This window comes from Diplotaxodon limnothrissa, linkage group LG3 (assembly GCF_057381915.1).
Source record: "Diplotaxodon limnothrissa isolate DT_005_m linkage group LG3, D_limnothrissa_male_GT1.1, whole genome shotgun sequence".
NCBI lineage: Eukaryota > Metazoa > Chordata > Actinopteri > Cichliformes > Cichlidae > Diplotaxodon > Diplotaxodon limnothrissa.
This window is the reverse complement of record NC_140598.1, coordinates 14,314,352-14,542,898: the sequence shown is the minus strand read 5'-3', so window position 1 is coordinate 14,542,898 and position 228,547 is coordinate 14,314,352. Positions and strand designations below refer to the sequence as shown.

Genomic DNA, 228,547 nt, shown 5'->3' with positions numbered 1-228,547 from the left:
ATCTTTTGACAAAAAACATTTAGATTTGTAAAAATAAAGAAACCATAGAGGAACAAACAATGTTGTTTGCTACGTTCTAACATGGCAATCTAAATAACAGTAATGCAAACATATATATTTATCAATAAAAACAGATCGCCTTTTCACTGTTACAAAAGTCAAGTATATCAGTGTTTGTTCAGCTTTCATAAATGTAAGTTTATAAGTACATAGTACATTTTTTGGTCCAACTTCTTTTAATACATGCAACACATTTCAGAACATTTGGGACAGAGACAACAAAAGACTGGAAATACTTCGTAAAAATCTGGTGAAACACTTTAAAGCCAGTGGGATTAAATGGGAAACATAAAATTTAATACTAGACAAAGACCGATTGAATCATGAAGCAAAGAATTAATAACTAAATCACAAGTAGAAAATGTTAAGCAGATATTATTGGATAGATTTTGGTGTAGAAAAAAATGACAGGAAATGAAAAATGAAAGTTATCTGGTCTTTTTCTTTAAAGAGTAGCCTACTGCAGAGCAGCAACACTGACAAACACCATCATCACCAATACTGCAGCTAATACTATGATCCAGGAGGAAACTTGAAAAAGCAGGAAAAATGTGACACTGATCAAAATGAATACATCAATTATTGATCAAAGAGAAAATGCATACTACCACAATGCATTGTTATTGCATCTCAGTTTCTCACCATCACTGATAATCTGACGTCTGCTGGACCTCAGGAATCGTCTCCATCACCTCTCTGTGAGGAGCAGAGAGCACTCGTGCTGCACATCCCACCTGTGTGCTGTGTTTACGTGAACCTGAGAGCACAGCTGTAGTGGTGACACTGAATGTAGCGTTGGTGTTGGACACACTGACAGTGTTGTACTGTGAGAAGCTGAGGTCTTGTTGTGAGAGTGTTACAGTGGGAGCAGGTCGACCAGTGGCTGAACAGGAAACAACCCACTCTTCAGCAGAGTTTGACTCTCTGACATCAACAACAGGTTCATGCAGCTCTGTGAAGGATCAGGAGATATAAAATAAGGAGTATATTGTTAAAGATACATTGACTTCTAACACATGTAACACATTAAGGTCAAATTTCTTACCATAAGGATGTGTTACACGATTTATAAACCCCAGTTTGTTAATTATTTGTTCATTATTCATAACTATATACTTAATGTTTTAAAAATTAAGTGTTTTTGGTCAAATGGAATTTCTTTTTGGGTAATTTTAGCCCCTTTTAGCCCTCTGCCAAAATGTTTTAACCTTTCTGTCTCTAACAGTAAAACATCGTTCCTTTATCTTCTGTGTCTGGTGTGTTGGTCAGGATTAGCTAGCTTGGCAAAAAGTTCACATTAAACAAAGTGTGTTACTGTGAGGTGTGTGTTCGTACTATGAGTCACAGCTCGAGTTTTCTTGCGGGTGAAGGTTTTTCACCTCGCTGTCATTCTTGCATAAAAGTGTTTGACCCCTTCAGGAAAAAAAACGAAATTTGGGATTATTTTTGGTTTTGTTCATTGTGTGTATTTGTTTCTACTTTTTACTTTTTCTTTTACTGTGTACAGCACTTTGGTCAACCTGTGTTGTTTTTAGACATGGTTATTGATTGATTGATTGATTGATTGATTGATTGATTGATTGATTGATTGATTGATTGATATGTCTTTGATTAAAATACAGCCTACTCCACATCCTCCAAGTTACAGAGAAGAGGAACCATCTGGGGTGAACTTGTGCACTTGGTATTGGCTGTCATGGTCCCTGTGCCTCTCCGGCTCGCTCATGTTGGCCACAGGTTTGTTTTGTTTTCTCTCCTGCTTCCCTGGGTGGAGCTCATTGTGGGCTCTCACCCTTGGCCCACGTATCTGCGGTGATTTCTACACCTGTTGCTGATCAGGCGGCGTCCCCCTTGCCTATTTAACGCTGCGGCACGGAGTATTCGGCACTGGAACGTTGAACCTCCCATGTTCGTGCTCTCAGCTCTCCTAAGACAAACTCTCTCAGTGTTGTGTGGCGTATTGATCTAATTGGACTCTTTGTGTTTAGATCTCCCCGGAACTGGTGGCGGACCCTGACCTGTGATCCCTGTGTGTGTCAACATAAGTGGAAATTGGAGCGAGAGTGGCTGTGGAGAAGCGAGTGTGCGTAAGAAGAGGAGTGGCGGAGTTTGGGCCGAGTGGGGAGCGAGTGTGGATTCCTTCCCCTGGAGCCCTGAAGCCCTGCCCCATTCACTGTATATACACATCACTGTGGTTTCCCTTCTGTGTTAATAAATTGTCAACCCTTTGCTTGCCAGAACGCTGCCTGCGTCTGAATCCATCTGTTAGCCCTGACATTGGATACCTGGAAATCAGTGAAGGGACCATTAATGCTTCAACTTGTACACAGGTTTGAGAGCAACCACCCAAAAGCTTCTGCTAATAAACACTAGTCTGTGTTTGTGATGCAAATGTTTCTGGCTGTGTTCACAAACATTTAGTAAGGTGAGTGAGGAATATTAATACTTATTATTAGATCATTAGCAGACTGTAGAACTTGACTGCACGCCAAGGTGGCAGTTCAGCCATTTGATTCATGTTGCAGCAGCTCATGAGTGAATGAACATCGTGCAATAAAAGTACTTCTAGAAGTACATTTTTGCAAAAACGCACATTGTGGAGGAATGTAGGGAAGACACGAGGGAGCCCAATATTTGACTCAAACGTTAATCGCTGCATCACACAACTGAACATTCAAAGCGCCAAAACCTAACCCTCTCACTTCCCGTTACACTGGGTACGAGTGGAGCTACCTGGTGGTATGTACTTACATTTATTTAAATTTACTTGAGTAGGGTAGAGTCATGCTAATGACCTAATAATTTTATTCAGGTGTGTTGCAGCAGAGATACATTTCAAAGCTTCAGGACGCTGGCTCTCAAGGCCTGGAGTTTGACACCCCTGCTTTACACAAAGATGGGTTAAATCACAGTGCAAAGAATGAATGAATAAATGAAATATAAACAATAAATAATTATTAAATAGTCTTACACATCAATGTCATTGGTTGACTTTTGAAGTATTTGAATCCTTATTGGGTTCCCTGAGTGACAGAAGGATTAAAACACTTTAAAATCAGTACTGAAAATATGTGCAGACATTACTGGATAGATTTAGGGTTAGAATCAATAAATCACTATCATGTTAAACACTCTTAGAGTTCAAACCTTCGTAGAAACATAAGTCCAGTATCATGGAATGAAACCTAAAGGTGCATTTGAGGGTGCAAAACATTTCGTCGGCATTGTTGTGTTTGTTTGGGAGAAAACGTACAAACACACAGTGCAGCACTTCAGAGTTACACTGCTAGCGATCGAAGATTTATGTAAATTCAACAGCTAAACGCATTCTGTACTGTACAGCAGGAGTCCCCAACCTTTTTGCACCACAGACCACTTTAATGTCAGACAATATTTTCAGGGAACGACCTTTAAGGTGTCGCGGATAAATACAACAAAAGAATAAAAAAAGAAACTGTGGTATTTTGTAAATATAATAATAAACGTGACTTGAGCTGTGCGCCAACAACAATGACAGTGACATCCTCCTCTCTGCTTTTTAATGCTCTCTGGTCGCTATGGTAACGCGTAAATAGTTCTTTCAAAATAAGACACACAACTACAACCATACATTTCACACCGGAGGATCAACTCTCGCGGAACGGTACCAAAAGACTCACGGACCGGTCCGTGGGCCTATTAGGGACCGCTCCTGTACAGGAGACACTGGACTAGATTGATTGACAATGGTCTACAGCAATCAGAACGCACAACACGATGTACTGTAAAAAAAATAAATGAATCAGCGAAACAGCAAGTGTCACTTTTGGCCACGAACAATTTAGGGGAATTTTTCTGAACAAACCCAGAGCGTTAAAAAAAACTTAAAACCATTTTTATTTCTCAGCAGCATCAATAGTAACAAAAACGCAATTTAGTTTCGCTGTCAAAGTCGATTTAACTGAAGTTACGTGTTTCCGGTTACTGTGGAGCTCCACAGCAGCTGCAGCCAGAAGCTGTTTCTACAGGATCCTGATGGACACTCAAAGCTTTTAGAAAATGTCCTCATTAGTTGTTTGCAGCAGAATATCAACCGATGTGAACCAAAACAACAAAAGTGCTCTGCACATGTGTGTGAGACTACAAATTCTAGAACCAGAACTGCTGATTTCATTACTCTGAACTTTTAAAGGCAGGTTTTGTATCTGAGAGCAGGGACACTTGCTGTGTTCAGTGTGACTCGTCTCTGCAGAAGGTCAGGGCTCTGATAGTTGCAGTTAGCGGGTGACTTACTGGGCAGGTGGCTCCTGAGTGTCTGTGGGAGTCAGGGTTCATTATGATCCTGGTTGCTACTGGAAATAAAGAAACAAAAGGAGGGTGTGTTGTTCAGGAAGTACAGACTGTAGCTCAGCAGGTAGAATTACTAACTGGAAGGTTGGAGGTTTGATCCCTGGCTGCTCCAGTCTGCACGCCACGGTATCCTTGGGCAAGATGTGGAATCCCGACTTGCTCTCCGATGCATCCATCATAGTGTCATTGTTAGAAAAAGAAGTGCTTGTGTGAATGAAGCACGCTGTATAAAATGCTGTGACTGCTCATACAGAAAAGCAGCTCATAAGAACTGGTTCATTTTCCAGATAATTCCACTATTAAGACAACAGACATTTGGGAGGCTTTCTCTGAGAGTAACACTGAAAGTCTTGCTGCTCCTCCACAAAATGAACTTCAGATTAAAGACACAGCTCAGATAAACACAACTCAAACTAATCTACACTATTTTTCTTTATTACGCAGCGTTTTTATAACTATTTCCAGATGTTTCTAAAGATGAAAACAGAATTAAACTCCAGCCTGATGCGTTTCTGAGGTTCCTGACTCTGACCGTCCCTCAAACGCCTCTCTGGGCGTTTCCTTCCGTCGCTTTTACTTTCGCTTTCGTGAATGTTGTGGCGCAGTTGATCGTCTCGAAGTTAAGGTAACGTTAGCAGTCTGTACTGTTTTCCTGGCTGACATCAGCTGTGTGCAGCTTAGTTTCAGCATAAATCTGCTTCGTTTTATGTGAGATCAGAGTCTGGGAACGAGACAGAAACAGTTGATGATCAGCAGCTGAACTCAGAGTCGATGTTACTGTGGATCCACTGACTGATGTCTGTAGGCAGCTTCTCCTGCCTCCGTCAGTCTGTTATGGAAGCCCGTTTCCGCCACAAAAAAGGATCCATTCTCGAAATTTCGACTTATAACTCGAAAATGTTGAGAAAAGTAGCTCGAAATGTGGAGTTAGTTCTGCCAATCAGTAATCTAGCTACAATGCGCACTCAAACCCGCATCGCAACAAACCGGCGCTTTCGAGAGTACGTTAGCTGATGTTAACGCCATGTGGTTCAGCTAATAACAGAAGGATTTCATCATTTGTGAAGCCACACAGACAATAATCAGCGACTTGTGCATTTATGACTGGCTGTAATTCTGGTGTCTTAGCTGTAGCATTTGTAGCTGAGGGCTTCAGCTTCCGGGTAACAAGGAAATTACGTCATTCACGTAAATGACTGATTGACAGCACTAACTCTTAATTTTGAGTTAGTTTTTTCAAAATTCCAAGTTAATAAGTCGAAATTACGATAAAATAAGTCGAAATTTCGAGTTCTGGATCCTTCTTCTTTTTAGTGACGCAAACGGGCTTCCAGTGTGTGGATGTTGTTTAACTGCTGACAGTGAGACAGGGCTGTCCTAAGAGTCGCTGCCAACACTTCATCTATAAAATGCATTTCTCTGCTCGTTCGCTATAGTCTGCTGTCGTATTTGTATGCAGGTTATTTTCAGTTTAACTGCTGATGTTCATTCGTGTATTGTAGGTGAATGCGTTGATGATTGATCATAAATGAGTAAACTGGCCGTTTTTGCTCAATAATTCCTGTTTCATGTTCAAACCGTCAGACAGAAACTCTGCGTTTGTTTTTATGTTCTTCAGCCTGTTGTTCTTGAGGTAATCTGTGATGCGTTCAATGACCCTCCACATGCTCTGAGGCTCATTTGAAGAGAAACAGAACTTCATCTTTAGAGCATAAGTGGGTTTTTGCCCTCTTTATGCCCGCGGTCAGGCTCTGTTTATTGTAGTATAACACTCATAGGACACAGTGACCCGCTGCACACACACTGCACACACACTGCACACACACTGCACACACACTGCACACACACTGCACACAATGACAGCTGCAGAGTTTGTGTCTGATGTATTAAGTATGAAACACTGTTGAGCTAAAATCTGGTCAGAATGAATCCAGGTGCAGGTGTGTCAGTTTAGGACCACTGGACTAACATCCAAGTGCTCACAATATAAAGTGTATTCTGTAGTAACATCCTGGTGTTGCAGCAACAAAATCTCTTTTTGTCAACAATAAAATGACAGCAGACCAATTTGAACAAAGTTGGTAAAAAGCTTCAGAAATTAGTAAAATATTAAAAAGTGTCTGGATGCTCAATCATCCAGGTAAGGGTTAGGTTAGTAATGCTGTGATTGCAGACATTCCCCAACTCTCTGTGAATGGGACTCATGGCCATTGATCAGTGGTTGTTGATCAATGGTCATGACCTCCCAGCCATTGTGCAAATGTCCTGTTTATAAGGTTGGAAACCTGCAGTCAGCTGAGACTGAAGGAGTCACCTGGATGAGTCATGAAACGTTTCTCCCACTGAAAACATCCAGATGAACAGAATCAACTTTTGGGGATTAAAACGTGTCTGAATCAATCAGTGGGTGCTGAGTGGGTCAGTCAGTGTGTCGCTGGGCTGATTTGTGTTTCCTCTGCAGGTGAAGGTAGAAAGTGTGTGTGAGCTGATGTGAATTGAGCAGCATGGATCAGTGTGAGGACAGAGAGGAGGGAGTCCCTCCCTCTAAAAGCACTCTGTGTGGGGAACATGAGAGCCAGACCAAAGCTCAGAGGTGAGATGACCATCTCTAACTGTCCATGACTCTTCTCCATGTCACAGCTCAGCACTCACATCACTGCTCCATCATTATTCACAGGAACCAGCCTGGACCTCCACCCAGCTCTGTGTCCTGTAAGAGTGACGCGTCTAATGGTCACATCGTTAATTTTAAAGTCCAGCCTGTGTCCGCTGCAGAGAGGTGAGCCGTTAGTAACAAGAACTCTCTGATTTAAATGATTTTGATGTTTCCTGGTTTCTAAAATGCATCTCTGTAGCAGAGCAGTGTCTCCAAGGACACACAGGCTCAGCTGTAACTGTCAGTTTATCTGGTTTAAGACACATTTGGACTCAATTGGCTGTTTTTAACTATGTATTTTAATCAGAGGTGTAAATTTAGACCTCACACATCTGGATCCTAAACTATGATAGAAACAGCTGCTAGCAGTGGGTAGTTTGACTTTGATACGCTGCTCTAGAAAGCAAACAAAGGTTTGTGCAGCTCCTCTTCAGAAAAGTGTTCAGAGAGCAGCTGCTGTATTAGACAAAGGCTCGTCGTGTGAGCCCAGATGTGTGTAACAGCTGGATGAAGGAGAACCATCACAGTCGCGTCTCCATCCCGCCTTTATTAATGAACTTCCTGTTGCTTGCAGATGACAGGAACACAAAGTGTTTGTGCCACGTGATGCTGCAGGATTTGTTAACATGTCCATGATGGTAACATCTCCTCGTCTAACTGCAAACACATGAGCGCTCCTAACGGCAGCTATCACAGCCACACAGGCAGACTGTGTCTCACTGTTGCATTCAGGGACATTTGTTTTCCTGTAAAAAGCTGAACTCTAATCTAAGAGGACTGTTACTGACAGGAAACAGCTGCATTATCTGCAGTCTGTGTGATCACAGCTGCTTCAATCACTTCATCAGAGAATTGATCATTGAATAAAACATGTTTGTGTCTGCAGAGGTCAGAGGTCACAGTCTGCAGGATCCAGCTGTCCATCTGTGAGGAGTGATGGGTCCAAACATCAACCTCCAGACTTCAGTGCTGAACCTGGACCAACGAGGTCAGAGACCTGTGATGACTCCTTTACATGTTTGTGTTTTCCTGGATAAATATGACCAAAGATTCATTAAAAAGGTAAAAATCTTAGACTTTGTCCTGTAGCGCTGTGTGGCAGGCAGGATTGGACCCAAACACAACAGGATGAAGTCAAAGAGGCAGCTTTATTTCAGCTGTGAACATGCAAACAGCAGAAATAAGGAAACATAACTGTAGGTTTGCAGTGAATGAAGCCTCAGCTCAACGCTCCACTTTGTCCCTCTTTTCCTTCTCCAAACAGCCACATCAGGAGTCTTTGATGGAGTTTTAAAATATTTAATTACAAATGTCCAAAGATGGGTTCAGGATACCTGAATCCACAGTTATTAAAGCTCAAATAGTTCACAGGGTTTGGACTTTGTTAGGTGACGAGAGAACATCAAAGTGTTTTTTATCTTTAAACAGTATTTTTATCACTTCAGTTGCTCTCACAGCCCTGTTTGTTATTTTACCAGAGCTCTTATGTTTCACTCAGTGCTCCCACCAAACACCTTGGAGGACACATTACAGGGAGTGCAGAATTATTAGGCAAGTTGTATTTTTGAGGAATAATGTTATTATTGAACAACAACCATGTTCTCAATGAACCCTCAATGAACTCATTAATGTCAAAGCTGAATGTTTTTGGAAGTAGTTTTTAGTTTGTTTTTAGTTTTAGCTATTTTAGGGGGATATCTGTGTGTGCAGGTGACTATTACTGTGCATAATTATTAGGCAACTTAACAAAAAACAAATATATACCCATTTCAATTATTTATTTTTACCAGTGAAACCAATATAACATCTCCACATTCACAAATATACATTTCTGACATTCAAAAACAAAACAAAAACAAATCAGCGACCAATATAGCCACCTTTCTTTGCAAGGACACTCAAAAGCCTGCCATCCATGGATTCTGTCAGTGTTTTGATCTGTTCACCATCAACATTGCGTGCAGCAGCAACCACAGCCTCCCAGACACTGTTCAGAGAGGTGTACTGTTTTCCCTCCTTGTAAATCTCACATTTGATGATGGACCACAGGTTCTCAATGGGGTTCAGATCAGGTGAACAAGGAGGCCATGTCATTAGTTTTTCTTCTTTTATACCCTTTCTTGCCAGCCACGCTGTGGAGTACTTGGACGCGTGTGATGGAGCATTGTCCTGCATGAAAATCATGTTTTTCTTGAAGGATGCAGACTTCTTCCTGTACCACTGCTTGAAGAAGGTGTCTTCCAGAAACTGGCAGTAGGACTGGGAGTTGAGCTTGACTCCATCCTCAACCCGAAAAGGCCCCACAAGCTCATCTTTGATGATACCAGCCCAAACCAGTACTCCACCTCCACCTTGCTGGCGTCTGAGTCGGACTGGAGCTCTCTGCCCTTTACCAATCCAGCCACGGGCCCATCCATCTGGCCCATCAAGACTCACTCTCATTTCATCAGTCCATAAAACCTTAGAAAAACCAGTCTTGAGATATTTCTTGGCCCAGTCTTGACGTTTCAGCTTGTGTGTCTTGTTCAGTGGTGGTCGTCTTTCAGCCTTTCTTACCTTGGCCATGTCTCTGAGTATTGCACACCTTGTGCTTTTGGGCACTCCAGTGATGTTGCAGCTCTGAAATATGGCCAAACTGGTGGCAAGTGGCATCTTGGCAGCTGCACGCTTGACTTTTCTCAGTTCATGGGCAGTTATTTTGCGCCTTGGTTTTTCCACACCCTTCTTGCGACCCTGTTGACTATTTTGAATGAAACACTTGATTGTTCGATGATCACGCTTCAGAAGCTTTGCAATTTTGAGACTGCTGCATCCCTCTGCAAGATATCTCACTATTTTTGACTTTTCTGAGCCTGTCAAGTCCTTCTTTTGACCCATTTTGCCAAAGGAAAGGACGTTGCCTAATAATTATGCACACCTGATATAGGGTGTTGATGTCATTAGACCACACCCCTTCTCATTACAGAGATGCACATCGCCTAATATGCTTAATTGGTAGTAGGCTTTCGAGCCTATACAGCTTGGAGTAAGACAACATGCATGAAGAGGATGATGTGGACAAAATACTCATTTGCCTAATAATTCTGCTCTCCCTGTAGTGTGATTTAGATTTCATTGATGTAAACACCAGTCACACAAGCTAACCCATGGAGGCAGCAGCAGGCTTTGTGTTTGGTCTGTTGGCTTAAACTAAGAGAGTTTAGTTTGTTAGCACAAAGAGCTGTCAGCTAAAGCCCCGAATGCACTTTGAATACAGACGAACTGAGAAAAAGACTTTAAATACAGCAAACAGTCAAACTGACCACATGTTTTTCTGCTGATCATCCACAGCAGTACGTTTAGCATTCATGCTAGCAGCAGGCTATGACTGTCCACTCAGCACCAACACAGGTAGGAGTGAGCAGGGAGGAAGCAGGACTGTGGGCAAGTTTGAGCTACAATCCTATTGGCTTCTCAGTTTCTCCAAAGAAAAGGGGAAAAATTCTTGGTGTTGTGAAGATGTGAGTTGGTCTTGTTGTCGTGGGGCTGGAAGGATGCTGGCAGTGAGAGGCTTTTCATACAGTGTTCAGTAACAGAATGAGAAGAAAGCCACTGCACATGAAACAAGGTGCTCGTAGTGTTTGTTTACTGTGTTTGTGCCACAATGTCAGATCAGTTGTAGATTCACATGCAGACTTGTCCAGTGAAACCAGTGCAAGTACTGCAGTACAGAGCAAAGACTAAGCAAGGGTGTTATTGTAAACTTTAACAAAAGACTGTTATGTGACAAAGAGTAAGTACATTATTTTTATGAGATTGTTCATCATGTCTTTAATTTAATATTTCCAGTTTTTCCTTCCTGTCTCATGAAGCTGTTACATTTATTGTTTTTCTCTTAGGATCAATAAGAGGCCAGAATCTCCTGGACCTGAACCCAGCTGTGTTTCCTTAAAGAGCAACGAGTCGAAGGATGCTTTTATAAACTTTAAAGGCTGTTCTTCTGCTGCTGAGAGGTAATGTGTGTCTAGATGTTGTTCCTGACTCTGTATTTCTGAATAAATCCTCATGTTTAATATCAGCTCAGCTCTTTTTCACACACATTTCTATGTTGGTATGTGAAGCGGTGTGTGTTGGAGTGTTTCCACAAACACAGCAGTCAGAGTGGAAAGAGTGGATGTTGTAGGAGGTGTTTGTGTAGTGAAGAGGCTGAGTGTCTGTAGGACTCCAGCTGCTCCAGCAGGTGTCTCCTTTGTGCTTTGCTTCAAACACAGTGTAGGGAGGAGCTTCCACTCAGGTGTTTCAGGTGTTGCTGGATGGAGGAGGACAAATAGTTTTTCCCTTCAGTGACACTTCAGCAGCTCAATGTTCTGGGAGATGTTTGTCTTTATGAAGGTTTATGGATTCTTGTTCTTACTTTGGTTAAACTGAGCAACACATTTTCCATCTAACATTTAAAGTAAATTTCCAGGTGAATAAAAGATCTGCAGCTGCAGCCTCTGTGATGTTTCACAGTCTGAAAGTAACAAATTCAACCAGAGTTCAAACAAAGGCTTAATATACGTGTGTGTTTGATATAATGCCAACAAGTACAAATAGGTGTTCTTACAGGTCTTAATCACAGAGGTCTGATAAGTCTGGTGACTTTCACACTCAGCAGTTTTGCTGCCTTTTATTTTATATTGGCCTTTTTAAAGCCCTTCAAAGTCTCCCACATTCATACAGAGCTTTTAACACCAAACTCCTTTACAGTCCTTCTCCTCTCACACACGATCACACGACTGATTTGTCTGCAGCAGCTGTGTTACTGCTAGTATTTTATTATGTGTGTAATCTCCTCATATTGTTCCTGTGGTTTAGTTTGACTTCCTTCTGCAAACTCAGCTGCTCTGTTGCTGATACACGTCTCCATGAATATGATTGATCAGATGCTGCCAACACCATGTGTTTCATGTGAGCGCTCAGCTGAAACCCTGGGTTGACTTATCGAGTTAATAACAAGCTTCACGTGACTGTGAATGCTAAAGTGAATCCAGATAAAGGAAAGAGACCCTGCTAATGTTGGACTCACTTCTTAGTGTAGATCCCAGGAGGAAGTTCAACATAGCCATTCTTTGTGCTAGCTCGACCAAACCTGAGACCACAGTGCAGGATAATGATCATCATCTGTCTCTGTCAAGGACATTTAAACTCCACAAATAACAAACATAATTATATTTGATCATTAAAAATATGTTTTCACTTAAAAAAGCATGAGCACACTGGTGGATTACAGAAACATGAAAACTCGTTAACAGTAAAGTTAATTTAGGTGTAAACAAAGTGTCAAACATACTTAAGTAGAAGGACTGATGTTTGTGTTAAAATACCCTCTTAAAGCTGAAATACTGATTCAACTTCTTTCTCCAAAAGTTGATTCAGTTCATCTGGACGTAGCGTTTAGTGGGAGAAACATTTCGTCTCTCATCCAGGTGACTCCTTCAGTCTCAGCTGACTGCAGGATTCAATCTTATAAACAGGACATTTGCATGATGACTGAAACCAGCCCACTGAAGGAACAATGGGCTGGGAGGTCAGTTCCTTAATCTTAATTATGCAATTCTCATGACCATTGATCAACAACCACTGATCAATGGTCATGAGTACCATTCACAGAGAGTTGGGGAACGGCTGCAATCACAGCATGTAAGATGGTGACAGATGTACCCTTAGGCCCCCTCCTCGATTCAGAGATGGTCTTTCCCTTTTCACGTAAATGGCGTCCTTGACTCCGCCCTCAAACCAGCGTTCCTCCCTGTCCAGGATGTTACATCCTCATCATTGAAAGAGTGTCCACTGGCCTGTAGGTGTAAATAGACTGCAGAGTCCTGGCCTGACGAGGTGGCTCTTCTGTGTTGTAGCCAGAGGTTGTTTGGTTTCCCCGATGTATAAATCCTGCCAATCGTCCTGCACTTAACAGCGTACACTATGTTACTCTGTTTGTGTCGGGGGACCCGATCCTTGGGGTGGACCAGTTTTTGGCGCAGCGTGTTTTGGGGTTTAAAAGCCACAGAGACCCGGTGTTTAGAAAAAATGCGACTCAGCTGCTCCGACACTCCTGACACATATGGGATAGCTACAGGTTTTCTCTTAGGCAGCGGTTGTCCTTCTCTCCTGGATCGACTGGAACTTTCTTTAGGAGCCTTTCCAGCTTTGACAAAAGTCCAGCTGGGACACATTTACGCTACGTCCAGATGAAGAGAATCAACTTTTGGAGATTTACTTTCCTGGATGATTGAGAATGCATCAAGACGTTCCTCCTAAAGTGTTATTCAGAAAAATGACAAAAACAGTTTTAAAAATAAGGATTAAAATATTAAAAACTATGTTTTTGAGTTTCCTGATGTAGCACAAAAATATATGAACATAACTGTATATAGGACAGATATTTTACGGTTCTTTTAGGCAGCACCAAAAAACAAAAAGACTATTTTAAGCTGTCTGAGGTAGTGAGTCAACATGTCACACTGGGTCAAAGGTCAGGGAGTAAAAGTGTGTTTTAAAGGAGGTTTAAAAGCAGCGAGTGAAGGGGCCTGTCGAGGTAAATCGTTCCATAACTGATCAAATTCAGTTGGTGGACCTCTGTGTGAAATCAAGCATCTGGTTCGCAGAGAGGATAACCCTCACATGGGCTGTACAACATTATATAGGGAGACATTGTATTTTTATTTTATTTTTTATTCCTATTTATTCTATTTATCCCCTTTGTATATTTTATTTATATTTGTTCCTGTATTTATATATGTGTGTGTGTGTGTGTGTGTGTGTATGTATGTGTGTGTGTGTATATATATATATATATATATATATATATATATATATATATAACAATTCTGTAACTGTAACTTCGGTCGTTGCTGTGCTTTTTGGAAGTCGAATTTCCCAGAGGAACCCACCCGAGGGATTAATAAAGTTCTATCTTATCTCTTATCTTATCTTAAAAACAGAGATTATCGTAGCCATCGCTCTCTCGCATGGACGTGGCAGTCTTGCTGTCTGCTGCGACTCCTCCCCGTACCTCCGTGACCTCGTCTGGTATCTGCTCCCTCCTCTGTAAGAGACAGTAAAGGAAAACACGTCTCATGCCTAGTCTTGAAAATCTAATCTTATCATCCATTGTTCTTCTAGGGCCTCTTCTTCTTGTGGCCTCAGCTAACTGCTAATATTTAAATGGCTAACATTAACATGTGTGCCAGCCAGGTTCACATTTATGATTAACTATGATTAATTAACTGATGTTGAAACTGGAGCTTTACTGACCTCTGAAATTCCTCCTAAAGTGTTATTCAGTGTTGTGACAGTCAGCTGCTTCAGCTGCTGCTGGGATGGGCTGTGGCAAAGAGAACAGAGAAAATCCAAATCAGAGTTTTTCTCTGAATTAAAAGCAAGGAAACAACAATATATTCTACATGGTGAAACTGATGGTTTATGGTGTTTGGGTATGTTTTTCTGTATTTATGCAGATAAAGTGTAAACTCTGATGAATTATACCATCAAATGTTAAAGGAAAATATCAGGATGAGTGTCTGTGAGCTGAGAAGGACGTGAAGCGAGCAGTTTATCCCAGAGCTGAAGCTGCTCTGTGTGCAGAGATGAGCTCAGATTCCTGCTGTGATTGATCAACAGTCACAGAAATGTAGACTTGTAGTTATTACTGCAGTATGGTCACAGCAGATACTGATAAACATGTATTATGAGGATGGATGATCAAGTTTCTCACTCTCTCCTTTAAATCTCAGTTTTTTCTTCTTCACAGTTTATCTGTTAATTTATTAATGAATAACACTGAAAGAGTTTCTGTTATATTTCCCCTTGAACATCAGCTTATTAGGGCGGCATTAGGAAATAGCCCCCCTCCAAAGAATGAATAAATGAATGATGATAATAATAAAACGATTCAAAAGCAGAGCTCAGAGTGGTAGAATGGTCAAACATGGATCCACGGGTGGTTCAACTGCATTTGGTGACGTGACTAAAGCAAATCTTTCAAATAATCCCACCATCAACGGGATGTTGTCTCCTTTACTACGGTTACTTTACTTGGTCACCGTGTGAATTTCTTTGAAATGAACCAAATTCTTTTATTTGTTGGTTGTTGCATATTTAACCTCTACAGTCAGGAAAGGAGGAGATGAGGCCTCAACAATGTTGGGTTGTAGCTGTGGTTCAGGTTAGAGTGAGTGTCCATGGAATAAATGTAAGTCAGTGAACTGGAAACATGACTGTGTTCAAACTTTGTTTTCCTTTTTATAATGAGTCTAATCAAAGGTGGACAGAAGTATCTCCACTGTGACTTTTCTGTGTCACCATCAGAGCTTCTGCACAGTGTGGAGAAAGATCCAGAAGCAGAGCTGGACTGCAGACAGCCAGTCAGAGCAGCTGTGTACAAAGTAAGACTGAACATCTGTCTGCTGATGGACTCATTTCTGAAAACTGGACTTCTTGTGTTGTTCAGACATTGAAGAGTTTTCTTTCTCTTTAGTCTCATTGTTTTTCTTTCTTTCAGCAGATGTTGGTCTGCAGGAGGTTTTAGATGAACATAAGATCAGTCTGAGGAGGAGATGTGAACGTGTGACTGAAGGAAGTGATGAAACAGGAAGTAGAACCCTCCTCAACACCATCTACACTGAGCTCTACATCACAGAGGGACAGAGTGAAGAGGTTCATACCCAACATGAGGTGAGGCAGCTGGAGACAGCTTCCAAGATGGACGCCCTCCATGACGCTCCAATCAGGTGCCAGGACATCTTTAAAGCCTTACCTGACCAACAGAGACCCATCAGAGTGGTTCTGACCAACGGCGTGGCTGGTGTTGGAAAAACCTTCTCAGTGCAGAAGTTCACTCTGGACTGGGCAGAGGGCTTGGAGAACCAACATGTCAGTGTGGTGGTTCTGCTTTCATTCAGGGAGCTGAACCTGATCAGAGATGAGCAGTACAGTCTTCTGGAGCTGCTCCATGTTTTCCATCCAACATTACAGAAGGTCACAGCAGAGAAGCTGGCTGTCTCTCAGCTTTTGTTCATCTTTGACGGCCTGGATGAAAGCAGACTTTCATTGGATTTCACCAACAGGAAGCTGCTGTCTGATGTCACACAGAAGTCATCAGTCAGCCAGCTGCTGACAAACCTCATCCAGGGGAATCTGCTTCCCTCGGCTCTCGTCTGGATAACTTCCCGACCCGCAGCAGCCAATCAGATCCCTCCTACATGTGTTGACAGGCTAACAGAAGTACGAGGCTTCACTGACGCCCAGAAGGAGGAGTACTTCAGGAGGAGATTCAGTGATGAAGAGCTGTCCAGCAGAATCATCTCCCACATGAAGACATCCAGGAGCCTCCACATCATGTGTAGTATCCCAGTCTTCTGCTGGATCACTGCTACAGTTCTGGAGCACATGTTGACTACAGAGCAGAGAGGAGAGCTGCCCAAGACCCTGACTGACATGTACTCACACTTCCTGCTGGTTCAGACAAAGAGGAAGAAGAACAAGTACCATGAGGGACGTGAGACGAGTCCACAGGAGCTGACGGAGGCTGACAGGGAAGTTCTTCTGAAGCTGGGGAGGCTGGCATTTGAACATCTGGAGAAAGGAAACATCATGTTCTACCAAGAAGACCTGGAGCAGTGTGGTCTGGATGTGACAGAGGCCTCGGTGTACTCAGGAGTTTGTACAGAGATCTTCAAAAGAGAGTGTGTGATCTTCCAGAAACCAGTCTACTGCTTTGTTCATCTGAGCATTCAGGAGTTTCTGGCTGCTGTCTACATGTTCCACTGTCACACCAACAGGAAGACAAAGGTGCTGAAGAACTTTTTGGGAGATTTTTGTTATGATTCTGACTTTGATTTTGACTATCATGATTATACTAATTTGCTTCGGTTTCCCCACATTAAACCATCTCTGGATGATTTCCTGAGCAGAGCCATTAAGAAATCCGTCCAGAGTAAAAATGGCCACCTGGACCTGTTTGTTCGCTTCCTTCATGGCCTCTGTCTGGAGTCCAACCAGAGACTCTTAGTAGGTCTGCTGGGTCAGACAGAGATCAGTCCAGGAACCATCCAGAGAGTCATCAACAACCTGAAGGAGATGAACAGTGATGAAATCTCTCCTGACAGAAGCATCAACATCTTCCACTGTCTGATGGAGATGAACCACCTCTCATTATTTCAGGAGATCCAAGAGTTCCTGAAGTCAGAGAACAGATCAGAGAAGAAACTCTCTGAGATCCAGTGCTCAGCTCTGGCCTTCATGCTGCAGATGTCAGAGGAGGTTCTGGATGAGTTGGACCTGCAGAAGTACAAAACATCAGAGCGGGGACGACAGAGACTGATTCCAGCTGTGAGGAACTGCAGAAAGGCTGGGTGAGTCCAGATGTGATCATTAACATCATTGATCAGTGTAGGTTAGTAGTTTAATTTTGAAAATAAAATCAGATTGTAACCACAAAGTGTTTGTGTCCGTACGCTGCAACCTTCCACACCATTCCTTTATTGTACAGACTCAGCAGCAGCTCCATGGATCCCAAATCCAAGAGTGGAGAACAGATTTGAAGTGTGTCACATCCATGCAGTCACAGCTGTTTCCACCATGTTTCCACTGATATTAATCCTGTTCAATGACACGTTTCATATCAGTGAATATGTTCTTTAGGACGTCCACTGACATGTTTAAGTGTCCTGCTGGAAATCACTCAAATCATCCATGAAATCCATGAAAAATCCTTTTAGTGTTTCTAACTTCACCCTGTGTCCTCTCTCTCTCTCCATCCTCCTCACTGCTTCTTTCACTGATAATCACACAAACATCGTATTCAGCTACAAAATAACACAATAATATCATCTGATGATCATTATTATAAGAGCAGGATCCATATTTGATATCAGAGTAACACACTGCTTGGTTATGTGCAGTCATCATCAGTGACTGTGGGTCAAACAGAAGCTCTCTGATTGGTTGCTGACCTTGGTCACCTGTCCACTCTCACCTGTTTGTGTTTGCTCTCTCTTTGCTGTCTCCATCCTCTCTCTCCTTTCTCTCCCTCTCTGTCTTTGTACGTCACTCAGGTCCAATGAAAACAGTGACATTTACAAACCAATCAAAGACAAACTGATCCATGTCAGGTTATAACAATATTCAAAGTGAATACAGGCTGCTGCTGGACACAGACAGGTAACATCATTTTGACTTGCTGTCACCTGGATCTGGACTCATAAACACTGAAGCCCTGAACAGGAATACAAATCATTTTCTGCCAACTAGCGACACACCAGCAGATAATGGCTCAGAAAGCTCAAATGAGCCAATCATTTCTGTGTTTAGTTCCCCTGAAATCAGATCTGATATCAGCAGCTCTGAGTTCATTCATCATTATTGTCCAGTGATGAGATTTCTGCTCCGTTTGGTAACAGTCAGCAGGTTTTTCCTGCGTGTGGACGTGAACAGTCGTACCTGACAGCAGGTAGCAAACAGAGATCATCTTTCCAGCTGGAACTCTTCACTGAGCTGAACTCATTCAAAATGTTCTGGAGTCAAAACAGGAAACAGTCCAAATGTGTGTCTTCACTCTGACTCTGGATCAGATCTCAGTGACAGACTGTGGACATTATGGAAGCCTAAATGTGACACCATCTTCCTCCTTCATCTGCAGATTAAAGCCAAACAAAGATTCTCATTAAAAGTCTGCAGGTCTGAGAGAGACTCAATCGTTGTGTCATGTCAAACACAGTAAGAGGAGCTGAAGCACAGATGTGAAGAGCAGATTCATCAGATTATGACCTCACTCTGTTTTGTCTTCATATACATTCAGTCTGTGTTTATAATGCAGATTTTCTGCTTTTATAATAACACATTTTATATTTTCTATCATCACAGACTGACTGAGTGTCGACTCTCAGAGTCTCACTGTGAAGTTGTGGCCTCAGCTCTGAAGTCCAACCCCTCCCATCTGACACAGCTGGACATGAGTTACAACTTCAACCTGCAGGATTCAGGTGTGAAGCTTCTGTGTGCTGGACTGGAGAGTCCAAACTGTGGACTGGAGACTCTGAGGTGAGTTCACTGACTGCGGCTGTTGTAGTTTTTCTATATTTCAGGTCTTTGATGTTTGAAACTTTCTTTAGTTCCTAAATGTTCAGGATGTGTCTGAAGACAAATGTGAAGAAGTTTGAGTGCTTTCAGAAATGTTGTCTTTCCAAACGACTGAACAACAGTTTTTCCTTTTGGCTCCAAACAGAAGTGACAGACTTGAGCAGGGTTCATTTAAAGGCTGACAGAAGTGGAGTGGTGACGGGGAGATGTTTGACAGGACAGTGTTTCAGCCTCCACAGGTTCATGTTGTGCTCCATCAGTCAGTGAAGATGAAGTCAGTGCTGATGAGGCTGTAGAGTGTGTGAGGGATGTGAATGAGGATGATGAAGATTTGATGATAGCAGATAAAAACAGGCTGCAGAGACTTTGAGCCATACAGGGCACACAGTGTGTGTACAGAACAGCTGAAATCATTATGGAGGCCTCACTGGGATATGGAAGCATCACAGTACAGCTTCAGTGAAGCATTAAAGTCTCTGATATGAGATGAGAAATGAAGCAGCCAGAGCTTTTTCATGAGTGGAAACCCACTGTGACTGTGAACTGCTGCTACAGCCTCCAGATTAGCCAGCAGCTCATCCTGCTCAACATTTCCTCACCAACTTTAATGGAAGTGTGATGTTTTCAGCTGGAGTGATGGTCAGGGTGGCCTCCCTCTCCTCTTCTTCTCCTCTTCCTCTTTCATTTGTAAAGCCACTTCTGCTGCTTTCATTCATTTGGAAGTCCTGTAGCTGAGTTTGGGAGAGACTAACAGCCTCGGCAGCAGAGGGAGAAAGGCTGTAACACCACCACTTTACTCTGTTCTACCTGTCACATCATTTTATCAGGAAACAAATATGCTCATGTTTTTCCTATGTTTGTCTTGAAGATGTAAGAAGATCACATGGTGCTTTTTATTATTGTGTTGGTTTGTTTGCTGTCTCTTGGATGGAGCCCAGCTGTGCGTGGCCCCTGGGCCTGTGGTCAGAGTGTGTGCTGGATAATCCGGCCCAGGATGAGGCCAAACTGACATGGGATGAAATGTCTGTCACATAATTGAGCTTTGTGAGAAATGTACGACTTTAATGTGAAACATTCAGAGTTTTTTCTCTTGTTGTGTTTGTTTGAAGCTGCTTCCTGTTGGCTTCAGCTGTTTGGAGTTTCCATTTTCTAAACTTCTACATTCTGAACCTTCTTCAGCTCTGAACAGATGATGAAACACTGAATGATTTCAAGCTCACACTTTGTCTAATAAACTTACATCTTTCATTCTTTATACAGATTGAGTGACTGTGGTTTGTCAGAGATCAGCTGTGATTATCTGGCAGCAGCACTGAAGTCCAACCCCTCCCATCTGAGACAGCTGAACCTGAGCCTGAACAACAAGCTGCAGGATTCAGGAGTGAAGCATCTGTGTGGTTTCCTGGAGAGTCCAGGATGTGGACTTGAAACTCTGAGGTCAGTCAGCATGTTTTAGTTGTGCTGAGATGAATATGATGTGAAAGTTGTGCTGACACTAAACTGCAGACATCAGGCTGATATTATACTGATCCACACTGAGGATCTTCATGGTAAAGTCTGTTTTCTTCTTCTCTGGTTTAGTCCATTGACTGCAGCAGAACAATGTTCACATTTCAAACAGTGAGACTCAACGTATGGCCCGCGGCCCACACGCGGCCTGCCCACCTTTCCTGATTCAGAGAGAGGGGACCCTGATTAACTGTGTAGTGTTCTTCCTCACAGTTCTAAGTATCAGACACAACAATGAATAATCCACAGCTGACTGTCTTTAGCAGGTCAAAGGTCACGGCACACAGCAGACAGTGGGAAATATTATAACTCTGATCATTTATCAGCACATATCCATATGTATAAAAACAAAGCTGACACTGTGAGACTTGATCAGAGGTGTGATCATCACAGCAGAGGCCTTTGTGTCAAAGTCACTGAGGATCAAACAGAAACACATGAAGCAGATTTTCCTGTTCTGGCTTTTTATAGCAGATAACCTTCAAAATATTCTGCAGTCCATCAAAAACTGAAGCAAACCATGAATCAACATGTGAACATGAGCTGATGCTGCTGAAGTGAAGCAAAGTTACAGAGGTTTGATTACAGACACAGCTGAGAGTTTGTAATCTGTCATCATTTTAAAAGGTTTACATTTCTTCAGTATATCCACATTTGCAGCTGCTACCTCAACCTCCACTTGTCCAACACAACTGCTGTCCACTGCCTCCATGACATTGTGATTTTGCTGTTGGTCTTCTGTCAGATCTTCATCAATCACTTCTGCACGGGGCACACCTTCAGACTCTGCAGCTGCATAACGAAAGCCTGTAAGATAAAATTAGACATAAGGTAAATGTACACCAATATTCCAATGACAGGTGTGTGATTCATCTGGAAGTTATGTGCGGATTAGTGTACAGTGATAGCAATTTAGTATGTTTTTAGAGGGGGGGGGGGGGGTTGTTTACCTCCGATGGGTGCTCTTTTTCGCTTCCGTTGCGTACGCCTTGAGTGCCGGTCCGAGTCTGATACAGGTATGTCGTCATGCCCCATGTGCAGTGTTGGTGCCCAGTCTGGATTTGTTACATCCATTTCATATGCTGGTTTGCCTGCAATAATGCCAAATCATAAGCTACTCAGTCGACATGATGTGGTTCTGCAGCATCACACATTAGCATGTTTTATCTCATTATCTATGACCTCAGCACATTGAAAATAACACTAAAAGCCTTTCAAGAGTGATATGAATTAATTTAGAACTCACCGGAAAGAAAATGCCGTGAGCAAACCAACAAAAAGCTGGGGATTGCAGAGAACTCGATATCCGCTCGTCTCACCGCTGCAATCCAAGCCTGACGTCTTTGTTTAGTAATATCGGATACATGGGATCCCTCACGTTGCCTCCAGGATGGAAAACGATGAAAAGAGAGCCCGTTATCCAGCTTCTTGCCTTCACGATCGTGTGATCTAACGTTGCAACCGACAACACAACACGTACGATCCATAGCTGAAATGGTATCCTTTGGCTGGCCTACTGTCATGGCGGAAGGGGGCATGGCCCATCTCCCGTGACATCACGCTCCAAAGCCCTATAGGTGGGAAAATGTACCATGTCGACCAATCAAAAATGATATGGAAACATGACATTTGGTTGTTTAGCAAAAGGGGGAAGTTTTAGGAGTGACCGGCAAGAGTGAGCGAAAGAGAGAGAGAGTTTTGATACGTGAGAGATTTGTGACGTTTACCGTGTTTGGTCTCAAGTTAGTTTGTTGTCTTGTGTATTTAGTGTGTAGCTGTTGTTTTGTTTTGTGTGTCAGTTCTACTAGTGATCGTCACAGTTGCTGCCTTAAAGCCAACAAAGGCAGATTGCAGTGTAAACGCTGAGTGACACACCTGCTGTCAGACCTGCAGGTTTATCCCTGTGCTGTTCTCATATGTGTTAGAGTGACACAAACTATTGTTTGACACCTGATTGTTCTGTAAATAGTTTGAAATGATTATATGAAAAACGTCTGAGCCTTGGCTGCATTTTTTGGTAAATAGTACCATATAACTTTGTTGTTTGCAAAACGTGTGCGTATTTTTAAAAATGTACAATCTCTATTTGCATTTCAAGTTATGAAGATGATTCGTTAAACATGTGTGTGGTTTTTACAGTCAAAATATCACTTTCTACTTGTATTTTAAATTTTGTCTGAATTTAGATAAATTGTGCTGATACAGTTGGTCAAAATGAGAAAATAACAGATAAACTGTTTTTAAAGGTAAAATATAGAGGCCACATCAAAAGTAGTCAAGAAGGGTTAAAGGCTAAAAGCAAAGTTGTCACCAAGTACTGTTTATATTTGTGTGTATTGCTGCAGCTTTTTTGAGTATTAATTTGGTGCCTTTGTGTGAAATAATGGTATTGTGAGTGATCCATATAGTCACAAAGAATAGCCACTTGTTTCTGTGCTACCAAAGTTCCCCGGCTTTCATTCAAAATGTGTTTATCGTCAGCACCTGCACATTAAACTACTTAAACATTATAAATGTCTTCAAGCTCACACTGAGGCCTGTGGGGTACTATCAGCCACTGAGACAGTACACACATTTATATGTGTTTGTATATGAATATTTCATACTTTAAGACTGCCTGTTTATTTAAGGGAGATGAACAAAATACATTGGAATTGTACAAAATAATATCATGGATGATAAATTAAATAGATTTTAAGTAGATGCTTGTGCATTCTTAAAGTCTTATATGTTGAACTGAACTATGTGATCTGTTCAAAGCCTTAATCTTAATTTGAAGTGAAATGTGCATTTTGAGTTTATACACTATGTATATAAGGCGACCGTTTCGTTTTGCAGTATTTTTGTGTGGTGTACTTTTCTATGTCTTAACAAAAGGGGAACAAAGGTGTTTAAGTTCACCTAGGATGATGTGTTTTAATTTTCACATGGTCTTGCTTGAATTTGACCCTGACAAAGGCGTATGAACTCTGTCAGCTGTTTGGAGTTTCCATTTTCTAAACTTCTACATTCTGAACCTTCTTCAGCTCTGAACAGATGATGAAACACTGAATGATTTCAAGCTCACACTTTGTCTAATAAACTTACATCTTTCATTCTTTATACAGATTGATGGACTGTGGTTTGTCAGAGATCAGCTGTGATTATCTGGCAGCAGCACTGAAGTCCAACCCCTCCCATCTGAGACAGCTGGAGCTGAGCTGCAACAACAAGCTGCAGGATTCAGGAGTGAAGCATCTGTGTGGTTTCCTGGAGAGTCCAGGATGTGGACTTGAAACTCTGAGGTCAGTCAGCATGTTTTAGTTGTGCTGAGATGAATATGATGTGAAAGTTGTGCTGACACTAAACTGCAGACATCAGGCTGATATTATACTGATCCACACTGAGGATCTTCATGGTAAAGTCTGTTTTCTTCTTCTCTGGTTTAGTCCATTGACTGCAGCAGAACAATGTTCACATTTCAAACAGTGAGACTCAACGTATGGCCCGCGGCCCACACGCGGCCTGCCCACCTTTCCTGATTCAGAGAGAGGGGACCCTGATTAACTGTGTAGTGTTCTTCCTCACAGTTCTAAGTATCAGACACAACAATGAATAATCCACAGCTGACTGTCTTTAGCAGGTCAAAGGTCACGGCACACAGCAGACAGTGGGAAATATTATAACTCTGATCATTTATCAGCACATATCCATATGTATAAAAACAAAGCTGACACTGTGAGACTTGATCAGAGGTGTGATCATCACAGCAGAGGCCTTTGTGTCAAAGTCACTGAGGATCAAACAGAAACACATGAAGCAGATTTTCCTGTTCTGGCTTTTTATAGCAGATAACCTTCAAAATATTCTGCAGTCCATCAAAAACTGAAGCAAACCATGAATCAACATGTGAACATGAGCTGATGCTGCTGAAGTGAAGCAAAGTTACAGAGGTTTGATTACAGACACAGCTGAGAGTTTGTAATCTGTCATCATTTTAAAAGGTTTACATTTCTTCAGTATATCCACATTTGCAGCTGCTACCTCAACCTCCACTTGTCCAACACAACTGCTGTCCACTGCCTCCATGACATTGTGATTTTGCTGTTGGTCTTCTGTCAGATCTTCATCAATCACTTCTGCACGGGGCACACCTTCAGACTCTGCAGCTGCATAACGAAAGCCTGTAAGATAAAATTAGACATAAGGTAAATGTACACCAATATTCCAATGACAGGTGTGTGATTCATCTGGAAGTTATGTGCGGATTAGTGTACAGTGATAGCAATTTAGTATGTTTTTAGAGGGGGGGGGGGGGGGTTGTTTACCTCCGATGGGTGCTCTTTTTCGCTTCCGTTGCGTACGCCTTGAGTGCCGGTCCGAGTCTGATACAGGTATGTCGTCATGCCCCATGTGCAGTGTTGGTGCCCAGTCTGGATTTGTTACATCCATTTCATATGCTGGTTTGCCTGCAATAATGCCAAATCATAAGCTACTCAGTCGACATGATGTGGTTCTGCAGCATCACACATTAGCATGTTTTATCTCATTATCTATGACCGCAGCACGTTGAAAATAACACTAAAAGCCTTTCAAGAGTGATATGAATTAATTTAGAACTCACCGGAAAGAAAATGCCGTGAGCAAACCAACAAAAAGCTGGGGATTGCAGAGAACTCGATATCCGCTCGTCTCACCGCTGCAATCCAAGCCTGACGTCTTTGTTTAGTAATATCGGATACATGGGATCCCTCACGTTGCCTCCAGGATGGAAAACGATGAAAAGAGAGCCCGTTATCCAGCTTCTTGCCTTCACGATCGTGTGATCTAACGTTGCAACCGACAACACAACACGTACGATCCATAGCTGAAATGGTATCCTTTGGCTGGCCTACTGTCATGGCGGAAGGGGGCGTGGCCCATCTCCCGTGACATCACGCTCCAAAGCCCTATAGGTGGGAAAATGTACCATGTCGACCAATCAAAAATGATATGGAAACATGACATTTGGTTGTTTAGCAAAAGGGGGAAGTTTTAGGAGTGACCGGCAAGAGAGAGCGAGTGAGCGAAAGAGAGAGAGAGTTTTGATACGTGAGAGATTTGTGACGTTTACCGTGTTTGGTCTCAAGTTAGTTTGTTGTCTTGTGTATTTAGTGTGTAGCTGTTGTTTTGTTTTGTGTGTCAGTTCTACTAGTGATCGTCACAGTTGCTGCCTTAAAGCCAACAAAGGCAGATTGCAGTGTAAACGCTGAGTGACACACCTGCTGTCAGACCTGCAGGTTTATCCCTGTGCTGTTCTCATATGTGTTAGAGTGACACAAACTATTGTTTGACACCTGATTGTTCTGTAAATAGTTTGAAATGATTATATGAAAAACGTCTGAGCCTTGGCTGCATTTTTTGGTAAATAGTACCATATAACTTTGTTGTTTGCAAAACGTGTGCGTATTTTTAAAAGTGTACAATCTCTATTTGCATTTCAAGTTATGAAGATGATTCGTTAAACATGTGTGTGGTTTTTACAGTCAAAATATCACTTTCTACTTGTATTTTAAATTTTGTCTGAATTTAGATAAATTGTGCTGATACAGTTGGTCAAAATGAGAAAATAACAGATAAACTGTTTTTAAAGGTAAAATATAGAGGCCACATCAAAAGTAGTCAAGAAGGGTTAAAGGCTAAAAGCAAAGTTGTCACCAAGTACTGTTTATATTTGTGTGTATTGCTGCAGCTTTTTTGAGTATTAATTTGGTGCCTTTGTGTGAAATAATGGTATTGTGAGTGATCCATATAGTCACAAAGAATAGCCACTTGTTTCTGTGCTACCAAAGTTCCCCGGCTTTCATTCAAAATGTGTTTATCGTCAGCACCTGGACATTAAACTACTTAAACATTATAAATGTCTTCAAGCTCACACTGAGGCCTGTGGGGTACTATCAGCCACTGAGACAGTACACACATTTATATGTGTTTGTATATGAATATTTCATACTTTAAGACTGCCTGTTTATTTAAGGGAGATGAACAAAATACATTGGAATTGTACAAAATAATATCATGGATGATAAATTAAATAGATTTTAAGTAGATGCTTGTGCATTCTTAAAGTCTTATATGTTGAACTGAACTATGTGATCTGTTCAAAGCCTTAATCTTAATTTGAAGTGAAATGTGCATTTTGAGTTTATACACTATGTATATAAGGCGACCGTTTCCTTTTGCAGTATTTTTGTGTGGTGTACTTTTCTATGTCTTAACAAAAGGGGAACAAAGGTGTTTAAGTTCACCTAGGATGATGTGTTTTAATTTTCACATGGTCTTGCTTGAATTTGACCCTGACAAAGGCGTATGAACTCTGTCAGCTGTTTGGAGTTTCCATTTTCTAAACTTCTACATTCTGAACCTTCTTCAGCTCTGAACAGATGATGAAACACTGAATGATTTCAAGCTCACACTTTGTCTAATAAACTTACATCTTTCATTCTTTATACAGATTGTGGAGCTGTGGTTTGTCAGAGATCAGCTGTGATTATCTGGCAGCAGCACTGAAGTCCAACCCCTCCCATCTGAGACAGCTGGAGCTGAGCTCCAACAACAAGCTGCAGGATTCAGGAGTGAAGCATCTGTGTGGTTTCCTGGAGAGTCCAGGATGTGGACTTGAAACTCTGAGGTCAGTCAGCATGTTTTAGTTGTGCTGAGATGAATATGATGTGAAAGTTGTGCTGACACTAAACTGCAGACATCAGGCTGATATTATACTGATCCACACTGAGGATCTTCATGGTAAAGTCTGTTTTCTTCTTCTCTGGTTTAGTCCATTGACTGCAGCAGAACAATGTTCACATTTCAAACAGTGAGACTCAACGTATGGCCCGCGGCCCACACGCGGCCTGCCCACCTTCCCTGATTCAGAGAGAGGGGACCCTGATTAACTGTGTAGTGTTCTTCCTCACAGTTCTAAGTATCAGACACAACAATGAATAATCCACAGCTGACTGTCTTTAGCAGGTCAAAGGTCACGGCACACAGCAGACAGTGGGAAATATTATAACTCTGATCATTTATCAGCACATATCCATATGTATAAAAACAAAGCTGACACTGTGAGACTTGATCAGAGGTGTGATCATCACAGCAGAGGCCTTTGTGTCAAAGTCACTGAGGATCAAACAGAAACACATGAAGCAGATTTTCCTGTTCTGGCTTTTTATAGCAGATAACCTTCAAAATATTCTGCAGTCCATCAAAAACTGAAGCAAACCATGAATCAACATGTGAACATGAGCTGATGCTGCTGAAGTGAAGCAAAGTTACAGAGGTTTGATTACAGACACAGCTGAGAGTTTGTAATCTGTCATCATTTTAAAAGGTTTACATTTCTTCAGTATATCCACATTTGCAGCTGCTACCTCAACCTCCACTTGTCCAACACAACTGCTGTCCACTGCCTCCATGACATTGTGATTTGGCTGTTGGTCTTCTGTCAGATCTTCATCAATCACTTCTGCACGGGGCACACCTTCAGACTCTGCAGCTGCATAACGAAAGCCTGTAAGATAAAATTAGACATAAGGTAAATGTACACCAATATTCCAATGACAGGTGTGTGATTCATCTGGAAGTTATGTGCGGATTAGTGTACAGTGATAGCAATTTAGTATGTTTTTAGAGGGGGGGGGGTTGTTTACCTCCGATGGGTGCTCTTTTTCGCTTCCGTTGCGTACGCCTTGAGTGCCGGTCCGAGTCTGATACAGGTATGTCGTCATGCCCCATGTGCAGTGTTGGTGCCCAGTCTGGATTTGTTACATCCATTTCATATGCTGGTTTGCCTGCAATAATGCCAAATCATAAGCTACTCAGTCGACATGATGTGGTTCTGCAGCATCACACATTAGCATGTTTTATCTCATTATCTATGACCTCAGCACATTGAAAATCACACTAAAAGCCTTTCAAGAGTGATATGAATTAATTTAGAACTCACCGGAAAGAAAATGCCGTGAGCAAACCAACAAAAAGCTGGGGATTGCAGAGAACTCGATATCCGCTCGTCTCACCGCTGCAATCCAAGCCTGACGTCTTTGTTTAGTAATATCGGATACATGGGATCCCTCACGTTGCCTCCAGGATGGAAAACGATGAAAAGAGAGCCCGTTATCCAGCTTCTTGCCTTCACGATCGTGTGATCTAACGTTGCAACCGACAACACAACACGTACGATCCATAGCTGAAATGGTATCCTTTGGCTGGCCTACTGTCATGGCGGAAGGGGGCGTGGCCCATCTCCCGTGACATCACGCTCCAAAGCCCTATAGGTGGGAAAATGTACCATGTCGACCAATCAAAAATGATATGGAAACATGACATTTGGTTGTTTAGCAAAAGGGGGAAGTTTTAGGAGTGACCGGCAAGAGAGAGCGAGTGAGCGAAAGAGAGAGAGAGTTTTGATACGTGAGAGATTTGTGACGTTTACCGTGTTTGGTCTCAAGTTAGTTTGTTGTCTTGTGTATTTAGTGTGTAGCTGTTGTTTTGTTTTGTGTGTCAGTTCTACTAGTGATCGTCACAGTTGCTGCCTTAAAGCCAACAAAGGCAGATTGCAGTGTAAACGCTGAGTGACACACCTGCTGTCAGACCTGCAGGTTTATCCCTGTGCTGTTCTCATATGTGTTAGAGTGACACAAACTATTGTTTGACACCTGATTGTTCTGTAAATAGTTTGAAATGATTATATGAAAAACGTCTGAGCCTTGGCTGCATTTTTTGGTAAATAGTACCATATAACTTTGTTGTTTGCAAAACGTGTGCGTATTTTTAAAAGTGTACAATCTCTATTTGCATTTCAAGTTATGAAGATGATTCGTTAAACATGTGTGTGGTTTTTACAGTCAAAATATCACTTTCTACTTGTATTTTAAATTTTGTCTGAATTTAGATAAATTGTGCTGATACAGTTGGTCAAAATGAGAAAATAACAGATTGGCAAGATGAACTGTTTTTAAAGGTAAAATATAGAGGCCACATCAAAAGTAGTCAAGAAGGGTTAAAGGCTAAAAGCAAAGTTGTCACCAAGTACTGTTTATATTTGTGTGTATTGCTGCAGCTTTTTTGAGTATTAATTTGGTGCCTTTGTGTGAAATAATGGTATTGTGAGTGATCCATATAGTCACAAAGAATAGCCACTTGTTTCTGTGCTACCAAAGTTCCCCGGCTTTCATTCAAAATGTGTTTATCGTCAGCACCTGCACATTAAACTACTTAAACATTATAAATGTCTTCAAGCTCACACTGAGGCCTGTGGGGTACTATCAGCCACTGAGACAGTACACACATTTATATGTGTTTGTATATGAATATTTCATACTTTAAGACTGCCTGTTTATTTAAGGGAGATGAACAAAATACATTGGAATTGTACAAAATAATATCATGGATGATAAATTAAATAGATTTTAAGTAGATGCTTGTGCATTCTTAAAGTCTTATATGTTGAACTGAACTATGTGATCTGTTCAAAGCCTTAATCTTAATTTGAAGTGAAATGTGCATTTTGAGTTTATACACTATGTATATAAGGCGACCGTTTCCTTTTGCAGTATTTTTGTGTGGTGTACTTTTCTATGTCTTAACAAAAGGGGAACAAAGGTGTTTAAGTTCACCTAGGATGATGTGTTTTAATTTTCACATGGTCTTGCTTGAATTTGACCCTGCCAAAGGCGTATGAACTCTGTCAGCTGTTTGGAGTTTCCATTTTCTAAACTTCTACATTCTGAACCTTCTTCAGCTCTGAACAGATGATGAAACACTGAATGATTTCAAGCTCACACTTTGTCTAATAAACTTACATCTTTCATTCTTTATACAGATTGATGGACTGTGGTTTGTCAGAGATCAGCTGTGATTATCTGGCAGCAGCACTGAAGTCCAACCCCTCCCATCTGAGACAGCTGGAGCTGAGCTGCAACAACAAGCTGCAGGATTCAGGAGTGAAGCATCTGTGTGGTTTCCTGGAGAGTCCAGGATGTGGACTTGAAACTCTGGGGTCAGTCAGCATGTTTTAGTTGTGCTGAGATGAATATGATGTGAAAGTTGTGCTGACACTAAACTGCAGACATCAGGCTGATATTATACTGATCCACACTGAGGATCTTCATGGTAAAGTCTGTTTTCTTCTTCTCTGGTTTAGTCCATTGACTGCAGCAGAACAATGTTCACATTTCAAACCTTCAAAGAAGAAGAAAAATCCTCCACTGGATAATTCACTGTGAAACTCTCCAACTTTTCATTCCACCTTAAAGTCTGTCTGACACTGAAATCCAAAGCAAAATGTGCGTTTGCTTTACAGACAGCAGTCCAACACAAACATACACACATCATCAAAACACAGTCCAACATCCAAATCTCCTCCACTGCCAGCATGAATGATGGGAAAGAGAAGGAGGAACACTCTGACATTCAGGGTTAGAATGAGTTTCATGAAGCAGACTGTGAAGATCAAAGCTGCATTAGAAAGCTTACATGAATGAATGAGTGGACAGAAGTGGACAGAGATCATCTGAAGCAGAGGTGTGGACTCGAGTCACATGACTTGGACTCGAGTCAGACTCGAGTCATTAATTTTATGACTTTAGACTTGACTTGAAAAAATGTTCTAAGACTTGTGACTTGACTTGGACTTTTACACCAATGACTTGGGACTTGAATTGGACTTGAACCGGTTTACTTGAAAAGACTTGATATTTTACCCCAAATACAAAATTTAACATGCATATTATATAGAGATTGAAAATGTGACGTCATTCACGGGTAGAACCGCAAAGGATTCTGGGAACTCGTGGCAAGCGGTACTAGCGCACGCAGGCTTTCAATTAAAATCAGTCCCACAGCGATAAAAAGAAACACAAAAATGTCAAGAAGCCGTTGTATTATTAACTGCAATAGCCGGTCGCATGACAGCCACGGGAAGCCGACGGGTAAAGAGATCGGTTGTTATCGGATTACCTCGTTGAAGAGAAATTGTTCGAGCCATGTTTCCGAAGTAACAAAGACGCGACGGATGGCCTGGATTGCAGCCATTCAAAGGTCAAATATAACGTCCCAGAACCCTCCAGCTCACAGGTTAGTCTGCTCCAAGCATTTACACGAAGGTCAGTGTTTTTTAGTAGTTAATACGTCACTTTCATAACATAACTGGTGATATAGGTTACAAGCAAGTCTGGCGCTGAACAGAAATTGTCGCGCTATGCTCCTTTATTTATTGTGCATAAATAGTGAATTGTCCTGACACAATATTGCGTTTCGCTTCTGTTATTATGGTACATTGACAAAAACATATACTTTTATTCACAGTTTAAAACAGGTTTTTTGTATCACTAATTGCCCAGTGCGATTACAGCATACAGTATTATTGTCACTGCTACATTTCTGTGATGCTACCAGAAATGATTTCCACTACTAATTAATTACCGTTGAGCTCAAAGGTCCTATTAATAAACGGTTAACGAATGTGTATTTATGACGACGATTTGTGAGACTGGTAAACTTATGATACGTGCGATGGTCTTTACTTTCTACACGGTGCATTTCAAGGTCCTGCACCCATCCGTCGTAAACTGTACCTGGGCTTGTTGCAGTGACCTGAAGTTACTAAACTTCATGAGTGTATGCACTCACTCCAAGAACCGTATGATTATAAATATGCATATAAATATGCTACGATGAGATAGCTGACTTCATCTAACTAGCAAATGTTGTCCAGGCTACGTTGGTGATACAGTTTTTTTAATGTGTATGATATTTTTGTCATGCGATTTTAAAGCCGGTCCTACAACCGCATCCAAGAATGACATGCAGCTTATCTCAGAACTGTCGGTGAAAATTATTATTGGAGCTAGGTTTAATTGAGCTGCATTTTAAAGAGGTGCAATTTCACAATTTGTGTATATTTTCTAAGTTAACTATTTTGTCATGTGTTGAGAAAAACACAGATTTTAAAATTACATGGTCTAATATTTACATTTAGCATAACTGCAACATTATTTTTTCGTTGTTTTTTTTTTTTAAAGACTCGAAAGGACTTGAAATTCAAAGTTTCAGACTTGTGACTTGACTCGGACTTTTACACCAGTGACTTGAGACTCGACTCTGACTTGCCTGACATTACTTGAGACTTGACTTGAGACTTGAGGATAAAGACTTGAGACTTACTTGAGACTTGCAAAACAATGACTTGGTCCCACCTCTGATCTGAAGCACTTCAAAGGCTTTAAATCAGCACATTTCTCTTTATTCTTTATCAACTCTGTTAGTTTCTCTCAGTTTTCTGTGGAATGAAGCTAACAGCAGGCTAATAAGATTCTGACCAATAGGTTTCTATTAAAGGTTGTAATTTGTATATGAAAAAGTGCTTTGGCTCAGCAGGGATCATCTTACAGGTAGAATACAGCTGCTGGATGGGATTAGCATGTCATAGCTATCTACCAGGAGGATCTAAACGTATTCTACGCTAGATTCGACACAGCGAACACCATGAGACCGGACAGTGTGCGCACCGCGGATGACGTCAGTGCGCACACTGTGTCTGAGGAGGATGTGCGGAAGTGCTTCAGGAAGGTGAACGCACGCAAAGCTACTGGTCCGGACGGGATTCCCGGCCGCGTCCTCAGGTCATGCGCGGCTCAGCTGGCTGGAGTGTTCATGCACATCTTCAACCTTTCCCTCTCTCTGTCTGTAGTCCCAGCCTACTTCAAAATGGCCACCATCGTCCCTGTACCCAAATCCTCCACCATCTCCTCATTGAACGACTGGCGACCTGTAGCCCTGACCCCCATCGTAAGCAAATGCTTCGAGAAGCTGGTCAGGGACTTCATCTGCTCTGCACTACCCGACTCACTGGACCCTCTACAGTTTGCATACCGCCACAACAGGTCCACTGATGATGCCATAGCCCTGACACTACACACTGCCCTGTCACACCTGGAGAAGAGAGACACGTATGTGAGGATGCTGTTTGTAGATTACAGCTCAGCATTCAATACCATCGTTCCCTCGAAGCTGGACAGGAAACTGCAGGATCTAGGACTGAGCAGCTCCCTCTGCGGCTGGATCCTTAGCTTCTTGTCTGACAGACGCCAGGTGGTCAGACTGGGCAGCATCACCTCATCCCCCATCACACTGAACACTGGTGCTCCACAGGGGTGTGTACTGAGCCCTCTCCTGTACTCACTCTACACCTACGACTGCACAGCCACTAACAGCTCCAACATCATTGTGAAGTTTGCGGACGACACTACAGTGGTGGGTCTTATCACCAACGGTGATGAGACGGCCTACAGGGAGGAGGTCAGCGCCCTGACCCACTGGTGTCAAGACAACCATCTCACCCTCAACGTCGCAAAGACAAAGGAGTTGATAGTGGACTTCCGGAGGTGCAGAGAAGTACACACCCCCATCACCATCAACGGCGCTGCTGTGGAGAGAGTGAGCAGCTTCCGGTTCCTTGGAGTACATCTGGCTGAGGATCTTACGTGGTCAGTACACACAAACAAAACAGTGAAGAAGGCGCAGCAGCGCCTCTTCTTTCTCAGGAGACTGAAAAGATTCGGCATGAGCCCCCGCATCCTCAGGACCTTCTATCACTGTGCCATTGAGAGCATCCTCACTGGATGCATCACCACCTGGTATGGCAACAGCACCGCCTACAACTGCAAAGCTCTCCAGCGAGTAGTGCGGTGCTCTGAACGGATAATTGGAGGTGAGCTTCCCTCCCTCCAAGACATCTACAGGAAGCGGTGCCTGAGGAAAGCGGGGAGGATCATCAAGGACTCCAGTCACCCCAGCCATAAACTGTTCAGACTGCTTCCATCAGGAAGGAGGTTCTGCAGCATCCGGTCCCGTACCAGCAGACTGAGAGACAGCTTCTTCCATCAGGCCATCAGACTGCTGAACACGTCATAGACACCTCAGCTTCACTACTGGAACTTCAACATTATGCACTCCACACTGTATATAAATGCCACTTGTTTTGCACATATTCAACTCTGTATATTTTATATATTTTATTATTATTATTATTATTATTATTATTTTATTTTATTTTTTTACTATTTAATTTGTAAAAATGTGTATACACACACACACACACACACACACACACACACACACACACACACGTAGGAAAATATTTAGTATACACATCCAGAAGTGCATACACTATTATATATTGTACATATATTTATTAGTTTCAGGTTGGCCATTCTTGTATTTTGCTCGTTTGTGTTGTTGTGTTTGCACATCTCTGTTGCTTGTGGGGCTCGCACACAAGAATTTCACTCGCATGTGCTGTGCCAGTGTGCCTGCACATGTGATGTGACAATAAAAAGTGATTTGATTTGATTTGATTTGATTTGATACCAAACTGCTAACTGGGGGATTTCAGGCCATCTATGGATCATTTTTGCTAACTGTTTATTCAGCTTAGGCTCACAGGGCTGCAGCCTGTGCCCTAGCTGTCATAGGGCAAGAGGCGTGGTCCACCTGCACAGGTGAGCAGTCCATCACAGGGCCAACAGAGAGACACAGAGAAGCACTCTCTCACATCCACACCTACAGCCAATTTAGAAGCACCAATGAACCTAAGCAGCATTTCATTGGACTGTGGGAGAACATCCAACCTCCACAGAAAGGCCAACAAGCTTCAACTTACAACCTTCTTGCTTTAAGGCACTAGTGCGAACCACTTTTCCCCATTTCAGCCCAAATCCTGCATCTTCCTGTTTCTGACTCCAGGCCAGCTCCACTAACACTTTCTCATCAGACACTGCCACCTAGTGGAGGAAGTCTTAGTTCCACTTGAAGCTTCAGATGACAGTTAGTTCCTTTACAAAGAGGTGGAGGTGGTGGGGCCACAGCAGCATCATCACTGAGTGCCATAGGACACTTAACCTTTGTTTCCATATGCTGGGAACTTCCTGTTGTTCCAAGGAGGACTGGAAAATGTGTGAAAATCTCCCAGTCAGTTCCTCACAGCACACTTCAATCATTTCCCTCCCACAGCATCAGGACCAGGGCTTTTTCTCTCTTTGGTCCCACTAAGAGATTTCCACACAAACACCTCATCAGTGGGACTCTCAGAGCTACCAGCCCTTTGCTACAATCACAAAGCTCTTCATTGAAATCAATGATATCAAAGCTGGAATCAAATGAGTCCAAGTCTTCTGCTGATTCAGCATCACATTCATCTTTGCTCCTTGTTCTGCATCCCCACCATGGACTTCATTCCTTTCCAAGCCAGCCTTGAGTGTCCTTTATTCAGCTCATCCTCTGCTTTACTTTTACACCTGATTTTAGCTGCTTTATCTCTCTTTCAACAAGTTTCTGTGCCTCAATCTTTTTCTTCTCTCCCTCATAACAAGACAGCTTCTTCTGCCTGAGAACATGTTGGAGTGATTTACTCCAACAAATACTTCCTGTTTCCAAAGTAATCCCCATTTTTCCCAGAAAGAGATGTAAGTAGAAATCGATGATCTAAGTGAGAACATGAGCCTTTAAAAAGTCCCAGTGGGTGCAGTCAAAGCAGTCCCCCAGTCCCAGTATAGAGTCTTTGGTCCAGACTGGAACAACTGTGTGCCCAGTTTGAGCTCTCTTCAGTGCTGTGACCTGACAGACCCAGAGGGGCCATCACATCACATTTAGAAGCTCCCCTAATGGAGCCACAACACATGTCCAACACTTAGTCTGTCTTGTTGGACCAACTGGAAGAAATGATTCAAGGACTTAGTCACAGAACAGAGATTCAAATCTCCAAAATCCAACTGGCTGCATCAGGACATATAGTCTGAAACTCTGCACAGTTTCCTGTTTGAAGCTGCTTCCTGTTGGCTTCAGCTGTTTGGAGTTTCCATTTTCTAAACTTCTACATTCTGAACCTTCTTCAGCTCTGAACAGATGATGAAACACTGAATGATTTCAAGCTCACACTTTGTCTAATAAACTTACATCTTTCATTCTTTATACAGATTGATGAGCTGTGGTTTGTCAAAGATCAGCTGTGATTATCTGGCAGCAGCTCTGAAGTCCAACCCCTCCCATCTGAGACAGCTGGAGCTACAACTTAACAACCTGAAGTATCCAGATGTGAAGCAGCTGTCTGATCTTCAGCAGAGTCCAGACTACAGACTGGAGACTCTGAGGTCAGTAGAGTGATGGAGTGAGTGGGTGGTGCTGTCAGCAGTATTGTACTAAACACAGTCAGTATGAAACAAAGATCCAGTGTTTCCTGTAAAGCTGCAGCTTCTCAGTGAAGCTGTGAGAGGAGAATGGTGACAGGCTTCAGGATTGGACACAAACACTTCCTGTTTCTGACCTTTATGGTCACCATGGTAACAGCTGACACGCTCTGATCAAACGCTGTCAACAGCCAATCAGCTCTCTGAACAAAGCAGCACGCAGACCAATGACTGCATTCATTTCCAAGTTTAAAGCAGTGAAGAACACAGTCTGTAGGTGAGGAAGAATTTAGTGAGAGCAGATGTTTGGATGGAATTCCTCCAGTTAACAGCTGGAACCGTCCGTCGGGATTGTTGGGCTTGTTGTTGGGGTTCCTACAGAGCTCAGAGTGGACACACCAAGGTTCTTCTAATGAATGAAAGTCCAAACTCAAACTAGGAGGGAAAAACATTTTCATCAACTTCAATAAAAATCCAAAGATTAGAAAAAGTGAAGCAACAATGAGTCCTAGTACAGTCCCAGCACTGAAGTCCCTGCTGCTCTTTATACTGGATGTGCTGCATCACTGACTGACAGCTGATGAAGAGTCTCTGGAAACACTCGTTTATCTCCTCTGCTCTTCCTTCTTCTCTCTGCAGGTGGAGCTGATGATGGTAAACAGGACGGTGTGTGTGCTGAGAGAGGAGGAGCTGTGTCCTGATGATCCAGAGAGGTTGAAGCAGCAGCAGCTTGTGTGTAGAGACGCTCTGACTGGGCCATGTTACTGGGAGGTGGAGAGGAGAGCTTCATCCAGCAGTGACTGACAGAGGAATGAGAAGAAGTGCAGATGACTGTCAGTGCTGCAGAGTGAACTGCTCTGAGAACAGCTCCACTGTCAGACACAATGTAGAGTCCAGCATCATCCCTGTGTGTCCCTCTGGATCTGACAGAGGATCATCAGTGTATCTGGACTGCTCTGCTGCTGCTCTGTCCTTCTACAGTCTCTGCACAGTCTCTGTCTGACTCTGGCTACATTTTTGGCATTTATATTCTTGGTTGCTCTCTTTATATTTTTCACATGCAAAATGTGCCCATCTTTGGCAAGATTCACACTGCACCTGGAAAGGAAAAATAAATGGCTCATATTCTGTTTGGTGAATACTATTACTCAACATTTTAATTATGATTGGCAAGTAATGATACTAAGACTTATGTGGTTCTTTTCTTTTGTTTTACCATTTCAATCATGCTGCGGTCAGCTTTAGCATCTAACATGGAGCAAACAATGCAGTAGTCCTCAGCGTTCCCTGAAACACAATCATAGTTAGGTTTTAATCAAACATTGTTTATTGAATAATTAAAAAATAATAGTACATTTTTTCCAAATATACTTCCTGGAAAATTAGTCTAAATCAGACTTTGAGAAGGGTCTTATCTGAAAGTGTTTGAAGAGCACTATTTGTACTGTGCTGTTTGAAAAGCACTATTTAAATTGGAAGTACGCACTAACGTGATAAGGACTTTACTGGACTTACCTCGATTTTCAAGTAGGGTGCAAGCTATCTGCATTCGCTCCAGCACAACTGGCTCTGTAGTGGTTGACACCTCACCGACCTCTCCAAAATCAAGGTAGTGTTCTGCAAACTGTGAGATTGATCATAATTAGAATGTAAAGTCTTAATTAGGTAAAGGATAGGATAATTATAAGCCACAAGGCTTCAGCCTTTTCCTTTTTCAGTTACTGTATGATTAAGTACTTCTATGTAAAATGATCATCTTTGTTGTTGTTGACCGAAATAACTTTCACTTCACTTAAATTCACTTAAAGTCTTAATTCTAGCTAACAAGAAATGGAATCATTTGAATAAGGGTTACCTTTAACAGTAAAACTCCACAACTGCAGGAATCCTGTTGCTTGTTGTGTTGCATAGTCTGTAACTGCCACTCCATGGTGTCTTCATGCCCTCTCATCCTCAGAAAATTCCTAGTTGAACAAAAGTGTTTGTAATGAAACAAGATTTTTTTTTTTAATCTAAGAATAACACCTCAGTATCATACATACCTCCAGTTGTGCAGAATTTTCCTGTCATAAATGCCTTCATTCCCATGGGGTCTATGAGCAGTATTTTCTGTGCAGAAATGTTGACAATCTAAAGAAAAAGTTAAATTAAAAATTACAATTGTTTGTGCCACTGAAAACTTATTTAAAAATAACACTTTGTGCAAGAAACTGCTTCACAACATAGAATATAATTGCTGATAAAGGTTCTTTCTGCATATACTGAAACTGGGTATTATGATGTCACAGATGTCACAACATCTGTGTTGTGGTTGATAACATTTTTTCCTGTTGAAGTGAATGGGTGAAACCTTATCAGAGTTTTGCAATATAAACCCCCCGACCTACCCGCACATTTTAAACTATTAATGGTCTCTGCACTGCAAATGCTTCAGAAGGAGCAGAACCTCGAAATCAGAATCAACAATGATAAGTTCTCTTACCTCATCAGAAACCACCGTGACCCCTGCAGTGTTCGAAAAGAGGAATCCAATAACTTGTATGGTCCAACAGCTGCCTCCAAACGCCCAGTATCCTTTGCACTCCATAGCCTCTTTACTAAAAGAAAAATATGATAAGTTAGCTCAGGCATGCATGAGATTTCTAGTGGATACGCTTGGTAAAGGCCGACGGGCCACAACAGGAAAAAAGTCAATACAATAGGCATGCATTTACACGCAGAGAAATAGGAAAGGTACAGCGGGTGGGCAAAAGAGAAAATTACTGACAGGCAGATCCATTTCCAGACTTCCACAAGCTCAGTGCACGTTTCTTTACATCCAATATGAGTTGAAGACTGCAAAATGCAAACAAAGTCATGCAACAGTCAATTAAGTTGCAACGCCAAACTGGCAACAAATGACCAACTGGTCAAAAAGAGTTGTTCACTATGTCACCTTCATTTTCTAAGCTTTGTTTCCGGGAGGGAAGTTCTTGTTCACGCGTTTCTGGTCCTGGAACACAATTAAACTCCTTGTGTCAGCCGTTTTGGGTGCATAATGAATCCTCTGGACTTTGCTGGCACTGAGGGTTAGCAGTAGGATGGCAGGGAGGCATCTTCAGGTCTGTGCTGCTTTTCCCTGTCTGACTGCGAGTTGGGTATTTTTACTTGTCACTGATATTTACATGGTGGCTTCTTCTGTATGGCTTGATATGGTCAATGCTGTAGTGATTTCTTAAAGTTGCTCCTTCCGTGTTTTTTTAATCTCACACATTTGCCAGCGATGTCTTGAATGGTGTAGGGTCCTGAAAAATCTGGATCAAGTCTTCCTCCCTTCCTTCCATGTTTCGTGTTCAAGAGAAGAACTTCATCTCCAACGCTGTACACAAGGTTTCTGTACTTCTGGACTCGTCTAGCATAAGCTTCCTTTTGTAAGTCTTGGGACTTTGCCATATTTTCCTCTACAGTTTTTTTTTTAAACTTGCTCTTGTGCGTCTCTTGTAGAAGTTACAAAGTCACCGTAACTCGACTCCTCAGGGAGAATGATGGAGGACAGCTAAAATTTTCACATTTTAAATTACAATTAGTCCACCACCAGCACCTTTGTTTTGGCCACATTCAGTTTCAGGTGATTCTCCTCACGAACCGACCAATCAGTCCTCTGTACTCCTCTTCCCTTCCCATTCCCTCTTTAATCCAGGATCTCAACCAGTTTGTTATGTTCTCTCTTATAACTTAACTGGTAAAGTAACAACACATTTTTGGTTGTTAGTAACTTACTTTATTAACCATGTTGTGGAACGGCACAGGCATATCAATGCGCACATACACCACGCTTGGTGTTCTCTACTTTACCACAAAATATAGACTGATTTTACTAAATACATCACAGTTCCTCCCATCCAGCTTTGATGAACACATTAAGTATCAAACAATCGAGATATTTTCAGGTAAATGCCGTAACCCAATAATTGTACTTAAACTGAAATATGACACCTACTCAGTGATTTACAACATAGAGGTAGGTTGTTTCCTCTTAAACATTTTAACTGCTTTCCTTACAAAATGAACTGGAAACCTATAAGTTCAGTCTCTGAGGTGCTCTGCGATTTCTCTCAGGGTAATGTCTGCCTGTTTGGTCAGAGTCCATAGTGCTCTGTGTGGAAAGTTCAGGTGTTTGAACATTGGTGGTTTCACGTAAACCCTGAACCTCAGGTGGTGAAGCGAGGGCAAACTCTTCTGAATCTTGAGGTGTAGATGTGTCCTCTCAGGTTGCTCTGGAACTACGTGACATTCTGCATCTAGAATCTGATCAACATGTCTACACCAGACTAAGTTGGCTCCAACATTTATGGTGTATATCAGCGGTCCGGTCCGTGAACGAATCGTGCCAGAATGCCATTTCTGACTTGGGTCTCTGTAGTCTCTGGCGAGAACTCTTTGTCCAACATTGAAGAACCTGGTTTTGTTTCTTGTTGCTTCCACCATGGAAGACTGTTTATCTTGGACATCCTTGCGAATGTCTGGTTTCAGCAAATCTAGATGTGATCTCAGATCTCATCCCATGAAGAGCATTGCAGGTGTGTGTCCAGTTGTTGCATGAGTGGTAAGACAGTAAAAAAATTGTCAATTTTCTGTTGTAGCGGTTTCCCCTCTGTGCGACTGGCTGGTTCAGCTTTGTTGCAGGATGATGGGGAGCTGAAGTGATATGTCGTATGCCGTTACTCCCAAGGAAACACTGGAACTCCTCTCCAGTAAACTGATGACCATTGTCACTTACGAGCTGTTGTGGCGGACCTGTGCGTGCAAACGGTGACCAAAGACTATTGATCGTGCTGGCAGCTGTTGCTTGCTTTACGGGGAAGATTTCTGGCCACTTTGAGTGGGCATCAACCACAACCTGGAACATTTAGTCCATAAATGGGCCAGCATAGTCTATATGAATGCGTTGCCATGGAGCGGATGGCCACTCCCACGCGTGTACAGGTGCTGTTTGAGGCTGGCGCAGCGTCTGCTGGCAAACAATGCAGGATTTAGCCATATTCTCCATTTCACAATCAGTGCCTGGCCACCAAACATAGCTTCTAGCAAGACCTTTCATCTTAACACCCAAATGTCCATCGTGCAGTGAGTCCAGTACCTTTGTACGTAGTTTGGGTGGCAGGATGACACGAGTTCCCCACATGACACATCCTTGGCAAACGGATAGTTGGTCTTTGCGGGTGGAGTACGCAGAGAACTGAGTGTCACTACAGGACGGCCAACCATTCACAGTAAGATCGTTTGACAAGATTGTGTTTTGGCTCGTTTCTCTTTTCACCTGAGCACTTGTGACAGGTAGGGGTTCCATTTGTGTAACATGAAACACAGTAGCTGGATCAGTCATTTCTTCGGTGGGTTGCATGTGTGGAAGACGTGAAAGTCCATCTGCATTTCCATGTAGCTTTGTCCCTTTGAACTCAATGGTGTAGGTGTGTGCACCCAGGAACAAAGCCCAAGCAAGCGTACGCAAGCCATGGTTGGAATACCTTTCTGAGGGTTAAAGATGGACACCAGCGGTCGGTGGTCTGTGATCAGGGTGAAGTGTCGTCCATATAAATACTGATTAAACTTCTTCACTCCCCACACTAGACTGAGTGTTTCTCTGTCTATCTGCGTATAGTTGTGCTCGGCTGCATTTAGGGACCTTGAGGCAAAGGCAAGTAGTCGTTCGGATCGATCAGGCATTTTGTGAGATAGCACGGCACCAATGCCATATGGTGAGGCATCACAGGCGAGGCGAAGTGGTAGCTTGGGGTCAAAGTGTGTCAGAACCTCCTCTGATGTAATGAGCTGTTTAACTTAACTAAATTAAATGCCTCTTCATAGTTTGTCCATTTCCATTTGACATTTTGTTGCAGCAGAGAGTTCAGCGGGTGCAGGACTGTTGAAAGGTTTGGTAGAAACTTGTGGTAATAATTAATTAAGCCCAAGAATGAACGTAGCTGACTCACATTTTTAGTGTCTGGTGCCTTCAGGACTGCTTCAACTTTGTCCTCGGTTTTGTGGAGCCCATGTCTGTCGATCTTGTGTCCACAATACTCAATGGCATCCTTGAAGAACTCACATTTGTTTTTGTTTGCTCTCAATCCATATTTTTCTAGCCTGGCCAGGACTGCTGTTAGGTTAGCCAGATGAGTCTCCTCATCAACACCAGTGACTATTATGTCATCCAGAAAACACTGTTCCTGGAATGCCTTGTAGGACCTGATCCATGGCACGTTGCCATACTGCTGGGACACTGGCGATACCAAATACCAGCCTGTTGTACTGATATAGGCCTTTGTGAGTGTTTATCACCACATATTTCCTGGATGTCTCTTCTGCTTCCAACTGGAGATAAGCCTGGGCAAGGTCAGTTTTTGAAAAGTGTTTGCCACCTGCGACTGCTGTGAATATGTCTTCTATCCGCGGAAGTGGGTACTGATCTATGTGGAGAACTGGGTTCACTGAAACCTTAAAATCACCACAGATCTGCACTCTGTCACTTGCTTTCTTGCTTACTGACACTATTGGTGTAGCCCAATCTGACCATTCCACCTTGGTGAGTATTCCTTGCTCTTCCAAGCGCTGGAGCTCTGCTTCGACTTTGGGGCATAAAGCATAAGGTACAGGACGTGCCTTGTGAAATCTTGGTTTTGCATTGTCCTCCAGTATGATCTGTGCTTTAATATTTTTCAGGGTGCTGATTCCATCTTTGATCACCTGGGCACGGTTATTAAGTTTCTGTTTCAGTCTTTCCTCATTCCAGTCTCATTGACATAAAGTTCCAGGTTGCGTTTCTTTTTCTCATATTCCACTTTCACTTTTCCCAGAGGAGTTATTCTTTCACCTGTGTATGTTTTCAGTTTCACCGAGGTGTGTTTCAGTTTCAGATTGGGGAATTTGTCTCTGTAATCTTCATATAAGATCAGTGAGAGGGCAGACCCAGTGTCCAGTTCCATCTGTAACTCAACCTCTTGTATTTTTGGTGTGAGCCATATTGCATCATTGTCTTTCTCTTGCATTGTGTACAGCTCCAGGCATGCCAAATCCTCCTGAGAATCATTTGAGTCTTTCTCAGTTACTTCATGCAGCTTTCGGTCTCTTTTGCACATTTAGTTTTTGTTTGATGCTGCGCAGCAAGTTGTATGTTTTTCCTCCCATGACACTCAGGAACACAGCAACTTTCCTCTCATCCTCTATTTTGTTAGCCAGACAATATTGTTCATCTCTCACCACATATGTTGTTCAATCCTCTTTGCCATTATCAAAAATGTCCATTTGTCCAACGCCTCCTGACATTTTCTCAGTATTTTCAAAAACATCCTTCACTTAAAATAACTGATGTTACTCACGTCCTCTCTGCAGCGCACTAGCCAGGCGAGTGAGTTAGTATCCACACGGATGATTAGTTGTTTTTGCCGTAACCTTTTTCGTGTCTTTTGGCCACTTTCACAAGGATTTCCCCCTCCTGTCGTCCAGTGCACATTGGAGATCCGTTTTAATGCCATTTTTCGGCTAAATTATCCACACCCACTGCCGCGCTATGCATTCTGGGATATGTTGGGCCACGAAGTCTACACTGCCACAGCCTTAAAATTCAGGGAAATGAAGGACGCATTTCACGGCCGCATTTGGAGCAGCCTTTGAATTGGGACAGCCTTCGGCGCGCCGCTGTGACGTAATCGGCCTTGAAATGCGTACTTTAAGGCTGCAGACCCTGAATTGGGATACAGCCACTGACATGAGACAACCCTTCACAATAAAACAGGAAACAAGAAACAGACGCAGACTTGACACTGAACCTATACTAAACACGAGACACAACCTAAGAACTAATCCCTCACTAAGAATAACAGAAACATGGAATACCAATAAACAAAAGCATCGGGATACAAACCATAATACAAAGTAATATAAGAACTGAAAATGCTGGGTCAAAATGACCCAGAACCGTGACAAAAGCCCAGAGTTCAGTTTGGTCTTGAATTCTTTTAGTTTCTTCTCCACGTTCAACGACCGATTTACTTTTTGGTCCTTTGTGAGATGAATTTCCAAATATCTTATTTCTGATTTAACAGGAATCTTACAGTTTATCATTTATGGCAAAGAGTTCACAGTTATTAGGATTTAACGTTAATCCAGATGTCTTGGAGAGTTTTTACATTTTTCACTAGTTATTGGAGCTTGATTTGTTTTATCTTGAAGATGGCTGTTAGAAAGTGTGTGTGTGTGTGTGTGTGTGTGTGTGTGTGTGTGTGTGTGTGTGTGTGTGTGTGTGTGTGAGAGAGCGCGAGAGGTTGCGTCTTGATTTAAATCGAGTAGTTAATAGTCAGTAAGTGTCCGGCTGCTCCTGTATGCGATTAGAATGATGCCACCTTATCCCATAGTCCAGCCAATGATGCGATTCACATTCGTGTATATACGCAGCTAATCAACATGGTTGACAGGCTATGACAGCGTCCTTATGTGTTTTAGCTAGCAAAGCGGCGTGGCTGATGTGGAGTGATACATCTGCTGTTGTCAGGCCTGCAGGTATCAGGCTGTTGTTCTCCTTTATCTCATAGTGGACAGAAATTATTTTTTGCAGTGGCACAAATAATTTGTGTGGCATCAGATTTGATGCCGAACAGCTGATTGTTCTGTAAATAGTTTGAAATGTTTATTTTAAAAACGTCTTGGCTGCATTTTTAGGTAAACAGCTGCAAAAAACTTTGTTGTTTGCATAACTCACATAACTCATAACTCAAACATTACAAAATCCAAACGCTGAACTGCACCTATGCCACAGAGCTTCATTCCAACACATCAAATTAATGACGTTCCTTTCAATAAACCTTGGACACACACAATTAACAGGAGTAACATCCCCACTAATCTGCCTGTTAAACCTAGCTAACCCAGCCTAGTCTTCCGTACATACTGGCGATGGGTATTTATGTACCTCCATACCGTCAGCTGTGAGGAAGACAAACTGTCTTAAACACAAACTGCGGCGGTACTCCCAAGCCAATGGCTTCAGCCGCCTGATGCACAATAGAAAGCAAATCAGTACAACGCCTAATGCAGGTGAAACTGCTGAAACCTAACAGGGGAACAAGACTCCTGATTGAAACCAGCTGTGTGAAGCCACAGGCTTACTCTAAAAGGCAACAGCGAACCATAAAACTCTCACCAATCAAACTATATATAAATAATCTAATAAAACCTACAAACTCTTCTGTTGACAAGTTGTTGTGGCTCCTCCAGCAAATGGCCGCAGCAGGCTAAACATGAGGACGCTGATGACGACAACAACAAACACATGAGATGCACTTCTGCACTATTTGCTCCTTTAATTCCACATGTTACTGTCCACTATACAAATCAGCACATCGAACTATTAAACAAATGCACAGACTGCACAAACACAATGACTGCAACTCACAAAGAATTACACCAATTACTACACCAAACTACAACATCGGCCTATGGCATCAATTAGTGCATAAAACATACATCAAGTTACAGCCAAAAATGCATCAAAATGACTCAAGCTGGGGTCAACAGGTTCCCCTCATGCTCACCCGACCTTTCTGCTCATCGGGTGCGGTGAACAGTAGTGATGGGACGTTCTGTATCGAGGCTTCGAAGCTTGTGTCGAGTAATGGAGGGGGCGTTTCCGCGAAGCGCGTATCGAGGCTTGCTTCATTTATGGGAGGAGCTGAAAATGATGACGTCCGAAGCCTCGCTGCCCGGCTGTACCACGTGACTGGTTCATGAAGTGGTTCGAACTTTGCCGCGAGATATGACAGCGATATAAACCCCTCAGACTTCATTCAAAATGTGGGTGTTTGATGGAGAGTTGCGGTTAGAGAGAGTTTGGAGACCGTATGGAGGTTTATGAGAGTGAGGAAAGTCAGGAGAGAATGGAGCCAGCTAAGAAGAGGAGGATGTCCTCCCCTGTGTGGGAACATTTTGATTTTATTCCTCCCAACAAGGTATGTAAATTTCTACAGAAGATGTATTTTAATGATACTGATGGTGCAATACAATTTATGTTGAGCTGTCTTGACTTTTGTACAAGGTGAAGTGTTTGCTATGTGCCAGGGAGCTGGGATATAACAACAACACCTCATCCATGCTTAGGCACTACAGAGCTTTGCATGAGAATAAGAGGAACACCGATTGTGGAGCAAGACCAGGTGAGCCATCAAATGCCATGATAATATAGCATGCAGTAATGTTACTAAATGATATAACAATATTATACAACTGTAATAAGTTACGTGTGTGATATTTATATTTGTGCTTTGTCTTTATTGTCTTTCCTCAGGAGAACAATCTCCAATAGATGAAGACCTGGTCAGCATGGTGATTGAGGACTCCCAGCCATTTAGCATTGTGGAGGACAAAGGATTCAAAAGATTTGTTAAATCATTAAATCCTAGCTATGTTCTCCCCACTAAAAAGGACGTAAAAGCAGTGAAAATTTAGTTTTTACAGAATAAAATGTGAACAGGCAGGACTGAGGCTCAAAGCCTCAGTGTGTAGCTGTCCATACCTCAACGTTACAAAAGCACAACTACTGTCCACACCCCAACCACACCTCACCTCACAGTAAATGATCATTTCCATTTCAAGCATTTCCAAATAATCATTTCCCATACTGCCACTATAAATATACACAGTATACTGCCATCACTACAATATACATGTTTTACACACTCCTTTTGTTGTTGACATTTACAGGCTGTGTGCAAAATGCCACACTCTTCAAATTCATGCCAGCTATTATTTTTACGTCCAGTAGGTGTCCTGCTAGAGCAAATGAAGCTTCATGAAGCTTCGCGTTGGGGTGAACCAATTGGATGAAAAGCTTCAGTGTTTCATGGGGCTTCATCTGCCCATCACTAGTGAACAGGTGAGTACAACCACATTTATCACCTAACACGCCCACGAGTCACGCCCCACACCCGTGCACCAATACAAGGTGTGCATTTAAACCAACCCTCTTAATCCAAAACAAAAAGGAACAACTCATATGGCTCCTACACTTGTGCTCAAGAACTCAGTCCTATATTTTAGGTTATTCTGAATAAATCGTTCATGCCCTCTCTTGGGAAAGAAGCTGTCGTGGTTCCTGGTCCTAAATCTAGTCGTCCAAAAGTTCTAAACGACTTCAGGCCTGCTGCCCTCACCTCAGTCTTTGAACAAATCATCAGAAATGTGATTATGGAAGACACTGAACTTCAGCTTGATTCAATGCAGATTGCACATAAGCCCAACAGAGGAGTGGAGGACGCGCTTTTGATTCTACTTCACCTGATTGTCAAACATGTAGAGAGTAAAGGACTTCAGTTCATCGATTTCTCTGCTGCTTTCAATAACACAGCCCCAGATTTGAATCAAAAGACTTTTAGAACAGTTTGAAATCCGGACAAACCTGAGCAAGTGCAGTCATATAAATATCTTGGGGCCATTGAGTCTGTTTTATCATGAGAATGATGCAGGACAAAGTCTTATAAAAGCAGCTTTGTCCCTGCTGCCGTCACTAAACTTAATAACTAATAACTGTTTTTCTGATTTGATTCATCGCGTCTACTTTCCAAATATGTGTCTGTCAGGTTTAAATCGATGTGTGTGTTTGTGAAGGGATGACAAACGCTATTATTTTTCTGTAAAGCAAATTTACCTAAAAGTAAAGTAACCTTGATATGTCAGGATGTAGATGTCCCACCCAAAAACGTCATCAGCCCTGAAACATCGGTACTGTTCCAGGCAGCATTGCTGTCCACACGTCCATCAGAGTGATAGAGGTGGCTGTCACAGATGCTGCAGTCTGCTCTCTGTTTCCATGAAACAACCACACTTGAAATGATCATTAAAGCTACCTGTACTAAAGGAAGCTGAGAACATGGCAGACGTGGGACTGACTGTGATCAGACTGTGACGATTGTTCTTGAGCAGATCTACAGGTCAGCTGTTCCACATCATGTTTCTAGGATGGAGCCGTTTGGAATAATGCCGCCCTCTGCTGGACAGATATCGAGTTGTCCCTGAGTCCTTCTGATCCTCAGCACTTTCTATCAGGAGACAACGCACTCAGGTCCCATCTGACGTTGTTCACTTGATGTTCTGAAGCCCAGTACGGACCTTAACACGGGCTCCATGTGGACATATTAGATTAACTGTTTTTAAGACCAGTTTCTTGAATTACATGACGGTGTGATTTTTATTTTGTGCTTTTAGTGCAGAGAGAGTCTCTGTGGAGGTCGGATGTTCTCCCCGTGTTTGTGTGGGTCCTCTCAGGGGACTCTGGCTTCCTCCCACAGTTCACACACATTCAGGTAGTGGGGTTAGGTTAACTGGTGAATAAGTGTGAGCGTGAACGGTCGTCTGTCTCCTCACCCTGTGTTAGCTGGGATCCACTCCAGCTCGTACATGCCCGTCAGGCACCGTCCTCATACCTGTTCTGGTAAATCCAGTCCTGGAAGACACAGCTCACCTGGAATCTGTGTTCATGTTATAAAATGTTACATTTCATTAGAAGTTGGTTGTATTCCAGTTTTATGTTGCAGTTTTCACTTTTGAAAGGGAAGGTTAGTCCAGCTCAGTCAGATGCTGAATGCTCTCTTTCAGTACGTTGTTGTATTAAACGATGACTCAGCAGACGACACATTGTAGCCATGTTAAAAATCATGCAACAGACCCTTGGTCACGATGTCGTTGTGGGGATGTCTAAAGGCTGGCTTCCTTCTAATAACCGTAACAAGTGTTTATGGCGCTCCTTGTGATGCTGGGTCAAAGTTCAGCCTCTGAAGACCTCGACGTGTTTGAAGTTATCCACAGGCTGCGAGGTCCACTTCAAAGGTGTTCTATGTTAGATGTTGGTCAGGTTAATCAAAATGGAAACTGTTGAGTTTACACATTAACCAACATGGTCCAGCACTAAACATCGTAAAGCCTTTAGTTTATGGAGAGAGGATGCTGCCATCAAATTCAAAATGGGCTAATATTTTTCTTTAAATGTTTCATTTTCTCACTTTGTTTAAAATACTGGTTTATAGGATTTGCAAATGATTGCATTCTGTTCTTAATCATATTTAACACAGCGGATCAAACGTGGGGAAGTGGGTGTTATATTCAGATTGTGGGATACATTTAGGAAATGTAAAACTTTTGATGTTAATGTTGTTTATTTGCAGGGTTTAAAAATAAATGTGTTTACTGTTTGAAACTCATACTTGGCCTTCTACTCTTCATGGCTGCTTAACGAAGCTAACAGGGTGGACAGTCTGAGGAGCTGGGAAAGAAAAGCGTCTGAACTGCTTTAAATTTCTTGAAGACATTTTATCCAAGAAGTTTCTTCAGTTCTGAGAGAACGGCGCGGCGGTGGGTGTGGATAATGTTGCCGAAAGAAAACGGCGGAAGAGGGGCGGCTGAAGAGTAAACTTTCAGAAGTAAGTACTGAATATTATGTCACTTATTTATGTGCAGATGTTTAATAATGAAGAACATTAAAACATTCCTGTTGGCCACATGTTGGCAAAGTTATGTGACATTAGTGATGTTTGTACTTTCAGTGTTTACTTGGTTTTAAAGCCTTTACTTTAAAATATACGCTATTCAATAGTCGACCTTAATCCTACAGAGAATGTGATGATTTTGTGGATAATTAAAGTCAGTCATATATCCACAAACACAACAAGCTGAAAGTCAGTGATGCTGTTTGCAGTCCTGAATATCACGGCACAAGCAGGATTCACTGCACTGTTAATGTTAGCTATGTTATATTGCTGCCTCTGTTCGGTGGTGTCGAGCCAAACGGACTTTAACGTGTGTTTGAACGAGCTGACGGTTCACTCGTTAAGCTGAAAGAAAGATGCTTTAATCACAGCAGTCACACATGTGTCCACTGCACCATCTGGGAACTCTTCTTGTTTAGCACTCGTAATAACACAAACACTAAATCCTCCTTCTCTGGTGCTGTTGTGTAGCAGTGTATACACCTGAGACTGTCACCTGTCTGTCTGTCCTGCACAGGGCTGAACTGGGACAAAAAATCGGCCCGGGCATTTTGACTAGAGACCGGCCCACCAAAAATGTGACGTCATTCAGGGGTAAAAACCGCAAAGGATTCTGGGAACTTGTGGCAAGAGGTACTAGCGCATGCAGGCTTTCAATTGAACTCAGCTACAGAGCGATAAAAAGAAACACAAAAAATAGCCGGTGTTGTGCCAAAAAGTGATTGTCTGCCAAAAAGTGATTGCTCGTATTTAAATTGCTATAAGTAACTTGTTGGGCTATAATATGTGAAACATATGTCAAATGCATCCCTCATGGATGACATAAAGTCATCTCTCCATCTCCATCTCCTGCTCTTTTATTTCTCTCTCTTGCTCCATCTCTCTCTGCTGCTCTTCTGTCTCCTCTGTCACAGACTTCTCCACTTTTGATGATAAATCAGCCTGGTGCCACATGTAAGGATTGGCACAATTTGTTAAGATTTTGAGGAGTTTGAGAAACTAACCTTAAGCATAAAATAAAATTTACTATCAGTAACTTCATAGCACCCGCCCAGCAGTATATAAACTCCGTCATGCTAGCTAGTACCAGTTATTCTAAGCGACTGTAAAAAGTCAGCACAACGAAAACAAACTACAACTAAACTTGGTTTATATCTGACACAGATAGACAGCAGGTCATAACTTCTTACCTGAAGTTCAGTTCCTCTGCCACTATGACCGGTGGCCGCCTCGGGTCTCTCCTCCTCTTGCCTCCCCTTTCCCTTATCCACCTGCTGGCCTCCACCACTTGCTGATGTTGCTAAATCTGTGGAAGCTATGCCACAGCTACCGCCAAACAATTCAGTTATTTTTGCACATTTGGCAGCGTCTGCCTGAAGGGCTTGTTTCTTTTTGGCCCTAATTTTTTCTGCACCTCCTTTCCTTTTTTTGTTCTCCATTTTCTTTAGTTCATCTATAAGATTGCTAAACAAGGGGGAGGGTGCATCCGACCTCCTCGGCTGTAATTGGTCCAGCCCAGAGTCGATCATGACCAATTGGCCAATCCAACACCTTTCATTATTTATACCCTTCCAAAAAAAATCGATCGGCCCATAAAAGCAAAAAATCGCCAGCGGCCCACCGGGCAAATGCCCGATGGCGAGTCCAGCTATGGTCCTGCACTCTCTCTCTGTTTCTTTCTCTCTGATTGTGGAATAAAAGTATGAACATGTGTTTATAAGTCACACTTGTGTTTGAATCCTGCAGCTTATCACACATTTGATTTCCATGTGTGACGACTGCAAGTGTCCAGAGTGAGGACAGACTGAGGGACCCACTGCTGCACATCATCTGTGAGGCTTTGCACCCCTGATGATCCACCAGGACAAACTCAGCAGTGTGTGAGGAAGAGGAGGAGGAAGAGCCAGCAGCAGCTGACAGATGGAGAGAATAGACAGACTGTTCCCTGTTTGTGAAGGACTGCTAGGAAAGTTTAACATAACTGTCTGTGCTGAATCAGTCTTATTAGGTAATGTTCAAATAATGTTATCCTCCCAGTGTTTTCAGTGTGGGAGAAAGTACTCAGGGCCTTCAAGTTACACACTATGAAAGGCAGCAACAAGTTTAATGTTCAGAAACCTAAAGTCTGTATCAGCAGCAGAATGGAGCTAAAAATAAATGTTTGTTTCAGTTCTATGAAGCTTTGAGTATTTTGGATCAGTAGCACTGCTGTGTTTGTTGCATCATATTGCTGTAATTGTTTATTTGCTTTATATATTCTGAGCTAAGTTGATCTATAGTGTTACATCATTTTCTATAAGGATGTTATGTGTTTGTAGACTTTCTGCCCAGTTTGACCCATTTAGCAGACGTCAGCCTGTTTAAGGCTCTGATGTCTATTCTGTATGACTTAAAGCAGTTATGACATGGTCTGATTTTCTCACCCAATAAAGGAATATTTCATTTATCAGTCTACTCTTCATTCTATCAGACACAGTTATCACAGCTCGTACATTTGCTTTTTACACATATATGTAAGCACTGAGCCACATTTAGTAATGCCAACATATTAAAAGAACAATATTTCTCTCTTATATATGATACATCTATATACACACTGTCACAGATACTTGAGTGTCTTTGAGTGAAGATTTAAGGTGATAGGAAATATAAATAACTGCAACTTGAATCTTTGACACAGAGTTCATGCTTCAGAGTTCAGATGTTCAGAGTTCATGGACCGTTGAGGCTGCGAACTTTAAGGCTGCAGACCCTGAATTGGGATACAGCCATCGACTGTGGAAACCTTGCAAGTGGATCGTAAAGGTTGTTACAGAGTCTTTCATGTCTAAATTTGCCGTTAATAATTATATAATTGTAGGAATCATCTAGTTTGCTTACACTGATTACGTTGGCACTTTGTTAGCGCTACAACAACGGTCAGACCCCCGAGGCATCTAAACTTTAGTAAGAATGTGCACTTTTGACACCTCTGGTTAGCATTTAGTGGTCAGTTTCAAACGTATTTGATTTTTGCTTGTTATGAACAAATTCACTTCACTACTTTTCACGATCTGTAACATCAATGCACATTGTTCCATTTACTGCATATTGCACTTTATTCATATCTCTCATTCCACCTGCAAAAACATTGTAAAGGTCGTCACAGAGAGTTTTATATATGTATAAATACTAATATTCTCTATTTATTCTGCTTTATTGCCAAGATGTTAGTTAGCCTTTGTTCAGTTGTCTTTTATATGTCAATAGATACGTATGTCACAAATAAAAGTTTCTTGTAAATTATGTTTTTGTAAAGAATTTTCTCCCAAATCTCTTACATGCTAACTGTAACGTGTTATTTCTGCTAAAACCTGAACTTAAATGTGTATATGGTGTTTATCTGTTTTTCTCTCTGTTTTAGATGCAAATATCAAATTGGAGTTCTGCCTCCAGGCCAGAGTTGCAGGAATGCACCACGTGTTGGCTGTTTCACTGCCCTCTGTGCCCCACTCTCAGCCCTGCTGTCAGGGCAAAGATTGAGCAGCATATAAATGGACACATTCAAAGTGCTTTGCCTTTCAAAGGTATGTTGGTATTAAATATACCTCATAGTTAAAGTCATAAATATGCACTTCTTTTCAGCACCTCTGCAGGTCTTTGTTGACTTAAAAGTTATTTTTCACATTGTACAGTTCAGTTCATTCATCAGCGAGAGAAAAAAGTGTTTTCATTAAATATTTTTCCTGTTCACCACATTTCCTGACAGCTCTTGTGATCCACACCATTTTGCTTTCATTATTGAGGACGGCTTGGATATTTTTGTTAATATGTACAATCTGATTGTTAGATAAACTGACTGCATTCTATACAACTACATTTAAATTACATGTTTTTTCTTTTTTTTCTCTCTTACAGACAAAATGATGTGCCGGTGCACTTTCACTGCCCTTCTGTAACATGACAGTCATACAGCGTGGGGATATGGCAAGGCAATTATTGTCATGTCAGCATTCAGGACCGCTCCCCACTGAACTCTCCGTGGAGCCTCGTCTCCCTCTCCATGTCTCGTCTCCAGCATCTAAACCATTTCCTGAATCTTGGGTAGAACATTCATGTGCTCCACCCTCTGTGCTAAATGAAACTGGGGCTTGTGGAAAGTCCATGAAAATGAAACGTCCTCACTGTGGTCTTAGTCTTCTTACAAAAAAACTTCAAGGCTCACATGATGAGGAGGCATTCAAACAGGTCAATAGATGTTTGCCTGGCCTGTCATCCACAGTGTTTTTGTGTAGAGGGACTTCTTCCTCTTTGTTTTTCAGTTTGCAGAGGACATGGAGCTCTTTTTAAAAGCATGTGCTGACGAGCAGAGACTACAGGTCAAAGCGATGTTTGACATTTAATGGACAGATGAAGGCACTGGCTGTTTGTTTGTGTTTTTTATCTGTTTGTTTTTCAGTGTACAGAATTCCAGTTAAACTTATTATAAAATGCTGTTCACTTGTTTCCATACTTATAGTAAAAAATGTAAGTGTAAATGTTACAGCATTGTTTATACTTGTAACTTCAGAGTAAAAAGCTTATTGTTGATATTAACATTAATGTATTATCCTGTAATCAATAATATTTTTATGCATTTTACGCATTAACCCTCTGATCTCTATCCTGGCCATTTGGGGCCACTTCACTTCTCCTTGTTTGACTGCTACACTGCAGTGGACCAAAAGAATGACGCAGGTTTGATCTTAAGGCTCTAATAGTTGTGTGTGTTGTGCATGACATTGCAACGCAAACATGTATTTGCAAGATAGACTGGAATAAATTATGATGCATCAAATATTACACAGGCTGCAGTGAATTGTTGTTGATACAGGTTATTGAGCTTTGAGTTTCCCAGTCAAACGTAGCTTTGACACACATGCTAACACTCTTACTCTTGTACATTTCATAACAAGACACCAAAGCCAAAATATTAGCTCTCAAAAAAATTCAAAGCTGCAGCTGCAGCACACACAGCAACAAACACTGTTAGTAAATGTGTCCTGGAGTTTCTGCAGGTGCAGAAAGTGCTGCTGCTGTAAGTCAGCCTAACAGCTTCCAGATCACTGATATTTCTGGAAAGATGGCAAGAAGGGCATCACTGCTCATTTCTACAATCTCCCAGATCTTGGAATACAAGCCCCTGTCCCATGAAAACCACTTCACAGTAGTAGGAGTCCACTAAAACCTACAAATGAAGAGTGATCCTGGAAGAAATAGGGCGCACACTAGTGACCTCAACAGTTGCAAGACAGCCTTGTCCCCGATGCTTATATGAAAAAAAAATATGAAGATTTATGAAACCATTAGGACTTTATTACTGTTTTATCTGAAAAGCTACTGGTAATATTTAACCTAACTGGGATTTAAAGTGTAAAAAACAGAATGTAGATAAAATTTTGGTTTTGATGAAAAGGAGTGGAGCTTGTGAGCCACAATGTAAGCAGTGTTGCTTTGCTGACATGCACTCGATGCTGGCAGTACAAGCATTGTAGTGGTTCTTATATTTTTGTAAACTAACTGTATAATATATTGAGCCATTCAACAGTACACAAATGTTTGTAGGCTCCTTTTTGTATGCAACCTGCATGTCTTTCTGAATTAATTGTTTGTTTATATCATGTTTTTCAGGAAAAAGAAGAAGTTAAAGTCAAGTGGAAGCCCTGCTCAACATGGTATGTAGTAACAACTTTGTTGGACGGGAACAGACATTCATACTGTTGATAAATAGTTATCACCTCAATTTGAATTCATGTATTTGGACTAAAGTAAATTGGGAGCTGTTAGCTGTCAAGCTGCTCCTCTGTGAGGAGCTTGATAGCTGTCCACCTCCAAAGTCCATTATGAGTTTTGGAGGTGGACATGGTCAAGACTTTTAAGAGTTGGCATAAGACTTCACTTCTTTATAGAGCTTATAGTTGGGGCTGGTTCAGGTCAGCCCTTAGTTATGCTGTCATAGCACCAGACTGCTGGGGGTTAGTGTCTACTCGTGTCATTGTATATATCCAGGAATATGTGCCTGAGGATAGTTGTCATGAAATCAATATTAAATCAAAGTTTTCCTTAATGACCACAGCTGGCATGAGTTCTCCAAAGCTGCCTGCTGTCTCAGGATCTGTCTCCAAAAAGAACCAGGGAGCGCTAACATGTTATGTTCTAGACTGATGAAGAAAATGCACATTAAACATAGTATAAACTCACTATGTTAAGTAATGTGAAGAGGATGCCTTTAGCTCCTATTGGGTTGGTTCCTTGATCAGTGCAATACAGAATCATTCATCTGGTTTGATGTAATGTCCTTCAAACACGTCAAAATGAGGCTCTGTAGTCTGTGTGGCCTCCACATGCCTGTATGACCTCACTACAACACCTGGGCATGCTCCTGATGAAGGGGCAGATGGTCTCCTGATGGATCTCCTCCCAGACTCCAGGACTAAAGCATCTGCCAACTCCTGGACAGTCTGTGGTGCAGTTGGTGGATGGAGTGAGACGTGATGTCCCAGATGTCCTCAAATGGATTCAGATCTGGGGAATGGGCGGGCCAGTCCACAGCATCAATGCCTTCGTCTTGCAGGAACTGCTGACACACTCCAGCCACGAGGTCTAGCGCTGTCTTGCATTAGGAGGAACCCGGGGCCACCCGCACCAGCATTTAGTCTCACAAGGGGTCTGAGGATCTAATTTCAGCACCTAATGGCAGTCAGGCTACCTCTGCCGAGCACACGGGGGGCTGTGCGGTCCCCCAAAGAAATGCCACCCACACCATTAGTCACCCACTGCCCAACCATCATGCTGGTGGATGTTTCAGGCAGCAGAAGGTTCTCCAATATGTCTCCAGACTCTGTCACAAGTACTTAGTGTGAACTTGCTTTCATCTGTGAAGAGCACAGGGCGCCAGTGGCAAAGTTGCCAAGCTTGGTGTTCTCTGGCAAATGCCAAACATCCTGCACGATGTTGGGCTGTAAGCACAACCCCCACCTGTGGACGTCGAGCCCTCATACCACCTTCATGGAGTCAGTATCTGACCGTTTGAGCAGACGTGCATATTTGTGGCCTGCTGGAGGTCATTTTGCACAGCTCTGGCCTTTCTTTCCTACCCCACAGTACCTTTCCTTATCTTTTGTTTCCTACTCTTTTACTTAGTCTTTGATCACGGTTGTCTTTCTAGATAATTAATGTCATTTGTTCTGGGGCGAGTCACTGGCTCGGGTGCATTCTGGGACTGTCAGTTCACCAGTGTGCTGGCATGCTTCTTAACAAACACACCACTACAGCAAACATCTCAGTTGTACTTGTTGATTTCTTCAACAAAACACTGAACAAAACATGTCCTTGTGAGTGTGCTGCCTGGTGCTTTTACATTTTGTGGTAATTTGAGCAGCCCAGAAAGCATCCCATGAATTAAATTATGTTATTGTATCTGAACATGTACACGAGTCATTAAATTAGATGGGAAAGAATGATTCAGGGTAAACAACTGCACCAAGGGAATTACATTTTTCTTCTCAACATGTAAAATGTCTGTTGATAAGCAATTTCTGAAACAGACATTATAAAAATCACATTAAACAGATGTGATTAACTTTTTATTCTAGCAAACATAACATCAATGATGACACAATCAGTCTTCATCAGAAGTGCTCAAATCACTCTCATCGTCTGAAACGTCCTCCTCCTCCTCCGAGTCCATTTCCAGGAGTGGTTGGTGGCTGAGGATTCTCTTGTACACGTCCTTTACTTTGAGCGTTTCAGCTTTCAGTTCACTTTGTTTTTAAACCAGGCTATGGAGTCCTTTCTGTGCATCCTCCGACATGCCAACAAGGGAGGCTGTAAAAACAACAAAACTATTAAATATAAGTAAAACAAACAAACAAACAAACCTCACCTCATAAACACAAGGAGTTAGGATCATGTGATTAAACTTTTTTTAAGGGAGAAGGCAGTGTTAGCTAGCAACCCAAATATAGGTAAAAGATCCAGTAAGACTTTAGCATCTGCTATTATTTTCAATCAATTCATCACCAAATGTATAAATAAATAAAAGATGTGCTTACAGTCTGAGGAGATTGTCCCCAACACCACAGATCGCATTCGCAACACTGTCCAGTGATGCTGCATCTCCCTGCAAAGGATCATCTCCTCCTCTCTCAGGCGCCTCACAGCCATCACCTTCTCAAAGACCTTTCTCTTTGTCCGGAGGTCAGCAGCAGCTGCAGTTTAACAACATCAGATGGGAAAACATAGCAGCATATTATGATTCAAGAACAAAACATTCAACTGCTGCTCAGATACTGGGAGTTTGTTTAAAAAGGATATTTAGAAATCAAGAGCTTACGTTCACTTGTGCTCTGCCAGGGCCAAACGTCGCTCTGCATGAGGGCATCACTGGATACGATTTGCTTTGTTGCTTGTTTCCTTGTTGTAGTCGTCAACAGCAGCCGCCAAGCGTTTCTTCTCATCTAAGATGACCTTGCGAATTCTGTGTCGCCTCTTGTTGCTATCTGTAAATAATCATAAAAAGGAACACCTTCACATAATGCATATATTTACATTTTAATCTACACTCATCAATTCGTTTGCTAGAACAAATCACATCCAGCTCAAACAAACCTGGATCTGATTTTATTCTGTTTACAAAGTAGCTGTACAAGCTGTACAAACTGAGCATCAAACGGTCCGTTTCAAAGAAACTGTGACACCATTTTGTCTGTAAAGACTTTGTGTTCGCACTCTGATGATGACGACAAGCTGCTCTACTCGTGCCTGCAACGCTCCAAGGCTGCCATCAGTTTGATCCGTTTCTAAGTGAGAGGAATATTAATCAGAACACAGGATGAGTAACAGTCACCAAACTACAGTGGACTCTGTAATCACTGACTTGATGATATTCATTATAAGACATCTGGAGCCTTCATGTGCTGCATTATCATGAGATAACAAGTATGTTGGTGTTCAGCTTTATAAAACCAACTAGTACGACATCACTTCAACCCAGGTCCAATCCAATTTGATCAAACGCAACAACTCTGCCATCAATTCTGCTTTTACAAGCTTATTTTTCATTGTTTGTTGACACTGTCAGAAAGATCTTAACTCTAAGTTCTTTAATGAGGCCATGGTGGGTCCTGTTGTTATACACGAGTGCATTATATTGAGACTCACCTTCAGCCCATTGCTGCAGTGTGTCGTCATCCACACCCAGCTCATTTCTGCTCGCATTCAGGCTCTCCACTTGTTCTCTAAAGATCCTTATGATCTAAGAATACATTAATAAATGTCATTCATATGGACATTTTTAGAGTACTGGTGTTTCCCCCCCATTACCACACACATTAAAATGGGTGTTGAAAAAATGACCTTTAGATATCTCTGGCTCAAAGTGCGGCCCAGTTGTTCCACTTTCCTTTTGTTCCAGCCCAAAGCCAGGAGGCTCAGCATGTCTGTTCGCCCTGCATTTCAGTTAGTATACAAATAAGAATGAATGAGCAGGAGACTGAGTGGAATCTCACACACAGACACACACCTGCTTTAGACATGTACTTCGTTGTGATGGCCGCCCTAGACAGGAAACTGTTTACTTGTTCCACCTCTTCTCCAACTGTAGAACCGGCCCCATCCTGAAACGCACCTCCCCATTTGATCTATAGAAAGGAGGTCACAATACATGACTGCTGAATTCATTCAACCTTATAACAAAATGTCTTAAACGTATCCAAGACTACAAGCTGCAGTATACCTCGCACATCCAAGTGTGAGCTACTCAAAATGAAGTACACATTAAGATAAAGTCAAGTAAATAGTATTACGACAACACCAAGAGAAAAACAAAATAAATATCCACCCATCCAAATATGTATCCACACACACACACGTATGAGTATATGGTTATGGCGTTAACGTCATTTTAACAAGATTAACGCTGACAGCACTGATATATATGTGTATCTTACATCATTTGTGTGTCTCTGGATGTATTTCACAAACTCAGCAACTTCCTCATCTTTCTCAATGAAGACACCTTCAAAGTTCCCCTGCTCTGAAGTGCTGAACGAACACGGTGACAGTTGTTTGAAAAGAAACATCAAAATACAATTTTTGTACAAATCCATATTTGATTTATGTACACAATGCATAATGTACCTTGCATTAGACTGAAAGCGATAAAGCTTGCAGTTTCCATCAACTGAGACGGCGAGCATGTCTGGAGTGCAGGCAGGGCAGCTAAAGCATGGCTCCTTGCACATCCTGTCCACCTCACACTTTACAGCACTCCACTCCAAGAAACTTTTACTGAAGGCATCAGCTGATATTCGGCCAGTCTTTTAAGTAGAGGACAAACAACAGAATATTCACGGACAGTCATCATAAACATTGATTTGCACAATTTCCTTAAACTTGACAAATTTAGAAACTCACCCTTCCAAAATGGGCTGTTCGTTCATCCAGCACTTTGACAAAGGCCTTAAGTGACATCCCTGCTGCAGCTTCTTAATGTCATAGAAAGACTGAAAGACATCCATTGAAAACAGGGTGCAGAAATTTAAGGTGCCAGGCCAATATCCACCACCCTGGAAGTCCTTAACTGAGGGGGACCACATTAGGCCACAGCTGGTGCAGCTCACCACTGGCAGTGCAAGGTTATAACGGCCTTTAGGAAGGATAAGGAGAAATCCAGTCATGGCTCAACAAAGACATTCATTTTTTCCCATGTTGTTTTCAAAGCGGTCTGGTAAATCCAAATGACCTTTGACAGGTGCCCACATATACTGCGGGCCGAGGGTAATTCAAAACAATGTAGCAATGTACAATTTGCAATAAAACCTGCAAACACATCTATTGTGTATGTACTGTGTGACAAAAGAGCAACTTACCATTTATGGTTACAAGAGCCACAATTGCACCGGGTGAAACCTCAACGTTACCTGCTGGGCAGTCACACACAGTCTGGTCTTTGCACAGGCAACAGCCGAACTAACATTAAAAACACACAATATATATAAAAAGAATTGGAAATTAAATGATACACAATAAATATACAATAACAGCACACACTCATAGTACATAGCAATAAATGCATAAGACTTAAAAACCGTACCTATTGGATTGTGAAACTCTGATGAAGGCTGCAAAAACCCTCCTGTTACTGCCTCTCTGCTGTGCAGGACAAAGCGTGTGTGAACTGCAATATCACAGTCAGCACAAAGGAATGGAAGAGGCAGGCAGTCCAGACACCTCACAACTACTTGTTTGCCACACTGACACACACGGTGTGACTGTGGATCCAGAGTAGCTAACATATTGTCTATAAGACAAGGCCTGGCCTCTTTCCACTTTAGCAAGGACACCATGTTTCTGATCGCCCAGTGAGTAGCAGCTGACTCAGACAACGTCTCACAAGTCATGGCTGCGTCCTCTTCTCCATCCTCCAACAACTGAAGGAGCTCCTGACGAAGCACCTCAGTTCCACACACTAACAGAAAAAAAATAAAGAAACTCTTCCACAAAGTGAAAACCACTCTAGGCAGTATGTTTCTTAGGACTGCACAAAAGCCCTGCATAACTCAACTATAACAACAAATATAAAAGTAAAGGAATCACAATATATACAAGAAGGTAAAGTACCTTTTGTTGGGTTGACACTGGCAACATAACTAGGTTCTTCACGTGGACACTGATGCTGATCTGCAGACACTGGGGGGAAAAAGAGATTGAAGAATATTTACTTACTGAAATTCTTTGGTGAAAACAAGTTGTGAGATAAAATCAATGGTTGTGAGAACACTGACCACGTGGCAACTAGTACTTCGACTGGATGATGGTCTTTGAGGAATAAAATCTCCCTGTCTGTCAAGGGCAGCATCACTTACATTTTGATTAGATACCTTGAGTTTGTAAATGATCAGATTACATAATTGGAATACAATGTATCCAATTCAGGGTTGCAGGAGGATGAAGCCTATCCCAGCTGATACAGGACAAAGACAGGCTGCCAGTTTATTGCAGGGCTAACACGATATGTGTAACAGAAAATCCACTTAAATGTTTGATATTTCTTATAATAATCATAATTATGACTATTATTTAAAGGTTTATTTAAATAATACATTTTGATTTTTTATAACCTCTAAAATATAAACCTGAGCTGTTTCAGATTCTGACCTCTGACCTCACTGCAGCTCCCTCTTGGAAGTACGTCTGCTTCTTGTCTACCCCCAGTGATGACCGCCTGCCCTTGATATCACGTACTGTACCTGAGGAACAAAAAAGGACAAACACTTGCCTTCATTTAAGAAGTACATTCATACAGAGGTAATCTATGGAAACACACTAGTTCACCCTTTGGGAGAAATCAGTTCCTGTGAAACATTTCTGTAAATGAACATCATGTGGAGAATGAATGAAATGAGTTCTTCAGGTGACTCAGCAGTCCCACACTGACAAATGAAATCTAGTTAAACTATTAAGCATATTTGCTCTTCTGAAATCTGTGTTAAACAACAACAAACATAAATTAGTAACAAAAATACAGCTGAGTAGAGGCTTTACAAACCACCAGCAGCCATAATGCTAAATTTTAATCTTCAAATGTTTCTGAGCCGTCTTCAACCTGCTTTTAACACATTAAAGTCCCACAGTCAATGCAGCCTGACTCAATCCTAGATGTTCAGCACACAGAGACACAGAGGTGCCGTTTAAAGTTTAGTGATAACCTGAGTCACTGATCATTTGCAGTATTACAGAGTCTGGCAGTCTTTGCATGATGTCCACGTCACTGTGAGTTTCTAGCTGACTCTCAGGTGTGACAGGTGTGCCAGCAGGAAAGAGTAATAATAACCTGCATCCTGAGGTTTGTCATGCAGGATTAAAGCAGCCAGGCTTTGTTCACACAGCTAGGATTGTATTTTACACTGACCCTGGGTCAGTATAAGTATCATACAGTTTAAACGAAGCACTGAAACTTGCACATATTTATTACAGATGCACTGAAGCTAATCGAGATATTTGCTGTCAGTCTGTGGCTGCGATTAAACACTTTACTGGAAACTTTATTAACTAGTAACTTCATCAGTCATGACAGAAGCTAATATTTCTGTGCTAACATCGTTTAAACAGTAACAGCTTTCCTCCAATATAAGCTAACGTTTACACCGTAACTTTAAGCTAGCACCATAAAGACGGTAAAACACGTAATAACATCTACAAATGCATCTTAAAGCTGTTATATTAGCACTCGGTGTATTACTAACATAACCACATTAACATTACTGACACTCGCAGACTTTTAATAGTCATTCTATAAATGCTGTCCGTTTAAATGGTCTTACCTGGTGGTCCATATGGTCCATAAGTGAAGCAGAGGGAGCCTGACCATGCCTCACACGTTTGACGAGTTGGGAGTGAGAACGTGTTGGGCTATAAGGAACACACTCACTTCCTGAGCCCTGGGCAATAAGAGACGTTTTGTGTTTTATGATTTATTGATATGTTTGATCCTTTCTGACCTGCGTTAATGAAGCAGTCATTAGAGCACCATGTCCGCTAGAATAGTTCTGTAGTTTGATGCTTGAGTCGTTGCAGACTTGTTGAAACTCCCTCACCCGTCAAAGCAGCGTCTTTGTTATTCGCGTCCAGCAGATGGCAGTGTTTCACTGTCTGACGGCTGTCTGAAGCTTCAGCTGGATTATCCGTTTAAATGAGATCGTTTTATAAAACTTACAACAACAGGCCTGAACCTGCTCAGCTCCAAAGAGCTGGCTAAACGATGGGGCATGTTCAGAATCTTCCTGAAGTTTAACAATTTCCCAAAAAGCTCCACAAAGTGAATTTTCATATAAGACAAGAAGGAAAGAACAGGGTGTGACGTGGAAGGGGCCCTCTGGCAAACAAATTACTGCTTTTATTAAGTTACAAAACTCGCAGTCCTGTTCACGAGTGATCAGAGAAGGGAACAGGAGATGGACAGATGGATCGGTGCTGCGGCTGCAGACTCTTCACCAGTCCCTCTTTACCAGTCGATTTACGTCCTTACCCTCTGTCACAACGGGACTGAACGGACTCACGCGTAGGCTCTGAGTAGGGAACAATAAAGTTTTTTATTTACAGAAGCACCAGGTGATCTATTTACACAGTGGGGAAAAGACGGGTTCCGGGAATCCACACACGAACAGGAGGGGGGAAAGACACTTGCAGTCCACACACGCTCCAAAGTCCTCACTCCATCCACGCTCCACGCTCCTCTTCACACTCCACAAGAAACACAAAAGCTCGCTCCAATCCTCACACACTTGATCGCTCAGGTAACACAGGGGCAGGTCCAGGGAAATCTATTCACAGAGATGCAAAAGGTTACTGTAAGAAGATCGCTAGGGAAACACGAGAACGAACTGAGCTGGGGTTAACACTGACGAGAGTCGGCAACGGTCCAGCGACGAGAAATACAGGGCTGCCATCTTATAAGGGGACTGGAACACTGTTGGGTGATGAGCCACAGGTGTCACCAGGTGCGTGGGCCAAGGGCAGGAGCCCACAGATGAGCTCCGCCCAGGCAGTGAGAGAAGGAGGGAGGGAGAGAGCGGGGACAAAATCAAAACAAAAAAACACATGTAGCCACACTGAGGCGAGCGGGTAGACACAGGGACCCTGACACCCTCGCCTTTTTCACAAATGTCATGTATGAAAATCTATAATAACTCCAGTTATACGGATATCAATATCCTCATAAGTGAGGATATTGATAAACTGATTTGAACTTTTACTGATTTCTGTTTAGATATAAATTGATTCAAAGTGGTCAGATATGCAGATTCTGACCTTTCCTCTGGCAAATATATAAACTCACTGAAAACAGTTTGACTTTTCAGAGAGTTTCCTATCTATCTGTATTTTTACTTTAATAGTTAAGCACGATTAACATTTAGGAAACAAAAATAAACAAGTTAATAAATGAAATGAAATAATACTGATTTATATATTCACTCTGTTTACTTTTTTGATATAGAAATACAATGAAGACTTCCATGTTCCTGCTGGTGGCGCTCTCTGGCACTGTGCTCTGCATGACTAACGGACGTGTTCAGAAAACCAGCATATCATCAACATGATCCCACAAGGGGGATGTGATGATCTGATAGCAAACAGAGATAATAATGGTAACTGTAAGCGCAAGAATACCTTTATCATTGGTGACTTTAATCAAGTTAGAACAATTTGTGATCCAAGCAATTGTATCAATGCAAATAGAAATCTTTATAAAAGCCCCACAGACGTGCACATTCTGTATTGTAAACTGCTGGGACAAACAACCGACACCCATTGTACATCCAGATACAGATGAAAAGGCGTATTGTAATTGCATGTGATAAAATCAATCATTTCCTTCAGCCTGTGCACTTTGAATGTTGCTCTTGAGTTGAGAGATGCTGTGAGCTTGCTGCCATCTTTAAACATCACTTCATGATGCTGGTTTAGATGCTTTATAAGACTTTGTTACGTTTCTTAAACAGTGATGAAAATAATAAAGAGGAAATATGAGAGAAGTGATTTTCAGTGAATGTTGAAAAAAATCCCACAATAACAAAAATGATGGCAACATTGCTACACTTTGCTTTCTTAGCTTGCATATTGTACATTTTCACAGTTGTTTCTGATTGGCTCCATCTTCTCTCGTTGTCACAGCTGTTGCTCAACTTTCAGCACTCATTCAATTAAAAAAACAACAAACAAAAAAACCAAGCTGCTGCTGGTAAGGTTGGCATTCTTGCAAGACTCAGTAACACAAAACAAATAAAAAAATGCACATCCCATGTTTATCCCATGTGATTCCAGGCTGAGTTTATGCATTTATGCTTATTTGTTTATAAAATATTAGAAGCTGGTCTGAGGTCATTTGTTACTAAAGAAAAACAAACAAACACTGTGTCATTATTTAATCCACTAAAACTAAGACACAATGCAGAAGCAGTGTGTGAAAACTAAGTGCACCTTCACTGGTGTAGCATCTGCCTTAGAAACAATGAAGTCAAATGAAACTGTTGAATCATCTCTATGTGCTAAAGGCTCATTTTAATGCAGCATTAATCACGTTGCTTTAACAGTGCTGCATTTTAATAATGTTTATCACGTTCTTTGTAGATTTTAATTATCACCATCGTCGCTGTGAGAACATGTCTGGTTGGAGCAGGCGGCACTCAGGGATCATGTTGTGTGGAAGAAGAGTCATGTGATTGTTTTTTTAAAGCTTTTTTTCTATGAGTGCACAGAGTGTGAAACAGAAAGATAGGATCGACAGAGAAAGCTGATCATGTCTGTTGTGACACCTGCAATCTCTGACTAGAGTTTTAGGTTCTGTCAGGCAGCTAACACAAAGAAAGCCTGGCTTCATTGTACAAATACAACTTACATATACAACACATGACATATTACACAGAGTCATTATTTATTCAACAAAAACTAAGCCAGATGCAGTTTTTGGATTTTATTTCAAAATGTTCTTATTCTGATTGTTTACTTAATATATTTAGACACATTTGGTTTATTTCTATAAAAATGATATTTTACACAAAACTTCAAACAGCTGCCTGCAAACATGGCTCTTTATTGTAAAGCCAGGTATGAACAACAACCTGCAGCTGCATGCTGTTGTGCTCATTGGTGTCACATTAGGTTCTGAACCACAAACAGAGAAGTTTCTTAGAACTGCTGGGCTAGTGATGTAGGTATTGATGCAAATGATGGCTTAGGGTGGTGCTACGACAGTGTATAAAAACTGAAGCTCCCAGAGCCAAGTGTTATTTGTTCTTCCGTAACTGAGGTGAACTATAACCTGCTCAGGTAGAATTTAATAACAGCGTGTCTGAACTGCTCGTCTCCAGGCTTCACGTCTCATTCTGTAAGAACTTGTTGTTTGTTTATGAACTTTTTATAAACAACAGACTTTTGTATACTTCCAAGAAAGAGGGAGAACTGACTCTTCTGCCACACTCACGTTCATCTTTATCTGTCATCAGTTCAGATAAAAGCATCACTGATTATTCTGAACACTGTTTTAAAGCTTCTGCGTCACTCTGATTTCTTCTTAAAGTTGGCAGACAGGATTGTGAAGAAGGACATAGTGGATCCCCCCTTTTAATGAGCATATTATCTGTGAACACTGAATACAAACAACTTAAATGCTCATTAAAGAAGCAGGTTGGCTCATAAAGTGCTCTGTACTTGTTTTATGCAAGTGCTGTTTCTGGAAACAACCACCATCTGTAATCAACACAGGACTTATTGAGCTGTCAGGTGTGCAGACAACATGGCACATTTTGGGAACACCTATAGTTGATGTCTTAATTATGAAAATAGCTACTATGTAGTTGATGCTTCCTGTTCTGCCAGAGCAGGTGCAGCCTTTGTGGAAGTGGGTTCCACTGGACCAGCGTCTGTGAACGATCCATTGTGGGTGATTTTTTTTTTGACCTTACATCTGTGTGTAAGGACCAACCACAACCATCTAAAATCTTTGCATGTTATTTTATCTTCTGTGTAAGAAGTACACAGCATACCCTGATGATCAGCTTCAAGGGTTCTCAGTGTAGGATGCATACAGTATGTCATGCTGAAATATAGAGCACTTACAATAGAACCCACTAGAAACCAACTATTTTAGCCTGGTTCCTTAAATCTATGGCATTTTTCCCATGCTGACTGATATGCTGCTCAGTGTCTTTTGCTGTCTGTCATGATCCTGGGCCATGTTGGCCCAGCATTCTTAGTTTTCATATGTTTTGTGTGTTGTTCTTTATTTATGCCATGGTTTCTGTTAAGATGTTCCTTATTTGATTACCTCCTGTGTGCCCCTCTGTTTATCTGTGAGCCCTCGTTTCCCCTCCTTGAGTTTTATTCCATGTTTTCCCAGCCCGTTATGTCCGTGCTCTCCCCGTGCTGTCTCTCCTCCTCTCTGAACCTCCGTGTACTTCCTGTTTTACTTTGACAGTCTCCCGTCAGTGTTGCGTTCACTCCTGCCGTGTCTTGTTATGATTATCAGTGTCACCTGTGTTCCCCGTGTGCTCCCACTTCCCTCGTTAACCCTCTGTGTATTTATGTCTGCGTCTCCCTCAGTTCTGTGTCGCGTTCTCCCTCATTCATGGCCGTGTGTTTCTCTGTGTATTACGTTATAGTTTCCTCGTTTAGGTTGTATGGTTTCTCTCTCCAGCAATAAAGCTGTGTTTTGAGTTCATTCCTGCCTCCGTGAGCTTGCGTTTGGGTCCTCATCCTGCCTGCACACAGCCGCAACCATGACAGTCTGCTTTTAAATCAGATGTCACTGTGAACATAAACACAAGCCACAGCAGCCCAGCTGTCTTAGCTGAGTACAAGGATACATTTACTCTCTTTGTGTAAAATATTGTGATGATTTTACATTATATTAGGCAGGCAGCTGCCCAAATTAAACCGTGACTATCAGCAGTTTGGTTATTTTGAACGCCTCGGCTGGAAAAAATTCAAAATGGTTTGTAAGGTTGGCCACAGCTTTGTATGTAAAGGGGAGTTAGAAGATTGCTTCATATTTTAAGATTGATTAAGATTAATTAATATTTTTAATTGTTTTATTTTACATCTCACCTTTTACACTGCATTGAGTTGCTGCCATGTGATTGGCTGAGTGTACATCGTTCTTTGTTTCAAAATGGACTTAATGCTTGGTTGAACAGTTGTGATGTTTATCTCCTTTAGATTTATTTTTTATTGTCATGATGAAAAATGGTTTGTTGGTTCATACCTATGAAGTTACAGTGTTTCTGAAAAGCCTAAAAAGATGCATTGTTACCATAGTAAACTTCAAAACAGACTTTATTATATGATATAGTTATAAAATTGGATAAAAACTGACTTCAGCATAATATAAAATAATGTGTTGTCACTATGTATGCATTGGTCAACTTTCAGATCTATGAAGTTCAGCTCCCCCAGCTGTGTCTCCCTTCTGTGGCCCATTCCCTCATTACTACCCTGTGTATTTAAGCCCTGTGTTTTCCCACGCTTGGTGTCGCGTCGTACCCTCAGACCCTGCCTGTATGTTCCTGCTTGGTTTCATGGTTTGGTTTCTGTTTTTGTTTCATGCCAGCAATAAAAGCTGTGGTTTTAGTTACATTTCGTCTCGGAGTCCTGCATTTGGATCCACATTTCCACCTGCCCGCACTCAGAGCCCTGACATCAGCATAATATAAAATAATGTGTTTTCCCGATACCTGATTTTTAGCACTATGTATGCATTGGTCAACTTTCAGATCTATGAAGTTCAGCTCAGTTATCTATGTTTTCATTTTTAGTTTCCATTTGCATTTAGATGCACGGCCGATTCTCTGATGTGTGATCTGTTTCTACCTGTGCTGATGCTAGCAGGACTAAAGCTGATCAAGCAGCAGTAAATATGTGAAGCAAGGCTGAAGGATACACTCATAAAATGAACAGAATCATAAGAATATAACAGCACGAGCACTGCAAATGCAACTAAAACATGTTGACATCAAATGGTATGTTATTTGAAATCTATATGAAATAATGACACATCTATGTTTTCCAATTTATTTATTTTTTTTGTATTTATTTATTTTTTCCACAGTTGTGTAAATCAGTCTGTCTGTGGACTGGTACAGCTGAAAAGCCGACGCAGCCAGTTCCTCTTCTTCTTCTTGGGTTTTTTCTCTGGCACAGTCTTAGCTTCAGTTTCGAGTTCAGCTGGATTGGTAGTTATCGTTTTCTCTCTGTCTTCTGTTTGTTGTAGAGAGTCATGCAGAGACATCTCAGTTGATGTCAGGGAGTCTTCTTCTTCTTCCTTGTCCTGTTCTTTGGTGTCTTTTTCCACCAGAAGCTCAGATTTTCCATTTGCTGTGTTGGAATTTTGTTCATTTTGCTCCTGTGTGATTTTAATGTAGGACGCTTTGACTTCTTTCAACTCTTGATAAAGAGTCTCTACTTTCATGTCATGAAGCTCCTTGTTGGAGCAGAGCTGGGATTTAAGCTCACTGATTTCCATGTTCAGTGTCTCCTGGTCCTGCCTATGTTTGTCTTCCTGTTCCTTGAGTTGGTGTTGAGCTTCTAGGAGCTGTTGTTGGAGTGTTCCTATTTGCTCTTGTTGAGTCTTGTATTGGACTTCAAATTGAGCCTCCTTCAGACCTACACAGTCCGTGTGTGAAGCCTCTGTGGTTTGTGTAGAAGAATCCACACACTGCTCTGTGGTAGGGTCGCTGACGTCTTCGTGCAGGACACGGATCATGTCATCCAGCATGACAACTGCTTGGTTGTCCTTTGCTTGAACCTCTGTTTTGCTCTTATCAGGCTTATTATTATCATTAGCCTCCTCCAGTTGCTCTATGAGCTCTTTAATTGTTTCTTCATGCTGTTTTTTGTCGGCGATCATCTGTGCATGAAGTTTGGTCACCTTAGACTGGTAATAAGAAGCCCTCTTATTAGCAGCTACCAGTTTCCAGTAAAGCTCGTTCTGGTGGTTTTGGGAAGCTTGTAGTTGATGCCTGAGAGCAGCAATCTCACAACATGAATCATACTGGACTCTGCCATGATGGGGTATAAATCTGGGATTTGGCTGATGTTGCCACGTCCCTCCATTTGGCCCAGGGTTTTGTCCACTGGCGTTATTCATGTTTGCCTCTGTCTCCATATTCACGTCGTCCTTTGGTTCTGACATAGGGAGGGATTCAGGGTTTTCCCTTTCAGAGGTTCCTTCAGGGTTTCCTGACACTTCTTCATTTCTCAGGTTGCTTCCATCAGCCACGTTGTTTTGGGCTTCTAGAAGAGCCCGAGCATACGCCCGAGTAATCGGTCGTCTGGGTTCTTCAGCCACTCTTTTCTGTTTTTGCCCCCTTTTTTTCTTGCCTTTCACGACCACTTCTGTTTGAACTTGTGCCAGAGGACGTGTTTCAGGATTTGGTGTTTGGGCTTTTTTGAGGTCATTTTCCGATCTTTGCAAAACTGTTATATTTGGGCTCACGACCACTTCCATCTGTGCTTCTGCCATTTTATATGCGTCTGCGTCTGCTTCTGCGTCAGCGTCTGCTTCTGCGTCTCTGTGTCTTCCTTATCTTGGTTTTAACAAACAGGTTGTTTTGTAGTTCTGCCACCAAAGAGTTGCTACAGTTGACTGAATTTCTCCTTCCAATGACAGAATGTGATGACATCACAAGCTTTGTGAGGACAAAGTTATAGTGATGCTGTGCTGGAGTGTTCAAAAGAAGACAGAGACATGAAGTATAAATATTGTATAATATTAAATATAAGAAAGAACAAAGTTATAAAAACATTAATAATTGAAATCTGCAACAATATTCACATAAAGTGTAAAATACAGAGTTAACTGTTTAATAGGTGAAGTTTAGGTCTTGCAGTCAAACAATGATCCCAAACACAGCAGCAAATCTACAGCAGAATAGCTGAAAAGCAAAGTCCAGACCTCAACCTGGGACATTCAGAGAGCTGTGCTTAAATAAATGCCCACAAAGCTCAAAGAACTGAAGCAACGTTGTAATGAAGAGTGGGCCAACATTCCTCCACAACAATATGAGAGACTGATAAAGTCAAGCAGAAAACAATTAGCTCACATTTGTGCTGCTAGAAGTGTTTCTAGTTATTCACAGGACTGTAGTTTGAATTTAAAGAAATGTGAAAGTGCACTGAAATTAACATAAAGTTATTGCAATTTTTTAAAAAAATCAAGAAATCTAAGAGGAAGAAACAATGTAAACCACACAATTGTTTTCCTTATATTCTCCACACGGCAATGCACATAACAGACATAAAATATTTGCATTTATCAATAGAAAATATACAATTTTTCCATAGTCATAGCCAGGCCCGATTACTGCCAAACCTGTGCTGAATCAATCACTTAAACAGGACCTGTCTGACAAAGTAGAGTAGACCAAAAGATCCTCAAAAACTACACATCATGGCGCAATCCAAGGAAATTCAGAAGCAAATAAGAAACAAAGTAATTGAGATCTCTCAGTCTGGAGATGCAACGTCAAGATGAACAGAATCCAGTTTCTGGGATCCTGAAGGAGAATGTCTGGCCATCTGTTCACGACCACAAGCTGAAGTGCACTTGATCCAAAGCACACCAACAAGTCCACCTCTAAGCAGCTTAAGTAAAACAAAATAAAGACTTTGGAATGGCTTAGCCAAAGTTCATACGTGAATCTGATTGAGGTGCTGTGACCTTGGAAAGGTGGTTCATACTCAAAAACCCTCCAGTGTGGCTGAATTACAACAATTTTGCAAAGATGAGTGGGCAGAAATTCTTCCAGCACCTCGTAAAGGACTCATTGCCAGTTATCCCAAACGCTTTATTGCAGATGTTTCTACTCAGGGTGGCCCAACCAGTTATTAGGTTTAGGGGGCAATCACTTTTTCCACACAGGGCCATAATAATGGCCGCCTTAATAATAAATGCCTTGATTTAGGAACTACTTTTAATGTTTACTTGTGCTATTTTGCAAAAAATAAAATCTCTGCAAAAACATCAAAACTGCTGACCATCTGACCTCAATATGAAATTATTAATCTTTTGACAAAAAACATTTAGATTTGTAAAAATAAAGAAACCATAGAGGAACAAACAATGTTGTTTGCTACGTTCTAACATGGCAATCTAAATAACAGTAATGCAAACATATATATTTATCAATAAAAACAGATCGCCTTTTCACTGTTACAAAAGTCAAGTACATCAATGTTTGTTCAGCTTTCATAAATGTAAGTTTATAAGTACATAGTACATTTTTTGGTCCAACTTCTTTTAATACATGCAACACATTTCAGAACATTTGGGACAGAGACAACAAAAGACTGGAAATACTTCGTAAAAATCTGGTGAAACACTTTAAAGCCAGTGGGATTAAATGGGAAACATAAAATTTAATACTAGACAAAGACCGATTGAATCATGAAGCAAAGAATTAATAACTAAATCACAAGTAGAAAATGTTATGCAGATATTATTGGATAGATTTTGGTGTAGAAAAAAATGACAAGAAATGAAAAATGAAAGTTATCTGGTCTTTTTCTTTAAAGAGTAGCCTACTGCAGAGCAGCAACACTGACAAAGACCATCATCACCAATACTGCAGCTAATACAATGATCCAGGAGGAAACTTGAAAAAGCAGGAAAAATGTGACACTGATCAAAATGAATACATCAATTATTGATCAAAGAGAAAATGCATACTACCACAATGCATTGTTATTGCATCTCAGTTTCTCACCATCACTGATAATCTGACGTCTGCTGGACCTCAGGAATCGTCTCCATCACCTCTCTGTGAGGAGCAGAGAGCACTCGTGCTGCACATCCCACCTGTGTGCTGTGTTTACGTGAACCTGAGAGCACAGCTGTAGTGGTGACAGTGAATGTAGCGTTGGTGTTGGACACACTGACAGTGTTGTACTGTGAGAAGCTGAGGTGTTGTTGTGAGAGTGTTACAGTGGGAGCAGGTCGACCAGTGGCTGAACAGGAAACAACCCACTCTTCAGCAGAGTTTGACTCTCTGACATCAACAACAGGTTCATGCAGCTCTGTGAAGGATCAGGAGATATAAAATAAGGAGTATATTGTTAAAGATACATTGACTTCTAACACATGTAACGCATTAAGGTAAAATTTCTTACCATGAGGATGTGTTACACGATTTATAAACCCCAGTTTGTTAATTATTTGTTCATTATTCATAACTATATACTTAATTTTTTAAAAATTAAGTGTTTTTGGTCAAATGGAATTTGTTTTTGGGTAATTTTAGCCCCTTTTAGCCCTCTGCCAAAATGTTTTAACCTTTCTGTCTCTAACAGTAAAACATCGTTCCTTTATCTTCTGTGTCTGGTGTGTTGGTCAGGATTAGCTAGCTTGGCAAAAAGTTCACATTAAACAAAGTGTGTTACTGTGAGGTGTGTGTTCGTACTATGAGTCACAGCTCGAGTTTTCTTGCGGGTGAAGGTTTTTCACCTCGCTGTCATTCTTGCATAAAAGTGTTTGACCCCTTCAGGAAAAAAAACGAAATTTGGGATTATTTTTGGTTTTGTTCATTGTGTGTATTTGTTTCTACTTTTTACTTTTTCTTTTACTGTGTACAGCACTTTGGTCAACCTGTGTTGTTTTTAGACATGGTTATTGATTGATTGATTGATTGATTGATTGATTGATTGATTGATTGATTGATTGATTGATTGATATGTCTTTGATTAAAATACAGCCTACTCCACATCCTCCAAGTTACAGAGAAGAGGAACCATCTGGGGTGAACTTGTGCACTTGGTATTGGCTGTCATGGTCCCTGTGCCTCTCCGGCTCGCTCATGTTGGCCACAGGTTTGTTTTGTTTTCTCTCCTGCTTCCCTGGGTGGAGCTCATTGTGGGCTCTCACCCTTGGCCCATGTATCTGCGGTGATTTCTACACCTGTTGCTGATCAGGCGGCGTCCCCCTTGCCTATTTAACGCTGCGGCACGGAGTATTCGGCACTGGAACGTTGAACCTCCCATGTTCGTGCTCTCAGCTCTCCTAAGACAAACTCTCTCAGTGTTGTGTGGCGTATTGATCTAATTGGACTCTTTGTGTTTAGATCTCCCCGGAACTGGTGGCGGACCCTGACCTGTGATCCCTGTGTGTGTCAACATAAGTGGAAATTGGAGCGAGAGTGGCTGTGGAGAAGCGAGTGTGCGTAAGAAGAGGAGTGGCGGAGTTTGGGCCGAGTGGAGAGCGAGTGTGGATTCCTTCCCCTGGAGCCCTGAAGCCCTGCCCCATGCACTGTATATACACATCACTGTGGTTTCCCTTCTGTGTTAATAAATTGTCAACCCTTTGCTTGCCAGAACGCTGCCTGCGTCTGAATCCATCTGTTAGCCCTGACATTGGATACCTGGAAATCAGTGAAGGGACCATTAATGCTTCAACTTGTACACAGGTTTGAGAGCAACCACCCAAAAGCTTCTGCTAATAAACACTAGTCTGTGTTTGTGATGCAAATGTTTCTGGCTGTGTTCACAAACATTTAGTAAGGTGAGTGAGGAATATTAATACTTATTATTAGATCATTAGCAGACTGTAGAACTTGACTGCACGCCAAGGTGGCAGTTCAGCCATTTGATTCATGTTGCAGCAGCTCATGAGTGAATGAACATCGTGCAATAAAAGTACTTCTAGAAGTACATTTTTGCAAAAACGGACATTGTGGAGGAATGTAGGGAAGACACGAGGGAGCCCAATATTTTACTCAAACGTTAATCGCTGCATCACACAACTGAACATTCAAAGCGACAAAACCTAACCCTCTCACTTCCCGTTACACTGGGTACGAGTGGAGCTACCTGGTGGTATGTATTTACATTTATTTAAATTTACTTGAGTAGGGTAGAGTCATGCTAATGACCTAATAATTTTATTCAGGTGTGTTGCAGCAGAGATACATTTAAAAGCTTCAGGACGCTGGCTCTCAAGGCCTGGAGTTTGACACCCCTGCTTTACACAAAGATGGGTTAAATCACAGTGCAAAGAATGAATGAATAAATGAAATATAAACAATAAATAATTATTAAATAGTCTTACACATCAATGTCATTGGTTGACTTTTGAAGTATTTGAATCCTTATTGGGTTCCCTGAGTGACAGAAGGATTAAAACACTTTAAAATCAGTACTGAAAAGATGTGCAGACATTACTAGATAGATTTAGGGTTAGAATCAATAAATCACTATCATGTTAATAAGATAAGACACATTACAAAACGACATACTAGAAAGTGAAAAGGTAACTTTTCTTCAAGCAGCATAGTGGAGCAACAGAAAAAGACAAACCCCAACACCAGCACTGCTGCAGCTATTACAGTGATTGAGGGAAAATCTGTGAAAAAAACAGTAAAACGTGACGCTGACCAACAATAATACATCACTCATGAAGTACTGAAGTCATTGTTATTAGATCCCAGTCAAATTTACCCAAGTATCATCCGTCTCTAGTCTAGTCTGTGGTATACAGAAAGAGTTTCTCACCACCAACAGATGTTTTTTGGACCTCAGGAATCGTCTCCATCACCTCTCTGTGAGGAGCAGAGAGCACTCGTGCTGCACATCCCACCTGTGTGCTGTGTTTACGTGAACCTGAGAGCACAGCTGTAGTGGTGACAGTGAATGTAGCGTTGGTGTTGGACACACTGACAGTGTTGTACTGTGAGAAGCTGAGGTGTTGTTGTGAGAGTGTTACAGTGGGAGCAGGTCGACCAGTGGCTGAACAGGAAACAACCCACTCTTCAGCAGAGTTTGACTCTCTGACATCAACAACAGGTTCATGCAGCTCTGTGAAGGATCAGGAGATATTGCAAGGAATATGTTGTTGAAAGGAAATCAGTTTCTAGCACATTTAAACACATTAATGCAAAAGTTCTTACCATAGACTTGGAAGCAGGAGAGTTTATGAGACGAGGTCAAGTTCAGAGACACACGTTTAGCAGAGGTGAAGCCTCGAGGACAGCTGGCAGCTACACCCATGTATGACAGCACCCACCTGTCACAAAGAGCAGCCTTTCCATGCCTGACTCTGCATAATTGTCAGCATCCAAGCATTTTCAATGAGTCATCATCCTCAGAAATCATCCTTTGCACAGTTGTTATGAAGAGAAAAATAAACTTTAGAGCTGAAAATCAGATATGAACCGTGATCTGGGAGGGGAAGGGCACCTGCTGCCAGACAATGTTCACCTTGGAAAAAGTCAAAAGTGGTTTATAAATTTTGCCACAGGTCTGTTTGTCAGAGGGAGTTAGGCCATTGCTTCATAATTAAAGACTGATTAAGATGATTCATATTTTCTTAAAGGTTCTTTTTAGACCTCACCTTTTACACCTGCATTGAGTTGCTGCCATGTGATTGGCTGATCAGATATTTGCATTAATGAGTATTTGAACAGATCTACCTAATGAAGTTTTATATTCATGATGAAAATGCTTTGATGGTTCATACCTATGAAGTTACAGTATATCTGAAGAGCCTTAAAATATTTTTTTTACCATAGTAAACTTCAAAACAGACTTTATTATATGATATAGTTTTAAAAAAGGATAACAATTGACTTCAGCATAATATAAAATAATGTGTTTTCCCGATACCTGATTTTTAGCACTATGTATGCATTGGTCAACTTTCAGATCTATGAAGTTCAGCTCAGTTATCTATGTTTTCATTTTTAGTTTCCATTTGCATTTAGATGCACGGCCGATTCTCTGATGTGTGATCTGTTTCTACCTGTGCTGATGCTAGCAGGACTAAAGCTGATCAAGCAGCAGTAAATATGTGAAGCAAGGCTGAAGGATACACTCATAAAATGAACAGAATCATAAGAATATAACAGCACGAGCACTGCAAATGCAACTAAAACATGTTGACATCAAATGGTATGTTATTTGAAATCTATATGAAATAATGACACATCTATGTTTTCCAATTTATTTTATTTATTAATTTAATTTTTTCCACAGTTGTGTAAATCAGTCTGTCTGTGGACTGCCAGCCAACACATCCACAACACCAACAACTCAGACAGCACAAAGCCTTTTAAGTTGGCGAGGCGTGATAGCAAATGCAGCGCAGGTACATCCATCTCACCTGCAGCAGCATCGCAGACCACGCCCCCCTCCACACCACTCTTTCCTCATAGTTGCTCGCCATCGTTGCGCTCAGAGGGTAGAAGGTCCCGATTGAAGTGCACAGGTAACTTCCCTTCACATTTCACCACAATGATCCTGTTAGTGAGAAGCCTGCCTTCATACTGGCAGCTGGGTTTCCTGGCTCCCTGATGCTTTAGCTTACATTTAATTATGCGAAACGTTGCGGTACTATACGTCATGCCGCTATTTTCATCGTAGCTCCCATCACCTCTACAAATGGATTTGACCTTTGCTGGAATGCTGAGGATGAATGTGTTGGTTTCCTTACAACTGTTGTCAAGTTTGTAGATATTCCTATTTGATATTTCTGTGTTACACAGCTTTTCAGTCATCTTAGCATCTACATGCTGTCTTCTAAACTTTTCATAAGGTGTTTCTTCAGGTCGGTGCTCGCTTGGTTGAAAATTGTTCACTTTGGAAAATCCGGAAGCAAAGAGCAGCACGAGCATCGTGCAGACAAACAGTGTCTTCATCGTCTCCTGGAGAAGAAAACACATGGACATTTTTCCACATTAAGAATTTGGCAGATACATCCTTTTGGATCCTGAAGCTCAGTAAGTCGTCTTTGTGAGCTGCAAACATACACGACAAGAGGACTGATAGACCTTTTTCTTTAAATGAAAGAAGTCGTTTTATTTATAGTTTTCTTTTTTATTTATTTCTAATCATATATATTACTTTGTTCTCTGTTTATTTTTTATTTTTCAACTGTTAGGACGATTTCTAAATATCCTGAACAAGCCTGATCTGGACGGCTCCTGGAAGCAGATTCAGGCGTGATGATGTCATTTTCAACTGGAAAAAGAAGCTTTGAAAAGCTGAAGTAGTTTAAATGTTTAGATATTTAACCTTGTTGTATTACTTTATATTTTATATTCATCGTATTAAGACATCAAGATATTTGTTTTTGCCTTAAAATTTTGTGTTTTCATTTATACTTTTTGTTATTCTTTTTTTTAATTTTGTCATTTTGCCTTTTTTACTTGATGTGATTTGGATAAATATATATTTATATCTACAGATATATTGAGAGAGTTTTCCTCTGGGTTTCACAAGCCCATTTTATAGATAAAAGTCCAGGTCATAATAGATCCGGTTCATTAAGAACAAAGTTTAAATCCGATTTAATATAAAAGCCTTTCTGCACTCAGTTATTCTTTCCTGTCACATGTTTCAGTGTGCTCTGTAGTAACAATGACACACTGCAAAATAAAAATAATAAGACACTCACCTTTTTTTTCCTTTACTAATGATGATGATTAACCTGCAGTGGTTCAGGTATAAGTTGGTTGTCTGGAACAGCAGGTGATGAAGATGTGGTGAAGGGTCTGTGGTTCATGTATATAGTGGGTTCATTACATAACTGGATAGGCAACATCTGACAGTCAGTTTAAATAAGATCTTGTTGTATTTGAACACAAATCAGCAAAAACAGGTCTCTCACCGTGCAAATATACAGCTTACGTAAGTTTAGTGTGCTCACCGAATGCAGTGTTTAGTGTAGCAGCAGAATTATGACAGTTTATGGAGATGTTCAACGTGAGCCTGCTGCCCAGCTTTAAAAGGAAAATCATTTTAAATGATACATAATAAGTTCTTACCAAAAGAGGAATGCAGACGGAGATGAGCAGAGATCTCTTCTGCAGTTCAGATGCTGCTGTGAGTTCTAGTTCACTTCTGTCACAGAGGAACAAAGTGTGTTTGGATCTGGACACTTTGATTTTTATACTTCTGATCAGCACCACCTCAAATAATCCTTTGCATCCACACCTACATCACTGGCCCACCACTTCTAGGAAACTTTAACACTTCCCTGCTTGTGACTCAGAAAGATAATGCAAATATGATGACCACTGACCACAAGAACCTGCATGTAGATGCAGCCTGTTTTTCCACATCTGGCTTTAGAAAAAAAATTAATGCACAAACAAATAGATTTAAAATAAAAAGATGTGTTGGTATATTTTGACCTTTCAAATAAACTATTAACACTTCTTTTTTCCCCTTTTTAAGTATAATTTTTGGCAAATAAAGTGAGTGTTTTGACCATTTGCAGTTAAAATGTTGAACAATCTTTTTATTTTTGTTTTACTACCAGTTGGTTGTAATAATTTCATATGAGGGTTTAAATGGATGTATAACAAAACAAAGGATAAAAGTATATATAAAAGTATATTTAATGAAGCTGATCGAACAACAGTGCAATATGGCATGATGACAGTGTTTACAATTTTGGCAGGAGAACAAAAGATAAATATTATAAAATACAAGACATGAAAATCTCAGAGGTCAGGGGTCGGGGGCCCAGGAAGTCTGACCCGCAGATTCCAGGTCTGACTTCGAGTACATAAAATATCATCTTTCTTGTGGGGAAGGAGCCTGAGTTAGAGCAGGAAGTTACACCATATTGATATTGTTGGGGTAGCCTCAATGCCAGTGTTGGACTCTCCAGTTTCCTTGAAGGAGGTTTGACTTTGTGCCATCGTTGGCTGGACTCTGTGCTCATTGATATCCCAGTATCAGTGAGTTAAGACACCATGCATTTATTTTCTGTGTGGCACACAACAAGAAAACAAGCCAAGAGAGAACACATCAGCCTCCAATGACAGTTTATTAAAAGGTTTATTGGAGGTTATTTGTTGTGTTATTGAACCTGTGTGCTAATGAAAGAGTGTCCTTAATAAACGTACTCCATAAGGAAGTGTGTTCACAAGTGCACAGAACACATTAGGGCACAGGTCAGTGATCGATTTTACAATTGTATTGTCAGATCGATGGACACTTTCGGATACTTGGATATTCAGGTGATTAGAGGAGCAGAGATGATCAGCTGATCAGGATTTGGTGGTGTGTTGGATCAGGTGGTGGAGAGATACAGGACAGGCCTGACATACACAAACGTATAGTGAAGGTGCAGAGGCTCAGATCTGTGACATCGTCCCAGCTCAGTGTCCATATTTAGATGTAACAGTGCTATAGACTTTACCTGACAACTTGTATGAGTAATGTTTTCATCTCAGGCATGTCAATTTCATTTGTGAATATATTTTTAATACTTGTACAACAGATTTTTTTGAGTGTTAAATAGAAATTATATGCTGAAACTGAAGTGATGGGTCGCACTCTTTAGTTCACCCCTGCTCTCGAAACAATGTAGGTGGTCCAGTTAACATATTTACATTTTTTCATTTGCTGTTTCACTTGCAAAATATTTCCAGTGTGACATTTGATCAGGTCTTGTAAACCTTGTCGTTAACCAAGCAGTCACTCCCAGGCTGCTGTGCTGATCACCGGATCTTAACTTCATTGTCACAGTGCACTCAGAACAAAACAGCCATGCAGAGATATGAGTCACAGTGACATTAAAACTGATGAAGACCGTCGTCGTTAGAACCAGCAAACTGAATGAACTAAAAAAGATCATCTAAATTCAACTGGTCTAAAATATCAGGATCTCAGTGTTAAGTCCATATTTTTGAAGTAGAAGCTTTTACTGGTTTTACTTAAGAAAAAGAAATAATAAGGAATTGTTTTGGAATTTGTCCAGGTTAACAGATGAAATCATGTTCAGTGCTTTGTCCTGTCAGTAAACACAGATTCTTTATTTGCACTGAATGGGACAGCATATAATTTCACTGCTTTTGGCGTAATGACAATAAAAGATAGTTTCAAAGTCTGACCTGCAAAGCCCGTCCACCCAGTGTCCTCCTCAGTCATGCTGGTTGCATGATTGCTGTAGAAGTGCTAAACTACTGTGACCTGATTAATTGAACTGAGCTCACACTGCAATAACTAATCAGTGAGGTGGTAGTTTAAGTACTTCATTACCAAAATGTATAAATGAAGTACATCAGAAGATGTTGGGGAAGAAGGACTTCACCAGGTGGGCCTGGACCCCCGAGGCCTGTCCCTGTGCCGACCTCGTCTGAGTCTAAAAGATTTATAAGATAGAGCTCATCAAAAGACTAAGATATGAATATAAACATGATATTTGTCAGTTTAATTTAATGTTAAGTTGAACTGGAGTTAACCAGAATCCTTTACTCTTCCAACTCCTCTACTTTGTCTAACAGTTAGCTTAGCTTAGCCTAGCCAAGTTTTCTTTGCAAAATTGCTAATTGCAGGGTTTCAAATTGCAGTTTTGATTTTAAGTGGACTAATTGTTCAGACCTGCTCTGGGGCCTGTCTGAAGTATTAAATTGACATATATTTGTCTCAACACCTACGCAGGAGAACTTTTTTGTAAGTGTGAAATGGAAAATAGAAGAAGAAGTAGAGATGTGGGTGTTCCTATTTACATGTTTTTATTTTCTGTTTCTTTAGCCAAACATGTTATTTGATCAGAGCACCTGCCTGTACACCTGCTGTTAACCAAGCAGTTATTTTCAAGCTGCTACACTGATCACAAAGTCAGGACATATGAATGACAGGAAGTGTCCAGTATCACGTAGCGATATTAATGACAACAATGATGGGTCAAAGCAACATATGATGAACATTTATTACGATATCCTGATAAATGTAATGCAGCGGGATAACTTCTACAGTTATTATGTTAGTGATGATGCCTCTTTGCTTTTCATTTATTCACAGCTTTGTGGCGTACGATGGAGTGTCAGGGCCACATTAAGATGATAACCTGCCACGGCTGCAGTACCCTCTACAACACGGCTTGTGTCGATGATTTAGTGAAGCAAACTGATCAGCTGTCTCATTGTGTCTTTTGTGTGTTTGGTTTTGTGTTTTCAATGAACTGAAAGCCCTCTTTAATGCACGAGGGTGTGACCATCCACATTCTCTCATCTGTCCAGTGTCAGCCATTCATTTTGTGCAAATGGTCAAGTCTTCCAAGTGTGCGTGCTTTTCCTTCTGAGTGCTTTTCCTTCAGCGTCTGTGTTACTCGCGTCCAGCAGATGGCAGTGTTTCACTGTCTGACGGCTGTCTGAAGCTTCAGCTGGATTATGCGTTTGCTATGTTTGCCATGTTACAGTGGGGAGGAAAAACTCCTTTTTAACAGGAATATCTAGACATGAGTGATTACTGCAGTGGGGCACTATCTGTGCTATCTATAAGAAATGTTAGCAACAATAAAACTCTGAGGATCAGGGCTCCATTTCACTCCAGTGTTCAGTGGCATTTTAAAAGAGTGAATACCGACGCTGAATGTCTTTGTAAAGCAAAAGCACTTTGTTAGCCTTTACAGAGCAAAGCTATGGATCAATGTGCAGTGAAGAAAAATCGAGGTGGCCAGTCTGTCCTTTCCTAACCAATCACAGAGCTCCTTACATTGCACCATGTGGCTAATTTGTGTTTTACTGATATTGCTGGGCTGCTGTCAATCATTTTGTCTTTATATTACAACAGAGCATTGACCTTTAACCTGTTTAATTCATACTGAGTATTTTTTTAAAAATGTATTGTCATAATAAATTCTGCCTCACTGAAACACCATTTTGCATTAGCCTCTATCACCTGACTTGTCACTGATGATATCACTGCATGAGCAGGCGAGCGGTAGTGGCGGGGGGGTGTAGGTGAAGCTCGTGAAGAACAAAATTCTGTACGAGCGGACGCAGTGAGTCCAATAACCAGGGGTAACTGGAAATAAGGTGTTGTAGGTTGGCTTCCACAGTGTAAAGAGACACTTCTCCCTCATGCTCTAACAGCTGGTAAATCAATTTAGAAGCAGAGTCGATAACGGCCTCCTGAAGCTCCCTAGGTGGGGTGACTGCCGCTGGATCCATATCTGGCTGGTCCGTACTGTCACGGCGGGTGAGGAGAGCCGTGTGAAAATAATAAATGAGGATCCAATCGCAGGCAGTAGTGGAGAAGTGAAGGTGGTTTATTGAACACAAAAATAAATATGGACAAACAGCAAATGGAGCACGAACTAAACTAGACTGGAAACAACTAAACTACAGAGCACAAACACACGGGTGAGACATGATGGACACACAGACGGACCAGCAACTACAATGACAGAGGACACGACTTAAATACACAGAGAAACACAGGGGAATTACACACAGGTGGTGGACACAGCTGGGAATAATCACCAAGACGAGACAGAGGTCAAACTGAACACACTCACATGAGACGCAGACCTTCACAATAAAACAGGAACAAGAAACCATCACACTAAGACGCAGACTCGACATAGAGAGAGAGACAGAAAATGACACATGGAACTAAACTAAACCTGCAAAAACATGACAACTCAAAATACTGGGTCAAACTGACCCAGAACCGTGACAGACTTTCTATAATGTTTTGCTTGAGCATGTCCTGCTTTTCTGTAATGTTATTTCTACAGCCTCTTATTTCTAACCTCTTGTGTACCTCTTTTCAACCACTGGGAGGCGCTACAGCTTCATTCCTTTCACACTAAGGCAGCGGTAGGGAACTCCAGGCCTCGAGGGCCGGTGTCCCTGCAGGTTTTAGACGTTCCCTACCCCTGCACTAAGGCCTTTGAAATCTTCATTAACACTGAGCTTGAAATTTCTATCAGTCGAATGCAAAGGAGTCCTGTGGTTGTAGGACAGAGGTAGGGAACGTTAATCTGCCATCATTTAGATTATATGACAACAACCTTCAAATCTGAAGTCTCAGAAATCTGCTTCATGTACAAGTTCCTCCAATAATCAGGGCTAATATCACCAAATTGTACATAAACAGACTTTTACATGTTAAATATTTCTCAAATATGGGGAAAAAAACAATTTAAAATACTATATTATTAACAAAATATCTTAAGATACAGCTACAAATTGCTTGAAACATTTGCAATGAAATATATAAAACAGCTTTATTGTCAGTGAGGACAAAGTTATAGTGATGCTGTGCTGGAGTGTTCAAAAGAAGACAGAGACATGAAGTATAAATATTGTATAATATTAAATATAAGAAAGAACAAAGTTATAAAAACATTAATAATTGAAATCTGCAACAATATTCACATAAAGTGTAAAATACAGAGTTAACTGTTTAATAGGTGAAGTTTAGGTCTTGCAGTCAAACAATGATCCCAAACACAGCAGCAAATCTACAGCAGAATAGCTGAAAAGCAAAGTCCAGACCTCAACCTGGGACATTCAGAGAGCTGTGCTTAAATAAATGCCCACAAAGCTCAAAGAACTGAAGCAACGTTGTAATGAAGAGTGGGCCAACATTCCTCCACAACAATATGAGAGACTGATAAAGTCAAGCAGAAAACAATTAGCTCACATTTGTGCTGCTAGAAGTGTTTCTAGTTATTCACAGGACTGTAGTTTGAATTTAAAGAAATGTGAAAGTGCACTGAAATTAACATAAAGTTATTGCAATTTTTTAAAAAAATCAAGAAATCTAAGAGGAAGAAACAATGTAAACCACACAATTGTTTTCCTTATATTCTCCACACGGCAATGCACATAACAGACATAAAATATTTGCATTTATCAATAGAAAATATACAATTTTTCCATAGTCATAGCCAGGCCCGATTACTGCCAAACCTGTGCTGAATCAATCACTTAAACAGGACCTGTCTGACAAAGTAGAGTAGACCAAAAGATCCTCAAAAACTACACATCATGGCGCAATCCAAGGAAATTCAGAAGCAAATAAGAAACAAAGTAATTGAGATCTCTCAGTCTGGAGATGCAACGTCAAGATGAACAGAATCCAGTTTCTGGGATCCTGAAGGAGAATGTCTGGCCATCTGTTCACGACCACAAGCTGAAGTGCACTTGATCCAAAGCACACCAACAAGTCCACCTCTAAGCAGCTTAAGTAAAACAAAATAAAGACTTTGGAATGGCTTAGCCAAAGTTCATACGTGAATCTGATTGAGGTGCTGTGACCTTGGAAAGGTGGTTCATACTCAAAAACCCTCCAGTGTGGCTGAATTACAACAATTTTGCAAAGATGAGTGGGCAGAAATTCTTCCAGCACCTCGTAAAGGACTCATTGCCAGTTATCCCAAACGCTTTATTGCAGATGTTTCTACTCAGGGTGGCCCAACCAGTTATTAGGTTTAGGGGGCAATCACTTTTTCCACACAGGGCCATAATAATGGCCGCCTTAATAATAAATGCCTTGATTTAGGAACTACTTTTAATGTTTACTTGTGCTATTTTGCAAAAAATAAAATCTCTGCAAAAACATCAAAACTGCTGACCATCTGACCTCAATATGAAATTATTAATCTTTTGACAAAAAACATTTAGATTTGTAAAAATAAAGAAACCATAGAGGAACAAACAATGTTGTTTGCTACGTTCTAACATGGCAATCTAAATAACAGTAATGCAAACATATATATTTATCAATAAAAACAGATCGCCTTTTCACTGTTACAAAAGTCAAGTACATCAATGTTTGTTCAGCTTTCATAAATGTAAGTTTATAAGTACATAGTACATTTTTTGGTCCAACTTCTTTTAATACATGCAACACATTTCAGAACATTTGGGACAGAGACAACAAAAGACTGGAAATACTTCGTAAAAATCTGGTGAAACACTTTAAAGCCAGTGGGATTAAATGGGAAACATAAAATTTAATACTAGACAAAGACCGATTGAATCATGAAGCAAAGAATTAATAACTAAATCACAAGTAGAAAATGTTATGCAGATATTATTGGATAGATTTTGGTGTAGAAAAAAATGACAAGAAATGAAAAATGAAAGTTATCTGGTCTTTTTCTTTAAAGAGTAGCCTACTGCAGAGCAGCAACACTGACAAAGACCATCATCACCAATACTGCAGCTAATACAATGATCCAGGAGGAAACTTGAAAAAGCAGGAAAAATGTGACACTGATCAAAATGAATACATCAATTATTGATCAAAGAGAAAATGCATACTACCACAATGCATTGTTATTGCATCTCAGTTTCTCACCATCACTGATAATCTGACGTCTGCTGGACCTCAGGAATCGTCTCCATCACCTCTCTGTGAGGAGCAGAGAGCACTCGTGCTGCACATCCCACCTGTGTGCTGTGTTTACGTGAACCTGAGAGCACAGCTGTAGTGGTGACAGTGAATGTAGCGTTGGTGTTGGACACACTGACAGTGTTGTACTGTGAGAAGCTGAGGTCTTGTTGTGAGAGTGTTACAGTGGGAGCAGGTCGACCAGTGGCTGAACAGGAAACAACCCACTCTTCAGCAGAGTTTGACTCTCTGACATCAACAACAGGTTCATGCAGCTCTGTGAAGGATCAGGAGATATAAAATAAGGAGTATATTGTTAAAGATACATTGACTTCTAACACATGTAACGCATTAAGGTAAAATTTCTTACCATGAGGATGTGTTACACGATTTATAAACCCCAGTTTGTTAATTATTTGTTCATTATTCATAACTATATACTTAATTTTTTAAAAATTAAGTGTTTTTGGTCAAATGGAATTTGTTTTTGGGTAATTTTAGCCCCTTTTAGCCCTCTGCCAAAATGTTTTAACCTTTCTGTCTCTAACAGTAAAACATCGTTCCTTTATCTTCTGTGTCTGGTGTGTTGGTCAGGATTAGCTAGCTTGGCAAAAAGTTCACATTAAACAAAGTGTGTTACTGTGAGGTGTGTGTTCGTACTATGAGTCACAGCTCGAGTTTTCTTGCGGGTGAAGGTTTTTCACCTCGCTGTCATTCTTGCATAAAAGTGTTTGACCCCTTCAGGAAAAAAAACGAAATTTGGGATTATTTTTGGTTTTGTTCATTGTGTGTATTTGTTTCTACTTTTTACTTTTTCTTTTACTGTGTACAGCACTTTGGTCAACCTGTGTTGTTTTTAGACATGGTTATTGATTGATTGATTGATTGATTGATTGATTGATTGATTGATTGATTGATTGATTGATTGATTGATTGATATGTCTTTGATTAAAATACAGCCTACTCCACATCCTCCAAGTTACAGAGAAGAGGAACCATCTGGGGTGAACTTGTGCACTTGGTATTGGCTGTCATGGTCCCTGTGCCTCTCCGGCTCGCTCATGTTGGCCACAGGTTTGTTTTGTTTTCTCTCCTGCTTCCCTGGGTGGAGCTCATTGTGGGCTCTCACCCTTGGCCCACGTATCTGCGGTGATTTCTACACCTGTTGCTGATCAGGCGGCGTCCCCCTTGCCTATTTAACGCTGCGGCACGGAGTATTCGGCACTGGAACGTTGAACCTCCCATGTTCGTGCTCTCAGCTCTCCTAAGACAAACTCTCTCAGTGTTGTGTGGCGTATTGATCTAATTGGACTCTTTGTGTTTAGATCTCCCCGGAACTGGTGGCGGACCCTGACCTGTGATCCCTGTGTGTGTCAACATAAGTGGAAATTGGAGCGAGAGTGGCTGTGGAGAAGCGAGTGTGCGTAAGAAGAGGAGTGGCGGAGTTTGGGCCGAGTGGAGAGCGAGTGTGGATTCCTTCCCCTGGAGCCCTGAAGCCCTGCCCCATGCACTGTATATACACATCACTGTGGTTTCCCTTCTGTGTTAATAAATTGTCAACCCTTTGCTTGCCAGAACGCTGCCTGCGTCTGAATCCATCTGTTAGCCCTGACATTGGATACCTGGAAATCAGTGAAGGGACCATTAATGCTTCAACTTGTACACAGGTTTGAGAGCAACCACCCAAAAGCTTCTGCTAATAAACACTAGTCTGTGTTTGTGATGCAAATGTTTCTGGCTGTGTTCACAAACATTTAGTAAGGTGAGTGAGGAATATTAATACTTATTATTAGATCATTAGCAGACTGTAGAACTTGACTGCACGCCAAGGTGGCAGTTCAGCCATTTGATTCATGTTGCAGCAGCTCATGAGTGAATGAACATCGTGCAATAAAAGTACTTCTAGAAGTACATTTTTGCAAAAACGGACATTGTGGAGGAATGTAGGGAAGACACGAGGGAGCCCAATATTTTACTCAAACGTTAATCGCTGCATCACACAACTGAACATTCAAAGCGACAAAACCTAACCCTCTCACTTCCCGTTACACTGGGTACGAGTGGAGCTACCTGGTGGTATGTACTTACATTTATTTAAATTTACTTGAGTAGGGTAGAGTCATGCTAATGACCTAATAATTTTATTCAGGTGTGTTGCAGCAGAGATACATTTAAAAGCTTCAGGACGCTGGCTCTCAAGGCCTGGAGTTTGACACCCCTGCTTTACACAAAGATGGGTTAAATCACAGTGCAAAGAATGAATGAATAAATGAAATATAAACAATAAATAATTATTAAATAGTCTTACACATCAATGTCATTGGTTGACTTTTGAAGTATTTGAATCCTTATTGGGTTCCCTGAGTGACAGAAGGATTAAAACACTTTAAAATCAGTACTGAAAAGATGTGCAGACATTACTAGATAGATTTAGGGTTAGAATCAATAAATCACTATCATGTTAATAAGATAAGACACATTACAAAACGACATACTAGAAAGTGAAAAGGTAACTTTTCTTCAAGCAGCATAGTGGAGCAACAGAAAAAGACAAACCCCAACACCAGCACTGCTGCAGCTATTACAGTGATTGAGGGAAAATCTGTGAAAAAAACAGTAAAACGTGACGCTGACCAACAATAATACATCACTCATGAAGTACTGAAGTCATTGTTATTAGATCCCAGTCAAATTTACCCAAGTATCATCCGTCTCTAGTCTAGTCTGTGGTATACAGAAAGAGTTTCTCACCACCAACAGATGTTTTTTGGACCTCAGGAATCGTCTCCATCACCTCTCTGTGAGGAGCAGAGAGCACTCGTGCTGCACATCCCACCTGTGTGCTGTGTTTACGTGAACCTGAGAGCACAGCTGTAGTGGTGACAGTGAATGTAGCGTTGGTGTTGGACACACTGACAGTGTTGTACTGTGAGAAGCTGAGGTGTTGTTGTGAGAGTGTTACAGTGGGAGCAGGTCGACCAGTGGCTGAACAGGAAACAACCCACTCTTCAGCAGAGTTTGACTCTCTGACATCAACAACAGGTTCATGCAGCTCTGTGAAGGATCAGGAGATATTGCAAGGAATATGTTGTTGAAAGGAAATCAGTTTCTAGCACATTTAAACACATTAATGCAAAAGTTCTTACCATAGACTTGGAAGCAGGTTCTACCAGTGAAGGAGCCTTCAGGATAAGTGTTAAACAGACAGTGATAGCATCCTTCATCCTGCTCCGTCACATTCCTGATGACTATGGAGCAGTTCTGTAGTCCAGTGTATTTAAACTTGACTTTATCGTTAAAGCCATCATTCACTCTCTGACCATAGTACTTGCTGTAGGTGGCAACATTTGTCTCCACATCACGTGAGATTTTCTGCCATGTGACCTGAAGGACGTCTTCAGTGTCCAAGAGCTGACAGCTGAATTCAGCATCTTCTCCCACTGCTGCCAGCACAGTCTGCTGTGTTTGGACCACTGCTGTTAGAGCTGCATGGAGAATAACATGAGTTAGAGATGTGGAACTGAGAGGTATTGATGGGAAGGATTAAACAATCATTCGGGTCATGGAGTAGTCTGTGTTTTAGGCTCAAACAAATTGACATATGGGTACCACTTAAATGTGATGTAGACTATAAATATAAACCTGACACTCATTGTTTCATACTGTATGTTTCAGGGACATTTTCTTTCATCTATAAAAAAAAAGTAAGACAATTCAGTTAGCTACCAACTAAACAAAGAAAGTCAGATAGATGTACAGATCGTGTCTATATTGGTTCTGTTGGTCCATGACCAATTCTGGAGGTCTGTACTGCATTTGAACTTTTTCAACAATTTGGAGGTCCAACCATGATTTAAGCTGGACATCAATATGGCGTTCAACATTAGAACCTTGGACTTGATGTATATTTGTTGGACATCATGTAGATATCTATGACAAGTGCAGGGAATTTAAAGGTTTAATTGAGGTCATATTTTTTATTTACAAAATATCAATATTGGGGTTACAAAACAATCCCTTCAGTGGACCAAAAATGAATTATAAAACCCATCACTTCAACATAACCAATACCAGGACTGGTATTGACTGGTAACTCGTGCTACTGTAGAAATTCCCATTGATTTTCTACATTTTCCCAGAGGCCTCCCCTTCTGTGGATTACTAGTATGTTATTTATTAATTTGTGCCTCAGTTATTTCAGATCAGTTATTTCACTGGGGAAGCCCTATATTGCCCACTTCCTAATTTCAGCACTGTTTGATCTTTCTCTTTAGCATGTATGTAACTTTGGCTTGTTGAGATTTTGGCATTACTTCTGTCATAAACATTCTCTCTCAGACATAACTGACTAAGATTTCTGTGGTTACCCAGAACATTTTAGACTTTTTGTAATCAATCAGGTCTTCAACCCCTTCTTTTTAAAATAGTGTATAAACTGTATGTATGTGTGAAAGACTGTTAATGTTTTGATAAATTGTTTATTTTAGAACAATTGGTGAGTGTGTTTAGCCACTTCACACTACTACACTTTGCTCTAAACTACATTCCTTCTCTGAACAGTATATATGTGAATGGACTGACGGATCTTTTCATTTCAAATGTTAAATAATTGTCAGTAAACTACTTATGACCTGAACTCCGTCTCTGTCTAATGGAAATGAGTGCCTTCTTGTTTTTAACTACATTGGGGTTGTGAAACGTCTTTTAGATTGTAGGCCACATACAACCCAATTTTTGTTAATTTACCAACCATACATACATAACACACAAACATGTGGTTTATCTATTGCTTTCATCGTAATATGAATAGGCATGGGGCAACCTTTAACAAAACAGTCTAAAGCTGTTTTCACACAGCTCTCAAAACAGTCTCATTAATCTGAATGATGAACAACTCATGACACAGAAAGTTGATTTTGTTCTTTTTTATTAGGCTGAGTGTTCAGTGGGAGAAACGTTTTGTCACTCATTCAAACAAAATCTAAACTCTTCAGTAATTGTATCTCCCTCTAATTCTGTCTAAAGACAATCTCTTTGTCACTTCAGAGAAAAGTTCTCACATTTTAGGATCAATTTTTAATTATTACGAGTGAAGGTTCTTGTTTTCTTTTTTTTTCTCTTGTCACAATAAATAACTTTAAAAAACAAAAACAACAATACGGAATAAAACTTACCTTTTGAAAAGGCCATAAAAAGAAAAAACAAACACAGAATCCCACAGTCTGACATGGTGCACGTCTCTGTGTCCCCACTGGCTATTGTACCACGTATTGAAACAACGTCGTACAATAGCCAAATTATTGAAAACTCAAATGTCCCCGAAGGAAGGAAGAATCTCCCTTCCTTGTGGGACATTCCAAGGCATGTTAGAATGATCAACTGTACCAAGTAAAGTACAAAAACTTCCCAGTGCAGAGTTTCATCAGTGTTTTAATCAGCAAACTCAATCATTTTTTTCTGCATTTTGAAAATTCAGTAAAGCTGTAGGTGTCAACATTTGTCTCCACATCTTGTAAGATTTTCTGTCATGTGACCTGAAGGATGTATTTAGTCTCCGAGAGCTGACAGCTGAATTCAGTCTGCTGTGCTTGTATCACTGTTGTTAGAGCTGCACAAACAAAATAAGAGGCTTTCATAGTCCGTGTTTTATGTTTCATTTAAAAAAACAACAACAACTACATAACAGAATTCACTGAGGTACATACTGAACTTACAGGACAGAAACAAAGTACCAATCCTATTGCAGTAGTATATCTCCAGTAACAATACCAGCATTGGTATCAATACTATTGATAACTGCATCAATCTGCCCACATCTAACTCGTGCTATTGTAGAAATTCCCTGTGAACTTATACATTTTCTCAGAAGCCTTCCCTCCGCGCATTACTGGTATGTTATTTATTATTTTGTGCTCCAAGTTCAGTTATTTCACTGGGGAAGCCCCGTAATGCCCACTTCTTCATTTCAGTACTGTTTGATCTTTCTCTTTAGCATGTATGTAACTTTGGCTTGTTGAGATTTTAGCATTACTTCTGTCACCAACATTTTAATGCTATCTTTACTCTGTTATAATTATCTCTCTATCTCAGGCATAACTGACTGAGATTTCTTTGGAAAAGTTCTCACATTTATGACCTTTTTAGGAGCTTCTTGTTTTGTTTTGTTTTCCTGTCACAATAAATAACTTAAAAAACCAAAAATGACAATATGGAATAAAACTTACCTTTTGAAGAAGCCATTAGAAAAACTAACAAATGTATAATCCCACAGTCTGACATGTTGCACCATTTGCCATGTCTGTCCCCTCACTGGCTATTATACAATGCATAGTGTTAGATTATAATATTATTTTATGCCATGTTATACCCCTAAGTAAAGATTGTGACTTATTAGGTAGTTTTAGTTGGCATTATTTTCCTGAATTAGAAGAAGCTGATAACTATTGCATTAGTTAAACTGATTTGCATTACATTAGACTGCTGATTTATTGTGGATGAATGATATTGTTTTATGATGTTATAAGAAATACTGTTCGCAGAAAGTCATCGCCTTATTTGTCTGATTAGAAGAGAACATGCTGGAGTTTTCTGCCCCATCTCAGCAGGAGCAGATAAACAGGGAGCCAAGGTCGTAGCTTAGGCGCTGTGTGAGAGAAAAGCATGTGAATGTTTAGGCTTTTATGATAAGGTGGGGGCACCAGAGGCTATAAAAGTTTGATCAATGCTCCACCATTTTGAGATCTGAGGCTGTCTGCATCAGTGTCCATCTCCCACGCGTGTGATCATTAAAATCATCGTTTGACTCAACCCGGCCGGACCAGTGTTGTTATTGTGGTTTTTTCTCTTGTCTCCATCCCCAATTTTGAACTCGTAACACTCTGTAACTGTTAGCTAGGAAATTTCACATTTTTGTCTTTTTGTGGAATCAGTGTGTTTGAACAGCACAAATTCTGCCTTTTCTAATTTTGAAAGACTGAACATGATATAAACAAAATAAATCTGATCTGTTCCTCTATAAATCTGGACAAATCTCAGATTCTGAAGTTCTCAGCGCTTACATTTTGTCCTCTCTACACTTCTGCTGAAAACTGACATGTGATGTGTTTGTACAGCTTCCTCTGTCGGTTTTTAACAAACCAACAAATTATCCAACAGAAGAGTATACCTTTGAGACAATGGTGTAGGTCTACTTTCCAAACTGAGAGGATGGATGAGATGATGGTGCAGGTTTCCAGTCTTAATTCAGTCTTGTTGCCACATTGTGGTTGTCACGGCCGGGCGGATCACACACAGTAATTCGGCGTGCCCGTGTGGCGTGCTGGCTAGACCCAAGCGCGGCGAAGGCTAGCGGTGGGTTTGGAGCAGACACGCAGTTATTCTAGTAATGACCAGTGCACGAAGCGTGGCTTCGGAACTGTCGTTACAGACAGAGAGCGAGCGGAGCCGGGAAGAGAAAAAGGATTGAAAGGGATTGTCACTCACAGTTGCTGAATCAGGCGGAGACTGACGTCGGCAGAGTTTCGGAGCTCCTGACAAGAAGATACTGATGTCTGAGCGGCGAACAGGTGGGTGGCGTCTCTCTTTTAACCCCGGCCCCGTGATCAGCTGATCACAGCCGATCACCGGCTGACAGGACCCCCCCCCCCCCCCCCCCCCCCCCCCGAGGACCGGCACCCGACGGGCCAGGACGGCGGCGACGGAAATCCGAGATGAGGGAAGGATCCAAGATGAAGCGGGACGGCACCCAGGAGCGCTCATCAGGGCCGTAGCCAGCCCAGTCCACCAAATACTGGACCCCCCGGCCCCGGGGACGGGAGTCCAAGATCCGACGGACAGTGTAGACAGGACCCCCATCGACGATCCTGGGCGGGGGCGGGGCCCGGGAGGGGGGCGCCAGTGGGGAAGCGACGTGCCGCTTAAGCTGCGAGATGTGGAAAACCGGATGGACCTTCATGGCGGGCGGAAGCCGGAGACGGTAAGCCACGGGGTTGAGCCGGGCAGTGACTTCGTACGGGCCGACGAACCGGGGAGCGAGCTTCTTGGACTCACCGCGCAGCCGTAGGTGCTTTGTGGAGAGCCAGACGCGGTCCCCCGGCCGGAAGGGGTGACCCGGGCGGTGGCGGCGACGATGCTGCCGGGTGTACAGAGCGTTGGCCCGGGAAATGGCAGCCCGCGCCTTGATCCAGGCCTGGCGACAGCGGCGGACCATCCGTTCAGCAGCCGGCACGTCGACCTCCGCTTCCTGATGGCTGAAGATAGGAGGTTGAAATCCATGACAGACCTCAAAGGGCGAGAGACCGGTGGCGGAAGAGATGTGAAGGTTATGAGACAACTCAGCCCACACCAGGTAACGAGGCCATAGCGACGGTTGGGCGGAGACGAAGCACCGTAAGAAGCGCCCCAACTGTTGATTGGTCCGTTCAACCTGCCCATTGGTCTGAGGGTGATAGCCGGACGAGAGGCTGGGAGACGCTCCAATCAGGCGGCAGAAGGCCTTCCAGAACCTGGCGGTGAACTGTGGCCCCCGATCGGAGACTATGTCCTTGGGGAATCCGTGAAGCCGGACGACATGGTCCAGGAGGAGCTCGGCCGTCCGTTTGGCGGAGGGGAGGCCGGCCAGGGCGACCAGGTGCACCGCCTTAGAAAACCGGTCCACAAAGGTGAGGATGGTGTCAAGACCGTCCACAGATGGAAGGCCGGTAACAAAGTCAAGGCCGACATGGGACCAGGGACGTCTCGGCACCGGGAGAGGGTGAAGGTCGCCAGCGGGCGGCTGGGTGGAGGACTTGGCCCGAGCACAGGTGTCACAGGCGGAAACGAAGTCACGGACGTCCCGAGTCATGGAGGGCCACCAGAAGGCACGACGGAGGAGCTGGAGGGTTCTGTCGGGCCCAGGGTGACCAGAGAGCGGGGAGGAGTGAGCCCAGAGCAAGGCCTCCTGACGGCACCGGGATGGCACATAGAGCCGCCCAGCTGGGGTCTCCGGCGGAGGCGGTTCGGCGGTCAGGGCATCCCGGATAGAGTCCTCCAAGGGCCACCGAAGGGGGGCAGCGAAACAATGAGACGGTAGGATAGGTCCAGGGTCTGACGTGAAGTCGTCCTGGGCGAACTGCCTGGAGAGGGCGTCTGCCTTGGTGTTCTTGGAGCCAGGGCGGTAGGCGAGGTGGAAGTTGTACGGTTCGAAGAATAAGGCCCAACGGGCCTGCCTTGGGTTGAGCTGCTTGGCAGAACGAATATGGATCAGGTTCTGGTGATCAGTCCAGATCAGAAATGGTTCTTTCGCTCCCAGGAGCCAATGCCGCCATTCTTCCAAGGCCCACTTGATGGCCAGGAGTTCCCGGTCGCCGACACCATACCGTCGCTGCGTGTCAGAGAATTTCCTTGAAAAATAGCAGCACGGGTGAAGTTTTCCATCCGGGCCATGTTGAGAGAGGACGGCGCCAGCGCCAACATCGGAGGCATCCACCTCCACCACAAAATCTCCGGCAGGATCAGGGTGGAGCAGGACGGGAGCTGTAGCAAACCGACGGATAAGGTCTCGGAATGCCAGTTTCGCACCAGGGGGGAGGCAGAAGGGCCTGGGCAGGTTAGCTGGTTTAGTGAGGGATGTCAGTGGCGCGACAATGGTGCTGAAATTGCGGATAAAGCGCCGATAAAAATTGGCAAAGCCCAGGAAGCTCTGCAGCTGCTTAAGGCTGGAAGGCTGAGGCCACTGGGTCACGGCTTGGAGCTTTTGCGGGTCCATGGTCAGGCCATTGGAGGAGATGGTGAAGCCCAGGAAGGTAGTGGACCGTTGATGGAAGGCACACTTTTCCAGTTTGCAGAACAGCTGGTACTCGAGCAGCCTGCTTAGCACGGCCCGCACATGGCGAATATGGTCCACTTCGGTGCGGGAGTAGATCAGGATGTCATCCAGATAGGCAAACACCCACCGGCCCAGCATGTCCCGCAAGACATCGTTGATCAGGTGTTGGAAGACAGCAGGGCTGTTGCAGAGGCCGAAGGGCATCACCAGATACTCCCAGTGCCCGTTAGGGGTGATGAAGGCCGTCTTCCATTCGTCCCCTTCTCTAATCCGCACCAAATTGTAAGCGCTGCGTAGGTCTAGTTTGGTGAAGATGCAGGCCTGGGAGAGGGAATCGAGCGCGGTGGATAGCAGAGGAAGAGGATGGCGGTTCTTAACAGTGATTTTATTCAAGCCTCGGTAGTCTATACAGGGGCGAAGCCCGCCGTCTTTCTTCTTTACAAAGAAGAACCCCGCAGCTGCAGGGGAGGTAGAAGGGCGAATGAAGCCCTGTTGGAGAGCCTCAGCGACGTACTCCTCCATGGCTTTGTTCTCTGCGGTTGACAGCGAGAACAGGCGACCACGAGGAGGGACTGCTCCCGGGAGGAGCTCGATGGCCATGTCGTAGGAGCGATGAGGAGGGAGAGCGGAGGCTCGCCTCTTACTGAAGACCTCGGACAGGTCATGGTAAGCCGGAGGGATCCTATCCAGATCGATGGGCTCCGGGGGTGACGCCTCTTCTGACTTTGAGTCCTGTCCAGTCCGGAGGAGAAGGCAGCGGCGTGAACACCGGGGACCCCAGTCCAGGATCTGGCAGGAAGACCAGGAGACGTGGGGGTCATGTCGACGGAACCAGGGGTATCCGAGGATGAGAGGAGAGGAAGAGGCCGAGACTACTAGAAACCGGATCTCCTCCTGATGATCCCCGACAGACATGCGGACTGGCTGGGTCTGGAACTGGACCGGGTAGGGTTGGAGTGGTCGCCCGTCTACTGAGGTCACCGGGAGAAATCGGTCGACGGAGGTCAATGGGATGCGAAGCCGAGAGGCTAGTTTTTGGTCGATGAAGTTCTCGGCAGCTCCGGTGTCCAGGAGGGCTTCGGATGAGAGCTGTTGGTGTTTCAGGTGAAATGTGACCGGTAACAGAAAACGAGAGGGATCGGAGGAGTGGGAAGGGCCAGGTGGGACACCCCCGCAGTCTACCTGGCGTCGTCGTTTCCCGGCCGTAGCGGGCACTGGGGACGACGGTGTCGAGCTGATCCACAGTAGGCGCAGAGGCCCTCACGCCAGCGTCTCTCTTTCTCCTCCTTGGGGAGTCCACCCAGCTGCATGGGCTCCTCGCTGGATGTGCTGCTTGGGCTAGCCGTGGCTCCATCAGAGGGGGGAGGAGGTCGCGACGACGTGGTCCGCTGAGGCTGGAAGGGTTTTAAGGCCCGAGGGGCATGGCGAGGCCGCGACATCACACGTTGGTCGATCTTCAGGGCAAGGTCCACGGCCTCATCCAAGGTCTTTGGGGCCTCACGGCCGGCCATCTCGTCTCTGATGTAATCAGCCAGTCCCTCTAGAAAGATGGAGCGCAGAGAAGCATCTCCCCATTGAAGCTTAGCAGCCAGGGTGCGGAATTGGGAGGCGAAGTAACAGACTGGTCGGCTGCCCTGGCGTAGATGAAGCAGCTGTGACTCCACTTCCACTTCACTGCTGGGGGGAACGAAAGTCTTTTTTAACTCCTCCACAAACAGAGCATAGTCATTACACGCTGCAGATTTATTGTTGTAGAGAGCCGCGGCCCATTCCTGAGCCTGGCCAGACAAGAGAGAGGTGAGCATCGCCACTTTTGCACGGGCAGTGGCGTATTTAGTGGGTTGACATTCAAACATCATGTCTAAGGTGGCGAGCAACCCATCAGGCCGGCCGTCTACTCCGTTCCACTTATCTGGTAGTCCGATCCGGGGTTCAGCGCTCACCGGCGCTGGCTGACGTTGCAGCGAGGTGACGGAAGAGGAAAGCTGGAGGACAGTTTCGGTGAGAGACTCCATCTTTGTGCTCATCCGATCCACCACACCGCGAAGATATAACACTTCGGCTTTCAGCCGTTCGAATTCCGCTGGGTCTATATGCGGCTCAGACATCCTGTCACGGCCGGGCGGATCACACACAGTAATTCGGCGTGCCCGTGTGGCGTGCTGGCTAGACCCAAGCGCGGCGAAGGCTAGCGGTGGGTTTGGAGCAGACACGCAGTTATTCTAGTAATGACCAGTGCACGAAGCGTGGCTTCGGAACTGTCGTTACAGACAGAGAGCGAGCGGAGCCGGGAAGAGAAAAAGGATTGAAAGGGATTGTCACTCACAGTTGCTGAATCAGGCGGAGACTGACGTCGGCAGAGTTTCGGAGCTCCTGACAAGAAGATACTGATGTCTGAGCGGCGAACAGGTGGGTGGCGTCTCTCTTTTAACCCCGGCCCCGTGATCAGCTGATCACAGCCGATCACCGGCTGACAGGGGTCACCTGTCACCTTACTTTTGCTGTGGGAATTATGAAATGATAGCTAGACTTTAGCTTGCCTGTAGTGGCATTAAATGATCCTTTAGAAAATAGTTATAAATGTATTAGTTCCCAACATTGTACATTGCTGAATCATTATTTTTACTGAAAGTCTGTTCAGTTTCCAAACTAAAAGTAAAATTGAGTGTGACTCGCCGGCACATTACAGTGAGACTCTCCAGTTTGATCAGCAGAGAAAAAAGATATCTCAAACAAAATATGACGGAATTTCAAAAACCTTAGTGGATCCCAAAGAGCTTACTAAAATTTAATGTTTGCTTTGATTCCTGCTTTGCTCACTCTTGGCGTTCTCTCCATGAGCTTCATGAGGTCATCACCTGAAATGGTTTCCAACAGTCTTGAAGGAGTTCCCAGAGATGCTGAGCACTTGTTGGTCCTTTGCCTTCACTCTGAGCTCCATCTCAACCCAAACCATCTCCACTGGGTTTAGGTCAGGTGACTGTGGAGGCCAGACCATCTGGTCAGCACTCCATCACGCTCCTTCTTGGTCAAACAGCCCTCACACAGCCTGGAGGTGTGTTTGGTGTCATTGTCTTGCAGCAGGAGGAGCAACCACTGCACCAGCGTAGAGTTTGGTAATCAGTCCAGAGGTCCAGAAACTTCATCCTGATGCCTAATTGCAGTCAGGGTGATGCTGCCAGCCCATAGATGTCTGTGCCTCCCTCCACTGATATGCCTCTTGGGTCATTACTGGCCCACTATCAAACTGGCCACGCAGAACGATGTTACAACTTCTCTGGACCCTTTCATATCTGTCATATGTGTTCAGGGTGAAAAACACAGTCTGCCAGTGGTGGCCTGATAATTCTGGTATTCTATGGCAAATGTCAATCATGCATGGTTCCAGTCAGTGAGTACAGGGCCTGCTAGAGGACATCAGGCCCTCAGGCCACCCTTATAAAATCTGTTTCTGATTGTTTTGTCAGATACAAGTACAGGTTACTGGTCTCTTCTCATACCAGTAGTGACACTGGTATGAGGAGGAAAAATATCAGTGTCCCCCACCTGTAAAACCATCCCATAATGACTGTAAAGAGTCTGTAGGATCTGGTCATGAAACAATCACAAATTAATATTTTTTAGAATAATTTCCAGAGTCATAACACACAGCCAGCAAAACGTGGGAAGTAAATTCCAGGAAAATAATGAAACCTTGCATAAAATGCCAGTTAAAGTCCAAAACTCTGTGACCTGACCCCAACCACAGTGTGGGCTGTGGACTATGTGGAGGTTGAAGTGTGGACCCAGAAGCAGACGCGTGGAAACAAAAGTTTAACCAAAAGCGAACCGTTTATTCAAGGCTGGTGAGCAAAACAAAACAAAAGGCAGGAGCAAACTAAAGGAAAACTAACCAAGACTGAAGTGGAGAAACTAAACACTGGAACAGGGAAAACTTGGACATAACTGTCATGGTGGGGTACACCAGTGTTATGATGAAGTGGACCAAAGTGCAGACAGGGAAGGAGGCAGAACTAAGTTTTGAAAAAAAGGCAAGCTGTTTATTTAGGCTATAAACGTGAATACAAAATGAAAGCATCATGAGCAGTGGCAAAAACTAAACTGAAACCAAACTAGGAAAACTAACTGACTGTGACAAAACTGTGATAACTTTGAATCAACTGTGATAAGACCTGAAGGGAGGCAACGCAGACGACCTGACACTGAATAAAGAAAGACAGAGGACTTAAATACAGACAGGAGGTGATCAGGGGAAGTGGAAACACACGGGGGAACAGCTGACTGAAATGAACATAATGATGCCATGGCTAAAGTGAAACTAAACAATGTAGGGACAATGAACAAAAGGAAAGTCACACAATATATACACAGAGGGATGATAAGGGAAGTGGAAACACATGAGGACACAGCAGGGACAAATTAGATGTGATGAGACAGGAGAAAGCAAAACTGAACACACTGAACACAGGACACGAGACTTTCCAAATAAAACAGGATACAAACTAAGAGACACGGCTCGACACACAGGGACCGACATGGGGACACTGAATGAATCACAAGGAGGGGAAACATCAACAAAACACAATGATGTGACTATGGCGACTATGGAGGAAGACCAAATACAGACGGGAAATTATTTTTGATAAAAGTAATATTAATTTGACTAATGGACAGGCAGTGATAAACAGCAAACAAACTGCTTCGCTTTACAGTCTTTGTTTTATCATCTGCAACTCCTGCAGTGTGAAACAGTCTTGGTATGTCAAACATAAAAACATTTTAGATACCGCTTCATCAGGTTACATATATATACCGTATTTCTTCATCAGAGAATCTATAATGTATTAAACTAAAAGTGTACACCTGGTTTAAAGAGTATTAACTAAATAAGAACGTGACAACTTTCAGTCATTAATGTAGCAGAGACAGAGTCTGACTAAAGGGACATCACAGTGAGACCTGTTTGATCTGCAGACACAGTCTCTCTCTACTAAGAGTGTGTTTGACTTTAATTTTCACACAAATGATTCAGCTCCTCTAAACCCTCCAACAAACATTTACAAATGCTTAGAAACATTTTGTGTTTCTAATTACTAATGTTCCCCAGCCCCAGCATTCCCACAAATCTGTCTGTTTCCTTTTTTTAAGTTTCACTGTCTGTTTTCTAAACTTCGCTGATGCAGCTGGTCGTCTTTGTGTGAATCTGCGTGTGAAGGTAATCGAATCAGTATGTATTTTTTTCTGATAATATCAGCTGTGTGCAGCTTCGCTCCAGCACAAACCATAGCATTGTTCATGATGACAGATATCAACGAGGTTGACTTGTAACACCGCAGTTATGTGAGCCGTCATTTGTAAGCCTCTTAAACTTTCTTACACTTTTACACAAAGTTTTATGGTAGTGCTTCTTCTTCTTTGGGGATTTTTGTTCAACAGACTGAAAAAAGCTGTAATATATTTTTGAAATATATTTAAATTGGTATTTAAAGGACTATAGCATATTCTAATTAGATTTATGATACTGTGTTAAGACAGTAAAATTGTGCATGAGTGTGTTTGTGTGTCTGTCTGAATTTTGCTGGTACTGCACTGATTGATGATTGTTGATGATCCACCTGACTAGTATAAATTAGAGTTTTATATAACAGAACAAATTTGATATCTTTAAAAATATTTTTTTAAATTCTTGCTTACTAGCTGACACTAAATTTCTAACTGATTCCTCTTCTGGGACACCCACACTGTGTGCAGTTTCATCTCAGCCCACTGTGTGATTGCACATTAAAGGACATTTCTCCCCAAATTCAATAAGCTCAGTGGATTCTTGATTTTGCTCGTCTACTCTACAGCCTGGATAGTTTCATTTCAAACTGCTGCCGTGTTTCTGCCAAATTAAAAAACAGTTCTACTCAAATTCAACAAGGTTCAGTTAATAAACAATGATTAACAAAAGATTTTGTTCATATTTCATTATATAATTCTGATCCATCAAAAATATTCCTTCTTAGAATAATCCTTTCTCTTATTGAAGATCGATTTATTTTTCTCATTTTGGTCATTCCTATTAACTCAGCCATTTCCTTAATCAATCCCACTCCACCGCCCCCAAAACCATGGGAACACAGAGCAAGGAAAGCACAAAGTACACAAGAAGACGGGGACAATAAATACACACTGGATAATGAGACGAGAGGCAACGGGTGAGAGACATGATGCAGGAGAAAACTACAATAGTCACAGGAAGCAACAGTTAAAACAATAAAACAGGAAAACATGGAGAACAAGGCTTAAATTACATAGAGGAGAACAGACTGGACAGGGGAACATGAGATAGATAAATGCAGACGAGACTGAGACACTGATGGGAACAAATCATTAACCAAATGGGGGAAGTAAAACTCAAAGCTAAGTTCACAAGACATGAGACGATAAAAAAGAGGAAATGATACACAGAGACATACGCAGACATGTAGAAAACAGAAAGGAAAATATAAGTGAATGGGAAACATGACAGATGGGGAAATCAGACAATGACAGACAAACAGAGAGACAAGACAGACAAAGGGACATAACTGAAGTACAGAAAGGGATCACAAAAGCAGATATTTAGTGTTACAAAACCAAGAAGACAAACTACAATATGAAAACAGGGTACATGGGATATAGTAAATCCTAAAGCAAACTATTAACCATCCTTATATACAAAGAGCCAAACTAAAACACAAAAGACTCTCGAAAACAAAAAGGCATCACAAAACCCTGAGGAAAAAAACAGCGATCCTCCATCAGCTTCAGCTTATCCTTTTCAGGGTCGCGGGGGCGCTGGAGCCTATCCCAGCTGTCATAGGGCGAGAGGCGGGGTACACCCTGGACAGGTCGCCAGTCTGTCGCAGGGCCAACACACAGGGATAGACAACGATTCGCACTCACATTCACTCACACATTCACACCTAGTGGCAATTTGGATTATCCAACTAAATATCCCCACAAGCTGCATGTCTTTGGACGGTGGGAGGAAGCCGGAGTACCCGGAGAGAACAGCGATCCTAACAAATAATATTGCAGTGGTTGGAGATGGAACTTTGCGGACAGGTAGTAAATGGACTGATTCTTATATAGTGCTTTTCTACTCTCCTGGAGTTTTCAAAGTGCTCTATACAACAGGCCTCATTCACACAAGCACTTCTAAACACAAGTGCAAACTAATCATCAGAGGGCAACTTGGGGTTAGTATCTTGCCCAAGGATATTTGGCATGCAGGCTGGGGAAGCCAAGGTTCGAGCCACCAACCTTCCAATCAGCAGCTGATCTGCTCTACCACCTGAGCCACAGCCACCCACTCATCACAAGTGGGTGAGGCTGGTTCTGATATGGTGCTTTTCTACTCTGAGCATTCAAAGTGCTTCATACAAATGACTCATTCAAGGACTTTTCCTGTGCAGAAGAGTTTTCTATCTTGGGGTTAGTATCTCGTATCAAACAACCAACCTTCCAGTTACTTCGTGACCAGGGGCCTGTTCTTCGTACCTCGCTAAGTAAGTTAGCTGGATTTGATTGTTGACGATTTCGCGTGATCTTGGATCGTTCGGTTCCCCGAAGCTCATCCGGGACTTGCTGTCGTAGCAACAGAGCCGTAAGCGTAAACCTGCTCGGGAGCAGGTTTACTTTATGTAAACAGGATTAGATCACGGCCACGCAGGTATGTCCGCTTCATTTATATGAAAGCAACAGCGATATTTCACCACTGTTTCACCATAAATAAATAACATCAATGTAACTAAAGATAATGCAGCACTTGATCCTTTTATTGATGTCACACAGATACATACAGGTCATTTCCTAAAAAAGGGAAATGTACTATTAACATTCTACTACATGTATGTGATTATTACAGATGTAATTCATATTTCAGAGTAGTAATTGTAAATTACTTCGTGTAATCAAGATGAGAGACCACGGCTATAAAAGCGAAGGTGGATTTGGGAAGCCTGTCGCAGCCATGTCCTGTCCGTATACGCGAGCCACCCATTGCAGAAGGTGCAAGATTGATAAGGAGAGTCCTCAGAATTCAGCGTATATTGCGGGACAGACAGGATCCTTTAGCTCAGCGCGACAGTGTGCTCATAGAGAGATATCGATATTCCCGTGAGGATATTATTCACTTAACCAACTTGTTGACAAAGGGGTGCAGGACCACCACCTGTCTTTTTTTGCTCTGCCCTTTTCTTGGTTGCTGTTATAAACAAACAAACAGAGTATTTCAGGGTCTCTTTCCAAGAGACGAAAAGCAATATAAGTGATAAATATTACCATTCTGTAGAATATTCTTATATTTCACTTTTACTTGTTCCCATGTTCTAGTGGGTCCTGTTGTGGCTCTAATGTGAAAGGGGATATAATATAACATATTATAATATAATATAATGTAATATAATATTGGATAATATAGTGTGATATGAAATTACTTACGAGTTTAATTTGTCAGCAACTTTCTGCCAGCCCTCGCTCCTTGCTTTTGCAGCCTTTGCAGTGTTCCCTTGCGTTCTGATTAAACTCTGATACTCCTGAAATCCCTCAATCAGGAGTTCTTGCTCTGCTGCCGAAAAATACCGAGCGTGCTCCTTCGACATTTTCGCCGACCAATCAAAGGGTTGCCGATCAATGTTTCTACTATCGATGCGTAGCCCCTGTTAAGCCACCCAGTGATCTCACATTACTTCATCCAGCTGTACTAATCGTCAACAGCAGGTGTGTTCGGGGAACCGGATTAGCGAGCTCACGGTTAGCGCGATGATTTGGTCTTGGATGTAGTAAGTGACGTACGAAGAACGGGCCCCTGCTCTAACTCCTGAGCTACAGACAGAAGAGGAGTTTGTTAAGAATTTTATGACAACTGTCAAAGTTTTTTTTCTATTGTTTATTAAATGAATCTTATTAAATTTGAGTAGAACGCTCCTTTTATTTCTCTGAAACCTTGCAGCTTTTGGTGGTTAAACTGCAAATATATAGAGAAGGTAACCCAGAGGAAGAATGCACAGAGACTTTAAGGTCAGCTATCAAGAATCATTTTTACGCATTTTGATGCAATGTTATGATATTTGATGTTGAAATTGATTAGAAACGACTAATTTCATTTCTACAGAATTATGCAGTGTGGGTGTCCAAGAAGATGAATTCAGAATTTCATGTCAACTATCATATATGATTGAATACAGAACCTTCATACACCTACCTGAAACCATTTAAATGACATTATTGAGTTCCTTCAAAGTTTCTCCGTTTGAACAGAGTTGTTCTTTAATTTCTCGTGTCTCAAGCAGCAGTTTGAGGTGAAACTATGGATGCATGAAAGAGCAGCTGAGCCAAATGACAACTGAATTTCAACTATAAAAGATGATTTTCAGAAATATTTTACATTTTTTGAAGTTATTTTAGATTTGAATGAATCATGAATGAAGAAGCATTACCAGAAAAATTAAGAAGAAAAGACAACTTGAGTGAAAAACAAATGACACTGTGGCTTTATTTCTGTTAACTTCCTGAAAACCATGTGTGTTGTTATGTGTGTGATCAGCAAAAAGGGATAAGAAGCAGCACTACCGTAAAACTTAGCGTTGAAGCTCAAGTTTGGCAGATAACGGGTGGCAGGCGTGGCTCACACTTGACCACGGTGTTGGAGAAACTCTGAGCTCCGGGTCTTTATAATCACTCTGCGGAGCTCACAGAGACTGCAGGGAGGACAGGAGGACAGAGCAGACTTTGTGAATTCTTTTTTATCTTAGATGTAATATAAATCCAACACAGGCATCTGAGGAAAAGGATCGTGCTACAAACTTTTGTCTCTTCCAACAGAAAGCAGAGGAGTGGAGTTACTCAGAGACTGACTGGATTAAACACACCAAAGGTTTATATTCCAGTTGGACCGTATCTCTTACCAAGGTCTGCACTACGTATCAGGATTTGATCTTATTCAGGTAATATCAGGGTTCTTATAGGGGTTTGTTCACAATAGTAACTTATGCAGCCATTTTTCAGTCTCACTGACCAAACTTTTTACAACATGCTGCATTTTTAATAGTAAACTTCTGTTCAGTGCTTTTCCTGTCACACACTCATACATGTGTTTTGTCTGCAGCAGCAGCTGTGTTGTTGTTAGCTTGTATTATCTGTTTAATCTCTTCAACATGGTTTTAGTTTTCTTTGTAAAGTCAGCAGCTCTGTCACTTTTCTCTGATTCCTCTTCTGCTCGACACTCAGCTGACACTCAGTTTCATTTCCACATTCATGAAGTTGTTGTCCAAGCGAATCATAGGCTCCATGATCGGTCAGCAAACTGTGTCCAGGCAGACAGGTTGGATAAGAACAGGGGTGTCAAACTCAAATACACAGTGGGCCAAAATTCAAAACTGGAACAAGGTCGCGGGCTAACGTTAATATTTACTGAAAAAAAAAATCTTCCTCCAGATTTAAGAATGAATCTTTTCTTATGGACTCAAACAAGTTTTGCTGAAAAACTGAATATGGAACAAGCAAAGCTTAATACTAAACAATATATATATTAGCTGTATAATACCAGTAGGCCAGCTCTAATAATAATTTAGTATTGGCTTCGCGGGCCAAATGTAATTAGGCTGCGGGCCAAATTTGGCCCGCGGGCCAGAGTTTAACACCTATGGATAAGAATAACAGATTTATGTTTGATTACGCCCGTTTCCAATTCAGTTCCAGTCATTCCTGGCCCCAGGAGGTTGATGGGGGTGGGAGATGGGGGGCAGTGGGTTGTAAGCACAATGTAGATGAGTGGAGGCTTAATGTACTTAAACTTCCAGTCACAGTGAATCAGTGTGTGTCAGTGAATGCATCATGTGTGCTTCATGGCTCCATCTAGTGGACTGATAGTAGAAGTAGAGCAGCTGATGGCAGCTTCCTGTGCCTCACACTGCTGTCTGACTGCATTCAACTGATATTTGGACAGCACACATGATGGAAAGGAGGATTTTGGTTTATGTGCACATGAATGATTTGTGTTTCCTCTGCAGGTGAAGGTAGAAAGTGTGTGTGAGCTGATGTGAATTGAGCAGCATGGATCAGTGTGAGGACAGAGAGGAGGGAGTCCCTCCCTCTAAAAGCACTCTGTGTGGGGAACATGAGAGCCAGACCAAAGCTCAGAGGTGAGATGACCATCTCTAACTGTCCATGACTCTTCTCCATGTCACAGCTCAGCACTCACATCACTGCTCCATCATTATTCACACTCATACCTCTGTGTGTGTTGTTTTAAAGCCCAGAGCTGTGGGGCGTACCAGGCTCAGCTGGACATAACGCTGAAACTAATCCAGAGCCTGGACCTGAACCCAGCTGTGTTTCCTTAAAGAGCAACGAGTCGAAGGATGCTGCTGTAAACTTTAACAAAAGACTGTTATGTGACAAAGAGTAAGTACATTATTTTTATGAGTTTCACATTGTTCATCATGTCTTTAATTTAATATTTCCAGTTTTTCCTTCCTGTCTCATGAAGCTGTGACATTTATTGTTTTTCTTTTAGGATCAATAAGAGGCCAGAATCTCCTGGACCTGAACCCAGCTGTGTTTCCTTAAAGAGCAACATGTCGAAGGATGTTGGTGTTTACTTTAAAGGCTGTTCTTCTGCTGCTGAGAGGTAATGTGTGTCTAGATGTTGTTCCTGACTCTGTATTTCTGAATAAATCCTCATGTTTAATATCAGCTCAGCTCTTTTTCACACACATTTCTATGTTGGTATGTGAAGCGGTGTGTGTTGGAGTGTTTCCACAAACACAGCAGTCAGAGTGGAAAGAGTGGATGTTGTAGGAGGTGTTTGTGTAGTGAAGAGGCTGAGTGTCTGTAGGACTCCAGCTGCTCCAGCAGGTGTCTCCTTTGTGCTTTGCTTCAAACACAGTGTAGGGAGGAGCTTCCACTCAGGTCTTTCAGGTGTTGCTGGATGGAGGAGGACAAATAGTTTTTCCCTTCAGTGACACTTCAGCAGCTCAATGTTCTGGGAGATGTTTGTCTTTATGAAGGTTTATGGATTCTTGTTCTTACTTTGGTTAAACTGAGCAACACATTTTCCATCTAACATTTAAAGTAAATTTCCAGGTGAATAAAAGATCTGCAGCTGCAGCCTCTGTGATGTTTCACAGTCTGAAAGTAACAAATTCAACCAGAGTTCAAACAAAGGCTTAATATACGTGTGTGTTTGATATAATGCCAACAAGTACAAACAGGTGTTCTTACAGGTCTTAATCACAGAGGTCTGATAAGTCTGGTGACTTTCACACTCAGCAATTTTGCTGCCTTTTATTTTATATTGGCCTTTTTAAAGCCCTTCAAAGTCTCCCACATTCATACAGAGCTTTTAACACCAAACTCCTTTACAGTCCTTCTCCTCTCACACACGATCACACGACTGATTTGTCTGCAGCAGCTGTGTTACTGCTAGTATTTTATTATGTGTGTAATCTCCTCATATTGTTCCTGTGGTTTAGTTTGACGTCCTTCTGCAAACTCAGCTGCTCTGTTGCTGATACACGTCTCCATGAATATGATTGATCAGATGCTGCCAACACCATGTGTTTCATGTGAGCGCTCAGCTGAAACCCTGGGTTGACTTATCGAGTTAATAACAAGCTTCACGTGACTGTGAATGCTAAAGTGAATCCAGATAAAGGAAAGAGACCCTGCTAATGTTGGACTCACTTCTTAGTGTAGATCCCAGGAGGAAGTTCAACATAGCCATTCTTTGTGCTAGCTCGACCAAACCTGAGACCACAGTGCAGGATAATGATCATCATCTGTCTCTGTCAAGGACATTTAAAATCCACAAATAACAAACATAATTATATTTGATCATTAAAAATCTCTTTTCACTTAAAAAAGCATGAGCACACTGGTGGATTACAGAAACATGAAAACTCGTTAACAGTAAAGTTAATTTAGGCGTAAACAAAGTGTCAAACATACTGAAGTAGAAGGACTGATGTTTGTGTTAACCCTCACATGGGCTGTACAACATTATATAGGGAGACAAAAACAGAGATTATCGTAGCCATCGCTCTCTCGCATGGACGTGGCAGTCTTGCTGTCTGCTGCGAATCCTCCCCGTACCTCCGTGACCTCGTCTGGTATCTGCTCCCTCCTCTGTAAGAGACAGTAAAGGAAAACACGTCTCTGCCTAGTCTTGAAAATCTAATCTTATCATCCATTGTTCTTCTAGGGCCTCTTCTTCTTGTGGCCTCAGCTAACTGCTAATATTTAAATGGCTAACATTAACATGTGTGCCAGCCAGGTTAACATTTATGATGAACTATGATTAATTAACTGATGTTGAAACTGGAGCTTTACTGACCTCTGAAATTCCTCCTAAAGTGTTATTCAGTGTTGTGACAGTCAGCTGCTTCAGCTGCTGCTGGGATGGGCTGTGGCAAAGAGAACAGAGAAAATCCAAATCAGAGTTTTTCTCTGAATTAAAAGGAAACAACAATATATTCTACATGGTGAAACTGATGGTTTCTGGTGTTTGGGTCTGTTTTTCTGTATTTATGCAGATAAAGTGTAAACTCAGATGAATTATACCATCAAATGTTAAAGGAAAATATCAGGATGAGTGTCTGTGAGCTGAGAAGGACGTGAAGCGAGCAGTTTATCCCAGAGCTGAAGCTGCTCTGTGTGCAGAGATGAGCTCAGATTCCTGCTGTGATTGATCAACAGTCACAGAAATGTAGACTTGTAGTTATTACTGCAGTATGGTCACAGCAGATACTGATAAACATGTATTATGAGGATGGATGATCAAGTTTCTCACTCTCTCCTTTAAATCTCAGTTTTTTTCTTCTTCACAGTTTATCTGTTAATTTATTAATGAATAACACTGAAAGAGTTTCTGTTATATTTCCCCTTGAACATCAGCTTATTAGGGCGGCATTAGGTAATAGCCCCCCTCCAAAGAATGAATAAATGAATGATGATAATAATAAAATGATTCAAAAGCAGAGCTCAGAGTGGTAGAATGGTCAAACATGGATCCACGGGTGGTTCAACTGCATTTGGTGACGTGACCAAAGTAAATCTTTCAAATAATCCCACCATCAACGGGATGTTGTCTCCTTTACTACGGTTACTTTACTTGGTCACCGTGTGAATTTCTTTGAAATGAACCAAATTCTTTTATTTGTTGGTTGTTGCATATTTAACCTCTACAGTCAGGAAAGGAGGAGATGAGGCCTCAACAATGTTGGGTTGTAGCTGTGGTTCAGGTTAGAGTGAGTGTCCATGGAATAAATGTAAGTCAGTGAACTGGAAACATGACTGTGTTCAAACTTTGTTTTCCTTTTTATAATGAGTCTAATCAAACGTGGACAGAAGTATCTCCACTGTGACTTTTCTGTGTCACCATCAGAGCTTCTGCACAGTGTTGTCAAATCTGGATGTTTGTCACTAACAGTCACTGATTGTAGTGATAAAGAAATGTGTTCACAGAGGGAGGAAGAGGAAGAGGAGTGGTGTTTGTGAGGAGGAGCAGCTGTCCTGCTGTGCTTTGTGTCAGGACGTCCTGAAGGATCCAGTCTCTACCAGCTGTGGACACTGGTTCTGCAAACAGTGCATTTCCTCATACTGGGACCAGTCTGCTTCATCAGGAGACTCCTCCTGTCCCCAGTGTGGAGAAAGATCCAGAAGCAGAGCTGGACTGCAGACAGCCAGTCAGAGCAGCTGTGTACAAAGTAAGACTGAACATCTGTCTGCTGATGGACTCATTTCTGAAAACTGGACTTCTTGTGTTGTTCAGACATTGAAGAGTTTTCTTTCTCTTTAGTCTCATTGTTTTTCTTTCTTTCAGCAGATGTTGGTCTGCAGGAGGTTTTAGATGAACATAAGATCAGTCTGAGAAGGAGATGTGAACGTGTGACTGAAGGAAGTGATGAAACAGGAAGTAGAACCCTCCTCAACACCATCTACACTGAGCTCTACATCACAGAGGGAAAGAGTGAAGAGGTTCATACCCAACATGAGGTGAGGCAGCTGGAGACAGCTTTCAAGATGGACGCCCTCCATGACGCTCCAATCAGGTGCCAGGACATCTTTAAAGCCTTACCTGACCAACAGAGACCTATCAGAGTGGTTCTGACCAACGGCGTGGCTGGTGTTGGAAAAACCTTCTCAGTGCAGAAGTTCACTCTGGACTGGGCAGAGGGCTTGGAGAACCAACATGTCAGTGTGGTGGTTCTGCTTTCATTCAGGGAGCTGAACCTGATCAGAGATGAGCAGTACAGTCTTCTGGAGCTGCTCCATGTTTTCCATCCAACATTACAGAAGGTCACAGCAGAGAAGCTGGCTGTCTCTCAGCTTTTGTTCATCTTTGACGGCCTGGATGAAAGCAGACTTTCATTGGATTTCACCAACAGGAAGCTGCTGTCTGATGTCACACAGAAGTCATCAGTCAGCCAGCTGCTGACAAACCTCATCCAGGGGAATCTGCTTCCCTCGGCTCTCGTCTGGATAACTTCCCGACCCGCAGCAGCCAATCAGATCCCTCCTACATGTGTTGACAGGCTAACAGAAGTACGAGGCTTCACTGACGCCCAGAAGGAGGAGTACTTCAGGAGGAGATTCAGTGATGAAGAGCTGTCCAGCAGAATCATCTCCCACATGAAGACATCCAGGAGCCTCCACATCATGTGTAGTATCCCAGTCTTCTGCTGGATCACTGCTACAGTTCTGGAGCACATGTTGACTACAGAGCAGAGAGGAGAACTGCCCAAGACCCTGACTGACATGTACTCACACTTCCTGCTGGTTCAGACAAAGAAGAAGAAGAACAAGTACCATGAGGGACGTGAGACGAGTCCACAGGAGCTGACGGAGGCTGACAGGGAAGTTCTTCTGAAGCTGGGGAGGCTGGCGTTTGAACATCTGGAGAAAGGAAACATCATGTTCTACCAAGAAGACCTGGAGCAGTGTGGTCTGAATGTGACAGAGGCCTCGGTGTACTCAGGAGTTTGTACAGAGATCTTCAAAAGAGAGTGTGTGATCTTCCAGAAACCAGTCTACTGCTTTGTTCATCTGAGCATTCAGGAGTTTCTGGCTGCTGTCTACATGTTCCACTGTCACACCAACAGGAAGACAAAGGTGCTGAAGAACTTTTTGGGAGATTTTTGTTATGATTCTGACTTTGATTTTGACTATCATGATTATACTAATTTGCTTCGGTTTCCCCACATTAAACCATCTCTGGATGATTTCCTGAGCAGAGCCATTAAGAAATCCCTCCAGAGTAAAAATGGCCACCTGGACCTGTTTGTTCGCTTCCTTCATGGCCTCTGTCTGGAGTCCAACCAGAGACCCTTAGTAGGTCTTCTGGGTCAGACAGAGATCAGTCCAGGAACCATCCAGAGAGTCATCAACAACCTGAAGTGGATGAACAGTGATGAAATCTCTCCTGACAGAAGCATCAACATCTTCCACTGTCTGATGGAGATGAACGACCTCTCATTATTTCAGGAGATCCAAGAGTTCCTGAAGTCAGAGAACAGATCAGAGAAGAAACTCTCTGAGATCCAGTGCTCAGCTCTGGCCTTCATGCTGCAGATGTCAGAGGAGGTTCTGGATGAGTTGGACCTGCAGAAGTACAACACATCAGTGCTGGGACGACAGAGACTGATTCCAGCTGTGAGGAGCTGCAGAAAGGCTGGGTGAGTCCAGATGTGATCATTAACATCATTGATCAGTGTAGCTTAGTAGTTTAATGTCGAAAATAAAATCAGATTGTAACCACAAAGTGTTTGTGTCCGTACGCTGCAACCTTCCACACCATTCCTTTATTGTACAGACTCAGCAGCAGCTCCATGGATCCCAAATCCAAGAGTGGAGAACAGATTTGAAGTGTGTCACATCCATGCAGTCACAGCTGTTTCCACCATGTTTCCACTGATATTAATCCTGTTCAATGACACGTTTCATATCAGTGAATATGTTCTTTAGGACGTCCACTGACATTTAGTATTTAGTATTTATTTATTTATTGTCATTGTCAAGAACAATGAAATTGCGTTTGGGGCTTCCATACAACCCCCAAAAAAAGAAGAAAATAATAAATACCCCTTAAAACCCAAGTGTACATATTTAATCCAGTGTGACTCCAATGCAATAAGACAATCCTTAGCAATAATGTTCGTAGAAATTCAGACAAAGACCTGAGAAACATGACAAAATACAACAATGCAACCCATTCAATATTATTGTACTGTGAGATATGATATCAGATATGATAGTTATCTATTTAAGAAAGGGGGGGGGGGGGCAGGAGGGGGAAGAGAATAAAGATATGATGCACCAATGCAGACCAGTTCATTGCTATTAAGAAGTTGGATATGGTTATTGTCCGTGAGAGGGGGGCAGAGAGTTCAGGAGCCTCACAGCCTGTGGATACAGGCTGTTGGCCAGTCTGGATGTTCTGGCCTGTATAGACCTGTACCTTCTCCCTGAGGGCAGCAGATGGAAAAGGTGGCGCGCAGGGTGATGTTGGTCCCGCAGGATACTGTGCACCCTCCTCAGACAGCGAGTGGGGAAGATATTACTGATCTCTGGCAGACTTGTTCCAATAATTCTGCCAGCTTCTTTCACCACCCGCTGGAGTGCTTGCTGATCGGCCTTGGTGCAGCTGGGGAACCACACTAGAAATCCATACGTCAGAACGCTGCTGATGGCACAGTTGTAGAAGTTCAACATCAGAGATCTGGGAATGTGTGCGCTCCGCAGTCTCCTCAGGTAGTAGAGGCGCTGTTGGGCCTTCCGTACAACTGAGGTGATATGGTTGCCCCAGGACAGGTCCTCGGTCACAGTTACCCCCAAGAATTTAAAACTGCTCACCCTCTCCACCGCCTCACTGCCAATGAAGAGAGGCAGATGGTTGTTATGGCCCCTCTTCCGGAAATCTACAATGATCTCCTTGGTCTTTTTGGTGTTTAAGACCAAGTTATTGTCGTGGCACCATGACTCTAGTTGTTGCACCTCTGTCCTATAGTTTGTCTCATCATTGTTGGATATAAGTCCGAGCACTGTAGTGTCATCTGAGCATGTTTAAGTGTCCTGCTGGAAATCACTCAAATCATCCATGAAATCCATGAAAAATCCTTTTAGTGTTTCTAACTTCACCCTCTGTCCTCTCTCTCTCTCTCCATCCTCCTCACTGCTTCTTTCACTGATAATCACACAAACATCGTATTCAGCTACAAAATAACACAATAACATCATCTGATGATCATTATTATAAGAGCAGGATCCATATTTGATATCAGAGTAACACACTGCTTGGTTATGTGCAGTCATCATCAGTGACTGTGGGTCAAACAGAAGCTCTCTGATTGGTTGCTGACCTTGGTCACCTGTCCACTCTCACCTGTTTGTGTTTGCTCTCTCTTTGCTGTCTCCATCCTCTCTCTCCTTTCTCTCCCTCTCTGTCTTTGTACGTCACTCAGGTCCAATGGAAACAGTGACATTTACAAACCAATCAAAGACAAACTGATCCATGTCAGGTTATAACAATATTCAAAGTGAATACAGGCTGCTGCTGGACACAGACAGGTAACATCATTTTGACTTGCTGTCACCTGGATCTGGACTCATAAACACTGAAGCCCTGAACAGGAATACAAATCATTTTCTGCCAACTAGCGACACACCAGCAGATAATGGCTCAGAAAGCTAAAATGAGCCAATCATTTCTGTGTTTAGTTCCCCTGAAATCAGATCTGATATCAGCAGCTCTGAGTTCATTCATCATTATTGTCCAGTGATGAGATTTCTGCTCCGTTTGGTAACAGTCAGCAGGTTTTTCCTGCGTGTGGACGTGAACAGTCGTACCTGACAGCAGGTAGCAAACAGAGATCATCTTTCCAGCTGGAACTCTTCACTGAGCTGAACTCATTCAAAATGTTCTGGAGTCAAAACAGGAAGCAGTCCAAATGTGTGTCTTCACTCTGACTCTGGATCAGATCTTAGTGACAGACTGTGGACATTGGGGCGATCGTGGCTCAAGAGTTGGGAGCTCGCCTTGTAATCGGAAGGTTGCCGGTTCGAGCCCTGGCTTGGATAGTCTCGGTCTTTGTGTCCTTGGGCAAGACACTTCACCAATTGCCTACTGGTGGTGGTCAGAGGGCCCGGTGGCGCCAGTGTCCGGCAGCCTCGCCTCTGTCAGTGCGCCCCAGGGTGGCTGTGGCTACAATGTAGCTTGCCATCACCAGTGTGTGAATGTGTGTGTGAATTCACTGGATGACTGGATATGTAAAGCGCTTTGGGGTCCTTAGGGACTAGTAAAGCGCTATATAAATACAGTTAATAAAAAAATTATGGAAGCCTAAATGTGACACCATCTTCCTCCTTCATCTGCAGATTAAAGCCAAACAAAGATTCTCATTAAAAGTCTGCAGGTCTGAGAGAGACTCAATCGTTGTGTCATGTCAAACACAGTAAGAGGAGCTGAAGCACAGATGTGAAGAGCAGATTCATCAGATTATGACCTCACTCTGTTTTGTCTTCATATACATTCAGTCTGTGTTTATAATGCAGATTTTCTGCTTTTATAATAACACATTTTATATTTTCTATCATCACAGACTGACTCAGTGTCGACTCTCAGAGTCTCACTGTGAAGTTGTGGCCTCAGCTCTGAAGTCCAACCCCTCCCATCTGACACAGCTGGACATGAGTAACAACAACAACCTGCAGGATTCAGCAGTGAAGCTTCTGTGTGCTGGACTGGAGAGTCCAAACTGTCGACTGGAGACTCTGAGGTGAGTTCACTGACTGCGGCTGTTGTAGTTTTTCTATATTTCAGGTCTTTGATGTTTGAAACTTTCTTTAGTTCCGAAATGTTCAGGATGTGTCTGAAGACAAATGTGAAGAAGTTTGAGTGCTTTCAGAAATGTTGTCTTTCCAAACGACTGAACAACAGTTTTTCCTTTTGGCTCCAAACAGAAGTGACAGACTTGAGCAGGGTTCATTTAAAGGCTGACAGAAGTGGAGTGGTGACGGGGAGATGTTTGACAGGACAGTGTTTCAGCCTCCACAGGTTCATGTTGTGCTCCATCAGTCAGTGAAGATGAAGTCAGTGCTGATGAGGCTGTAGAGTGTGTGAGGGATGTGAATGAGGATGATGAAGATCTGATGATAGCAGATAAAAACAGGCTGCAGAGACTTTGAGCCATACAGGGCACACAGTGTGTGTACAGAACAGCTGAAATCATTATGGAGGCCTCACTGGGATATGGAAGCATCACAGTACAGCTTCAGTGAAGCATTAAAGTCTCTGATATGAGATGAGAAATGAAGCAGCCAGAGCTTTTTCATGAGTGGAAATCCACTGTGACTGTGAGCTGCTGCTACAGCCTCCAGATTAGCCAGCAGCTCATCCTGCTCAACATTTCCTCACCAACTTTAATGGAAGTGTGATGTTTTCAGCTGGAGTGATGGTCAGGGTGGCCTCCCTCTCCTCTTCTTCTCCTCTTCCTCTTTCATTTGTAAAGCCACTTCTGCTGCTTTCATTCATTTGGAAGTCCTGTAGCTGAGTTTGGGAGAGACTAACAGCCTCGGCAGCAGAGGGGAGAAAGGCTGTAACACCACCACTTTACTCTGTTCTACCTGTCACATCATTTTATCAGGAAACAAATATGCTCATGTTTTTACTATGTTTGTCTTGAAGATGTAAGAAGATCACATGGTGCTTTTTATTATTGTGTTGGTTTGTTTCCTGTCTCTGGGATGGAGCCCAGCTGTGCGTGGCCCCTGGGCCTGTGGTCAGAGTGTGTGCTGGATAATCCGGCCCAAGATGAGGCCAAACTGACATGGGATGAAATGTCTGTCACATAATTGAGCTTAGTGTAGTTTCATTTCTGCACAATTTAAAAACAACCAAAACTTTGTTCTGTCTTTTCTATGATATACTGTAGACTTTCTTTGATACTGTGTCCAAAAGGAGCAGCTTTTACTTTGAAGGGGAGGCGTCCCTGTTTCCTCTTCAGGTTGGATGATGGAAGCAAATGAGTGTGTGATGTTCTTTCAGTGTTGCACTTTGTAGACGCTCCCTGAGCACTGGTCTCACAGCCAGCTGCACATAGAGACCAGTGTTGTTAGTCCAGGTCAGAAGATGACTTGTTGGAATGAAAATGAGCTTGTAGTTTGTCTGCTTTAATAATGTGACTGGAAAAAGGTGTTGGACTTCAAATATGTCCATTTCTTTCACACTTCACCTTTAAAAGTGAAGCCTTGTGGTTCCTGGAAGGAAAAACACGACTTTTGCAAGTCTTTGTCCTGTTTTTATGAGAAATGTACGACTTTACTGTGAAACATTCAGATTTTTTTTCTCTTGTTGTGTTTGTTTGAAGCTGCTTCCTGTTGGCTTCAGCTGTTTGGAGTTTCCATTTTCTAAACTTCTACATTCTGAACCTTCTTCAGCTCTGAACAGATGATGAAACACTGAATGATTTCAAGCTCACACTTTGTCTAATAAACTTACATCTTTCATTCTTTATACAGATTGATGGACTGTGGTTTGTCAGAGATCAGCTGTGATTATCTGGCAGCAGCACTGAAGTCCAACCCCTCCCATCTGAGACAGCTGGACCTGAGCTCCAACAACAAGCTGCAGGATTCAGGAGTGAAGCATCTGTGTGGTTTCCTGGAGAGTCCAGGATGTGGACTTGAAACTCTGAGGTCAGTCAGCATGTTTTAGTTGTGCTGAGATGAATATGATGTGAAATATGATGTGAAAGTTGTGCTGACACTAAACTGCAGACTTCTTACTTGGCTCTCGGCGAAGGCGGTCGCACTTTTCTCCTCTCCTCCTTCCCCTTATCTTCCCTGCTTAGCCTCTTGTGTCCTGTCTTGTCTCGTGTGCACTACTTTTCCCTGGAACAGTCTCTCACTGTCGTTCTCTAAAACCTAATAGAGAATTATGGATTTGATCAACTGGTCTCTGAACGCTATTGACACCCTCTTCTCAACGAGAAGTCTGGGCTCGGGAGAGCCCGAGTGGCCTGGAGGGACTTTCCCTGCCGGATACACGATGGATGGGTGGCAAACCTGGAGGATCTTGTGCCTGGCGGGACTGTCTATCGAGGACGCTGAGGATATTTACCTATTCGGAACCATGATAACGGGGTTCTTGCTGATCGGAGCTGGCTTGGCCCTGACTTATCGGAGAAATAAGAGAGCGGAACCGGCTGTTCAAACTCCCCCTAAGCTGACCGCTGGAATTGAAGCGATGGGGCGAGGCGCGGCCTCCCACACCGAACGCAGCATGGTTAACACCTTGGAGACGCTTACAGCTGCCGTGAAGACTCAAACTAACACCATTGAGCGTATGATGAGATACATCAGAGAGGGGCCTGCTCACAATAACACCCTTGAGCGAAAGTTGGATAACATCGCAGAACGGCTCACTGCAGCTGTGGGGTCTCAGAACCAAAAGAATGACAACACCACGGAACAGAAGCTTGATACCATCATGGGGAGGCTCGCAGCGCTCCAACGGGAAATCGAGGCCCCAGTGTCAGAGTGCTAAATTCGCTGCTCGCATAAAGGAGAAATCAACAATATTCTACATTTGGACACCACGGCGCCAGCTGCTAGGCCCAAGGCTGGAGCCCACCAAAACAACTCCCTGATAACGACTGTGTGATGACTATTCTTCCCATCCCATGAAGGACACCTGGATCGGCTGGAGGACTGTTTACTTAGCCTGATACGGCGAAGGACACTGTCTCAGCTGAACTATGGACACGCACACACATACACTTACACTGATAAGCACGCACTCATCCCCCTCCCTTCCAAACGCCTTCGATGCTTGTTCCTGTGGGGGAAGGCAGCGGGTCTGCGTGCCGCGCTGAAATGATAGCATGGTGCAGGACGACTGCTGTGTTCCTTCGAATCACCCCCCACCCCCTATCCATCCCCTGTGGCTTGTCATGTGCTCTGATGTTGTGATGTGGACATTAATGTGCTCTCTGTGCAGAGGAGTTTTTTTGTTTCCTGTTCTCATGCTGTCCTCCCATAGGCTGCCCAGCGTGTGAAGAGGTCTCTTTTTTTCCTCTTGTACTTTTCCCAATGTTGTGTAATTTTTTCAGTGTTATTCTCTCAACGCTGCCGGTCTCCGACTGTATTCCCATGTGATGTCTTGTTGTTGTGTGTGTAAGTCGGGGGGGGTCCTATTCCTCTGTGGGGCAACCTGCATATGGCCAATAAAGCATTCATTCATTCATTCATTCACATCAGGCTGATATTATACTGATCCACACTGAGGATCTTCATGGTAAAGTCTGTTTTCTTCTTCTCTGGTTTAGTCCATTGACTGCAGCAGAACAATGTTCACATTTCAAACAGTGAGACTCAACGTATGGCCCGCGGCCCACACGCGGCCTGCCCACCTTTCCTGATTCAGAGAGAGGGGACCCTGATTAACTGTGTAGTGTTCTTCCTCACAGTTCTAAGTATCAGACACAACAATGAATAATCCACAGCTGACTGTCTTTAGCAGGTCAAAGGTCACGGCACACAGCAGACAGTGGGAAATATTATAATTCTGATCATTTATCAGCACATATCCATATGTATAAAAACAAAGCTGACACTGTGAGACTTGATCAGAGGTGTGATCATCACAGCAGAGGCCTTTGTGTCAAAGTCACTGAGGATCAAACAGAAACACATGAAGCAGATTTTCCTGTTCTGGCTTTTTATAGCAGATAACCTTCAAAATATTCTGCAGTCCATCAAAAACTGAAGCAAACCATGAATCAACATGTGAACATGAGCTGATGCTGCTGAAGTGAAGCAAAGTTACAGAGGTTTGATTACAGACACAGCTGAGAGTTTGTAATCTGTCATCATTTTAAAAGGTTTACATTTCTTCAGTATTGAACAGCAGAAATGAGGCTTTGTTTTGGGAGGCCGACAGCAGTGAACACAACAGCAGACTGGTGCGTAATAAGCAGTGAATAATGCAGGAAACAGATTTTTGAAGGTAAACTGTTCTTGAAGTACACTGAGAGAGAGAGAGCTGTGCAGGAAGTAAACGTCAAAGTCAGAGAGAATTCATGACGATGTTCATCAAACGTAAAGCGTAGTTTGGATCTTCTTCTGCTGCTGGTTCACTCAGTTTTGGTTGGAGACAGATGAAACCTGCAGCTTCAGGATCTGTGAGCTGTCCACTTTCAGCCCCGACGGCGTGTCCGTGTACGTGCCGTCGAGTGAACGATCCACGCTCTGTGTTTCCATCTTTGTGTGTTTAGCTGCTCTCATTTACTGTTTTATCTGTTTGCTTGTTGTTGAAATACTTTTGGGAGCTTTAACCTGAGATTCTGGCAAAATACATTTATATTAAAAATCGATTCAGGATTGAATGAATCAACATCGCTTTATTCAAATTAAAACCATTTAAATAGGAAAATCCATTTTTTACACCCGCCTCTAATGCTGGGTAATGTCAGCTGGTCCATGTGCAGCTGGCTGTGAGGCTCAGGGAGCGTCTACAAAGTGCAACACTGAAAGAACATCATCCATAAATATTGAGTAATAACTCAAGGTTCAAGGTTCTTTATTTGTCACATGCATAGTTATTGTAGAATATATATATACTGGAAGTGCTGGGTATACAAGTCTGGCCTAAGTCTTCGGTCAGAAAGACTGCAGCAGTCCAGGAGTTTAGTTCACCGTCTTTAATGGAGCTTCACAGAAGATATGCACTGATAATTGTGGCAGGTGCAGTATCGGTGACTATAAGCATGGTTGTCTGGAAACAGAAACAGGTAACACTATAATTATCAGGCTCAAAGACAACCAAGCAACAATCAGAACACATCATCTACTCAGACACAGCAATATTTTACAATGTCCACAAGGGGTCGCCGTAAGACCAGAAGTTGGCTAAATAGCACATATCTTCCCAGTTGCTAGTACTAAGGCAAGCATGTGGCAAGCTAACAACAGTTAAACTAAACAATAAACAACAGAAAAATCCTTTAACCGCGGGATATAATCATTGGGGGAGATTCTGGCCACTGGTATTAACTTAGTGCTAGTTAATTAAATAATTAAATAAACCTACTAACGTGGTAGCAGTGTACTGAAGCATAACTTTAGCTTAAACATACACAAAAAACTATAACTATTATCATACCAGTTAACCTGTCAAAGGCAATAACACTTACAGTCTCATTAACGCACACGGAATCACACAAACTGCGATACAACTGCCATGCTCTGCTGTTGCTTTTCGTCCCTCACTCTCCCTCTGCGTGATGCGCACATGATCACTGGTGCGCTCATTTGGGTGCGCTTGGTTCTTGCCTCTAGACATCCTGAGGCCGAGTCAGCAGGGAATTTGCACAGTTATACAAGTATAACACACAGTGAAATGTAGCCTGACACGCTCCTCGACATGTGCAAAAATTGGGGGGGGGGGGGGGGGGTGTAGAGGAAGAACATTATATACATATATATATATAAAAACACCCAGCACGCCCCTGCGGGCGGTTTATCCTTCAAGCTCGGGTCCTCTACCAGAGGCCTGGGAGCTTGAGGGTCCTGCGCAGTATCTTAGCTGTTCCCAGGACTGCGCTCTTCTGGACAGAGATCTCCGATGTTATTCCCAGGATCTGCTGGAGCCACTCGCCTAGCTTGGGAGTCACCGCACCTAGTGCTCCGATTACCACGGGGACCACCATTACTTTCACCCTCCACATCCTCTCGAGCTCTTCTCTGAGCCCTTGGTATTTCTCCAGCTTCTCGTGTTCCTTCTTCCTGATATTGCTGTCATTCGGAACCGCTACATCGATCACTACGGCCGTCTTCTTCTGTTTGTCTACCACCACTATGTCCGGTTGGTTAGCCACCACCATTTTGTCCGTCTGTATCTGGAAGTCCCACAGGATCTTAGCTCGGTCATTCTCCACCACCCTTGGGGGCATCTCCCATTTTGACCTCGGGACTTCCAGGTTATACTTGGCACAGATGTTCCTGTACACTATGCCGGCCACTTGGTTATGGCATTCCATGTATGCCTTGCCTGCTAGCATCTTGCACCCTGCTGTTATGTGCTGGATTGTCTCTGGGGCATCTTTACACAGCCTGCACCTGGGGTCTTGCCTGGTGTGATAGACCCCAGCCTCTATGGATCTTGTGCTCAGAGCTTGTTCTTGTGCTGCCATGATTAGTGCCTCTGTGCTGTCTTTCAGTCCAGCTTTGTCCAGCCACTGGTAGGATTTCTGGATATCAGCCACCTCCTCTATCTACCGGTGGTACATACCGTGCAGGGGCCTGTCCTTCCATGATGGTTCCACGTCTCCCTCCTCTTTCTTGGGTTTCTGCTGCCTGAGGTATTCACTGAGCACTCGGTCAGTTGGGGCCATCTTCCCAATGTATTCTTGGATGTTCGTTGTCTCATCCTGGACTGTGGTGCTGACACTCACCAGTCCCCGGCCCCCTTCCTTCCGCTTAGCGTACAGCCTCAGGGTGCTGGACTTGGGGTGAAACCCTCCATGCATGGTAAGGAGCTTTCTTGTCTTTATGTCAGTGGCTTCTATCTCCTCCTTTGGCCAGCCTATTACCCCAGCAGGGTACCTGATCACGGGCAGGGCGTACGTGTTGATGGCCCGGATCTTGTTCTTACCATTCAGCTGACTCCTCAGGACTTGCCTGACCCTCTGCAGGTACTTGGTGGTTGCAGCCTTTCTAGCGGCCTCTTCATGGTTCCCATTTGCCTGCGGGATCCCCAGGTACTTGTAACTGTCCTCTATGTCTGCAATGTTGCCTTCTGGTAGTTCAATCCCCTCAGTTCTGACTACCTTCCCTCTCTTTGATACCATCCGACTACACTTCTCCAGTCCAAACGACATTCCAATGTCATTGCTGTATAGCCTGGTAGTGTGGATCAGTGAATCGATGTCTCGTTCACCCTTGGCATACAGCTTGATGTCATCCATGTACAGGAGGTGGCTGACAACTGCTCCGTTCCGTAGTCGGTATCCGTAGCCAGTCTTGTTAATGATCTCACTGAGGGTGTTCAGGCCTATGCAGAACAGCAGTGGGGACAGAGCATCTCCTTGGTAGATCCCGCACTTGATGGTGACTTGTGCTATGGGCTTGGAGTTGGCCTCTAGTGTTGTACGCCACATCCCCATTGAGTTCCTGATGAAGGCTCTTAGGGTCCCATTGATCTTGTACAATTCTAGGCATTCCAGTATCCAGCTGTGGGGCATTGAGTCATAGGCCTTCTTGTAATCAATCCAGGCAGTGCACAGGTTGGTCAGTCTGGTCTTGCAGTCTTGGCTGATTGTTCTGTCTACCAGTAGCTGGTGTTTTGCGCCTCTGGTATTCTGGCCAATTCCTTTCTGTGTCCCGCTCATGTATTGACCCATGTGCCTGTTCATCTTAGCCGATATGATGCCTGACAGGAGCTTCCATGTAGTACTGAGGCAGGTTATTGGTCGGTAGTTGGAGGGGACCCGTCCCTTCTTGGGGTCCTTGGGGATCAGGACCGTCCGGCCTTCAGTTAGCCATTCCGGGTGTCTCTCGCTAACTAGCAGCTGGTTCATTTGTGCTGCCAGACGCTCGTGGAGTGTAGTCAGCTTCTTCAGCCAGTAGGCGTGAACCATGTCGGGCCCTGGTGCTGTCCAACTCTTCGTACTGGAGACCCTTTCTTGGATATCTGCCACTGTGATGGTTACTGGACCCTGTTCAGGGAGGTCGCTGTGGTCTGCCCTCAGATCCTCTAGCCACTGAGCATTGCCGTTATGGGTTGCATCCTTCTCCCATATGCTCTTCCAGTATTGCTCCGTCTCCAGCCTTGGTGGTGCTGTTCTCTTATTGTTCCCTTGCCACTGAGAGTACACCTTTGCTGGTTCTGTGGAGAACAGCTGGTTCATTCTCCTGCCTTCTATCTCTCTGGTGTACCTCCTCAAGCGGCTGGCCAAGGCTGTGAGTCTTTGCTTGGCAGTTTCCAAGGCCTCAGGTATGGACAGCTTGCTGTATTTCTTAGGCACCTTATTTGTCGCACCTTGCTGCAACTCCGTTAGTTGGCTAACCTCCCTCCGTGCTACTTTGATCTTGCCCTCTAGCCTCCTTCTCCATGGAGGGTACTGCCCCTTGTCGCTTTTCAACTTGTAGCCAAGCATCTCACTGATCACTGCTGCCGTATTGTAGATCAGCTTGTTAGTGTCGGTAATCGTGGTTGTAGGTATTGCCCGTAGTGCTGCATTAACATCATCTAGCAGACCTTCTGAGGGTACTTCACGTAATCTTGGTAACCGGCTACAGGGGATCCAGGTTTCAAGCTTGGCCATGATCCTATTTTTCAGGTCAGTTCCTCTCGCACTCAACGATCCTTCTCCTATCGCACTTGGGGCTATGTACCCAATCTCGGGTGGGGGTGATGATATCGCCCCCCTGACCTGGCGTCCTGACTCCTCCTTGCCGTAGCATTTGTGTTGTACCTCGTCAATCTCTAGCTGTGAGAGCAGTCCCTTCTTTCGAATGTTGGAACACTGAGCTACTAGTTGTTTCGCCGTCATTGTGGATGTTGGGTATCGAAGAATCCATAGGTCCCTCATCCTATTCATGTAGCCCCTTCCGCCGGGGTTACTTGCGTAGTAGCATTCCAACAACGCCCTGTTTTCGTCTCTTGCCCACCGATGCCTTCTTGTTCCAGTAGCCCACTTTTCATCAGGGTGCCCTGGTTCCTCAACACCTGACGCGGACCTTGTTGATCTGGGCGACGTCGGATCAATGGCACCCAACACCACTGTGTCGTCAGCAAACTTCACAATGGTGTTGGAGCCATGGGTGGCCACACAGTCTGAAGTGTAGAGGGAGTAGAGCAGTGGCGAGAGGACACATCCCTGAGGTGCTCCTGTGTTGATGGTGATGCTGTTGGAGAAGCACCTGCCCACCCTCACCACCTGAGTTCTGCCAGTGAGGAAGTCCAACACCCATGCACACAGACGGCTGTTAAGTCCCAGATCCCTCAGCTTTGTGAACAGTCTGCAGGGCACTATTGTGTTAAACGCTGAACTGTAATCAACAAACAGCATTCGCACATAGTTACCCTGTTTCTTGTCCACATGGCTGAGAGTGGTGTGTAGGACGTGGGCGATGCCATCCTCTGTGGATCTGTTGGATCTGTAGGCGAACTGCAGCGGATCTGTGGTGTCTGGGATGGAGGAGGAGATGATGTTCTTCAGCAGTCTCTCAAACACCTTCATTACTACCGAGGTCAGTGCAACTGGCCAGTAATCGTTCAGGGATGAGGGTTTGCTGTTCTTGGGCACAGGGATGATGGTGGATCTTTTGAAGCATGTGGGGACCACAGACTTCGCCAGGGACTCGTTGAAGATGTAAGTGAACACACCTGCTAGCTGGTCAGCACAGCAGCGCAGTAGACGGCCGGTGATGCCGTCTGGCCCCGCCGCTTTCCTTGTGTTCACTCTCCTCAGTGCCGCTCTGACGTCATGCTCCGCGATGCTGGTCACCGGTCTCTCGCTGATGACGTCACTGTCCTCGGTAGTCATGCGGTAGATAGCATTAGCCGCCTGGCTAACCTCGAAACGGGCGTAGAACCGATTCAGCTCGTTGGTGAATGCAGAGTCGGCGTTGATCGGCGCAGTGTCCCTGGCTTTGTAGTCCGTAATGGTGCGTAGTCCGTGCCACATACTCCGTGTGTCGCCCTGGTGGAAGCGGGACTCCACACGTTCCCGGTACCGGCGTTTGGCATCTCTCACCGCGCGCCGCACGCCGTATGAGGCCGCTTTGTAGGCGCTCATATCGCCAGTGGCGAGACCCGCGTTGTAGGAGGCGGTCCTGGCGTTTACTGCAGTGCGGATCGATCTGTCCATCCACGGTTTCTGGTTTGGGAATGTGGTGACTCTCGCAGTAGGGATAATCTCCTCCGCTAGCATATTGACGAAGCATACTGCTACTTCCGTAAACTCGTCGATGTCGACTGCGCATGCTCTGAACATGTCCCAGTCTACGTCGTTGAGTGCGTCCTGTAGCGTAGCTTCTGATTGGGCAGTCCACCGTTTTACTTCCCTCGTGGTCACGTCTTCCCTCCGTATGCTTTGTTTATACTGGGGAATGAGGAAGATGGCGTTGTGGTCAGACTTCCCAAAAGCCGGGTGTGAGACAGCTTTGTAGCCCTGCTTGTATGGCGTGTAGCAGTGATCCAAAATCCGATCCCCTCTCGTTGGACACGAGACATGCTGGTAAAAGTTTGGCATGACTTGTCTGAGGTTTGCTTTGTTAAAGTCTCCTGCTACAATGAGGGCTGCGCCCGGGTCCTTGTTTTGAAGCGAGCTCAGCACATCATGTAATTTGGACAAAGCCATACCTATGTCCGCTTGGGGTGGGATGTAGACCACCGTGGCGATGACTGAGTTGAACTCACGGGGCAGATAGAAAGGGCGGCACTTAATGCTCAGGAACTCCAGATGTGGCGAGCAGCCGCTGGAGAGAGTAGAAATGCTCCTGGCATCACACCACTTTCTGTTTACCATGAAACACACTCCTCCACCTTTGGTTTTGTTCGACTCTGCCGTTCTGTCCACGCGGAGCACAAAGAATGAATCCGACGGAGTTACGGCCTGGTCCGGCACGGTGGGGGTCAGCCATGTCTCCGTGAAGCACAGAATGTTGCAGTCCCTCATGTCACGTTGGAAGGTGACCCTTGCTCTTAGGTCATCGAGCTTGTTCTCCATGGATTGTACATTGGCCAGTAGGATACTGGGCAGTGGTGCGCGATGCGCCTGCTGTCTCAGTCTGTTCTTAATACCAGCGCGTTTTTGCCGGCGCTTCTTTGTTCTGCGCCTCGGATGAGCGGCCCGTCCTTTGTTGTTCTCTGCGCCGCGTAGAATCTCTGGCGGCCAGGAAGGGTCAGGTTTAAAAGTGTCCAAGATTAGATGTGCAACCTTGGCACCGATGTTTACAAGTGATCCGCTGTCGTATACTATAAGACTAGAGGATTTTGGGATGTAAACCAGAGCAAAAAAAAAAAAAAACTGGACTCTCATACAGCGAGACTCAAATGCCTTTAAACATCAGCTTATCCTTCTGATCCAAATCCAACACTGAGTTTGTAAAAACATGTTTGTCAATCATTTTGTTTGGTTTCTGAGGAAAATGATTCAATAACTTGCTGCTAATACACAACATTTCATCATATTTCCTCATAAGCCTCTCTCGTCTGACCATTTGATCCCATTTGAATTTGCAATAAAGGATCCACAGAGTTTGGTGACAATAATGACAGTAGATGTTTGTGTGAAAGTGCTGGAAGCAAATGAGTGTGTGATGTTCTTTCAGTGTTGCACTTTGTAGACGCTCCCTGAGCACTGGTCTCACAGCCAGCTGCACATAGAGACCAGTGTTGTTAGTCCAGGTCAAAAGATGACTTGTTGGAATGAAAATGAGCTTGTAGTTTGTCTGCTTTAATAATGTGACTGGAAAAAGGTGTTGGACTTCAAATATGTCCATTTCTTTCACACTTCACCTTTAAAAGTGAAGCCTTGTGGTTCCTGGAAGGAAAAACACGACTTTTTTAAGTCTGTGTCCTGTTTTTATGATAAATGTACGACTTTAATGTGAAACATTCAGAGTTTTTTCTCTTGTTGTGTTTGTTTGAAGCTGCTTCCTGTTGGCTTCAGCTGTTTGGAGTTTCCATTTTCTAAACTTCTACATTCTGAACCTTCTTCAGCTCTGAACAGATGATGAAACACTGAATGATTTCAAGCTCACACTTTGTCTAATAAACTTACATCTTTCATTCTTTATACAGATTGTGGGGCTGTGGTTTGTCAGAGATCAGCTGTGATTATCTGGCAGCAGCACTGAAGTCCAACCCCTCCCATCTGAGACAGCTGGATCTGAGCAGGAACTACAACCTGCAGGATTCAGGAGTGAAGCATCTGTGTGGTTTCCTGGAGAGTCCAGGATGTGGACTTGAAACTCTGGGGTCAGTCAGCATGTTTTAGTTGTGCTGAGATGAATATGATGTGAAAGTTGTGCTGACACTAAACTGCAGACATCAGGCTGATATTATACTGATCCACACTGAGGATCTTCATGGTAAAGTCTGTTTTCTTCTTCTCTGGTTTAGTCCATTGACTGCAGCAGAACAATGTTCACATTTCAAACAGTGAGACTCAACGTATGGCCCGCGGCCCACACGCGGCCTGCCCACCTTCCCTGATTCAGAGAGAGGGGACCCTGATTAACTGTGTAGTGTTCTTCCTCACAGTTCTAAGTATCAGACACAACAATGAATAATCCACAGCTGACTGTCTTTAGCAGGCCAAAGGTCACGGCACACAGCAGACAGTGGGAAATATTATAACTCTGATCATTTATCAGCACATATCCATATGTATAAAAACAAAGCTGACACTGTGAGACTTGATCAGAGGTGTGATCATCACAGCAGAGGCCTTTGTGTCAAAGTCACTGAGGATCAAACAGAAACACATGAAGCAGATTTTCCTGTTCTGGCTTTTTATAGCAGATAACCTTCAAAATATTCTGCAGTCCATCAAAAACTGAAGCAAACCATGAATCAACATGTGAACATGAGCTGATGCTGCTGAAGGGAAGCAAAGTTACAGAGGTTTGATTACAGACACAGCTGAGAGTTTGTAATCTGTCATCATTTTAAAAGGTTTACATTTCTTCAGTATTGAACAGCAGAAATGAGGCTTTGTTTTGGGAGGCCGACAGCAGTGAACACAACAGCAGACTGGTGCGTAATAAGCAGTGAATAATGCAGGAAACAGATTTTTGAAGGTAAACTGTTCTTGAAGTACACTGAGAGAGAGAGAGCTGTGCAGGAAGTAAACGTCAAAGTCAGAGAGAATTCATGACGATGTTCATCAAACGTAAAGCGTAGTTTGGATCTTCTTCTGCTGCTGGTTCAGTCAGTTTTGGTTGGAGACAGATGAAACCTGCAGCTTCAGGATCTGTGAGCTGTCCACTTTCAGCCCCGACGGCGTGTCCGTGTACGTGCCGTCGAGTGAACGATCCACGCTCTGTGTTTCCATCTTTGTGTGTTTAGCTGCTCTCATTTACTGTTTTATCTGTTTGCTTGTTGTTGAAATACTTTTGGGAGCTTTAACCTGAGATTCTGGCAAAATACATTTATATTAAAAATCGATTCAGGATTGAATGAATCAACATTGCTTTATTCCAATTAAAACCATTTAAATAGGAAAATCCATTTTTTTACAGCCGCCTCTAATGCTGGGTAATGTCAGCTGGTCCATGTGCAGCTGGCTGTGAGGCTCAGGGAGTGTCTACAAAGTGCAACACTGAAAGAACATCATCCATAAATATTGAGTAATAACTGGACTCTCATACAGCGAGACTCAAATGCCTTTAAACATCAGCTTATCCTGCTGATCCAAGTCCAACACTGAGTTTGTAAAAACGTGTTTGTCAATCATTTTGTTTGGTTTCTGAGGAAAATGATTCAATAACTTGCTGCTAATACACAACATTTCATCATATTTCCTTATAACCCTCTTTTGTCTGACCATTTGATCCCATTTGAATTTGCAATAAAGGATCCACAGAGTTTGGTGACAATAATGACAGTAGATGTTTGTGTGAAAGTGCTGGAAGCAAATGAGTGTGTGATGTTCTTTCAGTGTTGCACTTTGTAGACGCTCCCTGAGCACTGGTCTCACAGCCAGCTGCACATAGAGACCAGTGTTGTTAGTCCAGGTCAGAAGATGACTTGTTGGAATGAAAATGAGCTTGTAGTTTGTCTGCTTTAATCATGTGACTGGAAAAAGGTGTTGGACTTCAAATATGTCCATTTCTTTCACACTTCACCTTTAAAAGTGAAGCCTTGTGGTTCCTGGAAGGAAAAACACGACTTTTTCAAGTCTTTGTCCTGTTTTTATGATAAATGTACGACTTTAATGTGAAACATTCAGAGTTTTTTCTCTTGTTGTGTTTGTTTGAAGCTGCTTCCTGTTGGCTTCAGCTGTTTGGAGTTTCCATTTTCTAAACTTCTACATTCTGAACCTTCTTCAGCTCTGAACAGATGATGAAACACTGAATGATTTCAAGCTCACACTTTGTCTAATAAACTGACGTCTTTCATTCTTTATACAGATTGATGGACTGTGGTTTGTCAGAGATCAGCTGTGATTATCTGGCAGCAGCACTGAAGTCCAACCCCTCCCATCTGAGACAGCTGGAGCTGAGCCTGAACAACAAGCTGCAGGATTCAGGAGTGAAGCATCTGTGTGGTTTCCTGGAGAGTCCAGGATGTGGACTTGAAACTCTGAGGTCAGTCAGCATGTTTTAGTTGTGCTGAGATGAATATGATGTGAAAGTTGTGCTGACACTAAACTGCAGACATCAGGCTGATATTATACTGATCCACACTGAGGATCTTCATGGTAAAGTCTGTTTTCTTCTTCTCTGGTTTAGTCCATTGACTGCAGCAGAACAATGTTCACATTTCAAACAGTGAGACTCAACGTATGGCCCGCGGCCCACACGCGGCCTGCCCACCTTTCCTGATTCAGAGAGAGGGGACCCTGATTAACTGTGTAGTGTTCTTCCTCACAGTTCTAAGTATCAGACACAACAATGAATAATCCACAGCTGACTGTCTTTAGCAGGTCAAAGGTCACGGCACACAGCAGACAGTGGGAAATATTATAATTCTGATCATTTATCAGCACATATCCATATGTATAAAAACAAAGCTGACACTGTGAGACTTGATCAGAGGTGTGATCATCACAGCAGAGGCCTTTGTGTCAAAGTCACTGAGGATCAAACAGAAACACATGAAGCAGATTTTCCTGTTCTGGCTTTTTATAGCAGATAACCTTCAAAATATTCTGCAGTCCATCAAAAACTGAAGCAAACCATGAATCAACATGTGAACATGAGCTGATGCTGCTGAAGTGAAGCAAAGTTACAGAGGTTTGATTACAGACACAGCTGAGAGTTTGTAATCTGTCATCATTTTAAAAGGTTTACATTTCTTCAGTATTGAACAGCAGAAATGAGGCTTTGTTTTCGGAGGCCGACAGCAGTGAACACAACAGCAGACTGGTGCGTAATAAGCAGTGAATAATGCAGGAAACAGATTTTTGAAGGTAAACTGTTCTTGAAGTACACTGAGAGAGAGAGAGCTGTGCAGGAAGTAAACGTCAAAGTCAGAGAGAATTCATGACGATGTTCATCAAACGTAAAGCGTAGTTTGGATCTTCTTTTGCTGCTGGTTCAGTGAGTTTTGGTTGGAGACAGATTGTTATGGCCCGTCTAGGCGCGGCCAGACCACAACATAAAGGGTGATCCATCCCCGTCCAACCCCAAGCAGCACGTCACACACTTAATACTTTGTAACTGTGATTTATTTACAATGAGTGCAGTTAAACAAAGGAAGGGACCATATCATAACTTCAGGGTGAACCTAAGGCCAAAACAAGAGACATAAGGTAGCCTATCTCAGGAATAAATACAACTTACCTACGCAAAAGAACTAACTCAAACGACAATCACTTTCCTCCCTGCCTAAAAAAAAACAGGAGAAAACTGATCAAACAAAAAGGCGGTCCACCCCTACATGCTCTTACATTAACCAACATAGTGACACAGTTAACGGTCTGCCGGTTGGGTTGGGCCATAGATGAACGACATGGCAGTCCCTGGCGGTATCTTCTTATCTGCTGCCAGCCATCCACCCTGGATGCACCAATCATGGAGGAGCACCTGCACACTCAAATTTACATATAATTACGACAACAGTCGTAACACTGATGAAACCTGAAGCTTCAGGATTTGTGAGCTGTCCACTTTCAGCCCCGACGGCGTGTCCGTGTACGTGCCGTCGAGTGAACGATCCACGCTCTGTGTTTCCATCTTTGCGTGTTTAGCTGCTCTCATTTACTGTTTTATCCTCTAATGCTGGGTAATGTCAGCTGGTCCATGTGCAGCTGGCTGTGAGGCTCAGGGAGCGTCTACAAAGTGCAACACTGAAGGAACATCATCCATAAATATTGAGTAATAACTGGACTCTCATACAGAGAGACTCAAATGCCTTTAAGCATCAGCTTATCCTGCTGATCCAAGTCCAACACTGAGTTTGTAAAAACATGTTTGTCAATCATTTTGTTTGGTTTCTGAGGAAAATGATTCAATAACTTGCTGCTAATACACAACATTTCATCATATTTCCTCATAACCCTCTTTTGTCTGACCATTTGATCCCATTTGAATTTGCAATAAAGGATCCACAGAGTTTGGTGACAATAATGACAGTAGATGTTTGTGTGAAAGTGCTGGAAGCAAATGAGTGTGTGATGTTCTTTCAGTGTTGCACTTTGTAGACGCTCCCTGAGCACTGGTCTCACAGCCAGCTGCACATAGAGACCAGTGTTGTTAGTCCAGGTCAGAAGATGACTTGTTGGAATGAAAATGAGCTTGTAGTTTGTCTGCTTTAATAATGTGACTGGAAAAAGGTGTTGGACTTCAAATATGTCCATTTCTTTCACACTTCACCTTTAAAAGTGAAGCCTTGTGGTTCCTGGAAGGAAAAACACGACTTTTTCAAGTCTTTGTCCTGTTTTTATGATAAATGTACGACTTTAATGTGAAACATTCAGAGTTTTTTCTCTTGTTGTGTTTGTTTGAAGCTGCTTCCTGTTGGCTTCAGCTGTTTGGAGTTTCCATTTTCTAAACTTCTACATTCTGAACCTTCTTCAGCTCTGAACAGATGATGAAACACTGAATGATTTCAAGCTCACACTTTGTCTAATAAACTTACATCTTTCATTCTTTATACAGATTGTGGGGCTGTGGTTTGTCAGAGATCAGCTGTGATTATCTGGCAGCAGCACTGAAGTCCAACCCCTCCCATCTGAGACAGCTGGACCTGAGCTGGAACAACAAGCTGCAGGATTCAGGAGTGAAGCATCTGTGTGGTTTCCTGGAGAGTCCAGGATGTGGACTTGAAACTCTGGGGTCAGTCAGCATGTTTTAGTTGTGCTGAGATGAATATGATGTGAAAGTTGTGCTGACACTAAACTGCAGACATCAGGCTGATATTATACTGATCCACACTGAGGATCTTCATGGTAAAGTCTGTTTTCTTCTTCTCTGGTTTAGTCCATTGACTGCAGCAGAACAATGTTCACATTTCAAACAGTGAGACTCAACGTATGGCCCGCGGCCCACACGCGGCCTGCCCACCTTTCCTGATTCAGAGAGAGGGGACCCTGATGAACTGTGTAGTGTTCTTCCTCACAGTTCTAAGTATCAGACACAACAATGAATAATCCACAGCTGACTGTCTTTAGCAGGTCAAAGGTCACGGCACACAGCAGACAGTGGGAAATATTATAATTCTGATCATTTATCAGCACATATCCATATGTATAAAAACAAAGCTGACACTGTGAGACTTGATCAGAGGTGTGATCATCACAGCAGAGGCCTTTGTGTCAAAGTCACTGAGGATCAAACAGAAACACATGAAGCAGATTTTCCTGTTCTGGCTTTTTATAGCAGATAACCTTCAAAATATTCTGCAGTCCATCAAAAACTGAAGCAAACCATGAATCAACATGTGAACATGAGCTGATGCTGCTGAAGTGAAGCAAAGTTACAGAGGTTTGATTACAGACACAGCTGAGAGTTTGTAATCTGTCATCATTTTAAAAGGTTTACATTTCTTCAGTATTGAACAGCAGAAATGAGGCTTTGTTTTGGGAGGCCGACAGCAGTGAACACAACAGCAGACTGGTGCGTAATAAGCAGTGAATAATGCAGGAAACAGATTTTTGAAGGTAAACTGTTCTTGAAGTACACTGAGAGAGAGAGAGCTGTGCAGGAAGTAAACGTCAAAGTCAGAGAGAATTCATGACGATGTTCATCAAACGTAAAGCGTAGTTTGGATCTTCTTCTGCTGCTGGTTCAGTCAGTTTTGGTTGGAGACAGATGAAACCTGCAGCTTCGGGATCTGTGAGCTGTCCACTTTCAGCCCCGACGGCGTGTCCGTGTACGTGCCGTCGAGTGAACGATCCACGCTCTGTGTTTCCATCTTTGTGTGTTTAGCTGCTCTCATTTACTGTTTTATCTGTTTGCTTGTTGTTGAAATACTTTTGGGAGCTTTAACCTGAGATTCTGGCAAAATACATTTATATTAAAAATTGATTCAGGATTGAATGAATCAACATCGCTTTATTCCAATTAAAACCATTTAAATAGGAAAATCCATTTTTTTACACCCGCCTCTAATGCTGGGTAATGTCAGCTGGTCCATGTGCAGCTGGCTGTGAGGCTCAGGGAGCGTCTACAAAGTGCAACACTGAAAGAACATCATCCATAAATATTGAGTAATAACTGGACTCTCATACAGCGAGACTCAAATGCCTTTAAACATCAGCTTATCCTGCTGATCCAAATCCAACACCTAGTTTGTAAAAAGATGTTTGTCAATCATTTTGTTTGGTTTCTGAGGAAAATGATTCAATAACTTGCTGCTAATACACAACATTTCATCATATTTCCTCATAAGCCTCTTTTGTCTGACCATTTGATCCCATTTGAATTTGCAATAAAGGATCCACAGAGTTTGGTGACAATAATGACAGTAGATGTTTGTGTGAAAGTGCTGGAAGCAAATGAGTGTGTGATGTGCTTTCAGTGTTGCACTTTGTAGACGCTCCCTGAGCACTGGTCTCACAGCCAGCTGCACATAGAGACCAGTGTTGTTAGTCCAGGTCAGAAGATGACTTGTTGGAATGAAAATGAGCTTGTAGTTTGTCTGCTTTAATAATGTGACTGGAAAAAGGTGTTGGACTTCAAATATGTCCATTTCTTTCACACTTCACCTTTAAAAGTGAAGCCTTGTGGTTCCTGGAAGGAAAAACACGACTTTTTCAAGTCTTTGTCCTGTTTTTATGATAAATGTACGACTTTAATGTGAAACATTCAGAGTTTTTTCTCTTGTTGTGTTTGTTTGAAGCTGCTTCCTGTTGGCTTCAGCTGTTTGGAGTTTCCATTTTCTAAACTTCTACATTCTGAACCTTCTTCAGCTCTGAACAGATGATGAAACACTGAATGATTTCAAGCTCACACTTTGTCTAATAAACTTACATCTTTCATTCTTTATACAGATTGTGGGGCTGTGGTTTGTCAGAGATCAGCTGTGATTATCTGGCAGCAGCACTGAAGTCCAACCCCTCCCATCTGAGACAGCTGGAGCTGTACGGAAACAAGCTGAAGGATCCAGATGTGAAGCAGCTGTCTGATCTTCAGCAGAGTCCAGACTACAGACTGGAGACTCTGGTGTAAGTAGAGTGATGGAGTGAGTGGGTGGTGCTGTCAGCAATATTGTACTAAACACAGTCAGTATGAAACAAAGATCCAGTGTTTCCTGTAAAGCTGCAGCTTCTCAGTGAAGCTGTGAGAGGAGAATGGTGACAGGCTTCAGGATTGGACACAAACACTTCCTGTTTCTGACCTTCACCATAGTAACAGCTGACACGCTCTGATCAAACGCTGTCAACAGCCAATCAGCTCTCTGAACAAAGCTGCACGCAGACCAATGACTGCATTCATTTCCAAGTTTAAAGCAGTGAAGAACACAGTCTGTAGGTGAGGAAGAATTTAGTGAGAGCAGATGTTTGGATGGAATTCCTCCAGTTAACAGCTGGAACCGTCCATCTGGATTGTTGGGCTTGTTGTTGGGGTTCCTACAGAGCTCAGAGTGGACACACCAAGGTTCTTCTAATGAATGAAAGTCCAAACTCAAACTAGGAGGGAAAAACATTTTCATCAACTTCAATAAAAATCCAAAGATTAGAAAAAGTGAAGCAACAATGAGTCCTAGTACAGTCCCAGCACTGAAGTCCCTGCTGCTCTTTATACTGGATGTGCTGCATCACTGACTGACAGCTGATGAAGAGTCTCTGGAAACACTCGTTTATCTCCTCTGCTCTTCCTTCTTCTCTCTGCAGGTGGAGGCGATGGTAAACAGGACGGTGTGTGTGCTGAGAGAGGAGGAGCTGTGTCCTGATGATCCAGAGAGGTTGAAGCAGCAGCAGCTTGTGTGTAGAGACGCTCTGACTGGGCCATGTTACTGGGAGGTGGAGAGGAGAGCGTCATCCAGCAGTGACTGACAGAGGAATGAGAAGAAGTGCAGATGACTGTCAGTGCTGCAGAGTGAACTGCTCTGAGAACAGCTCCACTGTCAGACACAATGTAGAGTCCAGCATCATCCCTGTGTGTCCCTCTGGATCTGACAGAGGATCATCAGTGTATCTGGACTGCTCTGCTGCTGCTCTGTCCTTCTACAGTCTCTGCACAGTCTCTGTCTGACTCTGGCTTCAGACCCTCCTGGATCAAACTCACCTGGAAAGGCTTTCAAACATCACTCAATAGATTTGAATACAGAATATATTTGATATATACTGTAGATGTACTGTAGAGTTGCAGTTTGTCACTTGTAAATACAGTCTGTGAGCAGCTGTGAGCTGAAAGATCTTTCTAGAAACAGGAAATGTTTTCACTCTTCTGTTGCTTTTTCATATATTTCCACAACATTAATATTGATCCCACCTGTCTCACCTGTTTCATGCTTTTATACATAATAACAGGACACGTGTGATCTGAGCGCTGCTGTGGTTGCTGTGCTGCACGTCTTCATTTAGATAACAGAGACATCTAGTGGTTCAGAGGGAGAACTGCAGGAGGTGGAGCTGTGTTTTAGCGTGGAAAACTTTTTATCTTTTAGGCGCAGATACAAATATGACAAGTATCAGTGTGAGATACAAAAGGTCACATCAGTCAGCAGAGGGAACAGTGATCACACAGCAATGTAAGAATAGAAACATAACAGTGAATCTGGACATGTATACAGATGGAAGCAAACAAACAGGATGTAACACTACATTAAAGCCACAAATGTGAAGAAAACAAACACAAAGGAAAATATATTTGATCTCAGGAATCCAAATCAGATGCTTTAGAGCAGGGGTCGGCAACCCTGGGCACGCGTGTCACAGCTGCCACGTGAAGGGTTAACTGATGGCACGACCATAGCTGGACTGGCCATCGGGCATACTGATGGTGATTATTCGTTTTTATGGACCGATGATGTTTTTTTTATTTTTTTGTAACGGTATAAACGATGGAAGGTGGTGGATTGGCTGGATGCTGGTCGATGTGTAAAAATAACTCAGTTGTTTGGTGGTGGCTATGGTGGAGCTTCCACAGAGGCAGCAGGTGGATGAGGGAAAGGGGAGGCAGGAGGAGCAGAGACCCGAGGCGGCCGCCGGTGTTCCAGATCAACTGGCGTTTAGATCAACTGGCGTTGGTCGAACAGATGTGTGGCAGTCTTGCGTTTCAGGAGCTGCTACCGACAAACCAGCAAAAAAACGCCAAATGTGTCACCTGTGACACTTGTGAGGTTATCTCAAACACACTCCGTCAGTCAGTCTTGATGCTGTTGAACAACAAAATGTTTAAAAATGTGGCGAGTTTACCTGGTGATATCCTCATGCGCGACGCGATCGCGAAAACAGCAAACAAGTAACACCACGCCGATGTTGTTCACAGGACAGCAAGAGTAAACGATCGGGAGACCCTTGTCGTCGTTATCGTTCCACTCGCACGGTTTATTTCACCGAATTCAGCGTTTTTGCTCCACAACTAAAGCGAGCAGTTTGCTCTGTGCACTAACATGGAGTCGAGTCAACCAGCGCCACCTCTGGCCAAGTGCCACAGCCTACAGCCAGATCAACCTGTGACACACATCTGCACCACGTTTGAATTCGTTTCATGCACAACACATTTGTACCTTTCAATTGTGTCTGTCTGTGAATCATGCAAATAAACCTTTGAAATGAATGAAATGATATCATATATTCCTTATTGGCCTACATTTGTACAAAATTCCAAATTATATACACAAAGTCATAGAAATCACCACTCCAATTGGTCATCATGATTTTGATATTCTCTTTTCCCATAACAATGAAATACACCTTGGACAAATATGACACATCGATATTTCATTAGTGTCGTCACATCACATCCTGTAAGCATCATCTGCCTGTGTCCTTTCCCTGGAAATTAATATTTCCAGCCAATATAGGCAATCCATCAACATGGCTGCAGAGTTGGTAGTTATATATAAAGTCAGTGACTCAGGTGTGTCGCTTGGTTTGTCATCTGTTTGTGAGACTGGAGGAGACGCAATCTTTTGTTTTAAATCTTAGTTAGGAAGATTCCTGTTTTAAAACAAGCACTTTTTGTGAGAAATGCAAGAAGTACATCTGCAGAAAGTACACAGTTACATTCTGTCCATCATGTGGACAAAATTGAAAATGTTGAGCATTGAAAAACTGAGAACGTTGGGCAAGTTCAAAAGAAATGTGTTTGTAAGAACGAAAAACCAAATTGTTCCTAAAATAGTTATGGAAAGTCTAACTGTTGTATGTCTGTGTTCTACATGTTTATCTGATGGGAAATAAAGTTGCTATTGTTTCATTGCAGTTTTTGAACAATTCTGAGTGGATTTACACAGTACGGATCTAAATGACCCGCAACAAAATCAATGTCATTTTTTTGTTCTTCAACATAATACAAGGGTTAATTTCCAAAACTTGCTTATGATCTTCAATTTGTAGCAGATCCACTATCACACAGCAGCTAGAGCAGTTTCAAATGGAGGTCAGTCCACTACTACCATAGCCCACTACTAGATTAACTTGTGACACATCTGCACCTGCTGCTATGATCACATTGAGTAGAGGCTGAGTGGCTGCACTTACCCCTGGTACATTCAAATCTACCCACAAACATGTTGAAAGATGCAATGGCAGCAATGTGGATTGTCAACACTAAAAACAATCAGTAAGCAAAGACAACAGGGATCACTTTTTACTGTTTATTTAGCACCCACAACATTTGTAGTCGCCTTCTGCACAGGGAAAGTCCACACACACTGTGTGGTACCACTTTCCACAGAAGGTGCATTCAGTCTGCAAGATTGAATGAGATTGTCAGAGTCATTGTCTGACTGTTTATTACTATTCACCTGCGGTACATTCACAGTAACTGCCATCTCCTTACAAATGTTTATTAGATTAACCACACTTATACAGACTGTATATAACAACCAACTCTAAAATGTTTTTTCTCAGAGAAAAGACACAGACAGACTACGCTAACGACATGTGATGTTACAACACTAGTGAAATATTGGTGTCATTTCATTCTTTTCAAAGGTTCATTTGCATGACGCACAAACAGACACAACTGAAAGGTACAAATGTGTTGTGCAAGAAACGAAATCAAACGTGGTGCAGATGTGTGTCACAGGTTGATCTGATGTTTCGGCGCCTCCGCGCTTTGTGTTTACGCCCTTTTTGCGCTGATTCTGAAGCTGCAGGTTTGATCTCTCTCCAAACAATATTGAGTAAACCAGCAGCAAAAGAAGCTCCAAACTACGCTTCACATAAACATCGTCATGAATTCCCTCTGATTGTTTTGCTGCCACCAGGATAAAATCACACTTCATGCACAGCTCTCTCTCTCTCTCTCTCTCTCTCTCTCTCTGTACTTCAAGAACAGTTTCCTGTTTTCTGCATTATTCGCTTGCTTGTTACGCACAAGTCTACCGTTCTTACAGCCTGTCGGCCGCTGTTTTTTTTTCTTTTACTTACTTCTGAAAACAAAGCCTCGTTTCTGCCGTTCAATACTGAACAAATTTAAACTTTTTAAAATGATGCAAAATTGCAAAACGCTCAGCTGTGTCTGTAATCAAACCTCTGTAACTTTGCTCTGCTTCACGTCAGCAGCATCAGGTAATGTTCATATGTTCATTAATGGTTTTCTTTTGTTTTTGATGTACTGCAGAATATTTGTATAAAATCCCAGGCCAGGAAAACCTTCATGTTTTTCTGTTTGATCCTCAGCTACTTTGACACAAAGGCCTCTGCTGTGACGCTCACAGCTTTGATGAAGTCTGGCAAGTGTCAGATTTCTTTTATAGATATAAAAATATAGAAATGTACTGATGCATGTAGTAACTGTTAGCTTTAACTGTACAAGGCTTGTTAGACATAATGAAACACATCGTACAGATTTCTGGATGTTAGACTATAATTTTTATAATGATTATTAATCTTGAGTCTAAAAAGTCAGTCAAGTATATCCAGGATATCTTTCTGTTAACTGGATTCACTGACCCTAACACTGGGACCAGGATAAGCGGTCGCATGGAGCTGGTTATCAGCTGACAATCTTATGATTTAATTAATTTAATTAAGTTATTTAATTTTTCTAATTTTTCCTCCACATTTCCCCTGAAATGAAGGGATTGTGTTAAACATGCTTTAGTTCCTCACATTTTTCTGCATCTCTTTGTTCAACCCCCTGAATTAAAGCTGAAAGTCTGCACTTCAAACACATCTGAGTTGTTGCATTTAAAATTGATTTTAGTGTATGTACAGAACCAAAATCAGAAACTAAGTTCTCTCTGTCCAGATATTTATGGACCCAACTGTATAATCTATACAGCACGTAAAAAATGCTGTAAATAAAGAAGTCTGTGAAAATGTGGCGCTTAAGGTCAATTTAAACTGAAGTGATATAATCTTCTCCCCACAGTTTGAGTTTGTATTGTCTCAGCTGCAGACAGACTATGATATTAATATTATTAGTTATTAATATTATTAGTTATAAAGGACACCTTCCTGCCTTTAGTCTTATTCATGATGATTATTAGTCGTCTTCTAATGTCCACAAGTCTGTATGATGTGTTTCATAGTTTCTAACAAGCCTTTTAAACTTAAGTTACTGCATTGCTGAAACACCAACATCTGCTTATTGAACAAAACAAAAACAACCAAAAGTCCACACATCTGATTTCATTTTTATTTTAATAGACTTCCAAAGATTATACCAGATAACTGGCCTCAGAATATAATTGAATAAACATGTTTAAAAACAATAACCTAATCCTGTCTTGACAGGCTGAGCTCTTCAGTATCCACCAACAGCATCGTCATGCTGAGTCAGACGTTTCTGCTCCTGCTGGAAATACTCTTCCTCTTTCCACATTGTACCAAATGTTTTTAAATGTTAGTTTCAATTTAAAATTAAAGATTAAAAAAGTGTAACACATATAAACATCAGATAATTAAGACAAGCGAATGGTTCAGTTCCACATGTGCTCCGCTGACACATTAAACTTCAGTAAAATGATGCAGTTATGAAACAACTTTAATCTAAAACAAACTGATTTGCTCAGGAGCAAAAACAGTGAAGTCAGTGACTGTAAGTGAGTGAGCTGTGCTGGTGACTGGATATCAGATTTCCAGTCATTAGAGCAGATAAGTGGCAGAACTATATTACTGATTTAATTTAAATGCAAATAGCCCAAATCCTGATTAAAGCATCAGGTTCACTTATAAAGTATTCTGTAGTTATCTTAGTGTCCATCGCCCTTCCCAACATGGGAATAAAGCAGCTGTGAGAGAATTAAACATGAATGAATCAACGGTACGGAAGTGGAGGAAGCAAGAAGAATGAGCTGAGTAAAGTTTGACTCATGCGACATTTTTGTTTCGCTTAATGCGCCTTATAATCCAGTGAGCCTCATGGTCTGTAAAATATGGTGCATTTGCAAATTATGTGCACAATATTGGAACTAAACTATTTTATATTGACAAACAGCGGCCCGCATTAAACTGTGACTGTCACCAGGTAATGTGGGCGTGTTTGCTGAATAAGCAGCAGGTGTTAAACAGCTGACAGGTGAACAGGATGCATGCAGGTAAACTCGAGGGCCCTTCGAGCTGATCGGTGGTGTCGTGAGGAGAATTTCAGCTCATTATTCATGTTACAGAAACACAGAGGTACGAGACCAGGCAGAAGACTTTCTGATTATTTGTTTTTAGTTAAAATAATTCCATTGTTGTCTAGTGATAGTGTGGTAAAGCTCTGTGAATGTGTCCAATTTTTCCGGCTTTGTTGCTTCACCCAAAGGCAGATCACACAAAGTTTAACTGCTTATTATGAAGAACTGACATCTGCTGGTCATTTAATGTTCAGCAGCACTGCTGTGAGAATACCTGTAGGACACATACCAGTGGATATGTGAGCACATGCACAGCTGCAGGGCTAGAAGGGCCCAAATGAATTAAATAAATAGATTCTTAAATAATTAATTAAATGTGTTATTAATTGATTAATTACATTTATTTAAAAATCATTAAATTTTTAATTAATTTATTGTAAATGTTGGAAATGAAATTATTTGGCATTAAATCAATGATGTATATATTTAATAAGTATTTTGAACTTAGATTCCTGTCAACTCACAATCGACACAAACACAGTGAACACAAAGCTCCAACTGTCTGACAACAACAGGAAGGTGACACATGTGGAGGAGCTTCAGTCACATCCTGATCATCCAGACAGATTTGATGTTTGTGAACAGCTGCTGTGTAGAGATGGTCTGACTGGTCGCTGTTACTGGGAGGTCGAGTGGACGAGGAGGGCTCGGATATCAGTGAGTTACAGAGGAATCAAAAGGAAAGGAAGGAGTGATGAGTGTGTGTTTGGTGGAAATGATCAGTCCTGGAGTCTTTGCTGCTCTGATCATTATTCCTCTGTGTGGCACAATAACAGAGAAACACCCGTCTCCTCCTCCTCCTCCTCCTCCTCCTCCTCTGTCTCTAGCAGTGTGTGTGGACTGTCCTGCTGGCACTCTGTCCTTCTACAGAGTCTCCTCTGACTCTCTGATCCACCTCCACACCTTCCACACCACATTCACTGAACCTCTTTATCCTGGATTTGGGTTCTGGGATCCATCGACTGGTTTCATGAAGGGTATTTCAGACTTTTTTGGCACACTTAGGTATGAATTGACTCTTTGTAGTTAGTCTTACCTGTTAGAGAAACAGTTCAGTCTGTTCATGTCTGTGTCTTTCACTCAGAAACACATGATGAGATTCATGGATTCAGTCAGTTGATGTTTTAAACTAAATGATTCACAAATTATTATTCAACACAAGTTTGGTGAGCAGCAGGGCTCATCCTGCTTTTTGTTTTTGTGCATTATAATGATGAAATAACTTTGTCATGTCTGTGGTGGCCTTTGGAGAATTAAACCATCCTGTAGAAACTAGATATAAATGTCATATTTTCCAACATTGATATTTTTCTGTGTTTCAGACGACAATGAAAAGATAAAGAACAGTCTGTAAATCACAAGTTATCAATTCAAATGATTATTAAAGCCACAAGAGAAGCTTCCTGTTATTTGTACCACTCACCTGGTCATGTGATCCAGCTGTGCAGCCAATCATAACTGCCATCACTTTCTACTTTGATATTTCCATGGTGAATGGACTGATTCTTGTTTAACACGTTCATACTCTGATGGATGCATCGGAGAGGGTTAGTGTCTTGCTCAAGGATACTTTGCGTGCCAGCTGGAGCAGTCAGGGATTGAACCACCAACCTTCTGATCATTAGATGCCTTGCTCTGTCTCCTGAGCTACAGCCATCATCAAAGCTCTTTCTTAAATCCTCTCTGAGAGGAGCTCAAACACGAGGAAGAGACGAAAGTGAGGGAAGAGAGTGAACTCATTAGTAAAATGAAAAACAGCCAGCGTTGATGTTTAAGACAAGTGAGGTAACAGAAACACTATATATAGCAGCGGTCACCATGGCAACATCAATGTCGGTTGCTACGTATTGTACTGATCCTGATCTGTGAGCCTCATATCAGGATATGCTGTTGTTTGTATTTGTTTGCATTGTTACCATTTTTGTGTCTTTTTTAACAAACTACTTTTATCTTGCCATCGTTTGTCAGAGAGTCAAACTACATTTGGTTCATCTTTCTACAATAAAAACATTTCTTCATCTTAATTATTGTATGTGCAGAGTTGTAGTTACTCACAGTGACCACTGGAGGCGTGTGATCCTGATAGTTTCCCTGGAACCGTCCAGTTCATCCACATTAATGAAGCTGTTGGTGATTAACGCTCATCTGTACAACTTTAACAACAATATCAAACATTTAATCGCTCTGCAAACAGCTTGTCTGATGTATAAACTGTGTCTTAAAGGATCAAAGTAAATGTCACATTGAAAGCAGATTTCACTGTAATGTCCTCTGTTTGAAATATTCCAAATATAATCTGGCTTGGTAATGATTTACTCATATATTGTCCACGCAGACTAAAGCAGTAGGAGATGAGATGAAAACAATTAGAAGAATCTTTACTCTTTAATGTCACAAATTCCTCTTTGTATGTAACATAACAACATACATGATACAGCTGCAGCAACTGAGGCGAGGAGAGAGGCAGCAACAAGAAAACTGGAAGAAGGAGACCAACAACACCACCTGTGGAAATCTTTCCCCAATCAAGCGTCATCATATCAGCATTTCATCAAAAGCACACATGCTCCGACCTGACAATGCAGAGCTGTGGCAAAATCATTGAAATCATTTATGAAACAAATGAGTGCATCAAAAATAAGAGTGGAGCTGCAATGAAAGAGAAGTGAACTTTCTTCAGTCAACACAAAGTTTTCCCTGACAGGTGACATTTAATTAAAGTGACTTTATCACCACACACACATTCAGAGGCAGTCTACAGGAGCAGAGCTGCAGCTATTCAGCAAATGTCTCCCTGCAATCCTCACTGCAACACCTACATGTGAAAATGAAACCACCTCTACTGTTCACACATGAAACGTCGTGTGAAGAACCAGTTTTCCTCAGATCTCTGTTTTAGTAACTCTGAAGTCTGAACTTTGGATTTTTGCATCCTGTTTGTACTGATAACTGTCAGTGGATGATTTTGAGCCCAAAGAAATCTTTAACACACATGTAGTGATGGGACGTGTTACTGAAACAATGGTTAGGAAACAGAAATCGCCTGAGAATCTGCTCATGTTTAAGATTTCTTCTTTGCAAACATTTTCTATGGCTGTTCCCAGTATGACCAGTGATACAAAGCATGGGAAATGGGGATTAGTTCATTCAGACAAATACACTTTTTAAAATGTAAAAATAAAGAAATGAATCAATAAAATAAAAAGTCAAAGAAATAAAAAATAAGGGTCTGAGGCGTCTGTCTCACTGTATCCATGGCAACAATTTACTTCCTGTTCCTTCATATCAGAACCACATCTTTGAAATCAAAACATTTAAGATTCAAATTCAACCACAGATGTGTTCAATGAAATATTAAATGAAGCAGTGCAATGTTTTTATCACTATCCAAGTTTGAACTCTAAGTAGAAGATTTAAAAAAGCAACACACACACACACACACACACACACACACACACACACACACACACACACACACACACACACACACACAGTATGCAGACATGATTTAGGTGATGATAATATAACGACTGCACAGACCCGTGGGATGATTCATGTCCTTTTTCTTACTCTATGCAATGATGAACTTCTTGCTTCAGGACCTTCTTGATCAATTTGTTTTCTAATCCACAGTTTTCTACCTGATCTGTGTGTTTGAAGTAAAATGTGTTGCTTCAAATGTAAAAGTTAAACAGACAGAAAGCATCAACGTGGACTTCAATCAGTGTTTTGTGTTCATACAGGTCAGCTGTTGCACACAGAGCTCCTGGATTTACACTGTGCCCTGGTTCCTGTGTTTCTGTATGTAGTTTAGTCTAAAGTGGATCCTCCTCATGCACAGACTGAATTATCTGTTCAACAATCAGCATTTCTGATTCATGGATTTCATTTGTTTTTGCTAGTTTTGACTGAGATTTCAACATATCTGTGGTGGCATCTGTTCAGTGTTATGGAAGTTTTACAGCACTAATCTCACTTCACTCTGTAACATAACAGTGAACAATATTACTATTAGAAAGATTATTAGAGAAGCCACAATCAGATGATCCCCTATGAGGTGTCCTTGGTTATAGTGTGAAGTCATCTGAGGGGAGAGAAGAAAGAAACACTTCAGTGTTAATGAAAAAGTCATCAGTCTTCTTATGGGAAGAGACCTCCACCAGACCAAGACAGATAACCATCCAACACGTTCTCATCCCAAAACCTAACAGACCGATGCCATGTGACAAACCGATGCCATGTGACAAACCGATGCCATGTGACAAATCGATGCCATGTGACAAACCGATGCCATGTGACAAATCGATACCTTTCGGTCTCCCTCTCTCTCTTGTGCTCCTGCTCCTGCCAAAAGCAAAGCAAAGCATCCACCCTTTTCTTACCGGCGTCGTGAATTGCTTGTCAACATCTACTCATCCTAACGTTGGTCCAGTCTTTGTCTCAGTGTCAAGTCAGTCAACACTTTAGTCCACATGGTCAGTCCAGTCACAGTCCAGTCACACACATCATGCACACACATTCACACTAGATCTTGCTGATAGTGGAGCCTCACGTGCAAAGCATCAGAGTCTCCACCCTCATCAATATGAGCTCATTTATTTGTTGTTTCTTTTGTTTTTAGAAAAAGAGTTCTTTATGATCTTGGACTGGATTGACTCGCTGCAATCCTTTAGACAGGAACTCGCAGGTTCCCACAGGTGACCTTTTCCTCAGCCCATTGTAATCTGGAAAAGCTCACCTTATATTTGCTCTCACAACAATGTTTTACAGCGCTGTTAATTCAATCTTGCAGGCCTGCTTAGAACAAAGGAGGAGGAAAAGAGAGCTGATTATTAGCTCATCAGAGCACAAAACATCATCACCAAAGGGGGCGACACCTGACAGTTTTCTCTAAGTGCACTGTTACAGAAATAATGAGCCGCTCCTCGACATGTCCATGTTTAGTAAAACTCCCTCTATTGAAATAAGAAAACAAGCCAAAGCTAACTGACAGAATGAACCCATCACTAAAACAACGACCCCAAAAATCTTCATCACAGAAAAGTTTTGCTTACTAATCCAACAATATGTTGTGGGAATTAGAACTTTCCGGGCCATAAAGCTTTTGCCCGACTCTTGGCTTAACTAATACTGACATAGTCTGAAATCAGACTTAAAGTCACTCCCTCTGTTCATTTAGGATAAATGTATCTATATCTGATTTAGGCTAAGTGCCTTTTGTTTAGATGAACTGCTGGACTTCCAGACCAGCAGGTTTAGGGAAGTCTTTATGGGGTCACACTCTGACCCCCCCCCCCCCCACACACACACACACGCACGCACAGGCAAGGTACTCTTTGTTTGTATGTAGACGTCATATGTTAATGAACGTCATATGTATATTCATGTAACCTCAATAAAAGAGCAGTGTTACGGGGGAGCGGACGAGAGCAACTGGGGTGAAGCGAAGGAACGGCGTTTGTCCGGTTCTCTCCCGTGCACGGGAAACATAAAGAACTTTGCCTACTCGTGTCTTGCTTTGCTATGTAATTAAATTGTCCTTAACGTTCCAACGAATAGGTTTATGCTACAAACCTATCACTGAGGTTAACTACACAACCCCTCGCCACCTCCTTATACACAGGAGTGAGTACAAAAGGGTTCGTACGGACGCATCAGCCGGCCGTCCTTCTGCTCGACACTGTTAGCTGAAAGATGATCGGATCATCCTCTGTCCTGTATTTAAGGCTGAGAGTCTTTGTCCAGTCTCTTTTCCACAGCTACTGTCCACAGCACTGATCCACCTGCAGCACAGCCCCACTCAGTTGTTTTATGATTTACATTGTGCACGTTTCCCTTCCACTGAGCTTACAAAACCTCTGACAGGAGAAGTCAGGCATGTGTTTCCCCCACCTCCCCTTTTAGGCAGTAATAAAATAGAAAACAAACAATCAAACAGGCTAAAGCTAGAGCACAAGCAAAGACAGCACCGGTGACTAAGTTCTCCCATACTGGACGTACGCTACCACGTGGGCTCAAACAGCAGCACATCAGCTCAGTTTACATACTGTTGACATCTTCATCAGAGGGTCAGCAGGGAGCGCTGCTGAGCTGCAGTGGTCTCCACCAGAGTGACGGAGCAGGAATCACAAACAGCACAAACCCACCGTGTTGTTTCCACCCTGTTCAGGAGATCTGAGCCCCCATCCCTTTTTTTCATGTTGCAGCTCTGCACTGCAGGCCCTGAACGCCTCCCGGTTACCCTCAGTGTGCTTAGAGTTTAATTTACAACCGACGAGCTCACAGATCATCTGCAGGCAGGTGAACGAACCCTTAATGTGAGGATAATAGCAGAGCTGAACTGAGGTCAGAAATAGTCAGGAACGGTGTCGACACAGTGAAGTCAGCTGTTTGGGAATTTGTCTGATTATCAGTTTGGGGGGGGTCGGTGTTAAATAACAAAGGCGGTGTAGGATGGAGAGAGGAGGAGGGAGGGAGCAGTGATGATATGAAGTCAGAATACACATGTGGCAGACATAAGCGGGTCAGACAGGAGCAGCATCAGTCTCTGCTCTGTTTTGTTAATAACGTAGAAAAATAATTTTGTACAATCAAGCTACATCGACGGACGCTTTACCTCACGTACCCTAAAATGAAAAAGTAGTGACAGTAAGATGGAGGCTGCACATGACACCATGACTGAGTTCACAGCTGTTGCTTTGATTCTAATGTTTAAGACTTTTGGCATCGACTCCGTTTTAATAAATGAGTGCTGGGAGGCGTCGTTTGACTTCAGGAGCTCCTGCAATGCTCCTGCGATGCTCCTGCGATGCTCCTGCGATGCTCCTGCGATGCTCTTACTCTGCGGGAGAAAACCAAAAACCAAAAGTAGCAAACATGGAGCGATATGACTCGTTTAGATTTTGGGAAACGTGCATCGACAGGTACAGTGTCCTTTTCCCCGCGTCTTTAAAAATAATTCATGCATAGATCCCCCACTGAGAAAACCCTTTTATATACTTTCTCCTTTGTACACATTTTATATAGAACTATATATAATATCATTTCTCTATATCTATATTTTCAGAAAAATTCTTTCCACACAATAAAAAACAACAATTAAACAAATGCTTCAAACAAAACAACAAAAAGAGAGAAGATGGAAGAAAGAAAATCACGACTGAGGCCAGTTTGGCACTTTGTCATGAGAACATGACAGAACTCTGTTAGTTGACGGTAAATAGCGAAACTCTATTTTTCTTTGGTTTTTCTTCTCCCTCGATGAGAAATGAAACACAGCAGTACTTACTTGGCACCTAAAAATGCTGGTCGAATGAAAGATATCAGTGTTTTCATGGTTATATGTTTAGTGTACGCCTCCCCCCTCCAAACTGCTCAGCAGATCGGGAATTTTTAGAGAAGAGCAGGAGGGAGGCGTGTCAAATGAGAGGAAGAGAGCAGTAATAAAACACGGATGTAGAAAAGAGAAGCATAATGTGCACATAACACACAGGAGATGGAAAAAGAGATGACGCCAGCGTAAAAAAGAGAAAACAGCGAGGAGCGAGAGAGCATTCGTCCCTTTGACAAATGTTGGAGGTCTTGAGCCTGGAAACAGCAGACCGTCTTTGAAAACAGTATCTTTGAAAGATCTGAGTCACCCACCCCAAACTGCTCATCTGCTGCTGGACACTTCAGTTGCACCTCCACATGCCACCAGTGGAGGGAGCTGCCAAGTTTCACAGCACATGACGCAGCAGGTGTAGTTGCTTTTGGAGAAAGAAGAGAATAAGAGGACAGAACGAAGGCCCACGTCTAGAGGCCTCCCTTCCAGAGCGGTAGCAGAGCCAGTGTTCCTGGTCCCTAGGTGGCGCTGTGTCGGGCCTGTCCCTACTATACCCTGGTGGTGGAGTGGGGGTGGGGCAGGGTGTTGTTGTGGCCGGTGGAGGGGAATGTGTTGAAGGCGTGAAGAGGCTGCATGCTGGTGATGGTGCTGGGGATCACGGTGATGGTGTATGGCGTCATCAGCGGCACGTTGTCGGGGGCGCGGCGCAGCGCCAGGGTGTAGTCGGGAGGGCAGGCGGGCCGCAGGATGTCGTGGGGTCGCAGGGGCTCCATGTCGTGGTGAGCGTCGTGCTCCCAGTCCTTCATCTGCAGGGACATGATCTCCTCCTCCTGGCTGTGAGCCAGGTCGTTGGCGGGGCCGCCCCGCTGAGGGGACAGCCGGTGCCGGCGCATCTCGTGCTGCTTGTCACGCTTGTAGTAAAGGGCGGCGAAGGCCAGGATGTTGAGGAAGAAGAGCGACGCTCCAACTGCAACTGTCACGCTCAGTTCGGTGGAGTAGTCGCGGGTGTCTCCGGGAAAGAGGTCCTGGGGCGGGCGCTCTGAGCCCTCGGGCTCAGGATCTGATGGGAAGGTAGGGTAAGGATGACGAGTGGTTCGAGGAACGTTGTTTCTGGGCCTCATGGTGCCGGGGTCACGGCCTGCGGGGGAGCGCGTAGTGGTGGGAAAGAGCACGTCGTGCAGGCTGTGAAGATGAGGGACTAATTCCAGCCAAAAGGCCACTTTGTTAGCTCTGTAGTTGTCTCTGACACGAGGTTTCAAACCGATGTGAAGGTACTGCTTGTCCTTCCAGTTGAACTTGGTCCAGATGACCTCCTCGAAGCGGTTGGGCTTGGTATGAATGAACTCGGTGTCCTGAGGGACGGGCAGGTTGGGGTCCCTGGTGGAGCATAAAGGTTAAACGTTTCAGTTCAAAGTTATATTCAGTCTCCATTATAAGTAACATGTGGCATCAATACACTGAATACAGACAGGAGGCCCATTCTCTGTGCAACCTTTAAACTATCTAAGACCAACCGGCTGCTCTGGGATCTGGATGCTTTTGGTGAACCAGTATGTTCAATTCTTCAAAGCCACATGGGAATTAAACTAGCAACCTAGATTCAAGTATTCAACATGACTAGAAGGCTGTCAGAGAACATACAGTAACGTGTACAGTTTACACTACTGTGACATGAGGCCTACCCAGTCTTTGCGAAGTTAGTCCAGTAAGTCATGACCACAGCGCTCAGCATCACATCGTTCTTGGAGAAGTTGCACGGGAGCAGGTCCGTGGCACCGATCATCGGTACGCCGAACACGTAAGGTATCTCGTCTCCGTGCGCGGCGTCGGCCCACTCGGGCCGCGTCTCGGTCTGGCAGTGGTGGTAGAACGTGTAAAAGTAAACTGGGGACTGAAACTCAGCATGGAGTTTGGCAGTGGCCACAGCTGGTGCCACCCACTGGTGGTCCGTAAACAGGGCCAACAGAGTCTTCCGCCGCATGTCGCCGTTGTCCCTGTCCGCCCAGTCTGTGTACATGAACTTAATGGTCTCCCTCAGGATGTCTTTGCCTGGTGAAGAAGCACAGGAGGGGACAAAAGGAGGGGGAAGAAAGATAAAAGTGAAAACTGCTAAGAGTAAAGTAACAGCAGTGCAAGACATTTTTTAAGAGATCGGTCTGATCAACAGATATGAAACCAAAGCAAATGTTGGTGAGATGAACCAAGAGCCAGGAAGCGAGTGAGAAATCTAGAGAGGAAAAAAAGTCTTTCAGATAACAGAAGGAGTGACAGGCAGCAGAGAGGAAGCATGACTGCATTATCCAAACATGTCTGTACTGTGACTGTGGTCCGGCTGTGAGGGGTTCGCAGGCCGATCTGTCAGAAACACCGACACTGAGATTGGGAGCCCACTACCTGGGGGATGATAGCATTACTGCCCACAGAGCCTCAAAGGTTAAGGCACAGACACGCCGTGATGTGGATGAGTGGCTCTCTTTAGCACGCTTGTCTTGTTTGATGCACTTCACTGGGCTCACATGTTACTGATTCCATTCTTTACTCGCATGTTTTAAACGCTTAAAGCACTTTCACAGGTTTTGATATTCTTTTGAAAATTCATGTGAACTCAAGCTGTCAGAATTGTAATGTAAGCTTTGATAATTGTCCACATTTGTCATTTTGACGATTATCCGTTTATTTTAATGAATACAGCAAACAGAAAAAAACGAACAAATCAACAAACGCGGCTCCTAATGAGACAAAACCTGATGATGCTGCAAAATGCAGTTAAGTGAGAGGAGGCTGTAAAATGGAATAACTGAAAAAGTGGCAGTGTACAGAGGTGGCGTCCTCACCCTCTGGGTAGCCGTAGAGGTTGTCAACAAAGCTGGAGATGGTGTAGTCGAACGCCGCAGCTGAGATGCCGTCGTTGTCCTCACTGTCGTCCACAAACTTCAGCCCCTCTCCCTGGTTCACTCCTATCAGGATGTCATAGTTTAGGAGCTCCCCCTGGTGGAGCAAATAAGGAAGAACATGCTGAGTGCTGGGACAGAGCCTGTGTGCATCACAAGTCTACAACAGGAAGTGCAGCTGAAGCACAGCTTTGTGAATTGGCAGCATTTCATTTCCCAGTAAACAAAATAAAGATTAGCTGTTGCCATGAAATTCCTACTATAAAATGTAAATACTGCAATATATGCAGGGTTCATACACATTTTTAGGGTCAAATTCAAGCACTTTTTAAGCACATTCAAGGTCAATTTTCAAGCTTTTCCAGCACATTACCAAAAAAGAAGCATGTTTCACTTTGCATCACCTCAGTAAGACCTTGTAAAAATTTAAACAAATCATCTGAGGTCGATTTAAATGTCTTTTGTTCCCCTTTTGTTAAAAGAGCAGCACACAAAAATACAGAAAAAGGAAACGGTTGCCTTACATGCATATAGTGTACAAACTCAAAAAAACACATTCCTCTTAAAAATGCGCAAATGTGAACAAATCAACTTGTTAGAGATCTTCATCTCCACTGTAAATAAACAACAAGCCAGAGAACAAGAAAACTGCACCAAACACCACAAACACCAACAAATTAATGTCTTCTCATCAGACATTGAAGCTTCTTTCCTGTGTGACATAAAAAATAAGAGACAGATGTTTGTTTGTTTTTTTAACTAGTTAAGCACCCACGTTCAGTCATCCACCCATTCACGCACACATTCACACACTGGTGATGTAGCTACAGCCACCCTGGGGCGCCACCAGGCCCTCTGACCACCACCAGTAGGCAACGGGTGAAGTGTCTTGCCGGGTGAAGTGTCTTGCCCAAGGACACAACGACCGAGACTGTCCAAGCCGGGGCTCGATTACAAGGCGAACTCCTAACTCTTGAGCCACGATCGCCCAGTGGGGACATGGGGACATTTCAATTTCCAGCAGGAAGCTCCCCCTTTTTGTTAAACCCTTTAGATCAGGGGTCGGCAACCTGCGGCTCTTTAGTCCTTATAGTGCGGCTCCGCGTGGTTTGTGAAAATAAATTAGCTGAAGTGTATTTTATTTATGTTAGTTCTTTTTTTAACTTGTAGTTCTAAATTGGAAGATTATTGTGATTTTGCAATATACAAATAAAATTATATTTTCTTATTTTTTCATCGCTCAAAATAAGCGTCACACTCGCGGAAGCCGGTGTACCCGGCGAAACGCCGTGCATTTATCGAGCCTTTCAACCCCAGATAGGCCAATTATGGCTCTTTGGGTCTTAAAGGTTGCTGACCCCTGCTTTAGATGAACAGAGTTTTTTAATTAAATACATAATCTTTAATAAATGTTCTCTTTTATAAAAAGTAGGATAATTAAAAAAAACTTTTATTATACCTCTATTGAGTAGAAAAAAAACTCGTGTTTTCTGTCGTCTGTTATATAATATTAGGGATGTTTGTGACAATTAATTTCTTAATCGGCTGGACTAACCAATAGTCCACAACCAGGAAACACTGAAATTTTACGTTAAGTTTGAAAACAGTTTAAAAAAAAAAAACCCCATTCCAAAATGTCTTGTGACAATCTCATTGGCTTAGGGAGTGATGATGTCATAGATCTTAAGAATCTTAAGTCCTTTGATGTTTTTCCTTAAGTAGGGGTGAGAAACAGCAAGTTTTAGTTCGTTTCAGCAGCATCTGTGTTTGCAGCCTACAAAACGTTCACCACAAGCTCTTCAAAGTCATCGTATAGAAACTCCAACATGTTTCCAAGGAAAAAACAACCAATTCAAAAAGATTACGCCGCCTCTCCTTCCTGGCGTGGCCGGCCAATTTCCCCAAATGGCTCCTCATCCTTCCAAAGGGCGTTAGAGGAGAGTAGGAAGGAAAACTACCTTCTCCAGAAAAAAATGCAACAAATTGAAGAAGAGAAACTTCAACTGGAGGACAAATGTAGACGAATGGAAGCCCAAAATAAAGAGCTGGAAGACAGACAACAGTGCCAGCCGGACATAAAAATTATTAATGAGGGCTGGGGAATCAAGTTTGCTCAGAGCCGAGAGCAGATTGTGCACCTCATTAAAGAAAACAGGCAAAAGAGTGCAGAACTCAAAGAAAGGACCAACCAGCTCCAAGACAAGAAAACGATGACTGATAAGATACAACGGGATCTCCAATACATGGACCGAAAAAATCGGCTCCTCCAAAGACAGCTCCATGAAGCTGTGGAAGAAAAGAAAGAATTCCTCCAAGGAAGAGCAGGACAAAAAGCAACGAGACATGCAGCACGAACTGAAGAGCATGCAGGAAAAATACCGCATGCTGAAAGAAAGCCTGGATGAAACACTGCGCCAAAATAAAGACCTTCTTCAACAGAAAGAGCAACAGCAAGAAAGACTGAAAGAAGGAAAACGTATCGTCCAGGACTTTGAGTCTAAAAATCTAAAACTGCAAGAGTTTTGTAATCAGCTGGAGGACAAAGCAACTAAAGTGGAAGAAGAAAAGGACAAACTGGAGAAACGCTGCTCACAGATGCAGAGAAGGATCGATCAGATAGCGAGAAACAACTCCGAGCTCGTTAAGGGGATTTTGGTGGAATTCAATAACTTGAAGCGTGAACACACTCAAATGCAGGCACAAAAACAACAAGAAGACAAAATACATGAAGACCTGCAGCTCACGCTCCAAGAAATCCAGAAAAGAAACGAGCAGTTAGAAGACAAGCACAAAGAGGTCCAACAGAGAAATGCAGACATGCACAAGGACAAGCTGATACAGGAGGCAACATCCAAACAACTCAAAGACAAGCTTGAAGAACAACAAGCAACATTGGAAGAGGTGGAACAAAGATGTGAGAAACTTGAAGAACAAAACGCAGAAACCATCGATGAGCTGAGAAATCTCATCCTGGAGAAAAAAGCGCTCGTGGAAAAGTGCATGAAAAAAAAGAGAAAATGGTTCCACTTGTTCCGGAGGAGAGAGGCTACTGCTTCCTCACCTGATGTAGCCTCGTCTTGCTCCACCTCTGTTAACCCCCCAACCAGTCCCGGCCGTTGACTGTCCCCTCCTGAGCCTGGTTCTGCCGGAGGTTCCTGCCCGTTTAAAGGCAGTTTTTCCTCCCCACTGTCGCCAACTGCTTGCTCAGAGGGGATTGTTGGGCTTTTCTCTCCTCTGCCTTGTTTCTTCATTTACTTGTTTAACTTTTTTCATTATTACTTCATTTTACCTTGTTTCTTCATTTACTTGCTTGTTTAACTTTTTTCAACTTATCTAAATAATAAACCAATTAAATTTATCCTTTGAGTATTTTTCATCTCATCTTTACAGAATCTTTCCAAAACATTTTCAAACATTCAGATCTGTCTTTTATTTTCTTCTTGAAGCCTCATAAATGGTGAACTAAAAACCCGGAACATGGTTTGAAACATAGTTTCAGCTGAAACTGGCATAACATGCTGTGTGTGTGTGTGTGTGTGTGTGTGTGTGTGTGTGTGTGTGTGTGTGTGTGTGTGTGTGTGTGTGTGTGTGTGTGTCAGGATATCACTAGTTAGGTCATCATGTTTAGACTCATTCACTCCAAAATTATTTAGGCCAAATCTTTAAAACAGTGTCATTTCATACACATTTTAAATTCACTTCAATCGCACAAATGCAGAAATAATTATTTGCAGTATCTTATTTATTATGAGAATGTCATGCCTGATCATTTGTACCTACACCACCAAAAATGGGGGCAAAAGGGAGGAGATCATGTTTAATCGGTTATAAGAAAAGGTCAGAAATATAAGTGCCGACATGAGCAGTGTCCACAGAAACCTCTGACTCTCAGCTCAAAGCTCATATAAACCATTTCTACAACCAGCAAACAAACAAAGACACCGAACAGTTAAAAGAGCAGTGACGTCACCACGAATCTGTGGTCAGGTAATATCCATGTTTTGATTGATGATTTTCTGGAGTTAAATGTGAACCGAAGCATATTTTGGGTGTTATATGCTATTAAATACTTTTTAATTTATTTAAAAGTATTTAATAGCATATAACACCCAAAACATGCTGGGTGTGGAAATAAAAAAAAAAATCAGAATTTCCTCTGTTTGAGTCACAGTAACTTTGACATAGTAACATTTGCAGTAAGTCCTAAATGTTCACCTTTAAAATCCCTCCCTCTGTTCATTTTGCCCACATCATGTTTCAGTGGTTGGCCTCAGGTTCTTCAGCTTCCTGACAGTCTGAAGTCAGCTGACAGAGTTTCACCTGCTAAATACACAGAAAATCTTGTTAAAGCCGCACAGTTTGCCCAACAGTAATATTCCCATTAAGCCCTTTCTAAACACTTTATAACAATGTGTCATCACTAAATTATAAACTTCTTCTCCAAATCTGCACGACTGCACTTAGTCACAGACTTTATTTAATTGTCCTGCGGCTGCTATCATATATTTGACCAAACAGTTCTTCTCACACAGTCACAGATATATTTCTCTCAATGCAAACTTCACTCATGTCTCAGACAGGAAACTTGAGTTTTTCTTTTTTTTCTGTCCCCACTCATTCAACTAATTTGCATATTGAGTCACATCTCGAGAAGTTGCCCTGACAACAGAAATGCATATTCAAAACATTGCTGCATAATTCAATTATTATTATTTTATTTTTATTTCTACAGTCGTCACTTCTTTTGCTCAGTCAGCTGGAAACCACTTCTAATTCACTATTTTAAACCTGCTTTAAGCTTCTAATCACTGGTTGGTCCTCCCAGTCTCTTTTTCCTTGTCACAAAAGTCGCTCTATTGTCCTGCAACTTCCTGAGTTATTCCTCAGCTTCAGCCTTTAAGTGTGTTAAATCTACACCATTCAGCATTTATGTCATGTATTCACATTCATGAGTGTAAGCATGTCTTCATTGCGTGTATGTTGTGTGTTCATATTAATATTGAGTGTAAGCTGGTCTTCGTTGCCTCGATGTGTTTTTATAATCAGATTTAATTCCTGCATCTTTGCGCTGAACTGTGGATTCAAACTGTCTCACTTCTGATTCTCTCCAAAAATAATTTCACATGTGACAATTTCTACATGTGTGTTTTATATTTTTCTATTCATTTATGTATTATTAGTTTATTTATTTCTTTATCTCTCTTTTCTTTTTTTTATTTACCTTTCTGTTGTGATGCTCTGGATATTTCTAAACCCACAAATTCAGCCTCAACGTTCAACCCAACTTTCCTATGCTGTCACTTTAACACGTCCAACCTTCACCTCTCACCGGTCCTCGTCCCCTCTTCTCTCAACTTCCTGTGTGGCCTCCCAAATCAAACACAGGCCCACATCAGCTGTTTCTTCTTCTCTCTTCATTCTCTCTTCCTCTTTTCAGTCTTTTCTTGGCGCTTAACTCCCAGCATGGCAAATATGAACTCAGACAGTCCCATCCAGTGGTTTCACACAGTCATGTCACTGGTACACTTTCCAGCTTGTAATTCAGAGCGCATGTTTCCATCAACATACATGCTGCTGGACCCTTCAGTGTTGTAGGTCAGGTGCACTGTCTTTTTGCCTGCTGTTAATTCTTCAAGTCCACGGTGTTGTTCTGTCTGTCTTCTGTCTTCATCAGGAGATTAACTGTCCTTTAAGCTTCTTCTCAGGATAAGGACAGGATGAGAGGTGAAGCTGTGACATTTTAAACCAAAGCCTGTTTTCGTCCCAATTCTGTTAATCTATCATTTTTCTGCTGTATTCTTCCAGGAGGTTGAGCAAGTCCATGGGCACCTGTATTAACACACTAAGACATTTATTTAATATCATTTTCATTACTATTACTTTGCACTTTCATTCTCTAATTCCTCTGTTTTCATTTTGAAATGTCTCTCACAAGCTCACAAGCTATATTCAGACTTCCTGCTTCACTTCCTGCCAGACACACACTGCGATTGGTTTATAAAGGCCTCTCTTATTAAAATACATAAAACAATCTATCCAGAAAATAAGCACTAAGAATATATATTTATCTTGTAACATTGTTTAAGTTAATGAACAATTGTGTTGAAAACTGAGATTACAATATCAATCAAGATAATTATAATGATGGTTTTTGCTGTAATTAATTGTTGTAATTAATGTTGATGTTTACATGATCGAAATAACTTGAACACAAACACAAACAAACAAAGAGGAAGACCACACCGGAAGGAAACAACTACAAGTCCCAGCATCCTCTGTGTTTAGGGAGCAGCAGTGAAAGTGAAAGCAGGAGGAGGAAGGTGGAGCTGAGGCAGGTGAGTGTTAACATGAATATGTTTCTTCTTATGACATAAAATAATTCCACGCTGTTCGTGTCTGTGGGTGAAATGTGAGGCCGGTCGGCTCCTCTGAGCGCTGGTTTCCTGTAAGTAGAGAGGAAGTGAGTTTAGCTGAGCCTCCGTTTAGTGTGAGAGAGCAGGAGGAGAGTGAGAGCTGTGCTGAGGCAGGGTGAGTGTTAACACCGCTCTGACATTACTGTGTCTCTGTGGCGGGAACAACAGGCTCCGTCAGTGGAGGCAAAAATAATCAGACTTTGGTTTTTCAAAGGAAACAACTTTATGTCGGAAGTTCCCGCACGCTCATTGGATAACGATGTGTCAATCTCAAGCTATTAGCCAATGAGCGTGCGGATTCACAGAAAGACCCGCCTTTATCACGGGACTTTAAAAACTACAATGGCGACAGAAACTCCGTGAGTGGAGTTCAGGGTGACGTTATGAAACTGTGACGTTTGAGCCACTTCCTGTTCTCAGTCCCAGCGTCCTGATCACCGAGGTTTCTGTTGCTCTGATATCTGATATTGATTATATTGGTAAACAGGCTGTAGCATAAACATCAAACACAGCTGAAGCAGTTTTTGGATGGTTGGCTTCAAATGATCCGTCGGTTTGAAAAGTAAAAACAATTTAAAAAGGTGAAGCTGATGCAGGGTGAGTGTTAACACCAGGACTTTAGAGGGAAGAAGAGTCACAGCTCAGCATGTTGTTGACGGGTTGTTGTTCAGTCGGGGGAAGACATCTGAATCATTGCAGGGGGAATGGCTTTCACAACTTTAATGAATTTACTCTGAGTACATGATATGCCATAATTATCTATGAGTTTGTTATATGTTAACACATTTCCGTCATTGTCTAAAAGGTGTAAAACCGTCCAAATGCCATGATCCATCCAATCCTTATAAAAGATGGATTTTCTTTTATCGTATACATCTGTTGTTCCAAATCGAATTTGTATGTGGAGAAAAAATATGCTTGTGTATCATTTTCCAGTACTGGAGAACCTGTTTGTGAAAATTGGATAATTTAATTTGGAAATTTCAAAGTCGCACTTTATAAGAAATTCAATGCCACCCAGCTTCTCCAAAATTACTTTGGGAAAATAAAACCAAATACTGTTTGAATTATTTATGAAAGATTGCAACCATTTGAGTTTGATGGAACCATCATTGCTTCAAAATCAATCGCATTCAAACCTCCTTCTTCAAATGACTTCACTATATCATTCTTCCTAACATAATGTTGCTTGTTTCTCCAAATGTAATTGAAATTAATTTGATTTATATTATTGATTAGACTATTGGAAACATATAAACATTGTGATGGATAAATCAATCCAGAGATACCTTCTGTTTTAGTAAGCAAGACACGTCCAAAGATGGAGAGGTGTCTTTGTAGCCTGTAATCTTTTTGATTTCTGGGTAATTTGCTCAAAATGTAGATTTTCTCTATTATTTGTGTTCTTTGACATTATAATACCCAAATATTTAATGTCAGTTTTAACAGCTATGTTAAGAGAGCTACTAGGTCACAATCACGAATAGTTAATAATTCTCATTTTCTAATATTCAGGTACAAACCAGAAGCCTTTGAGAAAAGTGAAATTTCATTCATGTTCTATAAAAACTGACGATTCCTCGTCTAACATTAAAGCGTTTAGATGTTCCAAAAGGTAAAGAAACAGAACTATTGAGTCAGAGTATAATAAAGAAATTAAATCTATGAAGTTTTGTTTACCAAAACCAAAATAGGGTAGAGCTTTTAAAATAAAAGGATGTTCGACCGTATCAAATGCCTTATAAAAGTCTAAAAAAAGAATCACACCATCATCTTCAATTAAGTGATTAGAATCCAGTAGATCTACAACCAATCTAATATTATTGGTCGTAGATTATCGATTAGTCTTTTATCTTTACCAGGTTTGGGAATAAGGGAGATAAGACCCTGTTTCATTGTCGTTGCTAACATTTCATTACTAATGATTTCAGTAATAGTTTTGAAGAAAAATTCTTTTATTTCTTTCCAGAAGAATTTATAAAAGATTGCAGTCAAGCCATCCTGACCAGGAGCTTTGTCATTTTCAGTTTGTTTAAGGCTTGATCTCAGTCATCCAGTGATATATCAGAATCACAAATTTCTCTGAATGCAGAATCGATTTTTGGAGTATAAGGTTCAATCTGATCACAAAAAGTTAATGAATCAGCAATTAAATATTTTGAGGAGAATAAATTTGAGTAAAATTTATGTTTTTCTTCCGCTACAGTCTTATGATTTGTGCATTCCTCCCCATTTATGATTAATGTATTAATAGATTTCTTTTCTTGCCTCCGTTTCTCCAAATTGTAGAAATATGAAGCACTTTTTCAGCTTCTTCTATCCATTTTGCACGAGCTCTAATGTAAGCTCCATGAGCCTTTTTCTTGTATAGATCATCTAATTGAGTAAAGACAACAGGGATTTCTTATCAGCCTCTGACATAAAATGTCTATTACAATAGTTATTTATATCGTAAAGTAATTTACTTTCAAATTCCTTCTGTTGTCTACTTTTCATTTTACTAAACGTAATTGAAAATTCTCTAACTTTAAATGAAAAAATTCCCATCTATGTATGTAATTGCCAATTGTTACGTTGTTGTAAATGTTATGGAGGAGCTCTTTAACTATCTTAACATACCCGTCATCAATTAATAGATCTGCATTTAATTTCCAGTAATCTTTTTTAAACTGCGTTTTATTTTCAGGGTTAAGTTTAAAAGTAATAATACTGTGATCTGTCAACGGGGCTGCTGAGATGGAAACATGTGAAACATCTATATAGTAAAGTCGACCCAACCACAGTATGGAACGCCAGGAGTGCCATAATGAATTAATTAAATGCACCATTGAATAATAAATTAAATGTGACAATAATTAATTAAAATTTGAAATAATTAATTAAAATGGGAAATAAATAATTAAATAAACATTTTTTGACACATTTAATTAATTAATTAATTATTTCACGTTTTAATTAATTATTGCCACATTTAAATAATTATTTAATGGTGTATTTAATTAATTCATTTTGGCACAGTTGACTCCTTCAGGTCTCACCATAAATTTATTTTATGTGTCAACCTCACCCATCAAACCCAGGGGGCGGGGTTAATGCTGATCGAGTCAGAACCATTGCTTTGGCCTGGTGGCCATTGTTTTTAGAAGGCGTTACTGCACACCAACAACTGCCATGTGGAAACTAACAGAACTGAACTTTGAAAAACCCTGTTTGTGTTTGTGTGTGGGATGGACTCAAGCGCAGACAAGGCAGCTAGAATACAGTTCCGTTTTTTACTATACAACACCAGGTGCAAATATATACAAGTGAGATGGCAGGGGGAATCCAGGGCACAGGGAAATCCGGGAAAGGAGCTCTTCACACACGAGGGACTTCATAAAAAACACAGCACACCAAGGGTTCCAGGGAAACGGAATTCCTGTTTACAGACAACAAGTGATTAATCCAAAGGGTCAGCGATACGAAAAGGCAACAAGAGACTAGTACTCCGGAGCTTACTACCGAGGTTACTCAATAGTCCAGCGACGAGATGTTTCCAGCCTCTGCCTTAAGTAGTGGATGAGTTTAGGCGATGAGCCACAGATGTGTGATTAACTTCAGGTGCAAGGGCCAGGGGCGGGAGCCCGCAATGAGCTCCGCCCTGGCGAGACACAGCTAGCGTGAGAGAGGTAGATGTAAACAAGAAACATATGTAGCCAACCTGAGTCAGCCGGGCAGACACGGGGACCATGACAGTTTGTGTCTCACCAAATACCGTTTTAATATTTTTTAGCCGAGAATGTAGCGGTTTAATCTTCAGATGTCTGGTCGGTTTGTCAAGATACAGCTTTTTTGCAAAAGTGCTTCGATGATTTCGGAGATGTCTGCCCAGCCCAGTCTCACGGCAAAGCGTGGGACAGACCCGCTCGCCTCGCAAGCAATCGAGCTGCTATTACCACCGACAAAGCGCAGGCCGGTACACAGCTGTAATAACCCCCGCTGCACACTGACTTCATTTACAGAGGTTATATTTATCGTGTTTTTATTTCCTGATGTTCGTATGTGTCATACGTGTTCCAGTCGCCAATTCTGAATTATAACTAACATTAAAAACATGTTTAAGGAGGAGAGAGAGCAAAAAGATTCGATTAACATCTGATGTTTGGGTTTTTGTTCAATAATCAGCGTGACCTGATAAACACATAAAAGAAATAACGTTGGTGTTTCCGTCATGTAGTAACTGTTAGGTTTCACTGTACAAAGGTGGTTCGACACTATGAAACACACACAGACTTCATGATGTTCGCCTCATTTTTTTATTGTGAATATTAATCATGAGGGTAAACGGCCCTCTACACCACGGAGCGAGGTCAGCATGTCCACGATATCTTCAGCTCTCTGAGTTAACCCATCAAACTAATCTAACGCTCATCTACGAATAATTCACGGCTCATATCAATATGATTTTACAGAAAATCATCCTTATTACTGCCAACTATTCCAGATACCATCAAATGTTAAAGGAAAATATCAGGATGAGTGTCTGTGAGCTGAGAAGGACGTGAAGCGAGCAGTTTATCCCAGAGCTGAAGCTGCTCTGTGTGCAGAGATGAGCTCAGATTCCTGCTGTGATTGATCAACAGTCACAGAAATGTAGACTTGTAGTTATTACTGCAGTATGGTCACAGCAGATACTGATAAACATGTATTATGAGGATGGATGATCAAGTTTCTCACTCTCTCCTTTAAATCTCAGTTTTTTCTTCTTCACAGTTTATCTGTTAATTTATTAATGAATAACACTGAAAGAGTTTCTGTTATATTTCCCCTTGAACATCAGCTTATTAGGGCGGCATTAGGAAATAGCCCCCCTCCAAAGAATGAATAAATGAATGATGATAATAATAAAATGATTCAAAAGCAGAGCTCAGAGTGGTAGAATGGTCAAATATGGATCCACGGGTGGTTCAACTGCATTTGGTGACGTGACTAAAGCAAATCTTTCAAATAATCCCACCATCAACGGGATGTTGTCTCCTTTACTACGGTTACTTTACTTGGTCACCGTGTGAATTTCTTTGAAATGAACCAAATTCTTTTATTTGTTGGTTGTTGCATATTTAACCTCTACAGTCAGGAAAGGAGGAGATGAGGCCTCAACAATGTTGGGTTGTAGCTGTGCTTCAGGTTAGAGTGAGTGTCCATGGAATAAATGTAAGTCAGTGAACTGGAAACATGACTGTGTTCAAACTTTGTTTTCCTTTTTATAATGAGTCTAATCAAAGGTGGACAGAAGTATCTCCACTGTGACTTTTCTGTGTCACCATCAGAGCTTCTGCACAGTGTGTTTCTGGGGCAGATAACATTGCAGCATTATGGAGACATTATGGAGACAAAAAGAAAAGCGTCTGGACTTCTTTAAGTTAAACTTAAAGAAGTCCAGACGCTTTTCTTGGACTGTTCAGTGTTGAGTCTCATTCACACACTCCCTCACTGTCTACAAATATATGAACTGAATGTTTCTTTCAGGCTGTAAAAACCTTATTTATCCTCCATTACAGTCCTGCATTCAGAGCATTACTTCTGTTATATTAGTACATGTATTTTATTCTGATGAACACATGAAACTCTGAGCTGGATTGAATCCATTGAATCAGAGTCCAGGACTCAGACTAAACACACTGAATGTGTCCTGAGCTCGGCCGCTGTTCCACAGTAACTGCTGTCAGAGTCACTGTTACTGAGTTAGCTTAGCTAGCAGAGCAGCTAGCAGTTAGAGTATGAACTCTGTAAGCAGTCAGCTCGGTCCTGGACATGGTTACTGACATAAAGCTGCTCTCTGCAGCCATGTTTGACCTGCTGCTTTGTAGGACTACAGTAATGGAGGATTTGGAGGCTGAACTGGGCTCTGTGACACTTTTTGTAGTGAACTGATGAAAGCTGCGTCTCAGATGGATGTTAGTCCAACACATCAGACACGACCTCTGCAGCTCTCAGTTGATGTGCACATGAATGATTTGTGTTTCCTCTGCAGGTGAAGGTAGAAAGTGTGTGTGAGCTGATGTGAATTGAGCAGCATGGATCAGTGTGAGGACAGAGAGGAGGGAGTCCCTCCCTCTAAAAGCACTCTGTGTGGGGAACATGAGAGCCAGACCAAAGCTCAGAGGTGAGATGACCATCTCTAACTGTCCATGACTCTTCTCCATGTCACAGCTCAGCACTCACATCACTGCTCCATCATTATTCACACTCATACCTCTGTGTGTGTTGTTTTAAAGCCCAGAGCTGTGGGGCGTACCAGGCTCAGCTGGACATAACCCTGAAACTAATCCAGAACCTGGACCTGAACCCAGCTGTGTTTCCTTAAAGAGCAACGAGTCGAAGGAAATTGGTGTAAACTTTAACAAAAGACTGTTATGTGACAAAGAGTAAGTACATTATTTTTATGAGATTGTTCATCATGTCTTTAATTTAATGTTTCCAGTTTTTCCTTCCTGTCTCATGAAGCTGTGACATTTATTGTTTTTCTTTTAGGATCAATAAGAGGCCAGAATCTCCTGGACCTGAACCCAGCTGTGTTTCCTTAAAGAGCAACATCTCGAAGGATGCTGGTGCAAACTTTAAAGGCTGTTCTTCTGCTGCTGAGAGGTAATGTGTGTCTAGATGTTGTTCCTGACTCTGTATTTTTGAATAAATCCTCATGTTTAATATCAGCTCAGCTCTTTTTCACACATTTCTATGTTGGTATGTGAAGCGGTGTGTGTTGGAGTGTTTCCACAAACACAGCAGTCAGAGTGGAAAGAGTGGATGTTGTAGGAGGTGTTTGTGTAGTGAAGAGGCTGAGTGTCTGTAGGACTCCAGCTGCTCCAGCAGGTGTCTCCTTTGTGCTTTGCATCAAACACAGTGTAGGGAGGAGCTTCCACTCAGGTGTTTCAGGTGTTGCTGGATGGAGGAGGACAAATAGTTTTTCCCTTCAGTGACACTTCAGCAGCTCAATGTTCTGGGAGATGTTTGTCTTTATGAAGGTTTATGGATTCTTGTTCTTACTTTGGTTAAACTGAGCAATACATTTTCCATCTAACATTTAAAGTAAATTTCCAGGTGAATAAAAGATCTGCAGCTGCAGCCTCTGTGATGTTTCACAGTCTGAAAGTAACAAATTCAACCAGAGTTCAAACAAAGGCTTAATATACGTGTGTGTTTGATATAATGCCAACAAGTACAAATAGGTGTTCTTACAGGTCTTAATCACAGAGGTCTGATAAGTCTGGTGACTTTCACACTCAGCAATTTTGCTGCCTTTTATTTTATATTGGCCTTTTTAAAGCCCTTCAAAGTCTCCCACATTCATACAGAGCTTTTAACACCAAACTCCTTTACAGTCCTTCTCCTCTCACACACGATCACACGACTGATTTGTCTGCAGCAGCTGTGTTACTGCTAGTATTTTATTATGTGTGTAATCTCCTCATATTGTTCCTGTGGTTTAGTTTGACTTCCTTCTGCAAACTCAGCTGCTCTGTTGCTGATACACGTCTCCATGAATATGATTGATCAGATGCTGTCAACACCATGTGTTTCATGTGAGCGCTCAGCTGAAACCCTGGGTTGACTTATCGAGTTAATAACAAGCTTCACGTGACTGTGAATGCTAAAGTGAATCCAGATAAAGGAAAGAGACCCTGCTAATGTTGGACTCACTTCTTAGTGTAGATCCCAGGAGGAAGTTCAACATAGCCATTCTTTGTGCTAGCTCGACCAAACCTGAGACCACAGTGCAGGATAATGATCATCATCTGTCTCTGTCAAGGACATTTAAAATCCACAAATAACAAACATAATTATATTTGATCATTAAAAATATGTTTTCACTTAAAAAAGCATGAGCACACTGGTGGATTACAGAAACATGAAAACTCGTTAACAGTAAAGTTAATTTAGGTGTAAACAAAGTGTCAAACATACTTAAGTAGAAGGACTGATGTTTGTGTTAAAATACCCTCTTAAAGCTGAAATACTGATTCAACTTCTTTCTCCAAAAGTTGATTCTGTTCATCTGGACGTAGCGTTTTGTGGGAGAAACATTTCGTCTCTCATCCAGGTGACTCCTTCAGTCTCAGCTGACTGCAGGATTCAATCTTATAAACAGGACATTTGCATGATGACTGAAACCTGCCCACTGAAGGAACAATGGGCTGTGAGGTCAGTTCCTTAATCTTAATTATGCAATTCTCATGACCATTGATCAACAACCACTGATCAATGGTCATGAGTACCATTCACAGAAAGTTGGGGAATGGCTGCAATCACAGCATGTAAGATGGTGACAGATGTACCCTTAGGCCCCCTCCTCAATTCAGAGATGGTCTTTCCCTTTTCACGTAAATGGCCTCCTTGACTCCGCCTTCAAACCAGCGTTCCTCCCTGTCCGGGATGTTACATCCTCATCATTGAAAGAGTGTCCACTGGCCTGCAGGTGTAAATAGACTGCAGAGTCCTGGCCTGACGAGGAAGCTCTTCTGTGTTGTAGCCAGAGGTTGTTTGGTTTCCCCGATGTATAAATCCTGCCAATCGTCCTGCACTTAACAGCGTACACTATGTTACTCTGTTTGTGTCGGGGGACCCGATCCTTGGGGTGGACCAGTTTTTGGCGCAGCGTGTTTTGGGGTTTAAAAGCCACAGAGACCCAGTGTTTAGAAAAAATGCGACTCAGCTGCTCCGACACTCCTGACACATATGGGATAGCTACAGGTTTTCTCTTAGGCAGCGGTTGTCCTTCTCTCCTGGATCGACTGGAACTTTCTTTAGGAGCCTTTCCAGCTTTGACAAAAGTCCAGCTGGGACACATTTACGCTACGTCCAGATGAAGAGAATCAACTTTTGGAGATTTACTTTCCTGGATGATTGAGAATGCATCAAGACGTTCCTCCTAAAGTGTTATTCAGAAAAATGACAAAAACAGTTTTAAAAATAAGGATTAAAATATTAAAAACTATGTTTTTGAGTTTCCTGATGTAGCACAAAAATATATGAACATAACTGTATATAGGACAGATATTTTACGGTTCTTTTAGGCAGCACCAAAAAACAAAAAGACTATTTTTAAGCTGTCTGAGGTAGTGAGTCAACATGTCACACTGGGTCAAAGGTCAGGGAGTAAAAGTGTGTTTTAAAGGAGGTTTAAAAGCAGCGAGTGAAGGAGCCTGTCGAGGTAAATCGTTCCATAACTGATCAAATTCAGTTGGTGGACCTCTGTGTGAAATCAAGCATCTGGTTCGCAGAGAGGATAACCCTCACATGGGCTGTACAACATTATATAGGGAGACATTGTATTTTTATTTTATTTTTTATTCCTATTTATTCTATTTATCCCCTTTGTATATTTTATTTATATCTGTCTCTGTATTTATATGTGTGTGTGTGTGTGTGTGTGTGTGTGTGTGTATATATATATATATATATATAACAATTCTGTAACTGTAACTTCGGTCGTTGCTGTGCTTTTTGGAAGTCGAATTTCCCAGAGGAACCCACCCGAGGGATTAATAAAGTTCTATCTTATCTTATCTTATCTTATCTTAAAAACAGAGATTATCGTAGCCATCGCTCTCTCGCATGGACGTGGCAGTCTTGCTGTCTGCTGCGAATCCTCCCCGTACCTCCGTGACCTCGTCTGGTATCTGCTCCCTCCTCTGTAAGAGGACAGTAAAGGAAAACACGTCTCTGCCTAGTCTTGGAAATCTAATCTTATCATCCATTGTTCTTCTAGGGCCTCTTCTTCTTGTGGCCTCAGCTAACTGCTAATATTTAAATGGCTAACATTAACATGTGTGCCAGCCAGGTTCACATTTATGATGAACTATGATTAATTAACTGATGTTGAACCTGGAGCTTTACTGACCTCTGAAATTCCTCCTAAAGTGTTATTCAGTGTTGTGACAGTCAGCTGCTTCAGCTGCTGCTGGGATGGGCTGTGGCAAAGAGAACAGAGAAAATCCAAATCAGAGTTTTTCTCTGAATTAAAAGGAAACAACAATATATTCTACATGGTGAAACTGATGGTTTATGGTGTTTGGGTCTGTTTTTCTGTATTTATGCAGATAAAGTGTAAACTCAGATGAATTATACCATCAAATGTTAAAGGAAAATATCAGGATGAGTGTCTGTGAGCTGAGAAGGACGTGAAGCGAGCAGTTTATCCCAGAGCTGAAGCTGCTCTGTGTGCAGAGATGAGCTCAGATTCCTGCTGTGATTGATCAACAGTCACAGAAATGTAGACTTGTAGTTATTACTGCAGTATGGTCACAGCAGATACTGATAAACATGTATTATGAGGATGGATGATCAAGTTTCTCACTCTCTCCTTTAAATCTCAGTTTTTTTCTTCTTCACAGTTTATCTGTTAATTTATTAATGAATAACACTGAAAGAGTTTCTGTTATATTTCCCCTTGAACATCAGCTTATTAGGGCGGCATTAGGAAATAGCCCCCCTCCAAAGAATGAATAAATGAATGATGATAATAATAAAATGATTCAAAAGCAGAGCTCAGAGTGGTAGAATGGTCAAACATGGATCCACGGGTGGTTCAACTGCATTTGGTGACGTGACCAAAGCAAATCTTTCAAATAATCCCACCATCAACGGGATGTTGTCTCCTTTACTACGGTTACTTTACTTGGTCACCGTGTGAATTTCTTGGAAATGAACCAAATTCTTTTATTTGTTGGTTGTTGCATATTTAACCTCTACAGTCAGGAAAGGAGGAGATGAGGCCTCAACAATGTTGGGTTGTAGCTGTGCTTCAGGTTAGAGTGAGTGTCCATGGAATAAATGTAAGTCAGTGAACTGGAAACATGACTGTGTTCAAACTTTGTTTTCCTTTTTATAATGAGTCTAATCAAAGGTGGACAGAAGTATCTCCACTGTGACTTTTCTGTGTCACCATCAGAGCTTCTGCACAGTGTGGAGAAAGATCCAGAAGCAGAGCTGGACTGCAGACAGCCAGTCAGAGCAGCTGTGTACAAAGTAAGACTGAACATCTGTCTGCTGATGGACTCATTTCTGAAAACTGGACTTCTTGTGTTGTTCAGACATTGAAGAGTTTTCTTTCTCTTTAGTCTCGTTGTTTTTCTTTCTTTCAGCAGATGTTGGTCTGCAGGAGGTTTTAGATGAACATAAGATCAGTCTGAGGAGGAGATGTGAACGTGTGACTGAAGGAAGTGATGAAACAGGAAGTAGAACCCTCCTCAACAGGATCTACACTGAGCTCTACATCACAGAGGGACAGAGTGAAGAGGTTCATACCCAACATGAGGTGAGGCAGCTGGAGACAGCTTCCAAGATGGACGCCCTCCATGACGCTCCAATCAGGTGCCAGGACATCTTTAAAGCCTTACCTGACCAACAGAGACCCATCAGAGTGGTTCTGACCAACGGCGTGGCTGGTGTTGGAAAAACCTTCTCAGTGCAGAAGTTCACTCTGGACTGGGCAGAGGGCTTGGAGAACCAACATGTCAGTGTGGTGGTTCTGCTTTCATTCAGGGAGCTGAACCTGATCAGAGATGAGCAGTACAGTCTTCTGGAGCTGCTCCATGTTTTCCATCCAACATTACAGAAGGTCACAGCAGAGAAGCTGGCTGTCTCTCAGCTTTTGTTCATCTTTGACGGCCTGGATGAAAGCAGACTTTCATTGGATTTCACCAACAGGAAGCTGCTGTCTGATGTCACACAGAAGTCATCAGTCAGCCAGCTGCTGACAAACCTCATCCAGGGGAATCTGCTTCCCTCGGCTCTCGTCTGGATAACTTCCCGACCTGCAGCAGCCAATCAGATCCCTCCTACATGTGTTGACAGGCTAACAGAAGTAAGAGGCTTCACTGACGCCCAGAAGGAGGAGTACTTCAGGAGGAGATTCAGTGATGAAGAGCTGTCCAGCAGAATCATCTCCCACATGAAGACATCCAGGAGCCTCCACATCATGTGTAGTATCCCAGTCTTCTGCTGGATCACTGCTACAGTTCTGGAGCACATGTTGACTACAGAGCAGAGAGGAGAGCTGCCCAAGACCCTGACTGACATGTACTCACACTTCCTGCTGGTTCAGACAAAGAGGAAGAAGAACAAGTACCATGAGGGACGTGAGACGAGTCCACAGGAGCTGACGGAGGCTGACAGGGAAGTTCTTCTGAAGCTGGGGAGGCTGGCGTTTGAACATCTGGAGAAAGGAAACATCATGTTCTACCAAGAAGACCTGGAGCAGTGTGGTCTGGATGTGACAGAGGCCTCGGTGTACTCAGGAGTTTGTACAGAGATCTTCAAAAGAGAGTGTGTGATCTTCCAGAAACCAGTCTACTGCTTTGTTCATCTGAGCATTCAGGAGTTTCTGGCTGCTGTCTACATGTTCCACTGTCACACCAACAGGAAGACAGAGGTGCAGAGGAACTTTTTGGGAAAAAAATACAACAAGTCCTCTCTGGATGATTTCCTTAAACGAGTCATGTCTAAATCCCTCCAGAGTAAAAATGGCCACCTGGACCTGTTTGTTCGCTTCCTTCATGGCCTCTGTCTGGAGTCCAACCAGAGACTCTTAGTAGGTCTGCTGGGTCAGACAGAGATCAGTCCAGGAACCATCCAGAGAGTCATCAACAACCTGAAGGAGATGAACAGTGATGAAATCTCTCCTGACAGAAGCATCAACATCTTCCACTGTCTGATGGAGATGAACCACCTCTCAGTACATCAGGAGATCCAAGAGTTCCTGAAGTCAAAGAACAGATCAGAGAAGTTACTCTCTGAGATCCAGTGCTCAGCTCTGGCCTTCATGCTGCAGATGTCAGAGGAGGTTCTGGATGAGTTGGACCTGCAGAAGTACAAAACATCAGTGTCGGGACGACAGAGACTGATTCCAGCTGTGAGGAACTGCAGAAAGGCTGGGTGAGTCCAGATGTGATCATTAACATCATTGATCAGTGTAGGTTAGTAGTTTAATTTTGAAAATAAAATCAGGTTGTAACCACAAAGTGTTTGTGTCCGTACGCTGCAACCTTCCACACCATTCCTTTATTGTACAGACTCAGCAGCAGCTCCATGGATCCCAAATCCAAGAGTGGAGAACAGATTTGAAGTGTGTCACATCCATGCAGTCACAGCTGTTTCCACCATGTTTCCACTGATATTAATCCTGTTCAATGACACGTTTCATATCAGTGAATATGTTCTTTAGGACGTCCACTGACATGTTTAAGTGTCCTGCTGGAAATCACTCAAATCATCCATGAAATCCATGAAAAATCCTTTTAGTGTTTCTAACTTCAGCCTCTGTCCTCTCTCTCTCTCCATCCTCCTCACTGCTTCTTTCACTGATAATCACACAAACATCGTATTCAGCTACAAAATAACACAATAATATCATCTGATGATCATTATTATAAGAGCAGGATCCATATTTGATATCAGAGTAACACACTGCTTGGTTATGTGCAGTCATCATCAGTGACTGTGGGTCAAACAGAAGCTCTCTGATTGGTTGCTGACCTTGGTCACCTGTCCACTCTCACCTGTTTGTGTTTGCTCTCTCTTTGCTGTCTCCATCCTCTCTCTCCTTTCTCTCCCTCTCTGTCTTTGTACGTCACTCAGGTCCAATGGAAACAGTGACCTTTACAAACCAATCAAAGACAAACTGATCCATGTCAGGTTATAACAATATTCAAAGTGAATACAGGCTGCTGCTGGACACAGACAGGTAACATCATTTTGACTTGCTGTCACCTGGATCTGGACTCATAAACACTGAAGCCCTGAACAGGAATACAAATCATTTTCTGCCAACTAGCGACACACCAGCAGATAATGGCTCAGAAAGCTAAAATGAGCCAATCATTTCTGTGTTTAGTTCCCCTGAAATCAGATCTGATATCAGCAGCTCTGAGTTCATTCATCATTATTGTCCAGTGATGAGATTTCTGCTCCGTTTGGTAACAGTCAGCAGGTTTTTCCTGCGTGTGGACGTGAACAGTCGTACCTGACAGCAGGTAGCAAACAGAGATCATCTTTCCAGCTGGAACTCTTCACTGAGCTGAACTCATTCAAAATGTTCTGGAGTCAAAACAGGAAACAGTCCAAATGTGTGTCTTCACTCTGACTCTGGATCAGATCTCAGTGACAGACTGTGGACATTATGGAAGCCTAAATGTGACACCATCTTCCTCCTTCATCTGCAGATTAAAGCCAAACAAAGATGCTCATTAAAAGTCTGCAGGTCTGAGAGAGACTCAATCGTTGTGTCATGTCAAACACAGTAAGAGGAGCTGAAGCACAGATGTGAAGAGCAGATTCATCAGATTATGACCTCACTCTGTTTTGTCTTCATATACATTCAGTCTGTGTTTATAATGCAGATTTTCTGCTTTTATAATAACACATTTTATATTTTCTATCATCACAGACTGACTCAGTGTCGACTCTCAGAGTCTCACTGTGAAGTTGTGGCCTCAGCTCTGAAGTCCAGCCCCTCCCATCTGACAGAGCTGGACATGAGCATAAATGATGGCCTCCAGGATTCAGGTGTGAAGCTTCTGTGTGCTGGACTGGAGAGTCCAAACTGTCGACTGGAGACTCTGAGGTGAGTTCACTGACTGCGGCTGTTGTTGTTTTTCTATATTTCATGTCTTTGATGTTTGAAACTTTCTTTAGTTCCTAAATGTTCAGGATGTGTCTGAAGACAAATGTGAAGAAGTTTGAGTGCTTTCAGAAATGTTGTCTTTCCAAACGACTGAACAACAGTTTTTCCTTTTGGCTCCAAACAGAAGTGACAGACTTGAGCAGGGTTCATTTAAAGGCTGACAGAAGTGGAGTGGTGACGGGGAGATGTTTGACAGGACAGTGTTTCAGCCTCCACAGGTTCATGTTGTGCTCCATCAGTCAGTGAAGATGAAGTCAGTGCTGATGAGGCTGTAGAGTGTGTGAGGGATGTGAATGAGGATGATGAAGATCTGATGATAGCAGATAAAAACAGGCTGCAGAGACTTTGAGCCATACAGGGCACACAGTGTGTGTACAGAACAGCTGAAATCATTATGGAGGCCTCACTGGGATATGGAAGCATCACAGTACAGCTTCAGTGAAGCATTAAAGTCTCTGATATGAGATGAGAAATGAAGCAGCCAGAGCTTTTTCATGAGTGGAAATCCACTGTGACTGTGAGCTGCTGCTACAGCCTCCAGATTAGCCAGCAGCTCATCCTGCTCAACATTTCCTCACCAACTTTAATGGAAGTGTGATGTTTTCAGCTGGAGTGATGGTCAGGGTGGCCTCCCTCTCCTCTTCTTCTCCTCTTCCTCTTTCCTTTGTAAAGCCACTTCTGCTGCTTTCATTCATTTGGAAGTCCTGTAGCTGAGTTTGGGAGAGACTAACAGCCTCGGCAGCAGAGGGGAGAAAGGCTGTAACTGTTGGGTCTGTGTTTCCACAAGCCCCGCTAATTCTAGAGACTTATTCATCATGAAGAAAACAAGACAGTCGATCGATCCATTACTTGCGCAAGGGAGGCCTCGTCTGTGTCCAGCACGACAATGACCCCAATGGTGGCCTCCTCTCGCTGCCTTTTATTGACAATCTTCAAACAATAGTTTACAAAGCACCTCCCCTTGCAACCCCCCTTTGGTTACATAGACAAGGCACTGTATGTAAGTGTGTGTGTGTGTGTGTGTGTGTGTGTGTGTGTGTGTGTGTGTGTGTGTGTGTTACCTCCTGCTGACCAAAGGGTCATAAACCCAGTAAGTTTACATCAAAAGAAACAGATCTTTCAGATAGGATGTATCTACAATAAAACCTCCCCCAGCACAGAGTGGCTGGAAAGGTGGTCAGGATCAAAGGGATGGCTTTGATCCTACTGCTTAAACTAAGACTGTACAAATTTAAGAAACACAATGGCAACATTCAACAATTAGACTTAACATTTCCCTCCTTTTTGTCATTGTTCTTAAATTTCAACTTATGCACCCTTTGTTTGGACAGTGTCAGTATAGATTTCATTCATACACAGTAAACTACATCCTATACATAAGCAAATCAGTATCAACAGTCCAAAAACAGGAATTAATTTTTTCAAAAGAAGATGCCACCAAGGACCAGACGGTAACCAAGCTATCCAGCCTTGTGGCGGATCTACTCCTGACGTGCAATTCATTATGTATTTCTTCAAGTAAACAACTGAATGTCAAAGGTCAAACAAGAAGAATCATCATTCTCAAAAATCATATGTCACTACAATCCAACTGTATACAGACATAGGTATTTAAACGCATCAGTTGACTTTATTGTTTGTCCATGTGGCTCTCAGCTAACTTCAAAGCTGCAGCCTGGTCAACACCCTTCTTTATGACTCCTATCAACCCCCCAAATCTTTTCACTGTAGGCATCCTGTGGGGGTTAGAGTCAACTGGTGAATTATCTGCATTTACAACTCTTCTCCTGTCCTGTTGTCACCACAGAAAAAGCTTTGTAAAGGAAATTGGATCAAGCTGTTTTGAACTTCTTGGCTCGAAACCTCAAGTGTTCATGATGTAATGTAGACAAAAGGCTTCTCTGTTTACATCCTTCTTGCAGAAAACAAAAAGAATAGGTGATGTTGCCATGTTCCATGGTTGATCTCCAACTTGGGATAATCCATTGTCCTTCATACACATAGGCAATTGGCCTGTTTCCAGTTCGTTTAGCTGTTCAATGTCCTGCAGCAAGTCATATTCTTTGAGTCAGACGAGCAGGTCTGTCTCACCAGAGCAGTTCACCTTCCCAGCTACTGGTGAATCAACCTTCCATTCAGGTTCAGAGCAGTTGAAAAGTTGGCAGTGTTCCCGGATGTGTTGCTAAAGCAACCAGACAAACTGCCTCGCTCTCAGTGATGCTATAGGGCCACAGTCCAGAAGAATGTGTAGCCAGTGGCATCACAAGCATAACCATTGGTCTCATTCTTTATGTGAGCGGTTGTGTTCTTAAACTGCCACCAGTAGTTGTTGAAAACCCATGCTGGTACTGGGTGTGGTTTGCTCTGTTCCAGTGCGCTCCCTGTCATCCCACTCAGGGTCCACAGGCACAAGAAGATGCACAGCACATTCCCAGCCATTCTGATGAGTACCTGTGGCTCAGTTGGTTTCTTCACCGGATTGAGACGAGGGGCCCTGGAGGCTTTTCCCCCCCCTTTGTTCCCGGTCTTCCTGCCACTTACTCCGAGCTGGCCTGGATGTGTGTCACCTTCTTGCAGTGCGCTTGATATATCCAAGTGTTCCTTCCAGCAATCTTCACTGCTGTGGTCGTCGTCAGCAGCATCCGATATGGACCTTCCCACCATGGACTGGACCAGCACTTCCTCTCCATGGCCTTATCAACATCCAATCTCCAGACTTCAGACTCTGCTCCTGCGGAGAAACAGAATCATCTGGCAGATCATTTGTTCTCATGACTACTTTACTTTTAAACATTTTCAAGCATCTAATCTGCTAATACGCTCTCTCTTCTGCTTTTCTATCATCACTACAGAAGACTGGAACTCTAAATGCTCTAACATGTGTAATCTCAAAGAGTCAGACCATTCTCTGTTGGAGTAATCCTCATGTACTTATTCTATACAGTCTAACCATGTCCTGCCTGTCTTCCTAAATCTTAACTTTACTATTCCATTAGTTCTCTCTGCCTGCAAAAGTTTTTTTTTTTAAAAAGTATTTAATAATCCTAGAATGAGTATAACGACTGCTCATTTCCCTCCTGTTTGAGACATGGCAAAGCCAATGGCTCAAAATAGCAGCAGTCTTATACAAATTATCAGGCAGTACTGGTTTATCACACAGATAAAAAATCATCCTGCAAGCTTGCTCCCTCTGTAAGTCACAACTGTTTTCCTGCTGTAGGTGAGTGGGCCTGCATGTCTGCTGATGCTGTACTGATAAAAGGTTAACACCATGTTTAACTACAGCTGCTTCTTTTGTGATCTTATCTGCAAAAACTTTCCCTAATGCAACTGGATCTTTCCCTCACATGTGTGCTGCACATTTACAAACGGCAATTCTACTGGTTAATAACACTGCCTCCAGCAGATTTTGCAAGAGTTTGGTGTGTTCTGCAGGTTTCCCTGTAGAGGTTGTCACACCTCGTCTCACTCACTGCACTACAAAGAAATGTACAGTAGCAAATGTATACTGCCTATCAGTGTATATTGTCTCTCTACAGCTTTACACACTTCCGTTAAAGCTAGCATCTCTGCTGCTCAAGCAAATATGAAACATGCTAGTTGTCCTACATAGATAACTCTCTCTCACTGTCTGCTACAGTAAAACGTGTTCTAGTCTGTCCCTCTGCTGTTGTAAAACTCAAACCATCAGCAAACCAAACCTTTCCCTCAACGAGTGGCACATCTATTAAGTCATCCCTCAGCTTACACTTCTTCTCCTCGCGCTCTCTACACTCATGAGAAGTGCCCTCCTCCGTTGGCAAAAAGGGTTGGACAGATTCAGAATTGTGCACCACTTTATGGTAATATGTGTGGTTGTGAGAGTAACATTAAAGACAAGTGTCTTGTAGGTGACAGAAATGTAAGTTTAGTCTGCAGTAGTAGACATCTACCTCGTGTGGAACTAACAATGTCAAAAGGTGAAATAAACTATTGAAACATTGTACAGCTTAAACTGCTGCACATACTGATCTCACGCATGGAGGTAAAGCACGAGCAACTAGAGCTTATCTTTTAGGATAGTAAGTTACTGGCTTCACTTGTGGAAAAAGTGCTGTTAGTTATTTTACAGTCACCTGGCATTTGTGCTGTTCACAGAACCACAAGTCCATCGCTGGACCTCCTCTGCGCTGTCACTTTCTGGAGCTTGGCACGCTCCCTCAGGTTCCATTTTCCAACGCTGCTGAAGATTTAACCCTAGAACACTATCGCTATAAATAGTAACACGATCACTAATGCCGGGTGATTTTTACCCGATATAATATAACCAATGAAAAGTAATCAAATATATCAAAATATGACAACACATGACAAATTAGAGTGGTCTTCTTTTACTTTCAACTGTGCCATGTCTAACAAAATGAAAAATAAAACTCCTAAAACAAAATAATGACTCTGGAAAGCTGGTCTTTGGTCCACCCATTCCTGGGACATTTGAGACTTCCCTGGTGATGGCACAGGCTCCTCGACACGCAAACAGCTTAGTTGTCTTCCTTAACGTCAACGTCGAAACTCTTTCATCTTATTTAAGATTTGCTGTGCAAAGTCTCCTCGTGACGATCCTTTGGAAGACCAGTAACACAGCTCTCTGTGCTGAAGGTGATCTCCGATCCTCCTGAAAACTCTCTCCTGGCCTCAGCTTCCATCTTGTGGACGATCCTCTCAGTCACTCCTTCTCGTCATGGCACCTCACGATATCTACAAATTAAAAAATGACACTCCTCTCGCCACACGGCTTTCGCCATGTGTCAACTCCCCAATGAGACATGTACAAGAGTGTTGCACAGTCTCCCTAAAACAATCTCCAAGGTTTGTCCCTTGGAGCTGCTTCACTCCAAGCTGTAACCCTGTGTAAAAACATTAGTCAGCATTGAAATGTTCAGCTTGTTTAGCTCCCAGCTCCTGTATCCTAGAAGACAAAGTCTTAAAATTAAAACAACTTCACATTTGCAACCAACTATAGATCATAAGAGTAATAAAGTATTCAGCATCACAGAGACAAGTATCATTGCAGGTTTATTCTAAACTCATTAAACTCCTACTTTTCCCCATAATTTGTTCCAAATTATTTAACATCTCACCGTCATTCCACATTGTAATCAGTGACGTCCCTTAAGTTTGTTACTCACCATGAGCCCAACAGTGTGGTCAGATAATGGGCCCCGATGTAACTATTCTGTAACCACTGCACATCTGTTCAATTGTCACTCGTCTGTCTGTGCTGAATCCTTTACAAGCACTCTTAAAGAAAAACAACATTAGCCAAACACAAGGTTCATCCCGGTTGTCAGGTGTCGGCCATCCAGATTCCAGAGGAGCTGTGAAAAGTCATAAAGTTAACACTCGCTGTGGAAAAAGTAACAATGGTCTCATCACAGTATGTCTCACACTGCATTCATTTCTTCCCTGTAACATTCTCTCAAAAACACAGTGTAATTTCATCATCAACATATAGCCTGTAACTACAGTTCTCTTCATACAAAATCTCAGTAATCCTGTGGTAGAGAAACATCATTAAGTTGTGTCCTGCTGTAAACCACATGATCAAATCACATGATTAACCATCTGCTGTAAAGAGAAATGTAAATGTTAGCGCTGCGCAGGTGTGTACACACTTTCTCACAGTAATCTCTGTGAGCAACACAAGGTAGTGAATGACACACACATGGTAAATTCACAGACATAGAATTTAAACTAAAAAGGTTAAATTTTCAGAGTTCACATAGTCATGTGACCCAAGTTTCCTCCTGTGGTCTCCTTCTGCTCCTGCAACAGAGACACACACAGAGACACATCCACACCTTTGTCAGGTGGGGGTTGACTTCACACAATGGTGTTAAGTCAGTCAGTCTTGTCAGCTTTTGTCAGTCAGTCAGTTTCCCATTTATTTTAAAACTCTTACTCATTCACTCAGTGATTCCTTCTTTTGCTAATTGTGGAAATTACCGTCGCATCCGTTTCCACGCTCAGCAAAACAACGTCATTTCAAAAAGAAAAATAATTTAGACTGGATTTTCTCGCTGAATCCTTTTGGACAGGAACTTGTCTCAAATAAGTGGATTTCTCCTGAGCCCATTTTAATTTTGGAGAAGCTCACTTTGCAACAGTTTTCTCGACGACGCTTCGATTCTGATCGTGCTCAAACAGAGATCATCAAACAAAACTTTCAGTGCACCATGAAAGTAACAAAATAAAAGAAAGAAAATAAAGGAAATCAAAGGAAAGAAAGGCCTTGTTTAAGTCATGACACGTGTTCTTCATGCCAGGGGGATAAATCGTCACAACCCAATTGGCAGGCTCAACTTAAATAACAAAAGACAAATCAAACAGCCAGTTTAATCTCAAACATTCATCCAATCAGCCATACACACAACATACAGCATAACCCTGTTGTCTTAGCACATAATAAGTTTTAGTTCTCATGTAACTAAATGTGTGCCATGGTAAAACTTCTTCACACACCAGAAACTCACAATCAGCTCACTCAGCTCACTCATTTAAGACCTCTCATCTATGATGCAACCATCTGTCCTCCTATAATATTCAGTCCACTAGTCTATGTATCACTTTCATCTTACTAGTGACTTGGACAAGATGACAAACAGAATCTCATGCTTAAGATGCTGTCTGGTCTTCATGAGTATCATTTATGTGTAAATGCATGTAGGGTTAGTATAGTTAATGCATTTTCAGTATGTTTTTGTGTTCTTCTCTCATCACACTTTCATTATTCTCATCACTGCTTAAAACAACACACATCTCTCTCTGTTTTTTTTTCTCTAACTGTACTTTTCTCCAAAACAGAAAATAGCATTACAGCTGTTTCAGACTTAGAAACACCAAACACTCTTCGTGCTATCATTCATCCACACAACTATTTTATTTCTTTTTGTCCACTGGGCAGGTGACCTGCAGAATCACGTCTGCCCCAGCTGGATACCTTTCACACACACCATGACGTCAGACACACTCACGGACTGGATCAGGAGAAAAACTTTCTTCATCTTCACACTCTGGGACAGAAACACCATATGTTTTTTTTGTTTGTTTGTTTGTTTTGTGTCAGGGATGGATATGTAGTTGTAACGTTTGTGTTCACTAACTTTACTTTCTGTTTCCTACCCTGCCCAGTCTGTCTTGGACTCAATGCTTCTCCCAATGTCTCTCCATACTCAGCCTCTGCTCTCTCACGCTCTTCTCTGGCTCTACTTTCTGCTAACATTCTTGCTTCTCTCCTCTTCTGAACCTGCTCCAGCCACAACTTAGCAATTGCTAACTGCAATTCCTTCCTCTGCTTCGCTTTACCTGTTTTACCAGCTACACTTACAGCTATTCTTTCTACCAGCATTTTACACTGAACTTCCACTAATGTCCCTTCAAATCCACATTTCTTACGCTAACAACCTACATACTGCGTACTGCCTGGTAAAAATTTCTCCATAAATTTTAAATCTCCTTCTAAGGCAGACTTACACATTTTATTCTCCATTAACAATCAGCCCGCACACACACACAACATAGGCCTATCGCTTGCGTCTGCACGCACAGCTAGCGCTCTCTGTTGAAAACTCTCAAACGCCCCATATGGCGGAGATTCCGGACTCCTTCACGGCGGAGACGCCGAACCTAGGTTATCTCCACGCCCCAAATGGCGGAGAAGCCTGCGTCTCTCTCACGCGGCTAGCGCGCTCCCGGACTCACGTTTAACGCACAGCCCGTAGCCGCTCTCTAAGGCCTTCTGTACTCACTGTTTGTTTACGTTCATGGGAAGAGCCTCTGGATCCCGTCAATCGTCATCCATCCCGAGGGGAGGTCAGGAGCAAACTTCCCGGCCTGGTGGCAAGCCAAAAACACCAGGGCTTTACGTCAATCATCCCAGACGTTGCGGTGGCGTCCTCTCCCTCTCCTCGGTGGATGCAATGTGTTAGGCTCCGAAGGACCAAATAAATGTTGGGTCTGTGTTTCCACAAACCCCGCTAATTCTAGAGACTTATTCATCATGAAGAAAACAAGACAGTCGATCGATCCATTACTTGCGCAAGGGAGGCCTCGTCTGTGTCCAGCACGACAATGACCCCAATGGTGGCCTCCTCTCGCTGCCTTTTATTGACAATCTTCAAACAATAGTTTACAAAGCACCTCCCCTTGCAACCCCCCTTTGGTTACATAGACAAGGCACTGTATGTAAGTGTGTGTGTGTGTGTGTGTGTGTGTGTGTGTGTGTGTGTGTGTGTGTGTGTTACCTCCTGCTGACCAAAGGGTCATAAACCCAGGAAGCTTACATCAAAAGAAACAGATCTTTCAGATAGGATGTATCTACAATAAAACCTCCCCCAGCACAGAGTGGTTGGAGAGGTGGTCAGGATCAAAGGAATGGCTTTGATCCTACTGCTTAAACTAAGACTGTACAAATTTAAGAAACACAATGGCAACATTCAACAATTAGACTTAACAGTAACACCACCACTTTACTCTGTTCTACCTGTCACATCATTTTATCAGGAAACAAATATGCTCATGTTTTTACTATGTTTGTCTTGAAGATGTAAGAAGATCACATGGTGCTTTTTATTATTGTGTTGGTTTGTTTGCTGTCTCTTGGATGGAGCCCAGCTGTGCGTGGCCCCTGGGCCTGTGGTCAGAGTGTGTGCTGGATAATCCGGCCCAGGATGAGGCCAAACTGACATGGGATGAAATGTCTGTCACATAATTGAGCTTTGTGATAAATGTACGACTTTAATGTGAAACATTCAGAGTTTTTTCTCTTGTTGTGTTTGTTTGAAGCTGCTTCCTGTTGGCTTCAGCTGTTTGGAGTTTCCATTTTCTAAACTTCTACATTCTGAACCTTCTTCAGCTCTGAACAGATGATGAAACACTGAATGATTTCAAGCACTTTGTCTAATAAACTTACATCTTTTTGAGCTTTTTTGAGTATTAATTTGGTGCCTTTGTGTGAAATAATGGTATTGTGAGTGATCCATATAGTCACAAAGAATAGCCACTTGTTTCTGTGCTACCAAAGTTCCCCGGCTTTCATTCAAAATGTGTTTATCGTCAGCACCTGCACATTAAACTACTTAAACATTATAAATGTCTTCAAGCTCACACTGAGGCCTGTGGGGTACTATCAGCCACTGAGACAGTACACACATTTATATGTGTTTGTATATGAATATTTCATACTTTAAGACTGCCTGTTTATTTAAGGGAGATGAACAAAATACATTGGAATTGTACAAAATAATATCATGGATGATAAATTAAATAGATTTTAAGTAGATGCTTGTGCATTCTTAAAGTCTTATATGTTGAACTGAACTATGTGATCTGTTCAAAGCCTTAATCTTAATTTGAAGTGAAATGTGCATTTTGAGTTTATACACTATGTATATAAGGCGACCGTTTCCTTTTGCAGTATTTTTGTGTGGTGTACTTTTCTATGTCTTAACAAAAGGGGAACAAAGGTGTTTAAGTTCACCTAGGATGATGTGTTTTAATTTTCACATGGTCTTGCTTGAATTTGACCCTGACAAAGGCGTATGAACTCTGTCAGCTGTTTGGAGTTTCCATTTTCTAAACTTCTACATTCTGAACCTTCTTCAGCTCTGAACAGATGATGAAACACTGAATGATTTCAAGCTCACACTTTGTCTAATAAACTTACATCTTTCATTCTTTATACAGATTGATGGACTGTGGTTTGTCAGAGATCAGCTGTGATTATCTGGCAGCAGCACTGAAGTCCAACCCCTCCCATCTGAGACAGCTGGACCTGAGCCTGAACAAGCTGCAGGATTCAGGAGTGAAGCATCTGTGTGGTTTCCTGGAGAGTCCAGGATGTGGACTTGAAACTCTGAGGTCAGTCAGCATGTTTTAGTTGTGCTGAGATGAATATGATGTGAAAGTTGTGCTGACACTAAACTGCAGACATCAGGCTGATATTATACTGATCCACACTGAGGATCTTCATGGTAAAGTCTGTTTTCTTCTTCTCTGGTTTAGTCCATTGACTGCAGCAGAACAATGTTCACATTTCAAACAGTGAGACTCAACGTATGGCCCGCGGCCCACACGCGGCCTGCCCACCTTTCCTGATTCAGAGAGAGGGGACCCTGATTAACTGTGTAGTGTTCTTCCTCACAGTTCTAAGTATCAGACACAACAATGAATAATCCACAGCTGACTGTCTTTAGCAGGTCAAAGGTCACGGCACACAGCAGACAGTGGGAAATATTATAACTCTGATCATTTATCAGCACATATCCATATGTATAAAAACAAAGCTGACACTGTGAGACTTGATCAGAGGTGTGATCATCACAGCAGAGGCCTTTGTGTCAAAGTCACTGAGGATCAAACAGAAACACATGAAGCAGATTTTCCTGTTCTGGCTTTTTATAGCAGATAACCTTCAAAATATTCTGCAGTCCATCAAAAACTGAAGCAAACCATGAATCAACATGTGAACATGAGCTGATGCTGCTGAAGTGAAGCAAAGTTACAGAGGTTTGATTACAGACACAGCTGAGAGTTTGTAATCTGTCATCATTTTAAAAGGTTTACATTTCTTCAGTATATCCACATTTGCAGCTGGTACCTCAACCTCCACTTGTCCAACACAACTGCTGTCCACTGCCTCCATGACATTGTGATTTTGCTGTTGGTCTTCTGTCAGATCTTCATCAATCACTTCTGCACGGGGCACACCTTCAGACTCTGCAGCTGCATAACGAAAGCCTGTAAGATAAAATTAGACATAAGGTAAATGTACACCAATATTCCAATGACAGGTGTGTGATTCATCTGGAAGTTATGTGTGGATTAGTGTACAGTGATAGCAATTTAGTATGTTTTTAGAGGGGGGGGGTTGTTTACCTCCGATGGGTGCTCTTTTTCGCTTCCGTTGCGTACGCCTTGAGTGCCGGTCCGAGTCTGATACAGGTATGTCGTCATGCCCCATGTGCAGTGTTGGTGCCCAGTCTGGATTTGTTACATCCATTTCATATGCTGGTTTGCCTGCAATGATGCCAAATCATAAGCTACTCAGTCGACATGATGTGGTTCTGCAGCATCACACATTAGCATGTTTTATCTCATTATCTATGACCTCAGCACGTTGAAAATAACACTAAAAGCCTTTCAAGAGTGATATGAATTAATTTAGAACTCACCGGAAAGAAAATGCCGTGAGCAAACCAACAAAAAGCTGGGGATTGCAGAGAACTCGATATCCGCTCGTCTCACCGCTGCAATCCAAGCCTGACGTCTTTGTTTAGTAATATCGGATACATGGGATCCCTCACGTTGCCTCCAGGATGGAAAACGATGAAAAGAGAGCCCGTTATCCAGCTTCTTGCCTTCACGATCGTGTGATCTAACGTTGCAACCGACAACACAACACGTACGATCCATAGCTGAAATGGTATCCTTTGGCTGGCCTACTGTCATGGCGGAAGGGGGCATGGCCCATCTCCCGTGACATCACGCTCCAAAGCCCTATAGGTGGGAAAATGTACCATGTCGACCAATCAAAAATGATATGGAAACATGACATTTGGTTGTTTAGCAAAAGGGGGAAGTTTTAGGAGTGACCGGCAAGAGAGAGCGAGTGAGCGAAAGAGAGAGAGAGTTTTGATACGTGAGAGATTTGTGACGTTTACCGTGTTTGGTCTCAAGTTAGTTTGTTGTCTTGTGTATTTAGTGTGTAGCTGTTGTTTTGTTTTGTGTGTCAGTTCTACTAGTGATCGTCACAGTTGCTGCCTTAAAGCCAACAAAGGCAGATTGCAGTGTAAACGCTGAGTGACACACCTGCTGTCAGACCTGCAGGTTTATCCCTGTGCTGTTCTCATATGTGTTAGAGTGACACAAACTATTGTTTGACACCTGATTGTTCTGTAAATAGTTTGAAATGATTATATGAAAAACGTCTGAGCCTTGGCTGCATTTTTTGGTAAATAGTACCATATAACTTTGTTGTTTGCAAAACGTGTGCGTATTTTTAAAAGTGTACAATCTCTATTTGCATTTCAAGTTATGAAGATGATTCGTTAAACATGTGTGTGGTTTTTACAGTCAAAATATCACTTTCTACTTGTATTTTAAATTTTGTCTGAATTTAGATAAATTGTGCTGATACAGTTGGTCAAAATGAGAAAATAACAGATTGGCAAGATAAACTGTTTTTAAAGGTAAAATATAGAGGCCACATCAAAAGTAGTCAAGAAGGGTTAAAGGCTAAAAGCAAAGTTGTCACCAAGTACTGTTTATATTTGTGTGTATTGCTGCAGCTTTTTTGAGTATTAATTTGGTGCCTTTGTGTGAAATAATGGTATTGTGAGTGATCCATATAGTCACAAAGAATAGCCACTTGTTTCTGTGCTACCAAAGTTCCCCGGCTTTCATTCAAAATGTGTTTATCGTCAGCACCTGCACATTAAACTACTTAAACATTATAAATGTCTTCAAGCTCACACTGAGGCCTGTGGGGTACTATCAGCCACTGAGACAGTACACACATTTATATGTGTTTGTATATGAATATTTCATACTTTAAGACTGCCTGTTTATTTAAGGGAGATGAACAAAATACATTGGAATTGTACAAAATAATATCATGGATGATAAATTAAATAGATTTTAAGTAGATGCTTGTGCATTCTTAAAGTCTTATATGTTGAACTGAACTATGTGATCTGTTCAAAGCCTTAATCTTAATTTGAAGTGAAATGTGCATTTTGAGTTTATACACTATGTATATAAGGCGACCGTTTCCTTTTTCAGTATTTTTGTGTGGTGTACTTTTCTATGTCTTAACAAAAGGGGAACAAAGGTGTTTAAGTTCACCTAGGATGATGTGTTTTAATTTTCACATGGTCTTGCTTGAATTTGACCCTGACAAAGGCGTATGAACTCTGTCAGCTGTTTGGAGTTTCCATTTTCTAAACTTCTACATTCTGAACCTTCTTCAGCTCTGAACAGATGATGAAACACTGAATGATTTCAAGCTCACACTTTGTCTAATAAACTTACATCTTTCATTCTTTATACAGATTGAGGAGCTGTGGTTTGTCAGAGATCAGCTGTGATTATCTGGCAGCAGCGCTGAAGTCCAACCCCTCCCATCTGAGAGAGCTGCACCTGTGGGGAAACAACCTGAAGCATCCAGATGTGAAGCAGCTGTCTGATCTTCAGCAGAGTCCAGACTACAGACTGGAGACTCTGAGGTCTGTAGAGTGATGGAGTGAGTGGGTGGTGCTGTCAGCAGTATTGTACTAAACACAGTCAGTATGAAACAAAGATCCAGTGTTTCCTGTAAAGCTGCAGCTTCTCAGTGAAGCTGTGAGAGGAGAATGGTGACAGGCTTCAGGATTGGACACAAACACTTCCTGTTTCTGACCTTTATGGTCACCATGGTAACGGCTGACACGCTCTGATCAAACACTGTCAACAGCCAATCAGCTCTCTGAACAAAGCAGCACGCAGACCAATGACTGCATTCATTTCCAAGTTTAAAGCAGTGAAGAACACAGTCTGTAGGTGAGGAAGAATTTAGTGAGAGCAGATGTTTGGATGGAATTCCTCCAGTTAACAGCTGGAACCGTCCATCTGGATTGTTGGGCTTGTTGTTGGGGTTCCTACAGAGCTCAGAGTGGACACACCAAGGTTCTTCTAATGAATGAAAGTCCAAACTCAAACTAGGAGGGAAAAACATTTTCATCAACTTCAATAAAAATCCAAAGATTAGAAAAAGTGAAGCAACAATGAGTCCTAGTACAGTCCCAGCACTGAAGTCCCTGCTGCTCTTTATACTGGATGTGCTGCATCACTGACTGACAGCTGATGAAGAGTCTCTGGAAACACTCGTTTATCTCCTCTGCTCTTCCTTCTTCTCTCTGCAGGTGGAGGTGATGATGGTAAACAGGACGGTGTGTGTGCTGAGAGAGGAGGAGCTGTGTCCTGATGATCCAGAGAGGTTGAAGCAGCAGCAGCTTGTGTGTAGAGACGCTCTGACTGGGCCATGTTACTGGGAGGTGGAGAGGAGAGCTTCATCCAGCAGTGACTGACAGAGGAATGAGAAGAAGTGCAGATGACTGTCAGTGCTGCAGAGTGAACTGCTCTGAGAACAGCTCCACTGTCAGACACAATGTAGAGTCCAGCATCATCCCTGTGTGTCCCTCTGGATCTGACAGAGGATCATCAGTGTATCTGGACTGCTCTGCTGCTGCTCTGTCCTTCTACAGTCTCTGCACAGTCTCTGTCTGACTCTGGCTTCAGACCCTCCTGGATCAAACTCACCTGGAAAGACTTTCAAACATCACTCAATAGATTTGAATACAGAATATATTTGATATATACTGTAGATGTACTGTAGAGTTGCAGTTTGTCACTTGTAAATACAGTCTGTGAGCAGCTGTGAGCTGAAAGATCTTTCTAGAAACAGGAAATGTTTTCACTCTTCTGTTGCTTTTTCATATATTTCCACAACATTAATATTGATCCCACCTGTCTCACCTGTTTCATGCTTTTATACATAATAACAGGACACGTGTGATCTGAGCGCTGCTGTGGTTGCTGTGCTGCACGTCTTCATTTAGATAACAGAGACATCTAGTGGTTCAGAGGGAGAACTGCAGGAGGTGGAGCTGTGTTTTAGCATGGAAAACTTTTTATCTTTTAGGCGCAGATACAAATATGACAAGTATCAGTGTGAGATACAAAAGGTCACATCAGTCAGCAGAGGGAACAGTGATCACACAGCAATGTAAGAATAGAAACATAACAGTGAATCTGGACATGTATACAGATGGAAGCAAACAAACAGGATGTAACACTACATTAAAGCCACAAATGTGAAGAAAACAAAGCCAAAGGAAAATATATTTGATCTCAGGAATCCAAATCAGATGCTTTAGAGCAGGGGTCGGCAACCCTGGGCACGCGTGTCACAGCTGGCAAGCGAAAGGTTAACTGATGGCACGACCATAGCTGGACTGGCCATCGGGCATACTGATGATGATTTTTCGTTTTTCTGGGCCAATGATGTTTTTTTATGATTTTTTTTTTTTTTGTAACGGTATAAACGATGGAAGGTGGTGGATTGGCCGGATGCTGGTCGATGTGTAGAAATAAGTCAGTTGTTTGGTGGTGGCTATGGCGGAGCTTCCACAGAGGCAGCAGGTGGATGAGGGAAAGGGGAGGCAGGAGGAGCAGAGACCCGAGGCGGCCGCCGGTCCGAGTGTTGGCCCCCTTGAACTTTCCCACATTTTGTCACATTACAGCACAAACATGAATCAGTTTTATTGGAATTCCACGTGAAAGACCAACACAAAGTGGAACGGAAATCATACATGATTCCAAACATTTTTTACAAATAAATAACTGCAAAGTGGGGTGTGCGTAATTATTCTGTCATGGAAAAACACACTGCCATCAACTGTTTTGTTTTTGTCAAAATCACTGTAATATAATCACTGTACCTTTATATACATGTGACTTATATTAATGCTGCTGCCCTCTTGTGGCTAAAGTGTAATTATGTTCTTGTTATTAGGGAAAACATTTGAGAGTAACATGAAAAATGAGTCAGCACTTTGGCTTCAGCTTAAGAAATCCTCATTTTTATGTCATCAGTTATAGTTGCATGTATTCATTATCATAAGTTAACCTTTAATATTGATGTCTTAAATTGATTTTACTTAAACTAGCAATAATTTTATGGTTGCATTAAATAAATGCATCACTAATGAATGAACTATTTCAGTAATTAATTTAAAAAATCTACATAATCAATTAAAGATATATATTAATAATGAATTATCCATTAATTTCATTTAAAATTTTTCAATATTTGTTTATATACAATTCAAATTAGTTAATTACATATTTAATCAATTATTGGTTTGTTTTCTATTTTGATTATTTTACTGACACATTTAATGAATTATTTAATGATGTATTTATTTAATTCACGTTGCTACTCCTGGCCCTGCATCGCTGTTCATAAATACATTTTATTTGTCAGCTTCACCCATCAAAGTCAGGGGGCGGGGTTAATGCTGATCAAGTCAAAACCATTGCTTTGGTCTGGTGGGCGTTCTTTTAGTGGGCTTTTCTGTCACGGCCTGCGTGGCAGACTATGATGAGGGGAAGGACGACCCAAATGCCAACACGTTCTCACTCCTGTATGGAGGACCACAAGAGCCACGCGCATCGAAATAAAGAATTCTGTGCTTAAGTAATGAATTATAGAATAAATTCTGCATTTGTAAATTCAGTTTTGAATTCCCATTTAATAAACTGATTTTTGAAATGCTTTTAAAAACTGCATTTCAAAATCCTTTTTCCAATTGCACTTTAATAAACTGCATAAATTGCATGAATGAAGGGATCCTGCAGCGAAACGGAGAGCCCAACCTCTGACTTAGTGCCTGTTTACTCAGTCTGACCACCTGTGAAGTTAACGCGCTAACGTGGCTAACGCTAGCATCACCACACGTAGCCCCGTTATTTTAAGGTCATCTTAGCTCATGAAAGTTTAACGTCGCAGCTGTACGAGCTAGCTACGTGTTTTGTAAGCTGCTGTGCTCTTCACAAATAAAGCTGGAAGCAGCTCAGACTATTAGAACCAGCACTGAGGCCTGTTACATTTATGTTAGAGCAACAGCTGCAGCCTTTAAACTAGCGATTAAAATGCTGACAGTAATCAGAATCAAAAACGGTTTTATTGCCAAATGTTGAGCAGGTTTACAACATTAGGAAATTGCTGCGGTGCTTCAGTGCAAACATACTGTCATATAACACTTAAATAAAAATAAAAATAAGGATTAAAAGTGCTAAGTAGATAGATATATACATGAGTGCAGGTGGTGATCAGGGCCAAACATGGAATGATGCAGTGAACACAGCGTAGGGTCACGTGGTAGTGGTGGGAACAGTCATATGGTTATTGTTCATGTGTCCAACAGCAGAGGGGAAGAAACTGTTCTTATGGCGAGAGGTTCTGGTGCGAATGGACCGGAGCCTCCTGCCTGAGGGGAGCAGGTCAAACAGACTGTGTCCAGGGTGAGAAGGGTCAGCTGTGACTGAGCTGCACGCCCCAGTGTCCTGGAGGCGTACAGGTCCTGCAGAGATGGGAGTCTGCAGCCAATCACCTTCTCAGCAGAGCGCACAACATGCTGCAGTCTCTGTTTGTCCCTGATAGTGGCTCCAGCGTACCACACGGTGATGGAGGAGGTGAGGATGGACTCGATGATTGCAGTGTAGAATTGCATCATCGATCATATAATCCATTGTTTCAAATTAGACCTAAAACTCCCCCTTTTGACACATCTTCATGTGTCAAACAAAACCACAACTAGAAAATTAAAAGAAAAAGGTTCATCAGATCATTTCTCAGGAAACCTCAGCGATTCTCCTCTCGAGTATATTTGCTCCGGGCCTGCAAACCTGTGTTTAAATAATAAAATCAGTTTAATTATCATGTTCGATCTTTTCAGCTCCTGGCTCCACCCAGAGCCTGCATCCCCAGAACGACCTAGAAACAAAACCTGTATATTAGCATCAACTTCACATTTAAACTCAGTTCCCCCCCTGTCCTTCCCTCACTGTGATCCACTCTGTGCTATAAGAAACTAAACTTAAAACACAACAGTTATCAGTCATGTGCTTCATACAAAATGTGCGTATGTTTTAGTTTCACGTTGATCCTCTGAGTGTCATGGTACTTCTTTTAATTTGACTTTATCAAATCGAACCAAAATAGGTTTGCTGTCTTTACTTTGCTCGTTTCCCTCCAGCACCACCTCGTATCACCTGCCCTTTCCCTTGGACCAGTGTTTGTTGTTCCATAACTGGATTTGGAATGTGACAAGTCCACCAATCCCCTATATAACTCCTACATTTGGCTTTGGTTCTGTTTTCCTTCTATAAAATGTCGTTGACTTCTACAGTGGCCTGCTTTGGTTAATGGTAACATCAGTAATATCAAACATTTTCTCCCCTTCAGCATTTGGCATTTTCCCAACAATATAATGTGACACCATCATCTAAACCCAGTCAATAAAACAACATTTTCTTAAAGCAAACATCAGCAACCCAAAATTAGCCGCCCAAGGGTGGAGTCTGCAGCTCCACTCTCATGTGAACCTTTCGGTCTCCCTCTCTCTCTCTTGTGCTCCTGCCAAAAGCAAAGCAAAGCATCCACCCTTTTCTTACCGGCGTCGTGAATTGTTTGTCAACATCTACTCATCCTAACGCTGGTCCAGTCTTTGTCACGGCTGCACAGCAGACAAGTGGAGCCTCACGCGCAAAGCATCAGAGTCTCCACCCTCATCAATATGAGCTCATTTATTTGTTCTTTCTTTTGTTTTTAGAAAAAGAGTTCTTTATGATCTTGGACTGGATTGACTCGCTGCAATCCTTTAGACAGGAACTCGCAGGTTCCCACAGGTGACCTTTTCCTCAGCCCATTGTAATCTGGAAAAGCTCACCTTATATTTGCTCTCACAACAATGTTTTACAGCGCTGTTAATTCAATCTTGCAGGCCTGCTTAGAACAAAGAAGGAGGAAAAGAGAGCTGATTATTAGCTCATCAGAGCACAAAACATCATCACCAAAGGGGGCGACACCTGACAGTTTTCTCTAAGTGCACTGTTACAGAAATAATGAGCCGCTCCTCGACATGTCCATGTTTAGTAAAACTCCCTCTATTGAAATAAGAAAACAAGCCAAAGCTAACTGACAGAATGAACCCATCACTAAAACAACGACCCCAAAAATCTTCATCACAGAAAAGTTTTGCTTACTAATCCAACAATATGTTGTGGGAATTAGAACTTTCCGGGCCATAAAGCTTTTGCCCGACTCTTGGCTTAACTAATACTGACATAGTCTGAAATCAGACTTAAAGTCACTCCCTCTGTTCATTTAGGATAAATGTATCTATATCTGATTTAGGCTAAGTGCCTTTTGTTTAGATGAACTGCTGGACTTCCAGACCAGCAGGTTTAGGGAAGTCTTTATGGGGTCACACTCTGACCCCCCCCACCACACACACACACACACACACACACACACACACACACACACACACACACGCACGCACATGCACGCACAGGCAACGTACTCTTTGTTTGTATGTAGACGTCATATGTTAATGAACGTCATATGTATATTCATGTAACCTCAATAAAAGAGCAGTGTTACGGGGGAGCGGACGAGAGCAACTGGGGTGAAGCGAAGGAACGGCGTTTGTCCGGTTCTCTCCCGTGCACGGGAAACATGAAGAACTTTGCCTACTCGTGTCTTGCTTTGCTATGTAATTAAATTGTCCTTAACGTTCCAACGAATAGGTTTATGCTACAAACCTATCACTGAGGTTAACTACACAACCCCTCGCCACCTCCTTATACACAGGAGTGAGTACAAAAGGGTTCGTACGGACGCATCAGCCGGCCGTCCTTCTGCTCGACACTGTTAGCTGAAAGATGATCGGATCATCCTCTGTCCTGTATTTAAGGCTGAGAGTCTTTGTCCAGTCTCTTTTCCACAGCTACTGTCCACAGCACTGATCCACCTGCAGCACAGCCCCACTCAGTTGTTTTATGATTTACATTGTGCACGTTTCCCTTCCACTGAGCTTACAAAACCTCTGACAGGAGAAGTCAGGCATGTGTTTCCCCCACCTCCCCTTTTAGGCAGTAATAAAATAGAAAACAAACAATCAAACAGGCTAAAGCTAGAGCACAAGCAAAGACAGCACCGGTGACTAAGTTCTCCCATACTGGACGTACGCTACCACGTGGGCTCAAACAGCAGCACATCAGCTCAGTTTACATACTGTTGACATCTTCATCAGAGGATCAGCAGGGAGCGCTGCTGAGCTGCAGTGGTCTCCACCAGAGTGACGGAGCAGGAATCACAAACAGCACAAACCCACCGTGTTGTTTCCACCCTGTTCAGGAGATCTGAGCCCCCATCCCTTTTTTTCATGTTGCAGCTCTGCACTGCAGGCCCTGAACGCCTCCCGGTTACCCTCAGTGTGCTTAGAGTTTAATTTACAACCGACGAGCTCACAGATCATCTGCAGGCAGGTGAACGAACCCTTAATGTGAGGATAATAGCAGAGCTGAGCTGAGGTCAGAAATAGTCAGGAACGGTGTCGACACAGTGAAGTCAGCTGTTTGGGAATTTGTCTGATTATCAGTTTGGGGGGGGTCGGTGTTAAATAACAAAGGCGGTGTAGGATGGAGAGAGGAGGAGGGAGGGAGCAGTGATGATATGAAGTCAGAATACACATGTGGCAGACATAAGGGGGTCAGACAGGAGCAGCATCAGTCTCTGCTCTGTTTTGTTAATAACGTAGAAAAATAATTTTGTACAATCAAGCTACATCGACGGACGCTTTACCTCACGTACCCTAAAATGAAAAAGTAGTGACAGTAAGACGGAGGCTGCACATGACACCATGACTGAGTTCACAGCTGTTGCTTTGATTCTAACGTTTAAGACTTTTGGCATCGACTCCGTTTTAATAAATGAGTGCTGGGAGGCGTCGTTTGACTTCAGGAGCTCCTGCGATGCTCCTGCGATGCTCCTGCGATGCTCCTGCGATGCTCCTGCGATGCTCCTGCGATGCTCTTACTCTGCGGGAGAAAACCAAAAACCAAAAGTAGCAAACATGGAGCAATATGACTCGTTTAGATTTTGGGAAACGTGCATCGACAGGTACAGTGTCCTTTTCCCCGCGTCTTTAAAAATAATTCATGCATAGATCCCCCACTGAGAAAACCCTTTTATATACTTTCTCCTTTGTACACATTTTATATAGAACTATATATAATATCATTTCTCTATATCTATATTTTCAGAAAAATTCTTTCCACACAATAAAAAACAACAATTAAACAAATGCTTCAAACAAAACAACAAAAAGAGAGAAGATGGAAGAAAGAAAATCACGACTGAGGCCAGTTTGGCACTTTGTCATGAGAACATGACAGAACTCTGTTAGTTGACGGTAAATAGCGAAACTCTATTTTTCTTTGGTTTTTCTTCTCCCTCGATGAGAAATGAAACACAGCAGTACTTACTTGGCACCTAAAAATGCTGGTCGAATGAAAGATATCAGTGTTTTCATGGTTATATGTTTAGTGTACGCCTCCCGCCTCCAAACTGCTCAGCAGATCGGGAATTTTTAGAGAAGAGCAGGAGGGAGGCGTGTCAAATGAGAGGAAGAGAGCAGTAATAAAACACGGATGTAGAAAAGAGAAGCATAATGTGCACATAACACACAGGAGATGGAAAAAGAGATGACGCCAACGTAAAAAAGAGAAAACAGCGAGGAGCGAGAGAGCATTCGTCCCTTTGACAAATGTTGGAGGTCTTGAGCCTGGAAACAGCAGACCGTCTTTGAAAACAGTATCTTTGAAAGATCTGAGTCACCCACCCCAAACTGCTCATCTGCTGCTGGACACTTCAGTTGCACCTCCACATGCCACCAGTGGAGGGAGCTGCCAAGTTTCACAGCACATGACGCAGCAGGTGTAGTTGCTTTTGGAGAAAGAAGAGAATAAGAGGACAGAACGAAGGCCCACGTCTAGAGGCCTCCCTTCCAGAGCGGAAGCAGAGCCAGTGTTCCTGGTCCCTAGGTGGCGCTGTGTCGGGCCTGTCCCTACTATACCCTGGTGGTGGAGTGGGGGTGGGGCAGGGTGTTGTTGTGGCCAGTGGAGGGGAATGTGTTGAAGGCGTGAAGAGGCTGCATGCTAGTGATGGTGCTGGGGATTACGGTGATGGTGTTTGGCTTCATCAGCGGCACGTTGTCGGGGGCGCGGCGCAGCGCCAGGGTGTAGTCGGGAGGGCAGGCGGGCCGCAGGATGTCGTGGGGTCGCAGGGGCTCCATGTCGTGGTGAGCGTCGTGCTCCCAGTCCTTCATCTGCAGGGACATGATCTCCTCCTCCTGCCTGTGAACCAGGTCGTTGGCGGGGCCGCCCCGCTGAGGGGACAGCCGGTGCCGGCGCATCTCGTGCTGCTTGTCACGCTTGTAGTAAAGGGCGGCGAAGGCCAGGATGTTGAGGAAGAAGAGCGACGCTCCAACTGCAACTGTCACGCTCAGTTCGGTGGAGTAGTCGCGGGTGTGTCTGGGAAAGAGGTCCTGGGGCGGGCGCTCTGAGCCCTCGGGCTCAGGATCTGATGGGAAGGTAGGGTAAGGATGACGAGTGGTTCGAGGAACGTTGTTTCTGGGCCTCATGGTGCCGGGGTCACGGCCTGCGGGGGAGCGCGTAGTGGTGGGAAAGAGCACGTCGTGCAGGCTGTGAAGATGAGGGACTAATTCCAGCCAAAAGGCCACTTTGTTAGCTCTGTAGTTGTCTCTGACACGAGGTTTCAAACCGATGTGAAGGTACTGCTTGTCCTTCCAGTTGAACTTGGTCCAGATGACCTCCTCGAAGCGGTTGGGCTTGGTATGAATGAACTTGGTGTCCTGAGGGACGGGCAGGTTGGGGTCCCTGGTGGAGCATAAAGGTTAAACGTTTCAGTTCAAAGTTATATTCAGTCTCCATTATAAGTAACATGTGGCATCAATACACTGAATACAGACAGGAGGCCCATTCTCTGTGCAACCTTTAAACTATCTAAGACCAACCGGCTGCTCTGGGATCTGGATGCTTTTGGTGAACCAGTATGTTCAATTCTTCAAAGCCACACGGGAATTAAACTAGCAACCTAGATTCAAGTATTCAACATGACTAGAAGGCTGTCAGTGAACATACAGTAACGTGTACAGTTTACACTACTGTGACATGAGGCCTACCCAGTCTTTGCGAAGTTAGTCCAGTAAGTCATGACCACAGCGCTCAGCATCACATCGTTCTTGGAGAAGTTGCACGGGAACAGGTCCGTGGCACCGATCATCGGTACGCCGAACACGTAAGGTATCTCGTCTCCGTGCGCGGCGTCGGCCCACTCGGGCCGCGTCTCGGTTTGGCAGTGGTGGTAGAACGTGTAAAAGTAAACTGGGGACTGAAACTCAGCATGGAGTTTGGCAGTGGCCACAGCTGGTGCCACCCACTGGTGGTCCGTAAACAGGAAGTGAGTGAGAAATCTAGAGAGGAAAAAAAAGTCTTTCTGATAACAGAAGGAGTGACAGGCAGCAGAGAGGAAGCATGACTGCATTATCCAAACATGTCTGTACTGTGACTGTGGTCCGGCTGTGAGGGGTTCGCAGGCCGATCTGTCAGAAACACCGACACTGAGATTGGGAGCCCACTACCTGGGGGATGATAGCATTACTGCCCACAGAGCCTCAAAGGTTAAGGCGCAGACACGCCGTGATGTGGATGAGTGGCTCTCTTTAGCACGCTTGTCTTGTTTGATGCACTTCACTGGGCTCACATGTTACTGATTCCATTCTTTACTCGCATGTTTTAAACGCTTAAAGCACTTTCACAGGTTTTGATATTCTTTTGAAAATTCATGTGAACTCAAGCTGTCAGAATTGTAATGTAAGCTTTGATAATTGTCCACATTTGTCATTTTGACGATTATCCGTTTATTTTAATGAATACAGCAAACAGAAAAAAACGAACAAATCAACAAACGCGGCTCCTAATGAGACAAAACCTGATGATGCTGCAAAATGCAGTTAAGTGAGAGGAGGCTGTAAAATGGAATAACTGAAAAAGTGGCAGTGTACAGAGGTGGCGTCCTCACCCTCTGGGTAGCCGTAGAGGTTGTCAACAAAGCTGGAGATGGTGTAGTCGAACGCCGCAGCTGAGATGCCGTCGTTGTCCTCACTGTCGTCCACAAACTTCAGCCCCTCTCCCTGGTTCACTCCTATCAGGATGTCATAGTTTAGGAGCTCCCCCTGGTGGAGCAAATAAGGAAGAACATGCTGAGTGCTGGGACAGAGCCTGTGTGCATCACAAGTCTACAACAGGAAGTGCAGCTGAAGCACAGCTTTGTGAATTGGCAGCATTTCATTTCCCAGTAAACAAAATAAAGATTAGCTGTTGCCATGAAATTCCTACTATAAAATGTAAATACTGCAATATATGCAGGGTTCATACACATTTTTAGGGTCAAATTCAAGCACTTTTTAAGCACATTCAAGGTCAATTTTCAAGCTTTTCCAGCACATTACCAAAAAAGAAGCATGTTTCACTTTGCATCACCTCAGTAAGACCTTGTAAAAATTTAAACAAATCATCTGAGGTCGATTTAAATGTCTTTTGTTTCCCTTTTGTTAAAAGAGCAGCACACAAAAATACAGAAAAAGGAAACGGTTGCCTTACATGCATATAGTGTACAAACTCAAAAAAACACATTCCTCTTAAAAATGCGCAAATGTGAACAAATCAACTTGTTAGATATCTTCATCTCCACTGTAAATAAACAACAAGCCAGAGAACAAGAAAACTGCACCAAACACCACAAACACCAACAAATTAATGTCCTCTCATCAGACATTGAAGCTTCTTTCCTGTGTGACATAAAAAATAAGAGACAGATGTTTGTTTGTTTTTTTAACTAGTTAAGCACCCACGTTCAGTCATCCACCCATTCACGCACACATTCACGCACTGGTGATGTAGCTACAGCCACCCTGGGGCGCCACCAGGCCCTCTGACCACCACCAGTAGGCAACGGGTGAAGTGTCTTGCCGGGTGAAGTGTCTTGCCCAAGGACACAACGACCGAGACTGTCCAAGCCGGGGCTCGATTACAAGGCGAACTCCTAACTCTTGAGCCACGATCGCCCAGTGGGGACATGGGGACATTTCAATTTCCAGCAGGAAGCTCCCCCTTTTTGTTAAACCCTTTAGATCAGGGGTCGGCAACCTGCGGCTCTTTAGTCCTTATAGTGCGGCTCCGCGTGGTTTGTGAAAATAAATTAGCTGAAGTGTATTTTATTTATGTTAGTTCTTTTTTTAACTTGTAGTTCTAAATTGGAAGATTATTGTGATTTTGCAATATACAAATAAAATTATATTTTCTTATTTTTTCATCGCTCAAAATAAGCGTCACACTCGCGGAAGCCGGTGTACCCGGCGAAACGCCGTGCATTTATCGAGCCTTTCAACCCCAGATAGGCCAATTATGGCTCTTTGGCTCTTTGGGTCTTAAAGGTTGCTGACCCCTGCTTTAGATGAACAGAGTTTTTTAATTAAATACATAATCTTTAATAAATGTTCTCTTTTATAAAAAGTAGGATAATTAAAAAAACTTTTATTATACCTCTATTGAGTAGAAAAAAAACTCGTGTTTTCTGTCGTCTGTTATATAATATTAGGGATGTTTGTGATAATTAATTTCTTAATCGGCTGGACTAACCAATAGTCCACAACCAGGAAACACTGAAATTTTACGTTAAGTTTGAAAACAGTTTAAAAAAAAAACCCATTCCAAAATGTCTTGTGACAATCTCATTGGCTTAGGGAGTGATGATGTCATAGATCTTAAGAATCTTAAGTCCTTTGATGTTTTTCCTTAAGTAGGGGTGAGAAACAGCAAGTTTTAGTTCGTTTCAGCAGCATCTGTGTTTGCAGCCTACAAAACGTTCACCACAAGCTCTTCAAAGTCATCGTATAGAAACTCCAACATGTTTCCAAGGAAAAAACAACCAATTCAAAAAGATTACGCCGCCTCTCCTTCCTGGCGTGGCCGGCCAATTTCCCCAAATGGCTCCTCATCCTTCCAAAGGGCGTTAGAGGAGAGTAGGAAGGAAATCTACCTTCTCCAGAAAAAAATGCAACAAATTGAAGAAGAGAAACTTCAACTGGAGGACAAATGTAGACGAATGGAAGCCCAAAATAAAGAGCTGGAAGACAGACAACAGCGCCAGCCGGACATAAAAATTATTAATGAGGGCTGGGGAATCAAGTTTGCTCAGAGCCGAGAGCAGATTGTGCACCTCATTAAAGAAAACAGGCAAAAGAGTGCAGAACTAAAAGAAATGACCAACCAGCTCCAAGACAAGAAAACGATGACTGATAAGATACAACGGGATCTCCAATACATGGACCGAAAAAATCGGCTCCTCCAAAGACAGCTCCATGAAGCTGTGGAAGAAAAGAAAGAATTCCTCCAAGGAAGAGCAGGACAAAAAGCAACGAGACGTGCAGCACGAACTGAAGAGCATGCAGGAAAAATACCGCATGCTGAAAGAAAGCCTGGATGAAACACTGCGCCAAAATAAAGACCTTCTTCAACAGAAAGAGCAACAGCAAGAAAGACTGAAAGAAGGAAAACGTATCGTCCAGGACTTTGAGTCTAAAAATCTAAAACTGCAAGAGTTTTGTAATCAGCTGGAGGACAAAGCAACTAAAGTGGAAGAAGAAAAGGACAAACTGGAGAAACGCTGCTCACAGATGCAGAGAAGGATCGATCAGATAGCGAGAAACAACTCCGAGCTCGTTAAGGGGATTTTGGTGGAATTCAATAACTTGAAGCGTGAAAACACTCAAATGCAGGCGCAAAAACAACAAGAAGACAAAATACATGAAGACCTGCAGCTCACGCTCCAAGAAATCCAGAAAAGAAACAAGCAGTTAGAAGACAAGCACAAAGAGGTCCAACAGAGAAATGCAGACATGCACAAGGACAAGCTGATACAGGAGGCAACATCCAAACAACTCAAAGACAAGCTTGAAGAACAACAAGCAACATTGGAAGAGGTGGAACAAAGATGTGAGAAACTTGAAGAACAAAACGCAGAAACCATCGATGAGCTGAGAAATCTCATCCTGGAGAAAAAAGCGCTCGTGGAAAAGTGCATGAAAAAAAAGAGAAAATGGTTCCACTTGTTCCGGAGGAGAGACGCTACTGCTTCCTCACCTGATGTAGCCTCGTCTTGCTCCACCTCTGTTAACCCCCCCAACCAGTCCCGGCCGTTGACTGTCCCCTCCTGAGCCTGGTTCTGCCGGAGGTTCCTGCCCGTTTAAAGGCAGTTTTTCCTCCCCACTGTCGCCAAGTGCTTGCTCAGAGGGGATTGTTGGGCTTTTCTCTCCTCTGCCTTGTTTCTTCATTTACTTGCTTGTTTAACTTTTTTCAACTTATCTAAATAATAAACCAATTAAATTTATCCTTTGAGTATTTTTCATCTCATCTTTACAGAATCTTTCCAAAACATTTTCAAACATTCAGATCTGTCTTTTATTTTCTTCTTGAAGCCTCATAAATGGTGAACTAAAAACCCGGAACATGGTTTGAAACATAGTTTCAGCTGAAACTGGCATAACATGCTGTGTGTGTGTGTGTGTGTGTGTGTGTGTGTGTGTGTGTGTGTGTGTGTGTGTGTGTGTGTGTGTGTGTGTGACAGGGTATCACTAGTTAGGTCATCATGTTTAGACTCATTCACTCCAAAATTATTTAGGCCAAATCTTTAAAACAGTGTCATTTCATACACATTTTCAATTCACTTCAATCGCACAAATGCAGAAATAATTATTTGCAGTATCTTATTTATTATGAGAATGTCATGCCTGATCATTTGTACCTACACCACCAAAAATGGGGGCAAAAGGGAGGAGATCATGTTTAATCGGTTATAAGAAAAGGTCAGAAATATAAGTGCCGACATGAGCAGTGTCCACAGAAACCTCTGACTCTCAGCTCAAAGCTCATATAAACCATTTCTACAACCAGCAAACAAACAAAGACACCGAACAGTTAAAAGAGCAGTGACGTCACCACGAATCTGTGGTCAGGTAATATCCATGTTTTGATTGATGATTTTCTGGAGTTAAATGTGAACCGAAGCATATTTTGGGTGTTATATGCTATTAAATACTTTTTAATTTATTTAAAAGTATTTAATAGCATATAACACCCAAAACATGCTGGGTGTGGAAATAAAAAAATCAGAATTTCCTCTGTTTGAGTCACAGTAACTTTGACATAGTAACATTTGCAGTAAGTCCTAAATGTTCACCTTTAAAATCACTCCCTCTGTTCATTTTGCCCACATCATGTTTCAGTGGTTGGCCTCAGGTTCTTCAGCTTCCTGACAGTCTGAAGTCAGCTGACAGAGTTTCACCTGCTAAATACACAGAAAATCTTGTTAAAGCCGCACAGTTTGCCCAACAGTAATATTCCCATTAAGCCCTTTCTAAACACTTTATAACAATGTGTCATCACTAAATTATAAACTTCTTCTCCAAATCTGCACGACTGCACTTAGTCACAGACTTTATTTAATTGTCCTGCGGCTGCTATCATATATTTTACCAAACAGTTCTTCTCACACAGTCACAGATATATTTCTCTCAATGCAAACTTCACTCATGTCTCAGACAGGAAACTTGAGTTTTTCTTTTTTTTCTGTCCCCACTCATTCAACTAATTTGCATATTGAGTCACATCCCGAGAAGTTGCCCTGACAACAGAAATGCATATTCAAAACATTGCTGCATAATTCAATTATTATTATTTTATTTTTATTTCTACAGTCGTCACTTCTTTTGCTCAATCAGCTGGAAACCACTTCTAATTCATTATTTTAAACCTGCTTTAAGCTTCTAATCCCTGGTTGGTCCTCCCAGTCTCTTTTTCCTTGTCACAAAAGTCGCTCTATTGTCCTGCAACTTCCTGAGTTATTCCTCAGCTTCAGCCTTTAAGTGTGTTAAATCTACACCATTCAGCATTTATGTCATGTATTCACATTCATGAGTGTAAGCATGTCTTCATTGCGTGTATGTTGTGTGTTCATATTAATATTGAGTGTAAGCTGGTCTTCGTTGCCTCGATGTGTTTTTATAATCAGATTTAATTCCTGCACCTCTCAATGTTAAATACACTTAGTCATTGAGGGCTAGCAGGAGGGACCATGCGCTTACCTGCTGCTCCTTGGCAGGTAGCTCCATGCCCTCCTGGGTTTTAATTACACCTTAGAACACACATGCATCAACACTACAATGAGCGGGTGGAGGGAGGTTTGGAGTCTTCTCTCACCCCCATTCTCTGCGGCCTGCTGGAGCGGGGGGGCTAGTAGGAGGAGTTGGCCGTCCGACTGCGGTCTGGGGTGTGGGGCCTCCCTGCTGCTGCGGAGTCGGGGTGGTCTGCCTCTCCCCACCGCAGGGAAAAGGGTAACACCACCTGGGTCTGGGTGCAATTCCCCCCTCCAGGGGCAAGGGTACCTAGACCCGGTTTGTAGAGTACGCTTGGGGAGTGTGATTGTGTGTACAGCGTCTCTTTATGTCTGTCTCCACGTTGGTTGAGTGTGGAGTGAGTGCATATGAGAGCATGAGGGTGGGAATGGATGTTTGTGTCTATATGTCAGGTTGGGTATCAGACGCCACCTCTCTGGGGACACCTCAGGCCCTCCAAGGTTTGGAGGCCTATCTCCACCCACCACCACTTCCCCTGCCGGTGGCGGACTCCCTCAGGTGTCGGTGTGTTGGTGGTTCTTTGTGTCTGGGGGTGGGCGTCCGGGTACACACCGGCTCACTCCTTGGCGGCCGCTTGTCGGGGCCTGGGGCCTGGGGCTCGCTCGGGCCCCTTTGGAGGTGGGGTGCCCCCGGCCTCTCGGCCTAGGGCTCGGTCACTCAGGCGCAGCTGGGGGCCGGCGGAGCTCACGGGCGCGTCACTGCAACCCCCCCTGGCTTCTGCTCCGCGGCTGCTGAGTGAGCCCTCATCTGGGACTCTCCTCAGCTCTTACTGGGACAGTGGCGCGGCTGCCCCTCTGTTGGTCTTCCATGGTCTCTTGTGTTCTGGGGGCCTCTGGATGTCTCGAGTTTTGATCTCCTCCATACCCGCTTCACACCCTGGAGGACGGGGCTGTGGCCCCCCCACACTCCCTAGCAGATCATTACATGGAGAAACCTTTGGAATGCAAGCATGCTGATCCACACAGGTATGCACACATGGGTATTCACAGACGCGGACTACAGCTTTCTTGGCTGCTGCCTCAAAGCACACTGTGCGCTGTCTATCTTGCGTGCTGCACAATATCGTTTATTATTTAGTAAATATTGATATCTATGACTAGCTAGTTTATTGTGATGGTGCTTTGCTTTCTCTATTATTATGTTGCTCTTTGTTGTTTGCTGTCTCCTCTGTTTGTTTGTTTGTTTGTTTGTTTGTTTTTTCTCCATACAGGTGACCCAGGAGTTTGTTTTTTTTTTGTCTCTCTTCCCCCCCCTTCTCACCGTCTCTTCTCCCCTTGGGTTTTCTTTCTTTCTCTCCCCCTCTCCCTCTCATTCATTCCCCCTGTCCTATTTATTAAAAAAAAAAAAAAAAAAAAAAAAAATAAAATAATTCCTGCATCTTTGCGCTGAACTGTGGATTCAAACTGTCTCACTTCTGATTCTCTCCAAAAACAATTTCACATGTGACAATTTCTACATGTGTGTTTTCTATTTTTCTATTCATTTATGTATTATTAGTTCATTTATTTCTTTATCTCTCTCTCTCTCTTACTTTTTTTATTTACCTTTCTGTTGCGATGCTCTGGATGTTTCTAAACCCCACAAATGCAGTCTCACTGTTCAACCCAATTTTCCTATGCTGGCATCCTGGCAGCTGCACGCTTGACTTTTCTCAGTTCATGGGCAGTTATTTTGCGCCTTGGTTTTTCCACACGCTTCTTGCGACCCTGTTGACTATTTTGAATGAAACGCTTGATTGTTCGATGATCACGCTTCAGAAGCTTTGCAATTTTGAGACTGCTGCATCCCTCTGCAAGATATCTCACTATTTTTGACTTTTCTGAGCCTGTCAAGTCCTTCTTTTGACCCATTTTGCCAAAGGAAAGGACGTTGCCTAATAATTATGCACACCTGATATAGGGTGTTGATGTCATTAGACCACACCCCTTCTCATTACAGAGATGCACATCACCTAATATGCTTAATTGGTAGTAGGCTTTCGAGCCTATACAGCTTGGAGTAAGACAACATGCATGAAGAGGATGATGTGGACAAAATACTCATTTGCCTAATAATTCTGCTCTCCCTGTAGACTTTTGTCTTATCGCCTTAACCTCCATGGTCTCAAATTCTTTAAGGATATAATTTCTTTTAACCGGATTAGGGCAAATTTCATTTATCAAAATATTCCTGATCACTTTGTTTGTAAACCTGCTGTCACCAAATTCAACTCCAGCTATGCAGAGCTGCCTCAGTCCAGGAGAAATTTTAGAGTGCACAATATCTTCTTTTATCATTGATCTCAAAGGGACTGGGATGGCTTTCACTGGGGATTTATATCTCTTAGCAGTACATCTTACATCAAATTTCTCACAAAATGTCTCATGTTTTAGTAAGACCCCATTATCATCCATAAAATGAGCTACAGCCCAAATCCCTTTAGATCTCCATTCATCCACGTACACAGATTTCCTACACAAACGGATATACCTGTTGTTCCATATAGGGGTGTTGTGAGGAGTAAAGCTATGTTTATAGATTAATTTCCAGTAGAGACGGACCTGCTGATGGAAAGCTGAGAGTTTAACAGGTAACGAACTGCAATCAAAGTCACAACGTAACAAAAAGTCTATTCCACCCATTTTGCCAAAAATCACATTGGGAATAATGTTCCAAAAGGAATTTTTGTTCCTAATGAAAGATCTTAACCATTTCAATTTTAGTACACCATTCATAACATCAAAGTCAGTGGCATTAGCCCCACCCTCTTCATAATTCTTAATCACATCATTTTTCTTTATATAATGACATTTGTTCCTCCATATGAACCTAAAATTAAGAGTATTTATAGATTTAATTAGTTTTGGAGGTATGGGCAGAGAAAAGGCTGGATAGATGAGTCTGGACAGACTGTCCATGTTGGTTAGCAAGCTTCTCCCAAACAGAGTTATGTCCCTTTGCAGCCACATGTTTAAAATTGACTTACACTTTTCTATATTGGTACAGATATTCTTATTTTCTGTTGATGTCTTATCCTTGCAAATTACAATGCCCAGATACTTCACCTCTTTTTTGATCTGCATATTATTCATTGCTTGCAGGGGACACTCATGCAGAGCTAGAATTTTGCATTTATTAATATTCAGCTGTAGGCCAGAAGCTTTGGAGAAGTGGTTGATCACCTGCAAGGCTAAAGGAATCTGGTCCTCATTTTTTAGAAACAGGGTGGTATCATCTGCCAGCTGACTGATTATTATCTGTTCACCCATCACAGTTAACCCCTTAATGTGACTGTTTTTAATCAAAATAATTCCTCTGACACAGAAGACCTACATTCCTGGTTTAATTCTTGCTGTCAAAAAATCATGGACTCTGTGGCTCCTTTAAAAACCAGGCAGCTTAAGGCTAAACCTGAGCCTTGGTTTAATGAGAGCAGTCGTGCTGTTAAGAGGGAATGTCGTCGAGCAGAACGGAGGTGGAAAAAGGATAAACTGCATGTATCATTTCAAATTCTCAAAGACTGCTGGCATCGCTACCAGAACACTGTTAAAGAGGCAAAAAGGGAATATTTTGCAAATATTATTTCTTCCAACTGTCATAACCCACGTGTGTTATTTAGGACCATTGACACTGTTCTTAATACTCCTTTGAATGTCTGTTTGGAAGTTTCTCCTGAGATTTGCAATGATTTTCTGAACTTTTTTATTGAAAAGGTTGTCACCATCAGGGCTCTTATCACAGCTCCTGACTCTGACCCCTCTGTCTCTGTCCCTTGCGCTGCTGTTTTCACTCAGTTTGAGCTTGTGACGCTCTCCTCTTTAGAGGATGTGGTTCGCCATATTAAGCCCACAGGTTCCCCACGGGATCCTGTCCCTCCACAATTCTTTAAAGAAATTTTTCCTAGTATACAACAGTATGTCCTTGACATTATTAACAGCAGTCTGTCTTCTGGTGTGGTTCCTGCAAATTTCAAACATGCAGTAGTACAGCCACTGCTTAAGAAACCTGGCCTTGATCACACAGTTTTAGCGAACTATAGGCCTATTTCCAAGCTGCCTTTAGTCTCCAAGGTTTTAGAGAAAATTGTTTTTAGTCAACTGAAAGATTTTCTAGATGAAAATGGAATCTTTGAGGTTTTTCAGTCAGGTTTTAAAACCCTTCACAGCACAGAATCTGCATTACTAAGGGTTTTTAATGACATCCTTCTGGCATGTGATTCTGGTAACCATGTTGTTCTTGTCTTGCTTGACCTAACTGCTGCCTTTGACACAGTAGACCACAATATTTTAATTTCTCGATTACATGATGTAGTGGGTATTGGTGGCACTGCACTCAATTGGTTTAGGTCTTATTTGTCAGATAGAACTTTCTCTGTCAGCCTTCTCGGTTACAAATCGTCTTCTGCTCCTCTGTCATGTGGTGTCCCACAGGGCTCAATTTTAGGGCCACTGCTCTTTTCTCTGTATCTACTGCCTCTGGGTTCTATCCTTAGAAGGCATGGGATCTCATTTCACTGTTATGCCGAAGACTGCCAAATTTATTTGACACTAAAACGCAAGGATGCCATCTCCATAAAACCTCTCTTGACATGTCTAGATGACATTAAAGCTTGGTTGGCTCGAAACTTTTTAAATTTTAATAAAAAGAAAACAGAAGTGTTGGTGTTTGGACCCAGTGGTCCCTGTGAGTCCTCCTCTGTTGTTTTAGGATCCCTGGAAGTCTATTTTAAATCTGTTGTTACTGACCTTGGTTTTAAGTTGGACAGTGATTTTAAATTGGACAACCAAATCAGAGCAGTGGTGAAGTCCAGTTTTTATCATTTAAGGCGACTGGCAAGAGTAAAATCTTTTCTTTCGAGGCAGCACCTTGAAACAGTTATCCATGCTTTTATTTCTTCCCGCCTGGACTACTGTAACTCACTTTATGTGGGGGTCAGTCAGTCATTGCTCTCACGTCTGCAGCTGGTTCAAAATGCGGCTGCACGACTCCTAACAGGAACTCGAAAAAGAGAGCATATAACCCCCGTGCTGGCCTCTCTGCACTGGCTGCCTGTGTCTTTTAGAGTTAATTTTAAAATTCTTATGTTTGTTTTTAAATGTCTACACAGTCTTGCCCCGCCTTACCTCTCTGAGCTTCTTCATCCCCACATACCCTGTCGGTCTCTCAGGTCAGCTGACCAGCTGCTCCTGGAGGTACCGAGATCCAGGAGGAAGCTCAGAGGGGACAGGGCCTTCTCTATTGTGGCTCCAAAATTATGGAATAATTTGCCCATGCATGTTAGAGAGGCCCCTTCACTGTCCACTTTTAAATCACGTCTTAAAACCCACTTTTATTCCTTGGCTTTTAACCTCAGTGAGACTTAGTTTCTTTTTTAATGCAGTAGTTATTTAATTAATGATTTCACTCTTCTTTTATTTGTTTTTTATTTATATCTCATGTAATTTTATTTTACAGTTCCAATGTACAGCACTTTGTGTCAGCTGTGGTTGTTTTAAAAGTGCTTTATAAATAAAGTTGATGATGATGATGATGAAAATAGACAACAGCTCAGCAACCATGATGAACAGAAGTGGTGAGCTGCTACATCCCTGCCTTATCCCTCTATTAACCTCAAACCTTGAACATGTACCATGTTCTAGCAAAACAGAGCTGTTAATGTCATTATATAGCATCTCTATAACATTGATAAATTCCTCTCCAAAACCAAAAGACTGCAGAGTTTTTAATATGAACGTATGTTCAACTGAGTCAAATGCTTTGTAAAAATCCAAGAACAGGATGTACCCTCGCTCTTGGATTAATTCACTGTATTCAAGGAGATCCAAAACCAGCCTAATATTGTTATGAATTAGTCTTCCTTTCAAAAAACCTGATTGTGTTTCACTGATAATGTTTGAGATGCCTTTCTTTAGCCTCTCAGCTACAGCTCCAGACAGGATCTTATAGTCAGTGTTTAGTAAGGTGATGGGTCTTAAATTGTCTAAAATTCTTTTATCCTTACCCGATTTAGGGATCAGGGTTATCAGCCCTTGTTTCATGCTCGGCATCACTTCTTTTTTCTCTATCGATTCCTTTAATGCATCAAACAATAAAGTTCTTAGGTCCTTCCAGAAGAATTGATAAAAATTAGTAGTGAGTCCATCTGTCCCTGGGGACTTGTTTAATGCCATTTTCATGACCACCAAATCCAGTTCCTCAATTTTAAGCTCTGAATCACACAGATCTTTGAACGGCTTGTCAATACATGGGATGAGATTATGAATCTTATCAAAGAAACTATCAGAATCAGCTGCTGAATATTCTGAGGAGTACAATTTGGAATAAAAAGTGAAGACTTCCTTTTCAATCTTTCTGAAATCTTTACATTCAGTCCCATTTATCAACAAGCTTGAGATTAGATTTCTCTGCTGTCTGCACTTTTCCAGCTTACTAAAATATCATGAGTTCTTTTCACCTGCCTCAATCCACTTGGCTCTCGATCTTATAAAGGCACCCTGGGCTTTCTCTAGGTAAAGATCGTCTAATTTAGTTTGTAACTCCATCAATTTATTCTTTTCTTGCACGTTTAGTTTTTCTTTACTACAGCACTGAGTTATTTCACGAAGTAAATTACTTTCATATTCCCGTTTTTCCCTGTTCAGTTCTTTGCAGAATTTTATAGTGAATTCTCTGATTTTGAATTTAATAAGTTCCCATTTCTGTATATTACCCACTACTGAGTCATCATTTTTTATATCTGTAATTTTATGTCTAATTTTATCACAATACTTGTCCTTATTTAAAAGGCTGGCATTAAATTTCCAATATCCCCTGCTACTACGTTTCATCCTTGTTGGTTCTAAGACAAGATCAATGAAACAGTGATCAGATAGGGGTGCTTTGGAGATTTTAGATGGTGAAGTACACCTCAAAATGTCATCGCTCACTAACCAATAATCAATTCTTGACCTGCTTTCTCCATTAGGTTTAAACCATGAATAATTCTTAACTCCAGGATTCAAACTTCTCCAAATGTCTGTAAAATTATTATCACTAGAAAAGTTCTCAATAATGTTATTCTGTTGCCTCCTTCCTAAGCGAGGAGGCCATCTGTCCATCCATTCATCTGAGGTCATGTTCCAGTCTCCTCCTACTAGGATGTAATCTGTGGGGTACATAACTTTAAACTCTGAAATAACATTTGTTAGATTTTCCAATAGACGTTTATTTTGACCTTCGTTATTATGTCCATAAAGATTTGTAACAATTAGAAATATACCTTCGCTCTTCAAGCTGCAGTTGACCAATGACCCTCACTATCAGCTTTATATGTTATAATCTCCCCTGGGAACTTATTAAAACAAATCGCCACACCTCCAGATCTGTTAGATCCACGACTGAAAAGAATCTTGTCTCCCCACTGATTAGCCCAAAAGGTAACATCGGCATCCACAGAGTGAGTCTCTTGTAAAAACAGACAGTGACATTTTTGCCCCTTGCAAAATAAAAAAAGTGCCTTTCTCTTAACAATTTCCTTCAAACCCCGAACGTTTAATGAACCAAAAGAAATTTTTGAGTGAACCATAATAAGAGTATGCTAAGAAAATAACTTTTTTTTTTTAAAAAGAAAAGAAAAATATATAAACATGAGTTTAAATTGTAACACTTGTCACCAACTCAGTGACTAATAACCTTTAACTTTAAGTAGAACTCTTTTGTCCCATTAATAATATTCCACTGTATACAGTCTTACATCAAGTCTTTCATTCAACGTCGATGATCCTCCGTCCTTCGATGTATCCATGAGGACCCCGGAAAAAGGCCCGTTTCCCAGCCCGTCTGGCTTGTTCAATTTGCGGCCACAGCCGCCTCCTCTCTTCCCAGTCCTCCCGCGGCAGTACCTCAGCGAAGTGGAAACCGCCGTTCTTACAGACAGCCGAATCTTTGGTGCGACGCCAAATCTCCTCTTTCACGTGTCTCAGAGCAAACAGAATGATGATATGTCGGACCTTGTTCTCAATCTTCTTCCCAACTCTATGCACCACATCCACAGATTCTTCAAGCTTTGATATCATATCAGGTGCGATCTTGCCAAGAATTCCAATAACCAGCGATCTGACACCTTCATCTCTTTTCTCTTCTAATCCTTTAATCCGGAGGCACCACCTCATTTTGTACCTTTCTTGCTCTCACACTCTCTCCTTGAGATCGTAGTTATCTTTGGTCAACTGCTCGTTTCGTCTCTCCAACTCTTTAACCTTTTGTTTACATTCTTTCACCTCCTCCGAGTTGAACTGAACCGCTTTGGCTAGGCTGGCTAGCATCGTACTAGCTTGCTTGCATTGCACACTCAGGTCAGCTAGCTGCTCGTCCACTCTTTTTTCAAGGTTTTTTCTACGTAGTCATGATCCGTTCCTTCTCTGCTGTCTTCCTTTCCATCACATGGCGATGTTGTTTCTTGTTTTTTGAGGTCGAGTTTGAATTTAGCAGGTTTAACTATACTTGGGGCAGTCATTTTACTACTTTCGAGTGGAAACAATAACGAACACAAACTAAATTCTGGGACAAGTTCAACGAGCTCCTAATTCGTGCGACTGCTCAACTCGCCATCTTGCGCCACCGTCTCACTACTAGATGAACTTGTGACACACATCTGCAGTAGAGGCTGAGTGGCTGCTCTCACACCTGGAGCATCCAAATCGACCCACAAACACGCTGAAAGATGCAATGCCATCAATGTGGATTGTCAAGACTGAGAGACCTCTTCCCTCTGACCCCTCCCCAAACCCTCAAACCCTCCTACCCACCTCGACATACAAACTCTGTGTGGCTTCACGTGTTTTGTTGATGTTTACATGATCGAAATAACTTGAACACAAACACAAACAAACAAAGAGGAAGACCGCACCGGAAGGAAACAACTACAAGTCCCAGCATCCTCTGTGTTTAGGGAGCAGCAGTGAAAGTGAAAGCAGGAGGAGGAAGGTGGAGCTGAGGCAGGTGAGTGTTAACATGAATATGTTTCTTCTTATGACATAAAATAATTCCACGCTGTTCGTGTCTGTGGGTGAAATGTGAGGCCGGTCGGCTCCTCTGAGCGCTGGTTTCCTGTAAGTAGAGAGGAAGTGAGTTTAGCTGAGCCTCCGTTTAGTGTGAGAGAGCAGGAGGAGAGTGAGAGCTGTGCTGAGGCAGGGTGAGTGTTAACACCGCTCTGACATTACTGTGTCTCTGTGGCGGGAACAACAGGCTCCGTCAGTGGAGGCAAAAATAATCAGACTTTGGTTTTTCAAAGGAAACAACTTTATGTCGGAAGTTCCCGCACGCTCATTGGATAACGATGTGTCAATCTCGAGCTATTAGCCAATGAGCGTGCGGATTCACAGAAAGACCCGCCTTTATCACGGGACTTTAAAAACTACAATGGCGACAGAAACTCCGTGAGTGGAGTTCAGGGTGACGTTATGAAACTGTGACGTTTGAGCCACTTCCCGTTGAACGTGAAACTGATGGTTTCTGGTGTTTGGGTCTGTTTTTCTGTATTTATGCAGATAAAGTGTAAACTCAGATGAATTATACCATCAAATGTTAAAGGAAAATATCAGGATGAGTGTCTGTGAGCTGAGAAGGACGTGAAGCGAGCAGTTTATCCCAGAGCTGAAGCTGCTCTGTGTGCAGAGATGAGCTCAGATTCCTGCTGTGATTGATCAACAGTCACAGAAATGTAGACTTGTAGTTATTACTGCAGTATGGTCACAGCAGATACTGATAAACATGTATTATGAGGATGGATGATCAAGTTTCTCACTCTCTCCTTTAAATCTCAGTTTTTTCTTCTTCACAGTTTATCTGTTAATTTATTAATGAATAACACTGAAAGAGTTTCTGTTATATTTCCCCTTGAACATCAGCTTATTAGGGCGGCATTAGGAAATAGCCCCCCTCCAAAGAATGAATAAATGAATGATGATAATAATAAAATGATTCAAAAGCAGAGCTCAGAGTGGTAGAATGGTCAAACATGGATCCACGGGTGGTTCAACTGCATTTGGTGACGTGACCAAAGCAAATCTTTCAAATAATCCCACCATCAACGGGATGTTGTCTCCTTTACTACGGTTACTTTACTTGGTCACCGTGTGAGTTTCTTTGAAATGAACCAAATTCTTTTATTTGTTGGTTGTTGCATATTTAACCTCTACAGTCAGGAAAGGAGGAGATGAGGCCTCAACAATGTTGGGTTGTAGCTGTGCTTCAGGTTAGAGTGAGTGTCCATGGAATAAATGTAAGTCAGTGAACAGGAAACATGACTGTGTTCAAACTTTGTTTTCCTTTTTATAATGAGTCTAATCAAAGGTGGACAGAAGTATCTCCACTGTGACTTTTCTGTGTCACCATCAGAGCTTCTGCACAGTGTTTCTGGGGCAGATAACATTGCAGCATTATGGAGACATTATGGAGACAAAAAGAAAAGCGTCTGGACTTCTTTAAGTTAAACTTAAAGAAGTCCAGACGCTTTTCTTGGACTGTTCAGTGTTGAGTCTCATTCACACACTCCCTCAGACTCTTCACACACACTGATTTGCTGACATAAACACACTCCTGTGTGCTTTCTTGGCTTCACACACACACTGAGGACCATCTACAGACTGTGAGCTCCGTCTTCTTTGTCTTTGGAGCCGAACTCTAACAAAGTTAGGAACAAAACTTTCTCCAGCGTGTGAACTTTCCTCCTAGACTCAGTCTGAGCAGTCAGACCACATATTTCTACAGCAGCACATGAAGGTGTGGCTCACACACACACAGGTGAAGGAAACAGCTGCAGTATTAAAAACTGCTTCACTGTCTACAAATACATGAACTGAATGTTTCTTTCAGGCTGTAAAAACCTTATTTATCCTCCATTACAGTCCTGCATTCAGAGCATTACTTCTGTTATATTAGTACATGTATTTTATTCTGATGAACACATGAAACTCTGAGCTGGATTGAATCCATTGAATCAGAGTCCAGGACTCAGACTAAACACACTGAATGTGTCCTGAGCTCGGCCGCTGTTCCACAGTAACTGCTGTCAGAGTCACTGTTACTGAGTTAGCTTAGCTAGCAGAGCAGCTAGCAGTTAGAGTATGAACTCTGTAAGCAGTCAGCTCGGTCCTGGACATGGTTACTGACATAAAGCTGCTCTCTGCAGCCATGTTTGACCTGCTGCTTTGTAGGACTACAGTAATGGAGGATTTGGAGGCTGAACTGGGCTCTGTGACACTTTTTGTAGTGAACTGATGAAAGCTGCGTCTCAGATGGATGTTAGTCCAACACATCAGACACGACCTCTGCAGCTCTCAGTTGATGTGCACATGAATGATTTGTGTTTCCTCTGCAGGTGAAGGTAGAAAGTGTGTGTGAGCTGATGTGAACTGAGCAGCATGGATCAGTGTGAGGACAGAGAGGAGGGAGTCCCTCCCTCTAAAAGCACTCTGTGTGGGGAACATGAGAGCCAGACCAAAGCTCAGAGGTGAGATGACCATCTCTAACTGTCCATGACTCTTCTCCATGTCACAGCTCAGCACTCACATCACTGCTCCATCATTATTCACACTCATACCTCTGTGTGTGTTGTTTTAAAGCCCAGAGCTGTGGGGCGTACCAGGCTCAGCTGGACATAACCCTGAAACTAATCCAGAGCCTGGACCTGAACCCAGCTGTGTTTCCTTAAAGAGCAACGACTCGAAGGATGCTGTTGTAAACTTTAACAAAAGACTGTTATGTGACAAAGAGTAAGTACATTATTTTTATGAGATTGTTCATCATGTCTTTAATTTAATATTTCCAGTTTTTCCTTCCTGTCTCATGAAGCTGTGACATTTATTGTTTTTCTTTTAGGATCAATAAGAGGCCAGAATCTCCTGGACCTGAACCCAGCTGTGTTTCGATAAAGAGCAACGACTCGAAGGATTTTTATATAGACTTTAAAGGCTGTTCTTCTGCTGCTGAGAGGTAATCTGTGTCTAGATGTTGTTCCTGACTCTGTATTTCTGAATAAATCCTCATGTTTAATATCAGCTCAGCTCTTTTTCACACACATTTCTATGTTGGTATGTGAAGCGGTGTGTGTTGGAGTGTTTCCACAAACACAGCAGTCAGAGTGGAAAGAGTGGATGTTGTAGGAGGTGTTTGTGTAGTGAAGAGGCTGAGTGTCTGTAGGACTCCAGCTGCTCCAGCAGGTGTCTCCTTTGTGCTTTGCTTCAAACACAGTGTAGGGAGGAGCTTCCACTCAGGTCTTTCAGGTGTTGCTGGATGGAGGAGGACAAATAGTTTGTCCCTTCAGTGACACTTCAGCAGCTCAATGTTCTGGGAGATGTTTGTCTTTATGAATGTTTATGGATTCTTGTTCTTACTTTGGTTAAACTGAGCAACACATTTTCCATCTAACATTTAAAGTAAATTTCCAGGTGAATAAAAGATCTGCAGCTGCAGCCTCTGTGATGTTTCACAGTCTGAAAGTAACAAATTCAACCAGAGTTCAAACAAAGGCTTAATATACGTGTGTGTTTGATATAATGCCAACAAGTACAAACAGGTGTTCTTACAGGTCTTAATCACAGAGCTCTGATAAGTCTGGTGACTTTCACACTCAGCAGTTTTGCTGCCTTTTATTTTATATTGGCCTTTTTAAAGCCCTTCAAAGTCTCCCACATTCATACAGAGCTTTTAACACCAAACTCCTTTACAGTCCTTCTCCTCTCACACACGATCACACGACTGATTTGTCTGCAGCAGCTGTGTTACTGCTAGTATTTTATTATGTGTGTAATCTCCTCATATTGTTCCTGTGGTTTAGTTTGACGTCCTTCTGCAAACTCAGCTGCTCTGTTGCTGATACACGTCTCCATGAATATGATTGATCAGATGCTGCCATGTTTCATGTGAGCGCTCAGCTGAAACCCTGGGTTGACTTATCGAGTTAATAACAAGCTTCACGTGACTGTGAATGCTAAAGTGAATCCAGATAAAGGAAAGAGACCCTGCTAATGTTGGACTCACTTCTTAGTGTAGATCCCAGGAGGAAGTTCAACATAGCCATTCTTTGTGCTAGCTCGACCAAACCTGAGACCACAGTGCAGGATAATGATCATCATCTGTCTCTGTCAAGGACATTTAAAATCCACAAATAACAAACATAATTATATTTGATCATTAAAAATGATGATTAAACAAAGTTTCAAACATACTTAAGTAGAAGGACTGATGTTTGTGTTAAAATACCCTCTTAAAGCTGAAATACTGATTCAACTTTCTCCAAAAGTTGATTCTGTTCATCTGGACGTAGCGTTTTGTGGGAGAAACGTTTCGTCATCATCCAGGTGACTCCTTCAGTCTCAGCTGACTGCAGGTTTCCAATCTTATAAACAGGACATTTGAATAATAACTGAAACCAGCCCACTGAAGGAACAATGGGCTGGGAGGTCAGTTCCTTAATCTTAATTATGCAAATTTGTGTGTGAATCTGTGAATGGGACTCATGACCATTGATCAACAACCACTGATCAATGGTCATGAGTCCCATTCACAGAGAGTTGGGGAATGGCTGCAATCACAGCATGTAAGATGGTGACAGATGTACCCTTAGGCCCCCTCCTCCATTCAGAGATGGTCTTTCCCTTTTCACGTAAATGGCCTCCTTGACTCCGCCCTCAAACCAGCGTTCCTCCCTGTCCAGGATTTTACATCCTCATCATTGAAAGAGTGTCCACTGGCCTGCAGGTGTAAATAGACTGCAGAGTCCTGGCCTGACGAGGTGGCTCTTCTGTGTTGTAGCCAGAGGTTGTTTGGTTTCCCCGATATATAAATCCTGGCAATCCTCCTGCACTTAGCAGCGTACACTATGTTACTCTGTTACTCTGATCCTTGGGGTGGACCAGTTTTTGGCGCAGCGTGTTTTGGGGTTTAAAAGCCACAGAGACCCGGTGTTTAGAAAAAATCTGTCTCAACTGCTCCGATACTCCTGACACGTACGGGATCACTACAGGTTTTTGCTTAAGCAGCGGCTGGTAAATGTGGTTATCCCAGCTTTGACAAAAGTCCAGCTGGTACACATTTACTCTACGTCCAGATGAACAGAATCAACTTTTGGAGATTTACTTTCCTGGATGATTAAGAATGCATCAAGACGTTCCTCCTAAAGTGTTATTCAGTGTTGTGACAGTCAGCTGCTTCAGCTGCTGCTGGGATGGGCTGTGGCAAAGAGAACAGAGAAAATCAAAATCAGAGTTTTTCTCTGAATTAAAAGCAAGGAAACAACAATATATTCTACATGGTGAAACTGATGGTTTCTGGTGTTTGGGTCTGTTTTTCTGTATTTATGCAGATAAAGTGTAAACTCAGATGAATTATACCATCAAATGTTAAAGGAAAATATCAGGATGAGTGTCTGTGAGCTGAGAAGGACGTGAAGCGAGCAGTTTATCCCAGAGCTGAAGCTGCTCTGTGTGCAGAGATGAGCTCAGATTCCTGCTGTGATTGATCAACAGTCACAGAAATGTAGACTTGTAGTTATTACTGCAGTATGGTCACAGCAGATACTGATAAACATGTATTATGAGGATGGATGATCAAGTTTCTCACTCTCTCCTTTAAATCTCAGTTTTTTCTTCTTCACAGTTTATCTGTTAATTTATTAATGAATAACACTGAAAGAGTTTCTGTTATATTTCCCCTTGAACATCAGCTTATTAGGGCGGCATTAGGAAATAGCCCCCCTCCAAAGAATGAATAAATGAATGATGATAATAATAAAATGATTCAAAAGCAGAGCTCAGAGTGGTAGAATGGTCAAACATGGATCCACGGGTGGTTCAACTGCATTTGGTGACGTGACTAAAGCAAATCTTTCAAATAATCCCACCATCAACGGGATGTTGTCTCCTTTACTACGGTTACTTTACTTGGTCACCGTGTGAATTTCTTGGAAATGAACCAAATTCTTTTATTTGTTGGTTGTTGCATATTTAACCTCTACAGTCAGGAAAGGAGGAGATGAGGCCTCAACAATGTTGGGTTGTAGCTGTGGTTCAGGTTAGAGTGAGTGTCCATGGAATAAATGTAAGTCAGTGAACAGGAAACATGACTGTGTTCAAACTTTGTTTTCCTTTTTATAATGAGTCTAATCAAAGGTGGACAGAAGTATCTCCACTGTGACTTTTCTGTGTCACCATCAGAGCTTCTGCACAGTGTGGAGAAAGATCCAGAAGCAGAGCTGGACTGCAGACAGCCAGTCAGAGCAGCTGTGTACAAAGTAAGACTGAACATCTGTCTGCTGATGGACTCATTTCTGAAAACTGGACTTCTTGTGTTGTTCAGACATTGAAGAGTTTTCTTTCTCTTTAGTCTCATTGTTTTTCTTTCTTTCAGCAGATGTTGGTCTGCAGGAGGTTTTAGATGAACATAAGATCAGTCTGAGGAGGAGATGTGAACGTGTGACTGAAGGAAGTGATGAAACAGGAAGTAGAACCCTCCTCAACACCATCTACACTGAGCTCTACATCACAGAGGGACAGAGTGAAGAGGTTCATACCCAACATGAGGTGAGGCAGCTGGAGACAGCTTCCAAGATGGACGCCCTCCATGACGCTCCAATCAGGTGCCAGGACATCTTTAAAGCCTTACCTGACCAACAGAGACCCATCAGAGTGGTTCTGACCAACGGCGTGGCTGGTGTTGGAAAAACCTTCTCAGTGCAGAAGTTCACTCTGGACTGGGCAGAGGGCTTGGAGAACCAACATGTCAGTGTGGTGGTTCTGCTTTCATTCAGGGAGCTGAACCTGATCAGAGATGAGCAGTACAGTCTTCTGGAGCTGCTCCATGTTTTCCATCCAACATTACAGAAGGTCACAGCAGAGAAGCTGGCTGTCTCTCAGCTTTTGTTCATCTTTGACGGCCTGGATGAAAGCAGACTTTCATTGGATTTCACCAACAGGAAGCTGCTGTCTGATGTCACACAGAAGTCATCAGTCAGCCAGCTGCTGACAAACCTCATCCAGGGGAATCTGCTTCCCTCGGCTCTCGTCTGGATAACTTCCCGACCCGCAGCAGCCAATCAGATCCCTCCTACATGTGTTGACAGGCTAACAGAAGTACGAGGCTTCACTGACGCCCAGAAGGAGGAGTACTTCAGGAGGAGATTCAGTGATGAAGAGCTGTCCAGCAGAATCATCTCCCACATGAAGACATCCAGGAACCTCCACATCATGTGTAGTATCCCAGTCTTCTGCTGGATCACTGCTACAGTTCTGGAGCACATGTTGACTACAGAGCAGAGAGGAGAGCTGCCCAAGACCCTGACTGACATGTACTCACACTTCCTGCTGGTTCAGACAAAGAGGAAGAAGAACAAGTACCATGAGGGACGTGAGACGAGTCCACAGGAGCTGACGGAGGCTGACAGGGAAGTTCTTCTGAAGCTGGGGAGGCTGGCGTTTGAACATCTGGAGAAAGGAAACATCATGTTCTACCAAGAAGACCTGGAGCAGTGTGGTCTGGATGTGACAGAGGCCTCGGTGTACTCAGGAGTTTGTACAGAGATCTTCAAAAGAGAGTGTGTGATCTTCCAGAAACCAGTCTACTGCTTTGTTCATCTGAGCATTCAGGAGTTTCTGGCTGCTGTCTACATGTTCCACTGTCACACCAGCAGGAAGACAGAGGTGCTGAAGATGTTTCTAAAATCAGAATCTTTCACCAAGATGATTTTCAGTCTTTTTGATAACAAACATCTCCAATCACTTGATGTATTTCTGAGGAGAGTCATGTATAAATCCCTCCAGAGTAAAAATGGCCACCTGGACCTGTTTGTTCGCTTCCTTCATGGCCTCTGTCTGGAGTCCAACCAGAGACTCTTAGTAGGTCTGCTGGGTCAGACAGAGATCAGTCCAGAAACCATCCAGAGAGTCATCAACAACCTGAAGGAGATGAACAGTTATGGAATCTCTCCTGACAGAAGCATCAACATCTTCCACTGTCTGATGGAGATGAACCACCTCTCATTATTTCAGGAGATCCAAGAGTTCCTGAAGTCAGAGAACAGATCAGAGAAGGAACTCTCTGAGATCCAGTGCTCAGCTCTGGCCTTCATGCTGCAGATGTCAGAGGAGGTTCTGGATGAGTTGGACCTGCTGAAGTACAAAACATCAAAGCAGGGACGACAGAGACTGATTCCAGCTGTGAGGAACTGCAGAAAGGCTGGGTGAGTCCAGATGTGATCATTAACATCATTGATCAGTGTAGGTTGGTAGTTTAATGTTGAAAATAAAATCAGATTGTAAGCACAAAGTGTTTGTGTCCGTACGCTGCAACCTTCCACACCATTCCTTTATTGTACAGACTCAGCAGCAGCTCCATGGATCCCAAATCCAAGAGTGGAGAACAGATTTGAAGTGTGTCACATCCATGCAGTCACAGCTGTTTCCACCATGTTTCCACTGATATTAATCCTGTTCAATGACACGTTTCATATCAGTGAATATGTTCTTTAGGACGTCCACTGACATGTTTAAGTGTCCTGCTGGAAATCACTCAAATCATCCATGAAATCCATGAAAAATCCTTTTAGTGTTTCTAACTTCACCCTCTGTCCTCTCTCTCTCTCCATCCTCCTCACTGCTTCTTTCACTGATAATCACACAAACATCGTATTCAGCTACAAAATAACACAATAACATCATCTGATGATCATTATTATAAGAGCAGGATCCATATTTGATATCAGAGTAACACACTGCTTGGTTATGTGCAGTCATCATCAGTGACTGTGGGTCAAACAGAAGCTCTCTGATTGGTTGCTGACCTTGGTCACCTGTCCACTCTCACCTGTTTGTGTTTGCTCTCTCTTTGCTGTCTCCATCCTCTCTCTCCTTTCTCTCCCTCTCTGTCTTTGTACGTCACTCAGGTCCAATGGAAACAGTGACATTTACAAACCAATCAAAGACAAACTGATCCATGTCAGGTTATAACAATATTCAAAGTGAATACAGGCTGCTGCTGGACACAGACGGGTAACATCATTTTGACTTGCTGTCACCTGGATCTGGACTCATAAACACTGAAGCCCTGAACAGGAATACAAATCATTTTCTGCCAACTAGCGACACACCAGCAGATAATGGCTCAGAAAGCTAAAATGAGCCAATCATTTCTGTGTTTAGTTCCCCTGAAATCAGATCTGATATCAGCAGCTCTGAGTTCATTCATCATTATTGTCCAGTGATGAGATTTCTGCTCCGTTTGGTAACAGTCAGCAGGTTTTTCCTGCGTGTGGACGTGAACAGTCGTACCTGACAGCAGGTAGCAAACAGAGATCATCTTTCCAGCTGGAACTCTTCACTGAGCTGAACTCATTCAAAATGTTCTGGAGTCAAAACAGGAAACAGTCCAAATGTGTGTCTTCACTCTGACTCTGGATCAGATCTCAGTGACAGACTGTGGACATTATGGAAGCCTAAATGTGACACCATCTTCCTCCTTCATCTGCAGATTAAAGCCAAACAAAGATTCTCATTAAAAGTCTGCAGGTCTGAGAGAGACTCAATCGTTGTGTCATGTCAAACACAGTAAGAGGAGCTGAAGCACAGATGTGAAGAGCAGATTCATCAGATTATGACCTCACTCTGTTTTGTCTTCATATACATTCAGTCTGTGTTTATAATGCAGATTTTCTGCTTTTATAATAACACATTTTATATTTTCTATCATCACAGACTGACTCGGTGTCGACTCTCAGAGTCTCACTGTGAAGTTGTGGCCTCAGCTCTGAAGTCCAACCCCTCCCATCTGACAGAGCTGGACATGAGTAACAACTACAACCTGCAGGATTCAGGGATGAAGCTTCTGTGTGCTGGACTGGAGAGTCCAAACTGTCGACTGGAGACTCTGAGGTGAGTTCACTGACTGCGGCTGTTGTAGTTTTTCTATATTTCATGTCTTTGATTGATGTTTGAAACTTTCTTTAGTTCCTAAATGTTCAGGATGTGTCTGAAGACAAATGTGAAGAAGTTTGAGTGCTTTCAGAAATGTTGTCTTTCCAAACGACTGAACAACAGTTTTTCCTTTTGGCTCCAAACAGAAGTGACAGACTTGAGCAGGGTTCATTTAAAGGCTGACAGAAGTGGAGTGGTGACGGGGAGATGTTTGACAGGACAGTGTTTCAGCCTCCACAGGTTCATGTTGTGCTCCATCAGTCAGTGAAGATGAAGTCAGTGCTGATGAGGCTGTAGAGTGTGTGAGGGATGTGAATGAGGATGATGAAGATCTGATGATAGCAGATAAAAACAGGCTGCAGAGACTTTGAGCCATACAGGGCACACAGTGTGTGTACAGAACAGCTGAAATCATTATGGAGGCCTCACTGGGATATGGAAGCATCACAGTACAGCTTCAGTGAAGCTTTAAAGTCTCTGATATGAGATGAGAAATGAAGCAGCCAGAGCTTTTTCATGAGTGGAAATCCACTGTGACTGTGAGCTGCTGCTACAGCCTCCAGATTAGCCAGCAGCTCATGCTGCTCAACATTTCCTCACCAACTTTAATGGAAGTGTGATGTTTTCAGCTGGAGTGATGGTCAGGGTGGCCTCCCTCTCCTCTTCTTCTCCTCTTCCTCTTTCATTTGTAAAGCCACTTCTGCTGGTTTCATTCATTTGGAAGTCCTGTAGCTGAGTTTGGGAGAGACTAACAGCCTCGGCAGCAGAGGGGAGAAAGGCTGTAACACCACCACTTTACTCTGTTCTACCTGTCACATCATTTTATCAGGAAACAAATATGCTCATGTTTTTCCTATGTTTGTCTTGAAGATGTAAGAAGATCACATGGTGCTTTTTATTATTGTGTTGGTTTGTTTCCTGTCTCTTGGATGGAGCCCAGCTGTGCATGGCCCCTGGACCTGTGGTCAGAGTGTGTGCTGGATAATCCGGCCCAGGATGAGGCCAAACTGACATGGGATGAAATGTCTGTCACATAATTGAGCTTAGTGTAGTTTCATTTCTGCACAATTTAAAAACAACCAAAACTTTGTTCTGTCTTTTCTATGTTATACTGTAGACTTTCTTTGATACTGTGTCCAAAAGGAGCAGCTTTTACTTTGAAGGGGAGGCGTCTCTGTTTCCTCTTCAGGTTGGATGATGGAAGCAAATTAGTAGCTGTGTCCCAAAACGTCGGCTGCATCCTCCAGAGGCTGCATTTGAAGGCCGATTACATCACAGCCAGGCAATGAAGGCTGTCCGTATTTGTCGACTCCTTCAAATGTGCCCGACAAATGCGTCCTTCATTTCCCCGAATTTGCAAGGATTCGTCGGGTGTGTCCTTCGTGGCCCACCATATCCCAGAATTCATAGCGCGGCCCAGCCAAATTTCAGCTGCCAACAATGGCGGCAGCTACTAAGTTTTCAAATTACTCTTATTAATCTTTCTGGGTCACAAAATAAACTTTTAACATATTTTCAGGCGAGAAAGTAGCTGTGTAAACTTCAAATATCTGCTTGGTTTATCAAGACATCGCATATTTGCAAAAGTGTGCCGACGTTTTCGGAGACGTCTGTTACCCACCCGCTCGCTAGCAAGCCGGGGGGTTCAATGGTCACTCCAGCCGGCGAGAGCAGCGGACGCCCGGCTTCATCGTTTTCAGACCCCGCTCTTTCGCTACTCAGGTGAAACACGATATATAAGTCACTCGGATAACTTAAAAATGTAATTGTTTGCCTTTTTTCTGTGTTTTATTTGTTCTGGAGTAAATCGGTTTGGCTGAGATCAAAGTTCCTCCGGGATTTTCACACAGCTGAATAAACGTTAAACAGGAAACTGATTAAACAGAAGTGTGAGACGGTCGAGAATTTACGCCAGTGTCCTGTTATATTTTAGATAGCAAGGAGCAGACGGCCGAGTTTATTAAACTCCACAAAGACAGCGGTGACGCAAATCTGAAGGCGAGACCGTCCCATTTCACAGCCTCGCACTTCCAGCCTTTTCGGTCTTTGAAGGACCCGGCCCACGTAGACCGCGAATACCGGGTCCTCCGAAGGATGCAGCCGACGTTTTGGGACAAAGCTAGTGTGCGATGTTCTTTCAGTGTTGCACTTTGTAGACGCTCCCTGAGCACTGGTCTCACAGCCAGCTGCACATAGAGACCAGTGTTGTTAGTCCAGGTCAGAAGATGACTTGTTGGAATGAAAATGAGCTTGTAGTTTGTCTGCTTTAATAATGTGACTGGAAAAAGGTGTTGGACTTCAAATATGTCCATTTCTTTCACACTTCACCTTTAAAAGTGAAGCCTTGTGGTTCCTGGAAGGAAAAACACGACTTTTTCAAGTCTTTGTCCTGTTTTTATGATAAATGTACGACTTTAATGTGAAACATTCAGAGTTTTTTCTCTTGTTGTGTTTGTTTGAAGCTGCTTCCTGTTGGCTTCAGCTGTTTGGAGTTTCCATTTTCTAAACTTCTACATTCTGAACCTTCTTCAGCTCTGAACAGATGATGAAACACTGAATGATTTCAAGCTCACACTTTGTCTAATAAACTTACATCTTTCATTCTTTATACAGATTGATGGACTGTGGTTTGTCAGAGATCAGCTGTGATTATCTGGCAGCAGCACTGAAGTCCAACCCCTCCCATCTGAGAGAGCTGGACCTGAGCAGGAACAACAAGCTGCAGGATTCAGGAGTGAAGCATCTGTGTGGTTTCCTGGAGAGTCCAGGATGTGGACTTGAAACTCTGAGGTCAGTCAGCATGTTTTAGTTGTGCTGAGATGAATATGATGTGAAAGTTGTGCTGACACTAAACTGCAGACATCAGGCTGATATTATACTGATCCACACTGAGGATCTTCATGGTAAAGTCTGTTTTCTTCTTCTCTGGTTTAGTCCATTGACTGCAGCAGAACAATGTTCACATTTCAAACAGTGAGACTCAACGTATGGCCCGCGGCCCACACGCGGCCTGCCCACCTTTCCTGATTCAGAGAGAGGGGACCCTGATTAACTGTGTAGTGTTCTTCCTCACAGTTCTAAGTATCAGACACAACAATGAATAATCCACAGCTGACTGTCTTTAGCAGGTCAAAGGTCACGGCACACAGCAGACAGTGGGAAATATTATAACTCTGATCATTTATCAGCACATATCCATATGTATAAAAACAAAGCTGACACTGTGAGACTTGATCAGAGGTGTGATCATCACAGCAGAGGCCTTTGTGTCAAAGTCACTGAGGATCAAACAGAAACACATGAAGCAGATTTTCCTGTTCTGGCTTTTTATAGCAGATAACCTTCAAAATATTCTGCAGTCCATCAAAAACTGAAGCAAACCATGAATCAACATGTGAACATGAGCTGATGCTGCTGAAGTGAAGCAAAGTTACAGAGGTTTGATTACAGACACAGCTGAGAGTTTGTAATCTGTCATCATTTTAAAAGGTTTACATTTCTTCAGTATATCCACATTTGCAGCTGGTACCTCAACCTCCACTTGTCCAACACAACTGCTGTCCACTGCCTCCATGACATTGTGATTTTGCTGTTGGTCTTCTGTCAGATCTTCATCAATCACTTCTGCACGGGGCACACCTTCAGACTCTGCAGCTGCATAACGAAAGCCTGTAAGATAAAATTAGACATAAGGTAAATGTACACCAATATTCCAATGACAGGTGTGTGATTCATCTGGAAGTTATGTGCGGATTAGTGTACAGTGATAGCAATTTAGTATGTTTTTAGAGGGGGGGGGGTTGTTTACCTCCGATGGGTGCTCTTTTTCGCTTCCGTTGCGTACGCCTTGAGTGCCGGTCCGAGTCTGATACAGGTATGTCGTCATGCCCCATGTGCAGTGTTGGTGCCCAGTCTGGATTTGTTACATCCATTTCATATGCTGGTTTGCCTGCAATAATGCCAAATCATAAGCTACTCAGTCGACATGATGTGGTACTGCAGCATCACACATTAGCATGTTTTATCTCATTATCTATGACCTCAGCACATTGAAAATAACACTAAAAGCCTTTCAAGAGTGATATGAATTAATTTAGAACTCACCGGAAAGAAAATGCCGTGAGCAAACCAACAAAAAGCTGGGGATTGCAGAGAACTCGATATCCGCTCGTCTCACCGCTGCAATCCAAGCCTGACGTCTTTGTTTAGTAATATCGGATACATGGGATCCCTCACGTTGCCTCCAGGATGGAAAACGATGAAAAGAGAGCCCGTTATCCAGCTTCTTGCCTTCACGATCGTGTGATCTAACGTTGCAACCGACAACACAACACGTACGATCCATAGCTGAAATGGTATCCTTTGGCTGGCCTACTGTCATGGCGGAAGGGGGCGTGGCCCATCTCCCGTGACATCACGCTCCAAAGCCCTATAGGTGGGAAAATGTACCATGTCGACCAATCAAAAATGATATGGAAACATGACATTTGGTTGTTTAGCAAAAGGGGGAAGTTTTAGGAGTGACCGGCAAGAGAGAGCGAGTGAGCGAAAGAGAGAGAGAGTTTTGATACGTGAGAGATTTGTGACGTTTACCGTGTTTGGTCTCAAGTTAGTTTGTTGTCTTGTGTATTTAGTGTGTAGCTGTTGTTTTGTTTTGTGTGTCAGTTCTACTAGTGATCGTCACAGTTGCTGCCTTAAAGCCAACAAAGGCAGATTGCAGTGTAAACGCTGAGTGACACACCTGCTGTCAGACCTGCAGGTTTATCCCTGTGCTGTTCTCATATGTGTTAGAGTGACACAAACTATTGTTTGACACCTGATTGTTCTGTAAATAGTTTGAAATGATTATATGAAAAACGTCTGAGCCTTGGCTGCATTTTTTGGTAAATAGTACCATATAACTTTGTTGTTTGCAAAACGTGTGCGTATTTTTAAAAATGTACAATCTCTATTTGCATTTCAAGTTATGAAGATGATTCGTTAAACATGTGTGTGGTTTTTACAGTCAAAATATCACTTTCTACGTGTATTTTAAATTTTGTCTGAATTTAGATAAATTGTGCTGATACAGTTGGTCAAAATGAGAAAATAACAGAAACTGTTTTTAAAGGTAAAATATAGAGGCCACATCAAAAGTAGTCAAGAAGGGTTAAAGGCTAAAAGCAAAGTTGTCACCAAGTACTGTTTATATTTGTGTGTATTGCTGCAGCTTTTTTGAGTATTAATTTGGTGCCTTTGTGTGAAATAATGGTATTGTGAGTGATCCATATAGTCACAAAGAATAGCCACTTGTTTCTGTGCTACCAAAGTTCCCCGGCTTTCATTCAAAATGTGTTTATCGTCAGCACCTGCACATTAAACTACTTAAACATTATAAATGTCTTCAAGCTCACACTGAGGCCTGTGGGGTACTATCAGCCACTGAGACAGTACACACATTTATATGTGTTTGTATATGAATATTTCATACTTTAAGACTGCCTGTTTATTTAAGGGAGATGAACAAAATACATTGGAATTGTACAAAATAATATCATGGATGATAAATTAAATAGATTTTAAGTAGATGCTTGTGCATTCTTAAAGTCTTATATGTTGAACTGAACTATGTGATCTGTTCAAAGCCTTAATCTTAATTTGAAGTGAAATGTGCATTTTGAGTTTATACACTATGTATATAAGGCGACCGTTTCCTTTTGCAGTATTTTTGTGTGGTGTACTTTTCTATGTCTTAACAAAAGGGGAACAAAGGTGTTTAAGTTCACCTAGGATGATGTGTTTTAATTTTCACATGGTCTTGCTTGAATTTGACCCTGACAAAGGCGTATGAACTCTGTCAGCTGTTTGGAGTTTCCATTTTCTAAACTTCTACATTCTGAACCTTCTTCAGCTCTGAACAGATGATGAAACACTGAATGATTTCAAGCTCACACTTTGTCTAATAAACTTACATCTTTCATTCTTTATACAGATTGATGGACTGTGGTTTGTCAGAGATCAGCTGTGATTATCTGGCAGCAGCACTGAAGTCCAACCCCTCCCATCTGAGACTTCTGGACCTGAGCGCCAACACCAAGCTGCAGGATTCAGGAGTGAAGCATCTGTGTGGTTTCCTGGAGAGTCCAGGATGTGGACTTGAAACTCTGAGGTCAGTCAGCATGTTTTAGTTGTGCTGAGATGAATATGATGTGAAAGTTGTGCTGACACTAAACTGCAGACATCAGGCTGATATTATACTGATCCACACTGAGGATCTTCATGGTAAAGTCTGTTTTCTTCTTCTCTGGTTTAGTCCATTGACTGCAGCAGAACAATGTTCACATTTCAAACCTTCAAAGAAGAAGAAAAATCCTCCACTGGATAATTCACTGTGAAACTCTCCAACTCTTCATTCCACCTTTGATTGATTGATTGAATCTTTATTTTGAACATGTTGAAAAAGTATAAAAAAAAAATAGAATTAAAAGAGACAAATGAACAAAGCAAACAAAAGGAAAACGAGCAACCACAACTCCAAATAACGTCCATGTTCAAAAAGGAGCAGGAAGAAGCATAAGCTTATTTAATCCCACCCCTTTTCCACTATCTAGTATCAATAGACTACAGAAATACCTCCTTGTAATTACATTATATGTTATGTGTAATTTTTTTTTTTTTTTTTT

At 42.4% G+C, this 228,547-nt stretch overlaps 7 protein-coding genes and 1 pseudogene across 8 annotated transcripts; 5 read left to right on the top strand and 3 right to left on the bottom strand.

Annotated features, from left to right (window-relative positions):
* The first annotated feature begins 4,978 nt into the window (after positions 1–4,978).
* Positions 4,979–228,052, top strand: LOC146634628 (protein NLRC3-like). Of its 2 annotated transcripts, XM_085378026.1 has the most exons (9): positions 4,979–5,014; positions 214,301–214,432; positions 214,545–214,694; positions 214,801–214,914; positions 218,136–218,212; positions 218,329–220,156; positions 221,667–221,843; positions 224,499–224,675; positions 227,857–228,052. In XM_085378026.1, the coding sequence occupies exons 2-9, from the start codon at positions 214,344–214,346 to the stop codon at positions 228,050–228,052; spliced, it is 2,808 nt and encodes a 935-aa protein (XP_085234152.1). In that variant the 5' UTR covers positions 4,979–5,014; positions 214,301–214,343. The 2 variants fall into 2 exon arrangements, with proteins under 2 accessions (XP_085234152.1, XP_085234161.1); XM_085378035.1 differs by lacking the exons at positions 4,979–5,014; positions 214,301–214,432; positions 214,545–214,694; ... (3 more) ...; positions 224,499–224,675; positions 227,857–228,052 and adding an exon at positions 220,859–220,922 and having other exon boundaries at positions 218,529–220,156.
* On the top strand, positions 6,459–19,109 carry LOC146634635 (protein NLRC3-like). The gene is made up of 7 exons (XM_085378087.1): positions 6,459–6,982; positions 7,067–7,168; positions 7,932–8,033; positions 10,924–11,037; positions 15,374–15,450; positions 15,567–17,418; positions 18,929–19,109. Exons 1-7 carry the CDS (start codon positions 6,894–6,896, stop codon positions 19,107–19,109), a joined length of 2,517 nt encoding a protein of 838 aa, XP_085234213.1. The 5' UTR covers positions 6,459–6,893.
* LOC146634634 (OX-2 membrane glycoprotein-like) lies at positions 89,725–92,234 on the bottom strand. The gene is made up of 3 exons (XM_085349921.1): positions 92,180–92,234; positions 90,152–90,490; positions 89,725–90,059 (listed from the first exon to the last, which is right to left on the bottom strand). Exons 1-3 carry the CDS (start codon positions 92,232–92,234, stop codon positions 89,725–89,727), a joined length of 729 nt encoding a protein of 242 aa, XP_085206047.1.
* LOC146634633 (protein NLRC3-like) lies at positions 107,832–137,080 on the top strand. Its single transcript, XM_085378012.1, has 10 exons — positions 107,832–107,981; positions 108,094–108,243; positions 108,356–108,469; positions 111,304–111,545; positions 111,662–113,513; positions 116,436–116,612; positions 128,645–128,821; positions 130,978–131,154; positions 136,002–136,173; positions 137,022–137,080. Exons 1-10 carry the CDS (start codon positions 107,893–107,895, stop codon positions 137,031–137,033), a joined length of 3,162 nt encoding a protein of 1,053 aa, XP_085234138.1. The 5' UTR covers positions 107,832–107,892; the 3' UTR covers positions 137,034–137,080.
* LOC146634632 (stonustoxin subunit beta-like) lies at positions 143,180–143,783 on the top strand (annotated as a pseudogene).
* On the bottom strand, positions 150,626–154,796 carry LOC146634631 (neuroligin-2-like). The gene is made up of 4 exons (XM_085349920.1): positions 154,747–154,796; positions 152,912–153,111; positions 151,760–152,126; positions 150,626–151,454 (listed from the first exon to the last, which is right to left on the bottom strand). The coding sequence occupies exons 1-4, from the start codon at positions 154,794–154,796 to the stop codon at positions 150,626–150,628; spliced, it is 1,446 nt and encodes a 481-aa protein (XP_085206046.1).
* Positions 165,438–183,959, top strand: LOC146634630 (protein NLRC3-like). Its single transcript, XM_085378066.1, has 7 exons — positions 165,438–165,526; positions 165,639–165,788; positions 165,895–166,008; positions 170,312–170,388; positions 170,505–172,296; positions 173,807–173,983; positions 183,767–183,959. Exons 1-7 carry the CDS (start codon positions 165,438–165,440, stop codon positions 183,957–183,959), a joined length of 2,592 nt encoding a protein of 863 aa, XP_085234192.1.
* On the bottom strand, positions 195,757–211,244 carry LOC146634629 (neuroligin-2-like). Its single transcript, XM_085349919.1, has 5 exons — positions 211,114–211,244; positions 210,822–210,954; positions 197,773–198,006; positions 196,891–197,204; positions 195,757–196,585 (listed from the first exon to the last, which is right to left on the bottom strand). The coding sequence occupies exons 1-5, from the start codon at positions 211,242–211,244 to the stop codon at positions 195,757–195,759; spliced, it is 1,641 nt and encodes a 546-aa protein (XP_085206045.1).
* Positions 228,053–228,547: the final 495 nt, after the last annotated feature.

Bases quoted from the DNA above. Each gene is read 5' to 3' on its own strand.
- LOC146634629 (XM_085349919.1), bottom strand. From the start codon at position 211,244: ATGCTAGCCAGCCTAGCCAAAGCGGTTCAGTTCAACTCGGAGGAGGTG. The intron at 198,007-210,821 runs GTACTGCCGCGG...TTCCTGTTGTAG, and splicing joins GCGGTTTCCACTTCGCTGAG to ACTTGTGATGCACACAGGCT. The intron at 197,205-197,772 runs GTACACTGCCAC...TTCTGTTATCAG, and splicing joins AGGGTGAGGACGCCACCTCT to AAAGACTTTTTTTTCCTCTC.
- LOC146634631 (XM_085349920.1), bottom strand. From the start codon at position 154,796: ATGTTGGAGTTTCTATACGATGACTTTGAAGAGCTTGTGGTGAACGTT. The intron at 153,112-154,746 runs GTAGGCTGCAAA...TGATGCACACAG, and splicing joins GAGCTTGTGGTGAACGTTTT to GCTCTGTCCCAGCACTCAGC. The intron at 152,127-152,911 runs GTGAGGACGCCA...CTTCTTCACCAG, and splicing joins CCTCTACGGCTACCCAGAGG to GCAAAGACATCCTGAGGGAG.
- LOC146634630 (XM_085378066.1), top strand. From the start codon at position 165,438: ATGGATCAGTGTGAGGACAGAGAGGAGGGAGTCCCTCCCTCTAAAAGC. The intron at 165,789-165,894 runs GTAAGTACATTA...TTTTTCTTTTAG, and splicing joins AGACTGTTATGTGACAAAGA to GATCAATAAGAGGCCAGAAT. The intron at 173,984-183,766 runs GTGAGTTCACTG...TTCTTTATACAG, and splicing joins TGTCGACTGGAGACTCTGAG to ATTGATGGACTGTGGTTTGT.
- LOC146634635 (XM_085378087.1), top strand. From the start codon at position 6,894: ATGGATCAGTGTGAGGACAGAGAGGAGGGAGTCCCTCCCTCTAAAAGC. The intron at 11,038-15,373 runs GTAATGTGTGTC...TGTCACCATCAG, and splicing joins TGTTCTTCTGCTGCTGAGAG to AGCTTCTGCACAGTGTGGAG. The intron at 15,451-15,566 runs GTAAGACTGAAC...TCTTTCTTTCAG, and splicing joins TCAGAGCAGCTGTGTACAAA to CAGATGTTGGTCTGCAGGAG.
- LOC146634634 (XM_085349921.1), bottom strand. From the start codon at position 92,234: ATGTCAGACTGTGGGATTCTGTGTTTGTTTTTTCTTTTTATGGCCTTT. The intron at 90,491-92,179 runs GTAAGTTTTATT...TTCTCCATGCAG, and splicing joins TTTTATGGCCTTTTCAAAAG to CTCTAACAGCAGTGGTCCAA. The intron at 90,060-90,151 runs GTAAGAACTTTT...GATCCTTCACAG, and splicing joins AACCTGCTTCCAAGTCTATG to AGCTGCATGAACCTGTTGTT.
- LOC146634628 (XM_085378026.1), top strand. From the start codon at position 214,344: ATGGATCAGTGTGAGGACAGAGAGGAGGGAGTCCCTCCCTCTAAAAGC. The intron at 214,915-218,135 runs GTAATCTGTGTC...TGTCACCATCAG, and splicing joins TGTTCTTCTGCTGCTGAGAG to AGCTTCTGCACAGTGTGGAG. The intron at 218,213-218,328 runs GTAAGACTGAAC...TCTTTCTTTCAG, and splicing joins TCAGAGCAGCTGTGTACAAA to CAGATGTTGGTCTGCAGGAG.
- LOC146634633 (XM_085378012.1), top strand. From the start codon at position 107,893: ATGGATCAGTGTGAGGACAGAGAGGAGGGAGTCCCTCCCTCTAAAAGC. The intron at 107,982-108,093 runs GTGAGATGACCA...GTTGTTTTAAAG, and splicing joins AGCCAGACCAAAGCTCAGAG to CCCAGAGCTGTGGGGCGTAC. The intron at 131,155-136,001 runs GTCAGTCAGCAT...TTCTTTATACAG, and splicing joins TGTGGACTTGAAACTCTGAG to ATTGTGGGGCTGTGGTTTGT.